This window comes from Tasmannia lanceolata, unplaced genomic scaffold (genome assembly GCF_043159265.1).
Source record: "Tasmannia lanceolata isolate RefF3 unplaced genomic scaffold, GAP_Taslan_0.1 ptg000020l, whole genome shotgun sequence".
NCBI classification, from domain to species: domain Eukaryota; kingdom Viridiplantae; phylum Streptophyta; class Magnoliopsida; order Canellales; family Winteraceae; genus Tasmannia; species Tasmannia lanceolata.
In genome coordinates this window covers 14760360-15011490 of record NW_027518697.1, presented here as the reverse complement: position 1 = coordinate 15011490, position 251131 = coordinate 14760360, and the positions used below count along the sequence as shown (strand labels likewise).

The following is a 251131-nucleotide window of genomic DNA, read 5'->3' as shown; positions in this document are numbered from 1 at the left end:
CAACTAGAAGCAGATGCGGCCAGGAACGCGGTTGACGCAGTTGAATACTTAGTTGACAAGGTTATAACTCGGGAGAATCAAAGGAGTTTTTATTGACTCAATAGGCAAAACACGGAATGCAAATGTAGTGCAACACGGAACACGGCCAAGGTAAAAGAGAGTTGACTCGGAGGAGTTCTGAGTGGAGCCAACGAGTTTTTAAACAATGAATGAAACTGACGAGACAGGGACAAGGGATACTGCTAGTGATTTTGGATTTTCAAAATCATGTAATAGTGTTTTGGAAAATGTTTTATGAAAAGCGTTTGGGAAAAAGAAAATATTTTCTTGGAAAGATTTGCTTTAACAAAAGGATGTAGAAGTGTAATTGAAAAGATAGTCCCGTACCGGATGAGAGAAAAGAAAGAGAAGAGCTTATAAAGCACTACACTTTTCTATTACTTGTTTGATTGCACATTGGGTTGAACCCATAGTTGGACCCGCGGGACGGTGCAACGCACCGTTCGCACACGCGCACGCGCTGGCAATGGGCAATGGGCTATAGGGCGCTTTAGTGGCGCTTTTTTAGGCGCACGTACGCAACGTCGCGAGGAGCGATTGGAGCCTTTAATTTTTCCAGATTTGATCTGCACCGTTGGATCAAGATGAAGGTGGACCGGTTGGATGTGTGGGTCAAATAGTTCGTAGGCCCATCAAGCCGACCGGTTGGGCTGGGCTTCGGTTCGGGCCTAACGGTTGGCCCAACGGGCCCATAACTCCAACGGTCAAAGGGTGTGATCAAATGGGTTGTGTCCCTTCCCCCAACGGTCAAGTGCCAAGGGGGTGCGATCCACACCATAGATGGTTGATCTAACGATGACTGGGTTGGAGAGAGATTTTACTCAAACCAACAGTCACATCTAGGATCGATTAGGACCGTTCAATATCAATGGGTGCGATCTAACGGTCATATTTTAAACATTCTGGAAAGGTGCCCTGTAGAGGTGTTTTTCACACTGAAAAGACACCAGGTGGTCTACAAAATGTGCAGAATTCGGTCATTTCATATAGAAAAACGAATTGAAAATTCTGACAGACTGTACACTCTCTTCTACACTCCTACAAAATCCCCAAGTATTTCTACATACTGTTTTTCTTTTGTTTACTGTTCTAGATACTGTTTTTCTGCAGAAATATTATCTAGAAATTTCTCTAAGGCTTGAAATTTCGGAAGGGCATTTCGGGTTTGATTTACTAGTGCTACGCGTCATCAAACATTAGTAGGGCTTCCCTACTAGGCTTCATTGTATCTTGGAGGCAATTCGCGGATCCCCTTTGCACACTACTAGTGGGGGCGAATCTTGTCTTAAGGAAAGTGATATCACGCCTTGAAGCAACAAGTTTCTATTTTCTATCAACAACAGTTCCCTCAATTTTTTCTAACAGATACATGGACTGTAAATAAATATCCCATCTTCTACATTCAAAACTTGATTAACAAGGTGGTCTTCGAGAGAACTAGCCAAAGCTAGGTTCACCATGTATATTATTTCTTTGGAGTTACCATCTATGCTTATTTTATTGATCCCCTCACAAGGAAGGAAACTCCTACGCCAGGATACAGTTCGATTGAAAACTCTTTCCTTTATTTTATGTACAAATACCAAGTTAGTGACCTTTCGTTTATCAACATAGCGGAAGCGCATGTGAATAGGTGTTTGGGTACTACTCCCTTCATGGCAGATTTTTGGCACAATAGTAGTTAAATAGCAAGGAAAAAAAGAATTTTGGCCATTTCCCTCCCGCCTTTTGGATGTGATGTCGCGCCCGGCTTTTGCATATGATGACAGCCTCACATGTTAACTTTTTGGCATATTTTGTCTTACTCATTTAATTCATCTGAAATGGCTCTCATCACATGCAAAAGCCGGGCACGAAAGTGGCTAGCATATCCCTATTTTACGAGGTAAAACATGGATTTTATGAACTAAAACCTGGATTTTAAAATCTAAAACCTAGATTATACATTTCCAGGATTGTAAAATCCAGGTTTTTGCTTATAAAATTTAGGATTTAAAATTCTAAATTATAGAATCCATGTGTTTGCAAACCGACCCCAAACGGTTTTGTCTATGAGGTATCAGAATTTCTCCATTCAACCTGAGCTCGACCGCGGCAGCTCTTAGATGAAACCTAAGATGAGAAAAGGACTACCAATGGTTTTGAAGTTTTGAAGTCTCTTTGGATGCCACTAGAATTTGTTCTTATTTGTAAATAGGGGCTTGCTAAGCAATTTCTCGGAAAGCCATTTCTCAGCCATCTTTTGCAAGTGATGACAGCCACACATGTTAACTTTTTGGCTGTTGAGAAATGGCTTTAAGAGAAATTGCCCATCAAATCTCTCGTACGAGAGGAACTTTTATGAGGAACAACAAACTTAAGGACGCCGAGCAAAAATACCAACTAAAACGGTACCCCCATTAGACCATATCAACAAAGCGCATTTATAATGGCACATAAAATTAAAAAAATTGGAACATGAAGTATAAAATTAAGGAGCCGTTGAGAAAATCCACAGTGCAAATCCGATCCGATCCGATCGTGCACAAATAAACAAAAAAAATAGAAACAAAAACAAGCCATAAGATGATCACCAAAATTTACATGGTTCGGCGAGGCCTACATTCACGGGCGAGAAACCCAAAGCCCACAACTCGCAACCCTTTCCTTGCTCCTCAACCAAGATTGTACACACAAGAGAGCCCCGAGAAAAACCCAAGAGATCATAACCCAAGAAGACAATCCTAATCAAGATAACTTGCCCTTGCAGGATAATCCTAATCAAGCTAACTTGCCTAAACTAAATGACTACATAATCCATCACCCAAGAATCAAACCGTCATACTCTCATATCTGATACAACATTAGTGTTAAGATTTGTCATATCAGATATAAGAAAGTCTGGCCGTTGGATCATCTTGGAGGTAAATTGGGCAAGTTGGTTAGTTTGGGTAATCTAGATAGATTAGGCAACTAGATTGAGTTAGGATAATATCTTTCCATAATTATCTAGATTTGATTCTATGTTTATCATATAAGTGTCTATATAAGCATCGATTGATTATCTTTGTAAAAGCATCCAAGAAAGCAAAGATTAGTAAAATTTCTGATTTTAACAGCCTACAAGTGTAGGCGTGTCAATGGATCCAGACGGTCCGATGGATCCTCCAAATCTGAACGTTAATTAACAGGATCTAAACATATCAAATAGGATCCATGGGCCTATTTTGGATCATTAAATGTGGGATCCGAAAACTTTCGGATTGGATATGAGCATGCAACAGATATCCATTGGACAGTCACGATCCGAACTGTATTACCAAAATACCTTCTAAATTTTCATAATGTTTATAATTCTTTGAAGGGTATTTTCGTCAAAACCTCTAATTAATGAAGTCGACTCAAAAGAGACTTCTCGCCTCTCATGTTTTAGGGTTTTTTTTCCTTTTGCTGTGAGATTTCAAGAAGAGAGGAGAGAAGAAGAAATTTCGAGCTCTTCCTCCGGCCACCGATCCCCTCCATCATCTCCTCCCATACGCCACTTCCACCACCACTTCTAAGTCCCGGCCGCCGCTCCATAATCACCTCAAAATCGCAGCACCACCATTATGCTTTCATTATGCTAGTCTATTGAACATATATGCTGTCATGAATATACTATCAATTCATCATTTTTTTATTACTGAATGTTATTGTTATACATCATATTCTTTGATAATCGTTATACATCATATTCTTTTATAATAGCTATACATTATATTTGAGTATGTAATTTAGATTGATTTTATTGTTTACAAGCATTATTTTACTCATAGATTAAACATAATGCATATAGACACACTAAGAGTGAACTGGCATTCTAACTCTTTTTAAAAAAAAAATTAATTGTGTAGTTGGCTTAGTGGGACATAATAGGACACTCCGATGGACGGTCCGAATTAAAATGGATCATGATCGTGATGTGGAAAGTAGGATTTGAAGAACAATCCGAATCTGATCCGACCGATAAGGAATTTGAATGGATCGTGACTATGACATAGGTGGATCCGATCCGAAGTGGATCCATTGACACCCCTATACAAGTGGCACATGTGGCCCCTCTTTTGGGTTGGCCATTAGACGTGGATTTTTAATACCGAAGAGTTTTGAACTTGGAACCTTTGCTCTGATACCATTTGGAAAAACCAGCTACTCTAAAAGCTTAAGCTGTTCGGAAGGCATTTTGCGGGCCAGAGGTTAAGAGAGTACTAGAGTAGCCACCTCAAATGAATTAAATGAATAAGACAAAATCTGTTGAAAAGTGAGCCTTTGTGGTTGCTCTCTAATGCAACAGCCGGCCCGTGAAATGGCTTTTGTGATGGTCCCTAGCAAATCCAAAAGAAAATCAAGTTTAATATGGTATTGGTTCAAAAAAATCATAGTAAAAAAATGGATACACAAAAAAATGCGTTTAAAGTTTCTCATCTACAAAATATCGCAGAGATAAAGTTGGAAAGTTGGCCCCAAAAAAATCTTGATCTGAGAGGGCACGTTTGGTTGCCAAACATGGCCTAAAAGTTGTAAACGAAGTATAAACAGCAAAACAGTAAAAATCATTTTTTTTAATGAAGAAACACCCTTAAAACAGTGTTTTGCTAACTATGCTCATGAGTAGGGGTGCAAGTTTGGCCCCTTACCCGCCCTGAGCCCGAATAGGGTCTGGGCTAGATTTTCCAACCCTGAGGACGGGTCAGGATTCATTTTTTAGGCCCTGACTCAAGGTCGGGTCGGGTTCAGGGTTAATACCTCGGGTCAGCCCGACCGGCCCGACCCTAAGTTTTCTATTATAGAATTGAACCATCTGTGTATGTTTCTTTTGCTAATGTTTTTTATTATCTTGGATTGATGTTTCTTTATATTCTTTTTAATTGTCTCTGCTACCTGTCATGTTGTTGAATTGATTTTATCTTATCTGTTCCATTTCTCTGTTTATTGATCATTTTGTTCTATATGTTATGTGGTTGCTTTATTTTTGGCACTCTTAACATGTATTTGCACTAGGGTCAATCAGGGCCAACCTGGTCAAATCAAGGCAAGCAAGGGCCGCGTTGAGCCCTGTAGGGCGGGCAATGGGTTGAGGTTTTTCGGCCCTGACTCAGGGTAGGGGCGGGTCAGGGCGGAGATAATGGCATCCAGGGTTGGGCTAGGGTTTTGAAAAACCCAACCTGACCCTGTTGCAGCCCTACTCATGAGTAATCTTTTACACTAAGGCTGTCCAAAGTAAACAAAAGGGGAGCATATAACATTTCCCATAATATTAAGGGTAAAACGGTAGGGCCCATCCTATGCATGGGCTTTAGTAGAGATGGTAGGCCCATCCCAATAAAACCTAAGGTGGGCCCCACCCTATGCAATATTTAGGTAGAGATAGTGAGCCCACGGCATCAAAACATGAGAGTAAAATGCTATGCATGGTTATAAATTGTTCGGACCCACCCGATCATGAGGTGTAAAATAGCAGTGGGCCCACCATGTGATGAGAGAGAGAGAGGAAAAGGTTTTCCAAGAAAAATTTTCTTGAAAAGAAAAAGAATGCAATGGAAAGTGTTGCTGTACACATAATAATTGCTACATTTATAGCGTGAAGATAAGTCGTTGCCTAGCTATAGCCTATAGGCTGGGGTTTCAAACTTTCAATATATCTAGGGAAAATGACCAAATGAAAGGACTTTCTATTGATTATGACATATGAAGAGGGGAGACTTGGAAATAACCAATCTATAGTGATGGTGACTGGTTTGCAAGGGTTTAGGACAAAAATACCCTCAGTTTTTAAAATACCGTCACCTCTCTCTCTCTCTCTCATGGGATGATCCCAACCATCAATTAGAGGGTCACAATTCCTCTCTCTTTCTCTCTCATGGGATGATCCCAATAGTCCATTAGAGGGCTCTCTCTCTCTCTCTCTCTCTCTCTCTCTCTCTCTCTCTCTCTCGTGGGATGATCCCAACCGTCCATTAGAGGGCCCCAATGCCCCCCTCTCTCTCATGGGATGATCCCAACCGTCCATTAAAGGGCCACAATGCCCCCTCTCTCTCATGGGATGATCCCAACCGTCTATTAGAGGGCCACAATTCCTCTCTCTTTCTCCCTCATGGGATGATCCCAACAGTCCATTAGAGGGCCACAATGCCCCCCCTCTCTCTCTCTCTTGTGGGATGATCCCAACCGTCCATTAGAGGGCCCCAATGCCCCCCTCTCTCTCATGGGATGATCCCAACCGTCCATTAGAGGGCCCCAATGCCCCCCTCTCTCTCATGGGATGATCCCAACCGTCCATTAAAGGGCCACAATGCCCCCCTCTCTCTCATGGGATGATCCCAACCGTCCATTAGAGGGCCACAATGCCCTCTTTCTCTCATGGGATGATCCCAACCGTCCATTAGAGGGTCACAATGCCCCTCAGGTTCGTGCACCTCTCTCCGGTATCCTCTTATTCTGAGTGAACATCCTCTCACAGGTTGGTAGTCTCTCCCTCTCAGTTGTTTAAACCCCTATTTGTTTTAGAAATCTATGGTTTAAAGCCTTAAAGTTTGGTTTAAACCCCTAATTTTCCCCAAATTTTTCACAGATTATTGGTTTAAACCTCCAAGTTTGGTTTAGAAATTTAGTTTAGAAAACCCTATATTTTCCCAAATTAGTTGAGAAAACCGTATATTTTGGAAAATCAGTTTAGAAAACTCTATAATTTTCCCAAATCAGTTTAGACTCAAACCAATAAGTTGGGGTTGGTACTCTCTCTCTTTCAGTTTGGAAAATCAGCAACTAAAACCCTAATTTTTTTTTAGAAATCTATGGTTTAAAGCCCTAAAGTTTGGTTATGTTTTTTAGAAATATATGGTTTAAAGTCGTAAAGTTTTGTTTGAACCCCTAATTTCTTAGAATTGTATGGTTTAGAGCCCTAAAGTTTGGTTTAAACCCCTAATTGCTTCCAATTTTTTCACAATTTTTTTTCGACCCACAATTACGGGCAACTTCTTCCCGCCGATGTATGCAAATGATACCGCCGCATCCTTTACAAAGCCGTCGACGTGTAAGATAAAAGAAGCTCTTCGTTCTACCGTTCTTCTGTTTACACAAAATTAAACCATTGTCAAAATAACCAATTGAAAAAAAATCATTCCAATTAACAAGTAAAGCAGCCATTTTAGAATTATGCACAACTTCAACCACTACTAAATCTCCATAAAACAACATAAACCACTACTAAGACAATTCGGGCCACTTTTAAACACTCTAGACCACTACTAAGTCATGACAATGAAATATGAACCACTGCTTACCCTATATAAACCACTTATAAATTCTATAAACCACTGTTAAGCCAATATAAACCACTTATAAACATTCTAAACCATTGGTAATCCTAAATAAACAACTTATAAACACTCTAAAACCACTGGTAAGTCTATATAAACCACTTATAAACACTCTAAACCACTGATAGGGTTATATAAACCACTTATAAACACTATAAACCACTGATAAGCCACTCTAAAACCACTGGTAAGTCTATATAAACCACTTCTTACCCTGTATAAACCATGTATAAACACTCTAAACTACTAATAAGCCTACATAAACCACTTATAAACAGTCTAAACCACTGATAGGCTTATATAAACCACTGTTTACCCTATATAAACCAGTTGTAAAAACTCTAAACCACTGATAAACCTATATAAACCACTTACAAACACTATAAACTACTTCTTATCCTGTATAAACCATGTATAAACACTCTAAACCACTGATAAGCCTACATAAACCACTTATAAACAGTCTAAACCACTGATAGGCTTATATAAGCCACTGTTTACCCTATATAAGCCAGTTGTAAACACTCTAAACCACTGATAAGCTTATATAAACCACTTATAAACACTATAAACTACTTCTTACCCTGTATAAACCAATGATAAACACTCTAAACCACTGATAAGCCTACATAAACCACTTATAAACACTCTAAATAACTGATAGGCTTATATAAACCATTGTTTACCCTATATAAACTAGTTGTAAACACTCTAAACCACTTATAAGCCTATATAAACCACTTATAAACACTATAAACTACTGCTCACCCTGTATAAATCATTTATAAATCCTTATAAACCAATTATAAATACTCTAAACCACTGGTAAGCCTTAATAAACCAATAATTACGATTATAAACCACTACGGAGGATTCTTAACCAAAGAAGCTATATAAACCACTTATAAACACCCACTTCAGTACCGGTTTATGGTAGTGAAATACTGGTTAAACTTAAGAAATTAGTGGTTTACAGATAAATAACAATGATTATAAAGTGTTTAAAGTAATTTAAATAAGATTAAATAGTGATTGAAGGCTTTCTACAATGGAAGACAGTAGTTTAACATGAAAAACTTTCATTCAAGTTTATAAACATGTCTTATAATGGAAAGAGAGGGGAAAGGGGTAAAAATACACACATTTCCATTAAATGGAAGCTTTCTGCAATGGAATGATGGTTTCTAGTGAAGATTTTTAAGATTTCCAAATCCAATAACGTTTTTTTCCAATATTTGTTTAAAATGGAGGCATTGTGCAATGCAATGAAGGGTTAGGAAGGCTTTCACATCTAAAAATGAGGTTTTCAGCAATAGAATGAAGCTTTTGGCATCTAACAATGGAGGTTTTGGGTTTCAAAAATGGAGGTTTTTGGGTTTTTCATACGTACGTTTTTTTGGTAGGTGGGAGGAAGAAGAAGAAGAGGGAAAAAGGTGGGTTTTGAGATTTGTTTTTCTCTAAATGTAATCATTTCAAAAAGGTGATTTGATAGGGGGAGAGAGAGAGAGAGAGAGAGAGAGTCAAGGGCATTTTAGTCATATGCACTCTTGATTGGTGATTTAGAAAACACCCCTCTTGAAATGTCATAGTCAGTAGAAACCCCTTCTATTTGGTCATTTTCCCATATATCTACTTCGGATTGGACCCACCTATGTCTTCTCAACAAGCAAGCTCTCAAGTGGCACTGGGACCTCGTCCACGATAGCCCCCAAAGGCTCTTCTACCTCTGTTTCCATCGCGAAAGGCATTTCTCAAATGGTATGTCACATGTCAGAGCTACCACAGTGGCTCACTTTTCAGACAGGTTTTGTCACCATTCACGAGGTGGCTGTTCTGACATGCGACAGACCATCTGCGAAATGCCATTTGCTATGGATGCTACCAATCCTTTTTTCTTTTTTTTTTAATATCCAAAGGGTCTACATGCTGGATGTTAATTTAGCACCCTTATTCCATTCATTTTTTGAACCAGATGCCTTGGGCAGAGTCGAAATAGGATGCCAAGTCCAGCAATTGTTAAAGAAGAATAACCATGAGAACAAAAAGTGGGAAAATAAAATATTATTTATCATTTAAAGTAGTTTTAAAGGGCACTTTTGGCAACTAAGAATTTTTTTTAGGATGTATTAGCTTCCCCAAGTGATGAAGCAGGGATAGATACGAAAGGGGCTGAGCGAGGAGAGGGTAAGAAAAGCCTGAAAAACCAGGAAACAAAAAGCTCCACTCAAAATATGATCGACTTTTTTCTAGTTTTTTAGCCGCTTCTCACCCTCTACAAAATACCGAGTTAAATGAATAAAAATATGAAGGATATTTTCGTATGCTAGTGCCCTCCATTTGGATTTAGGATGCTAAATCGGATTTTGTGGCTACGTCTGAGTCATGACCTTAAGTAATTCCAACCTTTGGATATGAATTCAATTACTGCGCCGAACTCAATTCATAAAAACTCAGATCCATTGGACACAAAGGTGAGAATTCGAGGAAAGAGTGAAGGAATAAATAGAAAATATAATACTTCGAATAAAGAAAAAAAAACGATACAATAGAGATTGGAATTTATTTTTTTATTTTTTTTATTTTTATTTTGAGAGAGAGAGAGAGTGTGTGTGATGTGTGGCTTTTTATCGTAAATGTTTGGTCCAAGCACACCTTTGAAAGAAGGCAAAAACCTGAACCTGAACCTGAACCTGACGATTTTAACCTGATTTTGGCTTATGTTTTGTTGGCCTTCCCTCGGGATGGGATGGGTTTATGTTTGATTGTACAAACGCTCGACTTTCATTTGAATTTCAAATGCCAATGAATGCCAATTCCTTGTTTGGTTGCTAATATTGCGGTTGAAGTTCCGTTTGATTCCCAACCATGTTCTAGAGTCTAGACATCATCATTGCTTTTTTGCACATGAGATACCCATGTGGCACTAATGTATTATGTACCCTCTATTCATTTTCCAACCAAATTCAACTAAAATGTTAAATTTTTTGGTAGAAGAAAAGTGGAAAAGGTCTTGTCTCTCTCTCTCTCTCTCTCTCTCTCTCCCCACTATCTTTTTATTTTGGTAATGACACCCCTAACTTTTTCCACTGCTCTCCAAGAGAATTGCCGCACAACCAAACACTAATTACCACTACTTACCATTATTCTTCTAGACAAATTAAATACTTGTCTCCTCCCTTTTGACTTCTTATTCTACTACTTTTGACCCACCCCTGCACAACCAAACATAACTAAGGTTAGGAAAAGCCGGCCCAATTTAATTTTGGGTGAGGTTAGGGTTAAGGCCCTGGGCAACCCGACCCAACTCGAGCCTGATATGGTCTCCCTAATTTTACTATGATTTTATTTAGGCGTGAACATGACTTGTCCCCGAACCCAATATTTATTTTTTGTATTTTTTTACTAATTTTCCCAGAGCCAACCCAAAAATGACTTGACCCGATTTGGAAAATCGAATTAGACGGGCGGGTTAAGGTTGAGAGATTTAAAGCCTGGTTGTCCGAGGGTTTATAATCCTCAAAGAGGGTCTGGTTAGGGTTGAGGGAATGCTATGTCCGGTTGGGTTATGTGGTTAGCCTGAACCTGACCTGACCTAAGTTGTACCCCCAACAAAAATGTCATGCAGATTGCATATTAGATTCAGGATACGTTTGGTGGTCGGATCCATATGCTAGTGGGATATAAATAGGGCCGAATCAGTATCACTGATACTTATTTTGGCCTAACACGAGATTGAGTAGGGAATGATAAAACCCCCTAAGCCCCACTCTGGTTGGGTCCTGACCCAAAAAAGTAATAAAACCCCTACTTCTCTTGCAGGTATTTACCTCCTAGATCAGTGGTAATAGTAGACAACAGAGAGGAGACAAGCATTGGATTCACTTAGAATTTTCCTCGTAGAATAGTGGTAAGTAGTGTTTGGTTGTCAAACCTCAGATTAGTGCTAGGAGGTGTCATTATCAATATAAAGAGAAGAGAGACTAAGAGAAAGAGAGTTGGGTCCTACAAATGGATCCAAATACTAGTACGGTTATGTGGGCCCTACTAGTAGGTCTAGATAAAGAAAGATTTGTAAGACTAAGACCTGGGAAAAATTCAAATTCTGCTTTTAAGATAAGAAAGGGCCCGTTTGGATGCCGAGAAGATTTTGATTTGGATTTCTCACATTTGCAGCCCATTTTGCATTGTGATTTGGATCCGGGTCAAACCCTTGAACTTCCAAATCAGCGACTGACAGTGAAAAAAATCAGATTTCCAAATATGCTTTAGAAACAAGTAATTGGAAATCCATTGATATGGCAGTTTCATCCTCTTTGCTCCTCAACCTCTCCCCTCCAGTAGGAAGTATCCCCTTCCCCCTCTGTCTCCCTCAACATGAGCTGGTGTATTTATTTATTTTGTATTCAAAACTCAATTCCAAATCCAAATCCAAATCCAAATACAAAATATGAGGTATCCAAATGGGCCCTAAAAGAATTGCACAAGTTAAGGATGTTGGTGGATTTGAACCACTATATTCTTGTTTTTCTCCAGAGTATTTTAACCTTTGTTTTATTTTTTTTCTAAAATTTTCTAAAGGATTATTTAATAAAAGATCAAATAATCAGTTGTGGACTCGGTCAATTCTCAAAATCCAAAAGGAACAACGCCTAAACATAATTTTGAGACATAATTAATTGAGGAATTTTAGACTCAGAGTTGAAAACTAACAGGGCATTAAATCAGTTATCTTTATGATCCATGTTGCTCTCTGTTGGGAAGGTTGCCTTATTTCCCATGACACACAATTGTTGTGGGAAACCCAAAAATAGGAAATGTTTCTTAGGTTTTGAAAAGGGAAGTGATATATCCGCCCCTTTTGATTACTTGGGATACCCAACAGAAGTGTATATAGCAATCAGCCCCATTGATACCTTCTGAAGTGAAGTACATCAGCCCCTCTGAAGCCTTGATACACTGTTGCTAGATGTCCCAAGTAATTAAAAGGGGCGGATCTATCACTTCCCTTTATGAAAAATCTAGAATATATATAACCTTCCTAATGAAAAATCTCTTTGTGTGGCGGGTGCAAAGAGGAGGCATTGAGAGAGAGAGAGAGAGAGAGAGAGAGAGAGAGAGAGAGAGAGAGAGAGAGAGAGATGTGGAAGTTTTCTCTCGGGTTTCTCTTTTTTCTCTCAGGTTTCTCTTGTGTCCAGTCTTGGTTCAAAAACAAGAGAAAATGTTACAGGTTAGTGGGTTTCGAATCAATCCAAGGTAATCTTTGAAGTTTTACTTTCTCATAGTAGAAGATCATGTACTCAGCCGTGGATGTAGGCATCTTGACCGAACCACGTAAATGTCTCCATTTACGTATTGTGACTTGTGTTTATTTTATACTTTTCTTTTTATTTGGTGCACGATTAGATCGGATTTGCCCCACAGATTTTCTCAACAAGTGGTATCATAGCTCAAGTTGGAGCGATCGTTGTGGTTAGGCAAAGCGATTGTGGGTGTTCTGGTTGAATCGCGGTTAGAGTGACCTTTGATGGTATAAAGATTGTCTGAAAAGTGCAAGTTCGAGGTGGAGCTTTTCCATCGAGGGTGATCTAAGATGATAATAAAATCAATTTCTTCCCAATTTAACATCGATGTGTTTAACAAAAAGATTTGTTTCACCCTATGGTAGATGAGGGTGAAGGACAACCTTGTTTAACGGGGCCTCGCCAAGGCTTTGAAGGGAAAGGATGGGAAGTAGGAGAAGATGACGAATACTTAGTTTAGCAGATTATATCGTTTGGTCAAGGGCACGGTGACTTTTGTTCATAAAATCTCGACGGCTGGTTGGAAATAGAGTGACGTGCGAACTCGTAGGTTTTCTTTCGCATTTGGCGCGGAGATGGGTTTCTAAGTTGTAGACGAGAGTGAGAAGTTGATAGTTACTACAATGGGGAGTACGGATTGAGATCCCTCTCCAGGGCGAACTAGGTAAGTCAACGAGTTGGCAACTACACATATGCATTGGTCGTGTTAATCGCATCGCATGGAGTGAGATGATTCGAGACCATGTAGCTGGTACTTTAGAATGCCACTAGAGGTTTGCGGCCACAACGGACCGGTGAAAATGTCGACAGAAAATCTTCAGGTGGCTGGAAAACAAGCCAAGGTGGAGATTGTTGGGAAAGTTGCCTTATTTCTCGAGACACATAATTGTGGAACCCTAAAATATGAAGTTTTTGTTAGGTTTTGCAAAACCTAGGATATATAACCTTCCTAGTGGCATATAATCAAGGTGTGGGAGTCTATTTGTGTGGCGACTGCAAAGAGGAGGCACGGAGAGAGAGAGAGAGAGAGAGAGAGAGAGAGAGAGAGAGAGAGAGAGTTTTCTTCTTCTTATTTCTCATGGGGTTTTTTTCTCTCGGGTTTCTCTTGGTTCAGAGGCTAGGGAAAGTTTGAAATTTTGCTACACATAAAAATAATCATTGTAATCCTTTTCTCTTGAGGTATATTGTAATCGTTGTAATTCTGCTTTCTCATAGTGGGAGATTGTGTTCTCACTCGTGGATGTAGGCATCTTGGTCGAACCACGTAAGAAGTCTCCGTGTTCATCTTTTGGCTTGTGTGTATTTTCTACTTTTCCGTTTACCCCGGCGGATTTTCTTAACAGCATCATTTGTTGGCAAGAGACACACCTACGTACCTACCTAAGCAAGGGCATGCAATTGAAAATTGACCCCGAAGAAGCATTTTTGTCAATGAATTCAATTACAGCTCCCCCCAAACACTAGAAAGACAAAAGGGGAAAAAAAAAAACTGAAGCAGATACCATCATGTAATTTCATTCTCTCACTGATCATTTTCCAGAAACTATGCTTTTCTTGCACCTGAATTCAATTACAAAACTCCCAAAAAACTGAGACAAATTCCTAATTGCACACCCAAAATTTTGAAAAACAAAGATCAGAACAAAGTACATATGAATTGATTTCAGTTTCCTAATCACAATAAAACCAGATCCATATAAACTTCTACTTGAAAAAGAAGAAAGAAAGCAGAAACACAAAACCAGACTCTTATAGTAAGGTGAGTAGTGACAACCCATCTCTAGTTTCAGCTTTTCCGACCGATTCAGGCTCCGATTTTCTTCTTGTCTCCATCAATGAAAGATCTCTCAGTATTCCTTGACAAAATGGGTTTCTTATTTTCCTTACTGATTCTCACTGAAGATCTCAAGTTCTCTCTAATACCCACAGAAAAATGAGCAGGGACTGATTTTCTCAAACTCTCAATTGTCCGGCCGGTCCGGGGTCCGATTTTCTTCTTGTCTCCATCAAGGAAAGATCTTTCAGCATTCCTTGACAAAATGGGTATCTTATTTTCCTTACTGATTCTCACTGAAGATCTCAAGTTCTCTCTAATACCCACAGAAAAATTAGGAGGGACTGATTTCCTCAAACTCTCAATTTTCTTTGCATTCTTTCTCTTCCCAAATTCAACAGTAAAACCACCCTTTTCAGGAACAGTCATATAATCTTCCCCTGTTTCCAACTGCTTTCTCTTCAGCCTTTCATTCCTTCGAGCCGAATACGCATCATAAAACCTTCCCCTTTCAAACAAAGGACTTGAAATAGTACTTGAATTTTGTGCAAAAACAGTGCTAAACCCATTGTTGCCGAATTCGTCTTGGACCATCTTCGCAAGAGCCTGTAATTCACCGGAAAATGGTTCGAACTCCGGCCCAAGTTTCGATTCTTCGAGTCCCCACAAGTGGTTTTGGAGTTGGGTTTTTGTCAGAGAAGCTGCTTAAGAAAAGAACCCAACAATTAGAATCTGAATAGTTTGGGAATTTGAAATTGAAAAGAGGATGAATGGATGGTGTTCTTTGATTTAATTACCTGATGGTTTTTGGATGGGGCTATTTGCGCATAAAATCGGGCGGGCTCGAGGGCGCTGCGGGGATTCGGCCAGTGGTGGCCTGCGATTAGAAGATCGAGTTTGATACATGGATGGGAGGAGAAATTGCTGCAAGATTTTCAAAGAAAGTGAGAATTGTAGAGATGGGGACTGAAAATTTCCTGAAACTCTTCTCTGTTTTGATGCTTTTGGGAGGAAGATGAAAAGAAAAGGCCTTTTCAATATCTGGTTGAGCTTTCTTTTCTTCCCTCTTTGTTGTTTTGTTTAGGATGAGAGAGGAGCGTCTTCAACGGTCATATTCCAATCTGACGGTACAGATTCGCTTAAAATTTAAAAAAAAATTGGTGACCTGTCTCTTGCATCCTTTTTTTTGGTGATGATAAATTTGCACCCCCTTGTAGGATAATTCGCATCCCTTAAACGTCAAAAAGTGTTATAGTCTGCCAGGGGGTTGCGAATTTATCAGCACCCTTTTTTCCTTCCTCAGAGAAGAGTTTGTCCGCTGCAATTAGATTCCTTCCGTACCTCCTGCACCTGTTTCGAAAGGTAACTGATATCTGCACGACCATGTTTTGATAATGCAACGACTCATTTTGTTTTATACTTGGGCTGCGGAGAGCTATTTTGGGAATTGTAATATAGCCATTCACAACTTTGTTTAAAAAAAATGGAAAACAAGGCAAGTTCGTCTCAGTACGTAAACATGGTCGTGCGGATATCAGTACCCAATTCCCTTACTTGGCATCCAATTCTCCTAGTTTTTACTTTTTAGGGCTATTTTCTTCATTTGAGGCCAAGAAAACTCAAAGGTACCCCGCCATTTAATAAAAAAACTCAAAGGTGCCCACCACTATATAGTCTATAGAGAGTAATAGTAGCTTTATCATTTTAGAAAAAGAGGAGAGGAGTTCTAAAATGAAGGGCGACCTTGCAAAATAGGCATGAAATCTATTGGTTGTGAATCACCTGAGTGCGAACATTAAATCAACTTTTGCGATTTACAACCAATGGGGGCGCCCCTCAGTTTAGAACTCCTCAAAACTACAAAATAATAAAAAAGGGAGATGATTTTTTTCACCCCCTGTAGGATTATGCGCCACACTCTTAAAGTCAGCCCACAAAACACAAACAATGCTCGCTTTTACACCCCACAGAGATGAAATCTAAACATGTTTTAGAACAATTCTGGATTTGCACATGCACACTAAACCAATGTTCAATAACTTCACAACAGGTGAATCACTGAATCAATAAAAAAACTCATTCTACTTGCCCGAGTCAATTAAAAATTCACGAGTGGATCATTAATTTGACCGAGGCAACCCAGTTTTGCCTTTATTTTTTTATTTCTTTTTCTTTTTCAGGAGAAGAGGCTCCATCCCTGAAAGCCAGGTTCTCGACTGAATTCAAATTTACAAACATTGAGGAAACCAGGAACCATTCAAGGCATCATAGAATGCACACATGTCAAATGAAAATAAAATAATTCAATCTTCTTCACCTGAAAGAAATGTTTGCTTTACAGCATAAATGGGAATCCAAATGTGCAACAACTTAAAATCATGGAGGGACGCACCAAGGAACACACAATAGAAATTATGGGTAAGCAGCAACAGAAGCTAACTGCAAAACAAATACCTTCGCTGCCATAGAGACAATTGAACATATATTAGGTGCATGACTTCGGATCATCTTCCTCAATCTAGATTGACATGCCATATATACTGAACCAGATACAGCTGTAGCATGTCAAAAAGATTACATGATGAAAAATTAACAGAGATCATGTTTTCTTTTCTTTTTCTTTTTTGTGAAAATTGACTTTTATTAATTCTAAAAGATTACATGATCAATCAGGAGATCATGTTTTCTTTCTTCAGCCCATTTTGTACTATTTGGGAGTTTGGCAATTTTGGTATCAAAATTGCTATAAAAGTGAACGCTACGTACATTCCTTTCTACATTCTATTACAGCAAGTAGATGCTTTCAATTTCTTTAATAAATTTGATACCAGCAATCACTAGGGGTTATCGCTTTGGGACTTTGCTGAGAATCACTGCTTCCCCACAATCATATTTGAATCTACTAAGGCTTCCACTTTTAGCATTTGTATTTCCATCCAGCAACCGCAGAACCATTTTTTGTCATGAAATTTCCAGGATAGACTGTATTCGAACGATACATGGACTGGATTTTTTTTATTTTTATTTTTTGTAACGGCAAACAATTTTATTAAAGAAGCAAAGCGGGGCAACCCGCAACTAAGAAGGTCGGAAAGACAAACAAGCTATGTGGAGCTGGAAAAACGACCCCAAAAAACCTAAAGCCGCGTCAGAGTCGAGGAGGAAGATAATCAAACAATTCTAGGCTCTCCTTAGAGACCTTAGCCCTGGCAAGCCTATAGGCGTTGCTAATTACCGATCTCCTAACATGATTAAAAGAAATAGAAGAGCGTTCAACCAGTCCTGAATCTCATCCAATTAAGAGGCAAGGGGGGCTTGAGACCCTTTGATTCATCTGATGACGTTGATGGAGTCACCCTAAACCACCACGTGGTCCATAAGGTTCCTCTCCAACAGTCCAATGCCCTGCAGAACTGCTTTAACCTCCACCTCATTGGAATCCGTGATCCAGATGGGCCCCGAGATCGCCCATGATGCCGCATCATTCTCGTCACTAAGAACACCCCCAACTCCCTCTGGCCTTGGGTTCCCCTACTAGACCCTTCAACGTTGAGCTTAAGGTGACCTGGATCTGGATCTGGAGGAACCCAATCCTGAGAGATCGTGATCCCCTACTCTGCACTATTACAGTTCTCCTTCTACCCATTCCATATATCATATGTGGATACAAACCTAAAGTTTGGGAGGATCCTTACCTATGAAATGGTTAGTACCATCACTTTCAAGAATATGTAATGGGCACTTTTTACCCAACCTCTGAATATGCTTGTGTTCCTCTCCTTCCACAAGACCCAAAGCGTGGCTAGCAGAATCACATTCCAAAGGATCTTCCCTCTCTTACGCCATGTCACCAAGGACCAGCATTCCAATAGGTCACCAAGCTTGGAGGGAAACACCAGAGCTGATCCATCTCTGGCCAAGATTTTACACCACTTTCCTAGCTAAGCTGCAATGGATAAACATGTGATCCATTGTTTCCCCTGCTTCTATCCAGAGCACACAATGGTCTATAAACATCATATGGCGATCTCGAAAGTGATCTACTGTCTGACTTCTGTCAATAATCGCAATCCAACCAAAGCACAAATCTCGGGCGGCGCTGGGATGCTCCACAATTTGGCTAGAGGCGAGGGCCAAGGAGCGTGTGCAAGCTGATGGTAGAACGATTTGACAGTAAATTCCCTCGAGGAGTTCTAGATCCAAACCTTTTTATCTTCTCCCACTTTCTTGATGTAGCAATTCTGAAGCAGCTCAAGAAGGCGAGCCACCCTAGGGATGAATATACATGGACCGGATGAGTATAATATTTCCAGAATTTTTATAGATTACGTCAACTAGTGATATTAGACTTAATGTTGCAAGGCAGATTCAACATTTCAAATACTCTGTCATACGGCTTCTATGTCCTTGCTCCATAATAACCACTAGAGAGTCTACAAACAATCATTGATGACTGATCACATTTTTTTTTATTTTCCTACAATTATGATGGCCTTACAATCTCGACATCACCATTATGCCTGTGTTGTGAGGTTCATGTTTCTAGAAATGCCCTAGATAAACTGTAGCTAATTCAGTTTAATAATAAAGTGATTTTCTGAGTCAAGATCCTGGTTGAAGCAATTCAAAGCATAAAATAGCATTAAAACAAGGAGTCTCCTTTCTGGAAGAAACATCCCAAAATCTAGTAGCTATAAAAAATTGGTAGTGCTTTGGGGTGTGTTCAGTTACAGCAAGGAAACTGAAACGGAAAAGAAAATAGCCCTCATTTACGTGGAAAGTGGCTAATTTGGTCGTTTTGTTGCCCGTAATCGGAAAGCGCTGAGAAACCCCAACTCCAACGTGGAATCTGAATAATCCGACGTGGATGGGGTGTTTCCGCGAAAACAAATCCGTGCGATAGCCTCGGATTCGCACAGATTTTCCTCGATTACCGCCTCATGCTCCTCTCTAAAACAGAAGTACGAAAAAAAAAAAAAAAAAAAGCCCTAACCCCCACCTCTCTCGAAACAGAAGAAGAAGCAAAAAAAAACACTCTTTCTTCTCCAACCATCGAAAGGAGAAGCCTTGCTCTTTCTTCTCCAACCGAAGCTCGCCTCCACTCCTCGAACAGGTACGCGTCCTCCCTTTCTTCCTTTTTTTTCATTTTTTTGGATTTTTTTGGATATTGGGTATGAAATCTCTGGTTTGCTATGGAGCAATGGGATCTTTGGTTTGCTATAAACCCTTGCATTTTTTCGTTAGCTTATAAACCCTTTGGTGTGCTGTAAACCCTTGCATTTTTTCGTTGGCCTATAAACCCCAGGTATGAAATCTCTGGTTTGCTATAAACCCTTGCATTTTTTTTTTGGATCTTTGGTGTCTAAACCCTTTTAGTTTTTTTCTGCCATTTTTTTGCTCTTCTCATCTCTGTCTAAGCTTTCTAAACCCTAGAACTTTTCATGGATCATTGTTCTTTCTTGTATTTTTCTTTTTTGTGCCATTTTTTATGAAAACCCTCGTTTTAGCTGTAATCTATGCTTTGGAACCCTCATTTTTGGGCTGATGGCTGTTTTTTTCACTTATTTGGGCTTATCTGTGTTTATCCATTTTGGGTTCTGGAATAAAAATTGTTTCTTCGATTTATATGAGTTTTTTCATTTTCGATTTGGTATTTAGTTCTGATTGAATCGTTTGTTGTGAACTCTTATTATTGTGTGTGATGGTTAACCACAATGGTTTTGGAGAGTTTTTTATTAGTCTATGATACCAAAATTATCTTGTTGTTGATCTTTTTTGTGTGTGATTACATGGCTAAGACTGTTAACATGGAGGTGTTAATGTGGGTTTGTTTGTGGTGGTGTTAATGAGGGGTTCGCTATGTTGGATTTGATGGGGATCCATCTTATTATGTTTTATTGGTGGTGGTGTTAATCAGATCTGATTTTTTTCATGATTTTTTGCAAGGGACACCAATTTCTGATTCTCAATTCTCTGAAGAGACCCTAACTTGCAAGGTAATAAATCTGATGTTTCTTTACATTTATCTTGTTGTTCTAATCATTTATGATGTTCCTTTTTCTTTATCTTGTTGTTGATCCATTATTAGTTTGCTTCATGATTTTAATCTTGTTTATATGTGATAGTAGCATTGTAAGATGACATTCTGGTTGAATGTTGAGATGGGGGTATTAATGGTGGTTTTGTTTAGAGAATATGGGTTAATGGTGGTATTTGTGGTGGTTTTTTTTTTGGGGAGAATTTGGTGTTTATGGGGGTAATAATGTTTATAGATGGATGGGTTATGGATGGATGGTTTATGGAGTGGTTGTGTATGGATGGATGGTCTGTGGAGGGTTTGTATATGCATGGTTGGTAGGTTTATGGAGTGGTTGTGTATGGAGGGATGGTATATGCACGGTTGGATGGTTTATGGAGGGAGTGTGTATGGGTGGATTGATAGTTTATGGATGGATGGTTTATGAAGGAAGTGTTTATTCTGATTGTGTCGTTTCTGATTGTGTTGATTATCTTGTTTTTTTATTGTGTTTAAGATGCCTTATTTGTGATTGTGTTGTATTTTCCATTGAGTTATTGACTTCTTATTTAGAGTAAGATGCCTCATCGTCCTACAAGGAGGAAGAAAGCGGTGTTGCGAAGAGCTGAGTTGAAGCGTAGGAATGAGCTAGTTGGGCAAGCAGTCGCACTACTAATGGCTGGTGCTGGTGCTATGTTAGTACTTTGGAAAGAGTACTACGAAAAGTATCTTCTCAGAGCTCCCTATAAAAGCAATTACTTAACGCGCCGTACGTTCATTTCTTTTGTCATCGATTCAAATGAACATTGTCATAACTTGCTACGGATGAAGCTGCTTTCGTCAATTTGTTGAAATATTTAAACGGGCGGGAACCCTAGAAGATACAATCCATTGTAAGGTGGAAGAGCTGTAAGGTGGAGGAGCAAGTTGCCATCTTCTTGCATATTGTAGCACATAATCAGAGGGTTAGGACTATTAAAGCATGTGCTAGACGTTCAGGGGCAACTATTTCGACGTATTTCAACAAAGTACTAAAGGCAATTTTGGATATGCAAGATTTCTTCATCAAACCACCGACATGTGAGACACTGTCGCAGATTGAGGGGAATCCAAGGTGGATGCCATATTTCAAGGATTGCATCGGTGCAATAGACAGGACATACATACGTGCTAAAGTACGTATTGAAGAAAAACCTGCCTACTTTTGTCGTAAGCATTTTGTAGCTCAAAATGTTTTGGCAGCCTGTGACTTTGACCTAAAATTCACGTATATCCTAGCTGGATGGGAGGTTCGGCTTCCTACTCGAGAGTGTTAGCGGATGCATTAACAATGGCTGACAAGATTCCACTTATTCCAGGTACATTGTATATGACATAGTTACATTGTAGTAAACAAGTTCCCATTTATTACTAGTTGCTGATATATAATCTTTTTTAATTTGTAGGAAAGTTTTACCTCGCCGATGGCGGGTACCCTCTCTTACGACATTTCATTACCCCGCATCGTAAGACCGCATACCACCTAAGTGAGTGGAGCGGACGGCGTCCACGGACTAGTAATGAGTTGTTCAATCATAGACACTCGTCTTGTCGAAATGTCATTGAGCGCACATTTGGCGTCTTGAAGAAGCATTTCGGTATTCTTAATGAAGAACCAATGTACAATTTCGATAAGCAGATTGACGTCTTCTTGGCATGTTGTTGCATCCATAATCATATTCGGCGTTTCATGCCTAATGATTCAATACTAGAAGATGTGAACAACTTTTTAGCTAGACAACTCTTGCTACAAACTGTGGAAGATGAGGACATACCACGAGATCTTCCTCAATCAAGGGAGGATGACAAAAGAGCAGGAGAGGAAATTAGACACACGCTTACCACACAGATGTGGAATGATTTCAGTAGACGTCATTGACGTCTACTCCATATATGGTTGGAGTAACTTTGTTATGTTTTGATGGTTGTATGACTCTTTTATTGTTTCGAGTAAGTTTGTTATGTTCTGATGGTTGTATGTGTGTTTATTCAAGTAACTCTGTTGTTATTAGTGTGATGGATTAAAATTTTGAAGGAAGATAGTAGCTAGTTGTTTTGGATGATGTATGTTGTATCTTTTTATGCTTGGATGATATATGTTGTATCTTTTTATTCCCCGTACGGCATGTTCAGATAGGTGTATACATCTCAGGTTGTTATATTGATGTATGCCTCCTAACAAACATATATGTGCATATTGAATCAGAATGACAACTGCGCCACAAACCTCGCAGAAGAAGGGAAGAATATCATTTTGAATGACCAAATGGACAAGGTGCTCGTAGATATCCTTCTAGTTCAAATCACAGAGGGGTACAAAATCTCAAATGGTTTTAAGGATCCGGCTTCTGTAGCTGCGGCCACTGCAATGAATGCCTTTTTCAACCTCCAACTCAATAAGGAGCACATAAAAAACCGCATCAAGACTATGAAAGAAACATACAAGAGTGTTTGCATCATCCTCTGTAGAAGCGGTTTTGGTTGGGATGATGACACCAAAATGGTCACCTGCGAGAAAGAGGTCTACGATGACTACGTCGCTGTAAGAAATACTTCCTCTCAAGATACAATCTTCTTATAGTAATACCATATCCAATATCTTCTTATTTTTTATGCTCCTTATCATAAGCTAATCCAAAACATAAGAAACACTTCACTACCCATCATGTTTTGCATGACGATATGTGCAAAATCTTTGGAGATAAGTTCGCGAAAGGGGCCAGGTCTAGGACGCATGAGAATCCAAGCATAGCAAGTTCGTAGCCAGTCAGTCTTGATGACATTGGGGATGACTTTGCATATGACCATACCCCCATGTCTCACCACCCACCATCTCCAGAAGCAGATCCCACTAATGGTGGTAGTGAGACATCTCCCTTAAGACGGGCTGGTACCAGACGACAGAGGACTCGCCAGGGTGGGGCACATTTGGACAGTATGTCGCGTCTCTCAACAAGCATGGACAAGGTTGCCGATGCCCTCACAGGTGCGCGTGTCCCTGGTTACCTTGCACAGCTTCGCGAAGCTGTTAGAGGGGTTGGGGGTTTTTCACAGGATATCTTGTTGAGGACCACGGAGTACCTCACAGTAAATCCATCTCAGGCGCATCTTTTCATCATATACGAGGAGGAGGAGAGGAGGTCGTACATCCGAAGGAAGATGGCTCGTTTCATCAGGCAACAGATGGATGATTGAGGGTGGTTATGGTGGTAGTTACTGTTATATGGACAATGCTTTTATGGCACTTTTTGGGTGGTGGTTATGGTGGTAGTTACTATTATATGAACTTTACAGTCTTTGTTTTATTTTGGAAGGTGGTTATTTATTTTGGATGTTGGTAGTTATGGTGGTACCTTTTATTTTGGATGTTGGTAGTTATGGTGGTACCTTTTATTTTTATCTGTAATGATCTTTGACATTTGGATGGCGGTTAATGGCAGGCGGTGCATATTTTCTATTTTGACATTTGGATGATGCTTTGACATCTTTTCATCATGTGATATGTTGTCTTTTTGTTAGGTGAGTATTGGGAAACAGAAGTACTATGCTGTCTTTAATGGCAGGAGGCGTGGGATTTACTACACTTGGTCAGAGTGCCATGAGCAATTTGACAAATTTAGCGGAGCATGCTACCGCTCATTTGGGACGTTGGCGGAGGCTCAGTCACAGCTAGACACATATTTGGAGAGAGCCAGTTATCCGACCAGCGAAAGGGTTGAGGAAGTGCAAAGGGTAGAGGAGTTGCGAAATGAAAGGGCAGAGGCGGTGCCACAGAGGGTGTTACCATGGGTTTCCCTCTTTCTAGTTGGTTCCATTATATTGCTTTTAAGATCTGCTTCTAAAGTTTTTTTGAGTATTTATTTGTATTAGTGGATTATTTGGTAGGGCTTAGGGGGCATAACTTGCTTTATATGTGGTAAAGAACATATTATGTGCTGTTTCTTTTCCGTTTTGCCTGGCAACTGAATGCACATTCCTGTTGTTTCTTTACTCTTTCTTTTCCGTTTCCTGGCAACTGAATGCGCACTCAGTTTCTTTTCCTTTTCCGTTTCCTTCTGCCACGTCATTTCCTTTTTCCTTTCCGTTTCCTGCGCGCAGCTGAACAGGCCCTTGGTGTTACTTTTCCTTATATTATCACACAAAACTCTGAGCATTGAATCAAAGAACACCCACAGGTCACTTTGTGCGCACGCGCATGTGTTGTGTGTGGTGGTTGGGGGGGGTTCTGCAAACCAATCAAGGCCAGGGGTCTTGGCATAAGGAAATTAAAAGAAGTGAACCATGCTCTCCTACGCAAATCGCTTTGGAGATTTGGGGAGGAAGCCCCTAGCTTGTTGGTGAGAGTCATCAAAAGTAAATAAGGCTCCTCAGTGGGAGAATGGGAGGCTTTGGACAGTTTCAGGTATCAAGGGGTATCAGTTTGGCGAGGCATCATGAGAATTTCATCCAAATTTAAGTAAGGTATCAGACACAAAGTTTATCAAGGAGATCGGATTAGGTTTTGGTGGAACAAGTTGTGTGGCATGTGTCCTCTTAAGGACTTATTCTCGGACTTGTTCTTAATGGCAGCATCTAAAGAGACGCTAGTGAGTGAGTGCTTCGAGAGGAGGGGTGGAAAAGTGGTGTGGATCCCTACTTTTTGTAGGGCTTTCTTTGATAGAGTTGCCTTCTGTTACAAGGTTCTTGGAGACATTAGAAGGGTGCCATGCCATGCAGGTAGGAGTGGAAGGGTTTGGATCTGGAATTCTTCTAGACAGTTTTCTGTAAAATCCTTCTATCATCATCTTGTAGCCTTGCGACCTCTAGAGTAGCTAGGGTGTGGGAGATCAAGGCCCCGCCTAGAGTTCGTGCGTTTGGATGGACTACTCTTCTTCATAGGATTCAGACAATTGATTTCCTGCGAATAAGGCAAATGCTTACAATAGATCATTGTGCTCTTTGTGTGGAGACTAGGGAATCAGTGGATCACATCTTCATTCACTGCAAAATGGTGAGGGAGGTATGGAGTAAGTTGTTGTGTAGATTTGCAATTTCCTGAGTATTTCCAGAAACTCTCATAGACCTTCAAGGGGGTTGGTCTCTCATTCCTTGGAAAAAGAAAGGAAAAATTTTATGGAATGTATCCTTGCTAGCTACTTTGTGGGTAATCTGGAAAGAAGAAATGCGTGCGTGTTCAAAGGATTGGCAAAGAGTATTATTTATGTTTTTCTAAATGTGATCGCCTTGACTATATCTTTGGTGAAGGCCATTCCTTCATTCCGGTTTATTTCCGCTTTCGACCTTTGGAATGGGTGGAGAGAAGTTTGTTACAGCTCTGAGAGGACGAGTAAACCCACTCAGGAATGGACACCTCCGTCTCCTAGTCTTCTAAAGCTGAACTTTGATGGGTCTAGCTTGGGCAATCCGGGCCCAGCTGGGATAGGAGGTGTTCTCAGAGATGAGGTGGGTGTAGTTAAATGGGCGTTCTCAGGTCCCATTGGCGTAGCAGACTCTAGTGAGGCGGAGGTGCGAGCCTTTCATCAAGGGATCAAACTCATTCATAGAGATTCCTTAGCAGATGTGAATATGTGATAGTGGAAGGGGACGCCCTAAATGTTATCCGTTGGCGTAGGGGGTCCATATCCTCACCCCCACCCCCCCCACCCCCCACCACCACCACCACCAATGGAGATTCTCCTCGCTTTTTTATTAGATACGAGACCTTATTCAGGGTGCAAACATATCCTTCCAGTATGGTAGGAGATCTGCAAACGGGGAAGCCGATCAGTTAGCTAGGGATGGTACATTGAAAGAAGGTTTAGAATTATTCATCTGTCTTCCTCCCTGATTTTTCGGTTTTTAGTCCCTCTCGGTATCCTTGGAGGAGTATCTTTTATCTCTTTTATTTTCCATGTTTCTATGTACTGTGACCAGCTTGGTCTCTGGCTTTTGCCGTCTCTCTTAATACAATTTTCCGACATTAAAAAAAAGGAACAGTTGCATGTCACTGATTCGAATCATTTCTAATGTTTTCATTAGCATTGGGCCTAAATTTAGAGAGGGAAGACGTGACAGAGACCCGATGCTCCTAATATAAACGAGTAAGCACTCCAACTTCTTTCATTTCCCCGAACTCGCATGCAAGCAATAGCATAGCAGGTAAGCCGCGGGTTGATTCCCTACTGTTTCATTGAGAAATCTGTTCATGACTTCCCTATTGTTACTTATTTAGAGTTTCTTCGGTCAGATGCTTCTTGATCCCAGAATCCGCAGTATTTATTATTTTAGTTTCTTTTGCTTCATTCAAGTTCATTTGAGAGTTCTAGTCAATCCTCATTTCCATCTTTGAACCTAGTTGATTTAATTTCTCAGAAACTATTTCCGTGATTATTTTCTGGATATTATGTTCTTTTCTTTATGGCATGATGATCTGATGTGGAAAATTTGAGGCAGGACCAATCATTCTTCTCCAAAGGTTCAATCATGACTCTATAACTTTTGGATTTCATAAAGCCGAAGTAAACACATGGCATTATGAAAATATTCAAGAAGATGATATTGACCCATGCACATTTCCTATTGATCTCCATAAGTTGATTGAGTATGATAGAACAGGTAAAAAACAAGAGTGCCTGTCATGATCATTTCTTATTGATACTCATGTCTCTGTCAAAACCCAGCTTCCAAGCAACAGAAACAGAAAAATAACATTGACACACTGGATACATAGATATACATACAAAGTACAAACACATTTTAATTCCTTTTTTTATAGGTCACATTTTCAATTCATTTATATTATATAGTGATTAATTAACAATTTGTACTCGGTAACAATTCAAAAAAAGAAAGAGAGAAAGAAAGAAAAACACTTTGTACTCGGTAATTGGTGTATCTCTAAGGAAATATCATAGGTGTATCTCTAAGGAAATATCATATAACTACTTAATATCATTTCTATCCATCCATGAACTGTAAAAGGGTTTCTGATCTCTAGCACATCTCACACACTCATGTTTCCCAAGAGGTACTTTACTGCCAAATTTGGTACCGCTCATGTTTTGCACATAAGTACCACACTGATCTAAACAACAGAATTACACAATGAATTTTTTTAACCAGTGAAGTAGAAAAGCATACGGATGAGAAGATCAAAAATTGAAATATACGCTAACAACACGGCTTAATCACACCATACTCACAAAAACAAATGTCATCTTATAAAAACAGAGAGTGTGCATTCAGCTGCATTGTAAAGACAAATTGTATCAAACAACACAAATTGAATAAGTAATGACTAACAAACACAAACTGTTGTGGCCAATATTGAAAAGGGGTGAGATACTAGTTATTCTTCTATCATTCTTAGCAATATAAGAATTGGGAATTCACAGTACCAGTTGGGATTCTGAAGCTACAGCATCAACATTTAACTTCTAGAAGTTACGCTTTTAATACAAAGAAATGAAAGCAGAAAAAGGTAAAAGGTAGATACCATATAACACCCACATGAAGGAATATAGAATGTAATCCCGTCTAAAGGTCATGTTCTGATTCCCAATCTCAGAAGTGCCAGGATAACATGTAAGCCAAACTCACTCCCAATGCTTACTTCCCATCTCAGATTCAAATAAGCAACTCTCTCTCTGCTATTGGTGCTTGCCGATATGTCATCTGCCCATAATAATATCCATATCCACACACACCACAAAAATAGCAAGCTTCAAAGACAAAAAGCTATCGGTTGCTCAGCAAGAGGAAAAAAAATTAATGCATATTGCATTCCTTACTGGGAAGATATCGTACTACCACCACCCAATCCCATCTTCTGCCCCAACAGTGTAAGCTGCTCAACAAACTCCGCCCCTGTAAGAAGCTCCGTCGTGCCATAGATAACATGCTTAGCCGGTTGCTGACGGTGTGCCAGCTCCTGCAAGCTCCCATACTCCACATAATTCCCGCCGCCAATCATGAACACCACTGCTTCCTTGAATGGTCCTTTCGAATAATTCCCACCTGCCCCAGAGCTCGACTTAGGCGTGCGAGGATCAAACACAAGGTATGAATCAACCTCAAGGTTTGGCTTCCCTTCCATCAGTGCTTCAACAGTCCTTGTCAACTGTAACTGTCTCCCACCCGATAAAAGATTTTTCATACCCGCAGTCACAACACTGATCGACTGCCCATAGAGCTTTTCAGCCCAACCGACAAGATCGCTCTTACTAGCTGAATTTGCCGAAGCCAGTGACACATTCAATGATTTTATCTTCTTCACATACTGGAATGCACAAGTGTCCACGTCAGACTCCCTCAATGCAGCCTCCACTGCTTCCAACTCTGATTGTGGTGTAGTCTCTGCAGAAAGAAGATAAATTATCGCAAGCCTCAACTTATCAACCTTTGTCCCTTTCCCTTTAAGAGCACCAAGCAATGCATTCCTATCAATGCCTCCTTTCATCAGCATATCATTCTCGAGATTACAGTACGAATCCAATGACCTCTCCTTGATCTCACCCAACAACACAGTCGCAATGTTCGTGTGTTTATCGATTACTTTCTTCCGCTCAGTAAGCTCAGGCAACGAATTCACAGCGTTCATCAAGTGCTTTGTGTTCCCAATCAAATCCTGCCCATCAAATTCAACCCCATCTTTACCCCCGGTCCGCCTGTTCACCTCATCAACATCCTGCTTATATTTACTCAACTGGGTCTCAATTTCTTCTGCAACTTTTGGAAAAGGCGATGATCCATTGGCCCCCCAAAATGGGTCCGAATCATCAAGCTCATATGATCTAATAGCATTGCCCTTCTCCTCTTTCACACTCAACCTATTAAGTTTCAACCCGAGCACATCATGAACAAGCGGGCGATAGCTCCAATCATGTTGAATCCCAACCGAAAGCTCGAAATTCCGATCGAAAATACACAAAATCGGCCTCTGAAAAGAACTCCCTAAATTCCCACCTTCCGAAAACAGATTATTCTTCTGTATCAAATGATCCCTCAATCGCAAATCAAGCCCCGATGCAACCATCTCCGCGGGCCCACCACGCGCACATCTAATTACAGGCACAACAGCCAATGTCGCAAAAACACAGAACAAACCCCCAACAATCCTCTCAACTATCTCTTCAATTTCCCGATCCCCAGCCGAGGGATCATTCAATTGAACATATGTATCCAATTGCGCAAGCGAGAACATGTTGTCTTCTAGGGTTACAAATTCTAAGTACTGATCATATATTTTCGAGATCTTATCTATGGAATCGGATTTTAGGGTTCCGGTGGCCAGATCTTCGAGAAGGGGGCGGGGAAGGGAAGAGGAGAAATTGAGATGGAACGATTCGTAGAGAGAGCGGGACGCATCGGTGATTATACGGTGGATATTTGACGGTGAGGATTGAACGAAATAGATAGCGGGAACGTCTGGGATTGTTTGGCGTTCTTTGTCAATGAGAAAGTAGAGGGTAATTCCGTGCTTTCTAAGGTCTTTGACGTGGATCAAAGGAGAGAGAATGTCTCTGCAAAATTTGTCTAAGATCAAGATCTTGTATACTTCTTCATTCGAATTCGTGATGCCTGAGTTTGGAGGCTGATTGAGATTCAACATTCGAACGATGCAACCTGTTTTGGAGGATCAAATTAAGAAATTTTGAGTCAATTAGGGTTAGATTGTTGTGCCATTTCAAAAAAAAAAAAAAAAAGGTTAGATTGTTGTGGACAGAGAGAGAGATTCAAGATCTGAACGATGCAACCTGTTTTGCAGGATCAGATTAAGAACTTTTGAGTAAATTAGGGTTAAATTGGCCCATTTAAAAAATCGGGTTAGATTGGCGCATTTCAAAAAAAAAATTTAGGGTTAGATTGTTTGCTGAGAGAGAGAGAGAGAGAGAGAGAGAGAGAGACTTACCGGTTTGTTTATGCCGGAGATTGAGAGCCATTGCCGTCTGCAACAGAGATCTCTAACTTTCGAGGGTTAGGGTTTTGCTTCAAAACGGTTCTTCTCCTTCTTATTCTTCTTCTTCTTCTTGCCTTGCAATTGAGAGCTTGGATCGGTTTTGATTCTCTTCAATAGGACTTTAGCTGATATTGGGTTTGCTAGGCAATTGCACAGAAAGAAATTTCGCGGTTCACTTTTGCACGAGAGACCAGCCACACAGGTTGACCTCATGTAAAGGGTACGAACATATCACTTCCTTTAGATTTTAGATGGTGTAAGCCCGAATAATCCAGAATGTTTCAAATAGTTCTGTAGGGATTACACCATAGGATGATCCAAACCGTCCATTTGATGGGCCACAACGAAAATTGGTAGTGCCCGATAGATCATTTCCTTGGGATTATCCTGCCCCTCCAATCTACACATTATGGAAACCTCTATAGATCCGAGGGTTCAGATCATTCTATGGAAATACTATTTCGAACAGAAGTACCAAATTTCGGTTTGAAATTTCCGATTTAGGGGGTCCAAAATTAGTACCGAAACCGAAATTTAAAAGACCTATTTATGTTGTGGCTCATTAAATGGACGGTTTGGATACGGGCTCACACCATAAAAACACAAAAAGCCAGGGATTCGGAAGTGATATATCCGCCTCTTTTGCTTATTTGGGACACTCAGCAGCCATTTATAAATGACTGCAGAGGGGGGCTGATATGCTTCACGTCAGAAGGATTCAATGGGTCTGATTGCCATGTACACTGTTGCTAGGTGTCCCAAGTAATCAAAAGGGACGGCTCAATGCTAATGGTTATCCCTGAGGTTCAACGAATGAATGAAGCTATGATCTTATACGGACAGAGATGATGGTCTTCCTCTGATGCCAGCATCCAGGAAGAGAACTCTTTAGAAACAAGCAGACAGAGACTAGAACGACGAATTCCCCTCTGATTTTGCTTTTGGAGTGACCAATACGAAGTGATATATTTGCCCCCTTTTCTACCTCGGGCTACCCTTCTCTAGTATATTTATTTATTTTTACCTTTTCTTTTTTTTTTGGAAAATGTTCTCTAGTTTTTTCACCCTACTGCAGTACTTGCACACCCCCTTATAACGTGATTTGACATAAAGTTGCCCACTTTTCACGTCAAATCAGGTTAGAAGTGGGGTGTGTACGTAATGCAGGGGGTGAAAAATATCATCTCCCTAAATTCGCACCGATACAACGTTAATTGCAGCAGACTTTAAAACGGTTCTTAACGACAGATTACGTTACAAGGGGTGCGAATTATCCTACAGTGAGTGCGAATTCAACAGAAAAAATACTGTTGGTTTAGAATGGAATGGAACCGCAAGCCGGCAGATCCACGCTTACATTCTCGTCTCCAGCTTCTCCATTTGAAAATCAGGGGGTGCCAATATCAACCCCCATTTGAAAAACTCTAAACTCTCTGAGAATGGCGAAGGGAATTCAAGGGCAAAACCTACCTGCTGACGTCATCAATCTGATAGAACAACTAGATCGCCATTGCCTCGCTCCAGATGGATCAAACGTCACCAAATCAGCTTACTACGATCTCCAACTGGTATTCTTTTATCCTCATTTTCTCTTTCTTTTTCTTTTTTTTCTTAGTATTCTTTTTATCCCTTGTTTGCTCTCTGTTCCAGGCTAGGGAGGAGATGTCTAGAGAGAGATTGCGTTACTTAGAAGCCATGGTAATATTTCTATCTGCATTCAATTTTACGAAAACAGAAACCCTAGTTTGTTTCCAATCTAGGAAATGTATCTATCCTATGTAATTGTCTCACCATACCAAATTTAGGGTTTCTGTTTCCTAATATTGAACTTAAAATGGGTGCGTTTTTTCGATGCAATTTGGGTCTTTTTAGATTGCAGTTCATGTGGGAACTGCAATATAAGAAGACCCAAATTGTAATTTGAGTAAACCCTAAACTAAGGACTATTGAATTTGGGGGTTTTGAGTTGACAGTTCATGACTATTTAATGAAATCAGTTCTTTTTGTGGGATTTGAGCTACAGTCCTACATTGCTAGGGTTTATGTTTCTATTCGCTTTTTGTCAAACAACCAATTACTCCAAAAGCTTAAGCTGTTAGGGTTGGTGTTATTTAATCATGGGTTTTACTCCAAATACACTTATTCTGAGACTTAATTATCAAAACTTGTGTAAAATATCATTTCCAATGCACCTTAATGACTGCCCTTTTAATCATTTATACTTCAACACTGCCCCTCACGTGTGGCCTCTCTCTTTTGGGGTTGGCCGTACATGTGGCACATTTGGCCCTTCATTTGGGTTGGTCCTACACGTGGATTTTTAATATCAAGGAGTTGTTGGGTTTTGAACCCGGGACCTGCCGTGAGGCAATAGCTCTGATACCATGTGAAACAACCAATTACTGCAAAAGCTTAAGCTGTTAGAGTTGATGTTATTTAATCATTTATACTTCAACACTTTTGTTTTTGAATTGGCATCTTTAAATGTGAGAAGTCTGTGGGTTGGATTTTCTTCTTTTTGGTTAACAAAACTGAGGTGAGTTGTTTAGGCTGTATACTGCGAGGCGAATGCCATGGTTGAAGAATATCAGCAGGCAGTGTCGGTTCTTGGAGGAATTGGAGACCTGCAGGGTCTCTATCCACAGCTTGGCTTGAAAGTTTCACCTCAGGTGTCTATTCTCACTGCTCAGACCTATCACATATAGAAAAATCACGCAAGACTATGTTTATGGGTAATTTATTTATTTATTTGGCTGTGCAATTGATGGGCTCTTCTAATTTTAAAATCCTTCATCAGGGTTTCATAACCTTTGCTGTTCTTGAGAATAACTGCCTATTTAAGTTTATGCCATATAACAAGTTTGTGCTACATAATGACAACATATGCTTTAATGTAGCTTGAGGTGTACGTTAGTTATTTCCCAATTTTCTGTCATTATGTGCATAAGAGGATTTTTATTTCTCAATTTTCAGTCATAATGTGCATAAGATGATTTTTTTTGTGGGATACATCTGTCCATATATAAAATTTAGGTTTCTTAATATTATAGCCCAGATGGAGATTAACCTCCCTTATGTAAACTGACGCAGTTTCAGAGTAAAAGTTCTTTCAATCCTAATACTCGTTTTGAACATTTACAATCTCCATTTAGTTAGTAAGGATTAGAACATGGATTACATGGATCTCATCTAATTAGCAAAAAGAACAAGACAATCAAGAAATAAGGGTAAAGTCACAGTCAGTCCAAAGGAACAACTTATATACTCTCCCAAACAGTGATCATACTTTAAATCTCAATTTCCATTAACATCTAACCTTGGAAAACAAGTTGACACATTTCCTAAAGACCTTTGACTTCTGAAATAAACCTTAGAACTAAACCTTAAAATGCTCGACCTACTCGCTTGGGTTGCAAAATTCACTCCCAGACCACGAAGCTGTGACTCGACATTGGTTATCTCCCTCAGAATGTGATCCTTCCCTTGTAGGATTGAGATTTCACCCATGCTTGGAAAAGCAACCTCTCCATCCATTATGAATATGATTTCTCTGTCCTAGATTGTGTACACTACATTACATGGTTATACCAACCTCTGTAATTTATTCACTATAAATATATTGTTTTATAATTTAACAACATGAATGGACATTTAAAGATATAATTAAAACATCTAATGTCAGATATCTAGAATATATCTATGCTAGATAATTATGAATATAACATCAAATTATAAAGTTAAATAGTTCCCTTTTTAGCACGTGTTTTCATTAATGTAATCAGATGGATTACATATTGAGTACCATTTTTTGATGGATTACATATTAAGTACCACTTTTTTGTCTTTATGCATGCCTATTCTTAGAACTATACACATTTAATATATACATACATACATACATACCTATGTACATACACACACACACATAATGGTTCAGATCTGTTAAACTAAACAAAATTTGTGATTCATGTCTCCTTTTCCATGCCAAAACTGATAATGCTGATCCATTTAAGATCTTTATTAAACAAGGATGAAAATAGAGCAACAAAAAGATGTTTTCTGGTTAAGAAAAATTCAGCTTGGAAACTGATCATGTAGTGCATAAATTACAGACGATTCAGATCTGCTAAACTAAAGAAAAATTTGAAATTCAGATATTCTTTCCATGCCAAAGCTAATAATGCTGATCCATATATGACCTTTGCTAAACAAGCATGAAAACAAAGCAATAAAAAATGTTTTCTGGGTAGAAAAAATTCAACTTGGAAATTGATCATGCAACACCAAGTGATCTTATGGAAATTCATCTTGTAAATTTATCTTGCAACACCAAGTGGTCATTTGGAAATTCAGCTTAACTAACTCTACCTATGTTTCATGGGGTTTCCAAGTGATCATATGGAAGATTAAAACCCTCATTTAAGATGTTCACATCACATGTATTTGTAGTAGATTGTGGTGACGAGATTCCCCATGTCTCTTGCTGTCGAGTTTTTTCTTTGTCAAGGGAAGGTTGAGAGAGAGAGAAAGAATATGCTTGTTGTTTTACAGTCATCAATAATTGTGCTGGTACATTGGTTGCTTTTGTTTGGCAGGAAACATTTTAACATATGTTGGCAAATTTCAGGTTTATGAGTCTCTTGAGCATCGGCTAGTCATTGCAGAGGCTGCTCAAAGATTGAGACTGCCTCTGCTTTCTAAGGATGGTGAAATTCACGAGGAAGAGATAGAGAAATTGAGTATAATGTCAAGAACCTCCCTTGATAGTACAAGCACCAGTATCACCATTACCTCGAGCTCTAATTCAACAAATTGTAGCAATAGCTTGGTAAGTAGCGGTGGAGGTGTGGCAAACAATTATCCTCTTCCCAATACTTCTGACCTTGTGGAACCGGGAGTTGGTGGCGTGCCGAACCGATTTCTTGGAATTACACCTAGTTTTTTATGGCAAGCTCAGCTTCAGCAAACCCCTTCTTCTGTGGTATGTTCTTCTTAGTTGAAGCTTATGGTATGTAAGTAGAGACTCAAGGTTTAAAATTTTGGTTTCGGCTCCAAAACCGAAACCAAAATTTCAGCCGAAATTCGGTAAAAAAAAAAGCAAATTTTATTATTGTGCCGAAATTTCGCTAAAAAATTACTTCTTGAAATTTTTTATTCTGGCCTAAATTTTGGATTTAGGTGGTTTCAGTGTCGATCACATCTGAAATCCGAAATTTCGGTATTTCGGCTGTAATTTAAAACCATGTAGAGACTTACTTGTTAACAGACTGATCTATCAGTTCATGATTTCTTTTAAATTAACGCATATCAGTTTTTCTTTACCTCTTCTTTTCAATCTGTATGATTTCTTTCTAATCATTTCGTCCTCAATAGTTTGGATATCACTATTTGCCTGTTATAACCTGACCTTCTCTGCCTTCTGTTTAATTTTGTCAATAGGCAGACACCTGTCATAACCTGACCTTCTCTGCCCCCTGTTTAACTCTTTTTTTTTCCGCTTGTATTCTGTTTTATTCCTCTTTAATAAAATCTGTTAACCATTAAAAAAATAAGTTATAAAAATAAAAAAATGAGTGAAACATGTAATTCTGTTCCGAGCCTTCTGCAAACATTTCTGAGACCTGGCTATCTCCTTGTAGGACATGGCAGAGTATCAAATGTCACTTTCCCATGAGATTGAGGCACGCTTAAACTCTAAGTGTGACAAGTTAGCCGATGCCTTTGTAGTGGATGAAATTGGTAGGTCCTAAAGCTGTTGATTAGAGATGAAGTGCTCTGTTGTGATTGTAGTTTTATTGATACAGCTAATACCCATCTATCTTTTTTCATGGTACAGACTCCTATTCAATAAGTCAATTTCCGAGTGCTCGGCTTCCAGAAAGGTTCGGTTTTTGTTATTTTGCATAATGTTTCCCTCTGGAATTTAATATTTATGGAGAAGTCAATCCCATTGCCATTATGAGTTCTGTTCAAAGATGATATTATCAGCCTAGATGTAGAATTGCCATCTTTCTCAACTTATTTCTCTGTTTGAATGTATCTGTGAAATTGGAACTACTAGTGGAACTAAAAAACATGGGGTTGGCCCTACACAACAATGCACAAATATTTAGGGCACTCTGCTTCGCACTTATTGTTAATTTGCGTGTAAATTAACTTGGAATGGAAACATATGACTACAGTTACTCTGTTGTTTGATGCTTGCTGTATATACGTAAAGCACGATTATTTTCGGTAATTGGCATCCTTCTAATTGTAAGCTTGCGTCAGTTGTAGTCTACTCAAGACCAACTTTGCCACTATAACACATCATTGTGGGTTTACCTCTTTGGAGTAGAGTTAATTTATTAGCAGTTAGCACACTAGTTTTTATTAAAGCCTTATTTTTCCTGTTCTGATTTATATTCTCGCTTGAAAATATTCCGTTTTGAGTGTTGAAATTGTAGCAGACAGAAGGTTCATACTATTTGGTCAGTTTAATTTCTCCATGGATGCATTCTATTTACTGCATTCTGTGATGACCAAACTCACTCTTAGTAGTAGGTCTATATCAGCCTTTACGTTTCTTTTCGTCCAGGGTAAAGTTAATAATTGAGGAGATTGAAAGGGAAGAAGCAGCTTTGCGAGAGGATCTCTATTCGGCAGATAGGAAGTTCGCGGAGTACTATAATGTGAGTGAACAATCTACCACTCCCCATCTTTTGAACTCAATGCTTCATCCATTCAGGACCAAGTTTTGCATTGTGATGGTCATAAAAAGTTCTACATTATTGTGCGTTTTATGTCCATAGTTTGAAATTTCGGCCACAATCCAAAATTTCGGATTTCGGCCAGGACCGACACCGAAAGTACCTGAATCCGAAATTTCCAAAATTTCCACCAAATTTTTTTAATTTTGGTCAAAATTTCCACCGAAATATTGTAAAATACCGAAATTATTTTCAGAAATTTTACATGATTTCAGTCGAATTTTTGGCCAAAACCGAAATTTTTCAGTTTCGGTTGTGGCCGAAACTGACGTTTTAAACCTTGTTTATGACTATCTCAAGTGATTGTTGTTGTTTCTGATGGTATTATCACTTGCTAATGTATTTTGCACTTATTAAGGTCTTAGAGCAAATACTTGGGGTGCTCATTAAGCTTGTCAAGGATTTGAAGCTGCAACACCAACATCAATATGTAAGCTTACCTACTTGTCTATCAACTATAAGTCTGAACTGTATAAAGGGTTAAAACTGAGTGCTAGTTTTGAAATAATGTATGCGTGAAAATAGTATGCACTTCAATAAAGGGTTAAAATAGAGTGCTAAGTATGATTTATGAAATAATGTATGCTTGGAAATAGGTATGCTTCATCCGGAGTAATATATTGTCTATTTATGTTGAATAGGATGAGTTAAGGAAAAATTGGCTATGCAAAAGGTGCGAGACAATGAATGCCAAATTGAGGTTCGTCCCCATAGTTATCATCTGATTGTAGTTGGAGATTGCTTTTACTACTGGTACTGTTTAGACTTTGCATTTGTGGCTTTGAACTGAACCTGTGAAGGCCTCGATTTATAATCAAAGTGACGAGAATTTTTTGCTTTGGATTCGATGCATCAACTTGTCTAAAGCTTTATACTAAATCTTTTGATGTGGGTGAACTTTGGTTATAGGGTTTTGGAGCATCTTCTCCTTCGCGACACTTACACCCAGGAATCAATACCGGCCCTTCATAAAATTAGGTTTGTGGTGTTGGGTGATGATTTATGTGTCATTAAGGAGGTAATCTAATCAATGCTTTTTGTTTGCAGGAAATATCTTTTGGAGGCTACAGAAGAGGCGTCCATCGCTTACAATAAAGCGGTATGGTCAAGTTGGCTAACTTGCCTGTGCTATTAAATTGATTGGCTCATCAAAGTTAAGAAGATATGAAATGACCTTGATGTTTTCAGAAAGTAACCAAAGGATGTCTAGTTATCCTTTAATACAACCAAGTGGCACATGTATTTTGTCAAGTCAGCATTTAAGGATGTCAATTGGTCACATACAATTGACGATGATGTTTTCAGAAAGTAACCGAAGTACCTCTACTAATCCTTGAACACGATCAAGTAGCACATGTTTTTTTTTTCTTTGTCAAAACAGCATTTAAGGATGTCCATGGGTGCCATTCAATTCCCATTTTTGTCAAAACAAAAAAAATGAAAGGATGTGAATATCGCTCAGTTACTAGGTGAACTTCGGGTCGTGTGCCCTGTCTGTTGGTTCCCACATCAGCATTTCATTTCTCACAATAATGAATACCCACTAAATGGGTTTTCATTCTATTTAGGTTGTGAACTAAACTCTTTTGCTTGGAGACATTGCAGCAAGGGCTGCAAGGTGGGCAGAAAATTAAAATAATATAACCCCTCCTTTGAAAATTCAGCAGTCATGCTAAGGCATGAACTCGTGGTAGTTTTTTATTTTATTTTTCATTTAAATGAGATTATAGCCCTAAACTGTTAATCACTCAATATGTTTTCTCTCTCTTTGATTAATTGGCGTCTATGGTATTCTGCTCTGTTTTTTTTATTTCCAGTTATTTTTGCTATAATTCATGCTTACTTTGCACTAGGTTACACGTCTTCGAGAATATCAAGGTGTCGATCCCCATTTTGATTCAATTGCAAGGCAGTACCATGACATTGTAAAGGTAAGTTTAGTTTCTCTGATGGGTAAGTGTCGAACTAGATTGGCTTGAGTGGTTAAAGTCTAATCTTGTCATTCTACTTTCAGAAACTGGAAGGGATGCAATGGACTATTCACCAAGTTGAAATGGATCTGAAACGCTCATTGGAGCATCCAGCTGCATAAAATTTATGCCCCTCAGTCATATCCCCACCAAAACTGTACTATTCTTTCACTCAATTACAGCCCATGGATTTATTTAAATCTATATTGGTTCGTGCTTGAAAATAAATTATAGATACTCCTGCATTGTAAGGTGGCTATAACATTTAGTGGATTAGTTCCTCTATCATACATTTGTTTGCCATTATCATGTTGACCAAACCTCCACATGTACTTAGAATTTACATAAGCTATTAGCTTAGGGTCACATGTTTTTTTTTGGTGTGTGTGCGTGTGTTTTTTTACGCATATTTCAAAGTTGTGCACGACAGATGTATAGTTGATTTCGTCTTATTCTGTTTGTCAATTACCAATTCATCTTGCTTTGATTACACTTGTTTGACTGCACAATACTTATTTTCTGGTGCCTATCCTGATGCCTCCTTGCATTGGATCATTATGACTCAGTCTCACTTCTGTCCTGAATCTTGATTGCCATTCAACATGGTTGTCCGACAACTTAGTGTATCGATGAATTGCCATTGCCACATTCTTGGGCAACCACCTAGGTAATGTTCTGGGAGCATACATCCTTAGGTGTAATCACTAGCACCTAATTTTGGGTTTCCTAAATTTTTAATTATTAGCTGCGCTGAAAATTAGGTGCAAGTGATTACACCAGATCATGCTCTTCAATTATTGGTTTTCATCTAATGATATTTTGTTATGCATATTCTTGTGTTGACAGTAAAGGATATGAACTCCTACCATTTCTCATTCTTATTCTTTCAAAATATCCTTACTGCTTCGCATTTTTTTGCAGCCCTTCTCTGGTTTCTATTCTGTTATTACAGCAGAAATGTTGAAAAGTTTGAAACCTTACGTCGAGGCTGGTCTCTGTTTTATTGTTTTTTTTCTCAGACAGGTCTGATTGTATCATTCCCCTTCTATTATCGTTGTCGTTGTGTTGATTTTGTAACATTCATCAGTATTTTGTTTTTCTCAACAAAAAAAAATTCTTTTAATGGATTACCATTTTGATATTTACCTTTGAGAATTGACTGGTTGTCTGCTGTTCATAGTATCTTTTGAGATATGGTGGTCCCTAATGTGGATTGGCCAGATCTCACCGATCTAACGGTCCAATTTCTCTGAAAGTTTCTATTAATCGGATGAGCGTTGATTGGGATCACTTGATTGGTGCATTTTTTTTTTTTTTGTACCATGGCCCACCTATGCTAGATTATTAATGGTTCTGATCATCTACCATATAACCAATTTATAAAATCTGTTTGGATTGCAAAAATTTTTTGGAAAAGTTTGGAAAGGAAAAACTTTTCCGAAATTTCTTCCTTTTCTATTGTTTCATTTTGCATGGAAAAAAAAAATCTTAAACCAGCACGGTTCAATTTTGATTTTCAGGGACTTTCAATTCATTATGATATCCCCCTAAATAAGCCATAACCATATTATTTCCTTTATTTCTTTTCTGCAATGGTCAAAGTTTTCCTAGGAAAAAAAAATTCTGCTAAAATATTTTTCTTGCAATCCAAACAGGGTTATGTGAAGGAGAATTTTTGCATAGGGGGATGAAGGAATGTAATTTTAAAAACTGAAAATGGCTTTAAGAGAGACATGTTGTAGATCTAGGGCCCTGGCCCAGCATACAGGTGGCAGTGCCATGTTGGTGCTGTAGATTTAGTGTGCCCCACTAATCTGAGCCATGTAATCTAGTCCAAACATGATCAGAAAATCCTAACCATTGATTGAATTTTGATCAAATAGTTGACAGGATCTTAAAGATTTTAGAATTATCTTTTTTAATCCTGGTTTTGTTCAATGGCTTTAAGACCATCCAATAAATGAACAGAGTTAGAGGGTTTACTGATATTGGCGCTACTATGTTTTGATAATGGCCCGAACATACATTGTCGTTTATTATTTAACCAACTGTTAAAAGCTATTACTAGCTAATTAAAATAGAAAAGACAAGTAATTTGGTGTCATTATAAAAAACATGGTAGTGCAAATATATCTGGTGTAAGAAAAGCTGAAAAAATATTTTGTAAATTTAACAAGATAATTGCGAAAAATTCTCAGTGACAATTTTTTTAGGGAAATGATATCAGCACAACAACCATGTTTTGGTAATTGCACTGAACCTATCTTGCCATTCCTTATTCAAAGAGCTCTCAAGGGTTATTACAGTTCCCAAAAAGCTCTTACAAACCAATTAAAAAGGAAAGGACAAGATGGGTCAGTGAAATTATCAAAACATGGTTGTGCTGATATCATTTCCCTTTTTCTAAAGCTAGTTGAGAACGATATGTATGGGAATGTCATTCTCCGTAAAATTTAAGACAAAAGTAAGAAAAATAACCCAAAAATACAATTAAAGTCTGCCCTTACTGCCATATAAGAGGTAGTTTGGGATCAATTGTGCGGATGATTTAGCTGTCCTGCCCCACTGCTTGGACAATCTTAAGCTTAATTGGATGGTTGGGATTCTCTAATCAATGCGATTTTGTACAATCTCACCAATAGTTGGGCCCACTGTTTGGATGGTCAAGATCATCACACCAGAGCCACATGTAGGAAGGTTATTAATATCATGGTTTTAAATTTCAGCCGAAAACATTCCAAATGTACAAAAAATCGGTCGAAATTTTGGCTAAAATTTTGATAAAATAATTTATTTTTTTATTGTTTTACAGAATTTCGGCGGGCATTTCAAGACTATTTACAGAATTTCGGTTTCGGCAAGGCCTGAAATTGTCCCAAACCGAAATTTAAAACCTTGTTCGTACAGCGGGTCCCCCCCCCTTGAAATGTATAGCGGGTCCACAAGAAAGGAACCAACGGGAGGCTTTTTAAGCGCAGATAAGCTCCCTCTTAAACAAAACATATTAAGCAGAAAATAGATAATTTTGAACCCCCATGGTTATGATAATGGCACCCAAATATTTCCCTTAATTAGGCCATTCCCACATCTCCCTTCCTAAACATATAAAATTTAGGGTTTTAGGACGAGAGAAGAGTAAAGAAAAAACCATGAGCAGGAGCTTGGGGATTCCTGTGAAGCTTCTTCATGAAGCAGCAGGGCATATAGTAACAGTGGAGTTGAAGAGCGGAGAGTTATACAGAGGGAGCATGATCGAATGCGAAGATAATTGGAATTGCCAGCTCGAATCCATCACTTACACTGCTAAGGTATAAAAAAAACTTTTATCTCTAAAACCCTAAAGTTTAGATTATATGTTTGTTTACTTTGATGATTCTATTTCCTTCTTTCGCTTTTATTACATAGATCTAGAAAAACCCTTTAGTGTATATCTCTAAAACCCTAGAAAAACCCTAATGTGTAGATCTCTAAAACCCTAGAAAAACCCTGAAGTGTAGATTATATGTTTTTTAACTTTTATTATTCAATTTCCTTCCTTCGCTTTAATTGCATAGATCTCTAAAACCCTATAGTGTAGATCTTTAAAACGCTAGAAAAACCCTAAAGTGTAGATCTCTAAAACCCTAGAAAAACCCTATAGTGTAGATTAAATGTTTGTTTCACGGTTTCTGAGAAAAACTGTGAAATCGTTAGATTGCAAACCCTAAGGCCATGTTTGGATTGCAGGGATTTTATGGAAAAGCTTGGAAAGGAAAATATTTCTAAAGTAAGAATTTTATGACATGGGTCTCTAAAACCATAGGAAAACCCTAGTCCCTAAAGTGTAGATTATATATATTTGTTTCACGGTTTCTGAGAAAATCCATGAAATCGTTAGATTGTAAACCCTAAGGCCATGTTTGGATTGCAGGAATTATATGGAAAAAGTTTGGAAAGTAAAATATTTGTAAAATTTCTTACCTTTTTTTACTTACGAAAGAGATAACTTGAACTAACCCTAACCAATTTTTACTTAGGTGGACCTTCAATTTTTGTTAATTTTCCATCAGAAATGTTCTTCTTGCAATCCAAACAGGGACTCATTGAATTCATCTGGGTAGAGCATTTTGATTCGCCTTATTTTCTAAGAGCTTGTTTTATTGGTTCTTCCTGTTTTTTGTGTATTTTTTTCATTTGGAAGCAGCATTTTGTCCTTTGAATATTTTCATGGCGAACAACAACGCAATCATTGATCCAGGCTTTTCAAAGTGTTGACCTCTCTTGTATTTTCCTGCTTGCTTCCTTTTAATAAAGCTCATATTATATTTCAGAAAAGAAAAAAAATGCATTTGATAGAACATCTTAACCATCCAAATAAGATTGTGCAATGGTTATGGATAGAACAGTGAGCAAGACACCACATCCAATGCTCAAAAATCCGACACTTGAATGGGTGTATTGATGATCAGTCATATTGTGTTTATGGTTGCTATATAGGAGCCAAGTATGCTAGGGTTCCTCCTTTTTCTGTTGTCTTTTGGGCATGAAGAGCAAGAAACTATAAATCGTTATTGTTTTCTCCTTTTTCTATTGGTATTTGGCCATAAGGAGCCTGAAATAGTAAGCCAGCGTTGCTTGTTTGTTTGTTACAACTGTTTGAAGCAGTGTTTGTTTTTTCAACATAGAGTATGTAAATTTCTATCGCAAACTGGATTCAATATGCTTTCGTCACTACCGCTGGTCATTTGTAGAATCACTTTTATTTGATAAAAAAGAAGTGATGTAGTGATGTACTAGGTTAGGATTTCCACTTGGACAAGAATTCATCTGTAATTTCTGATTCAGGTCATTGAATTCAAACTCAAAACATTCATCTTGTTTGTCTTTTCCAGTTGTTAGATCATTATTTTTTTAAAATATTTAGTTGTTAGGTTATTAATATCTTGGGTTTGGTTGTTGATTGAACTGCTTGCTTGAAGCTAAGGGTCATTTTTTTTTTCAAAGGCTTGGTTGAACGTTAAGTTTAGTCTCTTTGTATTGAATTGTTTAATTCTTGCTTACTGGTTGCTGGTTACAACTTGATATATTGCTTATTTGTGGGAAGGTGTCACAAACTTCTCTTCAGAGCAAATGTGATCTAGAATTTATATCTGTATTGATGTCATTGTCTCTTATATTGTAGGATGGGAAGGTGTCACAGCTTGAGCATGTGTTCATCCGAGGTAGCAAAGTTAGGTAAGTTCATCATTCATTTTATCCAAGAAAATAAACTGATATGCATATTGTTGATTAACTGCCGCTAAGCCCTGATACCGATGTGACTCACATTAGGTTTATGGTCATACCTGATATGCTGAAAAATGCTCCAATGTTCAAGCGCCTCGATGCAAGAATCAAGGTATGCTGTGCTTGTGTTTACTTCTCTCGTACATGGATCATAACTCCCTTTCTGATTTATTTTGTCGATTTGCTTCTTGAAGGGTAAGGGTTCGGCTCTTGGAGTTGGACGTGGTCGTGCCGTTGCAATGCGAGCCAGGGTAAGTTCCGATCACCATTTTTTTATCCATTTTCTTATGGCGTAGCAGTATCATTTTAGTAAACCTTGTCATTTTAGTAAAACATTATCATTTTAGTAAACCCTTGTTTCAATATGTTTTCCTCCTTTCAGCTTTCTCTCATTTTCCTTTTCTGACCATCTTGGTTGTGTATCTTTCTCCTCTCTTTTTTTAATAAAATCTAACGTCATTAAAAAAAAAAATTGAAACCTTGCCATGCCGTGCTGTTATTTCCCAAGTTATATGTATCATGAGTTGTTCTTTGGAAACCCTTATTGCAAGTTGGACTTAGCTATTATTGAACCTTGTCATGCCATTTTATGCACTGCTTTTGTGCTGTGACCCTTCTTCCTACATTTTGTCCTTAGTCATCCATTAAGTGATAATTCAAGCTCCGTGATTATTTATAGTTTCTCGTCTGTTATTTTATTTTGTGAATCTTCATTGCCATTTATATTTATTCCCAAAATGTGGCAGAGAACAAAAAAGAACATTGGCCTTTGAGCTGTTGTTGTCCCAATTAACATATTTAGGGAAATGTACATTTGGGGTCAGAATACATCACCTGGCCTTTGGTTCTTGTCCAGTCTGGAATTGCATATGATCTAGTATTGCATGAGTATCTGTTGAATATCAATTGCTTGTTAGCATGTATTATGTCATCTGTATGTTTCAAACTATATTGGAATCTGATGATTTTTTAGCAAAACAGGGTATAAATTTTCAAAATGATCGTTGGTTTCATTTGTGTGTGCAGGCTCAGGCTGCTGGTCGTGGGGGTGCCCCTCCCGGTAGGGGTGCTCCGCCCCCAGTAAGGCGGTAGTTATATCCTTAGACAGACTTCCATATCTTGTTGTGACGGGGTTTTTGTTTATCTTAGAGCTCACAAGCTCCATCTCGTTTGAAAAATGATAAATGATTGTAGTAAAAGTCACTAATCCTTTAATGTATGTCATCTGGTTTTAGCCCTATTTCCTTCTAGGCATTTGTGTATGAACAACATGTAGTTAGTGTAATCTCAAGGGAGTGTTTCTGGAAAACAAAGTATTGACTGCAAAAAGTGCACTTTAGGTCATGTTTGGCTACTGTGAATAAACATTCCAAGGAATATTTGTGTGGATAGTTGTGACTTGTGAGAGATGGAGCGACTTGAGAGAGGGAGAGAGAGGAGCATGAATAATATAATACTTAGAAAACCAGAAAGCACAAAACCAATTCTAAACGGGTATTTTCTTGTCACTAATTTTTAGGGATTTCCTATTCTATCTCTATTCCCTCGTACTCAATTCTCTACCACTCAGTGCCATGCAGTTGGGCCCATGAATATTTAGCAATCTTGTAGGTAACTGTCAATCTCATCATAGTTCATGAAAGGCTGACCTATCATTCAGAAAAGTTTAAAAAAGCAAGGGAAGTGATATCAGCACAACAGTGTCTTGAAAATAAAAAAGAAAAGAGTGGATATCATTTCCCTATTGAATTTTTTTTCTTGTTTTTCCTCGTTACCAATTTACTAATGAGTTCCTTTCACGTTCTTCATGAAAATTTTCTAAAGGATTCATTAGCCGACCCCAACTAGTTTGGGATAAAGGCTTAATTGAGTTGTGTTTAACAATTACTAATGAGTTGATTTCGAAAATAAGAGAGAAATAAGATTATTAGTCTCCTCCAATACCCTCCATCATTTTCTATTCATCAAATTATGATCTCTGTGACAGAGCCCACGCTGGTCTGGCGGTGGCCCACTAAAACCAATGGCTCCAATCAACATAGATTTATCACATGTACAGTGGAACATAATAGTTTGTTAACACAGACCCAGGTACATTTTTCTTTGGTTTAACAAGGATTGACACCTCGGAGAGAGGATGTCTTCACAATGTACTTTTGTTCACTCTTCACCACATAACAGTCTGTGGAATACAAATCACTGAATCAAATTTCAGTAAAGATATAGGATTGTCAATACGAAATGGCTGAAGTCCATTGATTATACAAATAAAAACACATTGATCTCAACCAAATATATAGGATTGGCTTAGGGGAGGAGCTATATATGTGGTGCATGAGGGGAATCAACTCATTCCAAATAATCTTTCCCCTCATCAATCAACAGCACAGCCACAAGAGATAAAGGACCAACCAAACAATATATACACATTCCAAGCCAAGCATCTTTACCCTGGAATGATGGATAAAGATCCTGGAAGCTCCATCTTGCTCTTATCTTCACAAACTTTCTGCAAAAAAAAAATTTCACTCTGATAATCAAAAGCCACTAATACCCAATAATGTCAAAGGACTGAACTGCTCTTGTTCACTTACGAGATTCGGATTTGGTCATTTTCTTTCTAATCCTTGGTAATCCACCTGCGCCCACGGATTTCATACCCACCATAACTTTGATCACTGCTTTCTCCACCACTCTCTGCACTGGTATACCCTGATCTCCGCCGATGATGTCTTTTCCCCCTCGCAACCGCACTATCACTGATGCTTCCATTCAAGAGAGGATCATCGATTCCACGGATCACTCGCTTGGTTGGTGATGAGGAATTGATGCAACTATCATCCTTGATTCTCCTCTTTTCTTTTTCGTTCTTCTTTATGTTTCGGGAGATCTTGTGAATCGTTTCATTGAACCGTGATAAGCCCTTTTCCATGGGCTCCACAGCTTGCGTAACGGTGAACTTGACATCATTCACGATCTATCCAAAAAGCCATACTAAAGATTCTCAGCCAAAACATAGTTACATAAAAAACACAAGTAATAGTAATAAAAGAGATGAGACTATTGTTTTACTGTGTTGTCATGCCGCAATATTTGTTTTTTGTGTGAGACTAAAGAAGCTTACATATCCACCACCACCAAGGACAACATCACGAACACTTTCTTTGATAGTCATTCCACTCTTGACATTGATATCTGGCTGGGGAAGTCGTAGCTTAGTGGGGCGTTCACTGTCCCTCACCTCATCAGGGTCAACAAGGCAGTCAACGGATGCATAGTCTCCAAGAACTGAAACATTTCCGGTATATCGGTCGCCCATTAGGGCATATGGCTTGGCAGGGAAGACATAGAGGTGAACAATAGAAGCAACACCCATCTGTGCTGGAAGAATATAAAGTTCATTAGACTTCAATCTTATTCCTAAGAGATAGGAGACTAAATTATTGACTGATCAACTCGAACTTTCAATAGATAGGCAGTACACTTGTACGGCTGCTCAGACCTCTATTATTTGTCATTCTTATGGATAAACAAATTAAGAACTATGTAGAACCAAATGAAGATACTGATGCAAGGAATATGTTTAAATAAAAATGTAAATAAATCAAAAGATGGAAGATAAAGGTCAAGGCTGCAAACTATGTATCGCGACGTTTTGATAAAATGACAAAATCCCGAAATAATCCTGAGATTTTAAAAATATGGCGATATTTTCATTTTTATCATAAAATATAATATCCAGATATTTTTACAATATTTTTATTTTATATGTATATTTTAAATAATTTTATTTTTATCATTTTTTTCCCGATATAAACCCGGAAAAAAAAAATAGTATATCCCGAGATTTTCCCTCGCTGAGAAATTCCTGAGCACAATATTTGTGACATAGGTTGCAAAAACCTATTAGCTTCATCCTAGGAGGGATGTAAGGAATGTTGCACGGATACCCCAGTTGGAGCCACATTCCCATGACAAATACTTCCCAGAGAAATGGAGCTTCTATGACTCCAAGGGGTGCATATTACTCCTAATGGCCATGTATCCAAAACATGTTTATGGATTTTCCAAGAAAACTTAAGTACTATGCAAACGTGTCTGAACTTTTTAATGCAATCAAGAAGTCATTTACCCGGGCAAACACTTCATCGAAATATCTTTATTTTTTATTTTTTTGAAAAATGACAAAAAAAAAAATTTGAGCTACACTTTCTTTAATCAAGAACAAAAAGCATTACAATAACATTGCTGAGGGTGGAATTTCTAAGACAAAGGTTTTGGTATGAAATGGATGTTTCATAGATCCATCAAAAACACGATCTTGCATTGAAGCAATGTCTTCGACAATACGGGGAGGAATCTCTGGAGGTTACTGCCTTATGCCTTGATATGGCATATTTGGAGGTGGATAGATGTGAGAATATTTGAAGAGAGGAGGAGGAACGGGTAGATTAGCAAGATCTAAGGTGACACGAAGATAACTTTGGAGATAAAAATTGATCTTGTATCTTGTAGAAGGGAGACCTCCACTCTATCAGGGACATTTTGAGAAATTGCAAGATGGTGATATGGAAAAGAGATTTCAAGTCTAAGGTGACACCAATATGACGCCTTCCTGCACTTGGTTGGGTAAAATTCAACTTTGATGGGAGCTCAAAAGGTAAACTAGGGAGAGCCCGTATAGGAGGAATCTTCCGTGATGACAACGGAGCTACACTATTCTCTTTCTCAGAATAAGTGGGGACATGCAAATCCAATGAGGCAGAGGTGAAGACTCCCCTAAGGGGCTTACAATGGTATACGAAAGCCTACCATTAATCATTGAAGGTGACTCAGGTCTTGGCATGGGCAAGCAACAAGGCGCAAAACTTAGCCAGCACAATTTCAGAAACTAAGGACCTCTGCCAGAAATTTAATCCTGAATTCTCTCACATTTGAAGATCTGCAAACGATGAGGCTGGTCTCTTCGCAAAGGAAGGAGCGGAAAAAAAAAACCCCGCCAAAAGCGAATAGGTGATGAATGGCACCTGGCACAGCCCTTGGAATCATCATTCGCCGACTGCTAAGCGGATATTTGATGACCTGTTGGCACTGTAACAAATGCATTTTATGGATTAATAAGGGTAGAACCCTGGAACCCTGGTAGGGATAACTAGGTGGAGTCAGCCTAGTAAGCTAGCTCAAGGAGTCAACAGCATCCACAGGAAGGGGACATCTTGTCCCGTTCCCTGCTGAAATCATGTTATTATTATGAATAAAATTTCGTTACCTTTTCAAAAAAATTCTAAGGCAAAGGTTCCTAAGGCCAAGACCGCCTTCAGCTTTCGGGAGGCACACTAACTCTCAATCAACAAGATGCTCCAAATTCTTCCCCCTCCTTGCCTTCCCATAGAAAATCTCTTTGAAGTTTCTTAATTTTGTTAGCAATCGACTTCAGAATTTTGATGAAGGTCATAAAAAAACAGGTAGATTAGCAAGATCATCCTAGAACAAAATATTCATAAGACTTCTTCCAATGATTCAACTTTCTCTCAATCCTCTCAGCCATGGGATCCCATAGGGCTTTATTGGGAACCCCAACACCGAGGGGTAGACCAAGGTAAAAAAAAAATTGGAAGACGTTACCATATGGGAGCCCAAAGAAGCAGCCAAAACCACCAAACATTGCTCATTCACATGAATACCTGCAATGCTCTTACCCGCATTCACCTTGAGCGCAAAAACCTCCTTAAAGCACAACAAGATACCACACACATTCTGAATACTAGTAGAGGAAGCATCGTGAAAAAATTAGCATGTCATCCGCAAGCTGAAGGTAGGAAACCTAAGGTCCTCAGACCTTCACCAGCTAGCCTAAAGAGAATAGGGGAAAGAGGATCCCATTGTCCCAGACCTCTCGCAGAAACCTGAGACTTTCTTCTTAATAATAACTGAATAGCTGCAATGAAGAGACACAACCCAAGGTACACGAACCAAGGTTGCCAGAGCGGGAATCGAAACGGGAATCGAAGGCTCCCAGGGAAGAATCCTACTCAAGGTTGCCAGAGCGGGAACCGAAACGGGAATCAAAAGCGGGAATCGAAGGCTCCCAGGGAAGAATCCTGCTTCCTTGCCACAAACTCCATTTATTTCTAAAACTCATCCTTCCCAACAAGTAGAGCACAAAATCCCAATCAACCATATCATAAGCTTTCTCCATGTCAACGTTGCAAATACTTCCACAAACGCCCCTTGGTTTTGAGAGATCAGCTCACCTAATTTTTTATGAAGCCTAGATGAGGGAATTTTTGCGATGATTTTGTACAATCTTCTCAACATACTAACAGGACAAAGCCTTTAAACTCCTCAGCTCCTTCCTGCTTGGGAATGAGCATAACAAAAAGTCGCACAACAATCCTTAACAATCTACTACCTCAAACAAATCGCTGAACATTCTCACAACATCCCTCTTAAACAAATTTCACTTTTCTTGAAAATCGGCGATCGAGAAGCCATCTGGTCTCGAGGCCTTATCAATATTCAACCAAAAGATAGCTTGCCTTATCTCATCTTTCTCAAAAGGGCTTTCCAACCAAGCAGTGATTTCGTTAAACATTGCGTCAAAAACAAGCCCACTGAGATCATTCTCAAAAAAAAAAAAAAAACCCCACTGAGATTAGGTCTACTTCCCTTTGTCCTATAAAGTTTCTGGTAAAAATCAACGATGGCCCCTTCTCTATATCCTATCTATTCTGTAAGAAGCTCCTGTTACTAATAAGAAAACTGATCTGCTTGCGTTGGTTGTGTTTTCACCTGCCATTTTCCATTCTTTGGAAGAAAAAAATCATGTTCTCATCCCCAGCCTAAGGCCAGAGAGCTTTAGATCTTTATCTCCAAGCTATCTCTTTCCATATGGTCACCTCCTTATACTACATTTACTCTCCACAAGAAGCCTCACCTCAATTTTATCTCATCTACCAATTCCATGCAGGAGCCCAGTGATGCAGGACAATACCTAGAATAGGGAAGATCCTACACTCCTAATGGGATAAAGGTTTAGGAAATATTTAGGGCTAAACAGTAGCAAGACGGGGCCAAATTAGCTCAATTTAGGCCAAAAGGGCGTTTTGGTAATTTGGACAGATCTGGAACTTGAAGGAAACTGCTGTCCATATCATAGGTAAAGGTTTAAATAGGTAAAAGAAAAGTAATTCTAGGGTTTAGACTCTGATTTGATGGTAGGACTAAGCTATGGATCTTAAAAAAGGGTTTTCGGGCTTGAAAATGGTGCAAATTTTCAATAAGGCTCAAAAGGAATTTAAAGCTATGGTTCTTGGGTATTTAGGCTAAGGTTTAATCATAAAAACAATCCTTCAAAGTCTCGAAACGAGATCTTGAAGAATGAGAGAGATCTATGGATTTTGGGTTTTTGTATTTTAGGGTCAAGAATAAAGAAAAAAAGAAAATTTGATTTACTAACCTTCTTTGTGCTGATTTCATTGAAGAAATAGAAGATAATAGAGGAGAGGAGATGAGAGAAGATGGTTCCAAACCACCAAGAGGAGAAGAGGAGAAGAAGTCCAAGCCACAATAGCTCTCACAAAAGAAAATCTCAATTCTATTCAATATTCAAAAATCCCTTACATTGCTTTCATAAGATGTATTTATAAGAAAAAGAAACCCTAGAAGATAACCTAAAGTTAAGAACTAATCTCAACCATTCATCTAATCTAAAGCAAAGCTAAATAAAGATAAAATCTTACCAAAAATATTAATCCCGTAATTGACCTATACCCCTTCCTAAAAACACTCATAACTTGCTCAAATCATGTGATCTTGGGTCCATTAGATAGGTAATTGAAAAATCTTTCTAATAATACCAAAAACACACCAAACGGGTGAGATTTGATGACTAAAATTGAAAGTAAATAATAATAAAAAAAAGACGACAATGTTCGTGGCCCATGCTAGAGTCTACGCCATCATTCTCGTCCACGTCTGCGCTTGTAAACCTTGAATCCACGCCCCTTGTTGATGTCCCCATCACCCAGCCTTCCTAACAGCTACACAACTCAATACATTGGTTGTTCACACGTTTTGATCTGTTTTTTTACCTCTTTCAGTTTCCAGGCATAGCAAGACAGAAGTTATCAAAGTCGTGTCCTAGTCCTCGGCCTAAAGCCAAAGAGCTTTAGATCTTTATCTCTGAGCTATCTCTTTCCATTTGGTCAACTCCCTATACTCTTTCACCAGATCCAGCCAAAGAAGCCATTTAATCTCCACAAAAGACCTCTCCTGAATTTTATCCCATCCTTCAATTCCATGCAGGGGCCCAGCCTTCCTAACGGCCACACTACTAAAAAAACATTCGTTGTTCCCACCTTGATCTTTTTTTTCACCTCTTTCAGTTTTCTGACACATTTCAATCCCTCCACCACCCCCAATCTCATTCCACCAAGAATTGAGAAGTTTGGAGAAAACAGGGATTACAAGACAAAAGTCATCAAATATGAACGACCTCGGACAGATAACCTACCCCACACACATCCATGATGATGGAATGGTCAGATGATGTACTGGGAAGTGTGAAACACATTCAGGGATGCCTCACTAAAGTGACTATCCCACTCTTTGAAACGATAAAGAGATCCAGTGAAACACAGTCAGGGACACCCCACTGAAGTGATTGTCCCACTCCTTAGAAACTATAAAGCGATCTAGTCTACTAAGCACTGGCCTTGCCCTTTTGTCAGACCAAGTGGACATACCCACACGTATAGTCCACCAATTCATTATTTTTATTTTTGAACGGCCCCAACAATTCATTCTTATTAGACTCGTTAAATTTCCTCATACTTGTGTTTAATCTGTCCTACCAACTGCTCATGCATAAACCTCGTGGCATTAAAATCACCTATAATCATGGTTTTAAATTTTGACCGAAATCCGAAATTTCAGATTTCGGTCAACACTGAAACCGAAATTGCCAATACTCGAAACGGTACCGGATTTTGGCCGAAATTCCGAAATTTCGTTTTTTTACCGTACTTGTGTTTAATCTGTCTTCCCAACTGCTCATGCATAAACCTCATGGCATTAAAACCACCTCTAATCATGGTTTTAAATTTCGACCGAAATCTGAAATTTCAAAATTACCAATACCCGAAGCGGTACCGGATTTCGGTAGAATTTCCGAAATTTTGTTTTTATAATTTCGTCTTAAATTTCCAGAAAATTCAGCCCAAAAATCTCAATTTTGTTTATTTATATAACATTTACCCAAAATTTCGGCCAAAATTCAGTATTAAATAAAATATTATTTCTTAACGCTGTACCTGATTTCGGCCGAAATTTCGGTTTAGGTGAGGGCCGAAACACATACCGTAACCGAAATTTAAAACCATGCTTCTAATACACTATGGGTATGGCCAACGTAGTCTGACCCATTAAGCTTCTTACAAAAACAACTGTTGCATTCTAGGGTTAGTCGGACAAGAACCGTGGTAAGAATCTAAATGAAACGATCTGACAATCCCCTGAAAAAACTGGAACCAAGAATTGGCCCACCCAAGAATCAACCTTGGAAGCCGCCTCTTGACTCCATACAAGGTTTTAAATCTCGGTTTCGGTTTCGGTTATCAGCGAAACCGAAACGTTTCGGTTTCGGTACGAAATTTCGGACGAAATCTTGTAAAATCATAGAAACGAATGAAATCATATGCAAATGATAGAATTTTAAGATGAAACTTTTGGAAATGCTAGAATAAGCACAAATACACACATAGAAACCATAATTTAAGCATGAAAGTCATCTATGGTAGTTCAACAACATCAAAATTTAGAAACATGAGCTATCGCATATGTTGGAAACAATAAAGTGTATTCTAAAGTCAAAGGAAAGAAGTACAATGAAATAAAGTGTAATGTAAAGAAAGTACAATCACCAACTATCTCTCTAAGGGGCCCCCTCTATGTCAATACCACATTGAATTACGAGGCGGTTCAAATTCATCATCCCTCCTTCTCTCATGATGGGCACGGTGCATCTGCTGACGAATTTGATCTTCAATAAACAAGTAGTATTCCTGCCAGGACATGTTAACCACATGTATTTGTTGGTATTGCTGGACATAATAATCAAAGACATACTGCTCAACTTGCATCAACAGTCCCAAATGTGGGTACATGACATTAGGGCTAGGTATTGTCAATGCTGCTCCATAAGAAGATGATGCCTCGCCATGTGCATGTGCGTATAGGTCATATGGCATCCCATAGCCTTATGACTCAGTCTGTGACTGCATCTGTGTATTAGAGCCATATGGGTACCCATAGCCGTAAGGAGTAGTCGAACCTTGTCGACTCTCAGAAGATGCATCAATCAATCCATAACCATATGGACCAGAATCGGTAGAGTTGGCAATTCCCACACTCCGCGAAATCCCACCTTCCATGCTCATACCGTCGAATGTGTCTGTCAAACTATCAACTCCATAACGTGAATGGGCATCTAGGGAGTCATTTTCTTCATCGGTGGGTTGATACCTCCGTCGTCGTTGGAATACTTGCCCATGCCTTGGCTGTGGTCGTGCACCATGATCTTGGTCTTGTGTAGCATGGTCAAACTCTTGTTCCACTGTGAATGGGCTAAGTGGTCTATAACTCTCACCTTCCACACTTCCCACACTACCCCCTCTACCACCAGAAGTTCCAGCACCTCCCATGTTGCCCCCAGCACCACTAGCATTGCCACCCCCTCTATCATCATCTGATGGCGAATCTGTCGACCAATCATCATCACTATTCCGTATTGGAATGGCAACGGGTTGAGAGAGGCCCTGTGTCTCTGGCAATGTATCCGAATCTATTCCCATCTCTGTAATGATTAGAGGATTCGGTCTACCTCTCGGGGCATCAATCAGCGGCTCTCCAACCTCCCTCACCCACTCATATAGAGGGTCATCCTCATCATTTTCACAGAATATGTCCGTCAGATCAATAAGGTCGGTGTAGTCATCCCGATTATTGCTTGTAGAGACGTGCTTCATCCGCAAACGTGTGTTGTAGTGGACATACACAATGTAATAGGTTGTGCCCCAAAAATCATCTTCATAGGATGATCCTGACCTTCCGATATATTTAGGGACCTCAAAAATATGAAAACATGGAAATATTGGAGGGTCAGGATCATCCTATGGAGATGATTTTTGGGGCACAACCTATTTATGTTGTGTCCCTTACAAATGAATGGTTTGGATCATCTTCTGAAGTGGGCTGTTGAGTACTTTTAGAAAAATAATGGGGCACGTACAACCTATTTAGTATTTACATTGTGGCCCCAAACCACAGATGAAGATAATCTGATGAAGTGGGACGTACAATACTTCTAAAAAAATTATGGGCGTTGATATATTGGCAGTTTGGCACCCATAGGTTGTGCCCCAAAAATCATCTTCATAGGATGATCCTGACCTTCCGATATATTTAGGGACCTCAAAATGAAAACATGTAAATATTGGAGGGTCAGGATCATCCTATGGAGATGATTTTTGGGGCACAACCTATTTATGTTGTGTCCCTTACAAATGAATGGTTTGGATCATCTTATGAAGTGGGCTCTTGAGTACTTTTAGAAAAATAATGGGGCACAACCTCTTTACAATGTGGCCCTAAACCACAGATGAATGGTTCGGATCATCTGATGAAGTGGGCTGTACAATACTTTTAAAAAAATTAAAAATTATGGGCATTGATATATTGGCAGTTTGGCACCCACTATAGGATAATTCACACCCCTTGACCGTGAATTGATGTCAGAAGGTGCTAAAAGTCTGCCAAATGCCCTCCTTTTTTTCCCGTCAATTCCTGCTAAAAGGGTGCGAATTATACCAGAGGGGGGGGGGGGGGCATTACTTTTATCCCAAAAATAATAGCTTTATATGAGTCTTTTATTAAGGGTGCGAATTATACTAGAAGGGGGGGGGGGGGGGGGGGGGCATTACTTTATCCCAAAAATAATAGCTTTATATGCGTCTTTTATTAAGGGTTTTTGCCAATGTTTAAAAACGCGGTTTCGACGCGGAACGCGGGCGAAGAAAATCCTTGTTGACTCGACACGGGCGCGGTCAAGAACACGGTTGACGCGGGTGACACGGCCAAGTCAGATGAGTCGTAATTATTTATAAAAAATTTAGTATGCTTGGAAATGATATATTCACCTCTTTTTTTCTTAGGACAGCCCACTCTAGTGTAAAAGGGTAGTCATAAATACACTAAAGGGGGCTGTCAAAGTAAAAATCAGGGGCAAGTATATCACTTCTCTTCTTTACAGTTAATTTAGAACTTTAGATTTGAGTTACTTTACTAATATTTTCCTACATTTAGTAAGGAGAATATCAAAAGGGGTTGTGCTAATAACAATTCCCTTATGTCTTTATTATTTAACCAGCTGTCGAGTGGTATAGCAGTTACCAAGAAGCTCTCAATCATAGTTGTAAATTCCGTTTCGGTCGCCATTTCGTTTTGGCCACCGAAACGAAATTTCGGTGGGATTTCGGTCATTTCGGTGCATTTCGGTCGAAACTTTTCGTTCACACAAAAAATATATTAAAAAATATGAGAAAAATTCAAAAAAATAAAAAATCAATAGAAAAAGATGAAAAACTAATAAATAGTCCAAAATATGTGTCAGGGTGCGGGTACGACACGACACGGGTACGTGGGTACGTGATTAAGTTCCATATTTCATAACATGAGGTATCAATACATCATTCATTAGAAAAAAAAAGTCTGTTACCAATGTGTTGACCAGTGCCTGACAAGATGAATAATTTTTAGAGACCAAATAATGAGATTTTTTTTACCGGACTTTTGGGATTTAATAATGTTTGGACAAAATAGATTTTATGAATTTTTAAAATTTGAAAAATACCCCACCGTTTGGAAGTTAAGAAAGTTAAAATTTTGACCCGACCATTTTTCTTTGAATTTTGTACTAGAACTGGAGAGTTGACTTTTTTTCCTTTTAGATTTGGGTGTTGAAACTATTTTTAATAAATCCAAAAGGGGGGTATTCTGTTATTTACATGTAAATCTTAAGTAAATGGACAATAAAATAGTAAAGACATTTACTTGTAAATACCGAGTACAGGAAAGTAGAGAAGTACAGGAGAGGAAAGAGAAGCAGCAGGAATCCAGTCAAACTAGCCCTTATGCACGATTCCGGCCGGAATGGAGAATTTCGGAGCCCGTCATCTCCATCTCTTTTTCTAGAAATCTGTAAGATCACAGTAGCTCTTTCGTTTTTTGGAAAAAAAATCAAAATAGCATTAAACAAGACAAAAAAGCATTTTATATTGTTTTATCACCAACCCATCCTCTCCCATCCCCCTCAAGTTAGAGTTCTTTCTTTCTACTTTGAATGAAGAAACCTAAGCATATTTTTAGGTATGATTTTTGCCTGAAATCTCTTTTTTTCCCTTTTTTGATTGCGGGATGGTTGAGTCTAAGGTCACGAATCAGCAAGATTCTCGAAATCACCAAGACTCAGCCAAACTTGGCCAGGCTCAGCCAAACTCGGCCAGGCTTGACGCGGACTCACCGAGTTCTTGACTCCAAAACGCAGCCATTCCATTTCCGCGTCGACTCGGCCGAGTTCCGAGTCGAGTCTCCGAGTTTTGAAACACTGGTTTTTGCTAACCCAAAAAGCAGAGCCCTAGAAAAGTAGAAAGTAGAAACATATCCCATTTACTTTCTTACCATTTACCTCTGCAAATGAAACTCCGGGAAGATGAAGAAGCAAAGCCCTACAAACCGTGGCTTCGGCTCAAGCTCCGTGGCTTCGGCTCAATCTTGCAACCCTCCAGGAAGATGAAGAAGCAAAGCCCTAGAAACATAACCTACTTAAAGCTGCAGGAGCTTGAGGCTGAAGCTTGCTTTGGGTTTGTTGGGAAGATGAAGAAGCTATACTTTAGCTTTGTTGGGAAGATGATGAAAGGCAGATGGAGATGATGTAATTTTATAGGCAAGAAATTACAAATTCACATGCAAGGTTAGGTTAGATTCCCTCAGTCTTCCCCTTTTTTTCACTTTTTTTTGGCACTTTGGTTTTTTTGTCATAATTTCTGCTGAAATGTGACATTTCTTCAGAGATTTTGAAATTTTATGAGGCTTTTTCTATATGGCCCGTGATCTCACTAGATTTCGTTGAAATTTTGACGAAATTTCAAATTAAAAAGGGTTTCTTTTTACTGATTCGGTGTGGAAACGAAATTCAAGCCGAAATTTCCGAATTTTCGGAATTTTCGGTAATTTCACCGAAACGTTTCGGCGAAATTTTGCACTTTTCCGACTCTATGTTCTTTTCGTTTCGTTTTCTAGCGAAACCGAAATATTGGAAATTTAAAACCATGACTCCATATCACAATGATCTTGCCAATTGTACTCCTAGTAGAGAGCATATCCCACCCAGTGTCCTACGCTAGATCTCTTCAACATGCATTCAAATTTAGATTTTGGACAAACATAAAATCCAACCCGCCTTCTCCTCACCACCTCCTTCACCTTAGATAGTCTGTCCTCCAAGCAAAGCCCCCTCGCATTCCACAAAATGGATTCCATTGAACAACAGACTTTTTTCCCTTCCCTCTTCCCTTCACACCACTAAGTTTCACACCCCCTTCTGAACATGCTGCTTCAAATTAACCAATTTGATAGACAGATCCAAACCTCTCTCATGTCTACCTCAAAAACCTTGACACCCACTCCCAAAACTCTTCCTAAACTCAAGAGATCCATGCCCTCTCCCCCACCCACTTCCACCTTAGTATACAAAAAGCTACAGCTAAACCATGAGACCTCACCCAACACTTCTCATAAGCATTGCTTTTTTCCACCCGAATAATTTTTTCCACCTGCCTTCACCATCCATATATAAAGATCACATCGGTACCAGGTGGGAGTTACTTGTGTGGATACCATCACCAAGTCCACCGATCAGATGAATGAACCTCCTACCCTCCACCTCCAAAATAGTTGAGGCAACCCCCTTCTCACTACCCAATGGGAAAAGACAATTGCTTGAGTTCCATCTCAATGGAGACCCAAAGCCAATTCCATCCACCCCTTAACTTATCAAACCGCCCTCGGCAGGGTGGAATGCACGTTTCTCCACCTGTGATCTAGGAGAGACAATTGGCTACTAAATCTGCCCAACATCATAAACAACACAGGAAAAGAGGACAATATGACAAGGTCGGGGTCTGTTCCTTATCAAAGAGAAAAAAAGGTCTTCTTCAAGAGGTCAGGATAGCATCCCTGTAAGCTCCGAAGCTGGGGCCCTCAGACCACCCACCAACGCCTCCGGAGGCCTCACGCTTGGACACTCCCTCAAACTGAACACAAAAATATTGCCGGTTCCAGCCACTCTCCCCGCTGTGATAGGTCTAGACTGTTTGCATTTTCCAATGCCACTTCCTAAACTAGAAGTTAATAAACTTACAACTCGCACACTAACAGTCGCCACTCCTCCAAGCATGGATAGGACTCCTAGGAGTTTTGAGTGTTTTTGCCTCTGGTTTTGCCTTTTCCTCTACCCTAATGTTCCCACTTGTCATCGTTCAACGGCTCCACTGCCTTCCAGTTTTCTGAGCTACACTTCAGCAAAGTAGTGTAATGGGAATGAGAAACAAGAGATACTTTTTCTCGAAAAATGGACGAATGGAAGTATGACTCCATATGAAACATAGAGGTACGACAAAACAACAGATTAATTTAAGAACAAGGTTATTAATTTCAGAACAGGGATAGTTACAAGATGCAAAATTAGGGACAATTGAAAAGAGGTCACTAATGCTGAAAGCAGCTACAAGTTACTTTGCTTTCGATATAAATAGGACTCTGAACTATATAGAACAGGAGTAGAAAATCTGAAATGAACTATGGGAAAAAGCAAATTAAATTACACATTTACAGTCACCACACAAGCACAATAATAATTTCTAACAAAACTAATATAGAATCCTACAACTACCATACAAACACATTAATATGAACATAATTATAAAATTTTACGCGTGACGATGACTAAAATATCAATTGCAGGAGGTCTGAGCCTTCAGCTTCTAAGCTTTAGCCTTCAACGTGCATGAATCAAATGGTGTGTGAAACAAATTATAAATTTTCAACATAACTACCCCTCAACAAAATTGGGGCAACAAACTGTTGGTACAGGGGGAGAAGCGTCAACAAAACAATAATAAATGCCTGGAGATCCAATATGGAAAACAAATTATTTGCACTGAACCACGGACAAAAAGCATGAAATGGGGACATGTTCCACAAAGGACTGCTGAAAATTTTGCCCTGGGAAAATAAAGCAAGATAGTTGAAGGATCCGTGTAGTGGGATGCCAAAATTATAGCTTTTGGTACTTAAAATCAAATCAACAGCACATGATTTCTCTAGAACGTTATTTTAATATAGGGTAAGGCAAGTAACCATCCACAGAAGAGCACTGAAAGGAATGCTTTAAAAAAGAACTATAATAAAATGGAATAAGGGTCATCTGCAGGTTGCATTTACAGTGGTTTCAATTGAAGAAAAAAGGTAAAAGTAAAATACCTCTATACAGATGATGAAGTCCTGAACACTTGATTGGGACTGAAAACCTTGAGCAAGTAGACTTTTCAATAAACCCAATGCATAGAGGATAGAAATCCCCACACCTTGCCACCAAGTCAAGAAGACAATTGATTTAAATGTCAGGAACTTGGCCAATGGTTTTATATGCTCCAATTCATCCTTCGTAGCATTATAGAATTGGACTAGACAGTACAAAGCCCATGACTGACTGAAGTTGAGAACCACTGCCATGTAAGGATACCTACAAAATTTAAATATGCCCAAGCAATCAGTGTATACCTCACCAAAAACTCAAACTTCCCAGACAATCCTTAAGAGGACCTAAAACTTCATAACCTGATTATATATTGGATAGAGAAATTGGCTACAGTAATAGATGAAATAAAAAAGTGTATACTACAGCCCCAGAGATTTTGTCTCCAAATTAAGGATAGAGCAATTGGCTACAGTAATGCAAAAACACAAAATAAAAATTTAAACCTTTCGAAGAAATCCTGTACATATTAAACCACCAGGTGAAGAATAAAACATAGAGAATAATATGTATTCCAACCATATGCAGGCAATCACATGCTTGTGTAGCATGCATGCATGCATATGGTGGAAGCACACATTATGTGTTTATCTATTTACCTATGCACATGATATTCTTACCTTGGATGGTAATGTTGCATTTGAATGCGTGTGTGTGTGTTTCCATGCATACAATTCTGCATGCTCAGCAGAAAACTAACTGAAAAAGGAAAACATTATCCTAGCTATCCTCCACCAGAGGGCAATAACAACCAATGCACACTTACCCGCAAAAACCCATCAAGAAGACGGATGCTAGCAGTTCCACAAACATATTTGACTGCTAAATACTTCCAAATTTTCAAGCATGCCAACCATAATTCCAAATGTATGCATGCCCAAGCACACATACAGGAAATACAGCTGACTTGGACCACCATGTCTTTTATTTACACACAAAAGCATGCTTCTGAAAAATCGCAAGTCCAATCACGATTTTCGAAAGCAGATGCAGCTCCAAAACCAACTGACATGGAGAGGATGGAGGGGATGCATACACTCACACCACACCAAGAGAGTTTGCTTTCAGATCAGGGCATCTCATGAAAACAGCTCTTTCCAATATCCTGAATGCATTTTCAGATTGTGTAATTAAAAAAATTAAGACCGACCCAGAATGATGGACCTTGTTAGAAAAGAGATTAGGGTTAGAAGAGAGGAAGAAGAATAGGAGTAGAGATATGGAGAGTCTCATCATGTATATGATGTATATATCGGCCCCAAATAGGGCAACAGTGTACAATGACTACAATACCCTCTAACATACACCTAATGACTAAACTACCCCAATACAAGTTATTCAACACTCCTCCTCAAGCTGGATTCTATGGAACTCCAGCTTGCTACAGAGGAGCCTACAACAACCAATCAAAAATAACAAAAAAGTACAATAAGCTCATACACACATCCAGCTTGGTATAACACTCCTCAAGCTGGTGTGGTGAATACATAATGAAAGCATAATAAAAAGTAGTATCGGCCATAGTGAACAGCATCGAGATCAACGGCCATCAAAGGAGCAGCTCCCCCTAAAGTAGCACAACGGCGAGAGCAATCAAACAGGGCCTCCTCCTGAATCAGAGCCCGACGAATAAATTTGCTAACTACGAAGGATCGAATAGAGGCGCCTTAGCAGGAAAATAGCAATGATCCGTCGAGCAAAAATGGGTACACCAAAGCTATGCACATGAGCAACGGCGAAGCACCACGAGCGGGAACACCAGCTAAGCAACACAACGCCAATAGAAGAAGATAACCAATGATGGGGAGACCATCGGAGACAAGATTGACGGGGAAACCGTCGACTGGAAAGAATCAACGACGAGAAAACCGTCGTCTGGAGACAAGGTCGACGGCATGAACATCGTCGCCTGAAGATAAGAAGAAGAGGAAGAAGAAGATAACCAACCAACGTTGGGGACACCATCGTCTGGAGAAAAGGTCTACGGCATGAACATTGTCACCTGAAGATAACCCATCAACGATGGGAAAACCATCGTCTGGAGACAGGTCGACGGGGAAACCGTCGCCTGGAGAGAACCGACCAATGATGGGGAAACCATTGTCTAATGACAAGGTCGACAGGGAAACAATCGCCTGAAGATAAAAAGAAGATAATCAACCAACGATGGGGAGACCATCGTCTAGAGACAAGGTCGACAGGGAAACCGTCGCATGAAGAGAACATTGACCAACGACGGAGGAAAGCACGTCGTCCGGGGAAGATAAGGCATATAGCCGGACAATAATGAGTAAAACTACGCCAAGAACACGAAGAGGAAACAACGAACAATGTGAAGAACGACGAAGCAATTAACAATTTGAAGGAAGAAATGACAATGCAAAGAAGAGACAAAACAACCATACAAGGGTGAACAACATCAACTAGTGAAGACGACAAGACATACGAGCAAGAACAACACCAACCAACCCCCAACACTCCCCCTCGGGCAAGACTACAGGAGCCCAGAGATGACAACAAGACAAGAGAAGAAAACACCAAGGCAATAATAACAAGACAACAAGAAAAGAATGCAAGACAACACCAGACAACACTCCCCTTCAAGTTGAAGGCCGAATACCTTCAACTTGCAAAGAAAAAGAAGACTTTCAACGCACAAAACCTCTCTTAGACACTTTATCAAACACTCGGTGTACACTTTTGACATCGACATGAAAGACATTGAAGACAATGGGAAGAAAGAGATGACTACAAGACAACCATAAGGCAACAACACGACAAGGACACAACACATTCCATCCATGGAACTGCATGAGAACAACAAGACAAGGATAACAACACACTCAATCCATGGAACTACATGATGGCTTCAACACTCCCCCTCAAGTTGAGGCCGAAGGCCTTCAACTTGCAATAAAACGAATGACTTCAAGACACCACACCTCTCTCGGACATTTCACCAAATACTTGGTGTGCACTTTGAAGAACAACACAAAAGACATAGAAGACAATGAGAAGAAAGGATTTAGAATATAAAGATTAGGACGGAGGGGAGATGGAGATTCAAAAGAGAAAGAAATAAAGAAAGGATTTAGAATATAAAGAAAGAGATTAAGAAAATAGGAAGAACCCAACAAGTGTATGGATTTAAAAAAGAATAGAGATTTGGGGGTTTGGATGTTGGATAACGGAGGAATAGGAGTAGAGTAGAACCCAAAATGGGTTTATGGGAAAGAGGAAAGAGTTTTTTTTTTTTTTTTTTTTTGTGGATTTACGGCAAAGGGAAGGAGTGGGTTTCATGGAAAACCCAACACGAGGGTTTGTGTGTGAGTTGAGAGATGGAGAGGAGATTTTAGGGATTTTGGGAGAGATTGAGAGAGGGTTTCAGGCGAAAATCCAAAGAGAGATGCGTGGAGAGAGAGAGAGTAGCATGACACACAAAGACGAGAGAGAGAGAGAGAGAGAGAGAGAGAGAGAGAGTGAGAGAGAGGATGGCGTGAGACTTCTTCTTCTCTTCCCTATGGATCTTTGCTTTGATACCATGTTAGCAATGAGATTAGGGTTAGGATTAGAAGAGAGGAAGAAGAAGAGTAGTAGAGATATGGAGAGTCTCCACTAGGGCGCTCTTCATGTATATGATGTACATATAGGCCCCAAATAGGGCAAATTGTGTACAATGACTACAATACCCTCTAACATACACCTAATCACTAAACTACTCGAATACAGGTTATTCAACACACGTAACCTACTAAAGATGAAATCCTCTTTTTAACTAAGGTCTCCAATTTTCGTTCAAATTAGCTAAAGCTAAAGAGTTTTTGCTTAATTAAACAAAACATAATTAAAAATAAAACTATTGAGTTTTGCATATTTCATTGCTATTTTTTCAGCCTAATTCACCCTTGGGAGGAGAAACTCAAATTTGGAGCTTTGGACCATGAAAACCATGGCCACAAGCCCACAACCTTCTACAGCATGGGTATTTTGTTCCTCTACCTGCATGTTCACCCACACAAATGTCCTTGTGACCACCAGTCCACCACGATATACCACCTACTTGTGAACCACAATTCACAATCTTCACAAAAAGCTACCTCACTTCTCACTATCATCATGAATTACAACATTTTATAACCTCTTCCACAAGCCCCAAGGAGGACAAATAAAGTGATTGCAACTTGCATATCTTTGGCTCTTTGGGCAAAATGTTGATCATAAACAATGATCTCTAGAGGCATGGAATCCTGCCATGATACCAACTAACATAGGTGGATGGAGCTCTAGTATCAATGGGTGTAAAGAGGGTAAAAGGAAGCTTGAACTCACATAGCACCGGAGTTTGGCTCACAAATTAAGAGAAGCTTCAAGATCTCATGAAAATCAATGAGATATAGCTTTCAAATATCTCATAAAAAAGGTGAGATGGTGATGTGATCCAGGAACCAACGACTACGCTTTTATTTATCACGTTTTTGGTTAGTCAAGATGTGGGGGATGTCAAGTGGGGATGTCCAGATCAATTTTATGGCCCATTACCCAAGCCCAATACCCATCACTTAACCCTTTAGAATTCTCTTATATCTTATTGGCCAATACTATGGCCCACCTCTTATTCCTATCTACCCTCACGTAAATTCCTTTCCTTTTACCCAATTGGCTAGCCTTTGGGTCCACCACTTAAAAACTAAACCCCCTTTATAAATACCCATTTCCCCATATCTAAACACTAGCTTTGAAGAAAACAACAAAGAGGATCCCTTCCCCAATCGACATCCCTTCTCCCCATATTCTTTCCCTCTCCTTGCACTCCACTTCCCCTCACCTTCCTCCCCTCTTTTCACTCTCGGCTTCCACCACCTCTCTCGCTATCCCTCTTCTTTCCCACATCTTATTCACCTCTCCTCCTCTCCTTCCTCTCACCCCCCGCGGTTGGGATCATAAGTCACCTCCCTTCTACTCCACTCTCTCACCCCCTATGGTTGGGTTCCTAAGCTGCCCCCTTCTACTCCTCTCTCTCACACTCCCCTCGATTGGGTTCATAAACTACTCCTTCTACCCCTCTCTTGACTTGGAATAATCTTTTGTAAACATCTTTCTTTCCCTCTCTCCCGCTTGCTCTCTTCTCCCTCTTGGACATTGCGTGCAATAGATGATCAAGGCATGAAGCCTGGAACACCGTCTTAGGGACTAATTCCATTTCCACTTTACTCTCTATTCCCAATTTTCCCCAAAATCATCTTTTGAAACTTTCCCTATCCTTTTTTCATAGCTAACCCTTTTCCCATTAATTTTTGTGCATGATTTAACTCAATCAGCCCTATCCTGGTCACCCGTAGACCCACACACCCTACCCAAGTCCTTTCATCACCCCCTTATTTCGATATCCTATTAGGATTGTTTGTGCCTAAGGTATTTTATTTCAAATCTGATTTTCTATGATAAATTTGAGTGAGATCTAATTATTATTCATTAGATTGAGGTTTTCTCTTTAGGGAATTATTGTATGGAACATGATTTGGATGAATTTAGTTTCTTTGATGGTTGAACTCTTAAGCTTAGCATTTCTTTGAAAATCCTTGTTGTATATGATAATCTATGATCTGATTTGGGAATGCATGTTATTGTTTATTGAGTTAAAACCATACATTGCTCCAAAATTACTAAAAAGTATTTGCATCAAATGGAAAAGGTAATAACAACCACAAAGGAGAGGATCAAAGCAATAAAAGTGGCTCTTGTGCCCCGATCCAACTCCAAACCTTCATGAAATTCATTAAAGAATGAAAGGATATCACTCTTCACATAATCCCAACAACACTGGAAGAAGGCAAGACAAAACCCCTCAGGACCTGGTGCTCTATCCCTCCCCAAAGAGAAAACCCCTCTCTCTACTTCTTCTTCAGTGAACCAAAGTTCAGGATTCCTTCTCTCTAGAACCCCTCTCCCAATACACTCTAATCCTTTTCAGTGTATCGAAGCAATCTCTAGCTCTTTTTTATTCTCTTCTGCCATGATTTTTTCTGTTTTTATGTTTACGCAGAGTATTTTCTTTCTTCTCCTGTATCTTGACCATCTCGGTCTTTCATTTTAATATATTGGGCTACCATTTTCAAAAAAAAAGAAAGAAAGAAAAAGAAAACCCAAAGGAGAGGATGGGAGATTCTACCCATAAAAGCACTCTCAAAATCAAAAGACTCTTTGTTCACCCCTCTCAAAATGCAATTACATGTTCATCTTACACAATGGAAAAACTAATTGTAGCTCAAACGAATACACCCAATCCTACTACAAAGAGAGATCCTATTTTAATTAAAAGATATTCTATTCTCATACACATTCTTCCTAGCCAATCTCTTAAAATAACCCTAGCATACTTGGATGAACTCCCATTTGAAGAAAATATGAAAATAGTTTTCTGTGTCAATTTTGATGCTTAACTGCAAGCATAAACTCGAGGGCGTGCATACTTGATCGCTAAATACTGCTATATTTTACAAATGCGCCATTCATGTGCATGCAATTGGACACACAGCACAAACGTATAGAGATCCCAAGTACAGAAATAGGGCATAAGTACCCACAATGTTTTTGTGCTTACATATACAAAAGCAGGCTCCTAGAAACCCAAGTCTCATTGTGGTTTGGGTGCACGGTTGTGAGCATAGAAGCAGGGTCTTTGTTCTTTCCTTTCTTTCTTTTTTTCTTTTTTTGGCAAAGCTTGCCCCACATACAACTCAGGTCTAGAAACTACCTAGCCAAGAGGAAGCAAGGGAGTGCGCATATAATAGTGAGCCCAAATGACTACTATATGATTCATATGGAGGTCACAAGTTACACCAATAGAATGTATGTTTTGTTAAAATCAAGTAAAAATGTAGGCTTTGTTCCCTTGATAAAGACCAGCCTTAAGATTTCGGGGATCGAGAGTTCAAGGCATAACCAAAACAGGATCTGCAGTATTGCAATTTCCAGTTTACAATTGTGCATCAGCCATCAACACTTAGATATTGGGCCTCGAGCCAAATTATTCAAGCCACTGGTTGAACTTTTTCCTAGCAATCCAAAAATAGTCCTAGTTTGAGACTCTGGTCTAGTTAGAATTGTGTGAGATCTAAAACTGGACTGATCTGAACCATGATCAGTATGGTTTATATAGTGACGTGGACTTTCTCTGTTTTCATTTTATTTATTTATTTTTGAATGGTACTTTCTCTGTTTCATAATAACGGAAATTGCTGTTGACAGCATAATTTAGTTTGTTTTGGTCGCCAGTGCCAGTGTTTCAAAACGCAGATGCAAATCAAAATGCAGCCAAAGCAAATCCCAGTCGAATCGGCATGACGTGGTCTAGTAACTCAAAGGTAATGACATCCTAGCAAAAGAAAAAAGCCATAAATAATAACCTATAATATAAACTATAAAGAACAACGGCCTATTAACTTTAAATAATATTATTGTTAACAATAATAACACTAGGAGAGAGAAAAAATATTCTGCTGCGATGGTAATAAATTTGGACAAGAACTTACCCACACCCCCATTTAAACTCCCCTTCACAGTATACTCCAAATGCTTGTAATACGACTGCTAAAAGAGCAGTAAAGGTCTTTATTAGCATCTGCGGATAAAACGGAAGTATTTTTTATTTTAGAGAAAAAGGTGAATAGTAGCTGAATTCATTTTGAGAAAGCAAAATTTGGAAAGCAAGGCTTCAAAAATTCTATACATACATATTGGACGATTCCAAACTTGACAACTTGGTAAAACCATTTGCCAAGTCTCCATGGCTTTAAGATGTATTTCATTGGGAAAGGATGCTTTACAACTCCCTTTTCAGAATTATGTTGTAATAGTGGTGTTTTAGAACTTGATCGACCCTGCCTCTTCATAAATTCAATTGTGCTTTCTTCCCCACCTAAACAGAAGCAAAAATTAATCAGTAAATTAAATTACTTACATATCAGAAAACGGAGAAGACAAGATAATAACTATGAATATCCTAATAATAACACAAACAACAATAAGAAAACCATGACTACCTAGAATTTCGATTTCGAACACAAATATAGTTCATGAACAGCAGATAGAATGCATGACAAAGTTCATAAAAGCAAGATAGGGTACACATTAAAGTTTCTAATGAGTGACGAAAAACAGCAGATTGGTGCTCGCGGGTCCCCACCAACTGGATGAACCTAGCCCTCAATAAAAAAGGTGCATTTTAGTGTTTTACCTCAAGATTTTGACCGTTGCCATGAACAGCCCACGATTATACGCTTTGGGTCATCCATCCAGTGGAACACCAGGTGCTCAAGTGGATGATCTCATGGGCTGCGACCAGACCAATGAGTCAATTACCATATACATGTCCCATGTGTAAGCTGAGGCATGCCTTAACAATCGCTCTCAAGTTGTTTGTGCCCTAAAGCACCTATCTGCATGCCTTACCATATACATGTGACATGTGTAAGGATCCAAGCTGGTTTGTGCTCACCTCATTTTTTTTTTGGTGTGCTTATTTGCAGGTAGAGGTGTCAACGAATCCAATTGGGTCCACCTATGTCTGGATCACGATCCAGTTCGGATACTGATCGGAGTGTTCCTTGGATACTACTTTGGTGCCTGGGTCACTATCCATTCTGAATCGAACCATCAAATGAACTGTCCCAGGTCCTACTTACGTTGTACACAGTTGGAACTTTGTAAAAGGTTAGAATGTTTTGTCCACAATTAGTGTCTACACAGTTTGTTCAGTTGAATCAGTCCCTTATTTGTGGCCAATCTAAACTTCTAAACAAGTAAAATAAAGCTTGTAAACAAAGGAATTACCTGAACTGAATACATGCATATAGTGAAAATATTGAAAATTAAAAGGTATAGTGATTAGTGACTTATAAAACGATGATAAAATTAAAGGATAAATGAATCAAGAGAGAGGGAAATAGAGTTAGCCTCTTATTTACAATAATGGGACAATGAGTTTTCTTATTCTACAAATTTTGAATTCCAAAATATACCTTGGTAAAGAACTTCAAAACTTCACCTCACTGAGAGTTTCAAAGTCGAATGTAGGGCTGGCAACGGGGCGGGGCGGGGCCGGATGTTGGGGTCCCCTACCCCTTCCCCTCTGCGGGGAATTCCCCCCCTCCCCTTCCCCTCCCCTCTGCGGGGATGGTGGGGAATCCCTCTCCCCTCCCCGCGGGGAATATCTAATCCCCTTCCCCTCCCCGCATCCTTCGGGGACAAAATCCCCGCCCCGCCCCGCCCAACATCACCCCCTCTTTAGTCATTGATACACTAATGCTGGGTGTCCCTAATCAACTTGATGCAATTTCAATATATAAAAATATTATAAACTAACAATCGATAGGCTAGCTGTTAATTAAATTAGCAAGAGATTGGTATAAGGAGTTTGTCTTCTCTTCTTTATATATTGATTGAAATGCTGGGCAGCAACGAACGTCCAGATTTCACTTGTTTGCAGTGTTTTTTTACTTGAAGATTTAATAAGAGAGGGCAGATCCATATTCGGTATTTGTGTGTGGACGATGGAAGGATGGACCCATTGGACCGACAGTAGCTGTTGTTGGATGATGGGATTTACGCACATTGCTAATTGGATTCGATTCAACTTCAATTTTAGATCAAGTGGTATCATAGCCTGCCACTTAGAGTACCCAACATCCAAACCCCATTTTGGATAATTAATTTTGGGAAATGTTATGAGCACTACTGTATTCTGATGATCGCACTCCTAGCTTTATTAAAAGTAAGGTATGGCCCGCACCATAGGATGATCCAAACCGTCCATTCGATGGTGCACACCCTAAATAGGTTGCGCCCAAAAAATCATTTCCTTAGGTTGATCCTAACCCTCCGATCTGTAGAGGTACTGAATGATCCTATTCCTCTATAGATCGGAGGGTTAGGATCAACCTATGGAAATGATTTTTGGGGCACAACCTATTTAGGGTGTGCCCCATCTAATGGATGGTTTGGATCATCGTATGGTGCGGGCCATACCATACTTTTAATAATAAAATGCAATTTATTTTGGCTACCGATGTTGGCACTACGATTTTTTGATAATTGCATACACTCACTCACTCAACATTATTTCAACATCTGTCAAAAGGTTATTATAGTTCCCAAAATGCTCTCAGAAGCTAATTAAAAGGAAAATACAAGCTAAGTCTATGTTTGGGGGAATCTTGTAGCCGATCCACAGAGTTTCTAGTAGTTTTCCTAAAAAAAAAACATTTAAAAATATACAAAAAAATGGCATTGATTAACGGGGCGAGGCGGGTCGGGGAGGGGACAACTCCATCCCCTTCCCCTTCCCCTCCCCGCATCGGGGAATTTTTAAAATCCCCTTCCCCTTACCCTTCCCCTCTCAAATCGGGGAATCCCCTCCCCAAACGAGGCGGGGCGGGGCGGATCCCCGCTTTTTCGGGTGAAATTGTCAGCCCTAGTCGAATGCAATCAAGAAAGCTGAAATTGAAAAAAAAAAAATACAGGTAGTTGAAAACACATAAATTGAAATACAAGACACCAATTGAAGTTCTCTTGTTCTCAGTGAGATTCAAATCTAGAAATGAAAGAAACTCAAAAGACATAAGAAAGCAATCACTTTTTACCACTAGAGCTTCAGTTTCAATGATATCAAATAAACCCCAACAAAAGAAAAAAATAAGACAAATTTTGATTCATTTAAGAACCAAAAACCCGCAAGCAGCTTCAGACCAGAAAAAAAAAACATAACCTATGATTTGTGGACGCAGACACGGGTGTCGTGTGTCGACACGGACACGGAGGGTCGGACACTACGAAACCCAAAAATTTAGAAACGGGGACACAGCTAAAATGGAAGTATATGTATGATACAACAACAAATACTACTTAAAGAAGAGCTAAAAAAATAGTTTAAAATAAAAGAAAAGTTATAAATAAAAGAGGTAAACACAATATGCAATAATAAAACAGAATGTCACACTTGACACGGCACAAAAACATGTCCACACACCCACATTAAGTCTAACACTTGTAGCATTACATTTAAAAGTGTCCAAAGGAGTGTCGACACGGGTGGACACGCAGCAAGACACACGTGTCAGGAATAAATTCGAAGCGTCGGCTAAATCATTGAACATAACCATTCTCAAATCAAGACATCAAATTTTCTTTCAAAAAAACAAACACACACATTCATAAATAGAGGATGCGAGGCTGACGCTGAGACAGAGATGAGAAAAGTTATGGTTTACTACAAAGGGGAGAGAGAGAGAGAGAGAGAGAGAGAGAGTACTTTCTCGATTTCTCTAAGTTGTGAAACGCAAAGGAGAGAGGAAACATCTCTAGGCAGGGTTTCTTTCCCCTGCAATGGAACTCGAACAATCAACACACAATATGAAACAATGACTGGTGAGTAGCGACGGCAATCGACAAACAGGTGAGAGAAAAGACGGAGTAGAGAAGAGGGAAGAATGGTCGTTTCTATTTCATAGTCGAGAGGAGAGAGGGAAGAAAAGGGTTCTGTTTGAATATGAAAAAAGGAAAGAATGAAAGAGATTTTGTTGTCTTGGGTTTTATTTTTTGAAAATACCCCTCATGCTAAGTTTAAAAAAATGAAAAACATGAGGGAAATTTCACGCATATTTGCAATCAAACCCGGGACTATCCGAAAGACCCAACTGCCATGCCTAGGTCCCACTCAAAAAATCCGGACTCTTTGGATCCGTCGGACAGTTTGGGTCCATTGACACCCCTATTTGCAAGTAAGGGAAAATCTCAAAATAAAAAGTTGCTTGCTTTGTCTACTGCTTGTCTTCTGATGTGACAAGAAAAGGAGCAGTAAACATTTTCCTCTCGAAAGAAAATGGTCCAAAAGAACCCCTTTTTTTAATGACACCAATTTTTATTGATAAAAACACCCCCTCACTTAGGTCTGTGCCTATTTATAATCTTTTAACTTAAAGTCCCTCACATAAGATGGTGCATTTTAGCACCCAAATTAAGTCATTGGGTGCATGTTAGCACCTTTCTTAAACCTCCATCCAAAAACCAGCGAGATTACAGCCCTAATCCCATGAAATTCAAAAACTCAATTGCATGATGAATCACAAGCCTGTGGAAACCCCTGTTGTTTATAACAAAAAATATAGTGCTAGAGAAGGGAAGAAAGTTAAGGATAAGGACCCACATTCTTATATTGATCAAAAAAAGGATCCACATACTTACAGAAGTATGGTAGGGATTTTCCAGTATCATACACTCACCTGGCCAGATACTACATATGTCGTAAACTAAGCATGAAAGAACACTTAAAGAAAGTACGATGCATTTTGAGATATCTTACAGGGACAACAGATCATGGATTGTTCTACAAAGCCAATCAAGATCAAGATTTTAAATTTCGACCGTTCGAAACTGAAATCGAAATTTAGTAAACTCGAAACGTTAGGGCCCGTTTGGATGCTGAGAAGATTTTGGTTGGATTTCTCACATTTGAAGCCCATTTTGCGTTGTGATTTGGATCCGGATCAAATCCTTGGATTTCCAAATCGGTGACTAACAGTGAAAAAAATCAGATTTCCAAATATGCTGTGGAAATAAGTAATTGGAAATCCACAGATCTGGCAGTTTCCTCCACCCTCTTTGCTCCTCAACCTCTCCCCTCCACTAGGAAGTACCCCCTTCCCTCTCTCTCTCCCTCAACATGAACTGGCGGATCTATTCATTTTGTATTCAAAACTCAATTCCAAATCCAATTACAAAATATAAGGTATCCAAACGGGGCCTTACATTATTTTGACCGAAATTTCATTTTCCTGAAATTTCGGTTGAAATTTCGGTTGAAATTTTAGGAAAATCACGTTAAAAACGGGATTTTATTCATTATTTAATATTTCCTTGAAATTTCGAGCGAAATTACCGAAATTTCGGCCGAAATTTTGTATGGGATAAAATATTACTTTTTTTATTTTGTCAAATTTCGAACAAAATTTTCGGTTTCGGTGAGAACCGAAATGCGATTCTGAAACCGAAATTTAAAACCTTGATCAAGATAAGAGTGTCGGGACATGTGGTTACTCATATGAAAATTGGGTTGGTGATCCTGACCATAGTTTTAAAACTCCCCCGCGTCATCGTGGACTCCCCTGAGTCCACTCCCTCTTCCATTGGGGCATTCCGTGTTTTTCCCTACAGAGTCAATAAAAACTCCTTTGACTCTCCCGAGTTATGACCGCGCCAACCATGTTCTTGGCTGTGTCCGTGCCGAGTCGACAAGGATTTTTCTTGGCCACATTTTGACCCGCATCCGCGCTTTTAAACACAAATCCTGACACACGAAGATCTGTTACATGGTATTGTATATTGATGACGGATTGCTTGATCTCTTAAGAGTAGAAAGAGACCAATCAAGTGCAGAAGCCAGGTATAGAGTGATGGCTCCATCACTACTGCATAGCACGTGGCTGAGAGATCGTATGCATAAACTCCATCCCAAGCCAGATACTCATGTGATGTTTTCTGACAACAAAGTCCCATAAAATTGTCACAAAACCTCATCTTCCATGTTTTTTTTTTTTGAATGGTATCTTCCATGTTAGAACCAAATATATTAAGATCGACTACCACTTCAATTGTGAGAAATTGGAGAATGGCAAAGTATTTCCTTTTAATATTACAAGTCATGAATAAACTGCAGATGTTTTCACCAAGGGATCTGCAGTTGATCATCATCATCACTTAATAAACAAGCATAACATGTCTAGAAGACCATGGGAGATGGAGAGGGATTGTTAGAACTGATAAAAATTCTCATCAAAGGCCTTATGTTCATTTTGAACAACCCCATATATGATATATCTACAACTATATTGTGTTTCATGTATTCTTTGAATGAAAGGAATAGTGTTGAGACTTCAATATTTCTCTCTTCTTCTATATCTACCTCTATGATTCATTACACTTAAAGTTTGACACAATAAGGCAGAGGCTAAAAGCTAGCGTTATGTTATTCATTTTAAGCATCCTAATTTCTGAAGGCATTGTTAGTCTATAACAATATTTCTCCCGGTAAAATGTTCCTCAAAATGAAACAACAGATGTCAGAACAACCAGCTTTCAAGAATGGGGTGAAATTCAATCACCATTAAATGGGCCAAGATGGTCCTCAAGAAAAGTTACTAGTGACGGAGATATATGGGGCAGTACACTCAGTTGCAGATGAAAACATGGCTCAACAAAGATTGTTCTAAACTAAATATTTTCATCAATCACATCGGATAATGTGCAAGAAAACCAAAACCATTGCTATCAGAAATTATAGACATAACAATAAAATTAGACATTCAAAGAAATAAAATCAAATGTGAACTTATCATAATCATCAAACAAAATATGAGATAAAAAAGGTGAAGTGTAAGAGATATTTAGATTCATACCCAAGCAAGCAACGAGATATCTCCCAAAGCAATACATGGCAAAGGCCTCATAGCAATCACGTAGAATCTCACAATCGACACTAATTGTTGGATCCACCAACGATACAAACTACAATAACAATGAAAACATATCTATCACGTCAGACAACATGCAGAAACACCATAGGGATTTTCAACATGGAACTTCAAGGTTCTCTGTGATCAAAGAGAGAAAACACATGAACTTAATTTTTTGATAATTAACAAGCAAAGAACCACCCTTAACTAATTAGAATTCAAGCATCCAATATTCATCATGAACTTGAAACCACACCCTATAGCTATAACAATAATGCTAATGAAATGTTACAAGACACATTTCTATAAATGTAAGTATGGATCAAAATATTGATATCAATCAGCATATTGACCGAAGGCCGAAACGATGCTCATCAGCCAAATGGTCAACACATATCAACTATATGGGCGATACAGGTCTGTCAAGTTTTTTAGAGTCTACTGCAAGTAAAAGTGTGCAAACAATTAGATTAACTAATGAGATGATATCATACACAAATATATATAAAACTATGGTTAGTGAATAAATGCCAATATGTACATAACTATGATTGGTGAATAAATGTTGCGTAGGTTAATTGACATAATATTTAGTATAATTGTGTAGGTGGATAACATGATCTAAGTGGGTAAGTAATATAACACATAAGTTGAGAAAAAAGATATTTGCTTTTTTATAAATATTTATTATTAAATTATTTTTTATTTAGTTTTCTATTTCAATTTTTTTATTTGTTTTTATCATTCAACATTTTGTAAATATTTAACATTGCAGTTATTTATTCGGATCATTTACTATTTTTTATGTGTTTATCTTTTTTATTAGGAATTTATTCATTTTAATTATGGTATAATTACGTACTATGAACAAGTAAAAAGGCACACAACCAAGTGCACACTCGCTGGGAATGGATAGAGATTTGATTGTTACAAAATGGTATATGAGACCTGTTAAATCGTCTGGATCCCACACTTCCTATCATTTGGAGTGCTGTAGAATGATGAGTTTCATTGAATCATATGGGTCCAAATATATTGATATTGTACTGTTATAGAATGAATATGGGATCTGTTCAATCGTATAGATGCCATGCATCCATCCTAACAATAACAGTGGGCATGAGAATGGGAAGTTTTTTAAATAACTTTCTATTTCGTGAAAAGTGAGAAAGAGAGAGGGCGGCATGAGAAATGAGAGTAGGATATGCACTAAGATAGGTTTATTATGATTTTCTTAGGGGTGAGTGATTGAGAGGCTCTGTTGATAACGCATAGATAGGTTTCGAGACCCTTCTTAAAGTTTAGACAACTCCGGTCTCTTCTCTTGTGTGAAACCCTAAACCTCTCTTCCCCTTTCTTCAGGTTTTTGAGGATACACACAACAACAGGAAGAGAATACAAAGACGTATGGTGGAACCCAATGATGTCACTAGAATTTGGACCTATCTCAACAATGATCGAAGGTTCATGCTCATCGCCAAGATCGTTGGTTTCTCAACTCCAAGAATTGAGATTTTCCACATTTCCCTCTTTTATTCCTCAGACAGTGCCACAAAGACTTGTTCTTAGGGATTTCCCCCCTGTTTTCCTCTTTCAAGACGATTGAGTCTCCATTGCAACCATAAGAAGAATTTAGTAGTTTATTTTCAAATAACTGTTCTTCTAATTATTATTCTAAATATTTTATTCATGCGATCTTCATTGATTTACACGAAGACCGAAGAGCCTTCATGCCTACGCAATCACTCGAGATCTTTCCTGCTCTTTCTTTAAGAATTTTTCTTTCTTGGGTGATTCAAACTGGTATTTGCAAAAACAGGTCTTATTTTGGGGATTTGGTATTGTCTATTGTAATATGGGAAAGCAGATGCAATAAAGCAATATTGGCTTGTATCGGCTGATATGAATTGATGCAGATGATACACTGCCTGTATCGGCTGATATGAATTGATGCAGATGATACACTGCCTGTATCGATGATACCAAGCCAATATTTATGTGATTTTTCCTCGTACTCGATATATCAGAAACTATCAGATCGGCCTAGAGTTATACAGATATATATCGACCAATATGGCCAATACGGAAACAGATATTTCGCACCATGCGTGTAAGTCGAATAGAAATTCAACAAAAAACAGTCTCACAAAGGATAAGCATCATAAGATACAAAAGTTAATTAATTTTCCACAACATATAAGAAGCAAACAACGAGAGAAAACACATTATATAACTCATAACTATCCATATCAACAGATGTATAGTAAGTAATAATCTACAAATATGGGCCCAGTGAGCAATCTACAAAAGAGAAACTCCATGTTCTTTCGAGGTGCTTGAATATTCGTCCATCCCACAAAAGAGCTTACCGACTCAATGGCGTAGCATGGAACCATTAAAATAACACCAATGATAAACTTCTGCTCCTGTGAATCAGAGTCAAAACAATTTGTTAATGATTTAGTCAATTAAAGGCTCCAAAAAAACTCAGAAAGTTCATTATAGACATAAGGATATGGAGAAAAAACCTCAGGATTCTTGTATGCAGAAATGTGCTCAAAGAGGAGGAACATTGAGAGTGAAAGACTGATAATTACAAAGACCCCAGCAACTACAGGAGCCCATGTTAGGTGCGAGTGATCTAGGGCATTGAGGTTGAGATACCCTGATATCTTCATCAGGTATGATGACCATGGACCGCCCTAGAGTTTTGTGAATCAACAACATAACTGAATTATAGATTCACCAAGCAACAACTCTCTAGGATGAATGACGTTCACACATAGAAGTAACACCATATAGACCTATACATAAGCATACCAATGATTAGCATAGCCTTGAAGCATCAGTCATCCCGATATCATAAATCGCATTGAATCCACATTTGCCACGAGCAAAACAGAACAACATTTACAAGAGCAAAAAGGAATTGTGACTATGTTTTAAGGGCAGTCTTACAGCAGTTTAGATGTACGATTAAATATAGTCTCTAGTCATATACAGCGACCCACAAATCAGATAACAGTCAAAAATTCAGTAATCGCGCGCTCCTTTACATTCAAACCCAGTGAAGTTTCACCTAAGCACAGTCAGAAATGCATTGAAGGTGCCAATAGAAAAATCAAACCACTATTCTGAAAGGCGACTCTCAAGCAAGAAACCATTTTGCACAAACTGTAATTCCAGACCACAATCAATAACCAAACCGTGAATGATCCAAATCCAAATGCACGGAACGAACGCTAGCTATGTGCTTAACACATGCAAATTGTACCATGTTTTCGGTAAATTTGGGTAACTTGGTTTTTTAGCACCCAAAATCAAAAATAAAGAAAATCAGGAAAAAGCTGAATTCAAAATCACAAAGTCTATTTTCTTTTTTTACTCATACCACCTAGGAGAAGAGTTTTATTAAAGAAAAATAAGGTATATGTAAATTTACAATTGGGGAATGCATTCCCAATTCATACAAGAGTTACAACTGACTCTGAATTCTGAAACATATTCTCTCCACCAACCACCAAAAAAAAAAAAAACCAAACTAAATTTTAAAAACAGAAAGTAATCCATGTCACTAAATGAATTGAATTGAAGTATAGAGAGGACTTTGTCCCAATGATACAGTCACGAATTCAGTCCATCTCGAACTCGGTCGAGTCCATGCCGATTCAAAACCCCAAACTGAGTCAAACCGAGTCTATATCCTGCAACTCGAACCGTAACTCACAAACACATTGCAGAAACAAAAGACAAAAGAAGAATCAATCATTCCCAGACACATCAAAACCCTAAAAACAAAAAATCACATCCTCGAATTCCTCAGTTTCAACAAAAAAATGGTATAATCGAATCATCGAATCAAAAAACATAAGAACCGACACAATCTGGTACAGAACAAAATCAGAGAATCGGAAATCCAAAGAGTAATTCAAACGAATTTGAATGTGAAATCTCGAAAGGGGGAAAGTTCCGATACAGAACGAAATCCGAGAATCGGAAATCCAGAGAGTAATTCAAATCGAGAACAACAAATCGTTTGATTTTCTTTCTATGACTTCAAGAATCCGAAACAGAAATTATGAAAAGCGATACCTGAGCGAGAAAAAGCTTGAGAAGACTAACCCTAACCCTAGCGTTCGAGTTCTGATGTCAATATTTTTCTGTGGAAAGACGATGGAGAAGAAAAGGGGTGTGCTTATAAAAAGCGACCCGAGTCAGTTTTTGTCGTATTTGAATCATTTTTAGGAAAAGGGTACTTTTGGTAACGACAGTATGGGACTTCCAATAAGACAATATTGTGAGGGGAGAAGATATTTTCGCCCCCAAGTAAGATAATAAACCCCACTTGTAACGTGAATTGCAGGCAGACTTTAACGCTTTTTGACGTCAAGTCACGTTAAAATGGGAGTGTGTTATCCTGCAGGGGGGCGAACAAATAATCTCCCTATTGTGAGGTGGGGGGGGGGGGGGGGGGGGTGGACCCACTGATGGAACATTTGAGACGATCTGCATGGTCCATTTTGCTACTCGGCATCGATGTGGGGGCGCAGTCTAAAATTCGCACTTTCTGGACAATGTAAACCGTTGGATTGAATGATGGAGTATTTGATCGTAGGATGGAGGATGCTTGGTTGGAAATTAAGATCATCCAATGGTTGCAATAAGGTATTTTTTTCCATTAATGTGGGGCCCACTTGAAGAACAATGGAGAATGCAATGCTAGAAGGTGGGCTAGCAAGACAAGACGGCCACCGCCACCGCCACCGCCCTAATAAAGTAATAAGCAAGACATTTGCATCAAACATTTTTGGTGAGTGGGACCCAATATAAGACCATCAATGGCTTGGGTTGCACAAAAGCCGGGATGGCTTAGGGGTTTTGCTTGGCACTTAGGTGTCATACCCATGAAATCCCTTCTTTAGTTGCCAATATAACATCCAAATCCCTAGAGATTATCAAGCTCTTGCTTAATAATTGCATGTCTTCCAAAGAAATCCAAGCCAAATTCCACCCAAAAAAAGATAGAATTTTGCTTGGAATTCTTCGGAATGTTTAATGACACTTCCAACGAATACTCTACGAGGTTGGCAAGCAAGCAAGCACTACTTACCACTATTTAATGAGATAAGTGCAAGGTAAATCCAAGGCTTGTCTCCTCACTATTGACTACTTATACCGTTACTCTACGAGGTAAATGCCTACAACCAAAGGGCATTATTTGCAACCATGGATAAATATTCTATGGAATAGTGAGATGGGCGCTGAGGAGGGAGAGGAAGAAACTTGAGGTAACGAATACAGAGAGATTGAGAAATCCTTAAAATTTGTGAAAAGAAATATGCTACGGTATTGACGATCGAGTCTTAATTGGTACCTAAGTATAGACATGGTTTTAAATTTCAGTGCAGACGGAAACCGAAATTTGGTGAAATTTCAAATTTCAGCCTTTATTCCGAAATTTTGGAATGGGTGATGATATTTTCACCCCCTGCATTACTTGTACACCCTCCTAATAAAGTGATTTGAAATAAAGTTGCCCACTTTTCACGTCAAATCAGGTTATAAGGGAGGTGAGGGAGGTGTGCACGTAATGCAGTGGGTGAAAATATCATCTCCCTTAGAAAATGTAAAAAAAAAAAAAGGTGTTACAAAATTTCGGCCCTAAATTTCAGAATTTTGGTCCGAAATTTTGGAAATTCCAAATACTGGAACCGGTACCGAAACTGAAATTTTAAACCATGAGTATAGAGGACCCTCTAATAATTAGGAGGAACCAACCAAGTTTTGCAGTTAACAACTAGCTCGTCCAACATTTTTACTTATAATATTATTTGAGAATTTTATTATAATCATAGTATAACATACTTTTATGGTTTTACCAAGACATGCATATGAATATGATAGAAATATACCTAATGTTGTCTTTGTGTATGATGACAAAAGGGTTGTGCAAGAAAGGTATTAAAGTTACATTATATAAGTTTAAAACATACGATGGGGCATGCGACCTAATATTTAAACCCTAATTATACTAATTCAGACCGTTCGACAATATTTTTATTCTACATACAATGCTATGCGTCTTAGCTCAACACATCTCAAATTTCACTAAAAACCATCAGATGAGTTTTTAAAAAAAAAACAAATGAAAACACTCCAGGTGTGAAAACACTGCTTAGATCTAGAGGTATTTTCATCATTCCATAAAAAAAAAAATTAGCGTAGTTCGCTGTTTAACATATCTTTCATACATAAATTACAAATGTAAATTCTACTTAGATTTAGAGGTATGTTCGAACTATAAGTAAATTACAAATATTAAGGCCGATTTCGTATTTCATTTTTGCAGTTCTTTCACAAAAAAAAGTAGTTCAGTTTTACAGAGAATTAGTCACTATTGCTTTATCTCGACCCACTGTAAAGAGAAGCATGGTCAAGAACATCTGTGTAGAAAAACCAACAGAAATGGACCCACGATGAGCAAATCTTTCAAAATTCCAATGCGCTATTTCATTTCCAAATTCACAGATCCTGCGAATAAAAACACGTTAATTTAAATAATTTTCATTAATCATGATCATTTGCCAGTTGTTCGAATCTACTAGTATACAGACATGATGGTTAATGTTTCAGAGAACTCACTACAATCCCCCTTCCATTGAATCAACAGCTACAAGTTAGATAAAAGCCTTTGTAGCATCTGCAAAGTTTGAGAAAACAAATATCAATAGAGATCAGAGAAGAATCAGAGATAACTTCCATTAACGGACATACCGTGCAATTGAAGGAATGTGAGATACTTTATGCTATCTGTTGAAGTATAAATGATTAAATAACACCAACTCTAACAATTTAAGCTTTTGGAGTAATTGGTTGTTTTACATGGTATCAGAGCAATTGCCGCACGGCAGGTCATGGGTCCATGGCCAACCCAAAAAAAAGAGGGACCACACGTGAGAGGGGAGTGTTGAAGTATAAATGATTAAATAGCACCAACTCTAACAGCTTAAGCTTCTTGAGTAATTGGATGTTTCACACTATCACTACTCATATTCTCTAACATACCGTGCTTCATCGTCAGAGATGGGTCTTGTTCGACGTATCCAACCACCTTTGCAGGGATTCCTACAGCCACACTTTAGAAACAAAAATTGTCACAACTCATAAAACTGATGCCAATGCCTATGTCTTCATTTAACAACACAAAAAACTTCTAATTGTACACTATCCACAGTCGCTACCAACTTGAGCCAGAAACAATCATAATATTTGATAAAGAGTATGATGAGTTGATGACAACAGATTAGAATATTTTTCTCAAAATGTACCTGAGCTTAAAGCTCCTTTTAGTAGAAAATACCCCCTCCCTATCTTAGAATCGTTTCAGGGCTGTTATGATTCCCAACGAGCTATGCAAGGCAATCAAAGAGTTCAAAATAAGTCTTGTATAGAACCACATTCAAGGAGGTGTAACTGTCAATTCACTTTCTAAATAAATACATCAAAATACATAAAGTTACTTATCTTTTTCTGCAGTAGATGTGAATATTTTTAATCTAGAATTATATAAGTGTTCTTTGAGAAACTAGACAGAGTACATATATAAAACTTTCTAAACACTCCAAAGATCTAATTGTTCTGCCTATAGCTCATAGTTCAGCTCATCACCTAAGCATAGACCTACTGTCTCTATTCAGAAACTAATCCTATGAGGAGGATAAACATCCAATCACAAGATGTCATTTCAAAAAAAATTCAAGTAAGCTTGTGTAAATTTATTTTTATTTTTTTTTTGAATGGCAAGCTTGGGAATTTTGTTAACTATTATAAACTCAAATAAACTGAAGTTACCATTACTTTTCTCAGTTTTTGAGTAGTTAACAATGTTAACCAACAATTCCAAGATGTCACAAACAAATGATGGGCCCACATCCCCACGCTCAAAAGTACAGAAGGGTAGAATCCCATAACAAAAGAAATGGAGAAGTATGGTCTTCTTCATGGATTTCGTTACATAAATAAATGCTTCCATTAAGGGGGATTCATATTATCCAAGTTTCATCAAGGTATTACCCCTTTTTTTCTGAAACTTCTCATAAAACTTAATCCTTCAAGAGATGATGATCATAATTCAAGTTATTCAAAAAGCTAGTCTACATAAGACAAAGTAGACTTATAAAGGAGTAGGATTTGAACGAGTAGGAAAAGCTAGTCAACATAAGACAAATTAGACTTATAGAAAAACAAGAACTAGCATGCTCATAAAGGAGTAGGAATTGAATGAGTAGGATTCTCCCTCCTTCCCTCTCTCCCTCCATCGTGGTGTTGCAAAAGTGTGTGATAGATTTACTTTCCTCTTTCAGATTAGCTATACCTAAACTCCAACATTGAAAACTAGAGTAGAAGTGGGTAATGACATGTGGATGCACTAGGGAGCTCACAACGAAGTGCAAGACTGTGCAAGACTGGAAAGAAAATAGCAGAAAGCAATGATCAATCAAAAGAAGAAAAATGGAAGAAAGCATGAGGGGAAAAGATGAGATTAGATCAACAAGGTCCCACAAGCAGAATACTGGTTACAATTTGAAAGAACTTGCCTCTATGATTTGGTATACATAAAGAGCAGGACCACGAGCAATGCACATACAAGGTTATTTTTCAAAGAATCAAGATGAGCTCAAACATGATAAAAGAACAATATCACGCAAATACAAGTTATAAAAGAAAAGCATTGACCTAGTCCCCATAACCACGGTACTTGTACATGCATGTTAGTTTCCTCTTATTTGGGAATAGACTCAAATATTTTCAGTACAAACGATTGAAGTCCCATGCTAGGGGACTACACATTTCTTGTTCATGAAGGTGACAATGCTTACCATCTCGTTGGTTAAGACCCTGCCTAGTTTCACTTTCATATCTTGCTATGACTCATGGAGGGGATGTCGAGTGATATGTGACAGCAGAGAGCAAACTCGCGTCCCTACCCCTAGCTGGGTTGCCCCAAGCCAAAACAAGCTGAAATTTAATTTTGACGGCTCCAGTATAGGTAACACGGGGCCAACAAGGGTGGGTGGAGTCCTTACAGGAGAGGGGTGTTGCAATGTGGTCCTTTTCGGGCCTGATTGGAGTAACGGACTCGAATGAAGCTGAGGTTAGAGCAACACTACATGGAATGGGGATCGTAGAGAGCCATGATCTATATATATATATATATATATATATATATATATATATATATAGAGAGAGAGAGAGAGGGAGGGAACAGTTTCTACACACAAGTGTAGATAAGTTATCTACACACTAGCTTAAAATACAGTGGAGGCCCACAATGTTTGGGTGATCCAAACCATTCATTTGATTGGCCCTCACATAGATAGGGTGTCCACAAAAAATGCTCCATAGGATCATCCTAACCCTTCGAACCGTGGAGGCAAAAAATGGACAGATTTGCGAAGGTTTATACTTTATACACGTCCATTTTACCTCCATAAATCATAGGGTTGGGATGATCCTATGTAGCTGATTTTTTGTGGACACCCTATCTATGTGAGGGCCAATCAAATGAAGGCTTTGGATCACCCAAACAATATGCCCTCCACTGTATTTTAAGCTAGTCTGTGGATAACTTATCTACACTTGTCTGTAGAAACCGTTTTCTCATATATATATATAGAGGAAAGTGAAGCTACACCGCCGGTGTAGCTAACTTAGCTACACCGCCGGCTTAAAATACAATGGGCCCACATTGTTTTGGTGATCCAAACCATTCATTTGATTGGCCCTCACATAGATAGGGTGTCCACCAAAAACCAGCTCCATAGGATCATCCCAACCTTTCAAACTATGGAGGCAAAAATGGACAAATTTGTGAAGGTTTTTACACGTTCATTTTTGCCTCCACAAATCGTAGGGTTGGGATGATCCTATGGAGCTGATTTTTGGTGGACACCCTATCTATGAGAGGGCCAATCAAATGAATTCTTTGGATCACCAAAACAATGTGGGCCCATTGTATTTTAAGCCGGCGGTGTAGGTGTAGCTTCACTTTCCTCATATATATATATATATATATATATATATATATATATATATGAGAAAAGTGTAGCTACAAATACGTGTAGCTAACTTAGCTGCACCAACGGCTTAAAATACAGTGGGCCCCACATTGTTTGGGTGATGCAAACCATTCATTTGATGGGCCCTCACATAGATAGGGTGTGCCAAAAAAATCAGCTCCATAGGATCATCCCAACCCTACGATTTGTGGAGGCAAAATTGGACGTGAAAAAAACCTTCACAAATCTATCCATTTTTGCCTTCAGAGTTTGAAGGGTTGGGATGATCCTGTGGAGCTGATTTTTTGGGCACACCCTATCAATGTGAGGGCCTATCAAATGAATGGTTTGGATCACCCAAATAATGTGGGCCCACTGTATTTTAAGGCGTCGGTGTAGCTAAGTTAGCTACACGTATGTGTAGCTTCACTTAACTCTATATATATAGAGTTAAGTGAATTTCTCCCAACACTCTATGAGAAATACACATCACTTTTTTTGACTTTTTTTAACAAAGGCACCCATTCAACCCACATATTTTCAATCCTACCCCCTCCTTTATGCTTTTTAACAAAGGCACCCATTAAAGCCACATAATTTCAATCTTACCCCCCTCCTTTATGCTTTTTTAATTATGGAAACCTCTATAGATTGGAGGGCTAGGATCAGCCTATGGAAATGATCTTACGGGCACAACCTATTGATGTTGTGTTCCATCACATGGACGGTTTGGATCAACCGATGATGTGGTCCGTACAGTTCTTTGTCTGCCCGTGCATCGCACGGGGTATTTTACTAGGGTGTGTGTGTGTGTGTGTGTGTGTATTTTATTCTTTTGTTCACTCTTTGTTATGCTCTATCTTTTGTACTTGACCACCTCGGCTGCTGCTTCTCTTAATATATATTGATTTAGGCATTAAAAAGATAGATTGAAGTCCGAAAATGAACTACAGTACACCACCTCTATGCCATTTTATTAAACCATAGCCAGAAACTTTACAATGTTTATTCACCAATCAGAACGCAAAATCTAACATATACTTTTGGCCTTGAGGCTCGAGAGAGACTCACATCTGACATGAAATCCAAAACAATCTAGAATAACAGGAAACGGTACCCCCCTTACCTTAACCATGAGTATTTCACTGACCAAATTCAAAACTATTGATTTAAAAATGACCCATAGAACCATAACATGTACCTGTTACTCTTTTCAAATCGCAGACACAGAGAGCACAATGACACTTCCTATATAAACACTGAAGGAAATAAGGGCGGCCCAGTGCACGAGGCTCCCGCCATTGCGGGGTCTGGGGAGGGCTAGATGTATATGCAATAATAAACACTGAAGGAAATAATAAACTTAATTGTAAATGTTAATGTATAAAAGATTAAATAACACCGTTCTCCAACAGCTTAAGCTTTTGGAGTAACTGGTAGTTTCCCATGGTATCAGAGCGAAGGTCCTGAGTTCAAAGTTCAAACCTCCTTGATAGCAAAAATCCACATGCAATGGCCAAACCCAAAAGAGGGGCCACATGTGCCACGTGTAGGCCAACCCAAAGAAAGAGGGGCCACACGTGAGGGGGAGTGTTAAAGTATAAAAGATTAAATGACGCCGTTCTCCAACAGCTTAAGCTTTTGGAGGTAGTTTCAGAGTAAATGACAAAAATTAGGTATATATGCAATATCAACTTAAATTCCAGCAACTATGACTTAAAACAGGACCAGTAAACACAGCAAAAATGTTGTGAACCCCACAGCATTCACCCTAATAATGCCAAGTTGAAAAACAAGGAACTGCAATGAGTTGTAAAGAAGGGCGTATCAGCAATTGAATTTTCAATTAGTTTAGTTTAGTTTCTTAAATTTTCCATTTGTCCTTTTGTCTTAATTTGGTACCCAAGCGAGTGTTAACTGATGTTCACATTAAACTACCAGTAAATTACTTGGACCAACAAAAAGCAGTAAATCCAGGAGACCAACAAAAAGCAGTAAATCCAGGAGAACCCTGAATAGACCATAACCTACAACTGAGTGCCAACCCACCAGTCACCACAAATCGACAACATCCCACTCCAGTAGGACTCCCCACATCTCATCAAACCTTCCATCCGTGTCACCTTCCGCCGGTGTACCTGTACTCTGTGATCATACAGATTTTGACCAGATGGGACAAACCCTCTACTAAGCAATCATTTGAGTTGCCGTCTGTATTCTTTTGGGGTTTCCCCTCAATTAAAACAGTTGCAGAATTCCCTCATCTCTCTCCCCCCACACCCCCCCCCCAAAAAAAAAAAAAAAAAAGGGAAAAAATTGAAACCAGTTGCAGGACTCCTCGTGCCTTCAAGGATAATCCTCTGGAACTAGAACTGCTGTGATTCCTCTGTTGTCTTCTAACTGACTTTTGGTCCAAAAGGACTCTGACGACATGTCCTTTTGAGTTTATTTCCTCCATATATCAAGTAGGATAGAGACTTCTGCGAACGTAGGTTCTCCCTGCACTGGAATTTGAATGATAGACCAAAACTAGTTCCTAGTCCTGGATGCCTCCCTCTCCAAACCTACCATGACCATCACCCATGTCATCCTAAAGATCCCTGGTTGTAAAGTTGAACAACCCGAACTCTAAATCTTCATCCTTAGGATACCAATCGGAAACCATAGATGTAAACAAGTAAATTTGCCACACCTCAAAGAAAAGCAACAAAGGAATTACAGCATAATATAATTTTAATTACCTGTGAGGTGGAATATCTTTTAATACAAGTGAAGCAGCAGCAACCATAGCACCTTCACCTATTTTAATATTACCAAGAATATTTGCAGCGGCTCCAATAAGTGCACCTTGGCCGATTTTAGGATGACGATCTCCAATTTGTTTCCCAGTTCCTCCCAATGTTACACCCTGTCAGCATGACATAAACAAGTAACTTCTATAAGGAAATCCAATTACATTACTCAAAGTAGAAGGTGTTGAAACCATTCAAAAAAAAAAAGTAGGTGTTGAAAAAAGGAAGAGGTGTGAGTGTGGTGTCTATGCCACAAATACCTCCGATATTTTCAAAATATAGCGATTTTATAGCGACATTTTGATAAAAATGACAAAATCCCGACAAAAATCTGAAAATTTAAAAAAATATAGCGATATTTTCATTGCCATGATACTATCGTGATAATATCATGACATTTTTAAGGTATTTTTATGATTTTTTTCTTATTTTTATGTTTTTCCCCGATATAAATCCAAAAAAATAAAACAAATTTAATATATCCCGAGATTTTCCCTTGCCGAAAAATTCCCGAGAATGATATTTGTGACTTAGGTGCATGTGTATCAGGTTGTAGGAAGGGTGTGTGTGGAGGTGTGGGGGTGCTGTTTTGGGGGTGGGTGTGTGGTGGTGGTGGGGCGGGGCGGGGGGTGTGGGGGGGGTGGGGGTGGGCGTGAAGGAGAAGCTCCTGAGGTTGTATTTTTTTCACACTATTTTGATACAAAGAATAAAAAACCCACATTATTATCTGCATATATTGTTCAACTATAATTTATTGCTTTTAACAATGTAATGAAGTAATTCCTTTGAGACCATCAAAACAAATTTTGGCACTTATTAATAAGGAAAGATTAAGCAACTTGCCTGCATTAAAGAGACTCTGTTTCCTACAACAGCAGTTTCTCCAATGACTACACCTGTCCCATGATCCAATAATATTCCTTCGCCGATTTTTGCAGCTGCACCAAGTCAATCAAAACAACAGCTAAAATTGAGCACCAAAAATACATATTAGCAACGAAAGTTCAACTATCACTAACAAGATCCACAAATAAATGGAGCCAATGATATTTTCGAGTCCTTGAAACCCACAGGCAACATCCATCATTCTATCTAAGCACCATATGGGAAACATGGATAGGAAAACAAATCATGAGCGCCATATGCTACAATCCTCCTTTTAGCCAGTTAGTAGTAGAGATTATTTCTAGGGAAATTATATCAGCACAACCATATTTTGATATTTTTCACAAAAAATCTTGCCTTTTAGTGTTTAAAGAGCTATCAAAAAGGCTATTACATTTCTCAAAAAGCTCTCAAGAGCCAATTAAACAAGAAAAGACAGCTGGGTTTGTGCAAATATCAAAATATGGTTGTGCTAATAACATTTCCCTATTTCTATATGTCCTAATCTTCCAACAGAGATGAATTTGCAACGGTTGCAAGAAAGGGCCCCCAAGGATGGATAAAGTCCCACATAAAAAAGGAGGACAGCCCAAACGCCAGTTTACCATTCTATCTGCCAGCAAGCGTAGCTCCCAGACACGAATACATTCTGAACCTCCCCAATTTCCACAACTAAATCCAGGATACTGCAAAAACCTCGGCCAACTTCAAGGAGTATCCATGTTATTTAGATACTAGATGTAAGCAGTCTTCTTTTCTTTTCTTTTCTTTTCTTTTTTTTTTTTTTGAAATGGGATACTAGATATAAGCTGTTTTCATACATTAACCATTTTTGTTTTCAGTTTTTCAATTTTCATAAGCTTCTGAAGCAACTTCCCTTGACAAGAAACTGATGGTGCTTATTTTTTTTTGGTCAAATCCATTATAGGATGACACAAGTTGCCAAAAAAGTGCAAGGGTCTCAGGTATGAGGAAAAGAAACAACAGAGAGCATACCCGGGTGTATATCCACGGCAAAAACCTACATAAGAAAAGTATATACTTCAAAAAACGACACAGACTTCTACAATATGACACCCATGGACATCAATGATTGAATGCCAAAAGAATCACGGAATTCAATTATCCTCAACAAAAATATCACCTCACTTATTCGGCTTTGCAATGCCAAGGCCAAAACTTTGCGTCCTTGGTTCCATAGTGCATGTGCTACACGATATGATTGCAAAGCATGGTAACCCTGCAAAAAAAAATAAAGAAATAAGATCATATTATAAGATATGGAATCAGATCTTAAACCAGATACTCAGCAAACCACAATACATTTTTCAAGCACGAGAAGTTTGATGACTACTTTTGGCACTAATTACGAATAAATACAGATGGTCACCATCCTCTATTAGTTTTCTAAGACTTGAACTACGATATAGATACTTGCAAGGTTATAGGTTTCGGTTTCCATGTGTTTCAGTCGTGATGGAAATGGAAACATGTTGGTTTTGGATGGAAATTTCGGTGGAAATCTTGTAAAATTATGGAAACGTATGAGAACACATTCAAATAATAGACATTTCAAATGAGACTTCACGAAGTACTAGAATAAGCACAAATGCACACTAAAAAACCATCACATAAGTAAAAAACCACCCATTTAACAACATCGAACACCTAGTAATTGCCGCTTATGTCTGATAATTCATTACATACCACATTTTGCATGTAATGCACATAAAGTTTTATACATAATAGATAAACCACGATTCACATGCAATTCAAATAAATATAATTATGTAACACGAACTGGTATACCGTACCAACTATACAATCACACGAAAATAAAATGAAAAGCTTTCTCAGGATTGGGATCGCAGATTCTAACGAGGCTGAGGTGATATCGTTTCTCCAGAGTTTAGGATCAAAGAGAGCAGTATGCTAGGTCGCTTGATCATAGAAGGTGACTCCATGAATGTAATCATGCGGTTGAAGGGGATGAATCCCCATCTGTGGTGATTTGAGCATTGGATTGATGAAATCCAGGAGCGCATGGCGGGTTCATCCATTTCTTATAAGCATGTTATAAGATCGGCAAATAGTGAGGCTGACAGGTTAGCCAGAGCTGGAGTTGCCAAAGGAAGATTACAGATGTTTGATTTTCTCCCTCCTTCAGGGGTTATGGTTTCAGTTATCCCTTCTTTTTATTTCCTTTTTTTATTATATTGGTCATCTTGGTCACCGGGGTTCCCTCCCCCTTTCATGTTTTATATAATTTTTCATCACTCAAAAAGAAGGGATGTAAACATAAGCATTCCGGTCATTTCGTATCAGTTTCAGTGGAAATCTAAAGCCATGAATACTTGAATCATGTGTATAACATTAAATGGACATTGAACTACATACCTTAAAGTATAGACATTGAACTACATACCTTAAAGTACAACAAAGCCCAACTATAAGACATACACGCAGGATCCCTATCTTTAAATGCCTGCGGAGAAAATTTCCAACACGTCAAAAACCATATATTGATAATCAACCTTGGACACCAAAGAAAGAAACTTACAAGATAAATGGAGAAAAAAATGGAAGAATTCCAAATTCGTTCACTTGTCAATGGATCACCTGAAGATCTAGGCGAATTGAACGTTGAATACCTCTATCATGCATCATTACATTATCAAAGATATCCTTAAGTTGTGTTTCCAAGAGCGTTGGATTTTGGAGCCGATTAGCAAGTACAAACCCCAATGCACACTCCAAACAATCATGAGATAAAACACTGGCATACAAAAAGCTACATAATATTGGCTCTTTATCTGCCTGAAACAATTGCACAAATATCAGTAAAAAAGAATTGCAAGTGAATATGAAACCTACCAAAACAAAATCAAAGATTTCTAAGTTGTCCATAGGTAAAACTGTTTATGAATATGCAACAACTACTATTTGCCTGTATACCAAACCATACCAAGAATCACAAGAAGGATGTTCCCTAGAAACACGTACTGTGTGTGTGTGTGTGTATAGAGAGAGAGAGAGGAAAGTGTTCCTGCGCAGCTGCGCAGGGAGCTTCCCTGCTCTTAAGTGGCTTAAAAAGCCTCCCATTGGTTCGTTTAGCGGGTCCACGTTTGCGGGTCCACAAAAAGTGACCAGTGGGAGGCTTTATAACCCACTCATGCGCAGGGAGCTCCCTGAGCCGCTGCGCAGGAACACTTTTCTCATATATATATTTATTGAAGAAATGAATGCAATTAATTTATTAAATATAAAGAAAACACAAATATAGAATAAAGAGAAAAAAGGTCCTTAGCTATGAACATAATGTATGCAAGGACATGTTTTGCAGTATACTATACTTTTGACCATGTCTGCCAGTTTATCAGTTAATTGTCAGCCTCGCTATGAATATGGAGAAAGGTCCATCTACTGAAATTTAGAAAGATGCCTCCAAGTGGAAGGTGAATACTCTTGATACTCCTGCCCCTGTTTGGGGGTCCTACATTCATGAAACCATGTTTTTTAAAGGATTCATGAAACCATGTTGAGAACATCGACAAGGAGTTGAATCAGTAACACGGGGCCACCTAAGCCTCACCTTCAATCTCAGCATGATAGCAGGAAAAGATAATGCTCTCATCAAAATTATTGTTTCATTGAAACCAGCCTGGTCTCAGGTTCCATACATTATAGACGTGAATGATAATTTTCAACCACCCCTTAAGCAAAGCCACCAAATGCCCCCTCAACCTAATGCTCAAAAATTGGTTCAGATAAAATCTATTCAAATAATTAAATAATTGAGACGTCGTCACCCTCTGAAATATTGACGCACTATGACATGCTCCAACACGTCTAAGAAAAGTTCATAGCAGTAGGGCAGCAGTTTCCTTCGTAGCTTGGTGCAATTTTGATTTCTAGTGATTTAGTTCTGAATCTTTTTATTGTTTATGATTATCTCAGTGATACAATTTTAGTGGACCCATAGGCCCCACCTGCAAGCCTATCTAAGAGTTACTGTGGAAGTTTACAGCAGAAAAGAGAGAGAGAGAGAGAGAGAGAGAGAGAGAGAGAGAGAGAAGCAGCTATAGTAACCGTATGATTATGCCAGTATGACATCAGCAGTAGATCGTGTCCTTTTATCCTACCCTGAGAGACATAGTGTCGTGGTCAAGAGGTACGAGGTGATTGATGATCAATTTTTGAGAGAACACATGTACATCATAGAGGCCCAGTGACGGCATTTCTTCGATAGGAGCAATTCGTGATCAGAACCAGTCACCATCAGCGCCTTGAAGATTTGACAGGGATTACCATCATTGCTTCGTTACCATCTAGAGTTGACGATATTGGCATTCAGACGGGACAGTGGATTTCACTGGACCTAGTTCGTTGGCAACGGCGTTGTATGATCGGACAGTCGTGGATGGATATGGTGCAACTACGACGACTCCGCAAGGATGTCTTTCTAACAAATGGTAGACTTCTACTAGACAGAGTGGAGTTCTTCGCACATGGGGGAACACTAATGTGATCCAGCCATCATCATCTTAGCTGTTAGATTTAGTTTTTTTATGGGATTATTAAGCCTGTGTTATTTCTCTTTTAGGTAGTATTTTTATTTTATCTAATAGCCTTTTGTTTTGCCTAGATGTGGGAGATGTCCACATCAGCCTATGGCTTACTTTACCTCCTTTTCCATGGGAGAGTTCTCCATGACAATTCTTGCCAAAAGTCTCTAGCGGTGGCCAGATTCTTTACATTCCTCAAATAAAAGGAAACAATCAAGTCTAGGTAAACTAACCACAAGGCCATGTGTGAGATGAAACCTGGAATATGCTCTATACCATAGTTTCAAAACTCTCCCATGTCATCGTGGACTCCCCCAAGTCAACTCCCTTTTGCCTCGTCCGCGTTCGGCGTTTTGCCTTACAAAGTCAATTAAAACTCCTTTGACTCTCCCGAGTTATGAGTGCGTCAACTGAGTATTCAGCTGTCTCAACCAAGTACTCGACTGTGTCGTGCCGAGTTGAGTAGGATTTTCTCCAGCTGCATTTTGACCGCCATCCGCATTTTGAAACAATGCTTTATACTGGTAAAAGTAAAAATAGTCCTGTTACATCTCTCACCCAGGGACCTACGACTAACAAAGTCACCAGCCACACCATAAAACTAATTATATCCACCCCTTACACCATGGGGTAACTCCCTACTTCTCTTACTCCACAGAACATAAGCAGCTTGAAAAAAGGTCAGCAAAAAGCTAAGCAAAAATAGAATTAGACATAACAAGAACACTATTCCTAGAAGCAAACAGTTTCCACAACTTTGAGCTCTATCAACACTTTCATCTCCACTCGATGCCAAATCATCAGAACAGATCCAACGCAACTTTGAGCTGCCTCTGGAAGTAGCAAAATATCAAAACTTAATTGCTCTGATCAGAGTCAAACTGCAAACTGACAATTTGGACCACTAAGACATCAAACATTGTCAACTCTACTCAACTAAGCCTTTGTCCCAAACTAGTTGGGGTCGGCTAATGAATCCTTTAGAAAATTTTCATGAAGAAGGTGAAAAAATCTACCCGGCTCAAATTGACTACGTCTAATCCTGACACTAGTTGGGTTCGTCTACATGGACCATTTTCTTTCATTCTCTCCTATCCAAGGTCATATTGTTTGTTATAGCCATCAAGTCTTTCCTCACTATTTCTAGCCAAGTTATTTTCGGTCTGCCCCTACCTCTTTTTACTCCATCAACTTGGCACGAGTCACTTCTTCTCACTAGAGCATCCAAAGGCCTACGTTGGATATGCCCAAACCATCTTAAGTGATGCTCTCTCATCTTCTCCTCAATTGGTGCCACCCCCACCTTTTTATGGATGTCCTCATTTTTAATTCTATCTAACCTTGTGTGGTCACACATCCATCTAAGCATTTGCATCTCCGCTACACTCATCTTATGCACATGCTGCTTCTTGGTGGCCCAACATTCTGAGCCATATAGCATGGCTAGCCTCACAGTTGTCTTATAAAAAATTTCCTTCAACTTGGTAGGTATTTTACGGTAATACAGAACCCCTAAAGGATGCTTTCACTTCAACCAACCTGCTCTTATCCTGTGGTTAACATCTCTTCAATCTCTCCTTCCTTATGTAGGATACCACTCAATCCTTGCACACTCAAAACTCCAAAATTCTTAGTCAACACTCATCTCTACATTCTTTTCCTTCAGTTTCAGAGCCTCCAGTCAATCATATTTCTCCTTTTTTCCAGGTAAAATTCTCCTACCACCGGGGGAAAAAGGGATAATTCTAAAAAAGACAAATTTAATAAGCAAGTAATAAGCTTCAGAAAACATGAATAAAAAAGTAATGATTGCAGTGAGAAATAACTAATTATCAAGAACAACAAAAAGAACGATTAAAATGATGTGAAAAGAACGGCTACTGATATTGGCACTACCATGTTTTGATAATTGCACCAACTCATCTTGTCTTTTATTAGTTAAACAGCTGTCAATGTTACTGTCAAAATATCGTAGTACAGTAACAGTATCAGTAGCCTAAAAAAATCATAAAAATGATACCTCCTACTACTGTCAAGGCCTCAAGGATTGTTATTACAGTCCCCAAAAAGCTCTCCGAAGCCCAATTTAAAACAAAAGACAAGCTGAGTTTGTGCAATTATCAAAACATCGTAGTGCAGTATCAGTAGCATAAAAATGATACCTCCGACTACGGTCAAGGACTAGGTGTTATTACAGTTCCCAAAAAGCTCTCAGAAGCCCAATTAAAAAGAAAAGACAATATGAGCTTGTGCAATTATCAAACACGGTAGTGCCATTATCAGCACCCTGAAAAACCATAAAAAAAGCAATACCTCCAGCTTTACTTCGGTTCTGATGGCATCCCAAATTGGGTCAGCAGAAGAATCCGGATTCGGGACCGATCCCAAGTCCGAATTAGAGTCCGAACTCGAACTCCCCATCGCATAAACGGGGAAAATCTTCTCTAATCGATATGCTAACGGTTTCAGAGACGGAAACTTAGGCTTCTCTTCTGATTCTTCTAAAACTACACAACTACTAGACATTCCAGATCCCGAAAATACCCTCTCGTTTCCAACATAAGACATTTGAGGAATGAGGATTTGTAAAGCAAACCCTAGAAGTAGAGAAGGAATGAGAGAGAAGCGTCTGTTCGTTTTTCTCGCCCAGTTCTCTAACGGCTGCACTCTGCAGAATGCATGATAAAAAGAGACATCTATTTGTTCTTGCCTTGTTGAAATTACAATTTTATCCTTTCATTGTCGTTACCCAAGGAGACAAAAGAGAGACGGCAAAATGCGCCCCACTTATGATAGTGGGCCCCACCATGAAGATGTTAGAAGCTGAAGATTGCACATTATCCTAACCGTCCGATCGGTGGCCCACAAAAATGATAAATTAAAAATGGACTGTACAACCATAGTATGATCCAAACCGTCCATTATATAGGTTGTGCCCCAAAAATCATTTCCATAGGATTATCCTAGCCCTCCGATTTATAGAGAAACTCCATATAAATCAAACCTCTATAGAATTGGACGGCTAGGATCATCCTATGGAAATGATTTCGAGGCACAACCTATTTACATTGCGGCCCATCAGATGGACGGTTTAGATCATCCTATGGTGTGGGTTGTACAGTCTGTTTTGAAAAATAGGGGTTGAATATTGTAATAGAAGGGGGGGAATTTACCACTGCCCCATTAGAAAAATGATAAGAAGAAAAAGAGCACGCTCAAGTCCTCCAATCCAACGGTCAAAAAGTCATCCCCATGGTTGGGCTTCCTATATGAGTGGTCAAGATTGTGCTATTATCCAACAGATGGACGATGGAGATGGGGCGTTGGATAGAAAACCATCCAACTGCGTAGGATGGAAAAATGATCTTTTATCCAACCACAGAAGCTTTTCTTCATCAATAATGGGAGGTTCCCCACTCATTCTGCCTTCAGATAGATTTTGCTTGTCGTTTTTCTGGAAATATTTTGTAACAATGCTTTTAAATAACTTTTTTTTTTTTTGGGGTCAGTCTCAAGATTCTAAACGTATGGTGCAGAATTTATAAGGTTTAAATATAGGCCATGGTTGGCAACCATGAAAAATCATTCCATGGAATATTCGTTGGCCCAATATTGCCCGGATTTTCAGGAGTTTTTTATGCTTCCCTCTCCCTTCCACCCATCTTTCACAATTGGCCACACTAAAATTCCGTGGAATATTTTTTCCCATGGTTGCCACAACATGCCCAAATGTGCTCCATTTGGATAGCAAGAATTTTCTGAAAAAAGTTTAGAGAAGATCAAGGGATGATCATGTGGGCATTCTCTAGGCCCATTGGGATTACTGATTCCAGTGAGGAGGAATTGAGATTTGTCTTGCAAGGTATTAGAATTATAGAGGATAGAGATTTAAGCAAGTTGATTGTTGAGGGAGGCTCGCTCAACATCATTTGGAAGATGGATGGTAGATCTCCCCACCCTTGGAGATTTGCTGATGCGATTGAGAAGATCCAAGAGAGTGGCTTACTTCCATGTGTGATTTTAGTATGTGAAGAGGTTGGCTGAAAGTGGAGCAGACTGATTGTTGGGTGTTGATGCAGAAGATTTGAAGACTTTTGATTTCCTACCTCGTTGAGAGTCTTAATCTCTTTTGTGTTCTATGAGGCGGAAATGAGATTTGTCTTGCGAGGTATTAGAATTATCGAGGACGGAGATTTAACCAGGGTGATTGTTGAGGGAGACTCGCTCAACGTCATCCAGAAGATGGATGGTAGCCATCCCCACCCTTGGAGATTTGATACAGTTGAGATGATCTGGCAGACTTGACTTCCATGTAAGGCTGCAAATGAACTGAGCCGGCTCACAAACATGTTTGGATTCGGCTCGTTAAAAGCTCGGCTCGGGCTCGTTCATTTACTAAACGAGCCGAACCCGAGCCCAAAAATTAGGCTCGCTAAATAAACGAGCCGAACTTGAGCTTTGTATAGTTCGGCTCAGAAAAGCCCGCGAGCTTTTTAGGCTCGGTTCATAAATGAGCCGAGCCGAGCTTTAAAGCTTGGATTATGTTTGTTTTTTATATATAAAATAAAAGAATATGGGTCGTTTATCATAAATGAAAGTTTGGCCAAGTTGTTAAGGCGTTGGATTTGAAGGGTCTTGGGTTCAAATCTCACAATTATATGTTTTTAACATTCTTGAGACGAGCCGAGCTTAAGCCGAACCGAGCTTTTTTCTGACATTTCACGAGCCGAGCCGAGCTTTTTCAAAAACTAAACGAGCCGAGTCGAACACGAGCCTTCATAAAAACCAAACGAGCCGAGCCCGAACACCCCAAAGCTCGGCTCATTTGCAGCCCTGCTTCCATGTGTGATTGTAGTATGTGAAGAGGACGGCTAATAGTGAAGCAGACATATTGGCTCGAAAGTGTTGGTAGAGAAAATTTAAAGACATTTTACTTCCTACCCTCCTAAGGGTCTTGATCTCTTTTGTGTTCCATTTTCTCTAATCATCATCAGGATCCTTGTCTATTTTCTTTTCTTTTTTGTAATAAAATTCTCTTGCCATTAAAAAAAAAATTAAGACCCATTTCTTATCAATATAAAAAAATAATGATATATACAACAATAGGGATTTTGCTAGGGACCACTGCTGAAGGCATTTCTCAGATCGTCTGTTGCATGAGAGAGCAGCCACGTCATGGATAAAGACAAAATTTGTTGAAAAGTGAGCATATGTGGCCGTTCTCTCATGCAACAGACCATCTGCTAAATACCTTCTGCGATGGTCCTAGCAAATCCCATAACTATATAGTGTTATATTTCTACAAAAATGGCACAGGGTGAACAAATCAACATTATACATGTAAAAAATAAACTGAATTATTCAGAGGCAAAAATAGAGACATTGCTTAAAAAAGTAAGACACTTACCACTACATAAGGTAATTACTAGTTATAGTGAAATTTTGTTTAAATGATGTTAAATACAGGGTGATGATAAATTTGCATCCCCTATAGGATAACCCGCACCCTTTTAACGTGAATCAATGTGGCAGACTTTAACGCTTTTTCACATAAAAGGGGTGCAAATTATCCTACGGGGGTGCGAATTTATCATCGCCCTAAATATACATATGAAAGATTTTTTTCAATTATAAGTTATTTAATAGTTAAAAGAATATAAGGCATAAATAGTTATTTAAGAGTGAAAACCATATTTACATTTATAAACTCAACTCAACTAAGCCTTTGTCCCAAACTAGTTGGGGTCGGCTAATGAATCATTTAGAAAATTTTCATGGTGAAAGGATCTACCTGGCTCAAATTGACTAAATCTAATCCTGACACTAGTTGGGTTCATATACATGGATCATTTTCTTCCATTCTCTTCTATCAAATCCTATCCAAGGTCATTTCTTTATTATGTTCCTAGCCCTCAAGTCTTTACATTTATAAGGTTTTAAATAATCTCTGCAGCCAAGATTTTCGGACAGACCATTTTTACGATCTACAAGCTAAGATATGCATCTCGTGCCACAACATCAAGGGAAGTGATATATCCACCCCCGTTCTTTTTCTTGGGACAACCAACTCCAGTGTTATGATGTTATCCATGACTGCCGAAGGACGTATGTACTTCACGTGAGCTGGCCGTCCCATGCAAAGAAAAGGGGCGAATATATCATTTCCCAACATCAATCCTGAAAATGTTATGCCAAAATTTCTGAACCGACCATCTTCATAACCTTCATTGGTACCCACATCACACTCTGAACTAACAAGCCCTAACAAAGAACTTCTTTGTGCCTCCAGTGTTGTTTGACAAGCCTTGGGGTCTCTTTCGATACCTCTAAAAAATATTTGCACATGGTCTTATCTGCTAATCTTATTTACATATAATTTTACACAGGGATTAAGCATAGCTCAGTGGTCAAGGCATTGTTCGTCAAAGGCCATAGGGGAGCAAGTTGGGTCCGGTGTGTTGAGCGTTTGCTTAAAAAAATGAATAGGAATCAACCCGACCCGATTTTAAGGTAAAAGCTCAACCCGACTTCCCAAAAATCGACCCAGTTGCACCCCTATATAAAAAATATGTTTATATCAATCTTATGCAATGGGGTATAAAGTGGCCTTAATGTCCCATTTTCAAATAATATTAATTTAGAATAACAAACAAAGGCAAGCCTATTTTACAGGCATTGATTAAACCGTCGAGAGAAATACAGGATGTCATCCAAACAGCCCAAAACCTATTTCAAGGAAAATGACATTTCGAGCGCTTCTACCGAATTTTGGCGAAAATTTCAGGATTTCGGCTAAAATTTCGGTTTTGGTGAGGACCAAAATTACCCCGAAACTAAAATTTAAAACCACGGTCATAAATACAGTAGAGGGGGCTGCCCTAAGCAAAAAGCAGGGGTGAATACATCACTACATATTTTTCCACTGGTGCCAAACATTCAGCACACTCCAATGACGTTATTTGGCTTTCGAATTTTCCATCCCAGCAGACTCCGTTCAGTTGCACCACTTTCCTGGGAAAGGAAAAGGAAACTGGCCCATTTTGCTAGGGTTTCTTAGACAGATCTTTGATTGACTTCTCAAGCATTCACACATTTGAAGCGCTTCTGCACCAGATCAAAACCCTAAAAAGATCAGATCCAGTAATTTTCTGCAACTTCTAGGTTTATTTATTTATTTTGATCAAATCCCTAATTTTTACTGATATTTTGTTGGTGAAGAACAGATGGATTTGTTCTTGATTGCAGTTTTGATAATTTCATTGTGGGTTTTTTCTCTATTTGTTGTTCTATGTGTCTCATCATGCAAACCATCCATGGTTTCATTCTTATTTACAGGTGAGTTAAGTTCCACTAGTTTATTTTTTGAACTGATTAAGTCTTACTAGTTTCCATGCATTGTATATCATTGATTAATTGATTAAGTTTGATGTTGTATTATTTTAGAACCAGGTGAAATGATTGGGAAGAAAAACATCTTATTGGTTATTGCTCACCCTGATGATGAGTCTATGTAAGTTTATTTAAGTTTATTTGTTAAGTTTAATTGTGTCCGTCGCGGAAATTTCGTCAATTTAAGTTTCATTTCAATGATTTATGGCATTGGGTTTTAATCTTGCATTTGTTTTCTTCTATAAATGTTCAATTTCTGTTGTGATATGTGGTTTGAAGTCATATGAACACTAGAGATGGCATTTATGCAGGTTTTTTTCTCCAACTATTCTTTACTTGACTTCGCGAGGGTATAATCTTCACATTTTATGCATGTCAACAGGTACGTCATGTCATAGATTCATGATTCAATTCAAAGCATTTTCTCATGTTTAGTTGGCTAAATGTTCATTCTGTATAGATTCATTGATTGTTATAGTCTAACATATGGTAGAGTTTAGGTAAGAGTGTTTTCTCCATTAGTGAAATACTGTTGACTAAAAGTTCTGTTTTTGTAGAGATCCATTGATTGCTGTAGTCTAACATATGGTAGAGTTTAGGTGAGAGTTTTTTGCTCCATTTGTTGAAGTGCTAATAATACTGGAGTTGCTAACTCATGGGAACCTATTTTTGTCAATCAATTCCTCATCAACTTATATAATTAGACTTGTTAATGGAATTGTTCAAATGAATACCTTATTGCATAAAGCAACTACATGCCTCCAGAGTATAAATGAGATATCGCATTCACTTGTGAGGTGACTTTGGTTTTCTAACATTTTAACTTCACCTCTTAGACTAATATTACTGTCATCTTCCATAAAAAAAAAAAGGAAAGACAAGAATCACTGCCTAATTTTAATGAAAAAAATTTGACTTGCATTTCTAGAATTCGTCTAGGTGTCCTCCTAGAGTTCTAAAGTAACAACTATATCTCAATGACATCGTCTGGTCAGCTCTTCAGGTTAATCTACTGATCCTAGATGGGTGCCTCCACCCCCAAACCTCATTAATCAGAATTTTGATGGTTGCCCTTTTGGCAACCCCGATTTTACTGGAATTGGGATTTTTTTAGGGATGGCAATAGTGAAGTCTTACTATCCTATTCGGGTCCAATAGGATGAGTGGTCTCAATAGAGGTGACGGTAAGAGCACTACCGCAAGGTTAAGATTATTTTGGACTGAATTATACGAAGATTGACGATAGAAGAAAATTCATCCAAGATAAGAGGATTAAGATTATTTAGGACTGAGTTAAGGGGAGGATTGATGATAGAAGGGAACCCATCCAACGTCATAGCATGGACGAGAGGAGATAAATGGCCTGTGGAGGCTTGGCCAGTATTTTAATGAGGTTGTAGAATCATGTAGAGACTAAGTGGAGGGGTACAAAGATATCCCTAGAAGTGCGAATTAGATGGCTGTCAAATTAGCTAAATCAGGGGTTACATGAGCTGAATTGTATTTTGGGCAATTATTGCTCGCTGATGAGGAAATGTAACATTTTGATAGTCAATAAAATTTGTTATCTTTTCAACGGTGTATCTTGTCTGAGATTGATGATATGGCACCAGATGCCTAGTTTGTAATATTTTGTATTTTTTGTTTTCTTTTTTTTCCCTCCTGTTTCTTGCCTATGTTAGTGCCGGCTAGCCTGGCCTTTTCCTCTTGATAAAATTTCACTTGTTAAAACAAATCAATCAATTTTTCCACTCTAGCATATAAGGTAAATATGGATATTTAGGGGGCCAAGTGGCATTTTAGAAATCCTAGTCGTTAAATGTTACTCTAAGAACTAGTGATTATGTTGACATCTATGTTCTTCATGAATCCATAGAGGTAACTTGGCACGCTGCAGGTGTTAACTATTAATTGTTTTTGAGTTTTGATCATCCAAGATTGGATAGTGCTGAGAAATCAACTTAATAATCCAGAGCTGCTTTCTTATAGCTTTGATTCCATACACAATTTGCTTCATGCTAGTTCAGCATGTTTTCTTGTTAGGAATCTCTCTAATAATCTCATTTTCGGATTGCTGACTTCGTAAGTGCATTTCCCCTTTGTAGGTGATGTAGAAGGCAAGGGAAACATTCGGAAGGAGGAGTTCTATCAAGCATGTGCTATCCTCAAGGTAGTGTTACGGTTTCTTTTGGCACAAGAATTTTTTTTTCTTTACACCAGTTGCCAGTTCTCACTAGTTATGGAATTTATCTACAGGTTCCACTCCAACAAGTTAAAGTCTTAGACCATCCAGCTTTACAGGTGAGCCTGTGTTTGACAAGCTTTAATGATGGGTTAGACTTTTCTTGAGTCTCAATCATCCAAAGTATTCTCGAAACTATTATGTGTCATAACTATTGATCACAGATTCACAATTGGCTTATTGTCACTACTAGGATGGATTTGACAAAACATGGAGCCATGATTTATTGCAAAAGTTTATTGGAGAGGAACTCATAAATCGAGATATTGACTTGGTAATATCTATTTTAATTTACCGATGGAGGATCTTTATCTTTTTAATTGCTTACACGATTGCCATTTGTTGGTTCCTCCGTACATTTCTATGACCAACAGTGCTGGAACATTTTCATCTATTGCTCCATTTGAATACATATTCATACATCTTGTTTCATTATTATTATTATATTCTTTGACTATATGAACCATTTTCTGGACTTGGTGTGTGTGTGTGTGTGTGTGTGTGTGTGTGTGTGTGTGTGTGTGTGTGTAAGGAAGTGTGCGTATCTCATTAGAAGGGTGGGAAACTTATTCCATGTAAGTACTTGACTAAAATTATTGTGTGTGTGTCTCATCCATTTTCCAGTCAAGGAAGTGTGCTTATCTCATTAGAAGGGTGGGAAACTTATTCCATGTAAGTACTTGACTAAAATTATTGCTACTTAATGTGTCCATGCGCACTTTAGCGGAAATAAATAACCTGTGGTTCTGGGTAATCCAACAACTCTAGTTTTAATGTTGTCTCATCCATTGTCCAATCAAGGAAGCATGTATATCACATTAAAAGTGCGGAAAACTTATTTGGTGTAAATGCCTGACTGAAAATATATCTTCTTAACGTGTCCAAGCACATTGCAGTGGAAATAAATAATGCTAGTTTCCTTGCAAAGAACAACATCAAAGTTGATAATTTAGGTGATCTAAGGTGCCAAACATGCCTTTGGTATAATTTCTTTTTGAGATCGCGCCTTTAGTATAATTTTTGTGGGTCTTATTTTTCCAAAGATATCTTGCAAACAATATGAACACAAATAGACAAATAGTTAATTCCAGTCCATTTTAGAATATATGGCCACATACATATTCTTTGAAGATGTACTATTGCTGTTAGTGCTTTTAAGTGTGACATCTTTGATGACATATTGGCATCTAGCTGACCTCGTACCGATACTTGTCTGCAAATGTAAACTCAAATTAGTCATTCCAATTTCCAAATGATTCAGCGAAGTTGTCTGCAAATTGTTCTTCACCTTTGAAGAGTACGCTTAGCCCTGTTGACCATCTTTTCTTTCACTTAATGACAGTTTTTCTGTTATTACTACCTGTCTTAGCCAAGTTTATAAACAATGATGTGATCTACTCGAATTTACTAAAACTTCACACACCTATAGCAGCTGTTCTACTTCAACACCTAAATTTGACCAAGCAATTACTTCTGAATGTTCCAAGATCTGGAACTCTCTTGGCATAACCAGTAACTGTTTTGGACACTTCTATAGTTCCAAACAATTGTCACTTTTTTCCTGACCAAACCAGCACACTTTTGGCCTGTGATTGGTAGAAAAACTAGGAACTAAGCACAGTCCTCGATATAATGGAGATTTAGATACAATTGAGAGTTTATAAACAACTTGAAGACTTATTATGCGACCCTAAAACTGACAGAGAACTGTGTTACAGAAAATGCTGCCACTTTAGATTTGTTCTTTCATGTACTATATGCAGATATATTGAGGAAATCATCAATGAGTAGCACATAACATTGATTATCAAATATAGGAAGAGTTCAAAGTTCAAACATCTACAGTAGAAGAGAAATTGAAGAGCCTCCTGGACATCACATAAAAATAAATTCCCAAGGGGGCCAGGCTTTGTGTTTGCTAAGATCCTGGATCTGTCTTTGAAGTCTCACATTTTGGAGGTCTATCACGCTCCAAGGAAATCTAGCATTCGGGTTGATATGCTTGCTAATTTGGGATTGAGTGTCACAGTATAGTAGATTTTGTTCTTTAAATTCAAGGTCACTTGGTTTTTATCTTTAATTCAACTTTTTTAATATGTTTATCCATAATCAACAATCCCATATATGCATCACGCTTCTAGTTCAGATAAATTACTCTGTAGGTCTTTTCTGTTTTGTTTTTTGTCAAATAAGGATACTCTATTTTTCAACTCAATTGATGTCACGAGCTCTTGATACTCTTTAAATTCAAGATCGCTTGGTTTTTATCTTTAATTCAACCTTTTTTATATGTTTATCCAAAATCAACGATCCAATATATGCATAACGCTTCTAGTCCAGATAAATTACTCTGTAGCTCTTTTCTTTTTCTTTTTTTGTGAAATAAGGATATTCTATTTTTCAATCCAATTGATGTCACGAGCTCTGAAGACATCATGTCAGACTTAGACTACATCAGTGAAAATTATCAACCACAAGTTAGGGATCATACGGCAATAGAACATGATGGGAATAAGGTCACAAGTGAAATATCAAGGTGAGGAACAACAATGCTAAATTCATTTTGTGGACTCTAAATGAAACATTATGACTAATCACCAATATTAGATTAAGTAAATTGTGGCGTTCATTAAGGTATATATCATGTGGATCTATTTTTCATTCTGTCATTTGCTTGTCCTAAATTAGTTATACTATTGAATAGAAATGTTCAACAACATAGCAAATGCTATAGGTCCACTGATTGAATTTCTTGTGGGCTGTCAATAAGGAAGATGATTTTTTATTGGTCATCTGATTTGGATGCTAACCATCATTAGGGATATTAAGCTCCATGTGCCATTTGTTTGAGGAAACAATTTTCTCTTTTGCATAGATAATAAATTGACATCATATATCTCATCTTCCATCATTTCGTTTGTTGTTTTCTAGTTAATTACTTTTGATAATTGTGGAGTTTCGGGCCATCGGAATCACTGTGACGTGCATCACGGAATTTGGTTAGTTGATTTTGTTTTTGTCAATGCTTATTAAAACTAACAAATTATTCTTGAATAATTGCATTTGATCAACTTCTTTTACCGAAATTCTGGGTTTATGCTCATCTTTGACTTGCACTCATAAGCTTTAATATTGTGACAACTAATGCGGTAAATTTGGTCAGGCACACTTTGTTGACTTCCTCCCCCCTTGATCTGTATTTTTTTAGTGTTTTTGTATTGATTCTTGCTTTATTACCATCCTTATGATGTAATTCTTCTTTGCTCGGGGCTGACTATTTCGTTCCTCCCTTTTGTTTTAATGAAAGCTTTCTAACATTCTCAACTCAACTCAACTCAACAAAGCCTTTGTCCCAAACTAGTTGGGGTCGGCTAAATGAATCCTTTAGAAAATTTCATGAAGAAGGTGCAAAGGAATCCTGGCTTTAGTTGGGTTCTTCTACGTGGATCATTTTCTTCCATTCTATCCTATCCATGGTCATGTTCTCTGTTATGTTCCTAGCTATCAAGTCTTTCTTCACTGTTTCTACCCAAGTTGTTTTCGGTCTGCCCTCAAAGTGGCAAACGGGGCACGGCACAAAAATTAATGGCCCACACGGCCCAAGGGCCAGGCACGGCACGATTTGCCCACGGACCGTGCTGTGCCAGCACGAATAAACACGAGGTTAGTCACGGCACTAAAAAACAGCCACATAAACTCCCTTTTACACTGATTTTTGTCGTGCCGAGCGTGCCGTGCTGCTTCTCGTGCCGTGCCGCGTGCCTAAACCCTCAGCCCGGCACGGCCCACGTCTTCGTGTTGTGCCGGCACGGCCCATGTCACTGTAGCTATCGTGCCGTGCCGAGCGTGCCGCGGGCCGGCACGGCCCAGTTGCCACCTTGAGTCTGCCCCTACTTCTTTTTACTCCATCAACTTGGCACGAGTCGCCTCTTCTCATTAGAGCATCCAAAGGCCTACGTTGGATATATACAAACTATCTTAAGCGGTGCTCTCTCATCTTCTCCTCAATTGGTGCCACCCCTAGCTTTTTTCGAATGTCTTCATTTTTAATTCTATCTAACCTTATGTGGCCACACATCCATCTAAGCATTTGCATCTTTGCTACACTCATCTTATGCTCATGCTGCTTCTTGGTGGCCCAACATTCTGAGCCGTACAACTTGGCTGGCCTCACAGCTGTCTTATAAAACTTTCCCTTCAACTTGGTAGGGATTTTATTGTCGCACAGAACTCCTGAGGCAACCTTCCACTTCAACCAACCTGCTCTTATTCTATGGTTAAAATCCTCTTCAATCTCTTCCTTATGCAGAATTGAACCAAGATAGCGAAATATATCCCTCTTAGGTACCTCATGTCTAATCATATTTACTGCATCCTCGCCATCCCTCCTTACATTACTAAAATTGCACTCCATATACTCTGTCGTAGTCCTGCTCAGTCTAAAACCTTTGGATTCCAAAGTAGTTCCCCATAACTCTAACTTAGTATTAACTCCTGCCTTGGCTTCGTCAATTAATACGATGTCGTCTGCAAATAACATACACCATGGCACCTCGTCCTAGATACCCTCTGTAAGTTCATTCATAACTAGAGTAAAACGATAAGGGCTTAGAGCTGATCCTTGGTGCAGTCTTATTGTAATTGGAAACTCACTAGTGTGCCATCCGTGGTTCTGACACTAGTTACTGCTCCATTGTCCATATTTTTAATCATATCAACATATTTAGTAGGCACTTTTTTCCTTTCAAGGACCCACCACATAACACTTCTGGGAACCCTATTTTACGCTTTCTCCAAATCAATGAAAACCATATGAAGTTCCTTTTTCTTTTCTCTAAATCTCTCCATTAACCTTCTAGTCAAGAAGATAGCTTCCATAGTCGATCGTCCGGGCATGAAGCCAAACTGATTCTCTGACACCTTAGTCTATTTTCTTAGTCTATGCTCAATTACCCTCTCCCAAAGCTTCATGGTGTACCGATAAAAAAAAGCTTCATGGTGTGACTCATTAGCTTAATTCCTCGGTGAGTGGTGCAACTCTGGATATCCCCTTTATTCTTATAAATAGGTACTAATGTACTCTTCCTCCACTCATCAGGCATCTTCTTAACCAAACCAAACCTTTGTTTACATCTGTGCGGTGAAAGCCTCAACTCTTAGAAGGTGTATGCAACATGTAAGAAGATGATTTATGGGATTTAATGGGTCTTTTCCGGCGATTTGGAGAAGTTTTGATTAGGTATGATCAAATCTTCATTTAATTTCTGAAAAATTCTTGAAAAAATTAGGTTGGTGAAATACGGAACTAGTATGATAAAAAATCTGTCAGTGGTGAGGTTTGCACAAGATGATCTACTTCCATTCAATTTTTTGGAGAGCATAGAAGTAGTTACATTGGATTCCATGAAGATTACAAGTTTACAACACGTTAAGGGGTTTCTCTTTCTCATTTCCTTCACGACCAGAACCAAAACCTGAAACCTTGTTTCTCGGTATTAGTTTTGGTACTATGGACTTGGGACCATAATTGGCATATGTTGAATCGAAATCTTTAGAAGAATGTCTAATTTTTTATTTTTACTTTTGTTTTAGATTATTCATTGTCAGGCCAATTTTATTACCCATATTGGCTAGTTTATCTTATTTTCGCAAAGTGTTTTGGTTGTCATCTCAGACCTTCCTCTTTCCAATTTAGCCTTTGCGAATTCTATTGTGTCATACAAGCTTTTTAATCTCTTTTGATGTATTAAGTCTTATTAACGATGAAAATAATTAAAAAGAGATGACATAAAAGAAGCATGACTGGGCAAATTTCCATTTATAAAGATATCTACATTCAATATTATTGAAATACTAAATTATCAAAATGCTCCTGAGAATAAGAAGGAATTACATTTGTGTTCGATCGACTATTTTTTCTGGTGATACATATCATGTTTGCTTTTTTCAACATGTTTCTTCAAGGCCTTTCAAATATAGATTTCCTAGTATAAGTGAATTTGAAGATATAATTGTTATTTATTTATTGATTCTCTATTAATATTAGCTACTTTTTTCTTGGTGGACGGTTTGTGAACAGCATGCTCTTGCGTGAGAATTCTCGAAGAAATATCAAAGCTTGGGAACTTGTACGTTCTTTTCCTTCATATAACCATCAATTGTTTTGTTTTTATCTTTTGTCTCTTTCAACTGTTTAGGTTAGGATCTTGGAAGGGCAAGTATACCCCTATTTAACTTTTAGTGCCCAAAGGTCCCTTTTGGTCCTGTCTCCTAGGACCTAAATCATACTGCTCAATTCTTGAAGAGTAGCATACCATAGTTGCCAATTCCATTCTTGTTAATCTGCTATTGACTAACTAATAACTAGGTTGTTCATTAGTTTCAATTAAGAGACATGCTCTGGATTACATGTGAGATTTTCTTACTCTTCCCATGGTATAAATCGTGATAACATTAGAAAAACTCGTGGTTTCTTGTCACTTGTAATTGCTCGCCATTCCTTGGTGGCTACTAATTAATTTTGACCTTTGGCCTTAGCTTAGTATTCAATTCTCATCTTGTGACCTGAATTTTTATCAATCTGAGATTTCTACAGTTCTTACAACTGTGCCTTTAACAATGTAACTTTCAGATCAGTACAAACATTGCGCGCAAATATAGTGGACCAGTGGATATCTGGTTGTCAATCCTATGCTCCCTCCATTACCCGAGAGGGCAGATGTATTGCTTGGTAAATGGCCATCCTCATAAAAGCTTTCTTGCAATGGCACAGCATGGGAGCCAATGGGTTTGGTAAGTAAAACCTTCTTTTGTCTTTCATTTTATGAAAATTCCCTGATTATGTTGGTGCATGGCATAGAAATCTGTTAGATTATTATAAAATTACTACAATATGTTTAGACATCAATGCCTCTTAAGCTTTCTAGTAAAATGGCTATAAGAGCTGATTATGGAGCGATTTTCATAACTGTCCGTTCTTCTGCTTGGTCATTTCAGCTGAGGAAATTAGGATAGGACCCTTAACATTGAATATCTTCCCTATAGAGACCTGTACTTAAAAAATTCTTAGGAGGACCGTAAACAATTAGGGGCCGTTTGGATACATGGATTTTAGAATCTTGGATTTCCTCAAAATCCTGGATGGGAGACGAGAGAAGGAGACCGCCGTCATTTCCTGATTTCTCGCCCTTCTTTCCGTCGAGCGAGAGAGTAGGAGATAGACCCATGGTTTTAGAAATCTCAGGATGGGGGAGTGATTTCTAAAACCTGGATTTCTTACTTAAAATCCAGAATTTTACACCACTTTCAATCTAAAACCTGGATCCTAAAATCCACGTATCCGATTCCGAACAGCCCCGTAGGATCTTGATAAATTGAAACTTGCGACCAAACCATGTGTCACTCAGCAGCATCTGATCAGTTTTTTCATATTGCAAGAAGGAAAGACCCTTGATTTTTAGAGATTTCTTAGTATTTAGGAACTTTTTTGCACTTATTTTTAGATGCAGAACTGTGCTTTTGGAAAGCACAAATTATGATAACCAGTCTTTGAAAATTTGTGATTTTTCCGTTTGAAATCACTGTGTTGTATTTGATTAAAGTTTCGGCATCTGATGGTTTCCAACAAGAAGCATATTTTAGGAATTATGAACCATCAACCTTGTAGTGTCATAAATTTGCCCAAGTACAGCATGCCAACATATGGTTGAAGCTTGAAAGACTGTTTATTTTATGTTTTATGTTGCATTAAGCCTAAAAGGGAAAATTGTAATTTCCTCTTAAGTTGACTTAAGCAATGAATAAAAGAGGGATGAACCCATGAAGGGGTCATTCATTATACTCCCATTTTTGTTTCTCTTCTTCTTCCGTCCTCTCTTTATCCATTTCTCTCTCTTCCTCATCTTTCTTCCTCTCTTCAATATTATTCCTTGATCCTACGAAAATAAGATGGTATCATAGAAAGTTTTGTATGGGCTGGCATATGAGCTCTTCCCACTTTCACCTTGTTTCCTTTATTTTTTTCGGAAGAAAGAGATCTTGCGATTGAAGACATGAACGTTTGATCTCCCTAGGCCGTGCGGCTGGCCTCATCAGCCGTACAACATCTATCCCTTCAGATCTGAGATCTAAAGCAAGGCTGAAGGTTGAGGATCATTTAAAGGTATTTATCATATTTTATGTTGATTTTTATTGGAAGTTTTTGAAGGGATCTTTGAAGTTTTACAAATCTCTGAATTAAAGAGGACAAATATGGAGTTTTTCTACTTGATCCTCCAAAAATTATTGGTTTGAAAAAATCGTATGCCCTTACCATTGTTTTTTAGGATACAATGGAAGTATTTTCAGATTTGATTGGATCTGCTTTGAGAGTACTAGACTCTCATCTCGGAGGGCATTTTTGACGGTGCATCAGTGACATTACAATTCCCTGCGTTCGATTTGAAGATCAGCTAACTGACACTAAAGTTGTTCTACATAGGCATGTGCAAGCTGGACATCCATGATATCCATGCACCAGGCTGAGTGGGTGTGTTGAGACTGTTTATTTTATGTTTGTATGTTGCATAAAGCCTAAAAGGGAATAAATTGTAATTTTCTCTTTTGTGACTTGAGTGATAAATAAAGGAGGGACGAACCCACGAAGGGGACATACGCTATTTTTCCATTTAAGAAAAGAAGACATAAGTATGTGTGATCCCATTCCGTTGTAGTTGGGTGTATCTTTGTATTTCTGACAAGAAATCCTTAATTGTTGCCTTTCAAAGTGATAGTGTGGAGAGGGCTTTATCGTTCACCCTAAATGAGTAAGGTGGGAGAGGGCCAGGAATCCCTAGGGGGCTATGGAGGCTATGGAGCAGTGCCCAAGGTATAAAAAAAAAAAACATGATTCTTGTATTATGTATTGGTACCCGCCCCACTTGAAACACCCGTTGCTAGGGCAGTTTCCCCGTTCCAAAACCCACCCTTTTCTAGGTGACCAGCATTTCATATGTTTCGTTGGGAAATGTTGAAACAAACCATCTCTATCGAGAGGTAACATGATTTGTATTATATGACAATGCATGAATGTACATCTCACGCATGTGTCAGCCAGAAATTGTGCATTTCTCATACCTATTTTCTTTGATACATGATATTGTACTTTTTCCAGTATTATCTGTTGCGATGGGAAAATGGCCTTGAAGCTTACTTCATCAGAAAAGGAAAAAATTCAAGCTATTTGTGCCATAAGCATTAGTATAACCATAAATATTCACTCTCCAATGGTCTGAAATATGTATATACATGTGATGGGTATGTGTATACGTGGCTCCATTTCAGGCCCTGAACTTTTTTGAGAGTTATTAACTCTAAAATATTCAAATTGTCTTCATTGGTTATCTTTGGTTTATCAATTTTGTCAATTTTCATGTAGTACACATGACACCAACTATTAGTTTTAGCTGAAATTAGATGGCTTGCGATAATTTGTGCTTCAGAAAATAGTCGAACTGGGTAATTTCTTCATCTTTATTGATTTTTTGCTAGTGATTTCGCAGGTTCCGGAAGCTGTTCGTTTTGTTATCCAGTTACACTTATATGAACACACTTAGAAAAATCAATGTTTAGCAGTTTACAAGGTAAACTACTGATATTTACCTTTGTTTCATCTTGCTTACAATCTACTTACATGATTACCTACTAGAATATTTTCATCATGAACTTCTAAAGTTATGTTTGGGGGTAAACTATGAAAAACTTTGGTGACTGAGATTCAGAACTAAAAAGTGGTCCTATAATTTTTGAATGAACATAATACCTTTAAGTTGCTAGTCAATATTGTACTTGCAATCAGCTAAAAGAACCAGAAAGCCATACATTAAATGACCTGAACAAATCAAGAATGCCTGAACATTTCAAGAATTATCATCATTTTTTAAATTTCTGAATTAGCACTTCTTCTGCAAGAAGTTGTTTTTTTTTTTTTTGAAATGGCTTCTGCAAGAAGTTGTTATGTGGAATTTTTTTTATTATCACGGTTCCCTCCTCCAACCTGGGGCCTTTACGCTTTGTTACCGAAAACTTCATTTTGATAGTTGATCTTTATCCGTTATTGTTTTAAAATGATCCTCACACCCTCTCATATTGAAAGAAAGGGGAGATTTCCTCCTTCCCGTCTAAATAATCAACGTCGTGTTTATTTGTGATTTCCTGGTAGCTAAATTACTGAATTGTATAACAAAAGGCTTAAATCCTTATGAGATGGACATAATTGCTCAAACATGAAGAGGTAAAGTGTCAAGTCCCCTTGGGAAGAACTAGAGCCTGCTTCGAGATTACTGTGGGAGAAGATTTTGGAAGGAGTTGGGGAATAGCTCCTCCCAATGAGATGTCTGCAAAAACTGATCCAATCTAGAAAGAATGGGAGTCGCTTCACCCGTAGGTCAGGTAAACTTCCCCTGTGTAACAGAAGATACAAGGATTAAAAGGGGCATTATTTCATAAATCTAGCCATTGTCGAAGCCAATGTTTAAAAATGCGGATGCGGCATGGAACGCGGCCGAAGAAAATACTAGTCAACTCAACATGACGCAGTCGAGTACTCGGTTGATGCAGCCATAATTCGGGAAGTCAAAGGAGTTTTTATTGACTCTGAAGAGTAAAACGCAGAACGCGACTGTGAAACATGGCCAAGGTAAAAGGGAGTCGACTCGGGGGATTCCACAATGATACGGGGGAGTTTTAAAATCATGGTCGAAGCAATACAAGGGCACTCAATTTCTCCTCCAATTTCTCCTCCCACCATTGAACCACATTAGGACCCCAGAACACACCAGGGCATTATTTTATTGTCAAAGCAATACAAATGGCACTTGATTGCTCCTCCAACCATTGAACCACATTAGGACCCCATAACACACGATGGATCAAGCACCAAGGAACTATTATAATAATTTTAGACAAGAAACTTTCCCTCCTTGCCTCAACTCAAAGCATGTAAACCGCAGTCATAAGCCACCAAATAGAGTTGATACTCAATTAAGCTGGGATTGAATAATGGCTTCTAGATGGAGTTATAACCATTATTTGCATATGAGAACATATGCAAATAGTAATATATGCATATAAATTATTATTTAAAAAAAAAAGGCTTTTGGATGGAGTTGTCTCAGCTCGAAGCACTTAAACCGAAGTCATAAGCCAAGGTCGCATTCATAAGCCACCAAATAGAGTTGCCTCAACTCAAAGCATGTAAACTGCAGTCATAAGCCAAGGCCTCTGAATCATTTGTTCAAAGCACGATGCCATGCCATGAACCAATTCACAAGACTGTAGCTTGGCAGATAAAGCCAACTGGCCACGCTCCACTTCACCAAGTCCTCTGACTCAATCGCTCAAGGGCCAAGGCACATGGTCATGCCGACATTGTCCATGGCTGCCACCCTCAACCAAGGAAGCTGGAGGATTCCTCAAGATGGCTCGCATCCTGCACATGATGCTTCTTTAGGGTGCATCAGAAATCCATCACGGTTCCCCATTGTGTCTCTCGCGCAAGGCCAGGTCCCCACTTGGCTCCTCAGCCAAACCACCAAGATTTCCCATTTGGGGTCAAAGGGATAAGGTGTCCACACAGCTCATCCTAGCATGCATACCTTATTGCTCAGTTCTATCATGGAGCCCCGATCGCTCTTGCATCCCTCCAACTGCCCCCCCTGGCATTACTGTTTTGGCCCAGTTTGGCAATCCAACACGTTGCGGCATACCCATATCCCATATCACGACAAGCCAAACTGTTTGCCCGTGAAAATGCACACGCGCGCGCACACGCATACACGGGCAGAATGATGAATCTCAATTTTATCCTTATTCTTTTTCTTTGCCTCTTAACATGACATTAGAGCTAAGAGTAAGACACTAAAAACCCTATTTCATCCATACAATCTTCTCTTCTTAACATCTCTTCTTAACAACAGAAAACAGCAGCTGTCTGATAGAGATAGAAAGAGAGCAAATTACACAGGTATGAGGAACTCATGGTGACATCAGCGATTGTATGGTTTTCTGTTAGCAACTGTTTTGCTAAGCCTACCTAATTTCCATGATAGTGGTACTATTCTAAAGATCTAGGATTTACTACTTGTAGATTTATGTCATTATATTTATTCAATTTCCTGCACAGGTTTGATAGATGTTATTAGGGCCTCAAGGATTTCTAATTTGAAAAATGATAATCCCTGTTTTCCCTAACTAATTGTATCTCTTATTGATAGATCATTGTTCCCCTCCTAATAGAGAGATCAATTTTTAAGGTGGATTAATGTTTTCTGGTTTTGTTGTGTTTCACTGATTATTGAATGAGTTATGGTAGTGTTTCTTGAGGGTAGTTTCACCATTGTCACAGTTGTTTGGTGTTCTGTGATATCAGTCAAGTATTATTAGTAGGCTATTATTGGTTTCACCCCAACTTCGGCTACTATCCACCTGTCGGTGAAGAAAGAACCCTGTGGCTATGTTTGTCAACTATGAATTTTCTTTCCATGGAATATTAGCGTACCCAATGGTGAGGGGGCGGGAGAGGGAGAGACCTGGGAAGGACTGAGGAAAGGGTAAGAAAAGGCTGAAAAACAAGGAAAAATAAAACCACTTCTCAACCATGATTTATTTTTCCCTGTTTTTTAGCCTTTTCCTACCCTCACTTCACTCATGCCCTCTCAGGCCTCTCCTTCCTGGCCTCCCCACGCCTCTCTCACCACTTGATTAAACTAATTTTCCATGGTAAAAAAATTCATTGTTTACCAAACATGGTCTAGTTCCTATGATGCATTTGGAGCATATCAACAGTTAAAACACATGGACTCATACTCTTTACAAACAAGCACCAATTCAGACAATCCAACAATATTTTTTGGGTACTGATATTGGCACCACCATGTTTTAATAATTGCACAAAATTGCTTGTCTTTTCTTTTTAATTGGCTTTTGAAGGCTTTTTGGGAACTGTAATATTTTGAGCTATTGATATTGACACTATCATTTTTTTTTTTGAGAAAATGACAGTTTATTTCAATCTTTCAAACATCTTTACAAGGGTTGGGACCAGGAGTCTCAAAAACAGAACATAAGATACCTTATTCTATGACCTTCAACATCCAAAAACTTCCTCTAAACTTCTGCATTTGCACTTATGTCACCAAAAAGACCTAAAATTCTAACAATGTTCCGAATGCTATGGAGCCCACTCTCCTTTCAGAAAACTCCTGCAACAACTCACCTTCAAGCGGCTCACCTATGCCGAACACTTCTCCAACTCCTCAAAGATGTGTTGGATTTTGAAATCCGGCATATCAATGAGAAGATCCTCCGGAATCCGATCCAAAAATCCAGGATTTTTTCTGCTAGCAATCCTTTAATGTTTCGACACTATCATGTTTTGATAATTGCACCAACTCACCTTGTGGCTGCTCTCTCATGCAAGACAGTTCCGCAAAATGCCGTTTGTGATGTACCCTAGCAAATCCCATTTCGAGATTTGAAGTTAAATGTGATTATTTGCAAATATTGTCTATAGTTTAGAAATGATATAAGGCCTCTTTGGATATGATCCAGGATTTTTTCTGCTAGCAATCCTTTTTTAATGTTTCACACACGCATACAAATTATTTGCATATAATCTTATATGCATTTATTATTATTTGCGTATATTCTCATATGCAAATAATGGTTATATTGGCTTGCAAGAAGTTTTATTGTCCCATTTTCAAATATGACTAAATTAAAATAATCTTATTTGCAAATAAGGACCAAAAGAGGCCCTAATAAACCTCTTAATCTCCCCGACACTTTATAGGAAAGTGATATATTTGTCCTTTTTAACTTGGGACAGTCCCCTCTAGTGTATTTTTGACTACTTTTTTACACTAGAGGGGGCTGTCCCAAGTAAAAAAAAAAGGGGGTGAAGATATCATTTCCCTTGTTAAAATTACTTGGACCTGCTTGTTATTGTTGGCTAGACCCCAACAATTAGGGGAGAAGGATTATCCTTTGTCCTTTGATCAATGCAGGTGACAAGATTGACCAAAAAAAAAAAGGGAGATGATAAATTCACACGCCCAGTAGGATAATTCGCACCCCTTATAACGTGAATTGTGACAGACTTTAACGCTTTTTGTTGTCAAAACATGTTAAAAGGGGATGTGAATTATCCTACAGGGGATGCAAATTTATCATCACTAAAAAATAATCTTATTGCAAATGAGGATCAAATTTAGACATTTTTTTGGTTTTGGGAAAAAATCCATAGAAAATGAGTTAGCCAAATGCTGAAAAGATCAACTTGGAAGGAAAAATCTGTGTAAGAAAAATTACTATGGAGCCTTGTGAATTATTGTAGATGAGATTCCCACAATTCATGATAGAGGGAACTGATATCCACTCTTTTTTTTTCTTCTGATAATTGCACTATAGACTTTACTAATCACTTTTCTTATGGCTATTGATAGCACTTTGAGAATTGTAACAAACTTCAAAAGTAAATTAGAAAATCATCACTTTGAGAAGGGAAATGATATCAGCGCTCCAATGTTTTGATAAACATGCGTTCACTAGTTTGTCTTGTAGTATTTAAAGGAATGTCAGAGGATATTGCGGTTCTCGAAAAGCTCTTAAAACCCTTTAAATACTACACGACAAAACAAGTGGAGGACATGTTTATCAAAACACTGAAGTTCATAAATCATTTCCCCTTTTGAGAATTGTAACAACCTTTACAAGAAAACTTGAAAATCATAGATTGGAGAGTCATTGCTAAGAGAGGATGTCAATTCCATGTGTAATCAATTTTGCAAGAAGCCATGTCACGGCTAACTTTTCTAGGAGAGAACAACCACCTCGTAGCGGATTTTTGTCTTATTCATTTAATTCATATTAGGTGGATGTTCTCTCGTACAAAAGTGAGCCGCGAAATGGAACTCGCGGGGGATTGTAATGGCCTTCGACAATTAAAACAATATAAAAACAAGATGAGTTCCCCATTATCAAAACATGTGCGTGCAAATATCAATTACAGATCTACGTTGGAGCTCTCATAATTAATGCTCCTTAAATCTATAATCTCTCATATCCTGTGCTCTGAGCAAGAACTGACATCGTTCGTTGGTTGGTAATTTATAATCTCTTATTTCTTAGAAAATGTTGTTCAAAGTTCATACACTTACAATAGTGTACGCAGGTATAATATAGGAGAAAGTGAAATATTGGCCCTTATGACTGAGGTTTGAACTATTAGAATTAGTTTCAGCTTCGACCATCATTATCATATATCGAAGCTTGGTTGAGTACAGATGATCTCTCTTCTGAAACAAGCCTTCACCATTGTCACATGCACAAGCATTGACGTGAATTAACTGTAAGTTTTTGCTTCCTTATTGGTAGAGAATTCAATAACTATTATAGTCAAGAAAACTCTGGTTAAACCCATCCATCTCTTGACCCAAATTACTCGAAACCTAACAAAATTCCTTTTTTAGAAACAATGGAAAAGACATATACAAAGGGAAATTAAGTGTTATCCCGAAAAATGGGCGCTGGTGATAGATTTCTAATACTTAATTTATTTTTTTGAATGGTAATTTCTAATACTTAATACACTCAAATATTTTATATAAAAGGATGCCAACAGGAATATAAAATATAAGAGCACCACCTGTGTGTGTGTGTGTATGAAGAGAATGACAATGTAGAAGCTTTTTTCATTTTTGGGTCGCACACGGAAACATTTATGTAAAATCAAGACCGTTTACCTTATAGAACATCATAAGACTTAAATGATATGGGAATGTGGAAGCCGTTGGGTGCCACTATCAATGCCCCTAGTCCGCACCCTTGTTGATTGCCGGCACCGTCGAAGTACAGGGTCCATTCTTCTTTCTGAAGGCTGTTTACTTCTAGGCTCTCGTTGGGAAACCAGTCCTTCCCTTCTGAAGTTTTCTCAACTGGGTGGGAGCTTTCTTCACTTCAGCGCCATGCGCTTTGCTTAATTTTATAGAAGAGAGAGAGAGACCGTTGCAAATATCACATGCATAAGATAAAGGATTACAAAAACCAACAACTTTACGTTTCTTGGCAGAACGGGATCTGTTTGGTTGCACCAAAAAATAGGGAAAATCCATCTAAATGGACATTTTTTTTGGGAAATGTTATCAGCGCAACCATATTTTGATATTTGCACAAACCTATCTGTCGTTTCTTCTTTAATTGGCCCATGAGAGCTTTTTGGGAAATGTAATTATCTCGTTGACATCTCTTTAAATACTAAAAGACGAGATGGTTTGTGAAAGGGAGATGATATTTTCACTCCCTCTGCAGTACACATTCGCCCCCTTTTAACCTGAACAGTGGGCAACTTTAACGCTTTTTTATGTCAAAACACGTTAAAAAGGGGGCGAATGTGTACTGCAGGGGGTGAAAATATCATCGCCCTTTATGAAAATATCATTTCCCTTTCATTTTACTAGCATTGTTTGGTTGCCATTTACTATTGACATGGGAGTCCTTGTCACTTGTAAAATTTTCCAAATGCTAAGCCATGATTTTCAATTTGAGTTTCCCCTCGAAAGGGAAATGAAAGTAAAGAAATAGGAATCTATTTTCCTACGTGACGTCTAAACCAAAGGATTCAAATGAAGGCCTAGGATGATCATTACGTGTTCTCAACAGCATGTGGTTAAGACTTAAAAGACTTATTGCTGTGGTTAATATTAAGAGACATGTTCATACACAAGAGGCAGAAGTGGGGCCCACGATGTGTATTTTAGGAAGGATATATGATCACAAACAAGAAGCAAAAGTGGGGCCCACTAAATGTCTTTTTTAAAAAAGGAACATAACAACCAGAAGTAGGGCCCACTAAGTGTCTTTTCAGAAGGAACATAACAGCCACCGTCTTCGGTAAATATCAATGGATGTGATTCCACACGAGAAACAGAAGTAGGGCCCCACTAAATTTTTCGCATTTTCCTAGGGAGATGATTTTTTCGCCCCCACTGTAGGATAATGCGCCCCCTTGAACGTGTTTGATGTCAAAAAGCGTTGAAGTCTTCCACAATTCACGTTACAAGTGGGGCGCATTATCCTAAAGGGGGCGAAAAAATCATCCCCCTTTTCCTACCATGTTAGTAGCCTACTTGGTCCCACATATGATCTGACCAACAACCATGAAATCAAGGATCAATTACCAATGGGGGACAAAAATTAGGTGGAATTATCAACATGACCCATGCTTTTCAGAAATTATCAACGAGGGACAAAAGAGGTCTTGTCATTAAAGCTGGACAAAAATGCCCTTTTTTAAAGCAACACGCTTTGTTTTCTACTTTTCCCTCTTCTCTCTTCTTTCCCTCTTTTTTTTTTTACTTTTTCATTTTCAACTTTGTTTTTTTTACATTACCAGTCATCTTCTTCATCATTTAGCCACCATTGGAGGCGGGAAAACTCAAAAATTTGAAACGTGAGTTCATTCCCATCTATCTCTCAATATCTAGGTTTTGTTTTTCATTTGTTTTAGGGTTTTGCATTTCTCATTCTCCCTTTCAATGGAGGATGAGGAAGATGAATCGTACGGTAGAAAGAAAAAAATGTGAAAATGAACGAGTGAAAAAACAACAGGAAGTAAAAACGTGTTCATAAGGGACTTGATAAGCCCATTCGGAATTTGGTAACCCCATTTTGATACTGGATAACCCCAACCCCATAGACTTGAAAACCCCCTTCCAAAACTCCAATACCCTTGGGCAATTTTATGGGACTTGATAAGCCCATTCGTAAATTGGTAACCCCATTTTGATATTAGATAACCCCAATCCCAAATACTTGAAAACCCCCTTCCAAAACTCTAGGACCCTCAGCCAATTTTCAGGGACTTGATAAGCCCATTTGGAAATTGGTAACCCCATTTTGATACTTGATAACCCCAATCCTAGAGACTTGAAAACCCCCTTCCAAAACTCCAGTATCCTCGGCTAATTTTCAAGAACTTGATAAGTCCATTCAGAAATTGGTAACCCCATTTTTTATACTTGATAACCCCAATCCCGGAGACTTGAAAACCCTCTTCCAAAACTCTAGTACCCCCGGCCAATTTTTAAGCACTTGATAAGCCCATTCGAAAATTAGTAACCCTACTTTTGAGAGTTACTAACTCCCTTCCAGAGAGTTGATAAAACCCTTCTGCTACAAAACCCCCTGCTTATAGGGACTCTTCTAATGGCATTACAATTCTGCTCATGATAGAAATAACAAAAGAAATGGATGTTGTTTTCATTAAATGTGCTTCATGTGTTACATCCCAATTTGTGTATTACAAAAAAAAAAAATTTAAGTAAATTAAAAAATGTGTAGCCATCCATTCATGTTATACATTAACTTTTTCTTATACAACCACTTGTCTTCTAAAAAAGTGAGTAAAGCCATCCATGCATTATCTCCGGAACTCACTCTAAAAAACAAATCGCTTAAACCCTAAACAAGATAAATTAGAAACAGAGAAATGAAAATAGTGCAAAACCCTAAAAAAAGAAAGAAAAAGAAAACCTAAATACAAAGAGATAGATGGTAAGAACTCAACATTCAAGTTTTCAAAATTTGCCAGCAACAATGGTGGCTGAACAAGGAGGAAAATGACTAGGAGGGTAAAAAATAAAAAAAGGTGATAATGGAAAAGTAAAAGAAGAGGGAAGAAGGAAAATACAAGGTCAAAATGTGTTGTAAATGCCAAAGGGCATTTTCGTCCAGCTTTTACTGACAAGACCTCTTTTGTCCCCTGTTGATAATTTTTGAAAAGCATGGGTCCTTTTGATAATTTTGCCTAATGTTTGTCCCCCATTGGTAATTGATCATAAAATCAATACACGCGTATACACCATCAATCTATATATACACCCTCCATTTATTTCTTCCGTGAGGTCTAGGGTTCGAATCCAATCCCCTTCAAAAAAAAAAAGTCTCTCTCTCTCTCTCTCTCTCTCAAATTCCCTTTCCATTTTTTCTAGGGTTAGGTTTCAGATCAAAATTACAGTAAAATCTTTCAAATCCCCTTTCAATTTTTTTCTCATCTTTCTCTCGCTCTTCAAATCCCAACCTCAAATAAGCGGATCGAGCAGTTCTATCTTTTCTAGGGTTAGGGTTTATTCAGATCCCTTTTTTCCTTATTCGTTTTTCAATCGAACCTCCTTTACGATTGGGGGTTTGATATGGGTGCCGAAGGAGATTCCGGTGACGGGAGTAATTCTGGCGGTGTCGCAACCGTCCACGTCCGATGCTCGAACGGTTCGAAATTTTCCGTTCAGACGAGTCTCGACTCTACTGTTGGAGATTTTAAGATTCTTCTTGTTGGGAATTGTGAGGTCCCGGCCGAGCAGCAGAGATTGATCTATAAAGGTCGGATCTTGAAGGACGATCAAAGTCTCGAAAGCTATGGTATGCCTCGATATCAGTTTTTTATCTTTATTTGGCTAATGTGTTAGAAACAAATTTTGTTAGGGTTTTGGTTGGTTTTGTTAAATTGGGGTTTTCGGTTGTTTAATTGGTATGTTCTTTATGCGTTGTTGTTGTTTAATTGTCGTTTGATACATTGAATGGTGAAGAAATGTTAGAATGGGGATTGCTTCTGTTAGTATTTGTTCTATGCAGATTTCATAATCCTTGTTTGTTTGTTTGTTGATCTGGTGTTTGCTTTTTATTCTAGTCGTTGGGAACTGTTGGGAATACAAATTTCTTATTTTTTTCTCTCTCTTTGAACTTACCGTGTTTCAAGATTTCTGTTAGGTACCTAATCAACACGCAAAAGCTCGAGAGCTGATGGAACACTTTAGGCTAGGACCTTTAAACCTGTCGCATACCAGGCTGGGTCCCACCTAGGCACATACCTAGGCAGGCCCCCACTCAGGACAGTAACATTGCACCACGTTTCCACATCCACCGTCCTCGGCGGCCCACTCTGTGACGGCTTTAACTCTGGCCTTTTTTTTTCTTTTTTTTTTCCAGGTGGCCGTTTCCACATGTCGCCCCTTCTGTGGTGGCCCACTCTGTGGCAACTTCACTTTGGCTTTTTTATTGGGTAGTCCTCTCCACAGTTCACCCGTTCCGTGACTCGAACATGGGATGTGGTGGCTGCTCTGATACCAAATGTTAGGTACCTAACCAATACGCCAAAAGCCGTGGAGCTTATGGAACGCTTAGGCTAGGCTCTTTAAAGTTTAAACTTGTCCCATGTCAGGTTGGTCCTACCTAGTCCCATACCTGGGCAAGCCCCCACTCAGGACCGTAACAATTTCCAAGAAAATTCACTCATTTGCATAATGCATATGCACATTTTTTCTTCGCGTGGTTGTTATATGGACATATTGATATTGTTTTGCATTTAGCCTGTATATGTATTTTCAATTGTTAAAGAGCAGTATAAATATACGAAGTTAGAAACTATATTTTTCATAACTCGTATAGTGATGCTGGATATTTCAATGAAATTGATATAAAAATTGCTCAAATAATTTCAAATGGTTCTGCACTCCATTCAATCATTGTACATTATTTTCTTATGTTTAGTTTTTAAAATAAGAATTCATCTTAGAAATTGGTAAGTTCACAAGTATTCCCTAAATAAAAGCCACATGAAAATAGTTATAGAAAGCCAAAGATTTCATTGAGGTTGTTGCAATTGTGTTGGGGTGGTGCTGTGTTTTTCCCTTTTTACTCCTCTAGATCTCACTAGAATACTCAACGAGTTTGATTGTTGATGTTGAAGAAACTGATGCCATGAATTGGTAACTCAACTTTCGCAAATCTAGAGTTTTTGGAATTCACGTTGGGATGGCAATGCTTCAGGGCTTGGTGGGCACTATGGGTTGCAAAATTGGCACTATGCCTTCGACAACCTGGGGTTTCCTTTAGGAGTTTGCAGATCAAAGAAACCGTCTTGGGATCATAGTGTGGAGAGGGTAAGGTAAACAAAAGATTGGATACTTGGAAGCGCAATTTAGTATCAAAAGGTGGAACAATCACTCTTATTAAGTCAATTTATCCAATATGCCAATTTATCAAATGTCTATCTTTAAAGTTTCTATAAGCATTGCTAAGAGGTTGGAGCAAATCCAGAGAAGGTTCCTTTGGGGAGGATCTGATGAGAAGAAAGGAATCCCTTTGGTGAATTGGGAAATGGTGTGCAATTCTAGAAAAGGACCCCGGCTTGGTATATGAAAGATAAAGGAGATGAACATGGCTCTGTTGGGAAAATGACTATGGGGATTTGGATGTGAAGGAAATCAGCTATGGGTAAAAGTTATCAAAAGCAAATATGGTTCAACTTCGGGTAATTGGGAATCACGTGATGCCTTTAGACATAAAAGCCTAGCCTCATGGAGAGATATAGCAAGGTTACGGCATTTGTTCGATGAAGGGAAATTTTTTAGAATTTATTCCAGAGATTGAATCAGATTTTGGCTTGACAAGTTGGTGCTCTCATCTTCCCCTCGAAAATCTTTTTCCTGATCTGTTTGCTATGGCTGCATCTAAAGAAGCATTTGTGAAGGAGTACATGGACAAAACGCCAATGGTTTGGTTTGGAGGCCGATTTTAAGGAGGAATTTCATGTTCATTTCTTTGAACATGAAATTCCTTCAATATCGAGGCTGCTAGGACTGCTTGGAGAAGGCTATGTAAAACAGTTTGGGGAGAGTAAAAGGGTATGGCCGTATGGTTATGGAACTCATCAGGGGACTTTTTGGTAAATTCATTTTACACCCATCTTGCTTCTAGTCCTGATTCCTCCAGAGTAGCTAGAGTATGGACAATCGAGGCACCCCTAGGGTGGCGACTTTTGGGCGTGCGGCCCTTCTGGAGCAGATTCAGACTGTTGATTTTTTGAGGAAGCGGCAGATTCTAATAGTTGATCACTGTGCTTTATGTGTGGAAGTTGGAGAATCTGTTAATTATATTTTCATCCATTGCAAAGTCGCGAGGGAAGTTTGGAGTAAGATCTTGTCTAGATTTGGCATTGCTTGGGTATTTCGTTCCAATTTGTTGGATCTCTTTCTTTGCTGGCGTTTGGCCCCTTGGAAGAAAAAAGGAAAGATTCTATGGAATTTATCCCTTTTAGCTACTATTTGGGTATTATGGAAAGAGAGGAATGCTAGACTTTTTAAAGGCCTCTCTAAGGGATCCCTTTTCCTTTATTGGAAAGTGGTTGCTTTGGTGGTCTCTTTGGCTAAAACTCTCCCTACCTTTAAATTTGTATCTGCGTATGATCTTTGGAATGGCTGGAGGGAGGTGTGTTGCAAAGGGGAGGTGCAGACGAAGTATGTTCAGGAGTGGGGGCCTCCACCTTTGAGTTTTTGGAAACTCAACTTTGATGGATCTAGTTTGGGGAACCCTGGCCCATCTGGGGTGGGGGAGTTCTAAGATATGAAGTACGGGAGGTGATCTGGGCCTTCGGTGGCCCCATTGGTGTTACATATTCCAATGAATCTGAGGTTATGGCGGTGCACCAAGGCTTTAAATTGCTAGATAAAAATTGCCTCGATAAAGTGATTGTTGAAGGGGATTCTTTGAATGTGATCCGTTGGTCATCTCCGTCCTTGTCCTTGGAGATTTGCTTGGTACTTTGATGAAATTCAAGATGGGGGGGGGGGGGGGGGGGGGCGCTCAAGTATTGTATTTCAGCATCGTTCTGCAAATGGGGTGGCTGATAAACTCGCTAGAGAGGAGTAGAGAAGGAAGAGTTGGAACTTTATGATTTTCTGCCCCCTTGATTCTTTGTTTGTTTGTCCTTTTACCTTTAGCGTTGTATTATAGTTTTGATGTATCTACTTCTTTGACACGTTGTATTATAGTTTTGATGTATCTACTTTTTTGACCATCTCGGTCTATTTTAATGAATACATTTTACTATTAAAAAAAATAAAAAAAGAAACTGAAGTGTAAGATTCCGTGCCTATGCTTTCCACTTCCTATGTTTAACTTGGTGGTATAGGAGCATGTTCTGTCATCCTTGCGTAAGGTTCAAGGGTTAAAGAAGAGAGAAGAAGGAAGAAGAAATAAGAAAATAAAATAGGGGTTTCTTTCTTTAAAAAAAAAGGGTAAGATAGGGATACTTTTAAAGTCTCAGGTAGCAGATATATTATGGTTTTCTAATAGTTCTGTTTGTGTAGTGTTTTGAGTTTTTAAGGGTTCTTAGATCTTGGGCTGAGATTAAATTAAGGATTAGAGTTACTCGACTGGTTTAAACATTTTTTCCTTTAATATGATTTTATTATTTTTGATGATCGAACACGAGTTTCTTCTTTTCTTTCCATTAAGTTTGGTGATTAACAACCCCTCCTGGATCGATTTACAAGTTCTACATAGAATGTTAATGTAGTTGGATGGTATGATACTGTCCTTTATTTCATATAATCTTTTCTGCCTATTTTTTATTGCTTTTAAGATTCCCTGCATCAATATTACAGGTGCTTTTGATCCCTATAAATTCATTTTTTTAATGGTATAAATTCATATTTTTTATTAGCCATGGCTGGACAAAGCATGCATTATAGTCCACTTCTCATTGTGCGCTTAAATAAGCACCAAAGGTATAAACTTGTTTTGGATTTAGTTCACCAAGTAGGTTGTTTGAGGTGGGAATTTGATCTCTTGTGATGAGGATAGGCTGGTAAAGTTGGTCTTGCAGCCACAACCTCTCCCATGGTTGTTAAGACCCAATTGAGTAGTGGTTACAATATTATACGCTGAGGATCTACTTAATAAACTTAAGGGACGTGTAGAAGTTGTTCTTTAGACTTGTATGGGATGCAGAAAATGGGAATCGATTTTAAGAGTGTTCAAGGCACGAGCTCCTAAACAAGGAGGCAACAAAAATGATCAATTGTCTTAATTTTACCCTGGAATACTATCCACCCACTCAAACATGCGAATTCTGGGTGGGGCCGAAATGCTCCTAACTCTGGACAACTGCAGCGAAGGAGAGCAAGAAGCATGCGGAGATAGAAAGAATCGTGAAGATTCCAGAGGAGTTCAAGTTCCAGACCCTTTTGTCTCTTCTGGATTTCCCATTGTAATAGGTCTCCAAAAGATGAGTTAGGAAAGCAATCCTATCAACTTCCCAATCAAAAAAGTTATGCCTAAAACCGATTTTCCAAGACACACTATCTCCTTCCCTCATGAAACAGTCCTTCACGAAAGCTTCTTTGTTCAAGGTCGCTCTAAAAAGATCAGGAAAAAGGGCTAGAAGGGGCACCTCTAAACACAATTTATCATGACAGAATTTAACTCTGCCCCATTGTAGACGTTTGATCTGGATACCTTCCAAGAATTTGTGCTATTGTCTCGGAATATCCTTCCATATAGCCAAGCTTGTGAATCTATATTTATCATTAGAGATCCAATTATCGGAGCAGATCCCTTACTTACTTTCAATTACCTTAGTCCAAAGATGAGTCCTTTCTTCACCGAATCTCCACAACCATTTTTCAAGCAGTGCTTTGTTTACATTTCTCAATTTGTGAATCCCAAGCTTCTCAGCTTTGAAGGTTTGCTCACTTCCTCCCAACTGACTAAATGCATCTTCTTCTTGTCATCTACACCTCCCCACCGAAAGTTCCTTCCAATCTGTTCAATTCTTTTAATCATGCTAGTCCGGCATCTAAACAGTGAAATGTGATAAATGAGGATATTGGCTAGCACTGCTTTGATTAAAGTGATTCTTCCCTCGAGATACAGGATTTCGCTTCTTCGTTGATAGCTCGAGCCTAATCTTTGAAAGATACTCCCTTCCATATATCCGTCCTACATCAAATTTGTATTAGAGCCTAGGTTAGTGTTCATTTCCTGTCTTCGGGTTTCCATTGGATGCCGACACTTAGCGGTCTTGATTACCACTTGAGTCTGATGGAACCTGATCGATTAGTTGAGTTGTTGGAAGGCTTAAACGTCAAATTTGAAAGGTTTCGGTCTTATCTGGATTGTGTGGATCGTGACCTTCTTAGAAAGCGTGGTCACGTGACCCGCTTAGAAATAAAAAAAGAGGTGTGCCCAAGGGAGAAATTGGAGAGGGGGGGGGGGGTTTGTTTTGACTAAAGGTCATGTAAGATAAGGGAACTTACCTTATTTGAGTTGTATAAAAAATGAAAGTGAATGTTTTCTCTAACCTCACGAAAGGAGAAACAGAAACAGACGTAACACCTTGGAGCTAGGGATACGTGCGCAAAAGGTGCCGAGAAGGAGGGTGCGGCGGCGGTGCGGTGCGGAACCGACGGCGCGCGGCGGACAAAGATGGTGGCGATTCATGGCCCGATCGGTGTGTTGGACTTGAAACAAAACACTCGGACAGATCTTTGAAGGCTTTGCGGCTTGATCAGAAGTTGCGCTTCGATCTTCCGAGGTTTGGATCTTTCGCTATGATACCAAACTGATGTAGGACCGAGAAGAGACATCGAAGAATAAGAGAAGAAGAAGAACAAGAGAAGAAGATAAGTGGAAGAATAGAGGAGAAAGAGGGGGAGCAGGAGGAAGAAGAAGAATAGAGGAGAGGAGAAAATTAGAGGGAAGAAATCTTTATTCATCAAACGCTAATAATCTCTAATATATGAGGCCTATATATAGGCAATGGAAATAAAATTCCAGGAAAAATAAAAGCCCTAAAGACTAAAACATGGAAATAAAAGTCCTAGAACCTAAATAACACAAAAATAAAATCCTAGAAGTCCTAATGAGCAAATATGCCTCTTATTGGGCCTACAATCCGCTTCACTACCGTCGCTGATGATTCGACACCCACAAACTAATCTTTCCTTTGCCCAACCCAGCCTCGTAGGATTGATTATATTGGATCATATTGGATCAGGACGACAACTTTTCGACCCAATGAACGGCACGATTGAGCCCACATTCCTTGCTAGTTCTCCAGACTGGGATGCACCAGAGCCAACTGATCCCATCACCATCTCCGGATCCGTCGAAAAAAATCTGTATTGGAACCCTCGCTAAAGCTCAGGGATGAGACTTGCCCTTGCTGCAGGCACCTGTCATCAACTCCCAGTCGATTTTTTTTCGGTATTGGAATCCGTTGATTTTTTTGGGTATTGGAACCCTCGCTAAAGCTCAGGGATGAGACTCGCCCTTGCTGCTGGCACCTGTCATCAACTCCCCGCGGTGAATGGCATACAATACCTGTCTCGTCTTGGATTCTCAGCCACCCTCAAGTGTTCCCCAAACTCCCCACTAATGCTGATAAAGTACCAGTGGTATTCATACGCACCAACGATCTAAGGAAAGGCCAATTCTCCCCATGAAGATTTGGGCCCTAGTGCATTCCATGCTAGCCCCCTCCGCCTCCATTTCATTTTACAGATTCGTCCCGAACAAACTGTCCAACGGTTCCATTGTCAACTTGGCCCACACGTGAAGTGGAATACCAATGAACCTTACCCATATGGTCTCCATCTCAGTGTTGTATGCGGTGTTCAGCAGAAGCTAACCTCCGAAGGCCCGACCCCCATTCTTCAGATGTCGTTGGCTTGCACATCAGATTCAAACCAGAATACTATTTCATTCCGATTCAATTTCCTCTGCTTGCCAAGTTTAGGGATGTCTCAGAACCATCTTGCCCACTCATGGATTTCTTCTACTTTTCAAACGTCTTTCTTAACCTCCCCGGTGAGACAAGATTTCAGGATCATCGCTCCTTTCCACTTCTTTCCCAGACACGATAACTGCTTGATAGTCTTCCTCCTCTGACTTAGAAAGCAATCCATTTCCTGGCCAACCTTGTTCTAAATCAAAGCTTTGGCTCTTCGATGTTTCCTTGCCCCCTTCCCTTGACCATGTTTCCCGAAGCACCATCTACACCGTGTTCTTCTATTGAAATTGTGATACCCACACAATTTGCACATCCAATCTCCTGGTAAAACCTGGATGTGACTTGGTGGAGGTTTGGAGCTGTTCTCATCTTTCTTTTTCCTTGTTCATGGCAATTCCTTTCCCGACCCTCTTCATCCATCTCCTGTTCTTGCAATATCACTGAGAGAGAACAATGTTCCCAAAAAAAAATGTTCCTGCTCAGTTGCCGGAATCTCCTCATGCCTTGTCTTTTCCTGTTAATTGGATTTCTTCTTGCATGTACATTGCCTTAGTTGGGTCATCCTCCAAAAAATCGACCGTGGTTTACAGTCTTGCCCCATATGAGAAATATTGTTCTGATAGAGTTAGAAATACGTATCTGGAAGGGAATATTAAAGATCAACCACTTATGATTATACATGGATATTTAAAATAGGTCAAAATATCTGTGCAGCTATGATAGAAATACCGGTACTTGGTGTGGCTTGATATTTATCCACCCTATCCCCTTTTTTTCTTGTAGTGATGGGTCTCTATCATTCTACTAAATGCTTTCTTTTTAACGGGATACTTATGTGTGTTTCTTTTTACTTGTCAGGTTTGCAGTCGGATCACACTGTTCATTTGGTCCGTGGTGTTGCACCATCTCCATTGCCTAACACTGCAAATGCAGCTAATGTTGGAGGTCCAAACAGTACTCCAGGTGTTGCATCGGGGGTCGGTTCCAATGATGGTGGGACCTTGGGAGGGCTTGGTCTTGGTGGCTCACTCTTTCCTGGGCTTGGTCTTAATGGACTTGGTGGCAGTGGAGCACCTGGTTTATTTGGGTCTGGTCTTCCAGAGTTTGAACAGGTGCAACAACAGCTAACTCAAAACCCCAATATCATGAGGGAAATAATGAACATGCCCGCCATCCAGAACCTTATGAATAACCCTGACTTGATGCGTAACTTGATTATGGCCAATCCACAAATGCGTGAAATCATTGATCGAAATCCAGACCTTGCACACATGCTTAACGATCCTAGCACCCTCCGACAGACTCTAGAAGCCGCAAGGAATCCTGAACTCATGCGGGAAATGATGCGTAACACTGACAGGGCTATGAGCAACATTGAATCTTCCCCAGAAGGATTTAACATGCTAAGGCGCATGTATGAAACCGTTCAGGAGCCTTTCCTTAATGCAACGACAATGGCAGGAGACACTGGAAGTGATTTGGGGTCAAACCCATTTGCAGCTCTCTTGGGTAACCAAGGTGCCAGAGATCGGGCACCAAACCCCTCAACCACCGGATCAGAAACAACAACAGGGTCTCCTGCTCCTAACACTAACCCTCTTCCCAACCCTTGGGGTAAGCTGTCACACTTTTCTGTATTTCATAGCTCAAGCAACTTTAGTTTCTGACGTGGAAGCCCGGAACCTTCTGGTCTTATTTTGTTAATCATGCAGGGGGGACACAGACAAACACCAATGCAAGGTCTAATCCTTCCGGGGACTCAAGGGCACCTGGCATTGCGGGCTTGGGTGGTGCAGGTCTCCCAGATTTAGAAAGAATGCTTGGTGGGTTGCAGGAATCCCCTGTCAATCAGGCCATGCAAAGTCCAGCCATGTCACAGATAATGCAAGGCATCCTCTCTAACCCTCAGTCTATGAACCAGGTAGTATCCAGCCACTTCTATAGAGCTGATATAGCGGAGCTTGAATTTGTCTCAAATGTTGACATTATTTATTATTTGCTAGCTTCTTGGACTCAATCCTCAACTGCGGGGCATGATGGATTCCAATCCCCAATTAAGAGAAATGATGCAAAACCCTGAATTTCTACGCCAGTTGACTTCCCCTGAGACGATGCAGGTAATATCAATTTAACAGAACAATCTGCAACCATTCCAAAAAAAAAAAAAAACAGGACAATCTGCAAGCATAAATCATCTCATATATTTTATTTAAATTTTTTTCTTCTTTTCCCACAGCAAGTAATGTCTTTACAGCAATCACTTCTATCCCAGCTAGGTCGGCAACAGTCAGCCCAGTAAGCACTCTTTGCTTCATTTCGCAAGCCGTCTTTTGTCCTTGTCTCTGCCTTCAATAATCTTTTTATATTGGCTTTTTGATCTGTCTTCTGCAGTGACCAAGGTCAGACTGGCGGTGGCACAGGTTGTTAAAACTGGGTTTCATTCAAATTTGTCTCATGTTTTTACCTAAAACCCAAAGGCTATTCTCATTATGTTTCAGTTACAGGTGCAACCAACAACAATATGGGATTGGAGTTATTGATGAACATGTTTGGTGGTCTTGGTGATGGCAGCCTCACCTTCCCCAACCCGCCCAATGGTTAACATTCTCTTATTCCCATCCACATATATTTTTAGAATAATGATATGATTACCCATTTTGGGACCGAGAGTGGAACCAAACAAATAGCCTCTTCACAGTTATCAATCTTGTTCCTCTTTTTTTTAACCCTTTTCCCCTAAAATGGCAAAACTACCCCTCCAATTCCATGTGGCATGTGGGGATTTGTTCAGTTCCACTCTCGTTCTCTGTATCAGCACTCATATTTTTTCCCACCTTTCTTTCTTCGTTTTTTTTTCATACTCTACTAAACTACTCCTTTCCTTTGCTTCTTTAGAACCACCAGAACAACTATACGCAACTCAGCTGTCACAGCTTCAAGAGATGGGTTTCTTCGACACCCAAGAGAACATCCGCGCACTGAGTGCTACTGCTGGGAATGTCCACGCGGCAGTTGAGCGCCTCCTTGGCAATCCCGGTCAGTAGATTTTTTATCACTCAATATTTTCTGCTATAATGTTTACTCCGTGACGCTCATGTGTTCCTGTAAGATTAATCGGCTCCCACCTGTGTCTATCAAATTAAAGACAGCAAAACCCGCACACTATCGGCTTCCATTTTGATCATGAAATAAGTATTTTATATGGTAAGAGCTGTGAAACTTTTGGGGTGGCTATTTATTGTTCGGCATTTAGGGCTCTCTATTGAGATATCTGAAGACCAGTTATTTTGTAAATACACACACCTCTGATACTTCTTTAAGCTTGTCTTGTGAATTGTTTGCCAAATTTACGATCACTTCTGGTGTTTACAGCAATGGTGCAGGAACTTGAAATTACATAAATTAACTGTGTAAATAATGGGAAAATTTAATAAAAATCACAAGCGGTGAGAAGAACAGCAGCAGTAATAGAATATAAAATCATAAAAAAAGGGAGAAAATTTACACTGGTGATTGGTAAATGTGATAACGTTATAAAGGACCAGTGGAGTGATAGGGAGAAGTGGCAGGTCTTATGGGTGGATTGACAGTATCAAACTTCACTGCCCCCTGTTCTACACCTGCATCTGGTGTGCCGCTTAGATAAAATCATCACTAGTTTGGAAATCTTTTCACTAGTTTGAAGATTTATCCCAAAAGTAAGGCCATGTGTTGCAGTAGTTTATCCTGAGTTTTGTTTCCAAATTTTTAGCCACTTCACCTGCCTTACCGTCGTCTCACCACTTGCAGACACTAGTTTATCATATATATATAAAAAAAAGAAAAAATTCATGGTAGCCAAGCGCGCCCTAGGTATGTTTGGGCTCGGAGAGCAGTGGAATATGAAGTCAAGAGGGAGGAGACAGGCATCGGATTTGTCTGGAATTAACTTATAGAATAGTGGTAAGTAGTGTTTGGTTGTGCGGCATAGACTCAGAGGGGCAGGGGAATAAGTATGGGATGTCATTACTAATAAGTATGGGATGTCATTACTAATAGAGAGAACATGATTCCCAAGAGTATGCTAGTAATGATTAACAAGGGACTTGCTAGGCATTTCTGCAAAAAGCAATTCCGTGGCTCAATTTTGCAGGATAGAACAGCCACCTCAAATGAATTACATGAACAAGACAAAATCTACTAGGAGGGGGCTCTTAGCTGCGAAATTGCCTGGCAAGCCCAAGTAATAATAGATTTCTCATATCAATTTCAGGGGGTTCTGACATCTGGTGAACGTGTGAAGAAATCATTTCCCATGCATGTCATATGTACATAATCAAATCTGCTGAACCGGTCTGCAACCATTTTTGTTGAACTTAAGGTATGTTTGGCCATCATGAAAAAAAAATAATTCATGGAATATTTGTGGGACCAGTTTTGAGAGATGGGCTGGAGAGACTTGAGAAGGTTGGAGTGAGGGGAGCTTGAAAAGCTCAAAAAGTGAAAAATAATTTTAAATTTTCTTTCACTAGTTTTTATGGATTTTTGATACATTCTCTATTCCCACCCACTCAATTCTCTCCCTCTCATTTCCAGCTCCTCTCTCATACTTGGCCTAGGAATATTCCGTGGAAAAATTTTTCATGGTTTGCCAAACATGGCCTAAACATCGCATCTTAACAATGATCGTTTGCGTAGTGGAAGAAGCAGGCGGAAATAAGAGAATCAAAATATCTGAAGTTCACTAATGTAGCTTTGGAAAATCCAATTCTTTGCGTTTCTGTACATTTTTCAGAAAGAGAAATTATATGGTGCCCGCCAGTGAAGTCCCGTGTGGGTGGAAAGATGAAAGTACCACCCTTGATGTTTGGATCAAGAGAAGCTAGGTTCCATTGCAAAAGGCATTTCGCAGCTGGTCTGTCGCATGTCAAACCAATCACCTCGTGAATGGAGACAACAACTCCTTTTGCGATGGACTCTAGCAAATCCCTTGGATAAAAAATGCACTGAGCTTCACACTCGGGCACCAATCACTATATAAAAACTCTTCAAAAATGGTTAGATTTGCCAAATGCCATGAATCAGTTTCTGTTTTCATTTTTCTCTTTAACTCTGTTTCTTTCTCAATGTAAAATGGGCTTAAAACAAATTTTACGTCCAAATTTGAACTTTAAAATGACCTTAAAATTCATTTTACGCTAGTGAAAAAATATGCCAAACCTACAACTTAACAAGAGATAAAATATAAGTTTGTTATATTTAATTAATGCACGATCAACATCATTAATAGGGGACTTGTTAGGCAATTTTATGGCTCACTTTTGTAGGTGAGAACAGCCGCTTGAATTAAATGAATAAGACAAAATCTGCCAAAAAGTTAGCACAGTGGTTTTCCACGAAATTGCCTATCAAATCCCCCATTTCTGCCGGCTTTTGCATTTGAGAACAGCCACACAGGTTGACTTTTTGGCAGATTTTGTCTCTCATGAGGCTGTTCTAAGCCAGCCGCGAAATGGCTTTCCTCAAAATGGGCTAGAAAAAAATTAATTTTCTTTTTTTTGTGTTTTTATGACTACTCTTTTTACACTAGAGGGGGCTGCTAGAAGTAAAAAAAGGGTCGAATATATCATTTCCCTATATTTTTTTATACCATGGCCCACTTACCTTGGGCCCACAGATTGTCACGTGCCTTCATAGCCACGTGTACGGTAGCGATGCCACATTTACATCCTCCATTTTCCCCCTTTGGAGTTTAAGAAAAGTGGATGTTTTCCCGCCAATACAGTAAAGAAATATTTTTTCCATAGAATTGAAAATTTAAAAATAAGAAAAGTAAGGAATAGAAAAAGTAAGAAATATTGGGATATGATAAATTCGCACCCACTATAAGATAATTCGCACCACTTATAACGTGAATTGTGGCAGACTTTAACGCTTTTTGACGGCAAATCACGTCAGAGGGGAGCGAATTATCTTACAGTGGATGCGAATTTATCATCTCCCTAAAAAATATTAAACAATCAGTTTCTTAACTTGACTTCTGTTTGAGTTGTGAGCCAAATCTTCTCCTTGTTTTTCAAACCCCAATACTCTCTTTTTTTCTCTCTGACTTATTTCAATCTGTGTCAATGCTGAAAAGGTAATTTTCTTCCATTCTTCTCAAAAGGGTTTCTTTGTTTTTTGCAATTCATTCATTGGTTCGGTTCAAAATCTCTCTTCTTTTAGGTTTTCTTTGAATACCCATTTATCTACTTGTTGTTGCTGATTTGGGTTGCTTAATTGTGGGAAATTATATTTTTGTGGGGAATCCTAATTGGGTTTTGATCTATTTCTTCTAAGTAATAGTGTAAGAAAAATGTGGCTTTTCTTTGTTTTGATGCAATGGGGAGAAAGCTTGGACTTTTATTAGCTTCTGATGATATTAATATTAATCTGTTTAGGGTTTGAATTCAGTGAAGAGAAGATTTAATCATCTTGGGATTTTTTTATTTATTTTATTTTCTTAGGAATAGTCCATGAAGTGGGGATTTTTCTGGGTTTTGATGGATCCAAATATGTAGTCACGCCCCTTAAAAGTTTTTTTTTTTTTGGTTGCTTGAGTTGAATTAGTTGGGTTTCTTCATGCTTGGCAAGCATTTTTTAGGAGCTGCTGTTATTGGGAAAATGTCATAGCCTTTCTGAGTTCGAAGCTGGTTTTGTAGATATGCGATCAGTCTTATTGTGTTTGTAGTTTTTCCTTGGTAAATTTCGTACTCATCTTGGTTTGGTTTGGGTGATTATAAGCAAGGAAGCAGGATTCTTCCCTGGGAGCCTTCGATTCCCGCTTCCATTCCCGTTTCGATTCCTGTTTCGATTCCTGCTTTCGATTTCCGCTCTGGCAACCTTGAGTAGGATTTTTCCCTGGGAGCCTTCGATTCCCGCTTTCGATTCCCGCTCTGGCAACCTTGATTATAAGTGATTTGTCTCTGCATCTCATCATCAAACATGACTGAATTTATTCGCTTTAGACTCTAGTGTGCGGAAAATTTCCACGCTTTTACCTGGAGCCAACTTGATAAAGAAATATTTGTGAGCGGCAAATATTATTTTGATTTTCTTTTATATCGTCATACATTTATTGCTGGAGTGCAAAGTTTTTTGTTTTACCATTTTACTCTTGAAATTCTTTGTTTAGAATTCTACGATGGACTTGGCATTGTTTAAATTGATCTGATTCTCTTGTTCTGAATGTGATAGATAACCAAAACAATTATTATGTTTCGTTTGTGGAAGAATCTGTACAGATTGCTTCTATTGATTCCAAGCTTTGATTCTTTAATTCATTAGGACTTAATGACTTTCGTGAAAAAAACACATTTATCTTGGGTTTGGATCAGACTCTTTGTACAACACCATCTCATCTCTCTCTCTCTCTCTCTCTCTCTCTCTCTCTCTCTCAAAAAGAGGACATTTTGAGACATGTCGGAAAAAGTGAGGGGAATATAACCCATAAGAGATGATTTAAACTTCCCTACGATGCAGTTTTGGCTTGTAGGAAAGGATTGAAGCACGAGCCTCCTTCCCACCCTTAACTAGTAGGTCATGTGGGCCAGGGTTTTAACTTTTAAGTTAGATTAGGTAATGTTCTTAGGCTATAAGTGGTTGGCCATGGGTAGTGATGTGGACATCCACCATATCTAGGTCCAATCAAATATAAAAATGTAAGATCCCACATCGGAAAGGGAGAGAAAGTTCCTGGGCTATATATGTGAACTCTCCTTCTCCCTATGTAGACGCATTTTCAGCATCTCCAAGGGGCAGGCCCTGTGGAGTGGGTCAGGCACTGCTAGTGCTGATGGAAAACAAAATCAGGGAGGGTGGAAGACCCATAACCGGACAATATTTACACAGTGGGGTGGGGGTGTGACAGAATGGTATCGGAGCTGTACCTTCCACAGTATGGTGTGCTAACGAGGACGCTGAGCCCTGGGGAGGGGTGTGGATTGCAAGATCCCACTTCTGAAAGGGAGAGAAAGTTCATGGGCTATATATGTGAACTCTCCTCCTTCCCGTGTAGACATGTTTTCAGTATCTCCAAGGGGTGGGCCCGCGGAGTGGATCGAGGACGGTTAGTGCTGCTGGAAACAAAGCTGGGGAGGGTAGAAGACCCAAAACCGGACAATATTTACACAGTGGGGTCGAGGCATGACAAAAAATAACAAAAATAAAATGTAAGACTGAAATTAAACAAACAGATCCTAAACGAAATGACTAATCCTACAGCCATGGCCCGCGGAGTGGATCCGAAACCGACATTCGCCTAAATCCAAAATTTTGAATTTCCCAAATTTAGGCTGAAATTTCAGAAAATTGATTTTTTTTTTCAAAAATATATTATTTTTCCTAGGTTTCGGTAATTTCTGCCGAAATTTCAGAAATAATAAAATAATACTTTTTTTACCGGATTTGGGTGAAATTTTGTTTTGGCCAAAGCCGAAACCGAAACCGAAATTTAAATCCATGCCTACAGCTAAACCACATCAATTCTACTATGTGGAAAAGACTTCGAGTAGAGGTCTGAAATGTGCCGGTATAAGTCCTCACGAAGTTGTCCTAATTCGGCCTTATCTATCCACGAGCAGTCTATCAAAGAGTGTCCTCGCCAACAAACTGAATACGTCCTGTGAAATCCTTCGCGAGTCTCCATCGTCATAACATCCATAATTCAAACTCTGAAAGATAATGAAGTGATATTTTTGGCCTCGGGTGGGTCTCATAAGTACTGATAATGATAGGCTCCAGTTGGAAACTATGGGGAAAAACATCTGAGTAAATTTCTGAAATGTGCTAGTATAAGTCCTCATGAAGTCGTTGTAATTCGGCTTCATTTATCCATGAGCAGTCTATCAATGAGTGTCCTCGCCAACGAACTGAATACGTCCTGTGAAATCCTTGGTGAGTCTCCATCGTCATAACATCCATAATTCAAACTCTGAAAGATAATGAAGTGATGTCTTTGGGCTCGGGTGGGTCTCAAATGTACTGATAATGATAGGCTCCAGTTGGAAACTGCTCACGTCAAAGATATGTCATCACTAGATCTCCAACATGGAAAGGAGGATCTCTCCGATGCTAATCGACCATAGTCTTTCTAACACCTATTTTTGTACCTACTTTATGTGCTGGACAAAGGCATCGGCATCGATACTAAGCTTTCCAGGGTAGAGTATCGGGGTATGGTCCAAGAGGTGAGGAATGGGATGACCACGGATGGTCTCAAAGGAGCGGTTAGTGGAACTATTATATGCAAACCCTGATTGGGGTAGAATTAAGTTCCATTGATGAGGTCTCCAGCTAAGAATTCCAACGAATTCCTTAAGCTGCGATTGACCCCATCTATTTGTCCATCTTTTTGGGGATAATATGCGCTACTGAATTGAATTGTACTCAACGTTTTACTCCATAAAGTTCTCCATAAATGACTCAAGGATAACTGAGCTATACGAGACGGAATGAAAAGAGAGAACTCAGATAGCCTATCAACAATGACAAAGACGGACTCAAGTCTCCTAATAGTCTCAGAAAAAGGGATATAGAGAACATTTTTTTGAGTTTGACTCCTAATGTACTGACTCTCCCTGTACTAAGTACTAACACATACAATGGATCACATAGCGTTTTAATCCAGGCCAAGATCCTCTAAGGCGATGATTTTAGCTTGCTCAAAATGGTCTGCTAACATCGGCAGGCCAAGATCCTCTAATAGTCTCAGGATTCTCGATGAGATTCGGGATTTAGTGCGGGACCTTCATCCCCAATTACAACATCGGTGGAGATTTGCAAATTCCTCGGCTGATCCTTTGGCGAAAGAGGGGGTGAATATACCTATTACTCGCTTTACCTTTTGTCGGGGAATTCCAATTGATCTGGATAATGTAGATCCCTCGTGAAAGCTGTGGGTGTTGTTTCTGTAATCTGTCCTACCTTCGGGGACCGCTTATCCCCTGTTTTGTTATGTTGGATTATGCAATTAATAAATGTTACTTTTCAAAAAAAAATAAAATAAAATCGTCTGCTAACCCTCTACTATGACGCTCAAGATCTGTCAGGAACACACAAGCGAGTGCGGTAAAATGAATAAACTTCCTGAATGACATGTAATGCTGTAGGACCAAAGAGTGGGTCTATAAGATACCGATCCTTAAGAGACTCAAAAATAGAGATCTCGCTAGCAACCTCAAATTTATTCTGTCTAAAAAATAATGCAAACTCCTTTCCTTTGAGCTTAGTATCCTCACTCCATTACTCGTTGTTGCTAGATATGCGGACACATCCTTCGACGGACTAGGGACACGCCTTACTTGGTTTAACTTAATCTTCTTGCCTTCTTTAATAAAGGAGATGTATTTTTTTTCTCCATCAGGGGTGGGCAGGTGGCTTTACGATTATATTACCAAGGACAACCCAATAAAATATGACACACCTCTAGCAGAGCGACATCAGTCCAATCCATGTCTTTATAAATATCCCCGATGGAAGAGGTCACAAGACATAGAGTTTTAACCGAGACTTAATTCGCGCAATGTACTTGGCAAATTGCTAAGTTTTTTACCTTCAGCTTATCTACTATTATCTGTGAAATCAAATTTTCAGTTTTTCCACTACCAATGATATTAGTGCACAACTCTCCACCTATTGTGCAAATGGTGTGGAAACTGCCACTCTTCAACCACTCACCGGTTCCTATGGTCTTAGGGGATATCATGTCACGACGGATCACACAAACTGTCCCCTCATGATCCCCATCAAGTATGACTTCATCGTGCTTGCCCTTAGTTGCTTGCTTATCCATCACCTCATGTGGAGCACTTTTGAACCATTTTTCGCTTAAAGGCCAGTTCCATCCTCATCATCTAGTAGTTCTGCTATGTTAGTTTGAGGTTTGAATATTCTACATGGACAATTAGACGATCTGTGGCTCGACTCACCAGACTTGAAATATTTGCGTGTGGTACTCTGTGTTTTGGGTCCTAACAGTCCAGAACCTGTGTTCGTCTCACCCATGGTGGCCTTGGGGCCATGCTTTTAAGAGAAAGATGGGTTCAATCAACTAGTCATAGTCTCTATTAGCTGAACTAGAGGGGCATACTTTAGTGTCCCTTCGCAGGGAACGCTTGGCCATCTTCTCGGTAAGTGCCAATCGAAAGTTATCATCAACCATGAGAAGAGTGTGAAAGAAGACCGTCTCCTGGAGCTCAAAGCGCAACCCCTTAATATATTGAGCGGTTGCTCTTCGTCTAAAATGATTGCATTATGAACGGTCAATTGATGATATCCTTCCGTGTATTCCCTTTTCAGCTCCTTGTTTAAAGCCCAAAAGTCTCTTTCATCCCAGCCTTGTTATCAATCTCGGGCTCGCCCCTTTGAGTTCTAACTTGGATTTGTTTATTTTTTGTTTTGTTTCCACCAAATAAGGGCAATGCCCTTTAGTTTCATGCTAATAAATTTGACATTCTTGTGCTCAGTGAGCTCTTTCCAATCAGAGAAATGATCTAAGCCACTCACTCAGAGAATTCGTCTGGGTTGAAGGTGACCCTAAAATCCCTGACATCTACTGTAACTCTGAAATCTCTAGACCTTTCTAAAGCTCACACTAGTCTATCCTCAAGATGATGCTTGGGACCATCATAGAAATGCTTCAGCTCCTCATAAGGTTCAAAGTCGTCACCGTCGGAGAAGTCGTCTAGACCTAAACCTTGACTACTCACGTTGCATTTCACTAATGGATAGGTTGGGCATGTGTTTATAGTGGTCATGGCGTTCTCGAGAGTTCCATGCCCAATATGATTGCTATTGTTGTTTAGAGCTACTCTAATATTAGCTAGCATGTCCTAGCGTTGGTCCAACGTAGCTTGAGTGCTTTGTTGCAAGGGTTCTCGAGGTTGGCCTTAACCTTCATTGATGTGAAATATTGACACTATTAACCATGGGCTAAAAGTGAGTAACCAGTGTGCAGGACAACCCTACAGACTTTGAGGAGATGCTAAACACCTAAACAAGAATGGAAGGACTCAAATGGAGGACATAGGCTTAAGACTTAGAACAACACCAAGAACTACAAATCTTATCAAAAGACCCCTAAAAGACAAGAAACTACTAACCTAGACTCTCTGGGCAATATTACCAAACACCTAAGGGAGACTCTCTTGGTACTATTACTGAACATCTAGAGGGAATAAATGGATGGCGGAATTTTTTTGGTTCTTGGGACTTTTGTGGAATTTCCGCAGGAAACCCACGTTTGGTTGCTGGTTATATAGTGGGCACAAAAGAATCCCATGAACCAAAATAACCCCGCACGAAACCCAAAGCTGAAAAAAAGATCCCAGGAACCAAAATAATCCTGCACGAAATCCGAGGAACCAAAATAACCAAAAGAAGAACTTTTTTCTTCCCAACAGTTCAAGCAACCAAACAAAGCATGGGATTTTTATTTTACCTGGATTTTTTTTTTCCCACGATAGTCCGGTCAACCAAACATGGGATTTTTATTTTACCGGGATACTTCCAAGGAGTTTTTTTTCCCACCAATCTCCCAGGAAGTTTTTTGTTCCACAAAAGTCCCAAGAACCAAAAAAATTCCGGCATCCAAACGGAGCAATTTAGGGATATGATAAGCTCGAAGCTCTGATGCCAGTTTGATACAAACCAAGGGTTCGCAAGTCAGCTCACATGGGTATGCTATAAAAGAGCATTGTGGTACGTTTTGTCTTCTCATTAAGGGCATTTCAGACTCTGCACCCTCTTTCACTAATATATCCGCATCTTCATGAGTGGAGCGACGCATATGTTGAAACTTGGTCTTGATCACTGTGAAATGACCAGTTACTCCAATAGCTTAAGCTCTTGGAGAAGGCGTTATTTAATCTTTTATACTTTAACACTCCCCATCACGTTTGGCCCCTCTTTTTAGTGTTGGCCTACACGTGGCACATGTCTCCCCTCTTTTGGGTTTGTCCATTGCATTTGGATTTTTACCATCAAGGAGGTTTGAACTCAGGAGCTCTGATACCATGTGAAACGATCAGTTACTCCAAAAGCTTAAGCTCTTGGGGAAGGTATTATTTAATCTTTTGTACTTTAACAATCACGACTAGATCTCTGGTCTCCATGATGATGTCCATTAATAAGGACCAACCGCTTTGCCCCCTGCTCATGCAATTACATTGGAAGAATCGTCTTCAATGATTAACGATCCAAAGCCATTTGCTACAAACCACTTCAAACCCCATAATAGGGCTGTAACTCTCGAAATAGACCGCTGATACTCGTCCGCCCCGGATTTCCTTTTTAGCTTCTCTCTAAATTCATTTGACCACCCAGTGTAAGGTGGACACCACCTAGACATCACTTCTGGATTCTCCTTTTCTCGACAATAATCACCTTCCATTTTGTAAGGATTTCTCCAACACTATAGCAAAGTGTCTCCTTACCTCTTCTACTCCATGCAATTACGTCGGTTTTGATATCTAGCACTATCCTTCCCCAACCTTGATGTTGATCTTTAAATATACGGTTCCTCTTTTCTTTCCATAAATGCCAAATCATTGCATAGGCTACCAACGGCCATAGATTGCGACCCATTTCGCTAAAATGCCTGCCATTCCAATCCAAAAGAATTGGCTGTTAGTGTAATTTTCAAAACAAAGTTGTTTTTCAAGTATTTTATGAACAAAATGCTTTTATTTGGTAAAAAGGGGTTGCTTTTTGAGAAGTTGCTTTTGAAAGATAGTTCCACATCGGATTGGAGAAAAGTTGGAGAAGAGCTTAAATAGTTTTTCCCTCTTCTCTTTATTGTTTTAAATAAACAATGGGCTTTAGCCATTGGGTGGACCCGCGGGACGGTGCAACGCACCGTTCGCACACGCGCGCGCGCGGCGTGGGCAATGGGCTTTATTGGCGCTTTTTTAGGCGCACTTTGCACTTCGCACGCCGCATCGTAGCGAGGAGCGATTGGAGCCTTTCATTTTTCCAGATTTAATCTGGGCCATTGGATCCAGATCATGTTGGATCGGTCAAGTCAATGGACCTAATGGTTCGTTGGGTTGGGCTTTCAGTTCGGACCCAACGGTTGGCCCAGCGGGCCTAGAGTGCTCCAACGGCTAGTGTAGAAGCGGGTGCAATCTGGTTTGTCGGATTGTGATAACGGCTAGTGATGATCGGGTGCGATGATGACCGTTAGATCGTGTCTCATTGTCCCAACGGTCATGACATCCAGGGGTGCGATCCGCACCGTGGATGGTTGATCTAGTGGTTACGGGGTTGAAAGGGTTTTTACACAACCCAATGGTCAATCCATGATTGATTTGGACCGCAGAGTCGCGGATGGGCACGATCTAACGGCCAGAATCAAGCCCGCTCTAAAGAGGTGCCCTGTAGGGGTGTGTTTTCAACAGAAAAGACACCAGTAGCTCTATAAAAAGAGCAGAATCTCACCATTGCAAAGAGAATTCGAAATCCATTTTGTGTGACTTGATTTTTACAAATTCAAGAGCCTTAAACTCTCATCAAGAAGCCTTTACAATTACTGTTTACAATTTTATTCCAGAAACAATTCTAGTGTACTGTTTTCTGCAGAAACAGTAACTAATGGTCTCAAATACTTGTTCCATTCTAAAGGTGATTCTTGGGTCTGTTTCTGTTTGGTGCAAAACGTCAACAGATATCTTGGTGGTGATAACACCAGGCTTCATTGTATCTTGGAGGCATATTCGTGGTACCCCTTGCACACTAACTGGTGGGGGCGAACCTTCTTTTGCCATCTCTTGAAGTTACCCTTGTTGAAGCGCTCCAATTTCACAAAATCTTGGGTCATCTGCTTCATCGATTGCGCCATGAAGAACTCCAAAGAATATTGTCTTAAGATTGTTGTAAAAATCTGTTTTGGAGATGGGAGAAATAGAGTAGAGAGGAGGTGCTTCAAGGCGCGATGTCGCTTTCCTTAAGACAATATTCGCCCCCACCAGTTAGTGTGCAAGGGGTACCACGAATATGCCTCCAAGATACAATGAAGCCTGGTGTTATCACCACCAAGATATCTGTTGACGTTTTGCACCAAACGGAAACAGACCCAAGAATCACCTTTAGAATGGAACAAGTATTTGAGACCCCTAGTTACTGTTTCTGCAGAAAACAGTACACTAGAATTGTTTCTGGAATAAAATTGTAAACAGTAATTGTAAAGGCTTTTTGATGAGAGTTTAAGGCTCTTGAATTTGTAAAAATTAAGTCACACAAAGTGGATTCCGAAAAAATCTTTGCAATGGTGAGATTCTGCTCTTTTTATAGAGCTACTGGTGTCTTTTCTGTTGAAAACACACCCCTACAGGGCACCTCTTTAGAGCGGGCTTGATTCTGGCCGTTAGATCGCGCCCATCCGCGACTCTGCGGTCCAGATCAATCCTGGATTGACCATTGGGTTGTGTAAAAACCCTTTCAACCCCGTAACCACTAGATCAACCATCCACGGTGCGGATCGCACCCCTGGATGTCATGACCGTTGGGACAATGAGACACGATCTAACGGTCATCATCGCACCCGATCATCACTAGCCGTTATCACAATCCGACAAACCAGATTGCACCCGCTTCTACACTAGCCGTTGGAGCACTCTAGGCCCGCTGGGCCAACCGTTGGGTCCGAACTGAAAGCCCAACCCAACGAACCATTAGGTCCATTGACTTGACCGATCCAACATGATCTGGATCCAATGGCCCAGATTAAATCTGGAAAAATGAAAGGCTCCAATCGCTCCTCGCTACGATGTGGCGTGCGAAGTGCAAAGTGCGCCTAAAAAAGCGCCAATAAAGCCCATTGCCCACGCCGCGCGCGCGCGTGTGCGAACGGTGCGTTGCACCGTCCTGCGGGTCCACCCAATGGCTAAAGCCCATTGTTTATTTAAAACAATAAAGAGAAGAGGGAAAAGCTATTTAAGCTCTTCTCCAACTTTTCTCCAATCCGATGTGGAACTATCTTTCAAAAGCAACTTCTCAAAAAGCAACCCCTTTTTACCAAATAAAAGCATTTTGTTCATAAAATACTTGAAAAACAACTTTGTTTTGAAAATTACACTAACAATCCCCCACCATTTTCAAAATCAAAAGTATTATCTCATTATACTTCGAATTCTCATGCATAATTGAAGGTATCTTGCGATTTGAACGTTCACTTAGTGAGAACATATCAAAGTTGACAAGAACGGCATAGTAGACGTGTCTTTGAACTAGCGATTCTATATAGCCAACCGGATACGTTTCACACATAAGAAATTCATTTCCTCATGTGATTCTAATTAGCCGACACGTGAACTGGCCTTGTGTCTGTATCTCGGTTTCATGAGTGCTCTAGAAACTAGCCCAGTCTCATAGAAGGCGGCACCACCTTCACACTAACATAGGTAGGCTCAAGAGTGCCCCTGTAACTGTAGCACCCTAACAATTATGTTACAAGCCTATTAAGAGCCCACTGCTCAACCTCCTCCGTTACTCATTACAGGTACCAAGCACTTTACCTTGGGATGTTATTTATATAGTGCTTGCAACCACTCCAGATGATGTACTTGGGCTCATTGAACTCAAGACTTGATGTCTCTTCAAGTGTTGAGTCGAGTTTCCATCATTGGTGGTCATATATTACTGGCTTAAGACCCATCCCTATTGATGTCTTAAACACCATATCTCTTGCAAGACCTTTTGTTAATGGATCAGCCAGATTCTGGCTTGATCTCACATAATCTATAGTTACTACTCCATCAGTAAGTAACTGCCTAATGACACTATGCCTAAGTCCAATATGCCTGGACTTGCCATTGTAGACATGGTTATATGCCCTTGACAGTGTGGCCTGACTATCACAATGCACATATATAGATGGCATAGGTTTAAGCCAAATAGGAATTTCTAACAACAAATTCCTCAGCCACTCCGCCTCTTTACAACAAGAGGCTAATGTAATAAACTCTGCTTCCATAGTGGAAGTAGTTATGCAAGTCTGCTTCTTAGAAGCCCAGGAGATAGCTCCCCCACCAAGAGTGAATATCCATCCACTCGTTGATGAATGATCATCATGCTCAGTTAACCAACTGGCATCTGTGTATCCTTCTAATACCATAGGATACCCACTATAGTTCAATCCATAGTCTATAGTGCCTTTTAGATACTTCAGTATCCTATTTATAGCATTCCAATGTATATAACCAGGATTACTAGTAAACCTACTTAGTTTTCCTACTGAGAATGCAATATCAGGTCTTGTACATGTCATAGCATACATTAAACTACCTATGACACTAGCATATTGTAACTGAGAAATAGACCTACCAGTATTAGGATATAGTTTTACATTTGAATCAAAAGGTGATGACACTGGTGTGTAGTCAAAGTGATTAAACTTTTTAAGCACTTTCTCTATATAGTGTGATTGGGTAAGAATGAGGTTATTACCTTGCCTTATAATTCTAATACCCAAAATCACATCTGCTACACCCATATCCTTCATATCAAAATTCAATGACAGAAACTCTTTGGTCCTTGTGATACTATCCATATCACTACCAAAGATTAACATGTCATCTACATATAAACATATGATGACACCTTTTCCACCTTTATACTTACTATATACACATTTGTCAGATTCATGTATCTTAAAACCATTTGACATTAGAACCTGGTCAAATCTCTCATGCCACTGTTTAGGGGCTTGTTTAAGCCCATACAATGACTTAATTAATTTACAAACCTTATGCTCTTGACCTGACATGATAAACCCTTCAGGTTGATCCATATATACTTCTTCATCAAGTTCACCATTCAAGAAGGCTGTTTTAACATCCATTTGGTGAATGTGAAACTTGTATATAGATGAAAGAGCAATAAGAACTCTAATGGTGGAGATTCTAGCAACTGGGGCATAAGTATCAAAATAGTCTATACCGGCTTTTTGAGTAAAGCCTTTGGTAACCAACCTTGCCTTAAATTTTTCTATGGTTCCATCTACTTTTATCTTCTTCTTGAAGATCCACTTACAACCTATGGGTTTTGATCCAGGAGGTAAATCAACCAATTTCCAGGTTTTATTACCCATGATGGAATCCATTTCATCATTGATGGCCTCTTTCCAAAAGGCAGCATCTTGAGATTTAATGGCTTCTTCATAGGTCTTTGGATCAGTCTCTATATTTAGACTTAACATATTAGATTTAAAGATTTGATCTCTTGATCCTTCAACTAAGTATACTGCAAAGTCAGGACCAAAGATTTTATCTTTTCTTTCTCTTTTACTTCTTCTAATTTCTATAGGTTCATCATTACTTTCCTTTTGAAGTTCTAAAGAAGATTCTAAAGGTGAGTTAGAATCCAATAGTTTAGGAATAGAAGAGAACCTATTCTCAAAGAAGGTTGCATCCCTAGATTCAATAAGGGTATTTATCTCTACTAGGTCATTCGGTTCTATTACCAAGAACCTATAGGCTTTGCTATGATTTGCATATCCTAAGAATATGCATTCAATGCCTCTTTCTCCTAACTTCCTTTTCTTAGGTTTGGGTACTTGGACAATGGCCCTACAACCCCAAACTTTAAGATATCCTAAGTTACGTTTCCCCTTTTTCCAAAGTTCATAGGGGGTTACATGGATTTTCTTATTAGGTATCCTATTTAGGATGTGACAAGCCGTTAACAAGGCTTCACCCCAAAAACCCTTGTTTAATCCAGAATTGACTAACATGGAATTAACCATTTCCATTATAGTCCTATTCTTTCTTTCCGCAACACCATTCTGTTGTGGTGTATAAGGAGCAGAAAATTCATGGATTATTCCTTCATTTTCACAGAAATCAGGAAATTGATATTCCCCTCCCCTATCGGATCTAAGACACTTGATCTTAGACTCACATTGGATTTCTACTTCAGATTTATAGGCCTTAAATCTGTGTAAGACTTCATCTTTATGGCCTATTAAATAAGCATAACAGAATTTTGAAAAATCATCAATAAAAGTGACAAAATACTTTTTACCCCCTCTAGTAGGAGTACCATGCAAATCACATACATCACTATGGATTAATTGAAGTAAAGATGTAGATCTTTCTACACTAGGAAAGGGTTTAGTGACTATCTTGGTTTGCATGCAGATTTTGCATTTATCTATCATATTTTCATCATATTTAGGAATCAATTCTAACTTTACCATGTCATGCATTTTCCTAAAGTTAACATGTCCTAATCTATCATGCCATAATGAAATAGAATCAAGCATATAAACAGAAACATTTACTTTATTAAGATTCATCTTAAACATCCCCTCATACATGTACCCCTTCCCTACAAATGTTCCACCTTTGGAAAGTACAAACTTATTTGATTCAAATACAAGTTTAAAGCCATTCTTGTTAAGAAGGCTACCGGATACAAGATTTCTTCTAACTTCCGGTACATGATACACATCGGTAAGAGTGAGGATTTTGCCGGAAGTGAATTCGAGATCCACTTTTCCTTTGCCTTTGACTTCAGCAGTTGAAGAGTTTCCCATGTAGAGAACACTCCCATCTTCGACCGGTATATAAGTCGAGAATGCGCTTCTGTCCTTGCAAACATGCTTTGTAGCACCCGAGTCAATCCACCATGCATCTTCACCTTTGAGGAAATTTGCCTCGGATATCATGGCAACAAATTTTTCTTTGTTTCCATCCTTGTTTCCTTGAGTGTTCGATTTTCTATATCGACACTCCTTTTTGTAGTGGCCCATTTTGCCACACTAGAAACAAGCCCCTTTGAGCTTCTTGTTCTTATCAGAACCCTTGCCATTTTGATGCATTTTCCTCTTCTGTTTACCTTTCCAAGGTTGAGTAGGAGGGTTTGTATTTGTTACATTGGCAACTTCCACCATATGGACTTTAGAGGATTGATTTATAACATCATCTTTGTTATCTCGAAGCCTTGATTCTTCCTCAACTTGGAGGGTTTGAATCAAATCTTCGAGTGTCATTTCCTCCTTTTTATGTTTAAGACTTTTTCTAAAGTCTTTCCAAGATGGTGGTAATTTGTCAATGATAGAGGGTATGATGATTGTGTCATCAAGGTTTACCCCTTGCTGATGAACTTGGCTAATGATATGTTGGATCTCATGGACTTGATCCACTACCAACTTATCATCAGTCATCTTATAATTTAAAAAATGACTTACTACAAACTTTTTGGCGCCGGCATTTTCCAATAAGTACTTTGCCTCCAAAGCCGTCCAAAGTGCTCCCGCCGAACCCATGCTATGGTAGATGTCAAACAGTTCGTCGGTCATAGCATTGAGGATGTGTCCTTTGCACAGATAATCGTCTTGTTCCCACTTCCTCCTTCTACGGGCTTGGGCAAGTGTCTCGTTTTCAACTTCTGCCGGTTTTGGTGAAGTAAGAACATACACCACTTTGAGGGTGGTTAAAATGAAGTGAACCTTCTTTTGCCATCTCTTGAAGTTACCCTTGTTGAAGCGCTCCAATTTCACAAAATCTTGGGTCATCTGCTTCATCGATTGCGCCATGAAGAACTCCAAAGAATATTGTCTTAAGATTGTTGTAAAAATCTGTTTTGGAGATGGGAGAAATAGAGTAGAGAGGAGATGCTTCAAGGCGCGATGTCGCTTTCCTTAAGACAATATTCGCCCCCACCAGTTAGTGTGCAAGGGGTACCACGAATATGCCTCCAAGATACAATGAAGCCTGGTGTTATCACCACCAAGATATCTGTTGACGTTTTGCACCAAACGGAAACAGACCCAAGAATCACCTTTAGAATGGAACAAGTATTTGAGACCCCTAGTTACTGTTTCTGCAGAAAACAGTACACTAGAATTGTTTCTGGAATAAAATTGTAAACAGTAATTGTAAAGGCTTTTTTATGAGAGTTTAAGGCTCTTGAATTTGTAAAAATTAAGTCACACAAAGTGGATTCCGAAAAAATCTTTGCAATGGTGAGATTCTGCTCTTTTTATAGAGCTACTGGTGTCTTTTCTGTTGAAAACACACCCCTACAGGGCACCTCTTTAGAGCGGGCTTGATTCTGGCCGTTAGATCGCGCCCATCCGCGACTCTGCGGTCCAGATCAATCCTGGATTGACCATTGGGTTGTGTAAAAACCCTTTCAACCCCGTAACCATTAGATCAACCATCCACGGTGCGGATCGCACCCCTGGATGTCATGACCGTTGGGACAATGAGACACGATCTAACGGTCATCATCGCACCCGATCATCACTAGCCGTTATCACAATCCGACAAACCAGATTGCACCCGCTTCTACACTAGCCGTTGGAGCACTCTAGGCCCGCTGGGCCAACCATTGGGTCCGAACTGAAAGCCCAACCCAACGAACCATTAGGTCCATTGACTTGACCGATCCAACATGATCTGGATCCAATGGCCCAGATTAAATCTGGAAAAATGAAAGGCTCCAATCGCTCCTCGCTACGATGCGGCGTGCGAAGTGCAAAGTGCGCCTAAAAAAACGCCAATAAAGCCCATTGCCCATGCCGCGCGCCCGCGTCGCGTGTGCGAACGGTGCGTTGCACCGTCCCGCGGGTCCACCCAATGGCTAAAGCCCATTGTTTATTTAAAACAATAAAGAGAAGAGGGAAAAGCTATTTAAGCTCTTCTCCAACTTTTCTCCAATCCGATGTGGAACTATCTTTCAAAAGCAACTTCTCAAAAAGCAACCCGACATCGCGCCTTGAAGCATCTCCTCTCTACTCTATTTCTCCCATCTCCAAAACAGATTTGACTACATTGACTTCATAGATTCTTATAATGACCAAGCTAAACTAAAGCTTTTTATAATGCTCATCCATAGGCCATGAGAGTAAGGTCGATGGGCAAGATGTTACAAAGATTCTTTGTTTTCCTTGCAGAATATGCACCAACTGGCCATATGAACTTTCCTCTTTTAGGAGATTACAAGTGTTTATTCTTTTCTTTGCCACCGTCCATGTGAAGGCCACCATCCGGGGTGGAGTAGGCGATTTCCAAACTCTTGCGCAATGCAATCTCTCTATTCAGTGATGCCAACCTATAGAAGAAGGATCGGACCGAGGACCTTGAAGGATTCAGAATTAAACTCTATGATCCTAAGAGTTCGAAGTAAAATTACAGGAATAAAGACAGGGGAGACGGGTGGAGAGGCTGGCAATTTCACAATCTTTTATGTTACGCCTAAGCCTACGAGATCAGACCACACTCCCATCCGTTATCTAAATTGTTACTCCCTGTCACCTCATTATCGGTCGCAAACAGGCATAAGCTCGGAATTGCATGGCACAACAATGACTCACCTAACCACAGGTCTACCCAAAACCTTGTCCCCTCCCCCTTCCCCACTTTTGACCTCTTCAACGGTTCATTCACCGATCTAGACTCAGAGACACTTCCATGCACCTGAGCCTTTTCGTAAAGAAGGGCCTCTACTCTCCCAATCTCCCCAACCCTGCCCTTATTTGTCTCTAATTATTTGGTGCTTTTCTCTTCCCCAACTCTCCACAACCACTTTCCTAACAGGGTCGATTTTAGATTCCCAACGCCGAGGCCACCATGCGTCTTCATCCTCTGCACGATTTTCCAATTTATCAAGTATTTAAGCTTTCTCTTACTCTCTGCTTTCCATAGGACATTTCTTTGAAGCTTTTCCATTTTATTTGCCACTTTTGCCGGTATATCTTATTGCTGTGGATCCTTTATTGACATGAACCATCGCTGTGAAACCCCCAAGGTTTTAAATTTCGGTTTCGGAATGCGTTTCGGTCCTCACCGAAACCGAAATTTCAGCAGAAATTTTGAAATTTCGTTGAAATCGATCGAAATTAAATAAAGCAAGACTTTAGCCGGTACCAAATTTCGACTGTCGACATTTCGGTAATTTCGGCTGAAATTTCGGGATAATATTAAATAATCAATAAAAAATTTCGGGGGAAACGAAATTTTGATCGAAATTTCTCAATTTCGATCAAAGTTTTGTAATGTTTCGACTTTACCCAATTTCGGTTTCGGTCGAAATTTAAAACCTTGGATATGTACTCACTGTTATAATCTCATCGTTTTGAAACTCTAGTGAGCGCTCATCATCAAATTCTCATGTCAAACCCAAAACACATTTGAATTGTTTTCCTTTATTGTTTTTTCACATTGGTGATGTACCACCTCTTGGTATCTCTCCTTTTGTGTTTGGTAAGTGCATGCATTTCATACACCATGATTTCACTTCATCATTTTGTGAACTGTAAGTTTTTGGAACGGGGCCTATGTGCATATCCCTTGTAATTACCCATTCACACTATACCTACTCTCGTCATAAAATCTCTTTTCATACATTCACTTCAATGTTAGAACACTTTTTATTAATTTAATGGACACTGCCTCAGCTGTTTCATCTTTTATGATGCCAATGTTTTTCCAAATGGACTTTGTAATGGTTTCTTGATTTATGCTTCTCCAGAGACATGTTTGAGATGTCCTCAATATTAAATTAAGATTCCTAATGGTTCAACAATGATTGATGCTAAATTCAACGAATATGTGTTGGCGAACACTGCAACTATCATACCCACTTGTGACAAACAACAACCTGTATCTGGAAAGAAGAAAGCTCTGAGGGATTTGCAGAATGAACCTAGAAATATCGTTACACAACTGCTGGGAAACTCTCCTCTCTCAAAAGACGGAAGACCTATTGTGGATGCATCAAAGGTCACTGGAAACAAGAGGCCAAAACTCGACTGCCCTACAAGTCCTACTAATGGCACAAATGAGCATCTTGTATACGTCCGTAGGAAAGCTGAACTAGAGTCAGGAAAGTTAAATGCTTGCGACATTGAGAATGCCTACCCTCCACAATCAAGAAAATCTGGTTACAGAAAACAGGAACCACTCAAACAAGATAATCAGATGGAAGAGCCTAATAATTCCTGCTTTCTGACGTTGGCACCTATGCCAGTGCTTAAGCCAGCTTATGGGCTGACAGTGGCTGAACAAAACAACCCTCTGTTTAGTACTGGGACTTCTACTCTGGTTAACCCTCAGAAGACATGTGGTCAATATTGGGAAGAACGACTACTTCGACTGAAAATGTTCTTAAAGAACTGTGAACAATCAAACCATGAAGAATACATCCAGTGTAAGTCTAATTCAAATTTCAGTACTCTTATCTCATGGTTTCTTCATTTTTGCCAATATTAACATTCCTTTTGTTTTACATCATTGTTTTAGCACTTCGATCTCTTTCCGCAGCTGAACGCAGTAGACATGCCGTTGATTTAGAGAGACGTTCAATCCGTCTTTCACTGGAGGAAGGTAATCTACTTTTCAAAATTTCTATAATGTGCTGTTTTCTCCCTTTTGTGTTTGCTTTGGGCGGGTGAAACATAATGTTATGAAATGGATCTTGAATGTCATACAAGGTTTACAATTTCGGTTTCGGTTTTGGTCATCAGCGAAGCCGAGAAACATTTCAATTTCGGTACGAAATTTTGGCTGAAATCTTGTAAAATCACAGAAAATTTCAGTACGAAATCAAGGCCGAAATGGTTTTATTTTTAATTTTGTCTTTTTTTTTAGAAACATTGAGTGGAGTTGATTTTTGTTAAGGTTCCTGTCAAAATGTCTTAATATTTTTATCTGAAAAATTGCATGCTCTGCATATTTTGACCAAAACATTAATGAAATCCCAAAATTTCGAGCAAAATCTTGCATTTTTCTGAATCCAAGTGACTTGTTTTTGTAACAGTTGAAATGAAATATTTTGGCTGAAATGTAAAACCGTGTTGCCATATCCTTCGAGAAGAGAATTGGAAAACCTCTCATTCTCATCTTTCTATTTTCATGTTCCCGTATTGCAGTGAAAGAGATGCATAGGATGCAGGTTCTGAATGTCTTGGGGAAATCTGGCCTGAAATGTACTGTGAGTCCTTCAACACAAGCGCACTTTCAACTACTGGCTTCTCTGAAGCAAGAGGAACAGATGCATTGCTTGTAAGCAATGTATTTCTAGTACAAAAGCAGAAGACTTGGATTCTGCTATTGATTGTTGATCAGAAGATGTATTGGTTTATAATTCGGTTTGGAATTCTTCTCATCCATCTGCAGGGGTTAGCCCTGCGGGGTACCATTTCCCTTAATCTTTCAATTCAACTGAGAAAATTATAGACTAACTTTAGTAGCCCTGCCCACGTAGTAAATGAAAGTTCTAGACATCATAGATTCAATCAAGTGTGCATTGTGAGTTTATTACCAGAGTTGTAAATTTCATTTCGTTCGCATTTTGAACTTTTCGTTCTGCTATTTTTCTTTAATAGTTAAAAATTAAAAAAAAAATCCAAAAAATCAGGAATTGTTAAAGAATATAACAATTAAATGAATCAAATATGTAAAACATCCAACATGTACTTAAATAAATGTTGGCCTGTGTGTTGATCAGAGCTTGATAAGATGAAAAAACTTTAGTGACCAAATTATAAGATTTTTTTACCGGATTTTTGGGATTTAATAATCTTTTGACACGATAGAATCTATGAATTTTTAAAATTAGAAAAATACTTTAGATTTTGACCTAGGCTGTTCTTTTTTCGAATTTTGTAGTAGAATTGGAAAGTCGACTTTTTATCCTTATAGAAGGAAAGAAGAGAAGAGAACCAAGATAGTGATAAGAAGAAAAAAAGTAAAATGACATTTCAAACGAGAATGGGCATTTCGTCCGGAATAGACAAAATGGACAGAAATCTGAACTTCAGTCCAGAATGAAAATTTTCGTCCATTCCGGACATAATAGAATGAATTTTAGAACTTAGATTATGAGAAACTTCATTTGCTTCACTTTAATATCTATGTTTGCATTCACAAATATATTGATCAGGGGATGTATGCTGATGATTCATAGTAATCTTTCCATTGGACACATCTTAGCCGTACAAGTGGCATATGTTTGCTTAACCAGAGCCCACCACCAGTTGGCATAGATGGATTGCTCGATCCTGCTGTTCGAACGATCATAGCCCTCTAACAGCTGGTGCCCCATTTGTAGGCCATTGATTGGAGAGCTAGTATCGTCTAACCATGAGATTGTATCAGCACTACTGTATTTTGATGAGGGCACTCCTCACTTTTAATGGTATGGCCCCACACCATAGGATGATCCAAACCGTCCATTAGATGGGCCACACACTAAATAGGTTGTGCCCCAAAAATTATTTATGTAGGTTGATCCTAACCCTCCGATCTATAGAGGGTTAGGATCAACCCTCTAACATTCAGATCGCAGGGTTAGGACCAACCTATGGAAATGATTTTTGAGGAACAACCTATTTAGGCTGTGGCCCATCTAATGGATGGTTTGGATCATCTTATGGTGCTGGCCATACCGTACTTTTAATAAAGCGAGGAGTGCCCTCATCAAAATACAGTAGATCAGAGGACTTAAATGTAGATCGCTTCTCACCTTTTCTGAATCGTTGATCAGTGCATTTTGGGATTCTTGGTGGGACCGTCAAAATGAAGGGCATTGATGATGCTGCCGTTGTGTGGGTGGGCCCAAAAACTCAAATTTTAATAATTGCTTCAATTTCTCGGCATATCGTGATATTTTGGTGAAATTCGTCCCTACAGACTTTTAACTAACTCGTTTGACGAAAATTCTGGAACACGTGCATGATTAAAGATAAGGTGGAGGATTTAAGCACGTGATTTTAGAGAACTGTAGAAGAATAAAAATTCACGTGGTAAAAAAAAAAAAAAAGGAAATTGCCACGTGTAATTGCGGTTGGAAAAGGGGCAGATGTCTAATTTTGATGATCTGAACCGTCCATTGGTGGGCCCAGAAAATTGTTTTAAGAAAAATTACCGTTTCTCTCAGCCTGATCGATCTTAATGGGTGGGTCCCACGATTGACGGGCCATCCGTGAACAGATGATTTCAACCATCTGATTTGTGGCCTTTGAATGAATAGGTTTCCAATCGAACGGTTAGATTTTATCACACTTGGTCGGAATGATGGGGTGGGCCCATCAATTCATCTGATAAAAACTCTTACAATTATTTATCCTCCTATCGTAGTAGTACGTATTATTATAACATGTGAAATTCAGAAAAAACTGTCTTGTGTATAACTGAAAATAACCGCTTTCAAATTCAAAGGTAGCCACAACAATAAAATAACCGCCCAAACTACAAAGGAAAGAGCTGTTAACATGGTTAACCTCTCTAAACTCACCCTCATTCCGACTATAGAGGCTAATTTCTAATGATATGAACACTCCAAATTCTCTAACTTCTTTCTCTAGGCAGGAAAGCCTAGAAAGTTTTGTGATCTCCGGCGAAAATCCGGCCGGTAATCGTCGGAAAAAGCGATCAAAGCTCCCCCGACATGGGGATTCTCCGGCCACGCCGAGCACTTGGATTAAGTCAAGTTGTACTAAGCAACCTGAGGCAAAAATCACGCCCCCGTGTAGCGAGTGTGGGAAGCAATTTTGGTCTTGGAAGGCCTTGTTCGGGCACATGCGGTGTCACCCGGAAAGACAATGGCGCGGAATCAAACCCCCACCTTATATCCACCGTCCATTCTCGATTGACGGCCCACCTCTATCTCCCACACCCAAATGGACCCACGAGGAACACGAGGTTGCCAAGTGTCTATTAACGTTGTCTAATAGGGTACAGACAAGTGCTGCGCCCCACTTTTGGACCCATCAGTGGCGACCGGAATCCGGCGAGGGACCGTCGGAGAATCTGAATGCAGTTGTAGCCCGGTTCGACCCGTGGAATTGTGGGTTCGAGTGTTCGAGTTGTAAGAGGGTGTTTGGGTCTCACCAGGCATTAGGGGGGCATAGGGCTAGCCATAAGAATGTGAAGGGATGTTTTGCTATAGACGAGGGGGAAAGGGCAAGTGAAGGGAAGTGGAAGGAAAGTGAAAAGGAGAAAATGGTGATGGTTTTGGGGCACAAGTGTAGTGTTTGTTTGAGGGTTTTCCCTAGTGCTCAAGCTCTTGGTTGGCACAAGAGTCGTCATATGGAGAAAGGGGATGAATGTGGAGTGAGTTCTCCTTCCACAACAAAAGGTTGTGTTTTGGACTTGAACTTGCCTGCCCCAACAGTGAATGAGGACTCTTGTTCTGACCTTGTTTTGGATTTAAGATTGGGGATTTGAGGGGATTTGAACTTTTGTGGGTTGAATTCTCATGGACTCCTCCTGGTTTCTATGAGGGGGAGGGTGTAGGTATTTGAGAGTCTTTGTGACATTGATGTGCTTTGTATTTTAAGTCAGTTATATCATATATTGATTTTTGTTTCCAAAATGCGGGAGACAAAATCATAGGTGTTCGTAACTTTGGGAAGGATAAATGAAGAAGTCGGTATTGATTAATTATTAGTGATGCTGCTCTTTGTTTTCTGTTTGCTTGGGGTGGTATTTCCACCCATGAATTTAGTCACTTCCACCCATGTTAGTTTGTCTTATTTGATGTAATTTGTACTTTCCCCTTCTATACATAGGACAAACTGATGTGGGTGGCCGAGGAATTATAAGATTGGAAATGCCAAGTGCCTTTTTCCCTTCTAAGAAAATCACACCCATTGTATAGTCCGATTCTTCGATAGATGACCTTCAATTGAGCGGTATTCACTCGTAGAGTTCTCACCTCATCTTCATAGATCTAAAAAAGTCATGACCATCATATCAATAACATAAACACCTAATCACAAGCTCCTGTATCACACCATGTATTTCCGCCAAAAGATCTCTTGCATTCAAATTATATAGAAGACTCTAAAAGTAGAGAGATCATCTTAAGTGTTAGAAGCGCCGTACGCACGCTCGAAAATAATACCAGATCATCCAATGTCTGATGAAAAGAGATAAACCGGTTTTGAATCATTTACATACATATATGATGCAATCAATCTCCACATACAAGAAAATTGTTGTTTACATCTGATTGTCAAACATTGTTCTTCATGTTTGTTATTGCTGAGATGGTAAATTCAATGAAAATAATTTTTGAAACTAGATTAAAGGTTCCTTCAGAGTCTAACCTTTTGCTTTGTTTACATCTAATTAGATTATCCACAAAAACTAGACATACACTTGAATAATTTGTTATGTCTATGATGTATGCTAACCATGTTTCTTCCTTTACCATTAGTTTTTTCCTTCCGTTTCTTTCAATGTAAAACTGGACGTAAAATTTGTTTTATGTATATGTACATAAAACAAATTTTACGTCCAGTTTTACGAGAAACGGAGCCTTCATGGGAATTTTTTACAATTTTTTCTGTGATGGATTTTTTACACCTCTTGCATAGTATGGCCTGCGCCCACCATTTTACATCTCATGTTTTGATATGGTAGGACCCCTCATCTCTACCGAAACCCCTGAATATGATATTGGATCCGCCATTTTACAGCCATGAATGAGCCTACCTTTTTTGCCCAAATACATGCAAAGGCTTGGGCCCACCAACTTACATCACGCTTTGGTAGGGTGAGTCTCACCATGCCACTCAAACCTGTGCATCGGCCCACGGTTTAATTAAGCTCATGCTCCAATTAAGTGGTCCCACAATCTCCAACCAAGTTCATGCATTAGGGTGGGGCCCACCATTTTATGCCTCACGTTTTGTTGAGGTGAGGCCCACCATTTTACGCATCACGTTTTGATGAGGAGAGGCGCACCCATGCATAGCATGTGTGGGTCCCACCATTTTATACCTCATGTTTTGATACGGTAGGGCTCACCATCGCTACCTAAAACCCATACATATGGTGAGCCCACCATTTTATTTTACACCCATAATTTGGCAACCAACTCCGCCCATTTAGGGCTGCAACTTGGGTCGGGTTGAGGCCAACCTAGCCGAACCCAACCTGAGGAAGCATTTACTTGACCCTAACCCGACCCGACCCGTCTTGAGTTCCAACTCGATGAGACCTAACACGACCCAACCTGAGTCTTTAAGCTTACTAAAAACTAAAAAAAAATGTCGGGTTTCACTCGGGTTTAGTTGCCCAAGGCCTCAACCCGGGTTAGGAAAACCTAACAAGAACTTGAACTCAACCCGGAAGACACCCAGCTTGACCCAACTTTTTCGGTTGAACCCGACCTGAGTTGCACCCCTACCAACCAATGCTGTTCCTAGCATGACCCAAAAACCGACAAGTGTCGACCACACATGGCGTAGCTATCCATATGCTGAGTAGCCTCAGTAAAGAAGGGGCTAGGATTGTGTAACAACCAATTAGTCCAAAAGCCTGTTAAAGTTGGTGTTATTTAATCATTTTTACTTCAACACCTCCCCTTCACTTGTTAGCTCTAACACCATGTCAAATACCAATTACTCCTAAAGCTAAAGTTGTTAGATTTGGTGTTATTTAATCATTTATACTTCAACGATTATCAACTGATCAAGGTGGGGCTAAGATAATCAATGGACCCAATTATGCCACATGTCATGCTTCAATTCCCCAATAATGCCACATGTCATGCTTCAATTCCAAAAAATATTATGTATTCGAACTATAAATAATTTTTAAAAAAATAACATTATTTATTTAGAGGAATTATAACATTCTTATACTATATGAATGAAATTTTAACAATCATATACTAGTTGAATTTCAAATATTTTCATATATTTAATATGGAAGGTTAGGATGTTCACTATCTAGTTGCAACCTTTAATCGGACGGTTTAAATCTTTCAATCGATGACGAGAAACGTTTGTCCGATAATTTCCCAAGAAATTTAGCAATCCATTTTTAGTTATATATTGAATTCCATAGTCTGAGGACTAGTTATATACTCGGGGAGCTTTCGTTCTTAACGTCAAAAGAGCTTTCTTCTGGCCATGGATCCTTACAAGGTACCATTTTTGGCTTTGATTTCAACTCTCACGTCGAATTTCCTTGATGGGTTTTGTTTACTTAAGATTAGTTTGTTACAAGATCGAAGTTTTATCTTTGGTTCTCTTCTTTTTGTTATTAAATTCCATGGATGGGTTCTCCTCATTGATGTATTTTTTTTTTCTCTCTTTTCTTTCTTCTCTTGTTTGAGTTTTTATTTGTTAGATTTTCTTAATGGGTTTTCTTTTTTGATGGTTGGTTCTTTGAAAGGTTTGATCTTGGGCTTTGTTTCTCTTCTTGTTATGATTAGATTTCATGCACGATTTTTCTTTGTAGATTTATTTTATTTTTTAGTTTGTTGTCCATTGTATTTCTTCTTATTATTAGATTTTATTGAGACTCTTTTATTTTATTTTCTTTTCTTTTTCTTTCTCATGCTCTATTCTAGTACAATATTTGATCTTACGTTTTACTTTTTAAGCTCTTCTTTTATTGATGTATTTCGCCCCCCCCCCCCCCCCCCCCCCCCTCTTTTTTCCTTTTTCTCTTTTTTGAGTTCCTTCTTTATATGTTAGATTCCCTTAATGGGTTTTCTTTGAAAGGTTTGATCTTGGGCTTTATTTCTCTTGTTATGATCAAATTTTATGTATGGTTTTTCTTTGTGGATTTATTTTCTTTTTTCGTTTGCTGTTCATTGTATTCCCTCTTTTCTTATTAGATTTTATTGAGAGACTTTTTTCCTAATGCTCTATTCTAGTACAATGTGCGATCCTAAATTTTATTTTTTAAGCTCTTCTTTTATCAAGTATCATTCAGGGTTCTCTGTATTATAAGGTGCTTTGATACTTATTTTATTTTATTTGATGCAGCACCGTCCTGCAAGCTCTTTTAATTCGCCCTTCTTCACCACGAATTCTGGTGCACCTGTTTGGAACAACAATTCATCTCTAACTGTCGGATATAGAGGTATTCGTGGTGATCAATCAGTTTTTTCCGTCATATATTGTTAATTTAGTAGTCGATATATATTTAATTTTCATTTGATGGGTGTGTCTTTTGAGTCGCTAATAGACTAATTGTATTGTTTAGTTTAGAGTTCCTGTTGATTCATGGGGTTTTTACTCAGTGATGTTTGCAATTGTTAGTTTTCCTTAAGCCATGGCAGGCATTTGATTTATGTGGATATGCTGGCCATTTTTCTTGCAGTCTGATCTGGGTATTGAGTTGACTCTTTTTTTAATTATCATTTGTAGTGGATTTCTATATATTGTTGACTTTATGGAATATCTTTGAGCTTTCATGAGTGGCATGTTTCTTGTAAATTTATGACGTTCTATGGGATTGATATGATTGAGAAGGTTACTCTTCATCTTTTTCATGAAATTCAATATTTAGTTGATTTTGTGAAGGTGCTTTGAGAAGGTATGACTGAATAATTCTTATTGGTATATGGTTATGCATTCCATTATTGTTGAATTTGTTTGAATATTATTATAGTAGTTCTTCATTGGGATGGGAGTATTTTTATTATAGGTTCTCTCATATAGTAGCCGGAAACTTCTTGGGCAAGTGGGAAACTCTTTTCCCCTAAAATGAGTTTTGGAAACGTTATCGAAACATTATAGAAAAAATTGAGGAAACATTTCTGAAACCCATGGAAAACACATGGGAAACATATGAGAAACTTATGTGAAACATGTGTGAAACCTTGACAAACGTATGGAATACTCGTAGAAAACGGATGTGAAACGTGTAGGAAACATGTGTGAAACTTACGAAAATCGTTTTGGAAAAAACACACCAAAAAATTGTGGAATAGATATTAAAAAGGAAACCACTAGCATATATTGTAATAAAAAATAAAAATAAGAAGTATTTGAAATTAACAATTTTATATCTACAAAACCATATATTTCGTGTTTTCCTCGTGTTTCATGTGTTTTCATTTGTGTTCCTCTATCATTTCTGAAATGTTTCTAATGCGTTTCCTAAGATGTTTCTCAATGCGTTTCTCATGCAATTTTCTATCTCAATGCGTTTCTCATGTGATTTTCTATCGTTTTCCCATTTCTCGTTTCCCCTCTATTTTTTCTTTGCATTTCCCATTTTTGTTTCACGTTTCGCTTCCAGAATTCATTTCCCACCCTGGTAACTATGGGTTCTCTTATTATATTCTGTAAACTTATGATTTGAGGAGTAGATAGGAAAATTATGTCCTTTATGTGGAATTCCTATATGTTTTCTTCTACATTCAAATTGGGACAACTTTTGAAATTTCATCTTATATTGTAGTGGGATCTTTTTATTTTATTGGTATCAATATAAAAGAGCATTCACTATGAATTGTCATCAAAATATCAATATAAAAGAGCATTCTCTATGAATGATCATCTTATTATTGTAGAGCATTTTCTATGTTTCAAGGTAGCTACACGTTAAAATGATGTTATCTGTAACAAAATTGCATAATGGCTATTGATCAAAACAATATATAGAAGCATTAATAGTTTTAGTTGAGTATTGATTGAGATACCTCACTCATCTTTTTGGACAGGACCAATTCTCCTAGAGGATTATCATTTGATCGAGAAGCTTTCTAACTTCGATAGGGAGCGCATACCAGAGCGTGTTGTTCCTGCCAGGGGAGCTAGTGCAAAGGGTTTCTTTGAGGTCACCCATGACATTTCTCACCTCAGTTGTGCCGATTTCCTCCGGTCACCCGGAGTCCAGACCCCGGTTATTGTCCGCTTTTCTACTGTTATCCATGAGCGTGGAAGCCCTGAGACCTTGAGAGACCCTCGAGGTTTTGCTGTGAAGTTTTATACTCGAGAGGTAACAAGGCTTGTTTTTCATTTTCTTTATCTTTATGTTCAGTACCCTTTGATTTTAATTTTATATTTGGGTATATTTAGATTGCATTAACTAATAATATAACCTCTTCCCTCCCTTCTGATTTGAGATACAGTGCAGTATTCTTAATAAAATATCAGCTTAAACATGTAAATTTACTGGTTTTTTTTATTTCTGACTTCCTCTTTATGTTCCTATTGATGTTGTTAAAGCCTATTGGAGCATGGAGACATGCTATCATTTTTTTTTTCTGTTTTTTTAAAAATTCTAATGCTTGGAGGTGGGCATTTTATTTTGTTTGTAGATATGCATCCGGATGGGGTTTATAGCAATATTTAAAAAATGCCATGATGCCACTATAATGGCTGTTGGCATATCGCTATGATGTCATCACAACACGTTATTCGTGTATGCCTCTTTTTTGGATGCTCTTAATTGAAATAGGTGTTTGATTTTACCATTGTAAAAGCCATTGTAAAGTTTTTGAATCTTGGGCAGCCATATAAATATGCATGTATACTTAAATAATGGTTCATACCTAGTGCTTAAGTTGCAGCAGTCTGTAAAAGGGAAATTAGTCTACTTCTATTTCTAGATATATACATTACCAGGAATATCTTTTGGGGAAATTGATTAAACATTTTGCATTTAACTCTGACTACAAATACTTATGAATTCAAAGCTTTGTATTTCGACTGATCCGTTACTTCTTCTTGTTGGCCTCACGGTAATTTCGATCTAGTCGGAAACAATTTTCCAGTGTTCTTCGTACGTGATGGAATGAAGTTCCCCGATATGGTTCACTCCCTTAAACCGAACCCAAAATCCCACATCCAGGAAAACTGGAGGATCCTTGACTTCTTTTCGCACCATCCGGAGAGCCTTCACATGTTCACATTCCTCTTTGATGATGTTGGTGTTCCTTTGGATTATAGGCACATGGATGGGTCAGGTGTTAACACTTACACACTCATTAACAAAGCGGGAAAGGCGCATTATGTGAAGTTCCACTGGAGACCCACTTGTGGTGTTAAGTGTTTGTTAGAGGACGAGGCCGTACCAGTTGTAGGGGCTAATCACAGCCATGCTACTAAGGATCTTTATGATTCAATTGCTTGTGGAAACTATCCAGAGTGGAGGCTTTATATTCAGACTATGGATCCTGATCATGAGGATAAGTTCGATTTTGATCCACTAGATGTTACAAAAACTTGGCCAGAGGACATCTTGCCTCTTATGCCACTTGGGCGTTTGGTGTTGAACAAGAACATCAATAATTTCTTTGCTGAAAATGAGCAGCTTGCCTTTTGCCCTGCAATTGTGGTTCCTGGAATTCATTATTCGGATGATAAATTACTCCAAACTAGGATTTTCTCCTATGCTGATACTCAGAGGCATCGCCTTGGGCCGAACTATCTGCAGCTTCCCGTTAATGCGCCCAAATGTGCTCATCATAACAATCACTATGATGGGTTTATGAATTTCATGCACAGGGATGAGGAGGTACACTCATTTCTAGTGTAATGTTTAGCCTCTAGCTCTTCTTAATGCTAGTGTTGGTTTTTTTATAGCCTTTTTTTTGTAAAGATAGTGTAGGTTTTATTATAGCCTGTTGGATTATTTTGATGAGGCAATTTTCAGGTGGATTACTTTCCCTCAAGATATGATCCTGTCCGACATGCCGAGAGGTACCCCATTCCACCCGAGAGTTTCACTGGGAGGCGTGACAGAGTGAGTTTCTATGAGTTTGGTTTTTAATTCTTTAGACACAATTACAACATTGGTCTGAAATCATCTGATAATTGTTGAAAATAAATTTTCTGGTATAATATAATGCTTTCCAATTCTGATTGTTGGGCTTTGTAGTCCTTTTCCTGTGTCGCTTATGTAATGTTACTTACCATTTAAATGGTGGGTTGGGAGATTAATTTACGGGGGGAAATGACAACTGTAGTTCTTTGTCATTTAAGAACCAAACTTCCAAATTTGTTGAACCCATTCACCTAGTGAAAAGACTTCATAAGCATAGAGTAGTGAAATGATCAACCTCTTTCTCTCTCTCTCTGGGTTTTCTAATGATGAATCGTATGAGATTTTTCTCTCTTAAATGTGTTTAATTAGGTAGCGTCTAATAATTTATCGTCTGGTGATTACAGTGCATGATTGAAAAGGAGAACAATTTCAAGCAGCCAGGAGAAAGATACCGATTGTGGGCAGAAGATAGGTACAGTGTTTGCTCTACCTTATAGAATTCCTCACTATCAGGGACAACAGTGATTAAATTTTAATGTTGGCTTTCTCTGTTTATTTTACAGGCAAGAGCGTTTTATTGGCCGGTGGGTGGAAGCATTATCTGATCCAAGGGTCACCCATGAAATTCGCAACATATGGGTCTCATATTGGTCTCAGGTGAGTCATACATCTTTGTCCACATACTGAATTGGAGTATTTTTGTTAAGATTTTTGCCACTCTTGGGGTGGTGGTCATTTTGGAAATAAAGTATGCAACCAAAATTTCTAATAGGAAGTTGAGGAAAAAAAAGCTTTGATTCAAACACCTGAAAACTAGAGCAACTTGCACTCCTGACAACTTGCACTCCTAATATTGATACATATGGTAATTTTAGTCGCAAAGAGAATATATATTATTTGAGGAATGCTAAACTGAAGGGGGTCCAATGGGTGCGTCCTTGCGACTGATTTTTGCAAGGGATCCCTTCAGTTTAGCATTCCTCATTATATATAACATGTTATGCGGAGAAAACAGACTCATGTTACTGTCACATGGTAACACCTTTCTGGTATTTTCCACATAGGATGAAGTTTGCAACTTTGTTTTACCTTGGCTGAATTCTAGTCTGAATCGGAGTTTTGCCCTACCAAGTCAATTAAGAACTTCTTTCACTTGCTCCAATTAATGAAAATTTGACCACGTTAGTCATTGACTCGGCCAAGTCTACTCCTTTTGCCATATCCGAGTTGTCATCCAAGTCCAAGTTTTCAAACTCTGAATTGAATGTCTTACATTTTGATTATTATTTTTTATTTTCTGATGCATGTATTTTGTAATTGAATGCAGTGTGACAAGTCTCTGGGTCAGAAGCTAGCATCTCACCTGAATGTCAAACCGAGCATGTAATCGATGCCATATGTGGAACGGTTTTGAGCTGGGGAGAGTTTATGTAGAGAAGGAGATCATGGTGTAAACCTAAAAACTGATGTTAATCAGAGCGTAGTAAAAGCATCCAAGTCCAACTAGTGTACTTTGATGATATAATAATAAATTGCAGTTTCTATACAGGAAAGGCAGACTCAAATGGTCCAAGTTTTGTTAGTTCTATAACCTCTCTACGCATGAACTCAGCTTTAAGTTTTCTCAATTTGATCGTCCTTCTCTCTAGTCTTTGTTTACCTGTAAACATGCTTGCACAGTTGCACTCCTCTACACACCATATGGTTTGAAAACTATTTCAAGTAGTCAAATAACTTGGCAAGTCAGCTCTACTACTGGGGTTGAAACTTCTTTTTAATTTTTTTTTTCCTATTTGCTTTAATATGTTTTTACAGTTTTGAATGAAGAATTTGTTGGAAAAAAATTGAGGGTACTGTTGTTGATAGAAAATAGATACTTATTGCTTCAAGGTACTTTCCTTAAGACAAGATTCGCCCCCACTAGTAGTGTGCAAAGGGGATCCGCGAATTGCCTCCAAGATACAATGAAGCCTAGTAGGGAAGCCCTACTAATGTTTGATGACGCGTAGCACTAGCGGAATCAAACCCGAAATGCCCTTCCGAAATTTCAAGCCTTAGAGAAATTTCTAGATACTGTTTCTCCAGAAAAACAGTATCTAGAACAGTAAACAAAAGAAAAACAGTATGTAGAAATACTTGGGGATTTTGTAGGAGTGTAGAAGAGAGTGTAAAGTCTGAATTGCCAATTCGTTTTCCTGTTATGAAATGACTGAATTCTGCACATTTTGTAGACCACCTGGTGTCTTTTCAGTGTGAAAAACACCTCTACAGGGCACCTTTCCAGAATGTTTGAAATCTGACCGTTAGATCACACCCATTGATATTGAACGGTCCTGATCGATCTTAGAGGTGACTGTTGGTTTGAGTAAAACCTCTCTCCAACCCAGTCATTGTTAGATCAACCATCTATGGTGTGGATCGCACCCCCTTGGCACTTGATCGTTGGGGGAAGGGACACAACCCATTTAATCACACTCTTTGACCGTTGGAGTTATGGGCCCGTTGGGCCGACCATTAGGCCCGAACCGAAGCCCAACCCAACCGAACCATTCGGCTTGATGAGCCTGCGAACCATTTGACCCACCCATCCGACCGGTCCACCTTCATCTTGTGCAAAGTGCAAAAAAAGCGCCAATAAAGCGCCCTATAGCCCATTGCCCACGCCGCGCGCCCGTGCGCGTGTGCGAACGGTGCGTTGCACCGTCCCGCGGGTCCAACCATGGGTTCAACCCAATGTGCAATCAACAAGTATTAGAGAAGTGTAGTGCTTTATAAGCCCTTCTCTTTCCTTTCTCTCATCCGGTACGGGACTATCTTTTCAACTACACTTCTACATCCTTTTGTAAAAGCAAATCTTTCAAAGAAAACATTTTCTTTTTCCCAAACGCTTTTGATAAAACATTTTCCAAAACACTAAAACATGCAAAATACATGATTTTGAAAATCCAAAATCACTAACAGATTCTTGATATGATGAATACCCCAGGGCTGACCCGGAAAAATGTTGCTAGTCATCTGCAGGTGAATGTGATCTTGCACCATTTAAATGCCATATTTGTGGTAGGCTTTATAATTAGAACTTAAGTTACAAATTAACAGAATCTCTATGCTTAATGTATCTTTCACAATTCTTTTATTAGCACTATGAATACTACATTTGTGGTAAAAAATGATTGACATCGTGTAACTGATTTAAGTTTTTTCTTTTCTTCTTCTACTGTAGAAAATATAGGAATGGTCTGAAAAGGAACAGTGCTAGGATATGTCAACCCTTCAATAATATGTCTGCATCAAACAGAACTGGTGGGAATCGAAATCAAGGTCCTGATATGGTGAATTGCCGTGATGGTTTCGGAATCAATGGATGTAGCAATCTTTCTGGGACAATTCAGTTGGGCCATGCTCAAAATTCCAACATTTCTGGCATTGCTCCTGTAAATCATCCATCGCTAGTAGTGTCTTTGGGCCAACAAAATAAGTTGCTTCAACAGTATCCTGAAGTGGGTCAACTTCAGCAAAGGATTCAAACTCCTAGGCCTGGAAACGGCCCCTTAAATTCATTAATAATGGAACGCATGCACCACCAGTTAGTGTTCAATGGGCGAAATTATCCACCTATTTCTCCAAGACCGAACCATTCTGGTGCCTTTACAGGGATTGCTTCTCAACTTCCTAGTTATGGTACAACTAGTGAACTGAGGCCAGCTGGTCCCCAACGACTTGGGCATGCATGCAACCAACAGCCATTTGGTATATCCAACAAACAGCCAGTTGGTATCTCCATTGATGTTGATGTTTCACAATGTCCAAAAGTGTCGAATGGTGTTGCAATTGATATGAGTTCAACCACTCCTCATGATTCAGTAATTGAAACGGTTCAAAATTTTCTTCCAGGTAATTAATATGAAGAGATTAAGTAATTGTATCAAGATAATTTGTCTGCAAACTCTGTTTTTGTGTTTTCTCCCCCGAGCTACTCAGGTAAACAGCTTTATAATGGCTAAGATCACTCTTCATATGGAATAGCATTACATTGTCAACATCAAAGATGCTGTTCAGATTTTATAATGATTGCTTACTTCAGGGCACTATGAGAGGGAAAAACTTCCTCCGTATGATAGAAGATCAGATTTGGAATTGGCAGGGAAAATGAGTGGAGGTGTTTCACTGGACATGCAAACTTGTGACGGGGACTATTTTTTGGGAAGTGGCCTCCTAGCTCAGCAGCCTTTAGCTCAGCAGAGCACTCTCCTCAGCATATGGAAAAAGAAAGCATCTTCCTCAGCAGAAGTAGCTCTGCAGACGACTTTAATGCAGCGTTGAACGAGGTGTGGCATCTCTTGGCCTTGTTTATTTTATTTTCACACAAGGATTAATCATTTCTCATATTTAAAGTTTCTTCAATATTTCTTCAATGGTCTAATTTATTCATTTATTTAAGACAGTTAATAGTTGATTACCTAATTTGTATAAAATTATGTGATTGGGTTTACAAACAGTTGAAACTATGCGGGCATAGTTTTCAAAAGTGGCCTCCTAGATGCTAAGGTGCCCAGCTAGGGGTCTATTGCCTCAGGCTTGACTTGATGGCGGCTGAACCCTAGGGGGAGAAAGGACCACCTGAAAAAGGGTGTCTGAAATTGTCATTTTTTCTTAGATGAAAAAATCACCATATGTTAGGGCTTATCATTCCTTCAGAGCTACTAAAACCTTTTCCTCCATCTCTTTTGCATATTGATTGGATCATAACTGAATCGGTTCCATTTCTTGTTCTTTTTGGTTGATGCTTAATCCAAACAGGTACAAAAAGAGTTGGTGATGGAGGCCATCTTAAGGTCCAAATTTTAGTCTTTAGATGTCTTTTAAGTCCCCTAAGTTATAAGACGGGTACAACGTTCTTTTCCCACCAATATCACTTGGTTTCTTAAAGTTGTAGGTGTCTAAAATGGGGCCCACAAGTGTCTTACGATAATGTTAAGTGTGAGGGGCATTTAATTCATTTGAAAATAATCACTTAAGTTGTTAAGTGACAGCATGGGCCCACACTAAAACATAAGTGAGTCCTTGTATTTGTGGGACTTGAAGTGGTTTAATTTAAGTGGTTTAGTTTCCGTGATGAATTAGGTGTCTCAATGGGTTTTAAGAGTCCTAGTTTACTTGTTGTAGGAGGAGTCCATGTAATAGTTTTATTTCGAAGAGGACTTAGTAGTTTGAGTATAATAGGAGTCCTAATTAAATTAGTAGTTGTTTTGCAACAAGTATTAGGATTTTTTTTTTCAATTTTCTTATGACTTGCATTGCCTATAAATATGAAAGGGTCATCCAGAAGTGCTACGCTAGCACAGTCACCCACGCATTCTTGTAGTGTGACTTTGTTGAGAATGAGCATGTGGGTCGATGTACCCATACATATTGTGGCTGTCATGGCCACAAATAGAAATTCTTTTGGAGTCTCTTTAACTCTTACATTGAAGTAGCAATTGGCCCTACTCTAACAACAAATAGCACAGAAGGATTCTCATATAGTCATAATTGATGAAGAGTTCATGGAAATTGATTAGAAAACTCCTATAATTTCTCATTTATTTGTTCTACTTTCCTTTCCTAGAAACTTTTGATCTGGTCTATAGTTTTATATGTTTTTATCTTAAATATTTTGTTGAAGAGAAAAGGGTTTCTACGCTCGAGCACAGAAACGGGGGGGGGGGGGGGGTGTGGTGTGATCCAAACCATTCATTTTTATCTTAAATATTTTGTTGAAGAGAAATGGGACGGTCTCATTTCTTCAACTGTTTTTGTCTCATGAACACCACTTTTCCACAGACTTCATTGCTTTGGACTTTTAGGACTCTCTTGTCCATTTTTGGCCCCACAAATGGACACCCTATGGTGATCCAATGGAGCTGATTTTTGGTGGACACCCTATCCATGAAAGGGCCCATCAAATGAATGCTTTGGATCCCATAAAAATGTGGCCCCACCCTGTTTCTGTGCTCGAGCGCAGAAACCATTTCCTCTTTGTTGAATGTTAATATTTTTAAGTATGCATGACAACATTCTTGTGTTGTACAGCAATACCGGTCCTTTCCTATGATCATCATAGCCTCTTCATGACTGATTATAACTGCCTGAAAGGAAAAATGCCGTTGTTTCTAATTTGATTGCTTTTCTAGCCTCATGTCTCTCATTGACTTCTTGCTTGTGTTGTATTTTCTATTAAATATTTGCAGTTTTATCAAAGTACACATTTGAAGCCCCCTGAGTTGTGACTTCTCACTGGAAGTTGATTGCTTATGGTCTTCCTTGATCTTTATATGAACTCAAGCAACCAAATGGAAAAAGAAGAAAAAAATTTCAATGCCATGCAAGTAAGAAATCATTTTACCATGATGGCGTTTATATTAAAGTTCGTAAGGCCTGATAAATTGCAGGTTAGAGCTTGAGTATTAAGTTTAATACTGATTATTGCTGGTTTATTTTATTATTTGCAGGTAATATAATGAGAATTAAGCTATTTGTGTATACATCTAACCTGATTCGGATGTAGCAATGCATCACATAGACTGGGCTTCTGATAAAGTGAAATGCATCCTTCCAAATTTTCAATAATTCTCCTGGTTCTAAAGGAAATCATGCCCTTTTAAAATTTTAAGGTCCTGTGAGACTCCTTCAACCACCTGTACCATATGCAAGCTCTTCAAATTGTATATACATTTTGATTTTTAGTTTCAGTTTGAGTTTTATTGAACAGAGAAAGATAACTATCATAACCCTTGATGTCTCTGCCCTACTTATTTATTTGTTTGAGGCTTAAATTGAATCGATAAATTTCTTGAAACTAGTTATAACTAGATTACATGATCTTAAAAATGGTCCCCATTAATGAACCTAACTTGCGCCAATACTAATATAATGATCTTAGTTGCCGACTTTTTGCTAGGGAGTACAATGTGTTGTCTCAGATTTTCTTCAGCTTTTAACAAGGGATTGCATGTAATTCTTGAACTTTACGAACTGCTTCCACTTGCTGAACATCTTCTCACCATTAAATGTTTGAATTCTAATTCTTCTCCATAGCGTAATTGTTGCAAACGAAAGGACCCTTGACAAATAGGCATGGGGTGCACATTTGCCGAGCTCTGGTTTGGCGCTTTTCTTGTAATTAGGCCGGGTTCAGGGTAAAACTATTTCATATTTTATGAACGATGAGAAGACAAACCTGACCCGGTAGAAAGAACCATGTGTTTGACGTAGTCTTCAATGCACAAACTCAAAAAAGATCAAAGATAACTGTGTAAAGAAAGGCTATAGATTTGATTTAGAGCATTAACACAAAGAGAAGACTTTCACAGTTGCAAAAGCATTACATCTCTCATACATTTACTCAACATGGCGGTAGTAGTAGTAGTATTAGTACTGGTAGATACCCTAAGAAAACCCCCAAAAAAACAATAGAGAAAAGAAATATTAAGTCTGGATACTCCCCTAATTATTTAGAGGATAGGTTTGCGTACAAGAACAATGGAATTGATCACATCATCTGTGGGATGAAAGATAGAGAGAACCTCAAAACCATCCAAATCTTCCACTTCAACAACTGGGTACAGGAATCCCCTTGCCCCATTTGCACTCCTCACAAGCAAAATCCCCCCACTCTTCATATACTTCCTTATGTGCTCAAGTATCGCTACCTTCTCTTCCTTGCTCATCCCAACCAAAGCAGCCAAGAAAATGCAATCAAACCCCCCTAGCTCCTCTCTCACATCCATTATATCACATGTCTTGAACCTCATCCTCCTTGCCAGCTCGGTATCTGTCGCGACAAGTTTGCACGCCATATTGTTTGCCAACTCATCAATGTCATAATTGTCGAAACACGTGGACTTCAAGTGATGGGTCGCCATGATAATTGAAGTTAGAGGCATGGGACCCGACCCCACAAAGGCCACCCGTTTGGGTTCTACCACGCCATTTTGACTAAGGATTGTGCACTCCAAGCTGGAGAGCTTGACATAGTTGTCATAGTAAGGGAAGAGGTTGAGATTGTCCAGTGGGGAGGGGAGTTTGGTCAGGAAAGTAGAGAATTCGAGCTCTAGAAGGCCCTCGGCATGCCCACATAAGCCTATGAGACTCTCGCGCATTCGTTGTACGTCTTGGGGCAGGACCCTGATGTCTATGGAAGATGGGAGGGTGCATAACTTCACAAGCTGGGTGAAAAGGCTATTGACTTGCTTCGAAGGCCTTAATGACTCTAGTTTGCAGATGCTTGAATGGATTTTGACAACGTTGGCGATCAGAAGGTCGGAAGTGACGCTGGTTTCACTGATACATTGCTGAAGGGAAGCCATTGATGAGAAATTAATAGAGTACAATACTTATCTTCAAGCTTTACTGTACTCTGATCGTTCAAAAGGCGATAGCAGAGTGTGTTGGTTCTGCATGGAGGTTTGTTATTGCATTTATAGAGGGGCAAGAGGGTTTACGTCGACTGTTCTTTGATATCTAGTTTTGTTTTAATATATGTTTGTGGAGTGAGAAACCTATATACATGATGTTATTCTGTGTTGTTTTAAGGATGGATCGAATATAGTAATGGGAAGGTATTAAGAGAGATTCTTTTCATACGAGGTGCACTGAGATTAGGGAATCAAATGTGAGATCAGCAGATACTAAGGGTATTTCGTGTTCACATGAGACTGAGTGTGAAAAGTTCTTTGTTTAATGGAGATCCTCTTACTAGAGATTGTACCGTGGCCTTTTCTTGAGGGTGTAAAAAATGCCTTCTGGGTTTAAGAAAGGGATGTTAATGTCGTGATCTTTGAGAACACTGTGCTTTCAGTGGGCCCACCTTTGTTTTTTTTAAGGAGTTTTTATAGGGTGTTCGCATGAATAGATGATCTAAATCATTTTTTTTTGGCCCGGTCGTGCCCCCAAATGGGGCCATAGGATGATCCTAACTATTCGATATGCGACTTCTATTTTTGGACCTTAGAGTACTAAAACTTTCACCTTTCAGTGTGTAAGGGTTAGGGTCAGGGTCATCCTATGACTCCCATATTTGGAACACGGCCTATTTGTTAGGGACCAAAACAGAACAGTGAATGGTTCAGACTGTTCAGACAATCAGACCATCAATTCATGTGGGTCCTTCTTTAGTTATTAGGCTACATGGGCAAGTGCAGGGCTGTTCACCATTTATAAAATATTTGGAAAACACTTTCAAAATAGGACTTCTTTCTGGAAATAAAGACAGCCGCGGATAATGACCATAATACCCTTCTCTCCTCTCAGCGAAAATTTTAAATAAATAATGTCTAAATAACACTATCTCCGGACGGCCAATTGCGATAAAAGCTTGAATCCTAGTTGCCGACTTTTTGCTAGGGAGTACAATGTGTTGTCTCAGATTTTCTTCAGCTTTTAACAAGGGATTGCATGTAATTCTTGAACTTTACGAACTGCTTCCACTTGCTGAACATCTTCTCACCATTAAATGTTTGAATTCTAATTCTTCTCCATAGCGTAATTGTTGCAAACGAAAGGACCCTTGACAAATAGGCATGGGGTGCACATTTGCCGAGCTCTGGTTTGGCGCTTTTCTTGTAATTAGGCCGGGTTCAGGGTAAAACTATTTCATATTTTATGAACGATGAGAAGACAAACCTGACCCGGTAGAAAGAACCATGTGTTTGACGTAGTCTTCAATGCACAAACTCAAAAAAGATCAAAGATAACTGTGTAAAGAAAGGCTATAGATTTGATTTAGAGCATTAACACAAAGAGAAGACTTTCACAGTTGCAAAAGCATTACATCTCTCATACATTTACTCAACATGGCGGTAGTAGTAGTAGTATTAGTACTGGTAGATACCCTAAGAAAACCCCCAAAAAAACAATAGAGAAAAGAAATATTAAGTCTGGATACTCCCCTAATTATTTAGAGGATAGGTTTGCGTACAAGAACAATGGAATTGATCACATCATCTGTGGGATGAAAGATAGAGAGAACCTCAAAACCATCCAAATCTTCCACTTCAACAACTGGGTACAGGAATCCCCTTGCCCCATTTGCACTCCTCACAAGCAAAATCCCCCCACTCTTCATATACTTCCTTATGTGCTCAAGTATCGCTACCTTCTCTTCCTTGCTCATCCCAACCAAAGCAGCCAAGAAAATGCAATCAAACCCCCCTAGCTCCTCTCTCACATCCATTATATCACATGTCTTGAACCTCATCCTCCTTGCCAGCTCGGTATCTGTCGCGACAAGTTTGCACGCCATATTGTTTGCCAACTCATCAATGTCATAATTGTCGAAACACGTGGACTTCAAGTGATGGGTCGCCATGATAATTGAAGTTAGAGGCATGGGACCCGACCCCACAAAGGCCACCCGTTTGGGTTCTACCACGCCATTTTGACTAAGGATTGTGCACTCCAAGCTGGAGAGCTTGACATAGTTGTCATAGTAAGGGAAGAGGTTGAGATTGTCCAGGGGGGAGGGGAGTTTGGTCAGGAAAGTAGAGAATTCGAGCTCTAGAAGGCCCTCGGCATGCCCACATAAGCCTATGAGACTCTCGCGCATTCGTTGTACGTCTTGGGGCAGGACCCTGATGTCTATGGAAGATGGGAGGGTGCATAACTTCACAAGCTGGGTGAAAAGGCTATTGACTTGCTTTGAAGGCCTTAATGACTCTAGTTTGCAGATGCTTGAATGGATTTTGACAACGTTGGCGATCAGAAGGTCGGAAGTGACGCTGGTTTCACTGATACATTGCTGAAGGGAAGCCATTGATGAGAAATTAATAGAGTACAATACTTATCTTCAAGCTTTACTGTACTCTGATCGTTCAAAAGGCGATAGCAGAGTGTGTTGGTTCTGCATGGAGGTTTGTTATTGCATTTATAGAGGGGCAAGAGGGTTTACGTCGACTGTTCTTTGATATCTAGTTTTGTTTTAATATATGTTTGTGGAGTGAGAAACCTATATACATGATGTTATTCTGTGTTGTTTTAAGGATGGATCGAATATAGTAATGGGAAGGTATTAAGAGAGATTCTTTTCATACGAGGTGCACTGAGATTAGGGAATCAAATGTGAGATCAGCAGATACTAAGGGTATTTCGTGTTCACATGAGAGTGAGTGTGAAAAGTTCTTTGTTTAATGGAGATCCTCTTACTAGAGATTGTACCGTGGCCTTTTCTTGAGGGTGTAAAAAATGCCTTTTGGGTTTAAGAAAGGGATGTTAATGTCGTGATCTTTGAGAACACTGTGCTTTCAGTGGGCCCACCTTTGTTTTTTTTAAGGAGTTTTTATAGGGTGTTCGCATGAATAGATGATCTAAATCATTTTTTTTTGGCCCGGTCGTGCCCCCAAATGGGGCCATAGGATGATCCTAACTATTCGATATGCGACTCCTATTTTTGGACCTTAGAGTACTAAAACTTTCACCTTTCAGTGTGTAAGGGTTAGGGTCAGGGTCATCCTATGACTCCCATATTTGGAACACGGCCTATTTGTTAGGGACCAAAACAGAACAGTGAATGGTTCAGACTGTTCAGACAATCAGACCATCAATTCATGTGGGTCCTTCTTTAGTTATTAGGCTACATGGGCAAGTGCAGGGCTGTGCACCATTTATAAAATATTTGGAAAACACTTTCAAAATAGGACTTCTTTCTGGAAATAAAGACAGCCGCGGATAATGACCATAATACACTTCTCTCCTCTCAGCGAAAATTTTAAATAAATAATGTCTAAATAACACTATCTCCGGACAGCCAATTGCGATAAAAGCTTGAATCCTAGTTGTTACTAGAGAATTCCGAACCTTGAACAAAGGGAGGGGAGAAGCTGAGGGGCAGCCCAGAAACCTGGAAAGTGACCTGACCTAGAAGAGGCCACTCAGATCAGGGGACCAAACCCGCCAATCTTCTTTAGCTTGCGAGATGAAAGATTTTCAAGGGAGGAAAGTAGGATAATAAAACAATAGACATCACGACATCTAAGTTTTCTATTGAAAGCAACATCCCAAACTATTTTACCCCACCCTTTTAGCACTACAAAACACTGGCATTTTAGTTGGTTGCATTCCTATGGAGACTCATGAAAGCATAGGATAAAGGCCAGACACCTGGCTAAATGTCACTCTCTTCGCATCCCCCACCCTAAATCTGATCCCTTGAGTGAAGCAAGCAGACAATGAAACTAAAGACTTCCATGCTCCTAAGCCTCAAGCTATACCTATCCTTCGCACCTCCCACCCCTTCATGGACTCTCCATATTTGCTGCAAATGGTCTTCCTCGACAAAGCTTCCTTCTCTTCACCACCAAAGTACTGTAGTTACTTTCCCAAGAGGGCTTTGTTCTTCCTCGCTAGATTTTTAATTCCAAGATCTCCTTCTACTCTTGGGAAACAAGCTGTCTCCTAACTCATGCTAGAGCCTTTTGCCTTCCAATGTGACTTCCCAAAAGAAGTCCTGAACTTTCTTCACCTTCTTTACCACCCTTGTGGGGATCTTAAACAAGGACATTAAATACACTGGAAGGTTGGACAGAGCGGCTTCGATGAGATTGATGTGCCCTCCAAGGATAACAAAGATTTCTTCCAAGTAGCAAGTTTCTTTTTCATTCTCTCAATTGCAGGATTCCACATGGAACCCATTGGGGATCGTATGCCTAATGGTAGGCTAAGATAGGAAATAGGAAGGGAGACTATGGAGCATCGTAAGTCCTCGGCCAAGCTCTAAAGTTGTGATTGCTCAACGTTGCATCTGGCCGAATAACTTTTTCTTAAGTCTACCTTGAGCCATGAAAATGCCTTTAACCATCTCAAGATCACGTTAAGGTGGAAGATATGGTCCTTGCAAGCTTTGCAGAAGAGCGTGTCGTTGGCAAATTGAAGATGATAAATGGATCCTACTACTTGTGTGCTTCAACTCTCTCTGAACGTTCAAATCACAAAAAAGATCAAGTGCATTGGGGTGTTCTATTCTTAAGGTGATTGTGCCGAGATCTATTGCACTGGGTATTCTTTTCACATAGGCTCAAATTCACCTTAAAGAGAGTGACTAGTCCGTGCCTTATCTCGTTGCGACACAATTTTTTCTTAAGAACTCATTTTGTTTTGTTCTCTAGAAACAAAGCACATCCACATTGCATATATTGTGAATTATATATTACCAGCAATTGTACTACAGTTTGTGTGCTAACAGACTTTGAACTAAGGCCTTATTTGGATTGCCAGAAAACCATTTCTCAAGGAAAATTTTTTCTTGGGAAAGAAATTTTTTTCCTTACTATTTTGAGGGAAATGATATGATTACGGTTAATTTAGAGTGATATTATCATAAATGGGAGCAGGGGCGGAGCCAGGAATTTGTGATGCGGGGGGGGGGGGGGGGGGGGGGGGGGGGTGCTGGGCTTGTGTGGGTGCAAACAACTCATCAAATTTGAGCAGCTCATTTACAGTTTCCATGTAGAAGATTTCAGATATTTAAAATTTTCAAGTTTATTTTTTCACCTATACTCCGCTTCTTTCAATATAAAATGGGTGCAAAAACAAAATTTGCACCCATTTTTACACTAAAAATGAGCATAAAATATGTTTTACGTCTATTTTACATCAACAGAAAGGGAGCCTTAAGAAAAGTTCCACACAATGGAGAATCATCTCGAACAGATACAAAAATAGTATGGTAACATTTAAGGAAAGGAGATGCTCCAGCACAGAGTTGATAAAAGATGTGATCATTCTCCTTTAGCTTGATGAACTACTCTTGACAAACCATAAAAACATTGATTCTTCAAAATTGGAACAAGAAAGTACATGAAATATAAGTTCGGATGGAAGTAAATAACTTCTCAAACAAAACTACAATTTAAATGATGGGTAAGTTGAAGTTTGTTCAAAAAAAGGGATTTGCTAGGGTCCATCGCAAAAGGCATTTCGCGGCTGGTCTCAAAAAAATGCCGTAAAAGAGAGTGAATCAATAATTATGTTGGGGTTGTCACCATAAAGTACTAATATAATTTATAAGGGAATATTAACAAAAAATTCCACGCTCAAATGGTTATTGTGTGATCCACCACAATAATAAAAAATCCGCGTTTAAATTTTCAGAAAAAAAGGGATCCCAAATCGGCATTGAAAATCAACTTTTATGTGAAATTTTCATATAAAACAAAAGTGGAGTGTTGTTATCAAAATCTAAGAAGCTGTTTATTTACATGGGTGCTGCTATAAAAACAGCATAGTTGTTTTTGAAGATTTTAAAACTGCCCTTTTTAAAACCCGTGAGTAGGACTGTCAATTGGGATGGGGAAGCCCGAAGCCCGCCCGTTCGGCCCGTTAAAAGCCCGTCCAAAGTTAAAATGGGAACAAGCCAAGCCGGGCTTGGTCGATGTTTAAGGCCCGAAGTCTAAATCGGGCTGAGCTCGGGCACACCATTGTCCAGCCCGTTATAAGCCCGGCCCGTCCTAAGTTATAGATTATATATACGCGTCAAGATCATGGCATAAAAATGTCTATACTTCAAGATATATGGTTGTCCACCGTAAAAAAAGAAAGATAAATGGTTGTCCAAGCGCCAGTGAACACCTAGGTGGTGCACGAACTAGTCCATCTCATAATTCCCAATTGATGTCCTCTGTCCAAACTCCATAATCATTAACTCATCCTTACAACAAAGAATGCATTACCATGTATGATAGCAACGAACAGTAGTACCACTATTTTGGAAGAGAACAGCAGTAGTGTAGTACCACTATTTTGGAATATGATTTCAAGAAATCTTGTAAGTAGCACTGATTATAGAGGTATCGACTTTTTTTAGTACCATAAATCCTTGCAGTTATTTTTTGTATGTAAAACTCATATGTATTTACCTAATAGTTTAAATTCGATATTTAAATTTTTTTTTAAATGGTTAAGCACGAACTCGGCCTGAAGCCCGATGTAAAATTTGGGACGAGTTTTGGTAAATGAAAATTTCTATTTCCTTAGGCCCGAACTCGGCCCGAAGCCTGCCTCAAAACAAATGAGCCGAGCTTGGGAACCCTAGGCCTGCCCAGGCTCTGCCCGATTGACAGTCCTACCCGTGAGTAGCATAGGGTCAATTTTTGATAGAATAGGAAGGTGTCGCTATTAAAAACTGAGTGTGCTGAATTTAGCAAAAGTAGAGTGCTGTTATCATAATCACCACACCAAGAGTATCATAGTTTCAACTTTGACCGGATAACTAGGGTTTCGTGTTGGGCAAAGGACTACTGATAGAATATTTCTAAAAATAGTCGGGCATACGTTACTTCCAAAAATTCCCTTCCTAAAATGACCTTTCCCCCTTCTAAAATAATTGAAAAGTTGGAGGGGCAGAGGCATTTTTGGCAATTTTCTAACGTCTAGAAAATTTTCTCAGATGTTTTTCAGAGGGGCAATTGCACCCCTCGCCCTCTTGGCTTCGTCACTGTCCCTCAAAGTAAAACTTGAATAGCATTGGTTCAAGTTATATCTTTTCATGTGTTAAAAAAAGGTAGGAAAATTTATAAATATTATCCTTTCCAAACAAGGCCGAGACTATTGACATTAAGGCTGACGTATGTGTAGTGGCATTTTTAAATCACGCTTCTTGAAGGGATGATAGTGCCACTCTTAAATTGGCTTACCTTACTCGTTGGGTCCTATCTTTATCTGATTTAACATTTCACTCGTACGCCAAGCTATGGACCTTAATGGTGGCATGCCGAATTTAAAGAGGGCACTATCATTTCCCTTTCTTTAAAACCCTCCCTGCACGGTGCAGAAAAAAAAATCCACCAATAGAGATAGCCAGAAGACCGATTTTATATTTACTATCTTTCTTTCATGTTCTGTCACACTTATTGTAGGTAAGAATATAGTTCGAAACCCTTGACCTCATCCCTTCGGCATTGATTGGAAGCTTTAAAACTTCTAACCAACATCTCGACCGACCAACCCAAGTGTCTTTCACCTTTCGAAATCGCAATGAGTGTAAGATGGTTTTACTTTTACATCAGGGAATTTCTGGGGACCATCCCAAAAGACATTTTGCGGAGCTTCTGTTGAATGTGAGAGCAGTCACATAGGCTCAGATTTTGTCATATTCATTTACTCTCTCATGTAACAGGTGCTAAGAGAAATGCCTTCGGGATTGTCCCTAGCAAACGCCTTTGCATCATTACCAAAAGAAGGAGAGGGATTTGCTAGGCAATTTCATGAAAAGACATTTTGCTGCTCATTTTTGCAGGAGCCGCGAAATGACCTGCCGTGAAATTGCCTAGCAAATCCACCAAAAGGAGCATGCTGAAAGTTCATTTATTTATTTGCTTCTTCGTATTGTCATTACAATTAGGAAATAAAGTAGTTTAACTATTATAATTTCTTGTAACATTAGTAGTTCCTTTACTAGCTATTAACCTAATCCCTACCATACCAGTGGAAAACAATCTAGTGATTAAAGTTTAATTTAGTGACAAGGACATGGATCCATTGACGGGTCAAGAGTGTCTGATCATGATTCTTACCTTACACAGCCATTTTTAGGATTTGGGTTTAGCATTAATGAAAAGAAATAGACTGTGAGATACTCTTACCTTACACAATCATTTTTTATATAGGTAAGCTGTGGTTTGGCGGAGACCCCTCGTACAATCATTTGACATGATACAAAGGATTTTTAGAAAAAAAAGGCTTAAATACTTAATAGAGTGAGAGAGAGAGAGAGAGGCTGTATTTGATTCTTTGTATCGAATGGGAGCATTTATGGAGTGGCCCATTTTAGTTCTTAATTCTAGCTATGTAGCTAGCATGTCATTTTTTTTTGCATTTAAAAGCTCAATCGATTGCTTCTTGGGATTTTTGGTGAACCCTCCTATTTTTCATGCTTGAACCATGACATGAGGTGAGTCGGTGATGGAAACTCATCAAGTAGAAATTACACATACACTGTACGCTGACAAAATTTGTCAAAAATTTCCGTAACTTTAGATGTTATTAGTGAAGCAAACAGTGTTCAAGTCAGATCCTGGTGGATCATTGACATTAGTTATAGCTATCCATGTTTCATACTCATTGATCAAACAGCCCCATCAGCAAATGTGCACGAATCGGATGATCCTAACCTTTCATCGGCTGGCTTGCAAATGGGCCGTCGGAAAAAAAAAAAAAAAAAACCCCATCCACACACAATTAGTAATACTTTGTTGGCCACAGTTAAAGATTGCCCAGTAGGTGCTCTTGTCCCATTCATGGTTAGGCTCAAAATCTTCTACCTTACAGTCTAAATGCGTACCTAGTGAAAAGTAAAACTTGCACTTTCTCTTTCATATGTTGTGGTTGGACTGTATTTATCACCTCTCTTAAATACTCCATACACATAATTGAGGCTAAGAGTACTTCTCTAGCAAAATGGCAACCTAAACATTAACTTTGAAAGCAATCTTACAGAGTGTTATCATGATCAAACACTCTGGCAGCTGATATTTTCACTTCCCTTATTTCATTAGAGTTACCTTTATTTAGGGGTGCAAGTTTGGCCCTGTGAGCCCTGAGCCCGAGCAGAGTCTGGGCTAGATTTTTCAACCCTGAGGGCAGGTCAGGGTTCATTTTTAGGCCCTGAATCAAAGTCAGGTCGGGTTTAGGGTTGATACCTCGGGTTAGCCCGACCCGGTCCAACCCTAAGTTTTTTATTAAAGAATTGAACCCTAAGTTTTCTATTAAAGAATAGAACCATCTATGCATGTTTCTTTTGTTAACGCTTTCTATTACCTTGGATTGAGGTTTCTTTAGATTATTATCATTGTCTCTGTTGTTGTTGAATTCATATTGTTTTATTTTGTTCCATTTCTCTGTTTATTGATCATTTTGTTCTATATGATATGTGGCTGTTTTATTTTTGGCACTCTTAGCAGTTATTTGCACTAGGGGCAATCAGGGCTAGCCCGGCCCGGCTCAATCAGGGCGGGCCAGGGCTGCGCTGAGCCCAGCAGGGCAGGCATTGGGTTGAGGTTTCTTTGGTGCTAACTAGGGTCAGGGCGGGTCAGGGCCAAGATAATGGGATCCAGAGTTAGGCTAGGGTTTTGAAAAACCCCGGCCAACCCGACCTGTTGCAGCCCTACGCCCATTTCATGGTTAGGCTCACAATCTTGTACAGTTGTACATAGCACTCTAAATATGTACTTAGTGTGTAGTAAAGCGTGCACTTTCCCTTTCATATGCACTTTCCCTTTCATATGTAGTGGTTGGACTCTATTTATCACCTCTCTAAAATACTCCTTACAATTCAAGGTGAGAGCACTTTTCTAGCAAAAAAGGCAACCTAAACATTAACTTTGAAAGCAATCTTAAAGAGTGTCATAATGATTAGGAGAAATTATATGGTGCAAGGCCTTACAACAATAAGGCCCTTGTACGGTGGAAGTACCAACCTTAATATTTGATCCAACAGCAGCTTCTCAAAAAGTGAGCTGCTGTTGGATCGAATATCACGGGTGGTATCCCTACCATATTGTTGTAAGGCCTTACACCTTATAAAAACTCAATGAAGAGATAGTTTGGCAGCTGATATTTTCACTTCCCTTATTTCATACCCCCGGTTTTCTAAAACTTCTCCCATTGTAAGTCAACTGCCAAGTCCCAACGAGCCGCATAAGGTTATAACGGCAAGGCAAGGGAATTGAAAGAACTTAAAGAAAAAGGTGCTGACACTTGTACCCCTCCTTGTCTTGATATATACATCCTTCTTTATTTCAAAGGGATTTGCCAGGGAACATCCCATAAGGCATTTCGTGGGCGGGCTGTTGCAGGAAAGAGCAGCCATGTAGGCTCACTTTTCAATAGATTTTGTCCTAATATCCCAGGTGGCTGTTGTCTCATGCAACAGCCCGCCTGCAAAATGCCTTATGCGATGGTCCCTAGCAAATCCCTCTTTCAAATACCTTTTCTTTTCTATGGAGATGTTGTTTTGGGCACACCCTATCTATGTAATATTCTATCAACTGAATGGTTTGGATAACCAAAACAACGCATAGAGGCTTGCTCAACTTCTAGTCGATCGATTTCTAGTCGACCAGATACATCGTTCCCTCTCTCTCTATATATATATACTAGTAAAAAACCCCGTGCGATGCACGGGCCGACAAAGAACTATACGGACCACGTCATAGGTTGATTCAAACCGTCCATGTTATGGAACACAACATATATAGGTTGTGCCCCAAAAATCATTTCCATAGGCTGATCCTAGCCGTCCAATCTATAGAGGTTTCCATAATTCCTCTTAAATCGGATGGTTAAGATCACCCTATAGATTTTTTATTAAAAAACCATAAAGGAGGGGGGTAAGATTGAAATTATGTGGCTTTAATGGGTGCATTTGTTAAAAAGCATAAAGGAGGGGGTAGGATTAGAAATATGTGAGTTGAATGGGTGCATTTGTTAAAAAAAGTCAAAAAAAGTGATGTGTAATTCTCATAGAATTTTCCAAAAATTCAAAAAATTATCTTCTTTTCTCTTCTCCTGTATAGTATACTAGTAAAAAACCCCCGTGCGATGCACGGGCCGATAAAGAACTGTACGGACCACGTCATAGGTTGATCCAAACCATCCATGTGATGGAACACAACATAAATAGGTTGTGCCCCAAAAATCATTTCCATAGGCTGATCATAGCCCTCAAATCTATAGAGGTTTCCATAATTCCTCTTAAATCGGATGGTTAAGATCACCCTATAGATTTTTTATTAAAAAACCATAAAGGAGGGGGGTAAGATTGAAATTATGTGACTTTAACGGGTGCCTTTGTTGAAAAGCATAAAGGAGGGGGTAGGATTGAAAATATGTGAGTTGAATGGGTGCATTTGTTAAAAAAAGTCAAAAAAAGTTATGTGTAATTCTCATAGAATCTTAAAAACATTCAAAAAATTCTCTTGTTTTCTCTTATGCTATACTAGTAAAGACCCGCCGTGCGATGCACGGGGCGGCATGAAAATTTATATCTTTTTCGAGTGACCTAAGAATTAATTCAAATACAAACTGAAAATGTACTGAGTATAAGACCGAAAAGAGAAAACATTGTTATACGGCTTATAGTTAATCAAAAGGAAAATTTCAGACTTTCAGGAAGGATAAAAGGAAAAGGAAAGGGTATTTTGAGCTTCTAATTGGTCAAAATACTGAATGTGATCTATAGCCTTTGCACGGGAAGAGAAAGAAAAACAAAATAATTATAAAAACTACTGATGTAGGAAACAAACCACAAAAAATGTAAGTAGAATATTTATTCTTATGGGAAAATAGGATACAATTCATGTATCTACAAACAATTATAATTTTCTCAAATTTTGAGGCATCAGTAATCTAAAGATAGTTAGCAAGTAACATGCATGAGACCATGAGACCGAGGATGCTAGTTGAACATTATTATTAGATCATCCTAATCATTCCCCTTGTTGTATATTGGAGCTTATTGATCACTGGTAACAAAGTTATTTTGATATATCAAGGTAATGTTGTTGCAACGATAATAGAGAGATAACAATAAAGCAAAGTACATGCGAAAAAGGAGATACATTCATTAATCTGACCAATGTTTTCAATAACTTAGTTATGCTTTGAAAATACTAAATCATATATATATATATAGACCTTTTCAATGGAGAAGATTATTTTCGGGTCAGAAGCAAATTGTGCATTTTGTTGAAAGCATCATAATGTAAGTTTGAAGGGAAAACAGTGTGCCATTTTATCGAACACTCGAAATGGCAAGTAGCAGAAGATTATAATACTCTTTACTAATAATAAACAAATACACCTATGATCTATCTACCACTAACTACCAATTTTGATAGATTATGTCTTTAAAAAGACACAATAATCTCAATTGGAGAGATGGCTTTGTTGACAACATTATGAGACAAAACTAAATCATCCCTAGTGCTCGTGTCATAAGCCTGCTGAGAGAGAGAGAGAGAGAGCCATGAAAAAAGAACAGACCTGGGAACCATAGTGGTTATAAATATGTGAGAATAATAGCAGAAACTGTGATAATTTTCTCAGTTGAAAACCTCATCAGTACATGGGGGTTTTTGTTATGAAATTTCTACATTTTCACTTTTTTCATATGATTTTACCAAGACAGCCAAAGTTTAGATGGATCAAAGACATATTTGCGTGAAATTTGGGACAGATGCCTTGAATTGCATGACTACAGTGAAATAAGGGATCAAATGGTGTGGCATTTAAGATCTAACCTTGCATCTTGAATGGACATAAAGATGTGTCAAATATCAATAAAAGCAAAGTGGAAAAGAATGGAGAAAAGTGATAGATGATTATCATGTTGTAACTGTGCTGGCTGAAGCATCGCTTGAAATATAGTACAAAGAAACACATCCAGAGATTTTGTTTCAAAAAAAAAAAAAAAACAACACATCTAGGGACGGGGTGAGCTTGCATCCACATATGAAACACTTAAGTTCCCTGTTGTTTCTAAAACAGGGAAGGACTACCATATTGTGAGCAGGTATCAAATTTAAGAAGAAAAAAAAAACACAGACAGAGTTCTCTTTGAAAAGTACATAGTTCTAAATTCTCTGCACATTTATAATGCAATTCAATTTAACCAAACAAATTGAAAAACTAATTTGTGAAACCAATTTGTGAAAAGGAAAAAGTAGAGGACGAAGAAGAAGCTGAGCAAGGACACTGCAAAAAGAAAAAAGAAAAGAGAAGAGAAGCACATGTTTCATGCTAGAACCAAGTCTCATATCAGAAACCGACACATCCACATAAATGCACCTGTGTGGATCCATATAGTTAGATTAGAAATAAATAATAATATATTTTCCATTAATTGAACGGTGTAAATACATGAAAATAGAAGAAAAATATATTCAAATCTACATAATCATTGAAATTTAATTTAACCAAACAAATTTAAAAAAAAAACAATTTACAAAACCAGCTTCTGAAAAGGAAAAAAGTAGAATTTACGAAACCACAGACCCATATCCCATGAATTCAAATTTATCAATATCATTCAAATTTAGAATGAGAACATATAATGAAAGCAAAACACACTCAAATTGGATTAAGCAAGAAATGCTTGAATCGCTTCAGAAGTTAAACAAAACAAATTAATGAAATAAACATACCTTCGATCAACAATTCTGACTTTGTAATTCTCCTTCATGATTTTGGGAAAAAAAAATTGAAACCCCCGAATTGTCCCTCAATCAATGACCCCAAAGCAGAGTAAGAATAAAAAACAAAGTTAACCCTAAGTTGTGCACATCAAGTAATGTTGGAAATAAAAAATATGTATAAATTTCAATTATTTTCAACCTAATCATCAACCAAAATTTTAATAATTTATTTCTTACCCAAAGAATAATAAACTACAATCACTGCCCAAGATGAAGTAAGAGTCCATCGGATAGTGGAACAACCTGCAAATGAAAGAAAAAGATAAATTTCAATCATTTTCCACTTAACCCCCAAAACACCATTGAGTAAAGCAAACCTATCAAGGATAACATTTCCACCCTAAATTGACTGCATAAAAAGAAGTAATGAAAAACCCGAATTATTTAGAGTTAATAAGAAAGAAGCAGAAAGGCAACTAATCTACTTCCAGAAGCATGAAGTTTTTGGCATTGCTAAAGTTAATACTGAATCAAAATATCCAAGAAATGAGAGGACTTGAGGGAGGGGGAGGCTTGGAAGCCACTTTCTATGCATGTTGATGGCGACAGAGATGGGAGAAAGTACAGGTGGAATGGCGACATGGAGAAAGAGAAAGGTGCATAACCCCAATTCAATTTCCTTTTTTGGGTGGGGTTTAGTTACATGGGTTTTGCTACATGGGTTTTTATATTTGGGGTTTAGGGATTAGTTTTTTGTGGTTGTTCGATGGTAAGGGGAGAAGAGGGAGACGAAGGAATGAAGGGCATAAGAGGTGGGTTTTGCTACATGGGTTTTATATTTAGGGTTTAGGGATTAGTTTTTTGTGGTTGTTCGATGGTAAGGGGAGAAGAGGGAGACGAAGGAATGAAGGGCATAAGAGGTAAGAGGTGGGTTTTGTTACATGGGTTTTTATATTTGGGGTTTAGGGATTAGTTTTTTGTGGTTGTTCGATGGTAAGGGGAGAAGAGGGAGACGGCGGAATGAAGGGCATAAGAGGTATTTATGTAATGAGGGCGTAAGATTGAAATTATATGAGTTGAATGGGTGCATTTGTTCAAAGAACTGTACGGACCACGTCATAGGTTGATCCAAACCGTCCATGTGATGGAACACAACATAAATAGGTTGTGCCCCAAAAATCATTTCCATAGGCCGATCCTAGCCCTCCAATCGATAGATGCTTCCATAATTCCTCTTATCTTAAATCGGATGGTCAAGATCACCCTATATTTTTTAATTAAAAAACCATAAAGGAGGGGGGTAAGATCAAAATTATATAGCTTTAATGGGTGCCTTTGTTAAAAGCATAAAGGAGGGGGTAGGATTAAAATTATATGATCTAATGGGTGCCTTTGTTAAAAGCATAAAGGGGGGGGGGTAAGATTGAAATTATATGAGTTGAATGGGTGCATTTGTTCAAAAAAGTCAAAAAATGTGACGTGTAATTCTCATGTGATTTTCAAAAAAATCGAAAATCCAAACCGTCCATGTGATGGAACACAACATAAATAGGTTGTGCCCCAAAAATCATTTCCATAGGCCTATCCTAGCCCTCCAATCTATAGATGTTTCCATAATTCCTCTTATCTTAAATCGGATGGTCAAGATCACCCTATAGTTTTTTAATTAAAAAACCATAAAGGAGGGGGGTAAGATCGAAATTAAAGGGCTTTAATGGGTGCCTTTGTTAAAAGCATAAAGGAGGGGGTAGGATTGAAATTATATGATTCAATGGGTGCCTTTGTTAAAAGCATAGGGGGGGGGTAAGATTGAAATTATATGAGTTGAATGGGTGCATTTGTTCAAAAAAGTCAAAAAATGTGACGTGTAATTCTCACGTGATTTTCAAAAAAATGGAAAAAACTCTCTTCTTTTCATCCCAGCTTATTGTATTAGATATATATACTAGTAAAAAACCCCGTGCGATGCACGGGCCAACAAAGAACTGTACGGATCACGTCATAGGTTGATCCAAACCGTCCATGTGATGGAACACAACATAAATAGGTTGTGCCCCAAAAATCATTTCCACAGGCTGATCCTAGACCTCCAATCTATAGAGGTTTCCATAATTCCTCTTAAATCAGATGGTTAAAATCACCCTATAGATTTTTTATTAAAAAACCATAAAGGAGGGGGGTAAGATTGAAATTATGTGGCTTTAATGGGTGCGTGCGATGCACGAGCCGACAAAGAATTGTACAGACCACGTCATAGGTTGATCCAAACCGTCCATGTGATGGAACACAACATAAATAGGTTGTGCTCCAAAAATCATTTCCGTAGGCTGATCCTAGCCCTCCAATCTATAGATGTTTCCATAATTCCTCTTAAATCGGATGGTTAAGATCACTCTATAGATTTTTTATTAAAAAACCATAAATGAGGGGGTAAGATTGAAATTATATGGCTTTAATGGGTGCCTTTGTTAAAAGCATAAAGGAGAGGGTAGGATTGAAAATATGTGAGTTGAATGGGTGCATTTGTTAAAAAAAGTCAAAAAGTGATGTGTAATTCTCATAGAATTTTCAAAAAAATAAAAAAATTCTCTTCTTTTCCATCCAGTTTATTATAGTAGATAGATATATATACATATAGAAAATGGTTCCTACACCTATGTGTAGAGAGTTCTCTACACACTAGCTTAAAATACAGTAGGGGCCCACATTGTTTGGGTGATCCAAACCATTCATTTTAAAGGCCCTCACATAGATGGGGTGTCCACAAAAAATCAGATCCACAGGATCATCTTAACCATTCGAACTGTGGAGGCAAAAAATGGACTAATTTGTGAAGGTTTAAAGACGTCCATTTTACCTCCACAAATCGTAGGGTTGGGATGATCCTATGGATCTGATTTTTTATGGACACCCTATAATATATATATATATATATATATATATATATATATATATATATATATATATATATATATATATGTGAGAAGAGAAAACAGTTCCTACACACATGTGTAGATAAGTTATCTACACACAAGCTTAAAATACAGTGAGGGCCACATTATTTGGGTGATCCAAACCATTCATTTTTAAGGCCCTCACATAGATAAGGTGTCCACAAAAAATCAGATCCATAGGATCATCCTAACCATTCGAACTGTGGAGGCAAAAAATAGACTAGTTTGTGAAGGTTTATAGACATCCATTTTACCTCCACAAATCGTAGGGTTGGGATGATCCTATGGATCTGATTTTTTGTAGACACCCTATCTATATGAGGGCCTTTAAAATGGATGGCTTGGATCACCCAAACAATGTGGGCCCCCACTGTATTTTAAGCTAGTGTGTAGAGAACTTTCTACACATATGTGTAGGAACCATATGAGAAAACAGTTTCTACACACAAGTGTAGATAAGTTATCTACACACTAGCTTAAAATACAGTGGAGGGCATATTGTTTGGGTGATCCAAACCATTCATTTGATTGGCCCTCACATAGATAGGGTGTCTACAAAAAATCAGCTCCATAGGATCATCCCAACCCTACGATTTGTGGAGTTAAAATGGACGTGTATAAACCTTCACAAATCTGTCCATTTTTTGCCTCCACAGTTCGAAGGGTTAGGATGATCCTATGAAGCTGATTTTTTGGGCACACCCTATCTATGTGAGGGCCCATCATATGAATGCTTTGGATCACCCAAACAATATGCCGTCCACTGTATTTTAAGCTAGTGTGTAGATAACTTATCTAGACTTGTGTGTAGAAATCGTTTTCTCATATATATATATATATATATATATATATATATACATGGAGGGCATATTGTATGGTGTATAAACCATTTTCTCATATATATACACACTAATCCATTTGACCCACCCATCCGACCGGTCCACCTTCATTTTGATCCAACGGTGCAGATCAAATCTGGAAAAATTAAAGGATCCAATCGCTCCTCGCAACGTTGCGTACGACCGGTCCACCTTGATCTTGATCCAACGGTACAGATCAAATCTGGAAAAATTGAAGGCTCCAATCGCTCCTCGCGACGTTGCATACGTGCGAAGTGCAAAGTGCGCCTAAAAAAGCGCCCTATAGCCCATTGCCCACGCCGCGCGCGCGTGTATGCGAACGGTGCGTTGCATCGTCCCGTGGGTCCAACCATGGGTTCAACCCAATGTGCAATCAACATGTATTAGAGAAGTGTAGTGCTTTATAAGCCCTTCTCTTTCCTTTCTCTCATCCGATACGGGACTATCTTTTCAACTACACTTCTACATCCTTTTTTAAAAGCAAATCTTTCAAAGAAAAACATTTTCTTTTTCCCAAACACTTTTGATAAAATATTTTCCAAAACACTAAAACATGCAAAATACATGATTTTAAAAATCCAAAATCACTAACAATCCCCCACCATTTTTAAAATCAAAGAAAATTTTCTCATCAGGCTTGGAAACCTTATGCATAGATAAAGGTATCTCTCGATTTGAACCTTCACTTAGTGAGGACACATCAAAGTTAACCAGAATTGCATAGTAGACGTAGATTTGAATTAGCTATTCTATTTGGTTAACCAGATACGTCTCACACACAAGATTTCACCTCTTTGGGCAATTTTTAAAACCGACACATGTACTGGCCCTGTGTCTATATCTTGGTTTCATGAGCGCTCTAGAGACTAGCCAGGTCTCATAGGAAGTGGCACCACTCCCACACTCATATAGGTAGGCTTATCAAGAGTGCCCCTGTAACTAAAACACTCCAACACTATGTTATAAGCCTATTAAGAGTTTAAATACTCAGCCTTCTACTTTTAAATATTACAGGTACCAAGCACTTTACCTTGGGATGGCAACTAATAAAGATTATAGTGCTTGCAATCACTCCATATGATGTACTTGAACTCATTGAACTCAAGACTTGATGTTTATTCAAGTGTTGAGTTGAGGTTCCATCATTGGTGACTATTGGTTAATGGCTTTAACCCCATCCCTAATGATGTTTTACACACCAGATCTCTTGCAAGAGCTTTAGTGAATGAATCAGCCAAGTTTTGGCTCGATCTCACAAAATCAATGGTTACTACTCCATTAGTAAGTAACTCTCTTATAGTACTATGTCTAAGTCCTATATGTCTGGGCTTACCATTATAAACATGATTATATGCCTTTGATAGTGTGGCCTGACTATCACAATGGACATAAATCGATGGCATTGGTTTAGACGATAACGAAATTTTCAATAACAAATTCCGAAGCCATTCCGCCTCTTTACAGCATGCTGCCAGAGCTATAAACTCTGCTTCCATAGTTCAAGTTGTTATGCATGTCTGTTTCTTAGAGGCTCAGGAGACTGCTCCCCCACCAAGGGTGAAAATCCACCCACTAGTTGATAAATAGTCTATACGCTCAGTTATCCAACTAGCATCAGTGTATCATTCTATTACAGTTGGATACCCACTATAACATAAAACCATAGTCTATAGTTTTCTTTAAATATTTTAAAACTCTATAGACTGCATTCCAATGAGAAAAACTAGGATTACTGGTAAACCTACTAAGTTTACCTACAGCAAATGCTATGTCTGGCCTAGTACAAGTCATAGCATACATAAGACTACCAATTACACTAGCATACCCTAGTTGAGAAATAGTCCTGCCAGTATTAAGATACAACTTTATATTTTGGTCAAAAGGTGTTGAAATGGGTGAACATTCAAAATGGTTAAACTTTTTGAGAACTTTCTCAATATAATGTGATTGTGTTAGAATAAGACCATTATCCTGTCTTATGATTCTAATACCCAAAATCACATCAGCTTCACCCATATCTTTCATATCAAAGTTTTGAGAAAGAAATGATTTAGTACTTTGAATGCTTTCAATATCGGTATTAAAAATTAACATGTCATCAACATATAAACAAATAACAACACCTTTGCCACCCTTAAATTTACTGTATATACATTTATCTGACTCATGTATCTTATAACCATTTGACACTAAGACTTTATCAAATCTTTCATGCCATTGTTTAGGGGCTTGCTTAAGCCCATACAAAGATTTGATAAGCTTACATACTTTATACTCTTGGCCTGGCAGAATAAATCCCTCAGGTTGTTCCATATAGACTCCTTCATCAAGTTCACAATTTAATAATGCGGTTTTAACATCCATCTGGTGAATGTGAAGTTTGTGTATGGAAGCAAGGGCAATCAACACTCTAATGGTAGATATCCTAGCAACTTGTGCATGTGTCAAAGTAATTAATATCGGGTTTTTGAGTAAACCATTTGGCAACTAACCTTGCCTTAAACTTTTCTATGGTCCCATCTACTTTGATCTTCTTCTTGAAGATCCATTTACATCCTATAGGTTTAAACCCAGGTGGTAGATCAACTAAAATCCAAGTTTTATTACCCATGATAGAATCCATTTCGTCATTAATTGCTTCTTTCCAAAAAGCAGCATCTTGTGACTTCGTGGCTTCTCCATAGGTTTGAGGGTCACTTTCTATGCTTAAGTTTAATAAGACAGAACCTTGGAGTTTTTCTCTTGTCCCTTCTATCAGGTAGGTTACAAAGTCAGGGACAAAACTCCTATCCCTTCTATCTCTTGAACTTCTTCTTATTTTACTAGGTTGTACACTAGGTTACCAACTCCTGTTTGTGATTCTAAAGGATGATCTACAAAAGTTGTAGGTTCAATTTCTTTAGGAATTGGAGTGAACCTATTTTTATAGAAAATGGCATCTCTAGACTCAATTATGGTATTGACATCTATGAAATCATTAGGTTCTATAACTAAGAACCTATAAGCCTTACTATGACTAGCATATCCCAAAAAGATACACTCAATACCCTTTTCACCTAATTTCCTTAACTTAGGTTTAGGGACTTTAACTATAGATCTACAACCCCAAACTTTAAGGTAACTTAAGTTTGGTTTCCTTTTCTTCCACAATTCATAAGGGGTTATATTAGATTTCTTACTAGGTACCCTATTCAAAATGTGACAAGCCGTGAGTAAGGCTTCACCCAAGAAACTCTTATTTAAACCAGAATTAACAAGCATAGCATTAATCATTTCAGTAAGTGTCATATTCTTCCTTTTTTGCTACACCATTTTGTTGTGGTGTATAAGGGGCAGAAGTTTCATGGACTATGCCTACTGATTCACAGAAATGAGGAAAGTGGTATTCACCACCTCTATCTGATCTGAGACATTTAATGCTTGTTTTACATTGGTTTTCGACTTCAGTTTTATAAATCTTAAATTTTTCTAGAACCTCGTCTTTATGACTAAGTAGATAAACATAACAGTACTTAGAATAATCATCAATAAATGTAACAAAGTACTTTTTACCTCCCTTTGTGGGAACACTATGTATGTCACATACATCACTATGTATTAAATCTAACAAGTTAGAAGTTCTATCTACTTTAGAAAATGACTTGGTGATTATCTTGGTTTGCATGCATGTTTTACATATATCTACTAAGTCATTTTCATATTTAGGAATTAAGGTTAACTTAACTATATCATTCATTTTCCTAGTATTTACATGTCCTAAACGATTATGCCATAAAGATAAAGAAGAATCCAAAACATAAGCAAAGACATTCACTTAATTGATATTAAGTTTAAGCATCCCTTCATACAAATATCCCTTCCCAACAAAAGTACCCCCCTTAGAAAGAATGAACTTGTCAGATTCAAATACAAGTTTGAAGCCATTCTTGTTGAGAATGCTTCCAGACACTAAGTTATTTCTAACTTCTGGTACATGGTAGACATCGGTTAGAGTGAGTCGCTTGCCGGATGTGAACTCAAGTTCCACCTTGCCCTTCCCTTTGACTTCTGTTGTCGACGAATTTCCCATGTATAACACGCTTCCATCTTCAACTGTTTCATAAGTTGAAAACAGGTTCCTGTCTTTACAAACATGCATCGTCGCACCAGAGTCATTCCACCAATCATTGCATCTTCAAGCATATTTGCCTCTGAAATCATGACGACAAACTTTTCTTTGTCTGTTGGTGCACCCGACTTCTTATCCTTAAGAAGTCGGCACTCACTCTTGTAATGGTCCGGTTTGCCACAGTTGAAACAAGCACTATTTCTTTTCTTATTCTTATTAGTCTTCTTTTCAGGGTGTTTGTTTCTTTTCCGATTGCCTTTTCCTTCTTGGTTCGGATTCTTGACATTTTCCACCAAATGGATCTTAGAGGATACAGTTTCATCTTATTTCTTGTGTCTGATTATTGACTCTTCCTCAATCCTGAGGCATTGAGCCAAGTTTTCAATAGACATTTCCTCTTTCTTGTGTTTTAGACTTTTTCTAAAGTCTTTCCAAGTTGGTGGAAGTTTGTCAATAATTGAAGGGACAACGAAGGAATCATCAAGAAGGATGCCTTGGAAATGAATTTGACTAATTACATGTTGTATTTCATGTAATTGATCAATAACAGACTTATCATCTATCATTTTAAAATTTAAAAATCGACTCACGGTGAATTTCTTGCTACTGGCATCTTCCGCCAAGTATTTGGATTCAAGTGCATTCCAGATTTCACTTGCTGATCCCATGCCTTGATATATGTCAAATAGTGTATCTGACATAGCATTTAGGATGTGCCCTTTGCAAATGTAGTCATCATGTTCCCACTTCATCCTTGCATGAGCCTCCCCCAAAGTTTCATTTTCATTTGCTGTCGGCTTTAGAGTAGTGAGAACCCGGACCACTTTGAGTGATGTCAAAATGAAGTGCAACTTCTTCTGCAAGCGCTTTAAATTTTCTTTGTCGAAACGTTCGAGTTTGACAAAGTCTTGGGTCATTTGACGAACCGAATAAAGTGCCATTGAAACAACAGTAGAAAATTTTGTCTTAATATTGTTGGAAAAAAATTGAGGGTACTGTTGTTGATAGAAAATCGAAACTTGTTGCTTCAAGGCATGATATCACTTTTCTTAAGACAAGATTCGCCCACACTAGTAGTGTGCAAAGGGGATCCGCGAATTGCCTCCAAGATACAATGAAGCCTAGTAGGGAAGCCCTACTAATGTTTGATGACGCGTAGCACTAGCAGAATCAAACCCGAAATGCCCTTCCGAAATTTCAAGCCTTAGAGAAATTTCTAGATACTGTTTCTGCAGAAAAACAGTATCTAGAACAGTAAACAAAAGAAAAACAGTATGTAGAAATACTTGGGGATTTTGTAGGAGTGTAGAAGAGAGTGTAAAGTCTGTCTGAATTGCCAATTCGTTTTCCTGTTATGAAATGACTGAATTCTGCATATTTTGTAGACCACATGATGTCTTTTCAGTGTGAAAAACACCTCTACAGGGCACCTTTCTAGAATGTTTGAAATCTGACCGTTCGATCGCAACAATTGATATTGAACGGTCCTGATCGATCCTAGAGGTGACTGTTGGTTTGAGTAAAACCTCTCTCCAACCCAGTCATCGTTAGATCAACTATTTATGGTGTGAATAGCACCCCCTTGGCACTTGACCGTTGGGGGAAGGGACACAACCCATTTGATCACACTCTTTGACCGTTGGAGTTATGGGCCCGTTGGGCCGACCATTAGGCCCGAACCGAAGCCCAACCCAACCGAATCATTCGGCTTGATGGGCCTACGAACCATTTGACCCACCCATCCGACCGGTCCACCTTCACTTTTGCAAAGTGCGCCTAAAAAAGTGCCAATAAAGCGCCCTATAGCCCATTGCCCACGCGTGTGCGTGTGTGAACGGTACGTTGCACCGTCCCGCGGGTCCAACCGTGGGTTCAACTCAATGTGCAATCAACAAGTATTAGAGAAGTGTAGTGCTTTTTAAGCCCTTCTCTTTCCTTTCTCTCATCTGGTACGGGACTATCTTTTCAACTACACTTTTACATCCTTTTGTAAAAGCATATCTTTCCAAGAAAACATTTTCTTTTTCCCAAACGCTTTTGAGAAAACATTTTCCAAAACACTAAAACATGCAAAATACATGATTTTGAAAATCCAAAATCACTAACAGAATATAGGCAGAAACCCAAGCTGAGATCTTTTTTTATTTGAGTAAGCCTTTGGCTCTGGTGTCTGTGACTTCGGTAATGTCACCACGCACTAGATCAACGGTGGTGATCACTGTATGCTTGCCTTGTTATATGGTGGGCCCCTTAATGCTCAATGAGCAGAAGGGGTGCAAGGCTCTTTAGAATTTCCCTAATTTATATTGGTGCCCCGAATTTTTATGAAGATTTCCTTTCCTTTGTTGTCTTATATTATGTATAAACCTTTTTTTCACTTTTATTTTGATGGTAATTTTTTTTTGAAACACCCAAACTGCTTTTTTGTAGAGAAACTTGGGAATTGTGGGGGTTAGGAAAGTGGACCTGAGGCAGTTGGAGAGGTATTACATAGATCAGGAATGGAGTGGCTCCACCAATTTACGTACACACCCCCTACGAGAGAGAGGTCTAAGTGTGTAGGGCTTTCAGGGCCTTGCACTTGAGTAGTGTTGTGGCTCAAATTAGGGGTGCAACTCGGGTCGAGGAACCCATTTTTCCAACCCAATCCGACCCAACCCGATTTCCAACCCGACTGGACCCAACCCGTTTTGTAATTTTCTCAACCCGACCCAACCCGATTTCACCATTTGTTTGATTTCTTCATTTTATTTTTGTATTTTCATCTCATCCTAGTCATTAGATGTTCCCCAACAAGAGGGTTAATTAGGACAACTTTCACCAAGTTTTTTTATTTCTTTCTATATTTGAGTTATATAATGACAAAACAAACATAGAAGTAAAATTTTTATACATATCGGAATTAGAAATCGGCTTTCGGGTTGGGTCGGGTTGCCCGACACCCCAACCCGACCCAACGCGATTTCCAATTCGGGTTGATTTTTCCCAACCCAACCCAATTTTAAAAAAAACTTAACCCAACCCAACCCAAATTCGGCTTCAACCCGTCGGGTTCGGGTTGAACCCGACCCAAGTTGCACCCCTAGCTCAAATCCAGTTGAGTGTATGAACAGTCTTGATGTGCTTGGTCCCACCTTATGTCTAGTTCTAGAGAGAGGGAAGTTGCCTTGACCTGTGTCTGCACTCATACACAAAAGGTTAGGGACACCCGGAGAGGGAATTCCGGGGGAACCCTTCAAGACTCAAGTCAGATGAAGGCAACAGAATGAGAGCTGATGTGCATTACCTCTAGAGTAGGGTGGAGGGGTTCCCTTTTATAGGTGGAGGTTCTGAGTCTCACGAGTGCGATGTGACAACAACTTGACGCTTTGTGATTGTTGGTACGGATGTTGGCACTTGATGAGTATGGCTACCGAGGATGTCAGGTCCATGGTGTGATGTATCACGGGTCAATCCGCCCTGATAGTGACTAGTGAAGAGATGGCGGAGATAACCAATAATTGGCGATGATGAGACGTACGGTTTCTGATGGAGGTGAGGACCTATGAATGACAGAACCTTGTACAGCTCTGACGAGATCAACTGGAAGGATTGGATGGATGTTGTACGATCCTTGGAGGTAGTAAACAACTAAACATGCGGGTTGGTAGGCTTCGTGAGGACACGTAGTCCTTGGGCGCTCTGGCTTGGCTATGGTCGCAGGCAGAGGGGACACGTAGTCCTTGGGCGCTCTGGCTTGGCTATGGTCGCAGGCAGAGGCAGAGCCACATATAGCATGAGGGGCGGTGACACCCCCCCCCCCCCCCCCCCCCCCCCCCCAACACACACACACACAAAACACGCCCACTCACCCCAATGACTTGCAAAATCCTTTTTATAACCTACAATACATATAAGTTTTACCGGCGTTCATGAACGCTGCTTAATATTAAGCCCCCCTTTCCCGCCCCCCTGCTTAATAGTAAGCCCCTCCTTTCCGCCCCCTGCTTAATAGTAAGCCCCAGCAGCCGCCCCCCATGAAAGTGTAAATTCCTGGCTCCGCCCCTGGTCGTGGGGGTCTCGATGGGACCTAGCCTTCGGACCTGCCACGTAGGGGCAGTCGGCTGTAAGTGGCCCATCACCAGTCGGGCGAGGGATCTTCTATGGGTCAAGGCAGCGCCGGGTCTGCATGGTGGCAATCGTCTGCGGACCTTAGCCCCGAGGGCTACTCTCGGTCGGGCTCTTGTGGTTTTGGATTCCATGGGGCAGAGTGATCTAGGTGATCATCCAGGGGCCGCCACACGGACTAGCCGATTCATGCCTCTGTAGGCCTCCTGGCTCCTGCCATGTCGCTTTGAGCTGTTGGCAGATCCAATTTTACCCCCAACAAGTAGGCCGGCCTTTTAGGTATACAATATGTCAGGATGCCACATGAGTTTGATAGAGAGATTTATAATTTTTATGCAATGTTTCATGATTGCTTACAAACAATATATTACGTTCATGCAACATAATATAGTTTGTGTTTGCGTGACGAAACAAAATTGCATTTTGTTTCGCATCCAAAGTCCAAACTAAGTCATTGATAGACTTTGAATATGCTGTTGGATAGGAATCATGCATATCATTCCTTAATTTACTCATTAAGGATAAGTTATTTAAATGGTGAGGAATGCTTTGGTAGACCACTGCCTCATCATAATACAATAATGAGACAGGCCCATGATTACATAATGGGCCCCATCTTTGGTTGATTCGGACCGTCCATCTGATAGGCCTTATGTTGGATGTCTGACTGTCCAAACCAAAGGGTTGCTGGCCTGTGTACCAAATTGGGACATTTTTGTCCTGTTATAGAAATATAGCCGTATTATTGTCGGAAAGGGAAGTGATATATCCACCCCTTTTCATTGCTTGGGACACCCGAACTCATGTACATGGCAATCTGGGCCGTTGAACACTTCCCCGTGACGTAAGTCCGGTCCCCTTCCAGTCATTGATACACTATATTCGGGTGTCCCAAGCAATGAAAAGGGGGTGGATATATCACTTACCGTCGGAAATCTTAATAATTTAGTGATTAAACGTAATGAAATATATAGGGATATTAGTGGTCTCTCTATAGATTATTATCACTGTCTCGATGCTTATCTATTTGCTTGTTTTTTACGAATTAGAAGTCTATCATGCAAGAGCAATCTGGTGTGACCTCCCCATCAATTGGATATTTCAGATCTATCCAATCGGGGCCCACATATACACGTAGAGATTTGCCCAAAAAATGGTTGGTTCAAAACGTTACATAGAGATTTGCCCCAGAGAGAGCAAGAGATTAAAAAATTAGTGCAAAACAGAATTGCCCCCAAAATCATCTCCATATGATGATTCTAACTCTTCAATGTGTAGAGATTTATGTATGAAGTCTTTCATCTACGGACCATAGGGTTTGGATAGTACAATAGAGATGATTTTTTAGGGCACAACCTATTTAGATTAGGGCCTATGCTTGAATCGTTTGGATTTTTGAACAAGGTGGGATATAGTGTATTTTTAAGAGGGAATTGTTAGGGGTGCAACTTGGGCGGGCTCAACCTGAACCCGACAGGTTCAACCAGGAAAAAAATTGGGTTGGGTTGAAGGCTTGGGTTAATATTTTTGTTTTTTAAGCTTAAAATCTCGGGTTGGCAAAAAAGGGTTCCTCGGGTAAGGTCGGATTCGGGTTGACCAAATGGTTGGTCAGGTCGTGTTCGGGTTGGCCTCAACCCGACCCGAGTTGCACCCCTATGGTCTGTCGCATGTCAGACCAGCCACCTCCTGAATGGAGAAAAAAGCTGTTGCCTTCATTCACGAGGTGACTGGCATGACATGTGACGGACTAGCTGTGAAATTCCTTTCATGATGGACTCTAGCAAATCCCTTTTTAAAAACATGTTTGCACATGATTTTATATATGGTGTAGGCCCTTACAGTCCCATATATTTTTTTTCAAAAGTATTGTACGGACCACACTATAAGATGATCCAAACTGTCCATGTAATGGGCCACAACATATAGCCTGTGCCCAAAAAATCATTTCTATAGGATAATCCGGACCCTCCGATATATAGGGCAACTGAATATTATGAAAACCTCTATAGATCGGAGGGCTAGAATCATCATATGGAAATGATTTTTAGGGAACAGCCTATTTATGCTGTGTTCCATAAGACAGACGACGGTTTGGATCATCCTATAGTGTGGTCCGTAAAATACTTTTTGAAAAATACGGGACTACAAGGGCTTAAACCGTATAAAATCTTATTTGCACACATACCCATGAACACTATATATTATCTCATCTTTTCTTCCTCGGGAAATCCCTTGTAAAATGAGCAATCATAAATACACTAGAAGGGGTGGCCAATGGAAGAAAAGGGGACAAATATATTACTTCCCACCTTTTGTGCCATATAATTGGTGGGACCCACTGTATATGGTCTCTATGCGTAGGTATACATACGAAAAATTCATGGGGGCCCACTTTGTTTGTAAATCCAACCTGTTCATTTGTTGTGCCCCAATGTAAATAGGCTCTGTCCCAAAAATCATCTCCATACGATGATCCTAACCCTCCGATCTGCAGATGATAGTTCAAAGATGTAAACCATTCATTTGTTGGCCCCACCAAATGTTCATCTACACAGGGTGAGGAGGGAAATGTGTGTGAATGTGAGAACGTTGCGACTTGCGAGGGTATGAAAATGGGGGCGAATGGGGACTTGTGGGGGCAAATTTATCAACGCCTTAAAAGTTAGAAAGAAAGGTCTTTCATTTCTCATCTCTACAGAAAGTAGACTTTTATTATTGTAGTTTTTACATGCTGTCACTAGGGCTTTTATTATGCGGTGGCCACCTTCCCCTCCCAAATCGGACTCTCAGATCCCCAATTCTCTACCCTCTCTCTCCTATTTATAGCCCCCCACGAACTCCCGCCCCACCCTTTTCCCTCTGCAAATCCAACAACAACAGACCCTTTCATAGCCTTTCTAAAGGTATTTCTCTCTTTTCTCCTAGGGTTTTTTTCTCCTCATCTATTCCACTTTTCTCAACTTTTTCATTTCCTCTTTCTCACTGTAATCGGATATTCTTTGATCCTAGTTTCTTAGTACAAGCAGAAGGAATGTGTTTTTTTTTTCTTTCTGAATTCATATTTCCTTTTCAATTTTAAGGTTTCCTTATAGATGTGATTAAATCTCTTACACGCTTAAATCATCCATCGTACCTTTTCAAATTTAGATACCTTTGAGTAATTCTTTGAGAAAAAATAGATTTTCATTCTGGATTTTCCAAGTTCATGTTTTCCTTATTGGCTTTTATGGATTAAATCTCTCACACGCTTTAAACATCCACCATCTTTTTTCAAATTTTGATACTTTTGAGTAGTTCTTCGAGAAAAAAAAAACCGATTCTCGTTCTGGAATTTTCTTGTCTATTGATCAGTTGTACTTTTTTTTAGCGTATCGGATTCCGGTTGCAATGGAGAAGGTCAACTCTGAGCGGAAGCTTTATACACGGATGCGACTGTGGGAGTTGCCAGATCAGTATGTTATTGAGCCGACTGATGGCATTTCTGATTCATATCTTTCAATCAGTCGCGCAGATGGGTCCATGAATTTGATTGGTTGGCTACCTTTGCTTTATATCTCTGATGCAAATTGTTGAAGTATGAATGATTAAATAACACCAACTCTAAGGGCCTGTTCGTTTAAGATTATGACAACCGATTGTGAGTGCTAAACCGATTATTGGACTCAAATTTAAACGTAATTTTCAGTCCAATAATCGGTTTTGCACTCACAATCGGTTGTCATAATCTTAAATGGACATGGCCTAACAGCTTAAGCTTTTGGAGTAATTGGTTGTTTCACATGGTATCAGAGCTATTGCCTCGCGGCAGGTCTTGGATACAAAACCCAACAACTCCATGATATTAAAAATCCATGTGTAAGGCCAACCCAAAAGAGGGGCTACACGTGAGGGGGAGTTTTGAAGTATGAATGATTAAATAACACCAACTCTAACAGCTTAAGATTTTGGATAGGGGTGCAAATCGGGTCAATTTTTGGGATTCGGGTTGAGCTTTTACCTTAAAATCGGGTCGGGTCGGGTTCGGGTTGATCCCTATTCATTTTTTAGCTAAAGCTCAACCTGACCCAACTCAAGTTGCACCCCTAATTTTGTAGTAATTGGTTATTGCACATGGTATCAAAGATATTTCCTCACGACAAGTCCCGGGTTCAGAACTCAACAACTCCTTGATGTTAAAAATCAATGCTACGGCCAATCCAATATTGGGGCCCCATGTGAGCGGCAGTGTTGAAGTACAAATGATTAAATAACACCAACTCTAACAGCTTAAGCTTTTGGAGTAATTGGTTGTTTCTTACAAATGCTGATTATGGATATTTGATTTCTTAACATTTTTATCTGTTGGGTAAGTAGGAGTGTCTTACTATGCATGTTTGTGTTCTATAGGAGAACTTCCTCAATGTAGCTCTATTCAGGCTCCAAAAATTCGAACGGTGTTTGGTGTGATAGGAATGCTCAAGCTTTTGGCAGGCAAGCTCACCATTGTCATGAACTTGAACTATCTTTTGCTATATGTCTATCATTGAGATGCTTAAGTTTTGGGTGTAGATCCCATGCTTGTGGGTCCCTATTTCTGCCGTGTGCATTGATACATGCATTGAAGTTATTCTTTGAGACAATGATTTACTTGCCTACCTGAAATATCTTTTTTTTTCTCACTTGTCTATATGGTAGGGGCCTATCTATTGGTGATCACGGAACATGAATGCGTTGGTTCTTATTTGGGTCATCCCATTTTTAGAGTTTCAGCATTGGAGATTTTGTCATGCAACCAGTCTCTGAATAATTCCTCTGCAGAACAGGTCAGCAGGCTGTACTTTTCATATCTGTGATTTCTCTCATGGTTACAATTATTTTACACTTAGTCATTTGCATTACCTTTTGACAGAAAAAGATGGAGACTGAGTTTTCTATGCTCCTAAATGCTGCAGAGAGAACTTCTGGTCTGTACTTCTCTTATGATGTCAATCTAACACTCAGGTGAGTTTTTGTATTCATGCTCTTTAGTTATAGATGGAACCATTATTGTGTTTAACATCCACAACTTGGTAAGCTATACTGTATTTTTTTGTGTCATAGTCGCGGCTCCTACCTTGTCATTGAGGCTGGTTGCACATTCACATCTTTACATGATTGAAGTTGTTATCTTCTCATAGTCTTTGGATTTTTTTTTACTTGTTTGAAGTTATAGACAATAGCGAAAGCCTGGCAGGCAGTAATCCAGAAGTAAATACCTGGACTTGCATGATTTTCAGCCATATATTTTCTTCTTATAAATGCGAATTTCCTCAAAAGACAAGATACCCATACCCCTCTGCTGAAAATTGTCTCCCAGTGAAGCTCATCAAATAATTTTTGACAAATCAGCTTCTACAAATCTTTATTATCACATCCTCAAAGTGTATAGCATGGCTTGCTACCATGTTTCCTCTAGAATCTCTCAGTAGTTTCGAAGATTATTCCCACAACCATCTTACTACAATGAGTGTATTTCATCTCTCCAGAAGCTGAGACGATGAATATACATTCGAACTAGATAAACAAGGCTAAGGAGGGATCACAACTGTTGTGTAAAACATTACTCCAACAGATTCTTAAATGAATCTCAACATTCCTAGCCTTAGGAATCATGCAATTGATGGGGGCATCGAGGACAAATGCTCCCTGTTATAGCATTCATATAATTGCCACAACATTAACAGTACTTCAGTTTTCCTTCACCTAATTTCCTATTCTTTTATCGTTTGCCACCACCCTATGCTTAGATCTTTGTCAATCTGAGCCTTTTCATATGATTGTTGTACTGTAGTGCACAACGATTACAGGATCTGGATAATGAGTCAAAGCTGCTTCCTCTTTGGAGACAGGTAAATTTTTGCTCAAAGGCTTCCTTAAATTGAATACTTGTTCCTTGTATGTATTCAGTAATTTTAGTGCCAGTATCTTGTTTGGCTATTTCTTCCTTAATTGTGACTTCTATTTATGTTAACTGGCTGGATTTTTCCAATATGATTGCAAACTTAAGAAACCATTGTGGAGATTGTGGAGAACTGAACTGCAAAGCAGTAATTATATATAAAAAAAAAAACTTAACAAACCACTTTGCTGCCATATTATTTTTTTTCTTAATTTTTTCTGAGCAAGTGAACATTTATTAAACTAGAAAGAAACCCACCTAACCCGAGCTAGCAAAGGCAGTACAATGAAAAAGCACAAGAAAGAAACTACAAACTTGGCATATCATGCCATATCATCATAAGTGGAACAAAAGATGGAAAAATTAGTCAACACCTCACTGGAGGAGTTGCTTTCTCAAACAATATTAATGATTCCTACTTCAGGACATCTGCTTATACGGATACTTCGAACAGCATCTCAGCTTATGAAGAATTGTTTTTGTACCTTTTTTATTTCCTAAATGCTAGTTTGTACTTTGGTTCATAGTTACCGGAAACTTCCTAGTTGCTTGGGAAGCTCGCTTCCTCGGAAACCGCTTTGGAAGCGAAGTTCTTCCCACTTCCCAAATTTAGGGAAAATACGCTTCCCAGACGCTTCATACTAGTTTCCTCTTAATTGAGAGCACGCTTCCTATTTAAGTGATTATTTCTTCCTAAAAGAACATTTTCTCATTTTGATGATGTCAAAGGAGTGTATTTAAAAAAATAGTGCATTGTATAATTGAAAACTCATTTTCTTTGAATAGTTGTAAAATTGAAAACTCATCTTAGTTTCAAATGAAAATTATGTTGATCTTCTTTTTAATTAGTTGCGAAGTCTTCTTTCTGCTTGTAATCTTTACCTATATTAACCCTTCCTGCCTGACCTACTACAATCCTATTCTTTATATGTATTTCTTGTTCGCTTCCAATGAGGCTTATTACATTTTTAATGTTGACTTTCAATGACGTTTCCTACATATTTTCTCTTTACTTTCTTTAGTGCTTTTCTCTTACTACATTCTAAACTCCTCGCATCCGGTATCTCTTCTCGCAGTCGCTTCCCACTCTGGCAACTATGAGCAGTGTTGTCTTTTTATGCAACTTAGTTGAGTGCTCTTTGGTCATTCTCTGATCCTATGTAAGTCATATGCTAGGAAGCACGGGTACTCTCCCGGGGCTCCCGTACCCGTACCCGTACCCGACACGTATTGGGTGCGGGTACGGTCGGGTACGCCCTAGGTACGTACCCACATTTTGAAAAGAAAAAAAACCCAAATTTGGTTGTTGGGTGGGTGTCGGGTGCGTTTAGGGTGCACACTCACGCGCACCCGACACATCCTGCTTCTCCTAGTTGGTGTAAATCTTCCCGCTTCTTCTCTCTCCTCCCCTGTACTTATTATTTACATGTAAGTTTACATGTAAATAATGGAATACCACCCATTTGGATTTATTAAAAATAGTTTCAAGACCCAAATCTAAAAGGAAAAAAGTCAACTCTCCTGTTTTAGTACAAAATTCGAAGTAAAAGGGTTAGGTCAAAATTTTAACTTTCGTAACTTCCAAACGGTGGGGTATTTTTCAAAATTTAAAAATTCATATAATCTATCATGTCCAAAATTATTAAATCCCAAAAGTCCGGTATAAAAATTCTTATAATTTGGTCTATAAAAATTATTCATCTTGTCAGGCACTGGTCAACACACTGGCGACAGACTTTTTTTCTAATGAATGATGTAGTGATGCCTCATGTTATGAAATATGGAACTTAATCACTTATGAAATGAAGATTAATATTAGAATTTTCCATTGGGTGATGTTATTGTTATTTGATTGATGTCCAATTATTATTTTTAATTTTTATAAATATATAATAAAATACTAAAATATATTATTATATTCGGCGTACCCGAACGTACCCACATCCATTTTTTTTGGAAAATCACGTACCCACGTACCCGTGTTGTGTCGTACCCGCATCCCGTACCCGTACCCATGCTTCATAGGTCATATGTATTTTTCCTGGGCTACCTGTTGCTAGATTTCCCATCATTAATTACATTTCACTTGTTCGAGTTACAAGGTTCATGTGGCCCCATTAATGAGCATATTGTGAATTTCTTCTTTGCTCTCAAATATCAAGCTCCCATGTATGCCCAGGAGGACATAAATCCAGTGTCACTCTTGTCATTTCACGACTCCCTTTGTAGTCATTTCACGTGAAACAGACTAACTTAAAGCCAGGGATTCACCCATGCTACTCAATAAAGCACCTTTTCACATGTAGATGATGATAATCTGAGAGCCATCACAGCCCCAACTCTCTGGATTGGTATTCACTCTAGCCATAGCTATTTAGGGTCGCCATACTTATCACAAGTGAATGGTACGGCACCTGCTCATGTCAAATACACAAGGGTAATAGGAACAATAAATACACATCACTACTTTATTTATCGATGTGGGAATGCCCACAACATCTGGTTCGCATTCCCAAACAAGGACCCACGGACAACAACAAAAAATGACCCGGCAAGTTCATATCTTCCATAGGCAACATTATTGATGTCTTTTCTTTCCATATGGACTTCGCTTGTTATTCTTGTTCCGCCATGCCGTCAAGTTCATATCTTTCTGTACTTTGTCTTCCTCGACTATGACTATGACTATGACTATGACTTGCACTTGACTCCTCATCTGATTCTTTTGATCCCATGCAAGGATTTGACTGGTCGTTACTAGTAGGGCCTCGTTCTTAACATGCTAATCTTCAGTTGGATCTTCTCAGAAAATATAGTCCAAATTGATGGGGTTGGAGTACTTGTTCTTGCTGCTTCTGACCTATTCGAACCTTCTCCAATTCTCATTTTTGGGTTTCTCTTGTTTTTTCACAATAACCAATGAACAGTTCAAGATAACCACAACCCACAATGGATGGAACCAAAGTGGAGAAAATGTCCTCGTGTGCAGCCTGAACTACGAAATCAGTGAGGAAATACGTATAAGGCAGCAAGGAAAGAGATCAAGAAGAGGGATCTAGATCAAGAAGAGAGATCAAGATCAAGAAAAGAGATCAAGGAAAGAAAAGAAAGATCCAGAAAAGATCAAGATCAAGAAAAGAGGGAAAGAAGATCAAGTAGAAGAAAAAGATAAGGGGGCAAGAAGAATAGTTTATAAACCCAACCGGGAAGGGTGAGAAGAAGAAATGGAAGAAAAATAGATGTGGGATGGAAGAGGAGAGAAGATGGGAGATGAGAAGGGAAAGAAAAGAAAGAAGAAGATAGGAGAGGGAAAGAAAGGGAAAGAAAGAGGAGGAATGAAGTGAAGAGAAGAGAAGGGAGAAAGATTAGAGGAAGGAGGAAGAAACACTATCCTTGGGCTGTAAAAAGACATTTATAGGTGAGATTTGCCTTAAGCAATGTTTAAAAACACGGATGTGACACGGAACACGGCCAAGAAAAGCCCTTGTCGACTCGGCGCGGATGCGGCCAAGAATGCAGATGTGGTGCAACGCAGAATGTGGGCAAGGTAAAAGGGCGTCGACTCGGGTGAGTTCCGAGTCTTGTCAACGAGTTTTTAAACACTGGCCTTAACCAATAGGATGTTAGAGACTTTAAGTCATAAATCATTGATAAGACTTAAATACACTTAAGTCACAACTAAATACTACTCACTTGGTGCTATGTGGGGTGGTGTGGGCCCTAGGTGATGTGGACTTGTGGAGAACCCCCACATGTAGGCTCCAAAATAGCAAAAATACCAAAATAGAAAAAGTGCTTACATAAAAAATAGAAACTATTATTAAAATGTCCCTAAAGATACCAAGTTATGCTCGAATCACATCAAGTCAGTTCATTGAGATTTTGGCTCTTTGGGTTCTGAGACCTTGTACTAGAAGCAATGGAAGGAGCTTCTTAGATTTTGGCATTTCTTTTCTCGGGGGGACAAAAGAAAAAAAATTGTTGGAAGCAGATAAAAGGGTAAGCAGAGCTACAAGAGGAAAAATCATTCGAAGCAGATGAAAGTAAGGGTGTCAATTTTGGCACGGGCTCAGAAGCTCGCTCGAGCTCTGCTCGGTAAAAGCTCGGTTCCAGCTTGGCTGGAATCCTTAACGAGCCGAGCCCGAGCTAGGCTAGGCTCGGGCTCAGCTCGTTAAGGCTCATTAAGGATTTAATATATTAAATATATATAGGGCAGTGTAGTATTAGCAAATGGGAAAAGTGTCAAATTTGACAGGTGAGAGGTAGAGAGGTGAGATGCCAGCTTTAAGACATGATTTTTACTAGCTGTCATATAGCTAGCTTTATCACTCTAACTATTTCTCTAGCTGTTTTCTGCCAGTCTACATTTATTCAGATAATAAAGGACAATAGAAGTGATATATTCTACCCTTATTTTTACTCAGGACAGCCTCCTCTACTGTATTTCGTACTATTCTTTTATAATACATGGGGCTGTCTCATGTAATAAAGGGGCGAATATAACATATCATATCTATACATTCTAAATTTCATTTCTGAAATTTTGGGTTTTGCATATGCTGATCCAACGGCTAAGATTTCAAACACCTTTTAACCATTATTGCAATTGTTTTTTAAACAAATAAAGGTATAACTTTTTGGGCTTAGGTCATCGTCTTCTTCTTACCTTGAGAAACGAAAAGCAACCCTTTACCAGTAGAACATAAACCAAGTAGCAACATCATAAATGAGAAATTAGCACCAATCTTTTAGATAATCAGAAACCTACGAGCAAAAATGGTTTGACGAGGCAAAGGTTGTCGAGCTTTTGCACAGATTGAATGAGAATCAACATTGACCCAAATTTATAGGTATGATTTTTTTACAGAGATCTTTTTTTTCTTTTGAATAAAAAGCAGTATATGGAAAGATTAAAGGTCTGAGGAGTCATGAATGGGCAAAAATGATTGCCAAAGTCGATCACATCCAGTAAAAGGATGGATCTTGTTTGACTCGGTATGAACTCGGCCGAGATGGCGCGGACTCGCTCGAGTCTGTAACTCCATGACGCAGTCACCACCATTCCGCGTTGACTCGGCCGAGTTCCGAGCCGAGTCAACGAGTTTTTAAACACTGGTGAATATATCATTGCCCTTAATATAATCTGAGCTCGGTAAGGCTCTCGAGAGCCGCCTCACGAGCCGCTCGCGAGCCTAGCCGAGCCAATCCGAGCTCGAGGTTGGTTCGAGCCCGAGCCGAGCCAATCCGAGCTCGAGGTTGGTTCGAGCCCGAGCCGAGTTCTTGAGCTTAACGAGCCAAGCCGAGCTGGGCCAGGCTCGGCTCGGCTAGGCTCGTTTACACCCTAGATGAAAGGGCAAGCGAAAGTACATCTAAACTAGCTTCATGCCCGGACAATCGACTATGGAAGCTATCTTCTTGATTGGGCGGTTAATGGAGAGATTTAGAGAAAATAAAAAAGGACCTTCATATGGTTTTCATTGATTGTAGAAAGCGTATGATAGGGTTCCCAGTAGTGTTATGTGGTGGGTCCTTGAAAGGGAAAAAGTGCCTACTAAATATGTTGATGTGATTAAGGATATGCACGATGGAGTAGTAACTAGTGTCAGAACCATGGATGACACGTCTAATGAGTTTCCAATTACAATAGGACTGCACCAAGGATCAGCTCTAAGCCCTTGTCTTTTTACGCTAGTTATGGATGAGCTTACAGAGGGTATCCAGATGAGGTGCCGTGGTGTATGTTATTTGCTAATGACATAGTATTAATCGACGAAACCAAAGCAGGAGTAAATGCTAAGTTAGAGTTATGGAGAACTACTTTGGAATCCAAAGGTTTTAGACTGAGTAGGACTAAGACAGAGTATATAGAGTGCAACTTTAGTAACGTAAGGAGGCGGGATGAGGATGTAGTAAATATGACTGGACAGGAGGTACCTAAGAGGGATATCTTTCGCTAGCTTGGTTCAATTCTACATAAGGAAAGAGATTGAAGAGGATGTTAACCATAGAATAAGAGCGGGTTGGTTGAAGTGGAAGCTTGCCTCAGGAGTTCTGTGCGACCGTAAAATCCCAACCAAGTTGAAGGGAAAGTTTTATAAGACATTTGTAAGGCCAAGCCATGCTGTACGGCTCAGAATGTTGGGCCACCAAGAAGCAGCATGTGCGTAAGATGAGTGTAGTGTAGATGTGAATGCTTAAATGGATGTGCGGCCACACAAGGTTAGATATAATTAAAAATGAAGACATTCGTAAAAAGGTGAGGGTAGCACCAATTGAGGAGAAGATGAGAGAGCACTGCTTAAGATGGTTTGGACACATCCAACGTAGGCCTTTGGATGCTCCGGTGAGAAGAGGCGACTCGTGCCGAATTGATGGAGTAAAAAGAGGTAGGGGCAGACCGAAAACAACTTGGGTAGAAACAATGAGGAAAGACTTGATAGCTAGGAACATAATAGAGAACATGACCTTGGACAGGATAGAATGGAAGAAAATGATCCATGTAGAAGAACCCAGCTAGAGCCAGGATTAGAGCCGGGTAGATTCCTTTCACCTTCTTCATGAAATTTTGCTAAAGGATTCATTTAGCCGACCCCAACTAGTTTGGGACAAAGACTTTGTTGAGTTGAGTTGAGTTGAGGAGCTAGTTGGGAAACATCCTTTTTAGCCAAATAATTGTTAACATTTTATTTCTTGATGGATTTGAATCACAAAAGCCCCATGAGTGCTCCTTATTTCACTGAAGATAACTGCAATCTTTCATGGAGGGTAGACCGACCCTTTGAGTGGTGCTTGGAAACCCTAAGAAAACTTGACTCGTTGGACCGGGGATTTCTCTTATTACTTTGCTTCCTGTCGCACCTACATGACTTCTCTGTTGTACTTGGGTCTGTAGCTCAGGATATAGATTTTCCTTAGTGAGATTTTGTTTTGTTATGGATCCCCCTCTTGCTTCTGCTCTTCTAGCGACTTTTGGCAACAATGGGCACAATAGAAGCCCAATTATGAAAGCTACTTATATCACAATATTTTTTTTAATGGCAAGGATATTCATTAATAAAGGAAAAGACCGTGGTGGTCCATACAGATACACATGAGAAGATGGAAAAAATACTAGCAAACAATAAAGAGCAACACCCAACATAGGGTAGAGGGAAGATGGGTTCAAGGAGGGAGAAAATCAAACAGCTCCAAATCTTCTTTAAAGACACCATTCCTTGCTAGCCTGTTGGCTATACTATTAGCAGATCTCCTCACGTGGTGAAAGGTACTACTGGAGCCTCCCACTCTGTCTTGAATTTCATCGTAGGAAGCAAATCACCATGGATAAGAATGAGAACCTCTATGCCAACGGATCACATTGGGAGAGTCCCCTTCCACCACCACCTTGTCCATGGCTTCTCTCTCAAGAAACATGACCCCTTGGTGAGCTACACGCACCTCTGCTTCACTAGGATCGGCAACCCGAATTGACCACTTCACATACCCCGTTTCATCTCGAAGTAGACCTCCAATACATGATGGTCCCGGGTTCCCCAAACTAGATTCATCAAAAGTAGGATTCAAGAGACTGGGGCTAGGCGGCTCCCAATCCTGCACAATCTTGGGCCCCTGTTCAAAGCTAGGGCAGATCACCCTCCACCGATGCCAAAGATCGTATGCTGACACAAACCTGAAACAAGGAACAATCTTAACCCATGGTCTTCGCTCGCCTTCTCTTTTGCACGGAATTCCTCGTCCTGTGTGTCCCTTCCCCTTCCGCTCTAACTTCCGCGCACAGCGGGTCGCCTAGCAGTGCCATTTCAGGCCCCATTGCTAATAGCAGTTGGGGCCGACACGCGACGACACGCTCTCGCCGCGGGTGCAGCTCGAGCAGTCCATCGATAGCCAACACGTTCGGGACTGGGACCCCCGTGCCCAGCCCTCAGAGCCAATCCTTTTCCCGAGGTTACAGATCCATTTTGCCGATATTGTTATGGCTATCATTTTAGAAAAAAGAAATGCTGGGCTTTTAATGTGCCATTTGAAGACACGGGCATTTCTCTCTTTCCTTATCGCCTGCATTTTTTTTGTTTTAATAATTGTAATTTCATTCAAAAGGAAATGAGAAGACCGAGATGGTCGACCCCGGGATACAAGAATAAAAACAAAAAGGAAAATAGATACAAAGGAAATGAAAACACTTATGGAGGAAGGAAATCAAACATCTCCAAACACGACTTCCCCACGCCTTGACGAGCAAATTTGTCTACCACAATATTTGCGGACCTTCTAATGTGATTGAAGATGATTGAAGATTCACCTATTTTATCTTGAATCTCATCAAAAGGTTGAGCAAATCTCCAAGGAGGAACAATTGACCCTCTCAACCACCGGATGACATTCATAGAGTCCCCTTCCACGATCGTCTTATCCAAGGATTCAACACTTAGATTGAGAATACCTTGGTGGGCCGCTCTTACTTCCGCCTCTCTAGCATCTGTCGTCCCAACCAGACCTGAAAAGGCCCAAATAATGTCCCCACTAGATCCCCTCAAGACTCCTCCAATTCCTGTCGGGCCGGGATTTCCCAAGCTAGATCCATCAAAGTTAAGCTTAAACATTCCTTCCAAAGGTGTCTCCCATTCTTGAACAAGTGAAGCCCGCCTCTCCCTGAGCAAACCTCTTTCCAACCCTCCCATAAATCATGAGTCGGGGTAAAGCGGAACATGGGGAGAGTTCTCACCCACGCAATAACCAAAACAATGACTTTAACAAACAAGAAATAGGGAGATTTTGTCACACCATCAAACGCTCTAGCATTCCTTTCTTTCCATAGTCCCTTAAACATGCTAGAAAACATGTTTTCCAAAGTACCTTACCTTTATGCCTCCAAGCGAACGACTCCCACTCTTCCATAAGATCTGAAAGCTTGGATGGAAACACCCATTATATATCTAACCTGGATAATATACCACTCCAAATCCCTCTAGCCACCCTGCAATGAATGAATATATGATCAATTGATTCACTTGATTCTATGCACAACGGGCAATGATCTACCAACCACATCCCCCTTTTCCGCAGAAAATCAATCGTCTGAATCCGACCTCGGAAAGCCGCCCAAGAGAAAATACCCAATTTAGGAGGAACCTGGATTTTCCACACTTTTGTTGCAATGGAAGGTTCAGAAAGAGGCACAAGTTGATTGTAGAATGATTTGACAGAGAAAATGCCAGTAGAGGCCCAGATCCATATCCTTTTATCTGCCCCATATTTTTTAATGTAGCACCCATCCAACACTTGAAGAAAACTTGCCACGGTATCCAGTTCCCTGTCAAAAAAATTCCTTCTGAATCTCGGGGTCCAAGACACACTGCCCCCAATCCTTTGAAAACAATCTCTAACAAAAGCCTCCTTATTTCCCGCCACTAGAAATAGAGGTGGGAATATATCTTTTAGAGGGCTGACAGAACACCAAGCATCATACCAGAAGCGGATTCGATCTCCGGAATATACCCTGAATCTAGTACCCAAATTGAAGCGACAACTCATTCACATAATGTCCCGCCAAACAGTCATTCCTTGCTTACCAAAAACATCTCCTGATTCCCAATGACCAGACTTTGCCCCATACTTACTTTCTATGAATTGGGTCCACAAATGTGATTGCTCATCTCCAAACCTCCACAACCACTTACCCAACAAAGCCGAATTAGTCTCTCTTATTCTACAGATACCCCAACACACCAAAGGAATGCCTTTCCTCTCATCTGATCCCGCCATAGAAATTTCAGCTGTATTTGTTCAGTTCGGTTGACAATACTCATAGGGCATTTAAACAAAGAAAGCTGATGAATAGGGATATTGGCCAGAACTGCATCTAATAAGGGTTAACCTCCCACCACGAGACACCAGTTTTCGTTTCCAAGGATCTAGTCTTTTTTTAATTCTATCCACAATCAGATCCCAAGATAGCTTCTTAGGTCCTTTCAAAAAAAAAGATAGCTTCTTAGGTCTCCCTCTACCCAGTGGCAAACCCAAGTAATTAGGAGGAAGGCGATCCAGCTGACAGCCCATAATGATTGCTAGGCCCCCAACCACCTGAGGTTCTAGGCTTAAGCAAATATTCTGGATTTATGGAAATTTGATCTCTGCACATTGATCATCTCATAGCAGCATCTGAGGATGGCCTTAAGATCTAGTACTTGCATAACCTGAGGAGAAGAAAATAAGAGAGCGTCGCCCGCAAATTGCAGATGAGACTCCTCCACACCAGCTTGACCAATCTTAAGTCCTTCAATTAGGCCGGCCCTTCTGCCAGCATCCAACAGTGTGCTCAGGGTTTCCGCTACAATAACGAAAAGGAAAGGCGATAGGGGATCACCTTGTCTAAGACCCGTAAAGGACTTAAAAAAACCTTTAGGAGGACCATTAATGAGAATAGAGAACCAGTTGGATGGATTAGGAGTTGTATATTGCCCGTATTGTTGCGAGGGAAGAGACGTTCCACGGTATCTTTCTTTTTTCCTCCAAGGGACCAACGACCAGTTATATCACAGTATTGTTGAGCAGATTGTCTCTCCTAATTGATATTGGTGGTCTCCAATCTGGAGCTGGGACAAGACCCTGAATCTTTTTGTTTATATAAGATTTTGGACTTATTTAACCTCATATTTAATGGGTGAAAGAATACTCTGCCTAGTGCCTCTTCAACATGGCCATCATCACCTTTTGCTGCTCATCGAAACCCATTTTTTGTAGTTGCCATCATCACCTTCTCTCTAGACTCTGCAACTTGGGAGTTCGTTATGGGGATCAAGAACGATGAGTATTGATCTCTCAAGTGTTTCCGGGGACTAATGGACTCAAGAGTCAACATTTATTTATTTTTTTGAATGGAAATGATCAAGAGCTGACATTTATATTAGAGGAACTCAGTTTTAGCAGGTAATTCCAGTTTCTAATGATCCTTTTTCTAGTAATGCATTGTCAGTAAGTTCAATGGTTTCCATTTTTTGTTATTGTCAGGTTTTCCACACTACTTTTGGAGCCATTCATTATGAGTTCCTTCTACAATCCCTGAGAATTTACAATTTCTATGAACAGAATATCTGTTTAAGTAGATTGACAGAAAGCAGTCAGATGATATATGCTCGTGCAGCATCTCCTCCTGACATTTCAAACATTACTATTATACTTGCCATTCCTTTATGTGCTTAACAGCGTCTATGTTTACAAGAAAATTTTGAAGTTAAAAAGTTGTACAGCTGTATTGCTTTTACATTATCACTATGATTTAGCGGACACTTCGAATTTATTGCCGACACACGTGTCGACACTCCTTTAGACACTTTTAGATGTACTGCTAGAAGTGTTAGCAACTTTATACGTATGTATGTGTACGAGTGTCACACTATTTCTAGCTTTTTAGGGGTTTCCATGTCAGATACCTCATATCCGTGTCGAAACTCGGCACACGAATCCGTGTCCACAAATCATGAGTGTATGTACTTTCTATTTTAGCCGTGTCCCCATTTCTAAATTTTGGGAGTTTGCCGTGTCCGACACCCCGTGTCCGTGTCGAGACGCGACACTCGTGTCCGTGTCCACAAATCATAGCATTATCATACCTTTGAATGTTGCTTTCCACAGGCAGACCCGAGGTTTCTCTGGAATAATTACATGTTGGAGGTTCTGATAGAGCACAAAGTGAGATACTTTTCTGACCAGTCACTGCTTAAGATATGTGGCAGGATGCTATTTCTTTAGTAACATTGTGCATTTGTAATCTTGTGGCTGCTGACACCTATTTATTATGGTCCTATTTATGCAGCTTGATCCATACTTACTTCCTGTCATCCAAGGGAATATCCTTAAAGTTTGCCTACCTTTTTCTTCCTTGGCTTTCATGCCAAGTGTGCTGTTTCAAGTTTTACCGACTGATTTAGTTTGGTCTCATAAGACCTAGTTTGGGTATTCATTCTGTTTTTTACTTTGATGTTATACCTTAACTTCCAAACAGGTTTTCAGAACTTCCAAGCAGTGATTGGAAAAGATATTGTTGACGTTACTCTAGTTGCACGGAGATGCACAAGGAGAACAGGTAATACAAGTGCCGACAGGCTATTACTAATAGCTTAAAATTTTGAAAAGATGATACCTTCAATTATTTGATGTAACAAAAAATGGTATATGTGTAATTGTGTATATAGGAAATATCATATAATGTTGTTTATATTGCTGTATTGCATTTTTATATCTTAATACAACATTGGGTATATTATATTAGACATTTAACACGGTACACATAATGTTATAAGACTCAATTTTATTGTATAAAATGCAAGAATTAACATGCTCTTGTACTTGTATATAATTTCACAACCACACGATGGGGTAATTCAAACCCAAGAGAAAACCAGGCAGTGTTTACAGAGAACAACAACATGATAGAGTGCAAGCTACTTATTAAACAGCCTTGAAACAAGATATAATTGTCTATTGGCAAAAATGAGAGCTTTCTAAAGAAACTAATCTAAATTTTCGCTTAAAATAGACATTCTATCCTAAGCTTATTCTATAAACCTATTCTAAGTCAAACTTCTTACTTCGACTGAAGCCTCCTAGATCGAAAAGAGAAATGCTAGAAGCTTCAAACAGTTCTACCGTTTTCCAGGATATGGACTTTCTAAAGCCCTTAAAATTTTGTTTTGAAAATTTAAATGTAATCACCGAATTCATGAAACCAAGCATTTTTCGATGCATTTCCTTGGTGATGTAATTTGTGATTAGATTAATGTATGCAAGAGATGATTCGAAGTAAATTAGACCTAAAGATTTTTGGCAAGCTCGCACTGAACGTTGGCTGAAGTGAAATCATAACTATAACAGCACAATGGTATCAAGGCTTGCAAGGTTCATTGTGCAGACTATGGTATGGTTTTTCCAATTGCTCTGTGACTTATTCTTGCTTACGATCACCCTTCTGGAACCAGCTCAAGTAATTAAGGCATAAATTTTAGTCATATGAATCAGATTCGATTCCCTTGGCCAATTACACTTGGATTTTGATTGAAGGCAGTGGGGCGCTTGTGATCAGATCGCTGAAGGAGTTGTCCCTGGTGTTTGCAGGTTCAGAGCAATGTATCATCCTATGGATCCTAATTGGAAGTGTGTGTCTCTCATATCCATTAAGAAAACTGGTCTAGCAAACTTTGGTGTCCCGTATATTGATTGATGTATTGGCATCATATACTTGTCGTATGGTCTTCTATTACCCCCTTCCAGATTTTGGATGCCCTCTTCTTCCTTTTTCCTCCTTTTTAGTAAATTTTGTTTCACCTAATAACCAAAAAGCAAACAAACACTGTTTATCATGTCTTAGTTCTTCATAAGTTGACTGGGTAGGTTCTATATTTTTTTGACAGGTTTTAGAATTTTGTGTGCATTCCCACACATATGCGTTTGTCAGTGGTGCTAAAACATTGTACGTTGTGATTTTGCTGATCTGATTGTGAATGAAGCTGCTTATTTTATAAGGTACTCGAATGTGGAGAAGAGGAGCTGATTCAGATGGCTATGTTGCAAACTTTGTGGAAACTGAACAGATTACACAATCAAATGGATTTACAGCATCATTTGTGCAGGTAAAGTATTATGTACTTCTTTGTAAAGATCCTAATGATTGTATGGATGGCTGAGCTTCTTGGTGATGAATTATTTCGCCATTCTAGAACTATCAAAGTGTAAGTATAAAAATGAGCCAGTTTTAACGTTTTGTACAGAATCAATAATGTGGCACTATATGCTAAAGTTGTCATTTTTCTTTTGATTCTCTTTTTTGTTTCTTTTAATTTGATGAATATCCAGTAGATATGTTTGAGATATGCTTTGGTAGGTTAGTAATGGTTTTGGATTTGTTTAATAGGGAATTAAATTATTAGTTGATTGCTGAAACTTGTAAATTATGAAGATACTTAGAAATTGACTACTAAATTTAAATTACTTTGTAGTCCTGCAGAGTAGACAAGGTGTTCCTTGTAGTTTCAAAGTGCCCAAAACAAGTCCACAGAAACATTCTGTAGTGATCACACGATCATGATTCATGAGACCTGTTGATGGAACTAAATCGCCTGAATTCATGGCATGTGGAATTGAAGGCAAATAATCACTAATGGGGCTGATCCTATAGGATTGCTAATCATATAAAAGTAAGGAAAATATGAAGCACCATTTCTTATGGTAGAACGAAGCTCAATATCAGCATTTGACGCCCACACATGTGCATCGACTTATGGATTAACCTGCTCCGCTTCTAGTAGGACAAGTTTAACAGCACATGATGAAGAAATTCAATAGAATACTTGAAGAAAACACAACATGATGGAAATAATAAGTGTATAGTGCAATTGTTTTAGAAGTAAAGAGAAACCCAACTTGCATAAATTTCAAACATGATGGAAATAATTAGTGTATAGTTCAATTGTTTTAGAAGTAGAGAGAAACTCAACTTGCATAAATTTCAAATCCCTTAATTTCCATAAAAAAACGTATAGGATATATGTATTATATAATATAAATAGACCCTTTTTACATCTGAAATGTTTTCTTTCCAAGATGCAAACGCCCTAGACCCTTTATTTACTTTCTAACTTCAAAACTTCTAGAACAATGATTTTACAAGTTAGAATCCCCAAAGAACAAATGTAGTAACTTGTTAACGAAAACTAAACCGAATCAAGTTTAAATTTAAAAATTCTTTGTTTAATGGTTTTCAACTACAATCCATTTTAATTTTTCCTACTTCAACTTAAATCTCTTCAATTCAAAATAGAAGCATGAGAAGCTTCAAATAGTTCCATCTATCTTGAAAACAACAAATTTCCAAAACCCATTAAAATACTCCACTAATCAAATAATGACACCAATTCAATGAAGTTTCTTCCCTCTAAAGTCACCCTTTTCCAATTTCTGGTTTGAAGGGCTTGTGTTGCATCATTTCCCCCCTTTGTTGGAGCGAATGCAACTCTGCCATAAGGACAATGACCAGGATATCGATGTTCAAGTTAAAGTGGCTTAGCTTGTTGCGAGACTGCTGGTGAAGATGGGCTATACTAATGTTTGGACTGATGGAGGTTCTCCAACAACTGACAACTTTTAATCTCCTCCTCCTTGGCATCATTGCTTGCTATTTACGGAATTGTTGGAAATGATTGCTTTTCTGATTTCTCATATCCTGTATCCATAGAGAAGGAAATGTGGAAGTTGTTAGACTTGCAAATCATGTTTTTTTATTTATAGGGAAATAGTTTATTGCATCGAGTTGCTTTCCTCTTGTATTGATTTCTGCTTGAGCAACCTTCTTTACAGGTTGTTTTCTTTATGTGCTTGTATGCATAACTTTGTCCATCTAAGTTTGATATTTATAATCTTTTGTTATGCTTATTTGTATGTTATGTGTAAGGGTATAGCGCGTAGGAAAACCACATCCAGTTATGCGGGGTTATTTTAAAAATATCATACAATAGCCGATAGCCCGAACTAAAATGGAAAAAAAATTGTAAATCCGGTCTCAACCTGATTTCCATGCGCCAACGTATGTGTGACATGGTTGTCCAATATTTGTAGCTGGCATAATTTCTGAAAATTAAGTAGGAGTTTACATATCCTTTTGTTATGCAAGAATCTTGGGTTCCTTGCACATTAAAGATAGACCTATTTTTAAATTGCTGGACAACTAGTGATAAAGCTAAAAATAAAATAGTCAAGCAGATGTTGGAGTAGTGTATCCAGGGGTTTCGATGGTAAGTTTAGAATCTTATGTAAACAAACATGGAATGTCACATGTCCTTGTTTTAATGTGGCATCTGCTGTTGGGACTTGGGACTAAGTTTAGTATGACGGTAAAAAAAAAGTTAGTATGATGGTCTGACGTCCAGAATTCAAAATATATGGATTTCTGGTTTAGTAGATTTAATATGACGGATGATACTTATTCGAATTAAAGTTTGATTTTTTCACATTTTTTACTTTTGTGATTAACTGTTCTGGATATACCATTGATATACCATATTAAATAATAACATTACAGCTTGTTGAGTTTTATTCTCTTTGTAGGTTCGAGGGTCTATTCCAATATTATGGGAACAGATTGTTGATTTGACATATAAGCCTCGTTTTGAGATTGTGAGACCTGAGGAGGCGGTATGCTAGTGGCTATTTTTCTCGTAATTGTTTGTTTTATTGGTTACTTTCCTCTGTTTTTTTTGTGCAACTTTCTGCGTTCCTTATTTAGTTTAACAGTGTTGCTCTTATAAAGCATGGGAATTATGTTGCAGCCTCGAGTAGCTGAACGCCACTTTTTGGATTTACGGAAAAGATATGGATCTGTTTTAGCTGTTGACCTTGTCAATGAGGTATATCTTAGAAAATGTTTCTCAAGTTTTGTTTTTCATCCATGCAGATTTTCTGGAATAACTTGTCTTTCATGGTTGAAATTGTAAATGGATGGCATGTATGTGATCAAATTCATGCATTATATGCATGTATGTGATCAAATTCATGCATTATATGCATCTCTCTCTCTCTCTCTCTCTATTCTATATTATCTTCAAAGAAACTATATTTATTGACTTTGTGTCCTGATCGGCATTAGCCGAGAGCCTCCAAGTTATGTAGATACACTAAAAAGGGTTTCCATATGCTTCAAATTGTGTGCGTGCGCGTGCGTGTGTGCGGTGTGCGTTCGTGTGTGATTATAGTTGTTTGTTACTTAGACGTCTGTCATTCTCATCAGCATGGAGGTGAGGGACGCTTGAGCGAAAAATATGCAAATGCAATGCAGAATATTTTAACTGATGATGTAAGGTAAGATCATTTGGTTTCTTATTACTATATCCATTGCTTTCATATTCCCATGCAAACGGCTAAATACTGCTATGCGTTGTAGATATGTACACTTCGATTTTCACCGGATTTGTGGTCATATCCAATTTGAGCGCCTTTCTCTCCTCTATGATCAAATCGCAGATTACCTCAAGGAAAATAGGTATGTTATTCATTCAATATAGAAATGGCATGGAAAATTTAAATGTACCCCATAAAGTTCATCTTACAAGATGACTTGAAAAAATAAAAATGAGAATGCTTTTCTTGTCACATCTGCAGAAAATTTCATGAGAACAATCTTGTTCTTATTATCTAGTGATGAAATTTTAATTTTTTGGTTTTCATACAATCATACTTAATGCAGGTGTTAGAAAATTATACACAGTTGTTGGTGTTGGTTTTTGACATACATGATGTTATGAATATTGAAACTTAGAACAATAAATAGGGCAAGGGTGCCAATTAACTTCCACTCTAACCTTTGGAATCTCGCTCATCATTACTTCTTTGCACCATTTCAAATTGTCCTTACCTGCTCTTCAAAGAATGCCTTCTTAGAAGAGAGAAGCCTATTTCAAAATGTCTTGCCAAACTGAGGTCCTTGGGCTCTATATAGGTACTGTGAAATCCAGCCCCCAAAATTGGCTCCATACCCTCAATAACCTATCTCCATAAGGACTTTCTATCTTCCTCGAATTTCGACAACAATTTTTCGAGCAGGGCCTTTTCTTGAATGATAAAAAATTTCATTAAAGAGAAGAAGAGAATACGAAGACACCCTGACCGAAGAAGTCAAGAGCAAGGAAACAACAAGGAACCGAGGAAGTCAAGAGCAAGGAAACAACAAGGAAGAAAAGAAAAGAGAAAACAGAAAGCCAACTAGGACTATATAATCAAATAGCTCTAGAGAATTATGCCGGACTCCCTTTGTAGTAAGCCTGTCTGTCTCCGAATTTGCAGACCTTCTAACATGATTAAAAAGGATAGTAGATCCCTCCTTGCGATCTTTGATTTCATGAAGCCACAACACAGACCGCTAAGGAGGGGAGAGGCTCTCCTTTAATCATCTTATCACATTTAAAGAGTCCACTTCCACTATCACTCTATCCATTGTGTGTGCCTCTAAAAGCTTGATTCCTTGTAGCACGACTCTTACTTCTGCCATGTTAGAGTATGAAATGCCAATGGGACCCGGAATGACCCGAAAGTCTTGTCCCTCTGATCCCTTCAAAGGCCGCCAATCCTTGCAGGACCTGGGTTACCCATGCTGGAACCATCAAAGTTCAGCTTGAACTTTCCTGGCTCAAGAGGATCCCATCTAGGAGAGATGGTCTGCCGTTTTTCTTCACTATTACAAATCTCACTCCATCCCCTCAATAAGCCTTACGCTGACACAAATCTGAACTCAGGGAGGATCCTCACCCAAGAAATAGTCAAGGGCTATTACCCAGGATCCTCCACGAAGTGCCTTGTTTATACCCTCTAATCTTTTGCTTCCTAAACCACCCTCCTTCGCTCTGCTCACCTTTCTCCACTTAACAAGATGGAACTTCCTGTCATTCTATTAATTCCTTTGAAACTGATCAAGCTTCTTTCTCACTAAACCCGGACGTAGAAATAACAGCATATAATGCGTGGGAGGATTAGCCAAGACAGCCTTAACAAGAGTAATTCCGCCTCCCAATGACCGAAAGCGTTTTTTTTTTCAACTGGACTAATCTCTTCTCCACCTTCTCAGTAAACCATTTAGAAGGCCTACTATTTCATAGGGAAGCCCAATATAGTGTTAGCAAACTCATCATGTTTGCAAACTCAACAACCTCATATGCTGGTTTTTCTCTACATGTTATCTGTCCAAGTTGTATAGATCAAACATGATGCCATTATGCATTCTCAATTGCTTTTTTTTTCTTTTTTTTTCTGTATTACATTCTGTGGATTGTGGCAGCTATTTTCTGTTGAGTGGTAAGGGTGAGAAGGTTATGGAGCAACTTGGAGTTGTAAGAACCAATTGCATTGATTGTTTAGACCGCACAAATGTTACCCAGGTAAAAGCTAAGTTCCTTGAGTTAATGTTTCCATGATATCTGGCTAATCTTGTCCGAAAAGTCAAGATGAAGATTTTCTTTCTGTCATTTTTTGATGTTCTATCTTGTTTGATTCTGTTTTATTAGAATTGCTGGTGTTTCAGATTCTTTTTCTTTGTTAGAATATCAGAGTCAAAATTCTGTTGTTTCCATTTTTTATACCATGCAAATAAATTTCAAAGCTTTCTGTATCTCTTTATATATTTTAATCAATAACCAATTGTCTTAATATATTACTAACAGCTTACATTCTTTTGTTAGTTGGTTTAAAATGAAAGAAACTTGTATATACAAAACACATATGCTCCACTACATCAGTAAAATGATTTAGCACCACCATAGTTACAAAATAATGATCCTTGACCCAGATGTGTGAAACTTCTATATACAAAACCCATATGCTCCACTACATCAGTAAAATGATTTAGCACCACCATAGTTACAAAATAATGATCCTTGACCCAGATGTGTAACCTGACTCTTAGATAAATAGATGCCCCTTATACGAGGTATAATAGGACTGCATCCATATTTGTTAATGTGGTTCGTTCAGTTCTTAGATAATGCATTTCGCATAAAAGTTTCAATGCGCAGAACATTAATTGCGCAACAGCGCTTGTTTTTCCTCCCCAAACATCCAAATCCACTTGCCCCAAAGGGCGTTATTCCTCAACCACAACTCCCCCATCACAATTCTTGGATTTACGCACCTTCTAATCCTCTTTAATTTCCAGCTTATCTTTCGTTCTTCTTTTTAACTTTCTAAGAGGCACTCATTCGCTAGTTTCGTTAATTTGAAGCTATATATATATATATATATATATATATATATATATATATATATATATGAGAGAGAACGGTTTCTACACTCAAGTGTAGATAAGTTATCTACACACTAGCTTAAATACAGTGGGGGCCCACATTGTTTTGGTGATCCAAAGCACTCATTCGATGGTCCTCACATTGATAGGGTGTGCCCAAAAAATCAGCTTCATAGGATCATCCTAACCCTTCGAACCTTGGAGGCAAAAAATGGATAGATTTGTGAAGGTTTATACACGTCCATTTTACCTTCACAAATCCTAGGGTTGGGATGATCCTATGGAGCTGATTTTTTGTGGACACCCTATCTATGTGAGGGCCAATCAAATGAATGGTTTGGATCACCCATATAATATGCCCTCCATTGTATTTTAAGCTAGTGTGTAGATAACTTATCTACACTTGTGTGTAGAAACTGTTTTCTCTCTCTCTCTCTCTCTCTCTCTCTATATATATATATATATATATATATATATATATATAGAGAGAGAGAGAGAGAGAGAGAGAGAGAGAGAGAGAGAGAGAGAAAACGGTTCCTACACATATGTGTAGATAAGTTATCTACACACTAGCTTAAAATACAGTGGGGGCCACATTATTTGGGTGATCCAAACCATTCATTTTTAAGGCCGTCACATAGATAGGGTGTCCACAAAAAATCAGATCCATAGGATCATCCTAACCATTCGAACTGTGGAGGCAAGAAATGGACTAATTTGTGAAGGTTTAAAGACATCCATTTTACCTCCACAAATCGTAGGGTTGGGATGATCCTATGGATCTGATTTTTTGTAGACACCCTATCTATGTGAGGGCCTTTAAAATGGATGGCTTGGATCACCCAAACAATGTGGGCCCCCACTGTATTTTAAGCTAGTGTGTAGAGAACTCTCTACACATATGTGTAGGAACCGTTTTCTCATATATATATATATATATATATATATATATATATATATATATATATACCTTTCAGTGGTCTCCTTTACAGCCAATGCATTTGTTTTATTGAAATCGGATGATGATGCTTTAATGTGTGAGGCATATTCATTATTCTGCTATTTGTATATATGTTTCTTGAAGATTATTCTGTAAAAACTTGTGGTAACCGTTTTTATACTCATGGACTACTCATGCTCCCACAACCATTTTTCTTTTGAAAGGTTTGGAATCAATGTTGTAAACTGAATTTAAATCAGAAAATCTATTCTTTTAGCCTCTGTTTTTGTGCTTTCAGGCTTCTCCTCTGCACTCAATTTCCTTCCTCTGTTATGCAAACTGGGCTCTGAGTATTAGAAACAATTTTTGGGTGCTTAATTTGCCTTTACTGTCAGTTTTTCTCTGTTATGTAGTTGCCACATGTTACATATTAATATATTATCATAGCGCTCGTACGACTTTGCAATACGTCATTCTAATAACACTGAACTTGTCATCTACAGAGCATGATTGGAAGGAAAATGTTGGAAAGCCAACTTCAAGAAATAGGGATTTTCGGTGCGGCTGAAACTATAAGTGCACATCCAAATTTTGATGAAAGCTTTAAAAAGTGTGAGCACTCTTGAATTTTTTCCTTTAAGTTTGAACTTGTTTTAGTGCATGTTTTATCCTATTAGGAATGGCATCTACACCTAGTTTTTTTAGAGTTACGTGACGAGCAAGTTTTACACAGTTGTAATGTTAAAATATGTCTGCGTGTTTATTTTAGTGTGGGCAAATCACGGGGATGAGATAAGCATTCAGTATTCTGGTACTCCTGCTTTGAAAAGAGATCTGGTCAGGTATTTTTCACGGAAGCAGTTTGGTGGGTTTATCCTGTTTAAGCTTATTGCTTAGTGGATTATGCATCAAACTAGAAGTGGCCTCTCTGTTGATATTGTAACTGCAAATAAAGTTTTGTTCTGCAGTGTCAACCATTTAGGGATTTTTTATTTTTATTATTTGTATTATTTTTTATAACTGTCTTCTGATTTAACACTTCTTGCATTCCTGTTACAATTTTTCTCAGAGATAATCATCGGTGAACATAAAAAAATAGGGGAAGTGATATTTACGCCCCTTTTGATCACCAGGGACACCCAGCGTCAGTGTATCAATGGCAAAAGTGGGGCTAATGTACTGTATCTCAGAAAAATCTAGTAGCTTTGATTGCAAAGTGCACTGGCAAATGGGTGTCCCTGGTGATAAAAGGGGCGTAAATATCATTTCCCAAAAATAGACCTAGGTACATACACAAAACGAGAAAATTGCTTTGAGAAACAACATACACGGTATGGAGAAAAAAGGTAAAGAATCAAGAAAAGGGGCTGAGTTAGCTCCAAAAAAACACAAAACGAGAAAAAAACACAAATTAATCAAATAGAACGGAGTCCCCAAAATGAAGAGCCTCTCTCTCAATACTGTACCTTGCTAAACCATTTTCCATATCATTGGCACTTCTAGCTATATGTGTGTAGGTCTGGTGTAGGGAATTTAACTGGGGTAGAATTCACCCCTAAAAGCTAGCCGTTTTATCAGAATATCGTGATAAAATCGCTATATGTTGAAAATATTGGAGATATTTGTGACAGTTTATGACAATGTGCTTCCGTCTTGTTTGTCCATAATCCCAATCAGGCTGCAGAAAGTGTTTTCACAACTTCACCAAATCCAATTGTAAATACTCCAATTGCAACGATACCTAGATTGCCTTTAGAGCTACCATCAAAAGTTGATCTGGGAACGATTAAGAAGAATTTCTAGTTTTAAGCCAGAAACTTTGTCTTTGCCTGATTATCTCCACTTAACTTCTCTCAATTACGATAGAGATCATCCATCGATGCTTCTTGAAACTCCTTTCTTTCATTAGCCCAAGGCATGATGGACAACTTGATTTCCTCACCAGTGTTTAAAAGCCCATATTTTGACCAGAGCTCATCGATGGCAATACAGAGTCATCTTGGATTAATCAATGATTGATGCTACAAGATTGAATCAGACAAATCAAAAGAGTTTTGATTGACTTTGTATGGCCAAAACTGAGTCAACAAGGGTGAGTCACTAACATTAGTCCCTTAGCTATCTACCACGATGAGATATTCTTCTCCTCAAACATCCTCCCGTTTCTCTCATTCCTCACTTGTCCATAAAGAGAAACTTAAGAAAATTAAGTCCCTTTAGTTTGATGGAAAAGGGAAAAAAAGGAATTGAATCTCGTTATCCCCTTGTCACTTGATGATACTTAGGGGTGCAACTCGGGCGGGTCGGGTTCGGGTTGAGGCCAACCCGAACCCAACCCGAGCAACCATGTACTCAACCCGAAGCCAACCCGACCCGAGTTCCAACCCGACGAGGTTCAACCCGACCCGACCCGAGCAGCCCCTTTTGCCAACCCAAACCCAACCCAACCCGAGTTCAACCCGACCCAACCCGAGATTTTAAGCTTAAAAATTATAAAAACTATTAAAAATTTCGGGTTGAACTCGGGTCGGGTTGCCCAAGCCCTCAACCTGAACCCGACCCGAACTCAACCTGGGTTGAGAAAACCCAACCCGAGTCCGACTTGAACTCAACCCAACCCGAGTTTTTTCCGGGTTGAACCCGCCGGGTTCGGGTTGATCCCGCCCGAGTTGCACCCCTAATGATTCAAGTCTATTTGTCTGCCTGTTATAAGATGCATGCTTGACAGACTCATGCCATAGGATAAGGGGTGAATCACTAGTTCATTCTGAATACCTATGCATCAACTCAGTTTCTTAAAGCATACCATATGTTATTGTCATTGAGAAACGTCTATTATCAACCTGAAACCTCAGAGTGTTTTATGAACAATCTTCTAGGCAATTGCATATTGATCTGCATTTAGGGTATTGATCATTTTGGTGTTCTATTTTTAGTAGGTTGTAGAAGTTCGCTCTTGGTTCATACTCTTTCTTTTGATCAAACACATATCTCTGAAACTTAATTGAGCATGTGTCACTTGGTTGACTTGCCAGATATGGAAAACAATCAATGTCCGGGATGTTGATGGATGGGTGGAATGCCCTTTCCCGCTATTACCTGAACAATTTCTGTGATGGTACAACACAGGTTGGCATTCTTCCTTTCCTTATTTTACAACTGAGGCAATGATATGGTAATAGATTATGGTCATTTTGCTTTTAGCTCATTAAGATTATATTCTCTTGACTCTCTTAGTTCATGATCGATGAAGTTTCTTTCTTTTTGAGAATCTTTCTACAGATATATGTCTGACCTTGTTCTTTTTGTATCTCCGGCGTGTAATATTAGAAGGTTTGTCGAGTAGGCATTGGTAAATTTGTGTCACCATTTTTTTTTTTTTTTTGAATTGTTTTGTATCACCGTTTTATGCATAATGCATAATCTAGCTCAGTGATGTCCTTATGGTTCTTGGTAATTAGCATTGGGTAGATGTGTACATAATTGTTATGCTATTGTTTTATTTAAAATTGTGACTAACTCTAAGGCTTCAGTTGACATGTGGGGTTTTTTCCTATTGGTCACTTTACAATTGTTAAGAACTTTGTTAGTGCCTCTAAGCGTATGAATGGTTCACTCATCAATTTCACCTCAGCGACAATTTATGAGCTCCACTTAGAAAATAGAATAAAATATTAATAATATTGGATAAGCTTCACTTTTTAAATTGAGTTGCATAGTGTTTAGAAGTTTAATGGTACATAGCTTTATGCCCACTTTGATGTGAGTTGCAGGCATGCACTGATTGGTGCCTCTAAGAGGTGTTTCAGATGTATTGTCTTTGCTTGATAGGATAATGCTATTTAGCCGTTGTTAGATTTATTTTTTTCCCATTGGATTACTGAATGCGTTATTCTTTTATTAGTATTTTATTTAAATTATTAGCATTTTTATTTAGCCTAGACGTAGGGGATGTCCACATTACCTATGGCCTACCATACCCTTTTTTTTCCCATGGCCCACCTTCCTCATCTTTTCCTCAGGTCTAGCCTTAACCCTTCTCTCCTCCTCTCTTCTACTGTTCCATCTCTTTCTTCTCCCTTCTTACCTTCTATTCATTCCCTTTTTCCCTTCTTACATCTTACATTCATAATCTCTCCTTTTCACTCACCCTCTCCCTTTCTCTCTTTAACCCTTTTCTGTTGGGTTTATAAATCGTTCCCCCTTTTTCTTCCCCTTTCACCCTTCCCGGTTGACTTTATAAACAGTTCCCTATCTTTTCTTCCCCTTGATCTTCATTTCCTTTCCTTCATCTCGATCTTTTCTGGATTTTGATCTTCCTTTCTTTTCAAGATCTTGATCTCTCGAATCTTGATCTTTCTTGATTTTGATCCTTCTTTCCTTCATCTCCTTATTATGGTTGAGATCAGCCCATCGTTTTCATATCTCTATCTATATTTCCTTCATCTTTTGGAGGCTACCTATACCTTACACATATCCCTACCCTTAATCCACTATCCTTTTAAATTTCTTTGGGTCATAGTTGAGGACGTGTGATTTTCTCCCCAAGGCAGCCGTAAGGTATAGTGCCTCCTCCATCCTTCTCTCTTCTCCTACTTCTCTCCTCTCTCCCTCTCCATCCATTCTCTCCTCATTTCCTCCACTTTTCTTTCTCCTCTCTTCTCCCCCAACTGTACTCCCAATTGTACTTTTCCTCATTCTTGCCATTGTTACTTACCCTGCAGCCGACAATCTAGATCTTCTTTCTTGTTTCCTTCCCCTTTCTCCTTATTTCTTACCCCTGGTCCTACCCAAAAAAACTCTACATCCAGTTTGTCTCCTGCTAGACTAGTCCCATCCTTCCCCTGCTTTTCTCTCTTTTTCTCCCTACCTTACAAGCCCCTCTTCTCCTGTGACAGGCTTGCTGCTTGCGGCTACTTTCAGGTTTGTTCTTGCTGCACACCTGCAATTATAGCAGCTACATTGCACCTTCTCTTCCATTTTTGCCCTCTTCTCCTTCCCCCTTTTCCATGTCCTTTTCCACCCATCATTGACAGCACCTGCTGCTTGCAACTGCTGTCTTGGGATCTTTCCTGCAGTCTTTTCTCTTCTACTGCAGTTTTCTTTGACAGGTTACTGTTAGTTTTGATTTTCTTGCTGATCTACTTCCGTAGCAATTATTTCTGCATCCCCATCCCCTCCTGGCTGCTGCCTTGCTGTCCCTACTATTTTCCTCACCACTTCTAGCACATCTCCGCCTTCTTACATCACATCGACGGTTGGTATATTTTCCTTGGACGACGAATCGAGGCTGGCACTATCTCTCCTTACATCATTTGGCACTCCTTCTCGGGATTTGTGGTTGAGGGACGCAGTAGCGGTGACACCTGTCCTATTTCAGCTACATTGCCTCTATTGATCATACTTGTTGCTATTACTTTTGATCGGCCCTCCATTCACCCGTACCCCTTCATTATCATTACTTTACCCTAGTTTGATGTTTGGGCCCTACCTTTGTTTTCTTTATTATTTTTTATAGTAGATTGGTTTGTCACATTGCCGCCTGATGATTTTCTTGTTGTGATCTTATTGCTTCAAGTTTTATTTGGATCAAATTAAGTTCATTGGTGAATTCTCATTAAAGTAAATATATGTGTGAAAATCCTAGCTAAGATCTGATCTATTTTCTGAATGTCTAATCTAATTTGGGATTGTTAATCCTGAGTTTAAGCTGAACTATAGAGACTTTGGGCTCCAAAGTTCTCCATAAAGAACCTATGAACCCCCTGGGTTTGCATCACATGATGAAGCATATGTGTCAAATTGTTGAAGTATGCGCTTCACTTCTTCCAATGCCCTCTCCTTTCACGGTGTAACTAATTTTTCTTCCATTTATTTATTAGAGCTGCTAGGAAGACACACCCGTATCAGGGATGTCCCTAAGAGCCCTCCCTATTGCTCCACGTGTCAATGTAGACATTAACTATCTTTTTGATAAAATGACAAATTACATGCCCCTATTTGGGAACACATTGCAATATTAGGAGGGATGCTTGAGCCAATCCTGACACAGGCATTGTCGTTATAGTTTTCAAATGTTTTTTTGTTACTTCTCTCAAACCCTACTCTAGTGCTAGTGCATAGTTGATGGGTGATAAAGTATACACATATTGCTTTCATTCTCTCTTTTGTTATCAACCTTTCTTGGATGAATCCTTTCTTTTTCTACTTGTTTGACTTCATTTCTCTGTGAGTTGAGTTCGTGGAGTTCTCTACTAATGGAAGCGATCATTAGATACTTTTTTTCTGGCAATAGAAACTATACTTTTTGATGTAGTATCTTGATATGTTTTCTATGGAATAGTTAGTAGTATCTTGATATGTTGATACACAGACATGATTCGTTGCATAATTTCTTGTAGGTTTCATGCTGATAGATCCATCAGCTGATTGCCTGTTAGATGCTAAGCTTGTGATGCATCCTATGGATATTCATTTCGGTTTCTGTCTCGAAGGGTTATAACATTACCAGAAAAGGATAATGCACACCATCCTTTTGGTGCAATTCATGAATTTGTTTAAAAATGCGAATAAGCTGGACTTTGTTGATGATCACACATGTTTTACTCAGAACTGGAACTAATATTTGGGCATCACTGCCATATGATTTATGCTTTGATATTCAAAATTACAAACACACTACAGGAGTTTCTCTCCGATAATCCATGAGGTGTACGAAAACCAAAGTTAACCTTTGTCGCTACTCGCTACTTATGTCAATTGCTGTAATAGAAACAATCATATATCAAGTCAGAAATCGATGCTGTTTTATTTGGTTTTAGGTTTTAATGCATGCTTTATTTTCTACCTTGACTGCATCAAACCTTCATTTATGAAAACCCTATCTAATGTTGGTTGATTCTTTTCTATATTTACTCTATAGACAGTTTGGGGAAATGCTGGATGTCATCTTGTTTGGCCTACTATTTTTAGCATCAGTTCCTTTTGTTATTTAATTGGATGAGTGGATATTAACTACTTTCTTTATTTTTCTTTTCCATGATTCATTTAAAATCTATTCCTTACCTATGTTTTTGTTGTTGCAATTTTGGAAGGATGCCATTGATCTCCTACATGGACATTACATTGTTTCTGTCAACCGAGATCTGACTTCTTCCTTCAGAAGTGGAGGCCTTGAGGCTCTAGCTGTGAGTGCATATCTCTGGTTAAATTGCAAGTATTTAGTTTAGAGGCAACTCTCATATATATTGCTAGCGTCCGTTGCAAAAGGATTTTCACGGCTGGTCTGTCGCACGTCAGACCAGCCACCTCGTAAATGAAAACAAAGCTTTCGTCTCCATTCACGAAGTGTCTGGTCTGAAGTGCGACAGACCAGCCACGAAAATCCTTCTGCGATGGACACTAGCAAATCCCCCCCCCCCCCCCCCACACACACACATATATATATATATATGGGATTTGCTAGGGACCATCGCAGAAGGCATTTTTTGGCTGGCCTGTTTCATGTGAGAGCAGCCACAGAGGATATATATGTAGATACACATGCATGCGCATACATAAATTTTATTTAGTTAGGAGACCTGTTTTTCGATTTTATTGTCCTGAGTTTATTGATTTTCCTTTCTTTAATATAGTTCTGGTTAGTTCTATTTTTTTAACAGATCTGATTAGTGTGTTATTTGGAGGCAACTGTTTTTCCCTTCTGTTTTCCTGAGTTTTATTTTCCTTTTTCTATGACCTTGTTCCGAGTAGTTTTACTTATGTTTAAAATTAGTAGTGCCTTTCTGCTGCTACATGCCAAAATTCATTTGTATTTATTTAGTCCAGTAAAAATGATTTTCTTTTGGTAGGGATCTTGATTCTGTGCATTTTAATAGCATTACTAAATAACAAAGCAATACACCATTTCAGAAAAAAAAAACAAAGCAATACAATCCGAGTTTCAAATTTGTGGAACCCGATTGAAAAAAGCAGAAGACATTATAAAACATGAATGCAATCTTCTATATTACTTCATGTATGGCTTAGTGGTCAATTCAGCTGAGGTAGCCAGAAAATTTGCATTCAATACTGCCAATCGGTTGATTCAATTAAAGTCCTCTCTGGATAACAGACCAAAATTGGTTCCTCTTTGCAAAGCAGTTTATTTTACATTAATTTTATTTTCAAATGGGACATTTGAATATAAGATTATAACAATTATTTTCATATAAGATAATTTGCAAATTATACTAGGTGCATATAAGATTATGTATAAATAAGTTTTAGGGGTATCAAAAGACACCCAATGATCATGCCTTGAAATGAATGGAAATGGAAAGTCCACTAAGACTGCCTCCAGTACTACCTCTTTTCATTCTGTATGTGAAGCCAACTTGTGTCTCTAACCCCAATCCGTTAGACGATTCCTTTGATATCACTGATAAATGCATAATGTTGGCTTCTTTTGGCATTTCCATTGAAAGCTAGGTTTGAGCAGTCTAGGAAACAGAACCAAGAAGTAGGTGTTTGAGTATGCAAATCTTATGGCCTTAAGAAACCCCTAGACCATGCATTTTCTTTCTTCCAAGGTATTTGATGCCGTGACTCTTTTTTTTTTTTGAATGGCCGCACTGATTTTATTAATAGATATGGAGACGGAGATGGTCAGATACAAGCAGAAAGAAACACATAAATGATTTTAGAAAGATCTCGGACAACATCATAGAGAAAAGCAAAGCACGAAATAAAATGAGGAAGGAAATCATATAGTTGTAGTCCCTCCTTAAGCACCCCCTCCCTGGCCAACCGGTTGGCCACTCCATTGGCGGGCGTCCTAACGTGCTGGAAGACTAAGGGGGCACCCCTGCATAGGTCTTGGATCTTGTCAAAGAGCGAAGCAAATCTCCAAGGATAAGGGTGTGATCCCTTGAGCCAACCAATTACATTCAATGCGTCTCCTTCCACTACCAAATTGGCTAGGGAGTCTTGAGAAATAAGTTTGATCCCCTGATGAACTGCTCGAACCTCCGCCCCATTAGAATCAAAGACTCCAATGGGACCCGAGGCATCCAATGCGTCTCCTTCCACCACTACATTGGCTAGGGAGTCTTGAGAAAGAAGTTTGATCCCATGATGAACTGCTCAAACCTCTGCCCCTCTAGAATTAAAGACTCCAACGACCCGAGAACGCCCACCTAACCATCCCTTCCTCATCTCGAAGAACACCTCCTATTCCTGCTGGACCCGGATTTCCCATGCTTGATCCGTTAGATGCTGTGAGTCTTAAAGGAAGACGTTATCATATTTTTTGTATGCTCCATCAGCAATAAAATATCGTTCATTCTTGAATAACAGAAGTATAAATCCACGGAGCATGATAAGTGAGAACTTAGTTGACAAAATGTTAGAAGTAATTGGGACTTTGAAAGCCAGATTAGTTAGTCTCTCGAGAAAATGCAATCAGCCAGAAACACAATGGAAGAACAACTGGTAGTGTTTTTTTTTTTTTGGGATGGCTAAGGATTCATTCAAAGAAATGGACCGAGATGGTCAGGTACAAAAACGAGAAGAGAAGAAAGAGATAAGTTACAGGACTGTAAAGAACCAAAAAAGACTCAAGGCGGTAAGAAATCAAACTGCTCAAGGGACTCAAGGAGGACCCCCTCGCTAGCAAGCCTATCTGCCACCCCATTGGCAGATCGTCTAATGTGGTGATAGGAAATACCGAAATACTCAAGCTCCTCACTGTGTCTTTAATCTCCTCAAATAACTCCGCAAATCTCCTCGGAAATATTTGAGATCCGTTAAGCCAACGAATTACATTTATGGAATCCCCATCTACTATCACTCTATCTAAATCTTCTCCCCTCAAGAACTTAATGCCTTGATGGACCACACGCACCCCCGCCTCACTTGAGTCCGCCACTCCAATGGGCCTCCAAAGGCCCATTTTACTGAACACCCCTCATCTCTAAGAACTGGTAGTGTTGATAATCGAATGCCAAAACTTAGTCAATGAATTTTCTATACCTGTAGAAACTTAACCTAAGCTGTCCTATAGTGCATAATCCAAGTGCAATGCGAATCAGAATACGAGATTCAGCAGTGAAAGAAATGCTTAAGAATTATATTTTTATCACTACCAGAATATAATGTCAACAAAAATGAAGAAACAGACCACTTGGAGAATTTTAACAATTTGAAAGTTCCATGCTTTGTTTTCTAGGGTTTATATTGAACTTCTATAGAGAAATTTCCACACCAGAGGATGGCATCGAGCTGGAAACTAAATCCTTCATTTTTTTGGTTTTGTAGGTGATAATTGTGATTGATAGGTTGCCATTACTAGAAGACATAAGAAACAAAATTGACGTGTTTTTTGGTTTGATTTATGTTATTGGAGCAGTACAGTGCTAAATTGCTCATGGGTCTACGACTTTTCTGATAATAATTGTTTATGGCTATAATATCTATTTTTTGCTTTTATCTTACTAGACTGAAACATGGAACTTCTTTTCCTCCTTTTGCAGTCACTACCACTGGCATTAGCATTCGTCTTAGCTGGGGTCATGTTTGCGACCATTTCCCTTAGGCAAGGTGAGATGACTCCAATTTATGCATAATTTATCATCTTGTTGAATTGTCAACCAGTCTGCCTATAGAAGATGAAACTATTCTTGATGGGGACTGTAGTCTTGACCCATACGGAAAATATAACAATTCTTGTTCAAAAGTAAGATCTTGCTAGTAAAAAGAAACAATGCAAGAAAACCCAAAGCGCATAGAAGGAACATAGTTGATTTCAAACTTCTTCCGTTGTGCATCTGCCATTTCTAGATGACAATTGTTCCTTTCCTCCATTCAAGCCCGTTCAGGGAAAAAAAACAAGCATTCGAGAAAGCAATATGAAAATCCCCTGTTCTATCTTGCCATAACGTTGGGTCCGATTCCCACTTTACCCATAGAAACAATTTGCCTTTTGCTACGACTCAAAATAAACCATTTTGACAAATAGATTTTTATTTTACGTTATTCATCTCTTATGAAAAACAGCTTTCTGAAGGTATCAGTCTATTCATTTTCCGTTGGAACCTTTAGTTAAACATATATGTGTAGCTTCAACTAAAGCTCCCTAATCTTTTTTGCTACTGTGGGGACGGATGTCACAAATATCTCCGATATTTTCAAAATATAGCGATTTTATCCTGAAATTTTGATAAGACGACAAAATCCCGATATAATCCTGAGAATTTTAAAAATAGAATGATGAAAATATCACGATATTTTTACAATTTTTTGTGGTAGTTTTATTTATTTTTCTTAATTTTTATATTTTATATAACTTTTAAATAAATTTATTTTATTTTTTTTCGAAATATAAACCTGGAAAAAAAAGCCCGAGATTTTCCCTTGCCGAGAAAATTTCCGATAAAGATATTTGTGACATAGGTGGGGACAATCTTTGGTGGCTACTATTGGATTGCAGATAGATGTTGAGGGAAAACTAGGCAGTCTTATTCATGTTACACATACGTTACTTACATTGCTGATATATAAAGCACTGCTTTGTGAGACTAGCCTTCTAAATATCCGTTGCTATGTACTTATGCCAGTGTTCATATTATCTTTTTGTCATCAAGAGAATGAGGGATTATTGAGTGCTAGATCTAAGACCTTGTTTTTAAAACTGTGACCTTTCTTTTGCAGCTCGGGTCGACACTCGCCATTTATTAATTTCAGTATTCTGGGCTGTTCTAAGTCTGGGTATCTCAGCATTTGTGAGAATCAACGGCCGGATATTCTGCAATCGGCCTCGCCTTAACAAGCCCCACCGTTGATGGCAGAATATAAAGGAGTGGACCTGAAAGCCACTCCCCTCTGCCACTGATTATTGGCATTTTAATGTTATTCTTTACTACCAGGTGTGCTAATTTAAAACATTACGTGATGATTAGTCTTTCGTTCTGCTGGATTTGTGGCATTCCCTTCACCACGGTGTTGAAATAATGTTGGATGGTATGGGAATGCTGTTTTTAGGTTCAATGATAAGATTACGATTTTGTAACCTCATGGAGGCATTTGATCTCATCATAAATTGTTCTTGTGGAACCACCAACCCTTAGAATTTCTAACAAACCTAAATTCCTTATTATTGATTGTCCAAGGATTGAGACGGTAGTCTCTATTTTGGGTTTCCATTTTGGTGGATTTTTCTTACTTTTAATCTTTTTTCAGGGACGACTAAAAATAAAGCCTATGATATATATATATATATATATATAGAGGAAAATGATCGTGAGCTTGAAGCTCATATAGCTTATATGAGCTTGAGGGCCCAAACACATGAGTCCCACATTGTTTGTGGTGATCCAAACTATTCATTTGCAAGGCCCCATCATAGATAGGGTGTGAACTAAAAATTGGCTTCATTGGATCATCCTAACCCCTCCAAAAGTGGAGGGCAAAATGGGGCAGATTTGTGGCAAACGGTGTCTGTCCATTTTGCCCTCCACTTTTGGATGGGTTAGGATGATCTTATGGAGCCGATTTTTTGCACACACCCTATCTATGTAAGGGCCTTTCAAATGAATGGTTTGAATCATCCTAACAATGTGGGCCCACATGTGTTTGGGCCCTCAAGCTCATATAAGTTATATGAGCTTCAAGCTCACAATCATTTTCCTTATATATATATATATATATATATATATATATATATATATATATATATATATTTTTTTTTTTTTTTTTTTGTGAGCTAGAGCTCACAAACCATATATCCCATAGTTGGTTTAGTCATCAAACCCATTAGTTTTATAGGTTATGGTTATGGTTTATGGTTAGGGTTATAATTTGTGGAGGTTTAAAATGGATGGCTAGAAATTACGCTCCTATAGATTGGGTGATTAGGATTATGGTATGGAGATGGTTTCTTAGGAACACACTATCTATGTGAGGTCCTATAAAATAAATGGGTTGGATGAGTCAACATAGGGGTGATGGCACTTGAAAGGGAAGGGGGACAATTGCCCCCCTTAATTTTTTTGGGGAAACAAATACCTTTATTTTTTGAGGAAAAAGAGTATACACTTGAATCGCATATCCTTTGGTGCGCTTGAAGAGAGAGAACTCTTCCCATTGGCTGCAAATGTGGGCCCAAAAGTGTGGAAGAAAAAATTTTTGCGGTGTCATGGAGGGTGTGTCTTGGACGTACCCTCGAAAAAAACTTTAAAAACTATACTCTTACGCAACTCTCTCTCTCTCTCTCTTCGTTGCAAATTTGAAAAACCACTAAAAAAAAAAACCCTAACCTGGTGCGCCGAGGCAGAAAAACCTCACCGGGAAGATCTCTCCCCCCCTCTCTCTCTCTCTCTCTCTCTCTCTCTCTCTCTCTCTCTCTCTCTCTCTCTCTCTCTCTGTATAAGCGTTTTGGAGAAGAAACCCTAAACGAGGAAGAAGAAATCTGAAGAAATCCGTCCCTCTGCAGCACCGACGACCACCCCCACCCCTCAACAAGACGGATTTTCTGCACCAGGTTAGTGGATTCATTCTTCAACTCTCTATTCCTTTTTTTTTTGTTTTGTTTTCAACAGCCATTTTTCATATTATTTTCGTCAAATAGGGTGTAGATGAGAATCTTCTTCTTTGGGTTTCTTCTTTTTCGTGAAATAGGGTTTTCAGCAGTCCTATTTCATCTTTTTAATTTTTTTTGGGTGAGATAGGGCTGCTGAAAACCCTAAGCCTTTGATTTGGGTGAAATAGGGCTGCTGAAATAGGTTTACATGCTAAACCAAAAAAAGCTATTTCTTTGAGTTGTGTGGTTAGAACAGAGCTTTCTCATGGGGTTTAAAAAACAAAATATGCCCTCTTCTTTCTGTTGATTTTGGTGAAATGGATAGTGCTTTTTCTCTCATAGTATGACATATTTCAGTTGGGTTCTTACTTTTCTATTATGAAATTCAGTTACATATTAAAAAGAAGTGGTTAATGTTTATCTTACCTTTTCTCATTTTTCTCTTGATCTCTTAAAATTTTTCCCTTTATCTGGCATTTGGTCTAATAAAATTCATTTGGGTTTCTAGTCTTTTGCTCCTTAATAATCAGTCATTCCATAACGCAGCAAAATATTTAACCATTTCTAATTATGCTGATGGGCCATGTCTATGCTGATGTTCCTAAAAAACATAGGCCTTGGTAGTAGATTGAAACAAGGCCCGGAATCACAAAAAAAATCACCAAAATCACCAAAAAAGAGGACTGGAATCAACAAAAAATCAACAAAATTAGTAAAATTAGGGAGAAATAGATTGAGATAAATCACAAAAAATCACCACAAATTAGGCCTTCTTTAGGGTAAGTCATTACTAATTGTTATTGAATCAATAGTTATTGAATAATTTTTTTAGCATTCTTTTACATTGACATAGTGATTGATAATTAAATATTTTTGTGATATATTGATAAAAGTTTTTTGTCTTTTTTAGGTTTGAAAAAATATTTTTCGAGAGTACCGTCATTAAAGTCGATAACCCCTCCTACAACTTCATGTGTCCCCACCAAAGAACGAGAAAATTCTAAAAGAATTTGATTAGAACTTGATCCTATAAATCCTGCTGCTGATCCCGGAGTACGAATGCCAATAACTGATTATCATCCTAATGATAGGGCAAAAGTTCGAATGATATACTTAGGAATGGATCCAATTCAACCACATAATCATGATTTCCCTCAAATTATGCAAGGAAAAGAGAATAGGCGGTTTAATCCAATGTGGTTTGATGATTATCCTACTTGGTTGGAGTATAGCATTGCAAAAGAAGCGGCTTATTGCTTGTGTAGCTATCTTTTTACATCGGATAGTAAGGAGCATGGGGGAAGTTGTGATGCTTTTGTTGTTGAGGGGTTCTCTAATTGGAAGAAAGTAGAAAGATTTGAAAAACCTATAGGGGATCCTAATAGTGCTCATAATCAAGCTTCGAGTAAATGTGAAGCTTTTAGGAATTAAGAGCAACAACTAAGTAACTATTGAATTCGCGTGCATGCTTCAGTTATGAATTCTCGATTCCTTTTAGAAGAAGGTTTACCTTTTTGCGGGCATGATGGATCTTGTGACTCGCTTAACCAAGAAAACTTTTGTCAACATTTGAAGTTATGACCATGATTAATGAAGATATAAAGATGGTTTGTGTGGAGAAGTGTCCTAGGCATCTCAAACTAGTGATTTCAGATATCCAAAAGGATATAGTGAGTGCTTGTGCAATTGAAACCACTAACTCAATCATTAAAGATCTCAGTGATTCATTATTTTCTATTTATGTTGATGAAGCTCGTGATGTTTCTAACAAGGAGCAAATGACCGTAGTTATACGTTATGTAGATAAGCTTGGGCATGTGGTTGAGCATTTGTTAGGTTTTAGTCACGTTTCCAACACCACTGCTACATCCCTTAAGGTTGAAGCATTATTGGCCAAGCATAAATTGAGCATATCAAGACTTCGTGGTCAAGGATATGATAGGGCAAGTAACATGCAAGGAGAGTTCAATGGTCTTAAAGCACTAATATTGAAGGAGTATGAATATGCTTACTATATTCATTGTTTTGTTCATCAATTACAGTTGGCGTTAGTTGGTGTTACAAAGAAAAATATTAACATCTCCGATCTCTTTTTTTTATTTACAAATGTAGTAAATGTGGTTGGGGGTTCTTGTAAGCGCCATGATATTCTTCAAGAGATTCAACTTGCCAAAATTAAGGAAGCACTTGAAAATGGTGAGCTTTCAAATGGACAAGGACTTAATCAAGAGACCACACTCAAACGTGCAGGGGATATACGTTGGAGCTCACACTATAGAACACTGGTTAGTTTGGAATATATGTTTTCCTCTATTCCTGATGTGCTTGATCTTATTGTCAAGGATATGGAATTAAGTTCAGATCAAAGACATGAAGCACATAATCTCTTGAAATCATTGCAAACTTTTGAATTCGCATTTTCCCTTCATTTGATGATAAGTTTGTTGGGAATTACAAATAAAAAGTCGCAAGCATTGCAAAGGAAGGATCAAGATATTGTGAATGCCATGACATTAGTGAGAATATCAAAACAACAGCTACAATTGATGTAAGACCGTGGATGTAATTCTTTGTTAGACGACATTTCTTCATTTTGTGCCAAACATGACATAGAAGTCCCTAACATGGTTGATACTTGTGTTGTTCCTGGAAGAGTGCGACGACATGTAGAGAAAAGAACGGTCTTGCACCATTTTCAAGTTGAGTTGTTTTTCAACTTCAAGAGCTTAATAGTCGTTTCAATGAAGCAAATACAGAGTTGCTTCTATGTGTGGCATGTCTGAATCCAAGTGATTCATTTTATGCATTTGATAAAGAGAAGTTGATTCGACTATTTAAGTTTTATCTAAAAGAATTTTCAGAAGTTCAATATTCTACAAAAGAATTAGACAACCAACTTCAAACATATATTCTTGATATGAGGTCCAATACTCACTTTGTGAATTTGAAAGGAATTGGAGATCTTGTTGAAAAAATGGTTGAGAAGGGAAAGCATGGCTTGTATCCATTTGTTTACAAGCTCATCACATTGGTACTAATTTTATCAGTCGCAATTACAACCGTTGAGAGGGCCTTTTCTGCTATGAAGATCTTGAAGAATCGATTACGCAATAGAATGTCGGATCAATTTATGGCTGATTGCTTGATTCCATATGTTGAGAAGGATATTTTTGGTAACATCGATGACGAGACAATCATGTGTCATTTCCAAAAAATGAGACCACGTCGAGGAAGCCTATACAATTTTCTTATGGGTCATGTTATTAGGTTTTGCACTCTAAAATTGTAAGATGCCATTTTTGTTTACCTCAATGTATGTTGGTGATGGAATATACATGAGGGTTGTTTTTGGAAACTATAATATTACTTTCATTTGTTTGGAGAAAAAAATTACTATAGTTTTTGCCCCCCTTGTGCAAAATTTCTGGCATCGCCCCTGAGTCAACAACTATGGGAGATGGTGTATTTGTAGCTCTAGCTCAGCCTGAGCTCTAGCTCACGACCCCCCCCCCCCCCCCACATATATATAAAAAAACGGTTTCTACACACGTGTAGATAAGTTATCTACACACTAGCTTAAAATACAGTGGAGGCCCACATTGTTTGGGTGATCCAAACCATTCATTTGATTGGCCCTCACATAGATAGGGTGTCCACAAAAAATCAGCTCCATAGGATCATCCTAACCCTTTGAACTGTGGAGGCAAAAAATGGACAGATTTGTGAAGGTTTATACACGTCCATTTTACCTCCACAAATCGTAGGGTTGGGATGATCCTATGGAGCGGATTTTTTATGGACACCCTATCTATGTGAGGGCCAATCAGATGAATGGTTTGGATAACCCAAATAATTTGTCCTCCATTGTATTTTAAGCTAGTTAGATAACTTATCTACACGTGTATAGAAACCGTTCTCTCTCTCTCTCTCTCTATATATATATATATATATATATATATATATATATATATATATATATATATGAGAAAACAGTTTCTACACATGTGTTTAGAGAGTTCTCTACACATTAGTAACGTCTGTCGCACCTTTTAACAGCAGCCCTTAGATGTTAACAAATCTCAACCATACGATTAAAAAACAAAAATGAGGGCATCGAGCAACAAAGCCCAAAACGAAAAAAACCCAAAAATCTCGTCTCCTCGTCTCTTTCTCTGAAATCCTAGCCTCAAAACCCTCACTGGTTTTGGTGAAATCCTCGCCTCTCGCCCTCGTTTCGCCCTCATCTCCTCGCCTCTCCTTCTCGGGTTTCCACCTCCCTCCCCAGGTAAGGGTTTCTCCACCTCTTTCCTCTTTTTCCTTTTTGTTGTACGCTTTTTTAGCTTCATTACTGTGTCAAAGCTGGTTTTTGGAGACATAAAAACAGGATTCTTCATCTTTCTGGGTTTCAGATCCGTAGAACATAAAAACTGGTTTTTATAACACCTAAAAATGGTTAGGGTTTGTTAGCTTCATTATTGTTTTTTGTTGGAAAAGGCTGAAAAACAAGGAAAGAAAAACTCCATTGAAAATATGAATTTTTTCCTTGTTTTTTAGCCACTTCTCACCCTCTACCCATTCGTGCCCTCCCAAATCTCTCCTCCTATCTGCGCTAACCCTTTCTCTCCACCCCTTTCTTTCTATTTCCATTTTTTTATGATAAAAGAGGAAGAATCGAGCCTAAAAAAACCCGGTTTTGAGGACATGTTTTAAGCCTAAAAAAACCTGGTTTTTAAGCATGCAAAAAACCAGGTTTCCTTGTTTTCCATTGTCTCGGATTTGGATTTTCATGCTTTTCATTTGCACACTTAAAATTTGGTTTTTTGGGTACCTAAGCAAAGCCCCAAATTGAGAAGTATATAGAGTGGAATCCTTCATTAAACAGTGAAGAGATAGCTCCTAAGGGTAAATCAGAAGTAAACTGTCATAAATTGATATAACTCAAGGTAAATGGCTCTAAGTTCCTAATTGTTTGGCCGGGTTAAAAGAATTCTGGCCACGATTCTACCTTGTTAAACAACATTACCGAGAGTGGGTGGTTTTTAATTGGTTCAAAAATCTTATAATTAAGTTTGGCTGCTGTCATTAATCAAGAAATTGAAAGGGCTTTCACTTGGATTGGTTGTGTCTCTCCTCATGATGATGCATTGTTCAAAATTGGTGTTACAATGAAAAAATGGTAGTGTCTCTCCTCATGTGTCACTCCTCATGATGATGCATACATGTCTTCTGATTAGCTATTGTGTAATACGTCATCAATGATTCCCTGAATTTTTCTTTATATATATGTAACCAATTCTTTTACTTATGATGAAATCCCTGATTTTTTTGTACAGATAGTTAAGATTAATCGATGGCGTCGTCTATTGAGAGTGATGGTAGTTCAATTGTGGTGAATTGTGAGTGTCAAAAGAAAGCCTGTATCAGAATAACTAAGTCAGATAAGAATGGAAACCGAGGACAACCCTACTACACATGTGGATTCGTTGTAAGTAAAAATTCAATACGTTTCAATACGTGTGATTTTATTTCTTGACCAAATTTCAAATTCCTAAAGGTCATACAACACACAGGAACTTGGCATCAAGAAGTGTGAGTATTTCCGTTGGTGTCAAAATGATGTTGATGACAACGAATTTCGTTTGCGAAGGGACAACATGATTGCAAATCAACGTCTGCAAAGGTTGGAGAGCGAGGTTGCCGAATTGAAGGTGTTGGTGCAACAGAGACGTGAAGCCATTAAAGTGTTGGAAATGTTGGACAATGAGGTTACTAAATTGAAGGTGTTGGTGCAACAGGGACGTGAAGCCGTTAAAGTGGTCGAGAATGAAACTGGGTGGATTAAAGTTATAGGTGTTGTGGTTTTTTCCCTTGTTGTTTTTTTTATGAATGTAGCACTAAGTGAGGTGGGAAGAATGAAAGAGTCTCAATCATATTGTAACATACATCATCTCTTCATTCTCTTGTAATGCTTTGCGTGTATAGTTGTAAGCTTCATATGCTTTCGCCATGATTGCACTTGTAAATGCTTTAACCACAATCCAATGCTTTGAGACCTCCAGCTTTGCCACTTTGTCAAGCTTTTTGCATATGTAAATCTACCTGGTCAGCAAGGAGAGTCACATTTGAACCACCTGCCAGTGCAACGATTCTGAATTTATCTGGGTTCTCAGCCACAATGTCCAATGTCTGAAATCACCAAATCCAGATGATTTTTAAGCAGTTAAAGAATAAAAGAACTTTGGCAACAGCTAATAGGATCCGTTAAAAATAAACAAAGACAAGCATACTTTCGAGGGATGAGAAGCTAATAAAGGCTGAAAGGAAAATAAGTTAAATCGAGCCTCTTTCAAAATGTGCAGATTCAAAAGTGAAGAAATTATGACGAAAATGGGAACAATGAAAAGGCACCCTGTTTACATTCCACCCTCTTTACATATTCTTAGATACTCTTAGAAAAGGCACCCGGTTGGAAATTTTTGACAATGAAAAGGCACCCTGTTTACATGAAAAGTATTCCATGAAATATAGTGGGGACAATTGTGAGAGATGGGCACAAAAAAAAAAAAAATCATTAGAATCCAAGTGGAATCAAAATACCACCTCTTAGTTTCACTCTGGTGTCATTTCCGCATCTTGATTCAGTTCGTTATTCTGAACCAAATGTCAGAAATTGGGCAAAATCGAAGTAGGATACCAATTCCAGCCCTTAATTCTGGCAATCCAAACAAATTCACAGATATATTTTATATGGTTATATGGGTTAGATACAGGTCATCAAATTTTATCTCACCCATATGAAATTTTCCCGGGAATTTTTTATTTCCACAATTTTAAGGCAAATGATAAATTGGGCGAGGATATTTTCAATACCCTGTTTACATTCTACCCTGAAAATGAAATTTTTTGACAATATTCTTAGATTGGTACCCTGTTTACAGGCAAATGTTAAATTGGCACCCTGTTTACATTCTCCACCTATTTACATTCAAGTCTAAAATGCACCCTGTTTACATTCCAAAAGGCACCCTGTTTACATTCACCAAATGTTTACATTGAAAATCCCAAAAATTGGGTACAATTGCATACGGAATTTAAAAAAAAGGATGGCCAATCATTTTGCACGAGTTTTAATTAAAAAGAATAGAGGCATTATGATTGTTTCAATAAATCTATTAGAAGTAGATTTGATTGTAGGGTTTTTTTTCGTTTTGGGCTTTGTTGCTCGATGCCCTCATTTTTGTTTTTTAAACGTATGGTTGAGATTTGTTAACATCTAAGGGCTGCTGTTAAAAGGTGCGACAGACGTTACTAATGTGTAGAGAACTCTCTAAAACACATGTGTAGAAACCGTTCTCTCTCTCTCTCTCTCTATATATATATATATATATATACTAGCAAACATAAAAAAAAAGTAGTAATTACAAATAAAAGATCCTCGTGCAAAGATGCGCATGTCAAAATGATGGCATGCGCATGTCAAAATGATGGCAAATGTTGGTAGCAAAAAAAAGAAGTAATCATGACAAAAGAAAAGTAAATAAGCTAAAGTATAAAGTTTTCAATGACAAATTACCTATAATGGTTACAAAGTTTTTAAATTACCAAATAAATACGAACAACATGTAGTAGTTTATTACAATTACCGGAAAAAGTCAAACATCTCTGACATACTATACACAGAAATATCTCTTAAAAGGAGATATTGAAGAGGCGTGTGGATACAGCTCATGAAACTTCCTATTTTACCCTTACATATGGATATAGAAACAGTATGGTAGTGAAGGGGTTTGTAGTAAAAAACACCATAACTGACGTGTAAACCTCACAGAATTTTCGAAATATTCAAAAAATTCTCTAATTTCTCTTCTGCTATAAAGAGGGGTAAGATTGAAATTAAAGAGGGAAATCAAAATTTGTTGGAGGGCTGAACCGTAAAGAAGCAGACAAAAAGCAGCTGGGGGAGGAGGGGACGATGACACGCGGCAGGGGTGAACAGTAAAAAATGCTTCCGGCTTATTATAGTAGATATATATATATATATATATATATATATATATATATATATATATATATATATATATATATATATATCTAGAAATCTTGATTTTAATCATCGCCTTTGGATGAGCCACGGCCCATAGTTCTCATCCACTAGAGAAGTAGAGAGAGCGAGACGCGTGATTTGATTATCACTCAACCACATTCCTCTGACGCGTGTGTGAGAGAGAGGGTTTAACGTTTTTTGACATCAAATCACGTTGGGGGGGGGGGGGGGGGGGGGGGCGTAAAAATCATCACCCATTTGATAATTGGCACTCCTTTAACGTGAATTAAAGTTAAAAAGCTTTAAAGACTTGTATGCCACATATCCTCAATTTATTTTCGCCTAATAATTCAAGGGAGTGATAAATCGACTCCCAATGTGTCTATCTCTCTCCTCTAGGCTAGAGAGAGAAAGAGGAGAGAGATAGACACATGTGGAGTCGATTTATCCATTTGGGGAGTCGATTTATCACTGCCCAATATTTATTAATTTTGAGATTTACTAGCCAATTTTGCCGGAAGCCCATTCCGTGGCTGGCTTTTGCATGTGAGAACATCCCATAGGCTGACTTTTTGGCTGATTTTGTCTTGATCATATAATTCGTCTGAAATAGACTAGTTGACATGGAAAAGTCCTAGATTTCTCGTTTGGACAGTTTGGGAATGTGGGACCCACCTAAACTCGGTCAGCTCTCTCGTGGATGAGCCATGGCCCAGTGTTCTCATCCACTAGAGAGAGAGAGAGAGAGAGAGAGAGAGAGATGTGATTATCACTCCATCACATTCCGCGAGAGAGTGGGCCGTGTGATTATCACTCAACAACATTCCGTGAGTGATAACGTATGGTTATCACTCAACCACATTCCGCGTTCTTCACGTCTGTCCCGGACTCTGAGGTATTCTTCTCAAGTCTTAAGTGACCACCCACTCATAAATGCTAATCCCACTCTCTCAATCTCGCTCTCAAACTACTATACAAGTAACACATTGAAATGGTAATCTTGACCGTTCATCTATTCCCTCCTCAACAACCGCGGCCACAAGATTTCGTATGAATTCCTATTTCAAATCAAATGAATATTTCCATACTTCTCATCTTATACAAAAGGATGAATGGTATCGATCGCCACCGCAGAGACCAAAAATCATACAATCAGCATCAGTGTTTAAAAACTTGTTGGCACGACTATGATCTCCCCCGAGACGACTCCCTTTTACCTTGGCTGCGTTCCGCGTTGCACCATATCCGCATTCTGCGTTTTGTCCTACACAGTCAATAAAAACCCCTTTGACTTTCCTGAGTTATGACTGCGTCAACCGTGTTCTTGGCCGCGTCCGCACCGAGTCAACAAGAATTTTTTTTGGCAGCATTCCACATCACATTAGCCAAGAGGAAGGCTTGACTGAAGGGCGCCCTTGCAAAAATAAGAGGAAAGGGCACCCCCATTGGTTGCAACTTCACAAAGTGCATTTATCATGTCAACGATTGACTTTGACATAATAAATGAACTTGGTGAAGTTGGAACCAGTGGGAGCACCATTTCCTCCTATTTCTGCAAGGGCACGCTTGAGTCTATATAATAAAAATGTACACACAAAAACTTCCCACCTCAACAAAGTTTACATGGCCACCTTTCGACTTCGCTCTCTTTTTCTTTTTCTTGTTCTCTCTCTTCTCCTCCTATCTTACAAGGCCACCCCCTCCCACCACCACCACCACCACCACCACCACAACAAAGCCCTCCATTTTACCCTCTTCCAACATGAAACAATCAACAAGACCGGATTTATTGTCTATACCGGACCAACCGGACCCGTCGTAACCCTAACCACCGCACCCATTGGCACTATAAATACGTTCCAAGACCCCTTGATGGCTACCGCAAGCAATTCGTCTATGGTTCTCGGCACTGTCGAAGGGACATCGGTCACTTCGGGGGTTGACGGACTTCAGGGCATCTCTATGGCTAAGATCACTCTCAATTTGAAGGGCCATAATGGGTCTATCTCAATTCTCGGAGTGATCCGCAATATCGTATCTTCGGACCTCCCGGTGGTCGGTGGGACCGGCGACTTCTTGTTCGTTGGCGGGTACGTGACGACTTCTCCGGTGAATGTCGTTGGGTTGACAGCTACCTTCAAGATTGAATTCCATCTGTATTGGCCTCCATTTCCACTCTAACAATCTTCCTAAGGTTTTGGGATGGAATCTCAATGTTATAATATATATATATCAGAAATGCTAAACTCAAGGTCGCCTCTGCAGAAATCGGATGAAAGGCGCCCCCATTGGTTGTAAGTTACCAAAGTTCATTTATAATATGTAAAAGTCAAAAAGCATTAATTGCACTTTGCAACTTCCAACCAATGAGGGCGCCCTTTCATCCAATTCCTGCAAGGGCGTCCCTGAGTTTAGCATTCCTCTATGTGTGCGAGTGCGCCTGTGTGTATGTGAGGGCACATGTGCGTGTGTGCGTCTGTGGGTGTGTGTTTTTCATTTGAATTGTTGTATGATTCTTATGTACTGGCCTGATCAAAGATCTCACTCGAATAAATATGTAATATTTTTCACACCCAGGTTAGGAATCATCCCAACTGGCAACTGCCATTTGTATTTTACACTATATTGCAAGAATGCATGTGAAATAAAAATACAGAGAAAGGAGTTGTGACTTAAGCAAATGAACTCAAATTTCACCTCGCCAATTGTTTGCTACATGTGCTCTACGTAAGGCCTGCTTCTTCTTTGGAAAACTGAGTGAAACTTCTTTGAGGATGGAGAGCACGATAATAGTCAAGAGAATTAATACTCTTTTGCAATTTACCACCATAACAAGAGACGAGTGAAACTAATGTTTAAATGATTTTCAAGGAGGATGGCTAGGATTAATTAGGAGTAAAAAAGAGTTTAGACATCCAATTAGTTCGAATGCAAGGGTGGAAACAATGCCATATCAATCTATGGGAAGGAAATTAAGTTTGCAACCATTGTTAGACCAAATGAGTCAAGAAATTTTAGGCTCAGGATCATTCACCAGAGTATTTTTTAGGTTAAATCTTAGACATTATTCTTCTCTATTGAACCT

The 251131-nt window shown here is 38.9% G+C and overlaps 20 protein-coding genes and 1 pseudogene across 30 annotated transcripts; 14 read left to right on the top strand and 7 right to left on the bottom strand.

Moving 5' to 3' along the window:
• Nucleotides 1-14229: 14229 nt before the first annotated feature.
• On the bottom strand, nt 14230-15612 carry LOC143854672 (uncharacterized). The gene is made up of 2 exons (XM_077364748.1): nt 15269-15612; nt 14230-15172 (listed from the first exon to the last, which is right to left on the bottom strand). The coding sequence occupies exons 1-2, from the start codon at nt 15375-15377 to the stop codon at nt 14502-14504; spliced, it is 780 nt and encodes a 259-aa protein (XP_077220863.1). The 5' UTR covers nt 15378-15612; the 3' UTR covers nt 14230-14501.
• A 7102-nt stretch (nt 15613-22714) lies between these two features.
• On the top strand, nt 22715-23107 carry LOC143853796 (uncharacterized). The gene has a single exon (XM_077363527.1). It carries the CDS (start codon nt 22715-22717, stop codon nt 23105-23107), a length of 393 nt encoding a protein of 130 aa, XP_077219642.1.
• Nucleotides 23108-27831: 4724 nt separating this feature from the next.
• On the bottom strand, nt 27832-30563 carry ATSLY1 (Sec1/munc18-like (SM) proteins superfamily). Its single transcript, XM_077364672.1, has 2 exons — nt 30416-30563; nt 27832-30129 (listed from the first exon to the last, which is right to left on the bottom strand). The coding sequence occupies exons 1-2, from the start codon at nt 30444-30446 to the stop codon at nt 28292-28294; spliced, it is 1869 nt and encodes a 622-aa protein (XP_077220787.1). The 5' UTR covers nt 30447-30563; the 3' UTR covers nt 27832-28291.
• Nucleotides 30564-31707: 1144 nt separating this feature from the next.
• AUG4 (HAUS augmin-like complex subunit) lies at nt 31708-40327 on the top strand. Of its 2 annotated transcripts, XR_013237645.1 has the most exons (15): nt 31708-32031; nt 32114-32161; nt 33013-33132; nt 35091-35444; nt 36103-36202; nt 36300-36345; nt 37041-37134; nt 37571-37642; nt 37854-37912; nt 38122-38190; nt 38260-38311; nt 39066-39143; nt 39227-39339; nt 39749-39849; nt 40104-40327. XR_013237645.1 is itself a non-coding variant. In XM_077365117.1 (14 exons), exons 1-13 carry the CDS (start codon nt 31903-31905, stop codon nt 39302-39304), a joined length of 1299 nt encoding a protein of 432 aa, XP_077221232.1. In that variant the 5' UTR covers nt 31708-31902; the 3' UTR covers nt 39305-39339; nt 40104-40327. The 2 variants fall into 2 exon arrangements, 1 of the variants encoding a protein (XP_077221232.1); XM_077365117.1 differs by lacking the exon at nt 39749-39849.
• A 1938-nt stretch (nt 40328-42265) lies between these two features.
• On the top strand, nt 42266-45687 carry LOC143854311 (small nuclear ribonucleoprotein SmD3b-like). Its single transcript, XM_077364195.1, has 5 exons — nt 42266-42490; nt 44344-44396; nt 44493-44559; nt 44642-44698; nt 45474-45687. Exons 1-5 carry the CDS (start codon nt 42332-42334, stop codon nt 45537-45539), a joined length of 402 nt encoding a protein of 133 aa, XP_077220310.1. The 5' UTR covers nt 42266-42331; the 3' UTR covers nt 45540-45687.
• Nucleotides 45688-46830: 1143 nt separating this feature from the next.
• On the bottom strand, nt 46831-79858 carry LOC143854560 (protein LAZ1-like). Of its 4 annotated transcripts, none has more exons than XM_077364588.1 (10): nt 79701-79858; nt 78137-78412; nt 77978-78034; nt 75552-75660; nt 68835-69019; nt 68634-68722; nt 61047-61308; nt 47572-47823; nt 47042-47424; nt 46831-46956 (listed from the first exon to the last, which is right to left on the bottom strand). In XM_077364588.1, the coding sequence occupies exons 2-9, from the start codon at nt 78284-78286 to the stop codon at nt 47068-47070; spliced, it is 1461 nt and encodes a 486-aa protein (XP_077220703.1). In that variant the 5' UTR covers nt 78287-78412; nt 79701-79858; the 3' UTR covers nt 46831-46956; nt 47042-47067. The 4 variants fall into 4 exon arrangements, with proteins under 4 accessions (XP_077220703.1, XP_077220704.1, XP_077220705.1 ...); XM_077364589.1 differs by having other exon boundaries at nt 79731-79849; XM_077364590.1 differs by having other exon boundaries at nt 78137-78310; nt 79701-79839.
• Nucleotides 79859-81771: 1913 nt separating this feature from the next.
• Nucleotides 81772-96576, bottom strand: LOC143854768 (putative serine acetyltransferase 2). 3 transcript variants are annotated; one of them, XM_077364875.1, is made up of 10 exons: nt 96222-96576; nt 91963-92160; nt 91769-91828; nt 90488-90583; nt 90340-90364; nt 89302-89396; nt 88408-88574; nt 82674-82744; nt 82251-82308; nt 81772-82139 (listed from the first exon to the last, which is right to left on the bottom strand). In XM_077364875.1, the coding sequence occupies exons 1-9, from the start codon at nt 96474-96476 to the stop codon at nt 82286-82288; spliced, it is 990 nt and encodes a 329-aa protein (XP_077220990.1). In that variant the 5' UTR covers nt 96477-96576; the 3' UTR covers nt 81772-82139; nt 82251-82285. The 3 variants fall into 3 exon arrangements, 2 of the variants coding, with proteins under 2 accessions (XP_077220990.1, XP_077220989.1); XM_077364874.1 differs by having other exon boundaries at nt 82674-82733; XR_013237580.1 differs by lacking the exon at nt 81772-82139 and adding an exon at nt 82937-83017.
• A 4210-nt stretch (nt 96577-100786) lies between these two features.
• Nucleotides 100787-118896, top strand: LOC143854769 (uncharacterized). 4 transcript variants are annotated; one of them, XM_077364877.1, is made up of 13 exons: nt 100787-101048; nt 101132-101243; nt 101352-101418; nt 101609-101679; nt 103403-103467; nt 103554-103598; nt 103733-103813; nt 104164-104211; nt 106471-106538; nt 109619-109667; nt 110171-110331; nt 113079-113159; nt 118748-118896. In XM_077364877.1, exons 2-12 carry the CDS (start codon nt 101132-101134, stop codon nt 113146-113148), a joined length of 837 nt encoding a protein of 278 aa, XP_077220992.1. In that variant the 5' UTR covers nt 100787-101048; the 3' UTR covers nt 113149-113159; nt 118748-118896. The 4 variants fall into 4 exon arrangements, with proteins under 4 accessions (XP_077220992.1, XP_077220994.1, XP_077220991.1 ...); XM_077364876.1 differs by lacking the exon at nt 118748-118896 and adding an exon at nt 115494-115851 and having other exon boundaries at nt 100789-101048; XM_077364879.1 differs by lacking the exons at nt 101132-101243; nt 118748-118896 and adding an exon at nt 115494-115851 and having other exon boundaries at nt 100788-101048.
• Nucleotides 118897-122486: 3590 nt separating this feature from the next.
• LOC143854413 (ubiquitin domain-containing protein DSK2a-like) lies at nt 122487-133464 on the top strand. Of its 2 annotated transcripts, none has more exons than XM_077364387.1 (8): nt 122487-122991; nt 131003-131758; nt 131857-132065; nt 132148-132261; nt 132381-132439; nt 132536-132564; nt 132649-132741; nt 133040-133464. In XM_077364387.1, the coding sequence occupies exons 1-8, from the start codon at nt 122766-122768 to the stop codon at nt 133186-133188; spliced, it is 1635 nt and encodes a 544-aa protein (XP_077220502.1). In that variant the 5' UTR covers nt 122487-122765; the 3' UTR covers nt 133189-133464. The 2 variants fall into 2 exon arrangements, with proteins under 2 accessions (XP_077220502.1, XP_077220501.1); XM_077364386.1 differs by having other exon boundaries at nt 132643-132741.
• A 2654-nt stretch (nt 133465-136118) lies between these two features.
• On the top strand, nt 136119-155453 carry LOC143854586 (uncharacterized). The gene is made up of 4 exons (XM_077364625.1): nt 136119-136262; nt 153635-154312; nt 154405-154488; nt 155034-155453. The coding sequence occupies exons 2-4, from the start codon at nt 153688-153690 to the stop codon at nt 155168-155170; spliced, it is 846 nt and encodes a 281-aa protein (XP_077220740.1). The 5' UTR covers nt 136119-136262; nt 153635-153687; the 3' UTR covers nt 155171-155453.
• Nucleotides 149919-150695, bottom strand: LOC143853795 (uncharacterized). The gene has a single exon (XM_077363525.1). It carries the CDS (start codon nt 150693-150695, stop codon nt 149919-149921), a length of 777 nt encoding a protein of 258 aa, XP_077219640.1.
• Nucleotides 155454-157405: 1952 nt separating the features above from the next.
• Nucleotides 157406-158532, top strand: LOC143855164 (zinc finger protein ZAT3 pseudogene; annotated as a pseudogene).
• A 2341-nt stretch (nt 158533-160873) lies between these two features.
• On the top strand, nt 160874-167177 carry LOC143854242 (catalase isozyme 1-like). The gene is made up of 8 exons (XM_077364095.1): nt 160874-161042; nt 161892-161988; nt 163577-163854; nt 164599-165375; nt 165514-165603; nt 166029-166096; nt 166188-166281; nt 166952-167177. Exons 1-8 carry the CDS (start codon nt 161028-161030, stop codon nt 167009-167011), a joined length of 1479 nt encoding a protein of 492 aa, XP_077220210.1. The 5' UTR covers nt 160874-161027; the 3' UTR covers nt 167012-167177.
• Nucleotides 167178-167326: 149 nt separating this feature from the next.
• Nucleotides 167327-172574, top strand: LOC143854241 (uncharacterized). The gene is made up of 4 exons (XM_077364094.1): nt 167327-169518; nt 169709-169952; nt 171855-171992; nt 172116-172574. The coding sequence occupies exons 1-2, from the start codon at nt 168906-168908 to the stop codon at nt 169945-169947; spliced, it is 852 nt and encodes a 283-aa protein (XP_077220209.1). The 5' UTR covers nt 167327-168905; the 3' UTR covers nt 169948-169952; nt 171855-171992; nt 172116-172574.
• A 368-nt stretch (nt 172575-172942) lies between these two features.
• LOC143854239 (nicotianamine synthase-like) lies at nt 172943-174068 on the bottom strand. Its single transcript, XM_077364093.1, has one exon. It carries the CDS (start codon nt 173970-173972, stop codon nt 173118-173120), a length of 855 nt encoding a protein of 284 aa, XP_077220208.1. The 5' UTR covers nt 173973-174068; the 3' UTR covers nt 172943-173117.
• Nucleotides 174069-175386: 1318 nt separating this feature from the next.
• Nucleotides 175387-176478, bottom strand: LOC143855169 (nicotianamine synthase-like). The gene has a single exon (XM_077365387.1). The coding sequence runs from the start codon at nt 176414-176416 to the stop codon at nt 175562-175564; it is 855 nt and encodes a 284-aa protein (XP_077221502.1). The 5' UTR covers nt 176417-176478; the 3' UTR covers nt 175387-175561.
• A 26032-nt stretch (nt 176479-202510) lies between these two features.
• Nucleotides 202511-238537, top strand: LOC143854081 (phosphoinositide phosphatase SAC6-like). The gene is made up of 21 exons (XM_077363832.1): nt 202511-202719; nt 203184-203348; nt 204203-204286; nt 204491-204618; nt 204705-204796; nt 205626-205683; nt 217365-217421; nt 217546-217579; nt 217735-217815; nt 219252-219358; nt 221829-221915; nt 222050-222127; nt 222508-222578; nt 222661-222759; nt 224548-224647; nt 226951-227059; nt 227217-227289; nt 229483-229576; nt 233542-233634; nt 236959-237025; nt 238136-238537. The coding sequence occupies exons 1-21, from the start codon at nt 202545-202547 to the stop codon at nt 238264-238266; spliced, it is 1983 nt and encodes a 660-aa protein (XP_077219947.1). The 5' UTR covers nt 202511-202544; the 3' UTR covers nt 238267-238537.
• A 2524-nt stretch (nt 238538-241061) lies between these two features.
• Nucleotides 241062-241433, top strand: LOC143853794 (uncharacterized). Its single transcript, XM_077363524.1, has one exon. It carries the CDS (start codon nt 241062-241064, stop codon nt 241431-241433), a length of 372 nt encoding a protein of 123 aa, XP_077219639.1.
• Nucleotides 241434-241585: 152 nt separating this feature from the next.
• On the top strand, nt 241586-242554 carry LOC143853793 (uncharacterized). The gene has a single exon (XM_077363523.1). The coding sequence runs from the start codon at nt 241586-241588 to the stop codon at nt 242552-242554; it is 969 nt and encodes a 322-aa protein (XP_077219638.1).
• Nucleotides 242555-244547: 1993 nt separating this feature from the next.
• On the top strand, nt 244548-246062 carry LOC143855241 (uncharacterized). The gene is made up of 2 exons (XM_077365482.1): nt 244548-245487; nt 245573-246062. Exons 1-2 carry the CDS (start codon nt 245353-245355, stop codon nt 245966-245968), a joined length of 531 nt encoding a protein of 176 aa, XP_077221597.1. The 5' UTR covers nt 244548-245352; the 3' UTR covers nt 245969-246062.
• A 3607-nt stretch (nt 246063-249669) lies between these two features.
• Nucleotides 249670-250727, top strand: LOC143853792 (uncharacterized). The gene has a single exon (XM_077363522.1). It carries the CDS (start codon nt 249670-249672, stop codon nt 250225-250227), a length of 558 nt encoding a protein of 185 aa, XP_077219637.1. The 3' UTR covers nt 250228-250727.
• The last annotated feature ends 404 nt before the right edge of the window (nt 250728-251131 follow it).

Bases quoted from the DNA above. Each gene is read 5' to 3' on its own strand.
- ATSLY1 (XM_077364672.1), bottom strand. From the start codon at position 30,446: ATGGCTCTCAATCTCCGGCATAAACAAACCG. The intron at 30,130-30,415 runs GTAAGTCTCTCT...CCTCCAAAACAG, and splicing joins TCTCCGGCATAAACAAACCG to GTTGCATCGTTCGAATGTTG.
- LOC143854311 (XM_077364195.1), top strand. From the start codon at position 42,332: ATGAGCAGGAGCTTGGGGATTCCTGTGAAGCTTCTTCATGAAGCAGCA. The intron at 44,397-44,492 runs GTAAGTTCATCA...GACTCACATTAG, and splicing joins ATCCGAGGTAGCAAAGTTAG to GTTTATGGTCATACCTGATA. The intron at 44,699-45,473 runs GTAAGTTCCGAT...TTGTGTGTGCAG, and splicing joins CCGTTGCAATGCGAGCCAGG to GCTCAGGCTGCTGGTCGTGG.
- LOC143854769 (XM_077364877.1), top strand. From the start codon at position 101,132: ATGGATTTGTTCTTGATTGCAGTTTTGATAATTTCATTGTGGGTTTTT. The intron at 101,680-103,402 runs GTACGTCATGTC...TCCCCTTTGTAG, and splicing joins CATTTTATGCATGTCAACAG to GTGATGTAGAAGGCAAGGGA. The intron at 110,332-113,078 runs GTAAGTAAAACC...GTGATTTCGCAG, and splicing joins CATGGGAGCCAATGGGTTTG to GTTCCGGAAGCTGTTCGTTT.
- LOC143853792 (XM_077363522.1), top strand. From the start codon at position 249,670: ATGGCCACCTTTCGACTTCGCTCTCTTTTTCTTTTTCTTGTTCTCTCT.
- LOC143854768 (XM_077364874.1), bottom strand. From the start codon at position 96,476: ATGTCTTATGTTGGAAACGAGAGGGTATTTTCGGGATCTGGAATGTCT. The intron at 91,829-91,962 runs GTGATCCATTGA...TTTTCTCCGCAG, and splicing joins CAATTCGCCTAGATCTTCAG to GCATTTAAAGATAGGGATCC. The intron at 89,397-90,339 runs GTATGCTCTCTG...GACTTGGTGCAG, and splicing joins TGCCGTGGATATACACCCGG to CTGCAAAAATCGGCGAAGGA.
- LOC143854672 (XM_077364748.1), bottom strand. From the start codon at position 15,377: ATGTATCAAACTCGATCTTCTAATCGCAGGCCACCACTGGCCGAATCC. The intron at 15,173-15,268 runs GTAATTAAATCA...TTTCTTAAGCAG, and splicing joins CCCCATCCAAAAACCATCAG to CTTCTCTGACAAAAACCCAA.
- LOC143854560 (XM_077364588.1), bottom strand. From the start codon at position 78,286: ATGAAGATATCAGGGTATCTCAACCTCAATGCCCTAGATCACTCGCAC. The intron at 75,661-77,977 runs GTAAGCTCTTTT...TTGTTATTGTAG, and splicing joins CATGCTACGCCATTGAGTCG to TTTGTATCGTTGGTGGATCC. The intron at 47,425-47,571 runs GTAAGCTTCTTT...CTTTTTGGATAG, and splicing joins TCCTTGGTGGTGGTGGATAT to ATCGTGAATGATGTCAAGTT.
- AUG4 (XM_077365117.1), top strand. From the start codon at position 31,903: ATGGCGAAGGGAATTCAAGGGCAAAACCTACCTGCTGACGTCATCAAT. The intron at 37,135-37,570 runs GTGAGTGAACAA...GCACTTATTAAG, and splicing joins AGTTCGCGGAGTACTATAAT to GTCTTAGAGCAAATACTTGG. The intron at 37,643-37,853 runs GTAAGCTTACCT...TATGTTGAATAG, and splicing joins TGCAACACCAACATCAATAT to GATGAGTTAAGGAAAAATTG.
- LOC143855241 (XM_077365482.1), top strand. From the start codon at position 245,353: ATGGCGTCGTCTATTGAGAGTGATGGTAGTTCAATTGTGGTGAATTGT. The intron at 245,488-245,572 runs GTAAGTAAAAAT...TACAACACACAG, and splicing joins ACTACACATGTGGATTCGTT to GAACTTGGCATCAAGAAGTG.
- LOC143854081 (XM_077363832.1), top strand. From the start codon at position 202,545: ATGCTGTCACTAGGGCTTTTATTATGCGGTGGCCACCTTCCCCTCCCA. The intron at 202,720-203,183 runs GTATTTCTCTCT...ACTTTTTTTTAG, and splicing joins CTTTCATAGCCTTTCTAAAG to CGTATCGGATTCCGGTTGCA. The intron at 233,635-236,958 runs GTGAGTGCATAT...CTCCTTTTGCAG, and splicing joins GAGGCCTTGAGGCTCTAGCT to TCACTACCACTGGCATTAGC.
- LOC143853793 (XM_077363523.1), top strand. From the start codon at position 241,586: ATGATTAATGAAGATATAAAGATGGTTTGTGTGGAGAAGTGTCCTAGG.
- LOC143854241 (XM_077364094.1), top strand. From the start codon at position 168,906: ATGTCTGCATCAAACAGAACTGGTGGGAATCGAAATCAAGGTCCTGAT. The intron at 169,519-169,708 runs GTAATTAATATG...TGCTTACTTCAG, and splicing joins GGTTCAAAATTTTCTTCCAG to GGCACTATGAGAGGGAAAAA.
- LOC143853794 (XM_077363524.1), top strand. From the start codon at position 241,062: ATGCCAATAACTGATTATCATCCTAATGATAGGGCAAAAGTTCGAATG.
- LOC143853795 (XM_077363525.1), bottom strand. From the start codon at position 150,695: ATGGCGCAATCGATGAAGCAGATGACCCAAGATTTTGTGAAATTGGAG.
- LOC143854586 (XM_077364625.1), top strand. From the start codon at position 153,688: ATGATTGATGCTAAATTCAACGAATATGTGTTGGCGAACACTGCAACT. The intron at 154,313-154,404 runs GTAAGTCTAATT...TCATTGTTTTAG, and splicing joins CCATGAAGAATACATCCAGT to CACTTCGATCTCTTTCCGCA. The intron at 154,489-155,033 runs GTAATCTACTTT...CCCGTATTGCAG, and splicing joins CCGTCTTTCACTGGAGGAAG to TGAAAGAGATGCATAGGATG.
- LOC143854239 (XM_077364093.1), bottom strand. From the start codon at position 173,972: ATGGCTTCCCTTCAGCAATGTATCAGTGAAACCAGCGTCACTTCCGAC.
- LOC143855169 (XM_077365387.1), bottom strand. From the start codon at position 176,416: ATGGCTTCCCTTCAGCAATGTATCAGTGAAACCAGCGTCACTTCCGAC.
- LOC143853796 (XM_077363527.1), top strand. From the start codon at position 22,715: ATGTGCATATTGAATCAGAATGACAACTGCGCCACAAACCTCGCAGAA.
- LOC143854413 (XM_077364386.1), top strand. From the start codon at position 122,766: ATGGGTGCCGAAGGAGATTCCGGTGACGGGAGTAATTCTGGCGGTGTC. The intron at 122,992-131,002 runs GTATGCCTCGAT...TTTACTTGTCAG, and splicing joins TCAAAGTCTCGAAAGCTATG to GTTTGCAGTCGGATCACACT. The intron at 132,262-132,380 runs GTAATATCAATT...CTTTTCCCACAG, and splicing joins CTTCCCCTGAGACGATGCAG to CAAGTAATGTCTTTACAGCA.
- LOC143854242 (XM_077364095.1), top strand. The intron at 165,376-165,513 runs GTACACTCATTT...GGCAATTTTCAG, and splicing joins TCATGCACAGGGATGAGGAG to GTGGATTACTTTCCCTCAAG. The intron at 165,604-166,028 runs GTGAGTTTCTAT...TGGTGATTACAG, and splicing joins TCACTGGGAGGCGTGACAGA to TGCATGATTGAAAAGGAGAA.